At 38.8% G+C, this 288,358-nt stretch overlaps 2 protein-coding genes and 1 pseudogene across 6 annotated transcripts; 2 read left to right on the top strand and 1 right to left on the bottom strand.

Annotated features, from left to right (window-relative positions):
* Positions 1-48,827: 48,827 nt before the first annotated feature.
* LOC117027106 (eukaryotic translation initiation factor 3 subunit E-like) lies at positions 48,828-55,863 on the top strand (annotated as a pseudogene).
* A 14,969-nt stretch (positions 55,864-70,832) lies between these two features.
* On the top strand, positions 70,833-89,675 carry NRSN1 (neurensin 1). Its single transcript, XM_033115918.1, has 4 exons — positions 70,833-70,995; positions 72,783-72,857; positions 78,092-78,289; positions 87,951-89,675. The coding sequence occupies exons 3-4, from the start codon at positions 78,101-78,103 to the stop codon at positions 88,347-88,349; spliced, it is 588 nt and encodes a 195-aa protein (XP_032971809.1). The 5' UTR covers positions 70,833-70,995; positions 72,783-72,857; positions 78,092-78,100; the 3' UTR covers positions 88,350-89,675.
* Positions 89,676-105,408: 15,733 nt separating this feature from the next.
* Positions 105,409-272,072, bottom strand: DCDC2 (doublecortin domain containing 2). 5 transcript variants are annotated; one of them, XM_033115931.1, is made up of 11 exons: positions 271,953-272,072; positions 270,950-271,318; positions 267,173-267,227; positions 220,909-220,985; positions 220,646-220,777; positions 213,971-214,117; positions 212,603-212,657; positions 205,721-205,883; positions 135,326-135,426; positions 113,212-113,514; positions 105,409-110,309 (listed from the first exon to the last, which is right to left on the bottom strand). In XM_033115931.1, exons 2-11 carry the CDS (start codon positions 271,240-271,242, stop codon positions 110,205-110,207), a joined length of 1,431 nt encoding a protein of 476 aa, XP_032971822.1. In that variant the 5' UTR covers positions 271,243-271,318; positions 271,953-272,072; the 3' UTR covers positions 105,409-110,204. The 5 variants fall into 5 exon arrangements, with proteins under 5 accessions (XP_032971822.1, XP_032971824.1, XP_032971827.1 ...); XM_033115933.1 differs by lacking the exon at positions 271,953-272,072 and adding an exon at positions 271,711-271,846; XM_033115936.1 differs by lacking the exon at positions 271,953-272,072 and adding an exon at positions 271,619-271,702.
* Positions 272,073-288,358: the final 16,286 nt, after the last annotated feature.

Below are 288,358 nucleotides of genomic sequence, written 5' to 3'. Positions count from 1 at the left end.
AAAGAGGAAAAATGAGACCAAGGAAGGTAGAATAAATAACACAGCTTCTAGAGATACTATTTTTGTAAATATTGTTATCTCAAATGTTGATAGAGCAATCATCACCCTCCTCTGATCTATCTCTTTTTTATTTGTAAAATCTGAATGCGTTCCTGTGGCCCCTGCCTACCTGTCTGGCCTCACCCTTCCCCCGACTTCTGATGTATTCTACACTCTCTATTTGCAGTTTCCCAATGGGCTGTGTAGTGGAAGTTCCTAGGCTTCTTCACAGGATGCAAGAACAAATAGATGGCATGGGAGAAAAGGATTATGACATCGTTGGCCCAGAGTGTCTTTGTTTCCAGTGTACGCCTATGAACCCATGCTGAATTATAATCTCCTGGGCCTCTCCATGTCACCATTCGCTGGTCTCTCAACTCTTTCAAATGCACTGTTTATACTTCCCTCACTCCTTTGGAATTATGTGTACGTACTTTGTCCAAGCTCAGCTAAGTCAGCTGCGAGACAGAGCTGAGCTGTCAGGTATGGAGCAGCCCATGAGAGCAACAAGCCAGAACTGAAAAAGCCCAGCCTCGAATCACTGACCGTGATGTGACAGGTCAGAGACTAACGCGAAGGAAGTGCCGACCCCTCCCCTTCCACTTCGCCCATGGAAAGGTGCAGAGTTGACGGTCAGGGAAGCAGCTCAGACATGGAGGTCCCCTCATGTTAGAAAACAACGTGATGGATCTGAGGTGGGGTGCAGGTGTGCAAGAAGGGTGGGCTGGGAGTGGACTGCGTCATGACGGGGAAAGTGTCTTTAAGATTTTTCCCGCCTTTTCTGTACGGAGACCACAGAGGCCCCTGGGGAGGGCCTCTGCTGAAGCCTTCAGATAGAGACCCGGAATGAAGGTACTGCAGAGAGGAATGTAAACACGGGAAAGGTCACAACTGAGGAGGGTGTCTGAGTCCTAGATGGAGTCTGCAGTGCCCCCTGGCTGTGCGCCATGTCTGGTGTGAGGAGGACAGCTTTCCCCAAGAAGCCTGTCAAGCAAAGCTATTGTGACTGCCTGGGGTCAAGCCTGAGAAATCACACATAGGATTTTATCCCGGAGCCGGACTCCTCACATATCAATCTGTCTGCCCTACTGTATGCTAAACTTCTTGAAGTCATCAGTTATAACTTACTTGTCTTTGTTTCTCCACACAAAGTGGATTCTCAACCATACCTCAGATCTCGTCGACTGAAGGAATAACTGTTTCACCCAAGCATTTTCACTTGTCTCCAACAGGAAAATGATACAGATGGGATTTTCTCTGCTCCGGTTGTCTTATCTATCAAATCTTTAAAGGCCCCAATTTAATAAATTTTAACAGTATCATATCAAGATCTGCCTGATTTAAATCTGTCCAAAATATCAATTATAGCATCTTTTGACAATTTTAAAAAGAAATTACCTGGTTTAACACATCCAGAAGTAAACACAGAACTGCTGCTTGCATTTATCAAGTTTATGTTGTGCTGATTGATTCATTTATCAAGTTTTGATGCTCAGGACAAAGATTTCAAAATTATATGAATCTGAATCATAGAATGATAAGGTTTACAGTGATTTTTTTTAACTTCCCTTCATTTATTATTAATGCCAGTTGATCTCAGGAATATCTAATTTTGTTCATCCTAGTTGTTTTCAGTTTGATTATCCTTGAAATTGCAGATGCCAAATGATTGGAATTTGAATACTACACCTTCAGGATATTTTCCAAGCAATCTTCCAGGAAAGCCATGTGTTTTAATAGATGTAGAGTAAGAGCTGTGTTTTATACCTCTTGCACCACTAGTATACACTGGAGATCCTGGAATACACTAAGGAATCAATATACATTTGTCAAATTGAATTGACCTCTACTTCATCTTGAATTCTGATATTAAATAATTGTCAGTCTTACTTGGTTTTATTTGAGGGGGTCTTATTTTAGGGAGAGTGATCTCTGGGTTATAACTTCCTGATTTCTCTATATTTATTCACATATTTATTATATATATTTATCATCTAGTGTCATCAGTCTTGCTTTGACAAAGTTAGATATTAACTTTTGATCACATATATTTGCTGAATATTAATCTTCAATAAAGTTGGAGGTACTATTATTAGGTTTTAGTAATCATTTCCAAGCTAATATCACAGGTATCATGAGGAGATTGTTACTATTTCTTCCTTCGCTTATTAACTTTAAATCATAGAGTTTCTTCACTTATATCTCTTCTCTTTTTCATTTGTATATCCTGCCAGGTATTAATTATCTTTGTAAAGATCAGAAAAAAAGAGGGTGTTTTCGTATATAGAACGATGATCCATACTTGAAAAATATGATATATGTACAAACACATGGCACAAGTAATAAAAAATACCGTATGAAAGCCCTCAACCAAACCATAAGCATGGAAAAGCTATGAAAACCAAGTGAACTATGAAAAATAGCCAATGCACAGCTTTTAGAACTTTAATTATTGTCTCTGTCACACAGAAAAAGAAAAACACCTGTTTCCAGCACTTTGTGTACCTGCTAAAGACTCTAAATGAAATCAGATATATGGATATTTCTCTGGTAGTTAAAAGAGGTTAGTACCCAAGTACTGTGTGAAGACATTAATTAAATCCCAATTTCAATCTGTACTAAGACACTGTTCTCTTGAAGTTGTAAATAAATAAGAACTATTCTAAATAGATTAAGGGCACTGCACTCCAAGGAAAAACAGAGGTTTCAGCATGCAGATAAATGTATTGTGAATTTGCTCTTTCAGGGGGGAAAAAAGGAAAAAAATAAAAAAAACACAAGTGAAACATGTTTAAACATCACTGAGATTCACAGACCTCAGTGCTAATGCTGGCAGACCTCTCCTCCATAAATACACACCAAGCCCCTACTATTTATGTAGCATAGAAACATACAGTGCCCAAAAGCCCTCAGAATCCAGTTGATGAGTAAAACACATAAATTCACAAAATGGCATTGTCATATGATTGTCTAAATAGAAAATCAAAAGGGATAAAAGAAAAAAAGCCCTACAATTAATATTTGAGTTTAGCAAGGTCACAGGATACAAGATCAACATACAAAAGTCAATTGCATTTCTACACACTTATAACAACCTTGCAGAAACCAAAATTTAAAAACACGATTATCATTTAAAATCTCTTCAAAGAAGATGAAATGCTTATGCATAAACCTAACAAGACAAGAATAGGATTTATAGGGAGAAAATTACAAAATGTTAGTGAAAGAAATCAAAGAAGGCCTATACTGTTCATGGATTGGTAGACTCAACATAATAATGATGTCAATTTTCCTTACATTGATCTATAGATTTAATGTAATTTCCATCTAAATCTCAGCAAGATGTTTTGTAAACATAGGGGAGCTTATTCTAAAATTTATATGAAAAGACACGAGCCCGAGAATAGCTGAAACAATCTTCAAAAAGAAAATGAGAGTAGGAAGAATCACTTTATCCAATGTAAAGGCTTACTATATAGGTATAGCAATTAAGAGAGTATGGTTTTGGCAAAGGGATGAACACATGGATCAATGGAAGAGAATAGAGAATCTGGAAATAGACCCACAGAATTATGCTCAACTGATTTTGACAAAGGTGTAAAAGCAATTCAATGGAAAAAGGATAACCTTTTCAACAAATGGTGCTGGGAGTAATTGGATATCCATAGGCAAAAAAAAATGAATTTCAACCTAAACGTCAAACCTTATGCAAATATGTTAACTCAAAATCAATCACAGACTTAAATATGAAACAAAAAAACTCTAAAATTTTTAGAAAAAACCATAGGAGAAATTCTTCAGGACCTAGGGTTAAGCAAAGAGTTTTTAAACTTCACACCACCAACAAAATTCTTAAGAGAAAAAAAATGAATTAACTGGACTTCATCGAAATTTTAAAACATTTGTGCTGTGAAATACCCTGTTAAAGGATAAAAAGATAAATCAAAGGAGGAAAAGAGATACCTGACAGAAGACTATATATACTTAGACTATATAAAGAACTCTCAAAACTCAACAATAACAAACAATACTCTCAGAAAAAAAGATAAAAGATAAAAAGGAACACTTCATTGAAGAGAATGTACAAATGACAAATAAGCACATGAAATAACGTTCAACATTGCAAGCCATTAAATAAATGCAAATTAAGACCACCATGGGATACCACTACATACCTGTTAGAACAGCTAAAATTTAAAAAAAAAAAAAAATCACAGTAATACCAAATGCTGGCAAGGATGCAGAGAAAATAATTTTTCATACACTGCTGATAGGAATAAAATTGTAAAGACATTCTGAAATATTAGGTTGGTGCAAAAGTAATTGCAGTTTATAGGGTTAAAAAAATTGCAAAAACCGCAATTACTTTTGCACCAACTTAATACAATTTGGCAATTTCTCATAAAAACTAAACATACAATTACCATATGATCCAGCAACTGCATTCTTGGGCATCTACCACAGAGAAATGAAAACTTATATTTACACAAAAACCTACAGATGAATGTTGATAGCAGCTTACTTTATTATAGTCAAAAATTGGAAACAACCCGAATGTCCTTCAACAGGTGAATGATTAAACAAATTGTGAAAAAAGACAAAAGGTAAATATGTGAGGTGAATACCCGGTTATGCATGAATTAACTCAATTGTGGTAACTTTTACAATGTAAATGTATAGCAAATCATCATGTTGTATACTTTATATATATTAAAATTTTGTCAATTATATCACAATAAAGCTGAACAAAATTGTGATACATCCTTACTGTGGAACACTACTCAGCAATAATTACTGATACTTACAAAATCTTGAATGAATTTCAAGGGAATTATGCTGAGAATGAATTTCAAGGGAATTAAAGCTCATAGGTTTTGTATGCTCATAGGTACAGCTCATAGGTACAGTATGATTCAATGTATACGTTATTGGTTTTTTGTTTGTTTTTATTTTCAATTACAGTTGACATTCAATATTATTTTATATTAGTTTCAGGTGTCCAGCATAGTGGTTAGACAATGTATATGTCAATTTTTTTTGTATAAATCTTACCATCTTAACTATTTTTTAAAATTTTTTATTGGGGAACAGTGCGCTCCCTCAGGGCCCACCTGCTCCAGGTCACCAGCCCCCAATCCAGCCATGAAGGGCACAGCCTCAGCTCTAAGACCAGTCGCCTTTCTCAAGCCTAGTTGCAGGGGGCGCAGCCCACCATCCCATGCGGGAATAGAACAGGCAACCTTGTTGTTAAGAGCTCGCGCTCCAACCAACTGAGCCATCTGGCCACACCCTGTATATGTCATTCTTGATATCACAATATTATAGGGATGGAGAACAGGTTAGTTATTGTCACTGATTAGGGACAGGTATGGGGGGGATAAGCATGGTCATGAGGGCAAGAGGAGAAATTTTTGAAGTGATGGAACAGTTTTGTATCCTGACTATGGTTGTGATCATATGAATGTACAAACATGATAAAATTGAATAGAATTAAATACACACACATGAGAACAGGTACAACTGATGAAATCTGAATAAGATGAACGAGTTGTATCAATAGCAATTTTTTGGTTGTGCTGTTGTACGATAGTCATGCAAGATGTTACCATTGGGAAAAACTAAGTGAAGGTTATAAGGAACCTCTCTGTATTATTTCTTACAACTGAGTATTAATCTGCAATTTTTTTTCAAAATAAAAAGTTTATATGTTTTTAAAAAGGCCTTGTTACTTAATAATCTAGATAATACCTACTGTAGAATTCATAGCAGTAGAGGTAAGTATGGGCTGGAGCTATAAGTCAAAGACAGAACTTCCCTAAGTGAATTCAGGAAGGATGGCAGGAGTTGTTTAGGCATAAAGGAGACAAGTGGCCATTCCATTCCTATAGTAAACATAAGGAAGCAAAACTCCAGTTTCTGCTAGAAAGATGAGAAAAGCCAATTTTCAATAATGTGACAGGCAGGTAATGGAGTGGAGAGCTCTGTCAGCATTTCCAATGACTGCTATGTCAAGTCAGATATCATCCATGCCCTCCAAACAACCCAGCTGCAAAGGATGGAGTTAGAGCTTCCCAGTTCTCCAGAGAGAACAGCGCAGCTTCTTCCAGAGCATCTTGGAGTGGGAAGGAGGGTTAGTCAGGCTATCTTTAACAGTAAAGAATATTAACAACCTTCTGTATTATAGCCAAACTCCTGATTCCTGTTCAATAGGACATGCCATGAAGACATGGGCTATAAAGTGGAGCCCAAAGAGAATCCAGTCTGAGCAAATGCTTAGAAGAGAGACAGCAGGGATGTATTGGTGTAGAAGAACAGCAAGGAAAACAGGGCTAGAAACTCTTTCTGGCTCTGTTTCAGACCAGTTCTCCTCTGAAGGGATACCAAACACTTAGGTGCTTAGAAAACAGTCAACTTTTCTACTACCCCACCAATACCACCCATGTTCTATTAATAATTATGATTGAAAATAAGTTATACCACCTTCAAGCATGAGAACAGTTAAACAATCTTTGAAAAATAAACTACAGTTTTGTTATAGACTCCAAAATAGAAAGTATCTTCCCATTTCTCCTGTGAATTATTCTTCTAAGAATCGATGTGTTCTTATATTTGGGAAACCTCACTTTTTAGAAGTCTTCCTTATGGTTCATTTTAAATGCCCTAGGTTATAACTCCTGTTTCATCATATTCCAACCTGAATAGAAATCAAAGAAAACAGATTTCTCCACTATGATATATTATCACTGCTTTGAAGATTTTGAGCATGATGGGACTTTATCTAGTCCAACTTCCTCTGCCAACAGATAAGGAACTTAAAATGTGATAGGTAAGCAACTTACCTAAGGCTACACAGCTAGACTGAGTTACTGAGAGCACGTCAGATATGACTAACTGGTTGGTAAAATGGAAGTGATTATAACCTCGGGAGAAACACATCATGTGTCACTAGAGTCCTTGATGTCCATAGAAGGGAATTCTGAGCCATGTTAGAGGTGAACTTGAGATTTTAGAAAAGTTGGCAAAAGGTATCAGATAGGCTATCTAAAAGGAAAGCAAGTAAAGACCTCCATTTAGGGGCGACAGGGAGAATGGGAACAGTTACACAGTTCTCTGGAGGAAGAGCTTTCAAAGACCACATGCAACGGATGGAATGAGAAAGATTTCATCAGTGTTAAATGCCAAGCATAAACCTATCATTTGAATAATGTCAAAAGGACTAACCCCCAGAACCAACTATGGCTGCAAAAATAAATAAATAAATTAAAATTAAAATTAAAAAATAAACGATAACAATAATGAAAAATAACTATAAACCACTAGAAAAATAAAAGGGATTTCCAAATTACTCTGAGAAAAAAGAATGATGATTTTACCCATTTCTAAAGGCAAATGATTTTACATTAATTGGACCAGAGGAAGCAAAATCAGCTTGTGTTTCATACCATATTCTCTGTTGAAGAAATGTATCTTTAGTCTTAAAAGGGAAGAACAAGGGATATTACAAGGGAACAGGGACCAATAGTTATTCATTTCTTCTCTCATTCATCCAAAAAAAAAAAATAGGCTCATACAATATGCTAGGTACTTTGCAAGGGACACAAAAGTGACATGAATGGAAGATAAAAATGTGACAAGGATCTAAAGATGAGCAAAACCAGGTGGCGTTTGTTTCCTCAACAAGTTCACTGATTTACTGTGGGAGACACATTAATTCAATTGTCACCCAAACAATTGTAAAATGACATTTCCAAAGTGCTATGAAGAAGCGTATGGTACCATGACAGCATATATTAGGAAGATTTGATTGAGAGACACAAAGGAATGTGTGAGGAAGTGATCAGGAAAGGCCTCCTTGGAGAGGGATGATTGAGCTGAGATCTGGTGATGAGTGGGAGTTAAATTTGGATAAAAGCATGGAAATAAGAGGCTGCCTGGCAGAGGGAACTATGAGTGCAAGAATCTCATGCGAGGGGAGCAAGGTGTGCATGCTCACATACTGAAAGAAGGCCAGGTGGGGAAGGGGGGGTTCTAGAAGAGGGTAAACAGGGCCAAATATATGGTGATGGAAGGAGAACTGACTCTGGGTGGTAAACACACAATGTGAGATATAGATGATGTATTACAGAATTGTACACCTGAAATCTATGTAACTTTACTAACAATTGCCACCCCAATAAATTTTAATTAAAAAAAAAAAAGAAGAAGAGGAAGGCCAGGCATAGAGATGAAGGCAGAGTGAGATGTAGCTGGGAGATGAGCAGGGACAGCCTGGACTGGCGTTTCTAAGTCTTGGTCAAGATTTTAACTTTCATCCCGGGAACAAAGGGAATTCATTGATGGAATGACATAATTAGATTTATATCTTAAGGCCACAATGGCCATCAAGAGTAGACTTGGGGTGTCCAATTAGGAAGCTATTGCATTAGCTGAGGTAAGAAATGATTTACTTGAACTGATGTGAGAGATGTGGAGTTAGCAGGAAGTGGGAAACATGAAAGTATTTTTAGAAGGTATAATCCATTGAATTCTTTGATGGGTTGGATATGGAGTAAGAAGGTGTCCATATGACTGCTTTCTAGTGCCCCAGTTTGCAAAACTGACAAGATGGTGGTGCCTTTCACCAAGCTAAAAACAGTGGAAGAAACCATAGTTGGGGCTGGAAATCATGAGGTCAAGTTAGTTTGAATTATGTTTGAGAAATCCAAATGGAGATGTCACATTGGCAGTTGGATATGTAATTCTGACATCCAGAAACAAGGTTTCAAAAGGAAGCTTTTTGCTGGTTCTAAGATGCTAAAGTATATAATATATAATGTATATAATATATACATAATATATAGTTTCATATATATATATATATATATATATATATATATATATACACACACACACACACAGAGGATGCCAAAAGAATGTATACACATTTTAAGAAAGGAAAACTGTATTAAAATTGTAATACTCAATATATACAGATAACACATGGGATATGAAGTACAGCATAGGGAACACAGTCAATGAAATTGTAACAGCTATATACAATATCAGTAGATTGGGGGAAGGGTTATCACTTTGTGAGGGGTGTAAATGTCTAACTAGTACATTGTTTTGTACACCTGAAACTAATAAAAAAAATCATAAGGATGAGGAAAAATATATATATAACAAAAGATGAATACAAGTCATGTTTGACTTCTGCAATTACGAGAGGTGTTCAAAGTGGTTACCATCAGCACCCAGACACATCTGATTACAGCGAATTTCTGCTTGAGAAACGTTGACCAAAGTATCCTTTTGTATACGTATTTTTGGCACCCCCGGTATATTCAGATTTTAAGAGAAATATTCTCATATCTATAGTTTTGAATCTTTTAGGAACCATGCACTACAGGATTAAATACCCCAAAAAAAATGGAAATGGACAAATATTTTGAAGGGGAAAAGGCTGATTCCACCTTTTCCAACAAACTGGTAAGTTCAAAGTTAAGCACCAAATGACTTGAAAACAGATGAGTAAAAGGATGATTTGTGAGCTCTTCAAAAAGAAAACCATAATTACTAGGTGCCAGAACAGACCAAAGTTTAGTCAAACTTATTCTATCCCGTTGAAGAATTATCATTAAAATGTGACAGACTTCAGATCTGGATTTCAGCAAGGCATTTGACAAACACTCTCCAAATACCTTAATGAACAATGTAAGCTAGGTGATGATACGGGTAGGTGGACTGACAGCTGGCTCCACAAAATAGATTTATGGTCCGTCAGGAAGAAGGTAATGGTGATCTGCAGTGCTTTGATGGTAGCCCTGTCCTTTTTTCTTTAAACATCATTACAACATTTACATTTTAACATTTGGCTACAGAAAATGATTTTCAGTAAAATTAGGTGATGAGGTTAAAACTAAAAAGAATGCCTTGAACCTAAATGTGTCCATGTAGGTCAGCAGTTTCTCACCTGATTAGGATTTTGTGCCCCCACCCGCCTCCCTGCACCCCATCGAAGACATTTGGTAATGTCTGGAGACATTTTTTGTTTGTTTGTTTTCATAACTGCAGGGAGAGTGGAAAGGGGTGAAGTGGTGCTACTGATATCTAGAAGCCTGAGATGCTGCTAAACATCTGAGATTCTGATAAACATCCTACAATGCAGAGGATGGCATCCTTGCTGCCCCCACCAACCATGAAAGAGTTATCCAATCCAAATGTCAACAGTGCCACTTTTGAGGAAAGCGGCTGTAAGTGAACAGATTAGAATAAAGGGTCAAATATAGCAAGATTTAATAAAGATCATTAGAACATCCTACGTTCCTCCAAATATCAACTGCATAAATCATGGGCAAGGAATTAGAGTCATTTCCCTTCACTACAGTAGGGCCTGAAAGGAGCCTTCTTGCTCCAGCTATTCATTCAAAGAATAGGAACCAATTCCCAGAAAGTGACTTACTTTCTCAAGGCTTTTGTTTCTTTCTTTGTAGAAAAAGGAGGTTGAACATGATAGTATTTATTGTAGGTTGAAAAATGCCCCTTCCCCCCAATAGACCCCCACATCCTGACCCCCAGAATTATGTTTGGAAAAAGGGTCTTTGCAGATGTGATTAAGTTAGGAATATCGGTGTGGAGAAGAGCCTGAGATTATCTGGGTGGGTCCTAAGTGCCATCACAAGTGTCCTAATAAGAGAAGCAGAAGGAGATGACACACACAGATGAGAAGGAGGCCCTGTGACCATGGAAGCAGAGATAGGAGTGATGCTGTCACAAGTCAAAGGACGCTAGCCGCCACTAGAAGCTGGAGGAGGTGAGGACTGGGTTCTCGCCTAGAGCCTCTTGAGGCAGCACGGCCATGCCAGTGCCTTGATTGCAATCCAGGGATATTAATTCCAAACTTCTGGATCCAGAGCTGTGAGAAAGTAAACTTCTATTGTTTTAAGCCAACAAATGTATGGTAATTTGTTACCTCGGCCATGGGAAACTACTACAGAAGTTGGTACAAGAAGTACAATGCTGCTAAAACAAATACTTTAAAAATGGTGAAGTGGCTTTGGAATTGGATAATATGTAGAGAGTGGAAGAATTTTAAGGCAAGTGGTAGGCTGAAAAAAGTGGCTCCCCAAAGATACATTCCCTTCCTAATCCCTATAATCTGTGAATATTATCTTATCTGGCAATCCCTGTGATTAAATTAAAGACCTTGAAAGAAGGTGTTATCCTGGATTATGTAATCCTAAATGTAATCATGTGTCCTTATAAGAGAGAGGCAGCGTGTTGTGTGCGTCAATGTGAAGATGGAGAGGAGAGAGATATTGCACAACCAAGTAATGCCCATAGCCACCAGAAGCTAGAAGAAGCAAGCAATAGATTCTCCCCTACAGCCTCTAGAGGGAGGGTGGCCGTGTCTACACCTTGGCTTTTGGACTTCTGGCCTCTAGAACTGTGAGAGAATAAATTACTACTGTATTAAGCCACCAAACATGTAGTAGTATTATTACAGCAACCACAGGACACTAATACAGATTTGATAAGAGTGGAATGCTGCTATAACAAAAACCTGGAACTGTAGAAGTGACTTTGGAACTGGATAATGGGTAGAGACTAGAAAAAATTTGAATCACATACTAGAAAAAGTCTAGATTGCCTTGAACAATTGGTAGAAATGTGGATGTTAAAGATATTCCCGGTGACAGCTCAAAAGGAAATGAGGAACACAGCAGAGAAAGCTCTATCATTTTAGAGAATACGTGTATCATCACGAATAGAATATTTGTAGAAATATGAATGTTAGAGGCAATTCTGATGAGGGTTCAGAAAGAATGAGAAACATGTTATTGGAAACTGGAAGATAGATTGTCCTTGTTAAATACGAGCAGAAACTTGTCTATTATATCCTATAGTTGTATGGAAAGCCGAATTTGTAAGTGATGAACTTAGATATTTTGCAGAGATTTCCAAGCAAAGCATTGATGGTACAGCTTGTTGGTTTGTTGGTTGGTTGGTTGTTTGGTTGGTTGGTTGGTTGGTTGGTTAGTTTTCTTGCTGTTTATAGTAAAATTCAAGAGGAAAGAGATAAATTGAGGAACTGTTTAGCAAAAAGGTACCAGAACTTGATGATTTGGGAAATTCTCAATTTTTCTAGATTGCAAAGGATGCTAACCTTAGCAGATTCACCTAATGGAAAGCATACTCTGGAGGTAAGGCCAAGGGTGTGAATTAACCTCTGGATAATATTAAAGAAATTTGGTACGTGACTCATGGATCTACTAACCCATTGCAGCAAAAGTCAAGAATAAAGACGGGATTATCCAAGAAAGCTGTGGAGGACCTTCTTGTCTAAAGGTGAAGATCCTCATGACAAACAAGGGAAACTAACAAGGTTTTTTAAAATATGATACCAGTAGAAGCATGAACTGAAGAAAACAGATAAGATGAAATGAAAGAAGGTTGTCAGACGCCCAAAGTTCTACCGTCAGGAAACAGGCTGAAAAACTACTCAGCTGCAAGTATGTGCTATCATTGAAAAAAAAAAAAAACAAGAATTGCCCCAAGGGCAGAGCTAGAACTGAGACACAGACACAGAGGCAGAGAGTAGGGTCGTAGTCCCAGAGGGTAGATCCTCAAGTCACAGAGTATTTCTCTCACGCTTTGAAACTTCATGAAATTTGCTTTGCTGGGTTTGGAGTTATCTTGGAATGGATGATCCCTTTAACACTTACATTCGTTTCCCTTTTAGAATGGCAATATTTATAACTGTTATCCTATGCCTGTTCTACCTTTGTTTTTGAAAGCAGGTAACTCATTTTCTGTTTTCACAAGTCCACAGATGGAGAGGAAATTTTTCCAGGATGGATCTTGAAAGGATAAATTTATCTTGGATTATCTAGGTGGTTTCTAAATGTAATCACACTTGTCCTTATGAGAGACTGGCAGAGGGCATTTGGGGTCAGACCCACACAGACAAAGGCAGAGAAGATGAAAATGAAGCAGAGAGAGAAGCAGTCACAGGCCAAGGAATGCCAAGAGCCACCAGAAGCCAGAAGAGGCAAGAAATATGTATGTTTTCCCCTTAAGCCTCTGGAGGAAGTACAGCCCTGAGATTTCTGGCCTCCAGAATGGTGAGAGAATGTATTTCTCTTCTTGTAAGCTGTCAAGTGTGTGTTAATTTATTAGAGCAGCTGTAGGAAACAAACAGTATTCACCAATTCTAAAAATAAAATGGGGAGTTGTGATGTAATGACAGCGTACACTTAACCTGGATCTTCATGTGACTGCACATTTGGAGTTATGTGGCTGTCATATATTCAGGGTCACCTTAGACTTCCTTAACAGAAGATTCCAGGGTCACAAAGCTGATGTTCTGTTTTCCCTACAGTGTTCATTCTGCAGTGTTTTGCTCAGGTCACTGTGCTACAACCTTAACACGACATTGACATGTTGAAATTTGTTTAAAGAAAAAAAGACCGAGAAGAGAGAGAAATAATGCATATGACAATGAGTTGAAGAACCTAAGTAGCAATGTTTAGTGCTTATCTTGAAAAAACCTTGCCAGGCATATGGCAGCTGTCCTCAAACGACACAGAAGTCTATCTTGTGAAGTAAGGGAGAGACAATCTCATTCTCTTCACCTCCAAAGATCGGGACCTGGATTTAAGGACAAGCTACAGAGAGGCAGATTTAGGATCCATAAATTAAAGCCATAACTTGTGATCACACTGCCTGAGTGGTGGCAGATTGTCTGGCACCTGTGACATTCACAGACTGGAATGGTTACCAATTGAGGGTTATTGTCTGGGGCATAAAGTAACAGGGTAGATAAGATGCCCCACTGGTCCATTCAAGTATGATGCTGTAACTCTACTGTGGTTAGGAAGAATGGATTTGTTCTTTGATGGCTTGGCCTCCTCTTTTCCAGACCAAAAAGTTGTGGCTTCTTTTATCCTTACTAGTAATAGTGTCATCATCCAACATGAAAGTACTCTTTACCTTCTCTGAACACTCCAAATTCTTCTTGACTACACTACCCCAGTTGTAGAGTCTAATATAGAAACCAGCCCTGAATCTAGGTGTGACCAACTATAAGCAGAAGTAGGTGATAGCTGTATTCTCTTTTCCTGCTTGCTGAAGGGCCTACCAACACAAAAACTCACATTTGCTTTTCTAAAATGGTAAACTGTTCCACCTTTCTTTCTTCCCTGAGAATCGTTGAACTTCATTTTGTAAAGCTTGCTGATCCTCCTCATATGAATAAAATAAACTTAGCAGGAATTGAACTTAGTTTTGTTTGTTTCTAACCTCTAATTGAATGTTAATCCCATCCTCCAGAAGGCTGCTGTCCTTAGCCAACTTACAGTGTACCTTCTCTTCCCTCTCTCATGTTCTCTAACCAACTAGGTAAACAAGACAGAACCCATGGGAGAACTCTGAACCCTCCTCTTTGGTCGTGCTTGTAAAAGAGAAAAGCAATGTAGAAATCAAAGAACCAGTTATTTGAGAGATATAATATTAAACTACTGTTTTCCTTTTTAGTATTTTAACTGCTTCTGGACAAGCAGAGTAGTTATTATCTCCTTCCCAGCTGAAAGTGCTTCGTTAATTACCATTTTCTGGGCATGACCTATTATGGCCATGGGTCCAGCCTACGATATAATTACCTGGGAGAAATCAAATCTTTATCAGTGGTTTCCAAGTATTCCACAGGAGCCGAGAATTCTAATATGGATTCCCCTTTTGAGAAAGCAATCCTTGAAAGGTATTATTATCATGGCACTGATATTCATTATCAATTACAATATCCCCCCTGTAATATTATGATTTATAAAAATAAATATATAGTCTTTGTCCCCATTCCTGGCACAGAGCTCCTAAAACTCTTGGAATTTTCCAAGTAATGAGAGTAATAAACGTGATTTTTGTTGTGTTACTGATATGACACTTAGAAAACCCCTAGGTAACCTAAGTTTGGGGGCTGGTTGCTGGGGGATCAACCAAGTGATCAGAGGGTTGGAACTTTCAGTCCCACCTACCACTCACCCTAACCTCAGGGGAGCAGAGAGAGGCTGGAAGCTGAATCAATCACCAACAGCCAAGTATTTAATCTATCATACCTACATAAGGCAGCCTCCATTAAAATCCAAAAAACAGGGTTTGGAGAGCTTCCGGATTGGTGAACACATGCAGATTCGGAGGGTGGTGTGCTCAGAGAGGTCATGGAAGTTCTGAGCCCTTTCCCCATACCTTGCCCTATGTGTCTCTTCCATCTGGCTGTTCCTGAGTTATATCCTTTTATTAACCGTAATATTAACCAGTAATATGAAAAGCAAAATGTTTCTCCAAGTTCTGTGAGCTGCTCTAGCAAAATCATCTAACCCAAGGAGGAGGTCATTGAAATAGAGGGAGGTCATTGAAATCTCAGGTCTATAGCCGTTGGGTCAGATCATAGGTGACAACCTGGATTTGCAACTGGTGTCTGAAGTCATGTGTGGAAGAGGCAGTTTGGGACTGCTCTTCACCTGTGGGATCGGAAGCTACCTCCAGGTAGAGAGTGTCAGAATTGAGTTCAACTGTAGGAAACCCAGCTGGGTCAGAGAATTGCTTGGTGTGGGTGCAGGAAATGTACACATTGGAATTGGGTGCAGAATTATATCCATGCAAACATACAACAGTGAGGAGGCAAAAGGCATACTACCAAAAAATTATATCCACAGGTACTTAGACTTCCTTCCATTGAATCTAAAAACCTAGTCTAAGATGTGTGTGTGTGTGTGTGTGTGTATATATATATGTGTATATATATATATATATATGTATGTATATGTATGTATATATATATACACACACACACACATATGTATACATATTGCATATATATAATTGCATATATATATATATATATATATATATGCAATTTTGACTTCAATTGTCCAGGAACAACATTCACAAAAAGTAGTATGACCCCATATGCCAATTTTATTTCTGCAACATGTAAACAAATGAGCAAAGATTTATTTGAATCCATCAGTAATATACAAGTAAATTCTAAAGTCTAAGTTTCCAACTTAAATCTAAGCTTGCTTCTAAAAATTAGAAAGTGGAATGTTACAGCCTACAGTTGTTTCTGTTTGCTTTTATATTGATAGAGCAATTCATGCCTCAACCTACACAAATGCACTGAACTCCCAAAAGGTACATGATCATTGCTAATAAATATGATCGGACGCCTTTTGTTCCTATGAAAATACCATGCAAATACTGAATAATTCTAAGTCATTATTTCAAATCTGATTTGAGAGGCAAAGAATCTATATTTGGCAAGATTTGTTCCTCTGCTTCTAATTAGTTAGCAACCATGAAATTGACTATAAACAATGACTGACACTTTATTTACAGAAGCTTTCATATTTTCAGGCTGTAATATTTTATGCCAGTATTGACAGTTCTTATTGAGTCAACCTCATGGAAGAGTCACCAAAGTTTAGACACGTACAGTGAACAGCAAAAATATTTTCCAGGAAGCAGAAAACCATGTTGGTTCCCGTCAACAAGATAAAGAGCATGCCTTCAAAAGCATGATCAACTTGTATAGTAAAGTGAGTTTACTAAGCCAATTAGGTATAAATGTAAACTATTTTCTAGCACAGAATATATTGAACTCCACTCTCCCTAACAGCTAAATGACTACATCTTACTTCATAAAGCAATCCTATATTTTATCAAGCATTGCAGCAGTTTGCAAACTACTCTTTCAGGCCCAAACACAGGCTGTGACCGTAGGCCTCGGGTTGAGAAAGCTGCTATCCCCACACTAGACTTGGTCCACAGTCAGTGCACGGTGTCCCCGGCAGGGTTTGTCCTCCAGGACTCTGCCCGCCCACCCCTCCACCAGCCATGCTCATACATATATTTGCATTCCCAGCCTACTCACTTCCTTCAGAAGCCTCTTTGTTTCCCTTAGGGAAGGTGGGGGATAGGGGAGGACAGTGCTCTCCATTCCCCTAGGTCCCAGGTCCATACAGTGGCAGAAGCCTTTTATTTGGGGCTCTCTTAGCAGTGAGACCACTGCTTCTCCATCTGAGCTGATCCATCCGACATTTGCCCAATGCCATTCCACAGGGAAAATGGGACATTGCGAGAACTAGGGCTCTCTTTCCGGCCTCTTGCTTTCCCTATCACAGTAAGGGAATAAAGTCTTCATTGTTACTTCTTGTTTGATTTATTATCCTAATTGATCACCAGGACACCCAGCAACTCTCTAACACGTCCAAGAGTTCCATGGAGGGCCACTGAGGATGCCGTGAAGGAGGACAGAGAGGTTATGTAGCAAGAGACCTCCCTTCTCCAAACACACCCACTGGTTTCGTCAGAGTAGCTCTGTGTCTGTTTTATATGTGGAGGTTATGAGCACGATTTCAACTGAGAAAAGAATTGTTCAAGGCTCATCATAGTGCCTGGCACATAGTACAAGATGAATAAATATTAGTTATTATGATTACTGCAAATTTGAAAAACATTATACTAATAGTACTAGTTTCTACATTCTAAATAGTCATGCCATTTTGCAAAAGAAAGAGCCCAGCCTAAGTAGCAAAGTTATCATTCATTATGGACGCCTCACCCTCCGACCAGGGAGGACTGGATCATCACAGTAAAGGGGGATTTTAAGACTATAATGAAATTGTAAAGAACATGGTGGGAGCTAAAGCCTATCCTTACTGGAATCTTTCACTCAGGGAGAGGGAAGAGATAGAAATATGCCTTAATATGGACTCACTGATGAATATAGAGGTAAGAGTTCTCACTATCATCATGGTTGCCATACATATTAAGAGTTACTATTCAGTGAATAGTTACTATTCAGTAAACACACACCAGATGTGGAACTGTCATATACTGGTGAAATTAATCCTTTAACAAAACCCTGAAGTATAATCCCATTTTACAGATTAAGAAACTGAAACTTGAAGGGACTTAGTTAATATTTCCAAGGTCACACAGCAGATGATGAATTCTAACTACATTTAACCAGTTTCATTACAAAGCCCTACTCAATAATGCCCCATCCACTAATGTTCCAACTTACATAGAGTGAAATGATTCTGTTCTATTATTTATCACTTGTATTGATGCCTTAATAACAAAGTCTTCCAAACTATCAACAAAAGAATATTCCCAGATAGTCAAAGCAAACTAACCATGACTTGCTCAGACATGCAGTTAAAGAAAAACAAACAAATAAAAACAGAATCAAAGGGTCTAACAAAATATTCAACCAGCCATTGGCCCGATCCATGCTTGATCTCTTCTTAACCTTTGCACTTTACAGTCATTTATCCTAGTAGGTATGAACAATGAACATAAGTGTTATTAGCAAATTGCAGAGATACCTGATTTGACTTTTTCCCTAACTTCCTGATATTGCCTTCAATTGTTCCACCCATACTCTCTCTCTCACTTGTGTTGTGATCAGAAACTAGGTCTACTGATTGTAAGAATAACATAGAAAGATGTTAAACTGATCTGTGTGGGATTTGAACACTTTATCTTAAGGAATTTTATTTACCTGTGTCTTAATAAATTTGGAGTTACGATTAAGATGCCATAATGTATTACATGATTTCAGCCTTTCTGCTCCCATCTCCAACCCCCACTACTTTCACAACCCTTATTCTTACTCTCAGCCAACTATAAAATATATACTATGTTCAGAAAGAAAATGCAAACTTGAGGCAGCATGACACCTTAAAATTAGCCCACCGCCCAGCTATTTCTCATGTGAGTTAATTTGCATCCATGAACAATTAAGCCAACAAGGTATGTTACTGTGTCTTCATGAATGCCCCTGCTCTCACTACTCAGACTTTATTGTTAACCACTTCCCAGAAAATAAATTTCTCCCACTTCTCTGATTTTCACAGTTAAAAAAATAAAAAAAGAAAAGCCCTAACTAGTTAATAGTTAGTAATCCATTCACCCTCAACTCAATGAATTGTCACTGTCAGTGGCATAAATAGCAAGTTTGCAATCTACCAGGACAGGTGTCATACAGTCTCTACACTCAACCAAAATATAGATGCTCGGTGCCAGTCAGGGCACAGTTGACTCCCTTGGGGAAGGACGGGGATGCCTCACTGTGAAATCCAAAAACACCACCAATACAGATGACTGGGTAGTGATGTTTTTCCAATCTACCAAGTCAGTTATAAAATTGTGAATTTGTATTGCCATTTCCTGTGTCGTTCTTTTTTCTGCTCGAAAACAATAAAAATACCCACGTCACTTCTAGCCAGACTGACCCGTGTCTGTCTTTATGTTACTCCAAGACCATGAAGGGCAATAATTATAAGAAAAGGATGCTGGAACCACTAACACACCTGGAGCATGCTGATACTCTGTGCTTGCCACCGTCACCTGGCTGAAATGTGAGGCTGAAGGAAACAATAACTGTTCCTAAGCTGTGTGTACAAGGACAGGGAATGGCAGAGGTCAGTGAGGCAGGCACAGGAGTCTGGGAACATTAGTATTTTAAAGGGGACTGACTAGGATGACGCTGACTCCAGCTCTCAAAATTTTGGTATCTCTGTAAACTCTTCCACAAAATAATAATAACTATTATTATTTATAGAGCCTTTACTATATGCTAGGCATTATGCTAAGTGTGTTATTCACATTACCACCTTTAATCCTTGCAACTCTATGAAGTAGACAAGAATCACCTTCTATTCTTACCTGTGAAGCAGCAGAGCAAAGTGATAAGGAATCTAAATTGCCAAGGTTCAAATCTGGCTCTGCCACCTCTTAGCTCCTATCACCTTGGACCTACCCCATGCAGTGTTTTTGATGATTCAAGGGGTTGCCTTACCTAGAGCACTCACGCAGTGTGCAGGTTCACAATGAATCTTGCCACAGCATCCATGGTTATCTGGATCCACAGAGTAGGGACAGGGAAATGGGGTGAAATACACTGGCTTCCTAATAGCCAGCTCCAACAGAGCGCTGCGAGTGAGGAGGGCTGCCACGAAGGCACAGGCCTTTCCAGTGATGTTAACATGCATCTTCATCCTTTTATCAGCTGCTTGTTTAGCCAGCTACATGTCAGGAAAAGGCAAAGAGAGGCTATTTCTCTGATATCACTAAAATCAGATCCTTGGTTCTCGGAAGAGAACGTACCCACAGTTGCAGTCTTTAAGTACAAATTCTGACCCAGTGGCAATTGTGTATTCAGGATGAATCTCCCTTGGCATAAAACAGATATGGCCTTTGTCTCACTTGAGGTTCTCTAGAAGCAGAGCCTGAGACAAGGATTTGGCAAACATGATTTATCGATGGGATGCTTCTTATGAAAAACCGGAAAGAGGGAGAGAGAACCAGGGTAGGGAAAGGAAAAGAACTGAGCGAGTATGGGCTTTCAGGTAAGCTGTAGTTTAGCCTGATCCATGGAAGACTCCAGAACATAAATCACACCACAAAGTTGTCCCTACCTTGAGGCAAGGGGTCTGGTCTTCTGTACCCACCTACCAGTGAGTCACTGACCATGAGCTGCCTCCTGGGTGAATGGAAGCCACGGGCAGGACGGGAAGAAGGGTGAGTAGTGAGCCCAGGAGCCAACCCCCACAGCAGCTGGGGCACCTGGACGGATCACCAATAGCACGGGCAGACAGCACCCGACCAGGCAGTAGGACGATAAAAACGAAGGTGCCGCGTTTCCCCCAAAATAAGACCTGGTCTCACATTAATTTTTGCTCCAAAAGACACATGAGGATTTATGTTCAGGGGATGTCCTCCTGAAAAATCATGCTCGGGCTTATTTTCTGGTTAGGGCTTATTTTCGGAGAAACATGGTATCGCCCCTCCTGCCCTTGAAATAAGCGTTTGACTCCATCCAGAGTTTAATCCAAAAATTTAAATGGCCAATTTGTCTTTTGACATTTTATTTATTTAATTAATTAATTAGTTTATTTATTTATTTATTGTGGGCATTCAATATTATAGGAGTTTCAGGTGAACCTTCTTATATTTTAAAACCATCAAAATAAAATCTCTGAATCCTAAAGATCTATCCAAGCCAAGCAGACTCTCCAGAGTTCTTTGTTCTCAGAGGGGACGCAATAGGCTCGGGTTCATCTCAACAAGAAGTCCCCGTTAACAGTCCCCTTGCCCATCCCCTGAATAAACCTGTTCTTCTGACTTAGCTTTGCTGAAATGGACACAGGAAAACAGCAATCATTCCTAACGCTTATTGGCCACTACCATATTTCCTCCCTCCCTGCCCCACAAAAGTCACGATAGGAAGGGTGTTTCTAATCTTGCTTCTCTCAGGAAATTATAGGAGTGAGACAGTGCTGTTACAGGAGTGTAATTAATGTCATTAAATCACTGTTGGGAAATGATTCTGCCTTGAATTTAGAGGTCACTCTCCCTACAGGGATTTGCAAAAGAAAACTCCTCCCGCTTACATTGTCTTACTCATCTTGACAGCACCTCCTGTGAGACAAGCAGACAATCAGCTTTATTCCATGCGGCCTCTCTTGGGCAGGTGCTCATATTTAATTTAGCATCCTCAGATGCTTCCTGTAGAGGACCTGTCTTTCTGCATCCCTTCCTGGGCTGTACGGTCCAGCTTTTCGGACGTGGTACCCACAGAGTTGCACAGGGCACCCTTCTTCCTGTCCTGTGGGCCTTCCCTTAACTTCCATTCACCCTGGAAACAGCTTTGTTTAATGCTCTAATGTCACGCCCTTGGAACTCTTAATAATTTTTGAAGAGGCCATACATTTGCATTTTGCACTGGACCCCACAAATCATGTAGTAGCGAACTGAACTTGGGATGTGAGTGAGGAAGCACTGCAACAAGCCCACTGTCCCCTATAACTGCTACAGGGATGTGATAGTCACTAATAATGTTGACCAAATATTTGGGGTTCTCCTTCCAGACACAAGTAGGACTGAACTGTAACTTGCTGTGGATGGAATGTGAGCAGGAAGTGATGAGGTCACATCTGGGCAAAAAGTTCCCAGGCCAGTGCTTCATGTGCTCCATTCCTTTTCTCCTGCCTTGTAGTTCAGATGGAGCTTCCCTCAGCAAGTCCCTAAGAGAGACAGAGACCCCAGACTATCTGCAATAAACATGGTCTGTGAGCAAGATAAGCTTGGGTGGTTTTAAGCCACTGAGAACGTGCAGTTATTTTTTCCATGACTGACCCTATCCCAACTAATAGAGAGGATCATATACAGATTCTCTAAACATCCTTTGTAATACTTGGAGAGGTAGCTGGGAAAAGCAGCACAGTGCATGGCAACGATGTTTCTGATGTCGACAAAAAAAATACCCACTCTAAGAAAAAAGCTCAGAAGAGTTTATTTGAGCCAAACTGACGACAATTGCCAGGAAGCAAAGTCTCAATGGACTGAGAAAATGCTCTGAAAATGGCGGGTTGGTAACTTACTTCATAATTAGAATCAAAGGAGGAGGGTTATATGAAATCCACTGGTTGTAGATTAAGGGGATGGGAGAAACCAAAGCAGGGAAACCTCTGGGATTGGATAAAGAGCAAAATGGAGAGACACACACTTCTTTTACATTGGTGGGTACAGGACAGTTAATAGCGTTTTATAGAACATAGAGATGGTACTTGGGGAACAAGATAACAATGAGGGATTTTGTAGTTTCCTGCTCTGGTGTGGTAGGTTGTACCCCCTGGAGGGTCTGAAAAGGGATTATTCTGACATTCCAAGGGTATGTTAATCTTAGATGCAGAAAGATGACAGGCTCACTTAAGGTAAAGATTGACCTTTGTCAAGGAGGCCACAGGCCAAGGATGTCACACCTTAGTTAGGAATTTTTATGTTCACGCCATCCTATGTGGTTATTTTCAGTCTCCTGAGCTTGTCAGGTTTAACCTGTGGCCCCTTTTCCACCCACACTGATAATGGGGAAGAAGACTCCCACATAAAAGTGTGAGGGATGAGAGGAAGCCCAGAGCCTATTGTTTAACTTATTTAGTCCAACTATTCATCACTGAACCTCAGAAAATACAGCATTAGCGGGGTTCATTTGTAATGGTCTCAACAGCAAACAAATTTGAATCAGAAAAATTTAAAAATCTGATTAAATTAGCATGTCCTCCCATCCCTGCCAGTTTGTTTCTCGAGTACTCAGCAAGTGCCAATTGCTTCTTTTTTATGGATGAGGAAAAGAGGAAACAACAAAATGACCCTGGAAGACCCCAAAAGTTTCCTGGGGTTGACTAGTCAAGCTCAGCAAATAAACAGTATTTTCCTTAAATGTTTGATGGGCTTGGGAGCTGCAGCATCTTAAAATAAAAAACCGACCTATTAGATATTTGTCTCTCTCGCAAGTCAGACATCAAGGTCAATGTGAATTTACAGTTGCCCCTGGAACAGCTCTATAAAGAAGGATCTTGTTCTGCCTCCAAGTTGGAACAGCTACAGCTTTCTTTTATTTATGACCAAATGTTTCCAGAACGATTAAACTAGCATCGTAAATGTGCAATCTATCTCAGCTGAGTGACAAGGATTAAGTGAGATTCAGATTAAAATGCTAAGTGAGTTTGTACCAAGATCGAGCCAGATACATGGTTAACACTAAGGAAATACAGGCTGAAGAAGAAGTATGGAAACCACCACCAAGAGAAAAGCTCGGAATAACAAATAGTAACAGAGAAAAGTGTCTTGAATGGCAAGTCAGTCAGTAGAGGCGGAAATTACCTTTTGGAAAGCACAACTGCTCAACCATATTTAGAAAAAACATATGTACAGCCAAACAAACAATTTAATCAACACATATATTCACAGTGGATTCAGTTCAAAAAAGAAGGTCCAATAAAAAAATCCATTTTTGTGACACAATAATTGTTAATAAACAAATTTCAGAACAAAATATAAGTTAGAAACCAAAAACTACTGCAAAAAAATAAAAGTATGTCAAGTATAGAGCTTTTCTCCAAAAACAGCCCAAAGATGAAAGCCGCAATGAATGGAAATGTATTATTTACTGAATATTACAGAATAGAATAAAAAATAAAACAGCATTAGAAAAAGTCGGTGACCACTCTCTGAGTAATGTCAAAATTTTGTTACATAATGAATACGGGAATAAAATCACAGCCCTTTGCCAATGACATTGAAAATGACCTGAGACACTGATGAATAAATATTTGAGCTGATACCCTTGAACTTCTCTGTCTATGGCTTTTTAGTCTTCTCTAAATCAGCTCACATTCCATGGACCATAATAACCCCGTTAATCTGCAGGTCTTTGCTACAACCTGCATGTTTGGATTTTTCAAGAGGAACAAAAAGGGCAGCAATAGACTGCCATATTTAGAAGTTCCCAGTAGCAGCCTTTTGCCTGGGAAATTTCCCCAGTTGGCTTCATGGAAACACTTCTCCCCGGAGCCATCAGACATGCTGAGTCTGTGCCCCCTGCCGCCGCGCACATATGTTCCTCACTCCTGAAGCCCTGACAGGGAACAGTGGACTGGTGCTTCCATTTTCATGCTCGGTGCCGTGCCGCGTGGGAGAAAGTGCCCAGGATAAAGGAAGTTAGAAGCCCCAGCACACACAGCAGTTACGTAAGAGCAAGGGTCCATCTGAGTCCATCCAGCCTCAGTGCAAGCGGCCCATCGCTCTGGCTTCCACATCTGTAGTATGGGGATGGTCATAACACATAACACGTCATAAAGCAAACAGTGCTTGTCCAGAATGTATGGGTTTCCACGCACATAGGAAGCTGGCAATACATGGTTGCCATTATGATTATACTGAATTATCTTTCTGGAAAAAATTTTGTAACGCCACAAGGCTCCTGGCTCCTTCCACCTTCTTAGAAGAGTCGCATCAGTAAATGCTGATTTTATCGAGTCGGTGAACAGATGTGGCTGTCCCAAAATTGGACAGAAAGATAAAATATAGACTGTCGAAGAAAAGGTCAGGAAGAGGCAGCTGCACAGGAAGAGTAAGTAGAAAACAACATCCAAGGTCTGACCCCTGATGAGGTGCTAAATGATTGGTAGGAACAATTCCGCTGTAATCCGCTAACATTTAGCACCTAATTATCACTTCTCAATGGAGTCCAGATTAGATACTTGTGAACTGCAACCTCCCAGCTACACAGGAAATGCTTGATGCTCCTGAGCGCCAGAGTCAATCGTTTAACAGGTATTGGTTATGCAAAAGAGAGTAGCTAGAGATGCAGAGTATCGCTCTAGTTAAGTCACCCCTTTCCTGGATCTAGCCTGCAGTCAGTAGATTCTAGCCAAACTAGATATGAATGATACAATCCACATTTTCTTCTATTAGGTTGGTGCGAAAGTAATTGCTGTTTTTGCAATTATTTTTAACCCCTTAAACCACAATTACTTTGGCACCAACCTAATAAATTGCCTTGTATACCAGCAGTCATGGACATGGCAGAAAATATACCCCGAGATTTCAAACCTAGATTTTCCTTCACATAGGGTAGGAAGTACTGCTGGTAATTCACCACCATTATGTTCCCCTGCTCCACCCCCATGGGATGACAAATTTCCTAATCCTTCCAGTCTCTCAAAAAAACAAAAAGTTTTTTCCTCAATATATAAATGGAATAACTGCTAGGAATAGAATGATAACTAAACACAGGTCCTACCCTCTAAGAAGCTCTAACACAGAGGTCTAATATGGAAGACTAAGGGAGAAGGTGAAGATTGTCAATACAACTGTTAAGTGTGTGTTCATATATATATACATGTGTGTAGATATGTGTGTGTGTGTGTGTGTGTATATATATATATATATATGGTGTGGGAACACACAAGGCAGGGCAATTAAATCTGCAACGACATTTATGTTACATCTCAAGAATAAGTAGGAGAAAATAAGAGGCAAGGAACTGTGGGCAGAGACAAGGGCGAGTAGAAAACGGTTTGGCGTGTTTCAACAGAAGTGGGAAATTTGCTGCTTTGTGACAGAGGTGGAGGCATGACGTTAGAGAGACAGGCAGGAAACAGTGAGTAAAACATGGCATGAGGAACATTATAAATATACCCAGGTATTTGAATTTAACCCTGTAGGTAACGGAAACCAATAGTGAATTTGTGTTTGTTTTTCAATTTTGTTTTGTTTTGAAAGTAAGGCAGTGACACAGATTTTAATTTTGAAACATCTTTACAGTAGGTATAAAGAATGTAGTCAGTGTAGAGAACAGAGATGATAAACCAGATAGGCTGTTGTGGCAATGATTCAGGAAGAAAAGTTGGGGTTGTGGATGGTGAAGAAAGAAGACAGGCCAATATTAAGACATTTGTGAGGTACAAACAAAAGAAATTCATGATACATGGATGTCTGGAATGAGGGAGAGAGTGAAATTAAGAAAATATTTGCAATGACTAGTGGGGTGAAAGCCATATTGTGGAAAAGGAAAGATGGAAACAGCAGTTTGGTAGTGAAAGAATGTTCCTTAAGGAGAAGGTACATATCCTCAGGATTCCTACATGGAAATCTAGCCATGGAACAAAATGAAACTAACTGGGTCACTTCAGGGCCACATTCATTATTAGCTTGGCCTCATTTTAACCACCTCAGTCCACCAGCCTCAGACCAAAATTTTTAAATCAAACACATTTACCATGTGCACACTATTGTCAAGCAAAGCCAGAAAGCAATATTCAAATAGCCCTGCATTAGCCTCGGTTCCCCAGAGAGCAGAGGCCGAGACAAAGACATGTGTGTAAGAAATTTATAGAGTGGGATTCCAGGAGCAAGAGAGCCAAGCAGGGTAAAGGGAGAGTCAACACGAAGACGTGTGAGCCACTGCTGCAGGCCGCTGGGTGCGCACTCCTCCAAGCATCCGCCCGAGATACCCAACACGATTAAGGGCTTCCTCAGCCCTCATTCGTCCCCTCACCGTTATTCCTTGTGATATTCAATAATTGAATAATTAAAGGTATGCAGACCAGATTTGTACTGTGCAAAGTACTATAAGACTATCTGTTGTCATGTATACTCAGGTCATCACATGTTACGGCAGCTTCCTCTAAGTTCCATAGAGCTAGTCCAGCTACAGGTGGTTTTCCCTTCCTCCTTAGGCAGCTCTTGTGCCTTTGCACTGTACGGAGTTAGAGTCTCTCCCAAAAATTCATGTCCACCCAGAACAGCAGAATGCAACCTTATTTGGAAATAGGGTCTTTGCAAATATACTGTGATTCCCTGAAAATAAGACCTAGCCAGACCATCAGCTCTAATGCATCTTTTATTAATATTATAACCCGGTTAATATTAAATAATTAATATATTTATTAATATATTTATATATTTATTAATATAAAACCCGGTATTATATCATATTATCATATTATATATTATATATTATATATGACCCAGTCTATTATATTAAAATAATACCAAGTCTTATATTAATTTTTGCTTCAAAAGATGCATTAGAACTGATGGTCCGTCTAGGTCTTATTTTCGGGGAAACACGGTAGTTAGTTGAGGTGAGGTCATACTAGATCAGAATGGACCCTAAATCCAATGCCTGGTGTCTTTATAAGAGAAAGGAGGAGATTCTGGACACATGGGACAGAAGAAGGTGATTTAAAAATGGAGGCAAAGACTTCAGTGACACCTTTAGAAGCTAAGAAACACCAAGGCCTGCAGGCAGCTACCAGAGGCTAGGAGAGAGGTATGGAGTGAATTCCCCTCACAGCTGCCTGAGGAACCCACCCTGCCGATAACTTGACTTCAGACTTCTCATCTCCAGAACGGAGAGAGAATACATTTCTCTTGTTTTAAGCCACCCAGTGTGTGATATTTTGTTATGGTAACCCTAGGAAACTAAGACAGGCATTTTCTCACTGATAATTCTTTGCGAACCTGGATTCTTCTGCTGAACCTGACAAATTAGACCCCAAAGTTCATCTACCCAACCAGCTAGATACCATAGATTTTCCAAAACATTCCACCAGCCTGTGACCAAACATTGCATATGAATCCTCCAAGAAACACATAGATATTTATCCTGTATAACTAAGTTGACTACTGAATCATACTATCCGTCACGATAGTTGAAGGACTCACAGACAACACACACACACACACATTTATTTTACAAGTATGTGTCATGCAGGGTCTCAGCTCCTGCTGCCTGAACAAGAACACAGGATAGGGTGAGGCCAAAAAGGAACAAAAGGAACACCAGTGGAGCCATAGATAGGAGAATCATACCACTATATTCTCGCTGGCGGCTGGTGGAGACACAGGAAGCAGGAGCCACACGATGAGCAATCCGCCATCCGCTTCTCTGCCAACCAACCAACCCCACTTGCTAACTGCAATCTGCGCTTACTAGCTTAGCCACGGCAGTTGTATCAGTGGCTAATTGCCTAACTGGTTACAGCTGATGGCCATCTACTACCCGAGCCAGCACCTTTCCATGTGAGGCCAAGAGCCTGGAAACTGCTCTCTGGGACTCTGTCCCCACAGTATTTTCGAAAAATACCTGACATTCAACTTCAGTGCTTTTCAAATAAGGGCAGGAAGTCCAAGAGAGCAGCCACAAATGAGCAAAATCAAATATACGTGTGTCTAGATAGCAATTACTCCTGAGAGACAACTGAATGCTGAATGAACAGCTTTTGACAACAAACAGGAGAGACTGAACAGAGAAGGCTGTGAAGCCCAGGGAGCCCTTCTGGGAGCTGCAGAGACTCTGCTGGGCTGGAGGAGCTAGAGAGCACCATGTTTCAGTTCCCCTCCACTTTGAGAGGGCAGGCAGGAGCTCTCTATGGGCACTTTGGTCTGCCTGCTGGTCACAGCAGCCGCAGCACCTTCATAACTACATTGCTTGGAGCCTTTTCCCTCTAAACAAAGGGAGCAGGCAGGAGTAACAGGGACTCGCCACACTCACCTGGCCTCCCTGCCGAGAGCTACCCTGGGCCAGCCGTCTAGTGCCCCAGGCCCCTTATGTGCCTGCTCGGGCTCCAAGCAGCTTCCGCAAACTATCCAGCACATAAAGCCTGCACAGAGGTCTCTTTTACACTGGACCACTTTCAGTAAAACAAATAAGAGAGACATTATGTAGAAAAGACTGGAGAGCCACAGGAGCTCTCTGGGGACTATAGGAATTCTCAAGGGTCAGAAGGCCCCCATTGTTTACGTCCCTCTCCACCACCATAGGGTGGGCAGTGGGCTCTATCCAGGTGCTCTGACCTACCTGCAAGATCACTGCAGTACATTGCCGGACACATCTCCCGAGTCTGTTTCAGCCTGAACAAGCAGAGTAAGCAGGATCAACAGGGCATTAGTACATGCACCTGGCCTCCCTACCTGGAGCCACTCAGCTCAGTAGGTCAGTGCCCTGAAAGCCTTAAGCATCTGCCAGGTTCCTATGGGCCCCCAAAACTACCTTGCACACACAATCGACACAGAGCCAACATCTGTATAGGCAACTTCTCCAGAACTTAAAGAAATAGCTGTTTTGTCTAACTCACATAAATAAACTTAGAAAAGACAGAAAAATATCTCTCAAATGAAGGAATAAGAAAAATCCCCAGGGGGGTGAGGTGGGGGGAGAACCCTAAAGAAAAAGAAATAATTTGCCTGACAAAGAATTCAAAGAAATGATCATAAGGATGCTCACCAAACTTGAGAGTGAAATAGAGGAACTTAGGAAGAACTTAAAAAAGTTCTTAGAAAATATGAGAATCAAGCAGACCTGAAGAATACAATAACTGAAATGAAAAACACATTAGAAGGACACAATAGTAGATTAGCTAATAAAAAAGAATGGATCAGCAACCTGGAACACAGACCAGTGGGAATTAACCAACCAGAACAGCAGAAACAAAAAAGAACTAAAAAAATGAGGATGATTTAAGGGATCTCTGGGATCACATCAAACATTTAAGCATTTGCATTATAAAGATCCCCAAAAGAGAAGAAAGAGAAAGGAACAGAAACTTTATTTAAGGAAATAATGGCTGAAAACTTTACTAACCTAGGAAAGGAAACAGACATCCAGGACCAGGAAGCACAGAGAGCTCCAAACAAGATGAACCCAAAGAGACCCACATCAAGACATATTGTAGTTAAACTGGCAAAAGTTAAAGAGACAATCTTGAAGGAAGCAAGAGAAAAACAAATTACATGCAAAGGAAACCCTATAATGCTATCAGCTGATTTCTCATCAGTAATTTTACAGACCAGAAAGGAATGGCAAAACATCTTTAAAGTGCTGAAAGAAAGGAAACTACAAACTAGAATAATTTGCCCAGCAAGGTTATCATTTAGAATGGAAAAAAGAGATAAAGAGTTTCCTGGACAAGCAAACATGTACTAAAGGACTTCATCACCATTAAGCCAGCTTTACGATAAATGTTAAAGGGTCTTCTTTAAGTAGAAAAAGAAAGACCATACCAGAAATAAGAAAATGTGAGAAAAGAAAAACTCTTAGAGGTAAAACCAAATAGTCAATAAATAGAGAAAATCAGACATTTAAAAAGCTACTACAAAGGTTAAAGAAAAAAGTGTCAAGCTCAACTCAAACTACAATAAATATTTAGAAGATATACAACACAAAGAAATCTAAAATATGACATCAATAACACAAAGCATGGAGGGGGGAGTAAAAATGTATCCCTTATAGATATATAAACATAGATATAAACATAAATAGAATATAAATATATTCAAACTTAAATGCCTATCAGCTTAAAATAATCTAAAGAATAGCATACATAAACCTTATGGTAACCACAAACCAAAAATGTACAAAAGATACACATATATTAAAAAAAAAAAAAAAGAAAGAAAGAAAGAAAAGAAAGGAATCCATACAAAACACTAAAGAAAAACAGCAAACCACACGGGAAGAGATCAAAAGAAGAAAGAGGACAATTATAAAAACAACCTAAGAACAATTAACAAAATGATAATAAGTACATACTTATCAATAATTACTTCAAATGCAAATGGATTAAATGCTCCAAATAAAAGACATAGGGTGGCTGAATGGATTAAATAACCTGACCCATCTATATGCTGCTTATGAGACTCACTTCAAATTGAAAGACACATAAAGCTGAAAGTGGAAGGATGGAGAAAGACATTCCATGCAAAAAAAAATGAAAAAAAAGATGAAGTAGCAATACTTGTATCAGACAGACTTTAAAATAAAAAATGTAAAAAAAGACAAAGAAGAACATTACATAATAATGAAAGGGTCAATCCAAGAATTGGCTGTAACAATCATAAATAACTACACACCCTACATAGAAACACATAAATATATAAAGCAATTATTAATGGACATAAAGGGAGAAATCCACAGTAACACAATAATTGCAGGGGATTTTAATACCCCCACTCACATGAATAGATAAATCATCCAGACAAAAAATTAATAAGGAAATAATGGCCTTAAATGTCACATTAGATAAGACTGATTTGATAGACATTTTTAGAACATTTCATCCAAAAACTGAAAAATACAGTTTCTTCAATTGCACAGGGAACATTATCCAGGAAAGATCACATAGTAGGCCACAAAATAAGCCTCAATGAACTCAAAAAGATTGAAATAATATCAAGCATCTTTTTAGCCATAATGGCATGAAAGTAGGAATCAACTACATGAAGACAACTGGAAAAAACCACAAATATTTGGAGACTAAACATCATGCTAGTAAACAACCAATGGATCAAAAAGGAAATCAAACAAGAAATCAAAAACTATCTTGAAACAAATGAAAATGAAAACACAACTTTTCAAAATTTATGGGTGCAGCAAAAGCAGTTCTAACAGGGAAGTTTCATAACTATAGAGGCCTATCTCAAGAGACAAGAAAAATCCCAAATAAATAATCTAACTCTACGCCTAAAAGAACTAGAGAAAGAAGAACAAACAAAGCCCAAAGTAAATAGATGGAAAGAAATAGTTAAGATCAGAGTGGAAATAAACAAAAAAAAGAATTAAAAAAAAAAAAGAAAATATTAATGAAACTAAGAGCTTGTTCTTTGAAAAGATAAATAAAAAGACAAACCTTTACCCAAACCCATCAATAAAAAAAGACCTAGAGCCTCAATAAATAAAAACATAAAATGAAAGAGAAGTTACAACCAACAGCACAGAAATACAAAGAACACTATGAACAACAAATTCAATGATCTAAAGAAAATGGATAAATTTCTCAAGTTTATAATCTTCCAAGACTAAACCAGGAAGAAATACAGACTCACACCAATTACTAGCAATGAAATTGAAGAAGTAATAAAAAAACTCTGAACAAACAAAAGTCCAAGTGTAGATAGCTTAATAGATGAATTCTACCTAACATTCAAAGAAGAATTAATACCTATTCTTCTTGAACTATTTCAAAAAATTGAAGAGGAAGGAATGATTCCAAACTTATTTTATGAAGCCAGCATTACCTTAATACCAAAACCAGATAATGACATTACAGGAAAAAAAAAAATCAGAGGCCAATATACTAAATGAACATACCCTGTTTCCCTGTAAATAAGACCTATCCAGAGCGTCAGCTCTAATGCATCTTTTGGAGCAAAAATTAATATAAGACCCGGACTTATATTATAGACCGGGTCTTATATTAATTTTTGCTCTAAAAGATGCATAAGAGCTGATAGTCCAGCTAGGTCTTATTTTGGGGGAAACATGGTAGATGCAAAAATTTTCAACAAAATATTAGCAAACTGGATTCAACAATACACTAAAAGAATTATACACTATTATCAGTGGGATTTACCCCAGGAATGCAAGGATGGTTCAACATCTGTAAATCAATCAATGCAATACATCACATTCACAAAATAAAGGATAAAAATCACATGATCATCTCAATAGATGCGGAAAAATCATTTAAGAAAATTCACCCTCCTTTTATGATAAAAACTCTCCACAAAATGGGTATAGAAGGTACATATCACAACATAATAAAGGTCATATATGGCAAACCCACAGCTAATATCATACTCAATGGGAAAAAGCTGAAAGCCTTTCCTCTACGATCAAAAACAAGACAAGAATGCCCAGTATTATTATTTCTATTCTACTAGTATTTGGAAGTCCCACCCACAGAAATCAGATAAGACAACAAAGTAGAAGTCATCCAATTGGAAAGGAAGAAGTAAAACTCTTATTGTTTACATGGTACTATATATTGAAATCCTAAAGACTCCACCAAAAAACTATTAGTACTAATAAGTAACTTCAGTAAAGTCACAGGATACAGAATCAACATACAGAAATCTGTTGTGTTTCTATATACCAATAACGAGTGATCAGAAGAAGAAATTAAGAAAACAATCCCATTTACAACTGCATCAAAAAGTATAAATTTAGGAATAAATTTAACCAAAGAGGTGAATACCTGTACTCTGAAAACTATACGACATTGAATAAAGAAATTGAACAAGATACAAATAAATGGAAGAATATATCTTGCCCAGGGATTAGAAAGACTGATATTGTTAAAATGTCCTTACCACTTAAAGCAATATACAGATTCAATGTAATCCCTATTAACATGCCAATAGCATTCTTTTCAGAATTAGATCTAATCTTAAAATTTATATGAAACCAAAAAAGACACCAAATTACCAAAGAAATCTAGAAAAAGAACAAAGTGGGAGCCATGATTCCTGATATCAAACTATACTACCAAGTTACAATAATCAAAACAGTATGACACTGCTATAAAAACATATATATAAATCAATGGAATAAAATAGCCCCAAAATAAATCCTCACCTGTGTGGTCAATTAATATAGAACAAAGGAGGCAAGGATATACAATGGAGTAAATAGTGTTGGGAAAACTAGACAGATACATGCAAAAAAAAAAAAGAAAGAAAAGAAAAAAAAAGAAAAGAAAAGAAAAGAAATTGGGCCACTTTTTTACATCATATACAAAAATAAACTCAAAATAAAGACTTAAATGTTAGACCTGAAATCATGAAACTCCTAGAAGAAAACACAGGCAGTAAACTCTTTGACATTTGTCTTAGTTATATTTTTTTTGGATATGTCTCCTGAGGCAAGGGAAACAAAAGAAAAAATAACTGGAACTACATCAAACTAAAGTGTTTTTGCATAACAAAGGAAACCATTAACAAAATGAAAAGACAACCTACTGAATGGGAGAAGATATTCACAAATAATACATCCAATAAGGGGTTAACATCAAAATACATAAAGAACTAATGCAACTTAACAACGAAAAAACAAAAATTTCAAATAAAAACTGGGCAGAGGACTTGAATAAACATTTCTCCTAATCATCAGGGAAATGCAATTTAAAACCACAATGAGATATCACTTCACACCTGTCAGGATGGCTATCATCAATAAATCAACAAATAACAAGTGCTGATGAGGATGCAGAGAAAAGGGAACCCTCCTACACTGTTGGTGGGATTGCAAATTTGTGCAGTCACTATGGAAAATCTGTTGTGAAAGTTCCTCAAAAAAATTAAAAATGGAGCTGACAAATGATCCAGCGATTCCATTTCAGGGTATCTGAAAAAAAACAAAAAACAAAAACCACTAATTCAAAAAGATATATGGTCCCTGTGTTCACTTCAGCATTAGTAGTAGTAGCCAAGATATGGAAGCAACTGAGGTGTCCATCGATAGATGTGGTATATACGTACAATGGAATGTTACTCAGCCATAAAAAAGAATGAAATCTTGTCATTTTCAACCACATGGATGAACCTAGAGGGTATTTGCTAAGTGAAATAACTTAGACAAAGACAAATGCCATATGATGTCACTTATATGTTGAATCTAAAAAAAAATTAACAAACAAACCAAAACAGAAACAGACTCATACGAGTATATAGAGAGCAAGCTGATGGTTGCCAACGGAAGGGGATGGGGATATAGCAATAAAAAAACTTTTTTAAAATTAAATTAAAATAAAAACTAAAATAAGGGCAAGGAGTTTAACTCTACGTTATAAAAATGTTCAGTTCATATTAGGGTCCCTGAAGAGAAAGGAGAAATTGGGTTAGGTATATGAGAAAATGACAAAAAGGAAGAAAAAGAGCAGAATAAAGAAACAGTTTATTCCATCATTCCTAAGACATACATTCTTTAATAGGCTATTTTCTGAAATTGGGATGTATCATACAATGGATAAGGTTTTATGATCATGAGGTAAATGTTATACACAGTTTTGTGAAAATCTTCCTTTGACAACTTCTGGAAAGATCAAAACAGCAATAGCATCAGAGCACGCTGGAATTGATGAAATAAGAGTAACAAGAAATGAGAGCTACATTTGGGGGCAGTTCCATAGGCTTTAGACAAGCACTTTTGTAGAAGATGAACTGTTCTTCTCACATAGTAGAGTTCCCTGGGGATAGAGGGATGGGAAGCTGTGCCCTGGTCACCTTGCTCAATGTAGAAACTGTCTTTCATATCCTAGAAAAGGCATTCTATTGTCAACCACTGCAATCCATTTTTTGTTTTGTTTTGGATTTTTTAATGAGCACTTTTTTTGGAAATTTTACAGTTTTGCAATGAATGAAGAAATGACTTAGAATATTAAATTTGAAAGACAAAGGGTCTTTAAGTGTTAAATTCTTGATTTTACAGACTTGTAAAACAAAAAATGAGGTGATCTTTGCAAGATTGCATTTAAGGTGTATTGAGAATTCAGTATTTCAGATGGCATGTAGGTTTTTCTATTATGCCATGTTGCCTGTTCCTAGGTTTTAATGAGTCCTTCAGAAAGAGGGATATAAATTTACTACTCATCCAAAAAGCTGTTACATTGTCTTATCATCTTTCAGGGGTTAAAGCTGCTTCATTTGGTAATACTTGAAAGTTGCTGAACCTTTCAAATCAAATACAGACTTCGGATCTAACTGGATCTTAGTTTGTACTATATATGCTGTTTTGTCATTGCAAAAATGTACTGATTATTGGCGCACTCACCTCAGACACAATGCATACTATGCCTGTTCAATACATAATATACTCAAATAAAAATGAAATAGGACTCCTTCAGATATAGCTGTACAAGAAGCAATATTCACAGATCTTCAACTTCTCTTATAAAGCATTAAGTTCTTCTCTAATTACTATGGCCAACAGCAATCCAGTGCTCAGGCGTAGAAATATCACACCATCTTCTTCTTCAAGGTCTCACAGCTGAGATACTCCTCTTTCTTCCATCCTTGTTTCTGGTCTTATATCTTGGGCTTATTTCATTAAGCTTTCAAGAAGAATACCAGTTGAACACATACTTTCCCAATTCCATTCCCACTTTATGCTTTTCAATTCCCTTAACTGTCAGAGGTCCTGAGAATCCCTGGAAAATATTCCCAAATCATTCCTTGTTTTAGACTTAAGCACTGATCCTATACATTAATGCACAGGTAACACGGAAAGGAAAATGTATGCACTGTGCCATTATCAGCTGTTACGTTGGTGGCTTTAATCTGCTTATCAAGTTGAGCCACCAGTCACCTAACAGGGCACCAGGAAAGATAACTTTTGATAATAAAATGTCTACGTCATCATGGATGCTCTCAGAGGAGGCAAGCATGGCTGAACCAACTCAGGGAGCAGTATCAGGAAAACACTAGAGTAACGTTGGTCGAGACCTGACCTCGAAATAATGATTCCTGATCTTAATATCTCTCTCTCTCTCTCTTTCTCTCTCTCTCTCTCTCTCTCTCTCTCTCTCTCTCTCTCTCTCTCTCTCACCATTCCTATAATTTTAGCTCCACATTTAGGAAAGACATAATATTCTACTTCATGACAACCCTTACTGTTATTGCTATGTGGTTAATGGTTTAATATATGCCAAGTACACAGAAGTGTGCCAGACATACGATAAGTACTATGTAAATGTTAGCAATCATTACTACTATGTCCATCCATTTATATTTTTTTCCACAAAAACATACTGAGAATCTCTAAATGCCTAACATTGAAGTAGATACTACAGAAATAAAGACAACCTAAATATGATTACCAATTTTGAAGACTTTGGTACGATGACAATAAACGAAAACAGGAGCGATACTCAAATCCTTTTGTAAACCTGATGAGTTAAGAGTTGTTACTGCCTCTGTACTCATGAAGAATTTGAGATTTAGAGATATGACTTGTGAGTCCACAGCTGATAAATCATGAAGCTGGGATTTGAAACCAGGTCTGTTCAAACCCAAATCAGAGCTAAAACTCAGAGGATGCCTGGTTCATTTAGCTATAGTAGACTTCTGGTTCAATGGTTTTGAAACAAAAAATCAAGACAGAACTAATTCTATCTGGTAGAACCTGTGAAAAGCTTAGAGAAAAGGTGACACTTAAGCAAAGAGGATTTCAAAAAGATAGAGGTTAAGGAGAAAGAAGGCATTTCAGCCTCAGGAGCAATCTGCCATTAGGGTTTGGGCTATGGGGTCAAATGGAGTCTGACAGTGATTTAATTCCAATAGCTCCCGTTTCCTTGTTTGGGACAGTTGATGTGTTCATCCAAGGAGTATTTATTCACCAACTACTCTGGATAAGGCACCATATTGGGCACTGTCAAGGATACAAAGAACATTCCAAAACACTCCCTGCCTCCTGGATCTTCCTTAAATCAGGAGCTGACTAGGTTCTTTACTCCATTAGCGTCTTCTTCAGTTCTTGAGATTATTGTGTAGTTCTCCTCCCACCCTGGAATAGAAAGCAGGCATACAGAAAGCAGGCATACAATGTTTCTCATTAGACATAATTCCTGTTACTTCAAGCAGCGTTATTTGGAATCCTAGGACCCAGGTTACAAAAAATTATTTTATTTCAGAAGAAACAAAATTTTATCAGTGCCCACAATGACAAACCTGAAATATAATTAGGACTCTACTCTTAATCTAGACTATGATTATGAATATAAAATGTGATACAAAAGTTGAGTTGAGAGAGTGTGTGATGTTTCCATGGAGACAGCACTTACAATGAGGAAATTCCAAGCTAGAAATATCAAGAGGTGAGCTCATGACACATGCAGGGGAGCAGTCAGAACTTGAATCCCAGTATAGACCAAATGTTAACAAGCCTTCTCCTCTCAGTGTGGGAAACGTAATGAAAAGCCTCTCTGGTTCTGTGGATGGAAGACAGTGACTGGGAAATCTGAGGTGTTTTTAATGAATTTGAAAAACGACTACATTTTCTATGATTCTATGACACAACATAACTAAACAACCTGCAGCACAATCTACCTGCCCCAGGGAAAGTTCAGCTGTGAACAAGATGTGCTGCTCCCCTGTAGGTTCCATAGTCAAGGTTGATAATAGACAAACATCTAAATACCATGTTTCCCCAAAAATAAGACCTAGCTGGACCATCAGCTCTAATGTGTCTTTCGGAGCAAAAACTAATATAATACGCTGATCTTATATTAATTTTTGCTCCAAAAGACGCAGTAGAGCTGATGGTCCAGCTAGGTCTTATTTTCGGGGAATCACGGTAAGTACTACTGCTACAACTGGTGATAATAGTAGTAGTTAACATGTAAGGACTGCCTTTTATGTGGTCAGTACTTTATCTCCAATCTTTACTCATATTCTGGAGGCAAATATTATTATCCCCATTTTACAGGTAAGTTAAGTAAGACTCAGAAAAGTTTATAAACTTTCCCAAAATGACAGTAGCAGAGCTGGAACTCAAACCCACATTAACTCTAAAGCCCAAAGTATAAGGCCTCAGATTGCTGACAGTAAGAGAAACGGTAGCAGTCTTGGACCTTGCGATTGGTGGTTGGGCAAGATAACAAAGCTAGGGCCCTGAATTCAAATTGCAATTGTGCCACGAGCTAACTCTGGGAGACTTAGCAAGTTAACTAAACACATACAGGGCCCTATGTATAAAATTAAGGTAGCTCTTGAGAGAATTATGTAAAATTACACGCTGTAAGAATGCCAGATCAATACGTAGCACACAACAGATTCTCTTGTAAAGCTAGTTGAACTGAATAACCAAGGAAACCAAGAAAAACATGCCAAAATCAGAATTTACCAAACTTATGCTTCTATTTCCACTTCCAAAGAAAATGATCCCTCTAGAACACAGTTAACAGGAGACTATTCCTCAGGTGTGTGAAATGTAATTTAATTTACAAACACTAACTTTATACAGCTCTCCAGAGACATTTATTTCATTAAATGAGGTGTGCCAAAAGTCTAGCAATTGAGATACCACATTCCCTTTGCATCTCCAGATATTAAAAACTGCTTTCAAAACAAATCATTAAAAACTTCATAAAATTTGATCACTCTATTCTTTACTATTCAAATTGACGATGGCTTACAAATGGGGCAGGAAACTGGAATGTACTAGATGCCTATCAGGTGCTAGGTTCGCGACATAGGTTACACCAGGAACTTTACTGGTAAGGCTCACAAACACTGGGGTCTTGTCAGTTACCCATGTAGAGGAATAGTCAACCTACCTGCAGCGATTCCTCTCATCTGTATTTAGAGTGGCTACATACGTGTTTTCCGAGTTTTCCAGTCAATTTCAAATATTATCTCTTGTCATCAGACCATGTCTCCCAATTTTGAGTTTGGAAAATTTGTTTATGGTATCTTTAATTTAGAGCCGATTTAAAGCATGAATTTCTCTGAAGAAGGGAAGGGGGAGGTTGGGGAGGAGAGAGAGAAAGAGAGAGGAAGGGAGTAAGGGAGGGAGGGAGGGAGGAAAGGGAAAGGAAGGAAGGAAAGAAGGAAGAAAGGAAAACCTTTCCTTTTTGCCCACACATGGAGGAAGGGGGAAACTAGAGCCCTCTGTGAGGCAAAAAATATGAATCCATCAAGCTTAGCAGCAAAGCTTTGTCCATTTGGAGGTCTGTCTGCCCTACCACTAGCCACCCCACCCCTGCTTTTTAAGGTTATTCATGGTCATTTGTAGAATTAATCAACTGCTAGATGAGCTGTGAATTTGGTTTTTTGTTTTGTTTTGTTTGCTTCATTTGGCAAGACTGCTTCTCCTACCCTGACAAATTAATTACCTGTGAATACCTCCCAGCAGCCTCTGACTTTCTTAGATGAAAGAACAGTGGGTACCAGTGCTCACCATTTCAAAATGCGAGCATAATAAATGAAGTGATCAAAACACAACGCTCTGGTCTGACCTGGAGCTGAGGACAGGGCCTGCTGTGGGTTCTTTTTGACATTGTTTTCATCAGCATCAAGCACCACAGAGCACAAGTCTCAAGACTGCCAGCAGAATGGATTTAATATTGCCATGTGGGAGGAGGGAAAAGGCACAGGAGCAAAAGAGCTATTAGAAAGAGAGGCCCCAAGTAAGTGGGAGGCGCAGCCTGGAGAGTTCTCCAGGAGAGGAAGAAAGGGCTTTTAAAAGCAGAGGAGGAAGAGAGAGAGGTGAAGTAGTGGGATCGTGCTGCCACGGAGAAGCTCCCACCTTTCTTGGGGACAGAAGGACAGACAGGCTGCTGCATCTGCACAGGGTGCCAGAGCTGGCTCTGGGGACAGCATCTTCCTGTGTTATACTAGTGCTCATGGCTACAGTTTTCATTATCTTTGCAGGAGCTTTTTCTCAGTTGCCTCGCGATTTCTCCGTAATTGTTCCACCTACTAGGTCTGAGCCTCCAGCTGGTTTTAAATATCTCAGGGGCAGGAACCAAGATGGCTATTTCATTTATAACTTTCTACAGTGCTGAGTGGCAAAATCACATTTGTATAATGCTTTACAGCTTACAGATGTTTCTTGTGAATCAGCCCATTTGTTCTTCACCATATCCCTGAGAGAGGAGAACTATTATTATCCTTATTTTACATGGCCAGAGTGCAGTGTATATATGAATGAGGGTTTATCTGTGGATGATTAGCCCATTTTGTTAAAAGGTGACCATTTTTTAAAAAAATACCCCGGATAACTATAACACATGTATAGGAGACGAAAAGTGAACTATATACAAGATAAAAGCTCGAATTTTGAATATAGGTTTTAGTTTAGAAAATCTCCCAGGAGTATAAAACGATGTGACAAAATGAGATGACATGAGATAGGCTTTGATCTTCAAGTACATGAAGACTGCCCTGGAAGAGGAGTTTCTTATCTGTCAGCACGAGGGGTTCTCTAATCCTTGTAGAACCAAGCACCAGCTATGGCTGAATAAGTAATATATCTTAGACATATATACCCATTTTGTGAATGGTAAATCACATTTAAGAATTACTTCACTCACAGTAGCCTTTTTTCATGATACATATTCTCAAACAACAATTACTAGAAGGATAACTGGCTGTTCCCAAGAGCTAGCATCTTTGAAAGGGGTCCTCATCTGGTAGACGGTCTCCCTGTCCGGGTCCACTGTAAGATCCGGGAATGGCCCCTGGATTCTGAGCCCCAGGCGACCTTCCGGGAACATGTGAACAAGTCAGATGGCTGACTGGCGTACATATCATCGGCAGCACCCTATTCCTGACTGATGTCGGAAGCTCCTTAATCAAAGCTCTCTTCAGATCTCACCTGTGCTATGTTCCAAGGAGACTTCCCTCAGGGAAAAGGGCTCCTCTAAGAAAAGCAGTACATAACAAAGATGGCTCATCAGCAACACCGTCGTCTTCACTCGTCCTACCTGATCCTGTTTGGAACTCCACAAAACATTCTGGCGGAAATCAGAAATCAATCCTGTCACCCGCATCAGCTGCGTCTTTACCATCATCACTTCTCCCAAAATGGATCTATGTATGCAACATAACTTCCATCAAAACCCAGCCAGTTTCTTCCAGTAACATTCACACTGATTCTAGAATTCCTTTGTTGCCTTCTCTTGGAGTGACTTTGAGGGGTGCTTGGGGATGGCACGTCAACTTGCCCACATATGAGTCTTTCTCTAGGACAGATGTCAGGAATTTGAATTTCGAGGTCATAGAGTTTGCACAGATTCAGCTTCAAGGATTCGGTGAAATTGACCCCTCAAGGTTGCTAGCCAGTTTACATTAGACTAATATTTTCAGTTTTCAGAGGAGACTCTGGCGCAGGAACCAACGATGAGTCTCAGCATCCCAGGTCGCAGTCTTACTCACTACACTCCATCCTATTGCAGAACTTCATTCCAGGCCCAGACTGACGTTTCCCAAATGTTGGAGTGAACAGAGCAACGGTTAACCCCCTTCAAGCGAGACTCAAAGGCCAAGCAGCGTGCATAGTCCCTTCAAGGGACCCTGCAGCTACTGGCAGTGGGTTTTAATTGGGTTTTCTATTAAAGCAATTTTCTCCTCAGCGATTTATCATCAAGAAATGAAACAATTAGGTCTCATTTAGAAACACTAATGAATTATTTAGCACGGGCCAAGCAAAAAAGAAAAGATGATCTGCATTAGCTTCATCTGAGGTAGATGAAGAAAATTTTGAAGGAACAGACTAACAAGAGTGTAGGATGCGGGAAAGTGGAGAGTTATGTATTGAAACACGTGGTCTCCCTCATTCTAGTGGACCTCCCATCCCAATCTATTCTGTACCATTTCACAGGTAAATCTTGGTAAAATTCCATTTGCTGAATCTTGTCTCTGTTCTTCACTAACCCAGGAAATAAGGATAAAATCCCTTAGTCTGGCATCTAACTCTCATCCTACTGGTTCTTCCCGTTCTGGTCTTTGACTTTATCCTCCCACAGAAACGGGATGCAGCTCAATGTCTGACCTTCGCAAATGTCTTCCTAAAGAGCCTCTCCCCACTGGTGCTAAGCATCATATTACAGAAGGCGAACTAACTCGGGAAACTAGTCCCGGTTTGTCCGCATTCCCAGGCATGTCTACATCTAAAACCCCTGCATGTTCTCTATAGATGTCAACTAAGCGTGGCAGAAGATTCAACCATAAACATGTTTTACTTCTGCCTGTGTGATGAAGGGAAAAAATGTCACAATTTATAGCAGCCATTTCTGCCTGCAAGGGGAATGAATAAAAAGATGTTTCTCCATAGGTAAGCTTTCCGAAGTGGTGGCCTGCCACTAACATGGCTCACCAAAACAACACGGAAAAAATAACTAATTTGCAGTATTTGCCAATGTCTGTGGTGTAAATACTCCTACTATGGCCAATTTCAAGCTCCCAATAGGCCCCCAATTCCTGAATATTTAACGACCAGCACTTTCTAGCCAGCTCACGCTTACTCTAGGTTACAGAAGACTGATCGGATCCTGTGACTAGGGAAGGTAAGCCCTAAAGACAGAAAAATGTGACTGAATTACCTACCTGTTTACGGAAGCTAGCAGTTGACTCAAGCAACTAAAACAGTAAATTGAGGCCTTGGGAAGGAGAGCAGGTCAAAGAGAAATTCCTGCGACAGTCTCCTCTGAGAACATTAAAAATCAGGCAGGTGAAAGGAACCAAAATTTTGCCACCCTGAAGCTGCCTTTTGGGATTTTGATTTGATGCTGTTTATTAAGAAACAAGACTCAGAAAGAACCTTTGACTCTCCCCCCGTTCCTGCCCAAGAGATACAGATAGAAAAACTTGCTTCAGGAAGAGGATATTAGGATTTTGGTTTTAGCCTAATTTGGATTAAGTACGATGAATAGACCTGTTAGCTAGATACCCTGTGTCCCATTGTTTCTGGGACACGAATTTTCCTGCCATGTATGTTCGGTTCGTCCTTAAGTACCTATAAATCACACATTCTCACTTCTGGAATCTAATACCCCATCCCTCCCCACTTCCTTCTTTGTCCAAAAATGTCATATATACCCAATGTCGTCTCACCGTCTTTGGAATTCTCATGCTTATGTGAATTCTCCATATACATGCATTAAAATTTTGATTTTTTTCCTGTTAATTTGTCTCTGTTAATTTGATTATTGGCCCAGCTAGGAGAACTTAGAAGGTAGGAAGAAACGTTTTAATTTTTTTTAGCCCCCAGACAGGATATGTTCATTTGATTTAAATGATTTGCAATATTATAATATACATTCCTTTACTAACTCTGAAGCTTCAGGTAAAGTCAGGCTCCCTCTCAACCCTGTGGAGATAGTATTCTTGGGAGAAATAGCATACCAGAGGTTTCTAGCATAGAGTAATATAATAAGGAGAAAGAACAGCACGCTCAGGGTGCTGAGGCTGAGACAATCCAACAAATTGGATGAACTCAATAGAAGCAGATAAACAGAGTTAATGACGGGCAAATGCCCATCTCACTGCATTCATCCAAAAGCCCCCTACCCCCATCCACTCCCACCCCCGTAGAGATCGGGAGCATCCTTCTGCCAGAGGAAAAAAGGTTCGAGTGAATTGCATTTGACCTTCAAAAGCCAGGGGACCCCAGTGGACATCTGTATCACGGAGTCAAAGTAAATGGCTTCCTTTCATGTTCTGCCTTTAGGTGTCATGTCTTTGACACAAAAATAAAAAACTGGGGTGGGACAGACTGGAAGAATCAAAGCTCCGTGTCAGCTGACATAAACTTAGCAGAGAGTAAGGTCAGATATGAGCAAAGCATGTGGCCAAGAGGTCAGCAGCCGTAGGTACAACAGATCCGAACCCAAGTCCCGGAGGCAAGCACTGGGGAGAGACGAGGAGGAGAGCAGCGTTTTCCAAATGGGCAACTAAAGTCCTGTGTCCAGAAAGTCAACACAGTGAAGTAGGACAAACATGTAGGGAGCCAAAAATAGATGAGCTGCATTTGTAGGACTAGGGATTCAGCAGAAGCAGGAGGGGGAGGCTGACATCCCAATAAATGGCTCAGGAGTTAAAGGAGCAGCTATCCCCAGGTGGCACTTCAGGACTTTGATTGCTGCTCACCAAGACAGCAGCAGATGCTCTCCTCCCAAGTGCGGGGCGCCCTCCTCCACGTGGGTACAGCAGATGCCTGCCTGTGGCCTCGGCTGCTGGAAGCAGGCAGGGAGCCCCAGCCTGTGGCTCCAGCTGAGTCTCCTCTGGTGATTTTAATAGTCTCTCAGCGCTGTTCTCAGGTTACATGTCAACCCTGGAGGCTACCAACTTCCTTGATTAAACTACGGGTGACCACAAGTCATCATCTTTTGTCAGTTCGTTCCTTTCTGTGGGAAGCCAGTTCTCACGGGGAAGCGCCTGCCAGTTGATCAAACTAGTTCATCCCTGGCTAATGAGCCTGCTGACTTTACCTGGGTGACTCTCTTTCACCTTTGGAAACCATGAAGGTAAACACAATGTAACAGCTTCAGTGACAGGAGAGGAATATTTTAATGGACAACATGACAATCTGCAAAATAAAAACAGCAAGCATTAGCGAACACCAAATACCCAAGGTGCCCAGTAATGGCAGCCCGACTATAGAGCAGTAATGTCACCTTTGATGAGCAGAAGTCCGTTTTGGCCCCTTTGTACACAGAAGAATGAACTATGGGCAATACACCTATGAGAGAACTGATTGTTTTGAAACACTAGTATATTTTTTTCCCATAAGAATAAATTGTTTGGGTCCTTAGCATCATGCAGCTCAGAAAAGAAGGAGCTTGACAATTAGTATGCTGCCTGCCTACTCAGAAAATCTCCGTCAGGTACACTCCGGAATTCATCTTGATGATTTTATTCTCACTGGGCTCTAAATTTGTGATTCAGAGCTCAGAAATGTCAGCGCCGGGGACTGAAAGAGGTCATCTGGATTCCCACCATTTCCATGTCCTTCTCAGTCGTCTGGCCAACACACCATGGCTGAGGAAATTAGGCACAAACCTAAAGGACCAAACCATGTCTCAAAGCCATCACTTCACGTCAGCCCACTGGTGCCCCTAACTCTGACCCTGGTCCACTCCAGAAGGTCTTCCTGCATCCAGACTCACTCCTTTTCTAAGTGCCACATGGCAACCTAGAGTGATCATTCTCAAGAACAAATCTGATTATTTTATTGCTCTGTTTAAAACCATACAAAAGGTTCCTATTGCTCGTAAGGTGCAGGACAAACTCCTTAGCATGACTCAGAAGGCCCAGCATGATTTGGCGTCTCCCCTCATGCTTTGCTTCATCCCTCACCACTGCCCTCACCACAACCATCCCATTGCCATGCTCCAGTGACCCTGAACTTCAGATCCAAGAATAACCTCCACTCTCTCATCTCTGGACCTTCACATCTGCTGTTCCCTTGAGCTGAAACAATGATCTCCTTGCCCCTGTGCCTAATTCAGTCTGATTTACTCATCCAGGTTGGATGCAGTTTACTCTGGGAAGCTTGTCTTGACCCCAAGGCCTGAGTGACGGACTCACAGCTCCGGCCAGCATCGGCCACAATCCTAATCACATGTTCATTTGTCATGCTCTGATTGCTTATCTGTTGGTCCAAGTTCTGCAAAGCCAGGAACAGAGCTTGTCTCGTTCGCATATACATCTCCAGCACCTGGCAGAAGGCCTGCACAGCGCAGGTACATAATCAGTATCTACTGAATATATGGAAGAAAACAAGAAGCACTGGGTAAGTATAGTACATTTCATATGCATTATCCCAAGTATATTTTTAAAAAAATTGTCTAACACTTGCATAAAATCTTAATGGTTTGTTTTTTTTTTTAGTCTCTGATTTTTAAAAATATCTTGCAAATCTCTGAGCCCCTCACCATTGTTAGATTAGGGGTTTCACAGGCAAGTGTTGGTTCACACCTTCAGGAATTTCCATACAAGAGCAAGGAAAGATTGAAGAAAGAGACAGCCCACTCCAGATTCGTAGATGGCAGGTTTAATAAGCAAGGGAACTTATGTATGAAGCTTGTCTTGGAGCACTGCAAGATGAGTAGTTCCCACACCTGCCCACCAAAATCTTAAAAGTTTATATGGAGGCCTTACCTGGGTTCAGTCACATATACCATCCAGTTGATCACACCACCACATTGCTCTCTCAAGGTTGCATCCTTGAAAACAGGTCCCACCATGGGTAGAGTGGGTAGAATGTACATTCCAAGGACTAGGGGAGGAGGAGAGGAGCCTCCAATTGCCTGGATCCAGGTTGCAGGTCAATTGGAGGCCACGTCCTCTAGATGACCTCCTCTAACTGCAAGCCATGAAAGTTGGGAGATTTGTACCTTGTAAGGTCTTGCTGGAGCCTACACTAGGGAGTCCTGCCTGAGATGCCCTCCACTGGCCCAGACCACCCAGAACTTCACATGGGGAAAAAAACAAACTGATTTCTAACACAGAAAAGAGCCCAAGGGATTGTTTTATATAGCATTTGGAGAGCAAAAGAAGTCATCGTGCAATCTATGATTATCTTCAAATAATTTGTAGGTTGTCAATAATTTTGCATTATCTGCAAAGTTTTGGAAGAAACAAACTCACAGTATAGACAATTTCATTTGTCCTTTTATTTTTAAAATGGGAATATATTAAGGTGAGAGGATAAAAATTCTAAAAATTGAAAAAAAATAGTGTCATTTTCATGACACTATTTAGCATTAATCAAAGAAAATACGTAGGGAGGAGGCCAACTGAGGCAGGAAGAGGGAAGCTTACCAATAAGAGCTGAACTTATGTGTTTCTCTGCCCTCCTGAACTTGTTATTGCTGACCAGACCTTGACACACATAAAAAGTGCCACCTACACCCAGCAGCTGCTAAGAAGCCTAACTACTGATCAAACCTAATTACCTAATTATTGGAGAAAGAGAACGAGAGAGAGAGAGAATGAATGAACCAGAGCAAGTCTTTCTTAAAATATTTGAGAACCAACTCAGTTGTAAGGGTTTGAAAAGCATTTGGTGATGACAGCCCCTTTTCATCTGTCCTCCTTCCAAAACAATCTACAAATGTTTCTAAGTAGCAAGAAATCACCCAACGAAAAACTAAGCACCCACTGTGTTCCTGGCCCTGTGTTTGCTGCAGTCCAGGATATAAAGGAGTATATTAGGCAGAGCCTCTGCCGTCACGGAATTCCAAATCCTTTTGGAGAACCAACACACACGGAGAAAAATAAATGTAAGCAGATATTGGCAGAGAGCTCACAGTTGAAAACAAATACATGAAATTCCAACTTGCCAAACCGATGAGTTACCGCTTGACACCAACTAGAAGAGCTAAAATCAAAAAGCTCAAACAGCAACTCTCGTCCATTGCTGGTGGGTTTGTAAAATGGTGCACCCACTTTGGAAACCAGCTTGGCAGTTGCTGATAAAACTAAACATACACTTGACTAACAAGTCCACCCTGGTACCCAAAAGAAAAGAAAATATATGTCCACAAAAAGACTTGCATGAGAATGTTTATAGCATTCTTACTCCCAGTAAGCAAACCTGGAAACAACCCAAAAGTCCATCAACAGGAGAACAGCTAAGTTGTGGTGTGAGAGACATCAGGCGTATGGGGGAACTAGAACTCACAGAATTGCGGTGCCCAGGGGCGCTCCTGCGCTGCACAGTGAGGTCTGTCAGCATTGGTGAGTCTGCACCACAGAGACTCTCAGAACTGAACGGATCCATTGCTTCTGCCCGAGAGTTTGGCTTTCACTACTACAGGAGACGGGGATGAGGCTGCTGCAGGGTTTGGTTTCTATTCTTGAGGTCTTCTGTCTCATACTGATCACCTCCTGCCTGTCTATCTCCTGGCAGTGACAGAGTTGAGTAAAAAGAGGTTCCAGTGGAAAGAGGCAGGGACGTGCCTTCACGTCTCTGCTTTGCTCCTTACCACTTTCATGAACTGAAGCAAATCACGTAACTTCTCTGAGCCTCTGTTTCCTCATCTGCAAAGAAGGGATGCTAATAGTTGCTACCCAGTAGAGACATGAAGGATTAGTGGGATAATGCAAGTCAAGTACAGCATCTGATACATGTTAATAGTTTCTAATTATGACATGTTAGGATAAACATCAAAGGTATGGCCACGGAAAATGTGCAGAGAGTACGTTAAGCAAAGGTATGTGTGTGTGTGCACGCATGTACATTTGTGTGTGTGTGTGTGTGTGTGTGTGTGTGTGTTAAGGAGAGCAGGGAACCTCAGTCCTGAGCAGAGGTGGTTTAGTGTTTTGATAACAGGGTTACATTTCAAAGAAGCTCTCTGAAGAGTGGGGCTCTCAAACTGCGTTACTGCCCTTTTGGAAAGCCATTAAGACAATTCCCAGGCTTCAACCAACGACTGCAGTGACCCCAGGTATCTCTCCCCTGCAGGAGCAGCCTGTCTAATGTACTTTCACACACACGGGTACAATCGGGGATCCTGGAAAGGCATGCATTCTAATTGAAAGCTTGCTGTTTCATCCTTCAGCCCCCCAAGGACTGATGTTTTGCTACCTGATTATTGTAAAGAATGAGATGATGCCACAATTTGCTGTGCTTTTGCGTCCCAATCATATTTATTAATCAAGAGTCTCTATTCCAACCTAATACCAAAGTGTTATTCCTTCAAATTGGAGATGCCTCCTTTAGCAATTTTGCTCAGAGTCTACAAACACTGGGGAAATGAAAAGAAATAGCTTTTCTGTTATCACTCTCATCTCCCACCTGACACTTTTCACATTCCTGCTGTTAATAGAGCAGCACCAATCACAGGAGCTCAGCTATATTTTTCCCACTAGCAGTGTTGCCATGATACTCCAAGCAAGTGACACCAACAGGGCACAGCCTGGGTGGGGCTGGCTTTCTCATTAAAACGACCTAACACAAGATCTTAAAAAATGTCATGGAGTGGCACAGGAAGCAAAGAGGAAGGAAAGATTTTCCAGAACATTCTACACCAGCCCTTTTCCAAACATTGAACATTTCCCCAGCAAAATTGCTTGTGCTTTCTGTTTCTTTCCAGAAGAGAAAGAAGAGTAATGGTATATTCTCCATTAGCCTGCCAGAATTCTGGTAAGCTCACCTGGGCACAGCCTGAACTGACTGGTAGAGGCTGTCTGTGCACCCTTACTAGACATGGCTCAGCTTGAATGTGGGGTCAGATACCCATCAGCCTGTTTAAAGGGAACCAGAGACCTGGAAATCAAAACACACGGCAGGAGCTCAGAAAGCCACAGGGTTGTGGCGGGTGGTGAGGAGCAAGGCAGAGTTGACTCTGAGTGTTGCTAAGGTAAAAGGAAACCTGGGCGGCCAACCTCCTGTGGTCTCTACATGAGCTGTCTGCTAACCAGGAGTCTGCCAGGAATATTCCTGAGAGGCCAGCGCAGAAGTGTGGCTGGTTCCACCAATGTATGCAGATCATTGCCCTAATGCCAAGTACATAAAACAGGAGCACAGCACAGGCCTGGCCCTTGAGGAGCTCACAAGCTAAAGTTGGAAGGTCTGCCTACATACCTCCCGCTGCTCACCTGGTGTAGGCTGGGTTCCCAAGGCCCAGGTGTGTGCAACACCCAGTGTGAAAGTAGTCTCTGGGCACATGGAATGAGTGGGCAGGGAGCACACAGAGGCATTACCAAGGCAGGTAGTACCTACAAGAGGGACCATCTTCTTCCAGCCTAGGTTCTCTGAAGTGCGATGGACAGGGCAACTGAGCTTACCCTGCTTACTGCTTAGATAACATTAACTCTCTTTTCTATCCCAAAGACTACAAAACTCCTGTACAGACGTCAGAGGCTCAAGGCCTGACTGGTGCAAAATGAGCCTTTCCTCACCCCTGCAGAGGGACATCAGCTCCCAGCCCTCTCCAAAAAGCCACATCTCTGATTGGAAGTAGGATTACTCAGCTAAGCAGAATTGTAGCAAGGAATATATATACTCGCAATATAAAAATAAAAATATGTGCAGTTCTCCAAACCTTTACTAAAACTAGTATAATCATTTAATTTTTTCACATTGGTGGAGATTTTAATTATGCTACATCCATAAAATAGAATAGTACATAGCCACATAGTACAAAACAGTGACAAAATATCATGCTCTCTGTTATGGCTTGACTTGTGTTCCCAAAAAGATATTTTAAAATCCTAATCCTTACTACCTGTGACTGTGACCTTATTTGGAAGAAAAGTCATTGTAGGTGTAATTAAGACTAGTTCAGTTAAGGTGGGCCCTAGTCCAACATGATGGTGTCCTTATAACAAGAGGAAAACACCAATGAAGACAGAGAGAAGGCCATGTGATGACAGAGGCAGAGATTGGAGAGATGTAGCTGCAAATCAAAGAATGCCAAGGATTGAAGGCCACCACTAGAAGCTAGAAAGAGGCAAGGGAAAATTCTACCCAGAGTCTCAGAGGGAACATGGCCCACCCAACACCTTGATTTTGGACTTCTGACCCACAGAACTGTAAGAGAATAAATTTCTGTTGTTTTAAGCTGCCCAGTTTGTGGTAGTTTGTTACAACAACCCTAGGAAACTTATACATGCATCATATACTGTTAAAACAAACCAACAAAAAAGAGGACACAAACTCTTATTTGATACCCAGTGAATTAAATATTTTTCTATGTTTATTGGCCTTCTTAGTTTCTTATGGGAGTGATCTGTTCACAGCCTTCCAGGAAAGGTAATTCTTCTTTTTTTTTCAATTAAAATTTATTGGGTTAAGGTTGAGAATTAGTAAGCTCTCCAGCCCAGGGCTCTGGGCACTGCAGGGCTGACCACTCGGCAGGCCCCCTGGGTCTCCTTGGCTCTACACAGAGTAGGAACCCAACACTTTGAGGGTTAACATCTGATCCCCTCCATTCCCTTAGTTCCCTTCCAAGGTTTGGTCTGGCCACTGAGCTAAGCTTCTTCCTTGGCCTGGAACATGTTTAATGCAAAATTAGTTTGCTTCCAATGTTTTGAACACATTTCCTGTTCCAGGACTGTAGAAGTAATGCAAATCCAATAGCTTAGGAACATTAAACATTCCATAAATTGCCTGATTGGCTCTCACTGTTCTCAGGTTCTTGGATGAGCATCCTTGGACTTTAAGATGAGTCAAGCTGGGCAGAATGTATTTTGCTTTCCTATCCGTTTCCTTCCTCACCCAAGCCCTCCACTGGCAAAACCCCGGCGCTTGGAAGTGGGAATTCCTCGGCATGAGAATCTGTAGACTTGGTCCCCTTCTGTCGCCCTCCTCCCCATCTGCAGCAAACCACAGCCTCTTTCCCTCTCCAGAGGAAGGGGCCACAGGGCAAGGCTGGTGATAAGGTGCAGGGCATGGTCATTTTACAGGAGACGCATCATTGCATCAGTTGTTTATTGAGTAGCTTCAAACTATACCCTTCTCATATGTAGGGATTTCTAAATATAATATGCAGTCATTGTAATTTTCCACAATAATCCATTATCTGTTTTAATCTCAAATGAATGACTCAAATTAGGAATACTCAAAGCAGTTGCCAAACATAAATCCTGATTCTATTATAGCCCTTAATCACTCTGTGTTGTTTTACACGTATGGATTTCCACACTAGATTATAAGAACTTAAATTCAGAGTCTTTATTTATTTATTTTTGTATCTTTCCAGCTTGTACCTTACCTGGTACATGCTCAATGTATCGATGTTTGCTTAGAAAAGATTGTTGAGACTTATTTTAGACCTCTTCATCCTTTGAATTGGGCCTTGAAATATTACCATAGTTTCATCAAATGGGAAGGGGAAAGATGGAGGGACCAGCATGAGATGGTATACAAGCAGGTTTTTGGAAAATTGTAATTTGCTTGGTGTGGCTGGAGCATAAGGTAGGGAAGGAACCCAATGGAAACTTGCAAAACATTCCAAAGTATGTTTCTAGACTAACCCTTCATCAATAATGAGCATACTCATTTTACTGAGGTCTGTCCCTTACTTTCAATCCAACCTGTCTTTCTCTCATTCAGCAAACATATTGAGCATCTATAGAATTCGGGGCACTTTGTTAGGATTGAGTATCTATCTGGCTTAGTTCCACTCCTCCACTGGGTTAGCCATTGCTTTAGATAGTTTGCCTTACATAGTTTGCCTTAGCTCTGACCATTATAGGACAAGCTAGAGATTGCATGTTTAATTCCTTAATATCTTTCCACAAAATCTGCCTAAATATTTGATAGACACTGTTGGTTAATAAATGTTTCTGAATGGAGTTACGCTAACCTCAAGTGGAAGCACACCCTGTTTCCCTGAAAATAAGACCTAGCCGGACAATCAGCTCTAATGCGTCTTTTGGAGCCCAAATTAATATAAGACCCAGTATTATATCATATCATATCACATCATATCACATTACATTACATTATATTATATTATACCTGGTCTTATATTATAGTAAAATAAGACCGGGTCTTATATTAATTTTTGCTCCAAAAGACGCATTAGAGCTGATTGTCCAGCTAGGTCTTATTTTTGGGGAAACACAGTAGTAGAAGGAAGATGGCTAATAGGTGGAAAGAAAAAATATTAAAAAAGACCTAGAAAGGGAAATATTAGTGTAAGGAAGGAAATAATTAGAACTTAGAATAAAAGAGAATTACTTAGAGGGCGCTAAAAAGCATAGAATCTTTGGTTTAGAAGGGATAAATCTTAGGTTTAGATGGATTTCTAGAAACCACCACTTAAGGACAGTTAAATTAAGAAAAAGGATGGATAAGACTCTACAATTATCTCTAATGCTAAGGTTCCAGGAAGCATAGAGTAATATTACTTTGACTCAAATTTGACTAAGCAACTGTAGGACTATTTAAATACCCCCCAATTCACGGTCCTGATGCCCATGTTCTGAGCCATCTGGCAAAAGGTAGGATAGTAGGTATAGCAGCTGAACTACGAGATGTGATCAAGAAATATGGTGAATGTTTAAATTAAAAATATACGTATTACAGTAAAAGACACATTGCCATTAATCCCCCTCAAAATATTCCCCCTCGCTTCAAACACACTTATCCCATCATTCTTACCACTTTCTGAAGCAGTTCTGAAAGTCCTCCTTTGTGAGTGTCTTTACTTCATCCTCCATCATGACAACGCTCCGTGTCACACATCGCTTCTGGTGCAGCAATTTCTGTCAAATAAAAGCATTACAGTGTGTCCTCATCCACCTTATTCACCAGATCTGTCACCGTGCAACTTCTGGTTCTTCCCCAAAGTCAAAATGACCATGAAGGAAAACGTTTTGAATCGATTCAAGACATCGAGGCAGCCACAATAGCGCAACTAAAGACACTCACAAAAGAGGACTTCCAGAACTGCTTCAGAAAGTGGCAAGAACAATGGGATAAGTGTGTTGGAAGCGAGGGGGCGTATTTTGAGGGGAATTAATGGCAATTAATTAAATTAATGTTTAATTTAAACATTCACCGTATCTTTTGATCATACCTCATAACTCCTCACTACTGGGTTAACAGAATTTCAAAAGCATGAAAAGAATCACAATATTCTTTCTTCTTTATTTCCAAAATACAGCGTCCAAGTTCTGGGCCTGTGAAACCAGAGGCCCCTGCCTAGATTTCCTACTGTACCCACATTCACTACTTTTGACGGGCCAAGTTAACAGCACTGTTTCTGACTTGTGCAAACCAAACTGCCCCTCTCATTTGCTGCTTCCTGAGAGAAGAAACAGTCCTCCAAAGTTCCATTTCTCCTTCATGGTGTTTGTGATAAAATGGTCATCATAGTAGTGACACGTGACTCTCCTGTAATATTGTTGTTACACCAGGTTTGAGTGGACCTTGGGCAAAAGATGGCTAATGACCCCCCTCCTCCATCAGTGAGGGACGGATGAGTCAGGGACCACAGCAAGAAGTAGTGGAAAATATGAATCAGGCATCTTATTTAAAGTTTTGTCTCTACCTAGTGATAAAATCTTGCAAAAGTCCCTCTAGGCATCATTATTACCTCTTTTTTTAAAATGTGTTCCCATTAAATTTTAAGATCTTGACTCTTGACTATTCTCCCCAAGTCTAATTGAATGGCTATTTATTATGCACTAAATTTTATATTTTCACTGTCTGAATATTATGGAGGACAAAGGACTCTATCCAGGTATTTGGACACCTGCTGAAAAAAAAAAAAAACGCCAAGCTATGCATAAGATTTATCTCTATGGCAGCAATTTAAAACAGCAGAAGCCTTTGGCACTGATTCCTCCAGAAAGTAGAGAAGTTCCTCTCCACATTTTGTTAGATGGACATTTTTAGGGCATGTGCATGCAGCTGGCAGAGCTGAAGCCGAGATAAGCTGAGAAAAAAAGGTATAGCACAGAAAATGGGCCTCAGAAATCTTAATTCCGAATTGGGATGCAGTCATGGAAGACCTTACGTGGTTAAAAGAGACCACGGATGACAACTGTGAGTGTCTTCAGCAGCGAACAAGGCTCATTCACGTCTCTCTGTTTTCTTCCCTAAAGAATGTGATAACATTATTGGTCTCTTCCTTTACCAGCCACAATATCTTAATGCAATTCAGATGGTGTGTCCACATATTCTCCACTCTCTGACAACAGCAGTCATAACAAACTAAGATGTTTGAAAATGCTGGCCGGTGCTAAAAGATCTGTTCAAAGTTATGCAACAGGTGTCTTACACATATAAAGACCCAGTTACAGTTTGTTGAATGCTCATATGTTAACTTTGACTCTGGTGGGGCTCAGAAAAAGCTGAGGGAATGTAAACCTGTGCTTGTGAATGATTTCGTCTAGGAGGCTTGTCTTGAGAATTTCACAGAAAATGCCCATGTCTTCATATTGGAGATTTTTTTGTCACAACTACTGGTGCATCAGCAGTAACATGTTGGCAGATAAATTGAACATGATTCCAGAAGAAGCTGAAAGGTGAATTGTAAATTTGATTAGAAATGCAAGACAGGATGCCAAGATTGACTCTATATCAGGTCACGTGGTTATGGGTAACAATGCAGTCTCACTCTATCAGCAAGTGATTGAAAAGACCAAAAGCCTTTCATTTAGAAACCAGATGTTGGCCATGAATATCGGGAAGAAACTTAATCAGAATAGTATATCAGAGGCAACTAGGCAACTCAAGATTCTGGCTTCTACTGAAGAGCTGTAAAGAAAAGCCAAAAAAAAAAAACAAAAAACAGACAAACAAACAAACAAAAACCCACAAACCTATAAAAGATGAAATAAGAAAGCTATTATACAACTTTAGAAACAATAAACATATTGAGTATAAATTTTGGAGAATTTGAATAAAATTGGCTGTATTTCAAAGAAAAAGAAGCACATACTTAGTCATTTTAAATTATAAAACTATGCTTTTGATTCTCCTCCAAGAATTCAAAGAGTTCATTCATTAGACTATCAGGCTACACAATACAACAGAACTCAGAATGAAGCAAATCCTTAGGTACTTGCTCCCCAAGAGATAGGGACATTTCAAGTGTTTTGAGCTACACCATTAATATTGTAAAGTAGTATAAATATGCCAACAGTGGCACTGATAGCATTTATATTTACCACGAAAAAAAAAGGAAAATTATCCACAACTTAACCCAGAATTTTTTCTTTTGTTCCATTTTTATTGTGATCATTCCCTTTGATGCTCTCAGGCCCTTTATTAATCAATAGATATAAAAAATTACCAACCACTCATGGAAAATTTAACACGGATAAAACTATACACTAGAAGGAGGATACTTTGTAATATTTCAGAAACTAGACAGAAGATGGGGAAGGGCTTTTTTGAGCAATGGGCTTGCTTCCCTGGAACCCTAGAAATCACAGTATTCCTACATATCAGTCGATTTTGTGTCCTGTCACATAGAATTCCTTCACCAGGCATGATTTTATGGATCACCAGCAACTTTTAACATGAACCAATTACCTATAAGTAAGCTCAGGCCCTACCAGCTTTTCTGATAGTTCAAAACTAAGTCTGAAATGATTTTAGAAACTGCCTAAAGCTATAAGAGTAAGCCTGAGAAATACATACCTGGCTCAGGTTACCCTTCATAATAAACCAGAAGGTTGCCTGGTTAGCAAAGGTTTAGAACAAAGGGAATCAACACTTTCCTCCTATCCACCAAGCAATGGTGATTGAATGAGATCATTAGAGCACCTCTGCCAATAGCAGAGCCGGAGATAATCAAATGAATTCTGACTGTTTCATTCTATGCCTACATTTTCCCTACGCACTCCTGATAATGACCTCAGAGCTATGACTTGAGTAATAATGGAGGTGAGTTAGGCCAACACTCAAAGGCTAGTCCAAGTATAAATATGGGCAAAGAATGGCAACTCAGAATCAGGTGAATTGTTGTGTCACTCCATTTAAACACTGAACTGGTAAATGCGCCACACAGCAAATATGTACGTGATTAAAACATTCCTGAAGGTAACGTATATGGTGACTTTTGGGACATACCCCATTCTTCCAGAGGTCTATCCAAAGTTCGGTGGCCTCAGCAGCAGCCAGTGTGAAGTGAGTAATTCACCAAGTCAGAGGAGCTGACACCTGTAGGCATATTGCCATTTATATCACTTAAGCGTAGCAGATGCGGGGAGACCAGGTGTGCACTCTTCCTTATTACTAGAGAAAAATTCTTGCTTCACCACAGTTATACCCTTCAACTTTTTATTTCTTACTATGAATTCAAGGCTTCAATGTGATGGGCCTCACCATGACCTACCCCAGAAGGCAACTGAATGGATTTTAGCTTTTTCAGAAACAACCAAAAACTCTTAACTATATTTGAGAGATATTCTGATCTTACCTCCAAACATCTTGTACATATCCTTAGCCGTAAACTGCCATGCTTAGTAAATATGGACATATTTACTAACTTCTGTCTCAAATAATAACTTTATCTTCTACATTGAAGCTACAGTATAATGACCTCTCTACAGTGACCACAAAACATACCTAAAACTGTGTCCTGTATTTAAAACCCTCAATCCTAGTGTTTAATATGTTTACCACATACACATATAAATCCCAGTTCATTCTCACATGACACCACCTAGTTATAAAAGATTCTCCCTCCGAGACCACTTCAGGGATGCTGTCGATGCTTGATCACTGCACGGTACACCTGAAGCTGAAACTAAGTGATAATGAATGTCAACTGTAATTGTGTGTATATATATATATATTTGTATAATTGTATAATATATATATATATATAATTGTATATATATATATGGTCACAAGAAGTGGAGTATAGCATATGGAATAGACAGTGGAAATGTAATGGCTGTGAGAGATGTCAGATTGGGGGAGGGGGGTTACCACTTTGTGAGGGGTATAAATGATAAATGTCTAACTATTACAGTGGTTTGTACACATGAAACTAAAAAAAGAAAAAGATTCTCCCTCCAAACATTTGCCATGATTTAATCTTGATTAAATCTTGACATGACTAAATCTTGACACATCATACCTTTATTTTCACAAAGAATATAAAACTTCAGAAGGCAGCAATCATCGCAATCACAAAGCATTTATTGAGCATGTGCAAGGAACAAGAATTAGAAGTACTTGAGAAGCTTCCAATCTAATAGGAGGAGGTAGGGCACAAACAAACAAGAGAACCTGGAAGAAAAACCTCACGGATGTCTAGAGTTCTAGGAGTCCCCTATGTTTCACGATCCAGGTCATTGGCCACCCTTTTCTCAAAGCCTTCCCAGAACTATCTCACTCATCTCCAAATTACATGTAATTCCTCAGTTCTTTCAGTTCCCACAGCAGTTTCAGTTCCCACTGCTAGAGTATCTTCTACCTTGTATCATAATTATTTATGTTCATTTCCAAGGACAGATGAAATTAGAAACCGCTGGAGACCAAACCTATGAGTTTTTGAATCTCAACAAAATGTAGAAAGCATTGACCATAACAGGTAATACATATTTGAGGATTCGATCATGTTTTATAACCTGCTCATTTGACAGTTCACGCAACTAAGAGCTAGAGAAACTATTAAGTATCTTGCCCAGGTCATGCCATTGGTCATGTTCTGCTCAGAAGCTCCAATATGACCTTAGGATGTGAGAATATTGAAAGACATCTAGGTCGGTTTGTAAGTAGCTACTGATCCCAAGTGGCCTCCTGATGTCCCAGCTGTGCTGAGCCATCCCTTGGAATCCCCTGGGTCCCTCCCTCATCCAGCAACCACAAAAGTGATAACCAGCGGAGCAGGAGATTTCCAAGATGCTGCATCAATTCTATAGCTGACCGCATTTTGATTGTTCCATGCTCCTGCTAAACCAAAAGCATGGAATGATTAGTATTTTAAGTATCACCCTGGCATATAATAGTTACTTACAGGGCTCTGAACAAATGTCTTACTACTCTTCCCCAAGCATGTGCTAATTTAGCACATGATAAACTAAGTTCTATGGAAAAGAATCCAGAGTAACGAGTTATCAGCAACTGGACTTTTTTAAAGAAGTGGAACCAGACCTCAGCATTGGAGAATAAGGGATAATTGAATAAGCTGAGATAGAGGAGGGCACTCCAAACATGAAAATGAAATCAAACAATGGTTTGAAAGGAGATCTTCCGTTGGTATGTTCACTGTTAGCCACATAATTTGTAGAGCCTGGTAAAAAGAAAAATGCAGAACTTTTTTTCTTGTCCAAAAAGCAAGAAAAAGCATTTTTCTTTGTTTCCCACAGTCTCCCAACCTGTCATGATGGGTTTTTTTATTTGCTATTTAATGATGTCCCCCATTGAACAAAAGATATTTTTCACAGGGGTCTAGGGCCCTGCTCAGCACGCAGGGTGTATGTGCCTCCCCCCCGTCTCCCAGTGACCCCAAAAAGGCCAGGACAGGAGCAGGGGACCAAGTGGCCAGGATTCTATCCAAGGAAGGTAGGCAGGCAGCAGGAAGTGGGACCACATGTAAACCAAGCCCATCCATGCTTCAGGTTATAGGCCGAAAGACCTCGGTCATGGCTGCAGACTCTGAAGTGGCCTGTGAACTGGCTCCAGCCTCCCTTGGCCATGGTCCAGGAGTCCCAAAACAACACTATCTTAGACAATTACTCTCAGACAAAAGGGCTTTTGTGAGAGCCCAGCATATGCTCCATTTTCCCATTAGACTTCACTTACAAATCACAAATTCAAAGATAAAATTATTAAGAATTTCAAGATGGCAACCATGGAGCATTAAACCCCAAGTGTGGGGCTGATTTCGAGCAGAGAGCCCTGTGCACCTGCCCTGGTTGCATGCCCATGAAAGGGGAGCTGGATGTGTCCAGAAGTCAGGGAGCAACAGAGTTAGGCTGGGAGTGTAGGGCTAATGTAGGGGAGGAGTAGAATGGGGCAGCAGAGGATAGATGTAATACGTGGAGACACCCATGACATGCAGAACCCAGGATAATTTCTACGTCCCACAAATCAATTACTTTGGGTATATAAACAAAATTAAGTAATAGATGAAATTTTTGTCTACCCCAGCAGGATCATCGCCTCAACTTAATTGTAAAAAACACTATGGAGGGCGCCCTACCACTGCTGGCACCATCACCACTGCCTGCAGTCCCACTGGCCGCTTTGCTGCTGCTAGAAGGACGTCAGCATCATGGTGGCATAAAACAGCTCTAATTTTTGCCACCCACTCAACAAAAATTTGGCATCTATCCATGCACACAAGTGTCTTCGGGGGTAATACAGGATCCAGCCCATATGCTGAGGGAGGAACTTGTCCAACCACATGTTGGGTAATTGTAGACAGATGTTGGCCACAGAGGTGGATCCTGCAGTGACCCATGAACTGATTCCAGACCCTCTCAGCCCTGGTCCAGGAGCCCCTGGAAAATATTATCTTAGACAATCATCCACATACAAGAGAACCTTCCTGGAAGTCCAGGTTTCCAGAGAAGTTCCAGGTCACCAATAGAGCAAAAAATATGAACTTGAGTTCATTGGAGTGAGCAAGTAGTAAAGACTGGAGAAGTGACTGCTACTTCAAATGTGAAGACAACAATGCAAAATTTCAAGGAACGTAAAAAAATCAAGGTAATAAGGCAACACTGAAGGATCAAAATCATCATCTGGTAACAGAACCCAAAACATGGAGATCTGAGATATACCCAATAAAAATTCAAAATCCCTGTTTTAAGGAAACTCAGTGAGTTACAAGAAAATACATAAAGACAATTCAACAAAATCAGGAAAACAATACAGAAACAAACATGAGAAGTCTAACAAAGAGATAGAAATCATAAAAAAGAACCAAACAGAAATCCTGGAGCTGAAGAATAAAGTAAGTGAAATGAAAAATGTAATAGAGAGCAGATTTGATCAAGAAGAAGAAAGAATCTGTGAACTAAAACACAGGAACTTTGAAATTAGCCAGTCAGGGGAGAATAAAGAAAAAAGAGTGAAAAGTACATGATGTATGGGAACCATCAAAAGAAACAATTTGAATTATCGAAGTTCTAGAAAAAGAAGACAGGGAAAAGGGGTCACAGAGATTATTTAAAGAAATAACAGAACAGTTGAGTACTTTCAAAATCTGGAGAGAGATTGGGATATCCAAGTTCATGAAGTTCATAAGTTGCCAAGCAAAATCAACTTAAAGAGACCCTCTCCAAGACATAAAACTATGGAAAATCAAAAACAAAGAGAGAATCTTAAAAGCAGTAGGAGAAAAAAGCTTGTAACTTACAAGGGAATCCCCATAAAACTATCAGCAAATTTCCCAGTAGAAATATTATAAGGCAAAAGAGAGTGGGATTATATATTCAAAGTTCTGAATGAAAGAAACAGCCAATTTAGCAAAGCTGTCATTCAGAAATAAAGGAGAGATAAAGAGATTCTCAGACAAACAAAAGCTGAGGGACTTCATCCCCCTAGACTTGCCTTACAAGAAATGCTAAAAGGAGTCCTTCAAGCTGAAATAAAAGGACACTATCTGGTAACATAAAAACATGAAAACATATAAAACATTGCTAAAGGGTAAGTACATAGTCAAATTCAGAATACTCTAACAATATAGTATGGTGGAGTATTAATCACTTAACTTTAGTATAAAGGTTAAAGGACAAGAGTATTAAAAATATAGCTATAACTACAATAATTACAACTATAACTATAATAATTTGTTAATGAATACACAATATAGAGCTAAATTGTGATATGAAAAACACAAAAAGGGGGAGGAAAAGGATCATGTCTTTTATGTGACAGAATTTAAGTTATCTGTGTATAATAGATTGTTATATCTGTATGATGTTTTGCAAGCCTTGTGGTAACCACAAAGCAAACAGCAGATTCACAAAAAAAAAAAAATATAAGGGAATCAAATCATATCACTACAGAAAATCATCAATTCAAAAAGGAAGGCAGCACAAGAGAAAGAAAGAAGAGAAATACAAAACAGCCAGAAAACAATTAATAAGATGGCATTAGTAAGTCCTTACCTATCAATAATTACTCTAAACGTAAGCGGATTGAAATGTCCAATCAAACAACATAGAGAGACTAGATGGATTAATAAACAGGACCCAACTATAGGCTGCCTACAAGATACTCACTTCAGTTTTAAGGATACACACAGGCTCAAAGCGAAAGGATGGAAAAAGATATTCCATGCAAGTGGAAACCAAAAGAAAGCAGAATTCACAATACTTATATAAGAATAGATAAGCTTTAAGTCAAAAACTGTAAGAGACAAAGGTCGTTACATAATGACGGGGGATCAATTCATAAAGAGGATAAAACAATCATAAATTATATATATATATTCCACCCAACATCAGTGCATGTAAATAGATTAAGCAAATACTAACAGATCTGAAGGGAGTATAGGCAACAATACAATAATGGTAGAGAACTTCAATACCCCACTTTCAACAAGAAACAGATCATCCAAACAGAAAATCAATAAGGAAACAGCAGATTTGAACTTTATTTTAGATCAAATGAAAATAATAGTCATATACAGAACATTCCATCCAATGGAGCAGACTACGCATTCTTCTCAAGTGCACATAGAACATTCTCCAGGCTAGATCACATCTTAGGCCACATAACAAGTCTTAGAAATTTAAGAGCATTAAAATCAAGTATCTTTTCCAACCACAGTGGTATGAAACTAGAAATCAATAATAGGAGGAAAGATGGAAAATACACAAATATGTGGAAATTAAATAGCACGTTCATGAATCACCAACAGGTCAAAGAAGAAATCAAAGGAAAATAAAAAATCTTGAAACAAATGAAAATGGAAACACAACATACCAAAACCTACGGACGCAGCAAAAGCAGTTATAAGAGGACAGTTTATAGTGATAAACACTTACATGAATAAAAAAGAAAGTTCTGTAATAAACAACCTAACTTTACACCTCAAGGAACCAGAAAAATTAATTAATTAATTAATAATGATATAATTAATTAATAATAATAAGCCCAAAGTTAGAAGAAAGGAAACAGCAAAGATCAGATTAGAAATAAATGGAAGAGAGACCAGAAAAACAGTAAAAAAGATCAATAAAACTGAGCTGGTTTTTGAAAAGATAAGCAAAATTGAAAGATCTTTACCTAGATGAGAACAAAACAAAAAGAGAGAGATAGAGAGAAGACTCAAATAAAATCAGAAATTAAAAAATGAGACATTACAACTAATACGACAGAAACACAAAGAATCTTAAAGGACTATTAGGAACAATTATAAGCCAACATATTGGAAAGACTACAAAAAATTGATAAATTCTTAGAAATATAAAACCAACCAAGATTTAATCATGAAGAAATAGAAAATCTGAACAGACCAATATATGATAATTAAGGAGATTGAATCAGTAATCAAAACCCGCAACAAAGAAAATCCCAGGACTAAATGGTTTCATTGGTGAAGTGTATCAAACACTTAAAGAATTAACACCAATCCTTCTCAAATTATTCCAAAAAATTGAACAGGAGAGAACACTTCCGAACTCATTTTAGGTGTTCAGCACTACTCTGCTACCAAAACAAGATAAGGATAAGCAAGATAAGAAAAAAGTTACAAACCAGTATCTCTGATGAATATAGATGCAAAAATTCTCAACATAATATTACCAAACCAGAATCAACAGTACATTAAGAGGATCATACAAAATGAACAAGTGGATAGTTCAACACACACAAACCAATAAATGTGATATAGCACATTAGTAGAATGAAATATAAAAATCATACAATCATCTCAATAGATGTAGAAAAAGCATCTGACAAAATACAACATTCCGTCATGATAAAAATGCTCAACAAATTAGGTATAGAAGGAATGTACCTCATTATAATGAAGACCATATAAGACAAGCCCACCTATAACATCATACTCATCAGTGAAAGGTTGAAAGATTTTCCTCTAAGATCCAGAATAAGACAAGGGTGCCCACTCACCACTTCTATTTAACATAGTACTAAAAGTTTAGCCAGAGCAATGAGGCAAGAATAAGAAATGCAGAGCATCCAACTTGGAAAGAAAGAAGTAAAACTGTCTTTGTTTGAAGATGATGTAATCTCATATATAGAAAATCCTAAAGACTCCACCAAAAAAAAAAAAATTGTCAGAATAAATGAATTCAGTAAAGTTACAGGATACAAAATCAACATACAAAAATCAGTTGTGTTCTTGTACACTAACAATGAAATATCTAAAAGAGAAAAAAATCCCATTCATAATGGCATCAAAAATAATGAAATATTTAGGAATAAATTTAACCTAAGAGTTAAAAGATCTATACACTGAAAACTATAAGATTTTGATGAAACTGAAAAAGACATAAATAAATGAAAAGATATACCATGTTTATGGCTTGGAAGAAATAATATTGTTACAATGCTAATACTCTCCAAAGTAATCTATAGATTCAATGCAATTCTTATCAAGATTCCAATGGCACTTTTTACAGAAATAGAAGAAGCAATCCTAAAACTCATATGGAACCACAAAAGATCCCAAATAGTCAAAGAGATCCTGAGAAAGAAGAACAAAGCTTGAAGCATCACACTTCCTGATTTCAAAGTATACTACAAAGCTATGGTAATCAAAACAGTATGGCACAGGCATAAAAAGAGACACATAGACCAATAGAACAGAATTAAGAGCCCAGAAACAAAGCTCTGCAAATACAGTCAACTAATATTTTACAAGGGAACCAAGAATACTCAATGGAGAAAAGATAATCTCTTCAATAAATTTTACTGGGAATATTCAAATGTAAAATAATGAAACTGGACCCTTATATTATACCACTTACAAAAATTAATTCGAACTGGATTAAAAATTTAAACTTAAGATCTGAAATCATAAATCTCCTACAAGAAAATACAGGGGGAAAGCTCGTTGACATTGGCCTCAGCAATGATTTTTGTATATCAAAAAAAGCACAAACAACAAAGCAAAAATAAACAAATAGGACTACAACAAACTAAAAAGCTTCTCCACAGCAAAAGAAACAATTAACAAGACAAAAGGAAATGTACAGAAAGGGAGAAAATACTTGCAAATCATATAACTGATAGGGGTTAGTATCCAAAATATATAAAGAACTCTTACAACCAAATAGCAAAACAAATAAATAATTTGATTAAAAAGTGGGCAAAGGACCTGAGTAGACATTTTCCAAACACGTGCAAATGTCTAAGAGGTACATGAAAAGGTGCTTAATATCACTAATCATCAGGGAAACACAAATCAAAACCGCAATGTAATATCACCTCACTCCTGTTAGAATGGCTGTCAGAGAGAGAGAGAGATAACAAGTGTTGGTAGCATGTGGACAAAATGGAACCCTTGTACACTATTGGTAGGAATGTAAATTGGTGCAGCCACTATGGAAAACAGTATGGAGTTTTCTCGGAAAATTAAAAATAGAACTAACATATGATCTAGCAATTCCACTTCTGGAGTATATCTAAAGATAATAAAAACAGGACCTCAAAGAGATATCTGCACCCCCATGTTCACTGCAGTTTTATTCACAATAGCCCAAACTTGGAAACAACCTAAGTGTACATCAATGAACGAATGGATAAAGAAGATATATATATACGTGTGTGTGTCTGTGTGTGTGTGTGTGTGTGTATATATGCATGCATATATATATATATATATATATATATGCCACGAAAAAGAAGGAAATTCTGCCGTTTGTGACAATGTGGATGAACCTTGAGAGCATTATGGTAAGTGAAATAAGTCAGACAGAGAAAGACAAATACTGGGTGATCTCATTTATATGTGGAAACTAAAAAAAATCAAATTCATAGAAAACAGAGTAGATCGCTGGTTGCCAGTGTCTGAGGAGTAGAGGAAATGGGGAGCTATCAGTCAAAAGTTACAAACTTTCAGTGGTAAGAAGAGTAAGTTCTAATTTACAGTATGGTGTTTCTAGTTAATAATAATTATATACTAGAAAGTTACTAAGAGGGCAAATCTTACATGTTCTCACAAGAAAAAGAAACAGTAATTAGATAACATAAGGGAGGTGCTAGCTAATGCTATGGTGGCAATCATTTTGCAATACAAATGTATGAAATCAACACTGTACACGTTAAACTTACACAATATATTTCAATTATAGCTCAATAAAACTGGGGGGAAAACACAGGGGGGAAAATATCTACCACACACATGTACTACTCCCAGATCCTGGGGCAGCTTTTCAGGCTCTGAACATGTATTTCCACTCTAGCCCTAACCTATTCCTTCTCCTTCCCCAAATTATTCTGTTACAAGAAAGGATCTCATTGATTCTTTTATTGATAACTAAAAAGCAAGCAGCTACTGTATTTTCTCTTCCAAAGAGAAACCTGTACAAAGAAATTATTTCAAATCCCACATATTTTCTCGTAGCAATGGAATTATAAGACCAGCCAAGTAGGAGAGAAAGGAACGCAGATGAGCAAATACATGTGGATAGAGTCCATGCCCAGTACTCCCTCCAATCACCTGTTCCACCAGGTGATGCTGAGTGATCCCACCACTCCTAGCCTCTGCACCATTGGTCAATACTCATCTGCAAAGGAAAGAGCCTCTGCAAAGGGAGAGGCGGGGCCTTACAACTGGCCAAACAGAATTTTTCAGCCACAGCGTTTCAGAAAATGTGAAACTGGATCTTGATCATTCGGAACTTGCCATCATCATTAAGCAGAAAAAAGCAGACAGACATCTGTTCTGTCCGGGAACACAGAGAGCACACTAATCACCAGCTACTGCCTGGTGCAGAACACTGTAGCCTCGCTTTGAACAGGCTGATGGCCAGGCGGGCAGAGGCTGACCAGGCTGCAGTCCTCCCAGAAGCAATGGGGCCACCACTGCAATGTCTCGTGGCTCCAGGCTCTGGCTCTCCTCCGTGAGTGAATGAATCGTGCGGACCTTCTTCCCCATCACTGGCCCATCCTCCTCGTGTGGACCCTGAATTCTAGGAACAAATCTCTGAACTGAGCCTGCTAGCTCAATCTTGTGATTTTCATTTTCTGAGCCGATCAGAATACTCTCTTCTCGACTCCTTTCACCCAATCTTATCCACCCGTTGTGAAGGCTCATCTCTAGATCCACATCATCCATTCACCAAAAATGAGCACTTAATTTGTACAAAGTTGGTACTAGTCACTCTGTAGAATACAAAGTGAAATGTGGGTGAATCCTTCCTTCATGATATTTACAAGCCTAACAGGGGGAGAGTAAATAGATACACAAATAATGCCCATCCAAGGCAAATAAAAAAGGGGCAGTACCGTAAGACAGGTCAGACTAGATGCTATAGGAGTTCAAAATAAAGAGCAATGAATCGTATTCAAGCATATCAAAGAAGGCTTTATTGAAAAGGTGGTGGTCATGCTAGGATTCGAAGAATAGGCAGCATTCAGAGACACAAATACGGGGGAAGAAGCACAGAGAACTACTGAAGTAAATAAAGAGAAGAAAGAAAATGCAAGCTGTGTTTGAAGAACACAGAATATGTTCAGTGTGACAAGAAATGAACTTTTAAGGGGAATCATGAAATATAAGATTACAAGGGCAGGCTGAGGCCTAATCACAACATCTCTTCTGAAAAACAACTCAGGAATCTAAAACCTCCGCTGACCCCTCTTCTCTGTGACTTTCCATAATGCTTCTGTTTGTATCTTACCCTTTGTGCCCTAAATGGCAGATATTCAATAAATGTGTGCTGAATAATGAATTAAGACATTCACTGGTAAACGTTTCTGTGACTATATTCAGGGAAATTGTGCAATATGTTCTAAGTAAAAACTCAGTTGTTTCAAATTGCTCATCTTTGTTCCCTAACATTTGCAAAACTAATAAATAAAAGCTACGGCTTGTGAAAGACAAGACAATAGTGATAATTCACATTTTAGAGGCATCTTGGAATGAATAAATCATATCTTATTCTATCTCACTAATTCAAGTTACTTCTGATTGAGAGAGAAGCAAAGGCAGATGTACCAGTGGAATCTGGAAGACCTGTGTTTCCCTCAGATTCCTGGATGGGCATGTCCACCCGGGTGCCACCTCAGCAGGAACTTCCACAGAGAGGCCAGTGATGTCACAGGTTAGACGTAGATCTGGTAAAAGAGGAGATGAGGCAAATGGAGAGTGTCTGGAAGACTTGAGACCCAAGCTGAAAATTTTCATAGGCTCCAAAAACATTTAGCTAAATAATTAATAATAATAGATCACTATAATTTGTTGAGTACTTACTATGTACCAGGCATTGTGATAAATACTTAATAAACACAACTTCATAACAATAAAAACAACTTCAGTAGTTTAACTGTCACAACTACTATATGAAGTAGATATTATTAGAACCATTTTGTAGATGAAGAAAATGGGGAACGGAGTGGTGAAGAAACTTGATCAGGTTAAATAATAGGAGCTGGCAGAGCCAGCATTAAAATCCAGGTCTGTCCGATCCAAGCCTACTAAGACTATCTCTCTGAATTAATGGATGATGGATTCTTCACGCATTGTCAAAAGAGACTAGGACACTGAGCAGAAACTAACAAGGTAGACATCAGGAAATCAGCCCTTCTTGAAGCCCAATCTCTGATTGAAGTGTGCCGATTCTTATGGACTTTCTAGGACGGGAAAATACACCAATCTAAGGATAAACAAATGTTCACCAGATCCATACACTGAACATGAGTAAAGCAAACTAACAAGCAACACGTCAAAACTCCAAAAAAAAAAAAATGCACTTTCATGAATACTGAGAAGGGAGAAAGAAAGAAGTGGCACCTACAGGCTTAAGTCATGTTGAAAAGTACAGTCGTACCTCCACCCCCTATCCACGGTTTTGCATTGCGAGGTTTCAGTTACCTGCAGTCAACCACCGTCCAAAAATATTAAGTGGAAAATTCCAGAAATAAACAATTCCTAAGTTTTAAATTGTGCACTGTTCTGAGTATCATGCTGAAATCTCCCACCACCCCCCTCCTTCTAGAGCAGGACAGGAATCATTCCCTTCGTCCAGCATCTCCACCCTGTAGACACCCCCCCACCCATTAGTCACTGAGTGGCCATCTTGGTGTTCAGGTAACCCTTATTTTACTTAGTAATGGCCTCAAAGTTCAAGAGTAGTGACGCTGGCAATTTGGATATGCCAAAAAAAGCCATGAAGTGCTTCCTTGAAGTGAACGGGTAAATGTTCTTAACAAGGCAAGCAAAAGAATCCTGCTACAAATTGTATCATAGGTGTATGTACGTATAGGGAAAAAAAACAATAGTATATGTCGGGTTCGATATTATCCATGGTATCAGGGTCTTGGAATGTATCCCACGTGGATAAAAAGGGACTGTTGTAGTATTGAAAGTGGGGTAAGGGTTGCAACCCTGTGGAACAAAGATCGCTGTCCTTGGTTCCCTTCAAAACATGTGCTCAACATTTACTTTGGTCACTCCACTGTTTAATAAAAATAGTTGTTCCTTAGTGTGTTTAGGCAAAAATATCACTTACACCCTCACTCTTCTCTAGGAGACACCCCTGTGGATTCCAGTCCACGTTTCCCATTCAGTAGTGTGGCTTGTGACAAGTTAATTGTGAGCCTGTACCATCACGGGTGCAAGTCAATTCTCTCTGCACCTCAGTCTCCTCATCTGTAAAATTGGGATAATAAAGAATACTTACCATAGAAGGCTGACGTGAGGATGTAATGATTTCATACGCATACAATTCATATATGTGTGCGGTACCTCAAACAATCCCTGGCACCTAGGAAGCACTACGTAAATGTCCGGTGTTATTATCATTTCATGTGCAGAATGGCTGTGCAAAGATTAACTACCTTAGGAATCATTTTCATTAAATGCCACTTACCAACGTTCTGCAGCGTCTTACGAAGCAAGGGGTCACTGAGTTTATACACTCTCTTGCTCACACCTACACAGATTTTCTGAGGTATTCACAGGTACTTTTCTGGTGTGTTCTTATCTTCATGCATCTGTGAGTTTTTCTTGAATATTATCATTGATTCCATTTTCTTCATCCTTCTTCCATCTCACCCACTGAGACGTCCTGACTTTGAGGTCAGGGGCGAGATGAGGAACTGAAAGCACCCAATGCTGACGCAGTGAGGTTTGTTTTGTTTTGTTTTTTTCATTTGGGCAGCGCTTTGCCAGTTAGCAAAGGTCCTCACCCTGTGTGTCTCCTCAAGGACAAAAAACAGGGGGCACAGAAGTCTCTACACATCCCCAAAAGGAGTGGTGGTGGAAGAAGCAGACTTCAGGTGTGTCTGCCTTCTCTATTCATTAAAAGACAAATAAGTGTATCGAGCCTGTTGTGGCCAGACATCGTGCTGGGCGGGAGAAGAAAACAGTGGACAAGGCAAAAAGGCAGGCAAGGTTCCCGTCCCGTGGAGCTTCCGCAGGGCACACACAGGGACGAGCCTTGCCCAGAGAAGTACAGGCCCGAGTCGCAAGCCGGAAGGAGGCTCGCGCGCCTGGTCGCTCGGGGCCCCGCCCACTCGCCGCTCGGGCCTCGCCCACTCACCGCCCGCCCGCGCAGCGCCGATCCCGCCCCTGTGGAGGCAGCAGCGGCGACTGCGCGGGCCTCAGATGCGCGGGCACGCGGGGCGCCCAGCTGTCAATCACACGCAGGCTGAGCTTGGTGCGGCGGGAGCCGCGGCGGCGGCGGCGGCTGCGGCGGCGGCGGCGGCGATGGGACCCCAGCGAGAGATCTGCGGCTAGCTGGCTGCACTTGCTCCACGGGTCAGGGGATCGGAGGGGCCAGGTAAAGACATGCAAAGCCCGGGATGCGGTGTTCTATACTAGGTTTGTCTCCAGTTCTCCCTCTCCTCCCTTTTTCTTTCCTCTTTCCTCATGCACAAATATTCGTTCTCTCTCTCTCTCTCTCTCTCTCTCTCTCTCTCTCTCTCTCTCTCTCTCTCTCTCTCTCTCTCTCTCTCTCTCTCTCTCTTATACATACACACACACACACGTATTACCGACTCATGTTTATTATCTCTACAAAAATCATGATATTAAAATCCGTGGACACTTACAAATTAGGAGTAGCCAACACAAATCGCTTTGGCGATTTGTGGTTTGTATTATGTAAGAATTTGGGAGGTATACAGGGACAACTTAAGAGTTTATTTTCTGTGAGTCAAGAAAACTTGTATATTAGTAAGAGTGAAATATATGTACTTGGAGTTTGCAAAGCTGGTTTGATTTGTTTTCTAGGCTGAATTTAACCCCCACGTGCCTTCCCCATTCCTTTGCCAGGTTTAAAAATATTTGAATGCTTTGATATTATCTCAGGACCACTTCTGTGCTTAGAAAGGGGCGTTGGGTGGAGGTAAGACCAAGGCTGATTACCTCAAAGAAAACAGAGCTGGAGTTAAACAGTTGTTTGCTTAATTGGTTCCTGGCTCTGGAGCAGAAATGTTTTCAGCACCTTGGAAAGCTCCAAGGGCTCCAAGCCAGCCTTTGGTGAAGAGCAAGTGTGGAGTCAATTCCTATAAAGAAAATGGGGGAAGGCGACAGATAAAAAGAAGGGAGGTTGAATTGAGAGAGAGAGAGAGAGAGAGAACAGGAAGGGAAGGGAGGGGGAGGGGAGGGGAGGGAAGAGGAGAGGAGAGGAGAGGAAAGGAGAAAGATAACAGTGGCTTGTTTTCTTTTGCTTATCCAGATCCAGGATACCACAAAATAAAATTTCGGTGCAAAGAAAAAAAAACGAATCTTGGAGAAGGTTTAGTTATGGTTCATATAGACAGAACCTGCAAAATACTGAAAACAGTTTGTCAGTTCTCAACTAGGCTTACTCATCTCAAGTCTTTGAGGTTCTCCTGCAAATGGATGGGGAACTGTTCATTATCAGAAAGAATTCTTAAAGACCTCTTGAAAAACATGTCCCCAGTTATTATTTTGTTTCACATGACTAGAATAATGTAGGAAACCAGTAGCTCTAAAGCTGGCAATGACTTTTAAATTAAATCTTGCCTGGGTACCTGGTTTTCTTAGGCAGATGGAAAATAAAATGATCATGATAGGAAGAAAATGGATATAGGAGTGAAAATCAACCAAATGAGTAAATCATCCAAAGAGCCTTACTAAGTCTAAAAGGCATGTAAGTAGATAGATCGGAAAATGCAATGGCTATAAGATTCATTTATTTTATAATATAATGGAACAGGCGCCAAATAGTTCAATTCTGGAGTATCTAGGAAGCAAGTGATCATTTCACTTAGAATTTTTAAAATAAAATGGTATCATTGACTGCATGGGATATAATTATATCAAAATAAGAATAGTGTTTATATAGAATGTTATAGTTTACAGAGTCCTTTTTATTTATGTTGTCTCATTTACTCTATAAACTCTCAAGAGAACCCAGTAGAAAGTTACAAAATGTTATACTTTTGTGTGAAAAAAAAGCTATCTCTACTCTTCAACAAGAAGTCCTTTGTCAATGTTTTCATCAACATTAAAATGATTCTGTGTAACTTACGAGAATGGCTTATGAAATTGAGGTTTTTGTCTGGATAACATTCTGCAGAGATTTTTTTTCTTAAATAGGATTGAAGAATGTGCCGTTAAAAAGAAAGGTCAAAGAGTAAATAAAACAAAAAGAGGAAGAGGAGGACTTCAAAGGTAAGACTCAAACCTTGTCCCAGGTAGATTTATAAACACTTTGTGATGCACGTAGATAAAGAAGAGATTTAAAGAGAATATGGGTTCTTCCTTTTATTTTGGTTTTGGACTTTATTATATACCTTACTTGAAAATACATCTTGAAAAATTAAATTAATAAGATAATTGCACCTCATTACCCCTCTTTTAAAATTTATATGGTGGCTGCACATCCACTGACTTGCAGGGTATAAAAAAAGCACATAATACAGAGCCACAATCTCTACCTCTATTCTAGGAAAATAAAGTATCTCTCAAATGATCCATTGATAGAAACACATTTCCAAGTTTTAAGGTCATGCTCACATAATTTCAGAATGCCTGCTTTAAAAGTGAAAAAGCTGTTAACAGGCTTTCGTGCCTTCCTGCATCCACTGTGCATCTGAATCTTTTAAGTGAATTGGCCTTTTGGTTTGGTGTGAGATAAATGTTCTGAATCATCTATGTGCCTATACCTTGCAGCACTGGCCCTGTGGAAGAGTGGCTCTAATGGGAACTTCACTCTCATTATCTCAGAATGATTTTATGGGCGAGAAAAGCAGCATGAAAATTGAATGATATTTCAAATAGAATAAATAAAACAGGGCCTGTACCGGGCTTCACAACTGACTCACACAGAGCCATGGGAAAACACTCATCTTTTTGTGTCTCAATTTCCTGCCTCTCTTTGCTGAAGGAGCTCATGAAGACAGATACATAAAGTCTCTGGTGTCCTTAGAATTTCATGTGGCATACTTATTTCTGTTTTCATGGCTATGAACATTTTTTCAAGTAAAATAAAAAGTAACTGCACATCTGAGACAAATTTGAATTTCCAACAAATTGATACTTTCATGTATTGGCACACATAGAGATCATAGTAACACATGTATGGTTTTGTTTGCCAAACAGAGGAATTGTTCAAAGGATTCTCAACATCTGTGCTCCCTCCTGCCACAAATACCTCATTTTGGTGCCCATTTTGTTGCATTTATTGCTTCATGAGTGTTTATCCTTCTAATCCAAGAGTCCATTGAGAGCAGACTATGCCCAACTCATCTTTGTAACCATCGCCTCACATAATCTGGCACAGAATTAGTGCTTTAAAAAACATTGAACGAACAGAGGAATGAAAAATGAAGGACCACTCAGCCTATCACCCATTCCAACCCATGTAGAACTCTGTACTAAGAAATTTCAAAGTGCTTGGGATCAACATGGTAAACAGGACAGAAAAAGCCCTGCCTTCATGAAGCTTACAGTCTATCATGTATATGGTCTATCAGACCATAAACAAATAAACCACATAATAGAGTATCAGGTACTAATAAATGCTGTGAAGAGAAACAAATCTGGACAAGGGGATGGAGAGTGATAGAGGGCTAACATTTCATGTACTGATTGCAGAAAGTCTTTTGGAAGAGTTTGGAAGGGGAGTTAAGGTATGATTTTCTCCTATGGGTTTCTGGGATATGATAGTTGTGCCGTGTTGCTGAGAACTCAATGCCCATTTAATGTATAATTGTCCATGCAATTGAGATCAATATCATAGACAGATTATAAAAAAAAAAGAAAACCATGGATGTATCCTCACTTATCATCACCTAGAATATCCTTCAGGGAGAACACAAACAATTGCCTCTTCATAGATGACCAAACAACCAGATATTAATGTTGCTTGTGTTCCATCATGCTGGCCATGCTGGCAGTGAGGACACAACACACCCCACTAGAGTGTTCTATAAAATGAATATTCATAAGACTCATTTAATACAAGGTTGGAAAATATATTCCCTCCCCCAGTCCCCAGCTCATGCACTTCCTAGGATGTTAAGGCTATCTCTAAAAATCGGAGCTCTCTAGGATCTGTCGCATAACAACAATTACAGATTTAACATTACTGTTTTTGCGGCTGTTGCTACTATAGCTATTGAAATACGACTATCAGAATTCTCATGAAACATTGCTCATTAGGCAAGTGCTGAGCCAAGCTAAAAAGCTTTTGACATATCTTCTGTCCCTTTGCAACCCTAGTTTATTGTATAATAATTACCTAGCTTTTACAGTGACTTCATAAGTAGATTCCAAATTACTGTAATATTTTCTATATTGTGACAAAAGGTTACTGGCTTCTCTATGAGGAATGTAGCTCTGTTGAGATTTTGTAGGCATAAAGTCTCACTCTAATATGTTATATTTTAAAATTCATGATCCTGTAAAGTGTTAATTCTTCTCTAGGAGTGAATCCCAACAAGTTACATGTTTGGGAAGATGTATGAATCCCTAAGATCCTCAGGGATTACTGTTTTAGGCAATATTCATGATACTGAACTTAACTTATTAAACAAATAAACAACACATTATCATTCATTCTACTTAATACCAACTAATTAAGCTAGTTAATAGCTTATATGCTCTTTTAAACTGAAGCTTCATACATACAATAAAGCAGAATTTGGGACAATGACAATCAATCAATGAGGGTGTGGGAGGAGGTGGGAAATCATTAAACCTAGTTGTTGATCCAACAAAAATAATTGACTCATTCTGTAGATTCATGGCCAAAGACTCCTGGAAATCTCCATCGGGAAGGAAGTAGAGGCTTTCTGGTCCAACCATCTTAGGTATTTTAAGGGTGATGACACCAGAGCCCAGACAGGTTAGTGAGCTTGCCGGAGCTGCCATGACCAGTAAGTGGCAGATGAAGAACTAGGGTTAGATCCCAGTGTGCTTAGCACAATGCAGGCCACATGCTTTTGCTTAGAGGGGAAAATAAGGCTTATTAGGATTCCTTTTCTGGAATGTATCTGGCATCACTAAAAATCCATTCTGCTTAGAACAGAGCCTCCATCCCTCCGCCTCAACAATTGTCTTTGACACTTTCTCTCTCTCTTATGATGTTACCCATGTTGCATTTAACAAAGTTAGACTACTGAGTCTCGTGCTACAAAGCAGAAACAGTTAATCCGATGTGCCGGAAACAAGCTGTGCAGGGAGTGACTACAGTATGTCACATGGTCCTGCTCTGTATGAAAGTTCAAGCCTGAGAAAGAATGACTTCAGCATCTAAAAAAATAACTCTTACTGTTGCTATGAGGGATTTTTTTTTTATTCCTATCATATATATTTTTGTCCTTTGTTTATGTTAAGTTCTCTGATGCTTTGTAGGAAATCTGAAAAAAATATATTTGGATGAGTCGGTTCTGATTATCCAAGTATATGATTCAGTCCATGTGTTAATTGTCATGTTTCATCTGCTCCCTGACTCATGGTATAACCTTTAGCAGATGATTTTTCTATGCCTCAGTTTCTTCAAGGACAAAGCAGAATTAGTAATAATAATCCTATCTCCCTTTGACTGAAATTTTATTAGAATGTCTTAAAAAGAAAGCACCTTTAAAATTATGCATTACTAGTAATAGGCTCTTATTAATCATCTTCATTGTATAAGCAGTAAATAAAAGGTACTAAATAGGTCATATTAGAATTTAAAATATGAAAACTCGTATGAATACTAGATTAACAAAAGTATTTGATGCATCAGGCTTTGCTCTGCTAATCTGCCAAAGTACATTCTAAACTCTTGATTTTTTTAATGAAATGATATCCTTCCAAAATGTCTATAAGTTAAGAAAACAAAAGCCTCCCCTGCTCTCTCCTCCTGGGTGATATCTTTAGATGGTGGCTATACCTGAAACAGAAAGATGTTTCAGGGAGGTAGGCTAAATGTAATATTACTAAATGTAATATTAATCAATACTTTAAAAGATGAGGTTATTGGTAACCATCTGTAGCACATGATTGCATCATTTGTCTAAGATCAAGGCCATATTTTCCTGAATCTGACAACATTTCCTCGCACAAACCCATTTGTGCCCAAGGGCGCACATTTACAAGATATTCTTATAGGTTTACTTTGTGGCCGTGGGACAGGAAAATGCTAATTCTCCCTGGCTCGAACTTGGGTGGTAGGCCCATGATTCTATCTAACCAAACCAAATGTCCACACAGGGGCACTTGCTAGAAATTTAGATTATCTTTTTTTCTTGTAGATAAACATAACTACTTAGTTTCCTGATGAGTAATTGGAAATATTTAATGTCTTCTGTTAGCCTGGATGATAGCACAAACCCTGAGAAAACCTGATTCAAAGGGAAAATACCCTTCTATGTTCTTCCTTGCTTTGTTATTTTGAGACTATGTTCACACAGGGAAAACCATCTAGAGGATAACTGTAACATCTAAATAAGTATTTAGCACCTCTAGCTACATGCTAATCTGCTTATATGGCAATCAGAAAACAAAGGAGCAGAGAGTAACTGAGAATTCCCTTACTCATCAAAATTGCTGTCTCTTCAGTAAATCCTCTTTTAAACCATGAATTAATAACCAAATGCCTGTCTCTAAGGGTATTGAGTAGGTCAAATCAAGAAAAATGCAGAGTCCCAAACAACTCACCTGGAATATAGTTTCATTTAACCACTCTCCGAGTTCTTATTTATACCAGACACTTCATGGAAAATAATACAAGGCAGGGTCTACTCCCTACATTTTAGCATCCCACATGGACAGATGTATCCACAGAGAATTACTGAAATATCAGGTGTTACAGTTAGTGATGTGTAAATTATTGGCCAAGCCATTAGTGATTAATAAAGCGTGAGCGTAAGTTGCTCAGCTCAGCAGGTTTTTAATAAAGTGTCTGTACAACTTGACAATTAGTTAAAATGTTAGCGCAACATACATGAGATCCAAAAGCAGAATTTCAAACTGCTAAGGGTAACACCATGTCTTTTACACAAGGGAACATGGTTAAGCAGCTGAGAGGACAGTCTAAGACAAATTCCATCTGTATAGAGTGACTGCCTGCCAAACATCTAAGTGTAAATACGACTGGATTCTGAGAGATTGAAGATTTCTTGTCAAGATAATGAAAATCTCGGCTTCTTTATTGCCATTTCTTACGTGCTTCACGGTTAAATTTTTGCATACTGTAAGTGAACTGTGCTGTTATGTCTTATTTCATGTATGAAGAAACAGGTCTAGTCATTGAGTATTCTGTGATGTTTTGTATTAACCTTATAAGAAAGACAGGTCTTAAAAAGTGTCTTATAAGAAAAGAGCAATACTCAGCCTGGTTCTCACCTTTAATGTGCCTTTAATGATCCTGAGGCCAGAGCGCATGAGGGTGATGCACGTGAATGTTCTCATTCCAGCTGGGAAGGATGAGTTCTTGTAGCAACGTCTGTGGGTCCAAGCAGGCACAGGCTGCTGGCGAGGGCGGGTACCAGCGCTATGGAGTCCGGTCCTACCTGCACCAGTTTTATGAGGACTGTGCCACCTCGATCTGGGAGAATGAGGATGATTTCCAGATCCAGAGATCACCTAACAGGTGGAGCTCAGTATTCTGGAAGGTAAGTCAAGAGCATGTTTTTAATTCAGGAAATGGAACAGGTGTTGGATATGCTGAGTACCGTAGCTGTAGAACACTGGAGAGGTTTGGAACTCTGTGTGTGCCTCACTCCCAGTGATGCTAAGTGCAGTTTTCCTCCCTTAGGAAAGGAGACTATAAACCGTGGGCTGAAGAAAGCCTCTAAGCACGGCATCATTGTTGATTTGTAGGTTAAACAGCAATAAGTATAATTGCCATTTTTATTCTTTTTGCTACTGTTAGTCATGTGCCACTAAATTCACCAACTGTGAAGCCATCCATGGACAAAACATTATATGCTGTCAGCCTCCCTCACAGGCTTGCTAAATATTACTTGACAAATTACAACAATGATTAAAAAGAAATAATTAGGGGAGTTAATGCTGAGACGTAATACAGTGGTCAGCAGGTCAGCTCTAGCTCTACCAGCTATGTGATCATGAAGCTGTCTGAACTTCAACTTCCTCAAATGAAGGAGCCTCATTAGACTATGTATTCAGTCAGCCAACACAGTGAGCACCTACTCTGTGCCAAGAAGTTTCAAAGTGCTGGAGATGAGAGTGGTAAACAGGAGAAGAAAAAGTCTTTGCCCTCATGGAATTTATAATCTATCATGGGAAACAGACTATAAACAAATAAAAACACATAATAGAATGTCAGGTAGTGATAAGTGCAATGAAGAGAATAAAACAGGATAAGAGGAGCAGGAGTGATGGGGGACTGGTATTTACACGTGCTGATTATTGAAAGCCTTTCAGAAGAGATGACATTTGAGCACATACCAGGATGAGCTGAGGAAGCAGACCATTACATTGTCTGGCTGAAGGTCATGCTAGGCTGGGAAAGCAGCAAATCTAAAAGCTCTGAAATGGGAACAAGTTCAGTGTGTTTGAAAAAATAACAAGAGATACAGTCTGATTGGAGTGGAATGAGAGGGAGAAAGGACAGGCAATGGATTCAGAAAAATAATGGCACAGATAATTTATGTAGAGCCATGTACATGATAGCGAGGACCTTGGTTCTTACCTTGAGAAACATGAGAACCCACAGGGACATTTTATGCAAAGGAGTGATACGATCTGACTAACATTTTAATGGGATAATTCTGGCTGCTGTACAGAAAATAGGTGATAGAAGGACAAGTGTAGAAGCAGCTAGATTATTCAGGAGGCTGTTAAAGTACCCTGGTAAGAGATGATGGTGTCTTATATCAAGGTGGTGGTAGTGGAGATGGTGAGAAGTAGTCAGATGTAGCATAAAGTTTGAAGACCAAGCGCTCAGCTGATGAATCAGATGTGAGACAAAGAGGAGTCAAGCATGACTCCAAGTCTTGTAGCCCGAGCTATTTAGTGAATGATGTTATCATTTACTGGGATGGAGAATACTAGGAGAGTAGTGGGATGGGTGGGGAACCAAGAGTTTGATTCTGGCCATGTTATCTTGACGATGCCTATTAGACATGCAAGTGGAGAACTCTAGTGGCAATTTAAATGCACTGATCTGCAGTTCATGGATTGGGAGTCGTTAGCATATAGAATGCATATAAGGCACCAGACTAGATGGGATCACCTAGGAAGAGAGTAGGGACATAGAAGAGGGCGTTGAGACATTCTAACATTTAGAAGTCAAGAAAAGGCTGAGGATTCAGGAAGAGATGCTGAGAAAATACAGCCTTGGATGATATCTCAGGTCCCATACTGCTCTAACATTCTGTGCCTCAGGGATTTCCAACCATCCTGACTTTCTCCCAAAAGATCTCAGAATTTTTAACATTGATATTGATATAAACTTGCAATTAATGGCAATACTGTAACAAGAGACAATGTAGCATAATGATTATTAGCATGGACTCTATGTCCTCAGACTGCATGGTTGAAATCTCAGCTCTTCCATTTAATAGCTTTGCAACTTTGGACAAGTAATTGACCTTAATGGGATTCTTACAGTGATACATATAGTACCGATCATATAAAGTTGTGAGAATTAAGTAAAATAATACTTGCAAAGAGCTTAGAACAATGTCTAGTATGCACTCAATAAGCATTCGATGTAGAAGTTACTGTTACCAGATGCCATATGGGACACTGAGTTCTGAAATGAAAATAAAACTGGAAATCTAGTTAATAAATAAAGTATTGGGTAACATAGTTGTTACCATAGATTACCCAAGACCTTTGTTAATTCAAAATCTTAACTAGTGTCACATGCTCTGTTTTAGAATTGATCAAGCCATCATCCTTGCCCTGTAGAAATGTCACCTCTGGTGAATCCTCACTGGCCTGGATCAAAGCAATACATAGCCATGCTTGGCACATCTTGTATTTACCCACATAAGTGGGTGGTTGCTTCAGTGTGTGTCAAAAAGCAAATATTTGCTTGACAGTTCTGTTGTGCCAAGAGCCTAAAATGCCACTGACATACAGAATACTGTCAGCATTCGTGGGTATCCAAAGCAGTGGTGGGTTATGTGATTTGCGATGCTGTCAATCCATCAAACAATATATAGGTATGGATTTAAAATAAAGAACTCACAGTAAATTACCAACCCCAGAATTCAGATTTCAATATTTTCTCCTTTTTATTTTGCACAAACAAGAAAGTATGTGTTCCTGTTGTGTTGGACCTACTTTGGAGAAAGAAAGAAAAAAAAAAACAGACAAAAGTCCATGGCCTCGTAGAGATTATGTCCCAGCAAAATCCAAATCCTAGACTCAAATCCTAACCGCTAAACACTGGCCATTCGGAACCCTATAGTCAACCTGAGTAACCTAAGTATCATTGTTTCGTCACCTCCATCTCCTCAGCAGTGGGCAGCATGGAGGGGCTGAATGAGAATGGAGACTGGTATCAAATGGGCCTGAGTTAGAATATTTGCTCTGTCCCGTGGATCTACAGAGCATCTATCTCACCGTGCTATTCTTACTTTCCACAGACATTTGTATGTCCACTCTGCACAAGGCCATGTGGTAGGCTCTAGGATTCAGTTGTGACTAAGATGCTATTCTTCACCTGGGAATAAGAGATAGCCCGGACTCGGAGGAGTTCACAAGTAGGGAAGGTGGGCGTGTACATAGATGGTCACAACCCAACATGATCAACACTCCCGAGTCATATTATTTACTGGGGGCACAGGGTTCGGGGAGGGGAGGACCTGATGCAGCCTGAGGAGGAAAGAGCTCCACAGAAGAGATCACCTGTGAACAAACAGCAACAGGGCACCCCATAGAAAGAAAGCCCTGCAAAAACTGAGCCGTGAGAGAAGGCAGCATGTTCTGGAGGCTGCAAATAGTTCAGTAGGGCTGGGGTACAAGCTCGGACGTTGAAGGAGAGGGGTCAAGAGATGACTGTTGGAACGCATACAAGAGCTGGATCATGGAAGACTTTTCAACGCCGTGAAACAAATGTCTCTAGAAGCTTCCAGTTTGAGTACAGTGAGGGGGCAAAGTCATAATAACTCTAGGCTTTCTTGGGGAGGTTATGTCATAATCAGGCATGCGCACGTGCACACACACACACACACACAGACAGAATATTGCACACATTCTCTGGGCCTCACATGTTCTGCATTATGGCATGGTTGCCTCAGCCACCACTTTATCCCAGTGCCTGCAACTGTTGCCATATGCAAAACTCTATGTGACATGGTCCCACCTACACGCTGCCACCCATTGCTGCTGCCTAAGGTGGAATGCTTCTTCTTTCTGATCCTTGCACTAGACCTTGACTAAGGCTGTTGCCACCTGATTGTGCAGCAAACAGCCTCAGTCTGGCAGGTGTGAACTAATGGGAGAAGTCTTCTCACTCCCAATCATTCTTTCCTCACCTCAGCGTTATCCTCCTTTTCACCTTGTCCTCAACCACTCAAAGGGTGTCCAACAGCCATGTTCAGGTACAAGGCAAGACCACCTCCTCCATAGCCTTACTCAAGGAGAAAGAGCTTCTTGCCCCTCTCTTTTCTCTCAAGGCCTTCCTCCTCTCCATCCTGATCGCTCCAGCTTCCCCTGAGCTAAGTCAGAATTTAAACTTAGAGCTTAGATTTGTCTTTTAAAGTTTTGCTGGACAGTAAGGAGCTGGTTTTATAGTAAAAATGAGAAGAGCTATGGAAGCCTCTTAAGAGAAACCACGTGGCACTCATTCTGTTTTTAAACGTTTTCTCAGATGGTACTTGAAAGATGGATAATGCAGGATGAGAGTAGCAATGGAGACCATCAGAATGACATTGCGATGATATAAGAGTAGCTGCACCATTAGAGCAGAAGTAGGGATGGAGAGACGAAATTCAAGGGAGCATTACCAGGTAGAATCAATAATATTTAATTATCTACTGACTGTGAATGTGAGGACAGACTCAGTGAATGGGTGGCTAGCAGGAACACAGAAAAATTGGGAAGGAAGGAAGGAGTACCATTTTTTGAATATTTTTGGTTTCCTGAGCCTCGGGGACGTTTTTGTGTAGATCCTCTTATTGGCTCTCAGAAATACGAGGCTAGAACCTAGGAGAATGATGTAGGCTGGAGATGGAGATTTGGAAATCATCGGTCTATGGGTGGGGTCTGAAATTGCAGCCACAGGTTAAACGCTAGAGAGGACATATTGAACAAAAGGTGTGAGTCAAGGGTCGAACCCTGGAGAATACCAGGGTTAACTTAAGAACAGTGTCTGGTAAAGTGGGCTGAGAGTGGGTTATTAAAGAGGTAGATGTGGAAAGCGAAGAGAGTTGTCTCAGTGGTAACAGTAAGTGATGGTTTTCAGAAAGCACGAAGGGCTGCAGAACATTCAAATGAGTGCAAAAGAGAAAAATCCCATTTGATGTGACAATTAGGAGGTCTTTAGTAACTTCAGAGAGAACAATTTCAGTGAAATCATGGAGGACCAAGCTTGGCTATCAAGGTCAAGACTGAGTTCAAGCAGTAGCTGGAGAGGAACACAGGGATCTAGAATACGTTTTGAAGGAGGAAGCAGTTGAATGCTAGAGGGACAGAGCCTCTGTAAGGTAGAAGAGCTAATGTGGGATAAATGGGTATCACTACCCAGGCGAAGGGCAACTGTGAAGACGGTAGGAGGTAAAGCATGTGGAAGGACCTAGATCATAGCCTGGCATAGGCCATGACTTTGTAAAGCTCAGTGTCTTTACAAGTAGGTCAAGCAAGAAGGTCAGGAGAGATGAGCTAGAATCTGTCATCACTGCTGGCAAATGACACCACTCATAGCTCAGACCCTGCTGAGGAGAGGTCAGCAACAGCCCTCAGGGCTAATGAAGAAGAAAAGCCAGGCTTCACTCCTGATGTGCTTCCCCTGAGTTACCTCTAACCCAGATGGCTCCTTACAGAGTTAGCTCCAGCCAGCATTCCCCGCCACACGCTGTTCTTCCCTGCCACACTAGTTCTTGCTTCCAACAGTCATTACTGCCTCCTCTCTGCCAGAACAGCTGCGTTGCTCCTGCTCCCCGGTCTGCTTATTGGAATAAACTGCATTTTCAGAAATCATCAGCTCATGGAGAAACAACGAAAGGGATGTTGGTCAAAATAACAGCCGTCTCTGTCTTGTCGCCCCCAGCAGCAGAATTTCTGGAATTCAAGTTCTCTTTATCCAGCCCTCCTTTCCAGGCGCAGGGACGGGGTTTTCACACATCCTCCCTGCAGTCAAGAGAGTCATGAGAAATCACAGCTCAGAAACTGTCTTTGCTGCTGTCTTTTAGCTTTGTTACTGTCTGGGGAGGTCTCTCTCTCTCTCTCTCTCTCTCTCTCTCTCTCTCTCTCTCTCTCTCTCGTTGTTGATCTAATCACCTGGGGGAGGCCTCTTGCCCAGCAGCATTTCAATTCTTCTGCATGGCCCTGCATGGGGCTGCTTTGGTCTCTTAGACCCTTAAAATACCTCTGTGTTGCACTGCTTTAACTCTATTTAATAGAGAGCCCCCTTTTAGACCTAGGACCACTTCAACTTAGAGCTGTGACCAGAGACAGTTGTTACGATATTGTGTAGCATCACCACCAAAGTTCTTTTATTCTTTCCGGTATTCCAACATGGTACCAGGAGTAAGCTTATGCATCCCAACACGCCTCTTCACCTCCATTATATGCTGAGGAAGTCAAGATGCAGGGAGGTTTTGGTCCTATCATTGCTCCTTCACACCTACCATCCCAAGCTCTCCCTGGCATGTCTTAACAGATTTGGAGTCCCTCTCTGGTCACACCTCTTGGAGATCCTCATTAGCTTTGCTCTGATGGCTCCTTCAGCATCTTTGGAGTTAGCTCTTCATCACCTTGCGCTCCCCTCCATAGATGGCCGGCCTCTCTCTGCTACTCCAATATAACAAGGAAAAGGGAGGAGGCTCAAGGAGGCCAGCCTCTTTCGAGTTCTTAAAGTGAGCAGAAGTTCCGCCATCTGCAAGTCATGGTTTGCCTTTTAGCTTCTGAGTGATATTCCAAGAGTGGATCTTAATCTATAAAGCACTGCTGAGCTGAGGAGCAGACTGTTCTGAGAATCAATCACCTGGCTCCATATGCAGCAGTCTGGTGGTTTAGGTTAGTCAGTCAGGAATATTTATTAAGCACAATAAGAGCTGTGGAGAGACAAGACAGAAATAGAAGATCCGTAACACTGGCCTCAGTTGCTCTTAAGAACCTCATGAACTAAGATGGATACATTTTCGCTGGCCTCCATTTTTGAGAATGAGTGCCAATTCTCGAGGAGGGAGGTGATTTAGTGACATATGCAGCTTGTCACCATGGATATTTAAGTTAATTTTGTTTGTGCATTCAGAATTTTCCAATGTGAGTCACTATTTTAAAGTTATTTTTAAAAGATAGTCTTTGGAGGTGAATTTATTCACCACCATTTTTAGAAAGATGTAGAAAGCCATTCAAACTGTTATATTTTATAACCCAAGTTTTCCTGTATTACTAATATCTTCTGTAGAATAGTTTCTCTTTTTTTCAGAGGACATTATATTGACTTTCTGTTTTTCAGTTTTCTTTTTACAATATTACATAATGGAATCTTGTCCATGTATGGTAACAAAAACTCTTGTTGCAATAAAAAAATAGCAGGTAGTATACGAAATAGTAACTGGTGAAGTAACGTGGGAAAATAAAAGAGGGGCGGCGCTTAGAAGTCTTGCACTGGGTTAGAGCCAGGTCAAGGCACCTGCTACTATGGGACCTGCAACTATGCTTCTTCAACCCTAAAAACTTCAGTTTCCTACAGGTAAAATGGGAATAGAAATACCTACCTCTCATAAGATGCTGGTGAGGATAAAGTGAAAAATACACCTAGCAATATTCTTAGGTCACAATAGATGCTGTCAACAAAAGGTGGCTGTTACCAATCCAATGCCAGCAGGAGTCTCCAATCTGGGGTACAGTAAAAGAAGAAACTTTATTCAAGTAAAACAGTTTGCAAGCCTGGGAAACACAACCTCCAGAAGAAACAGAAAGTGCATTCCACTGAAACAAAGGGGAGGCTGGCTTATATAGAGAAAGCTCCCACCCTGGTTCCTGATGGGTCCATTTTTCTGCAATCCAAATTTGCACAGTTTGATTGGTTCAAATAGCAGGGTCTGATTAGCTGGCACCACTCTGATTGGTCAGTAAAGATGCAAATGAGGATGTAGCTGCACAACTCTGATTGTGCAGCGGTCAGGTCTCAGCCCATTGGTCAAAATACAATTCCAGGAACTTCTTTGTAACGGTCAGCGCACACTGTGCAGAAGCATAGTGTAAGACGCTGACAGCTCAGCCTGCGGCTTTCTCCAGAAACGCAGCGTGCATGAGAGGCCTCACCAATGGCTTAGAGACTTCTGGTTATAAATTTGAGCCCAATTAACCACAAGGAGTCCTTCTTGGCAGCTATATCCCTTTTCAAGGTTCACAATGCCCAATATACTCGTTCCCCTTTCCCCTCTTTGTTAAGGTGATGGATTTGCAATGTTTTCCTTCTGTTATCCAAACCTCTTTATTAGTGTATTACCCTGGAATTTAATAAATAAATAAGTTACACATACTTTAAATGTTCCAGATTACATGGTGTTATGCATTTTGTCATTTTCCCAACCTTGTTCTAACTAACAGTAATTAGAAACAGGAAGAAATGAAAAATGTGTTTAAAAAATAAATAACTATGTTAGCTGTTCTTTATTCCAAGTGCTGAGTGTTATGTTGTAATGCGGATGCCAATGCAGCATAATTTTATGAGAGGTGCATTTCCCAATAATAACAGCTACTTGTTACAATCTATTACTTAGCCAGGCACAGGACTAAGCACTTTCGTGCATGTCTCATTTAGTCCTCAAAACAACAGTATGAGGTACGTACTATTACCATTTATCATTTTAGAGATGGGAAATTAACAAGAGAGTCATTTAAGTGACTTTCTAGTTGGCGATGCTAGACTCCAAGCCTGAGTCTGTTATCTCCACACCTCTGAGCTTAGACCACTAAATGGTATGTTACATTCCATCTTCAGCGTGCTACATTTTATTAGAACTTGAGCTGATGCAATGTAACCTCCATCTGCTATTCCTAACAGGTCTCATCTGCACAAGTAAAACCCAAATAGTTTCATGTTAGAGGAAAAAGCACTAGCCGGGGGTGAGATCTGTGGCTTCTCACCCTCCTCTGCAACTTGCTAGCTGTCCATTCTGGGCCAGTGACCTACGCTCTGTGAGGCTACGTTTCCTCACCTGTAAACTGGCGATTATGATTCCTTCCTCCCTTACTTGAGGAAAGGGTGAGTAGTTATACAGACTGTCAATGTCCACCAGCCAAAATCACCGGTACATACCAATGTATTGAGCGAGTTGGGTTTATTACGCATCGTAGTGAGAGAGATGATCCCATAGGGTATTTCAGTAAGGGAGTATGAGAAGGGACATATTACAGGCTTTGGTTGGGTGGTTTGGGGGAGAGTCTAAGGGAACAGGACATCACTGCTTTGTCAGGGACAATTCTATGATTTGATTTCTTAATGAATCTTATCTATATGGAGAGCAGCCTAGCCAGACTAAAGCAGTAATTGGTAAAGAAACAGCAGTCATTCGTATTAGTGGCGGGGGTGAGTAGGGAGGGGTGAAAGGGGAAGTGTTGGGTATTTTGTGGCTTGCACAATGACCTTGTTTTTGCTGTGCTTAGAGAAAACGATGAAGTAGTTGCACTTCATCACAGGTACAGAATGAGCTTGTCTGATGTTATGTTCTATGAGATTGATTTGTGCCGACAGGAAAACAACATGGCTTCGCTGTGAGCTCCAGGCAGCTTCTAACAACATCTATGCCTAGCGGATAGGGTCAGGCCAGCTCCTGGAAATCAGGGCTGCTTTTCTCTTCCCCAAGACCTAATGAGACAATGTAAGCAAAAGGGGGCTTTGTCAACTGCAAAGCTTTGTACAAACTGCAAGCACAAAGGAAAAAAAAATCATGACAGCACTGCAATTTCTGGCTGGCATTAAAATCAGAAAGGTCTTCTTCTGCCTTCTTTTTAAACCAGAAAATTGTGTAGGCATATAAATTGGGGGTGACTAGGAAAATGCACTTCCCTTCAAAAAAACAAACCAAGAAAAGTCCTGCCCTGGGAAGCTCAGGGATAGCTGAAGCACCGTGCTTATCTGTCTTGTTTCACTGTCTTGTTTCTTGTATCTTGTTTTTCTAGGTCGGACTCATCTCTGGCACAGTCTTTGTGATTCTTGGATTGACGGTTCTGGCAGTGGGCTTTCTTGTGCCCCCCAAAATTGAAGCTTTTGGTGAAGCCGATTTCGTGGTGGTCGACACACATGCTGTCCAGTTTAACGGAGCCCTTGACATGTACAAGTTGGCAGGAGCTGTGCTCTTCTGCATTGGGGGCACGTCCATGGCAGGGTGCCTGCTGATGTCGGTGTTTGCAAAAAGTTACTCCAAAGAAGAAAAATTCCTGCAGCAAAAGTTTAAAGAGCGAATCGCAGACATCAAGGCGCACTCCCAGCCCATTACAAAAGCTCCGGGCCCAGGGGAAACAAAGATACCAGTCACCTTGTCCAGGGTTCAAAATGTGCAGCCTGTCTCGGCAACCTGAACCAGCCCCACACCACGACCAGTCCCCACCTCTCTGATTTACTCACAGGGTTACAACAGAGCAAGCCAGCTTTTGAAGTGACAGAGATTTGGCGTTGATTTGCACAGGACTGTGCGCAACCGTGGGCAGCACAGGCGTGAGCTCACACTCGCTCAGCCCAGTGGCTCTGGTGGATGCCATGTGTCCAGCTGTGCACGGGCTCCCAGCTGCTTAGAGGGTGTTTCTGTGTGCCCGCCAGTGGTCCTGTCACACTCCCCTCCCATAGATTGTGACTTAGTGTCATTTTCCGTGTTATTGGAAAACGCTGAAACAGTTTAGACCAGCCTACCAATCGCTAATGTGGCCCATTTTATTTTCCAATATTGGTTTTTCTCATCTCCCCTGTGTGGTGCTGCCTTCCATTCCTGTCTCACTAAGTATAAGATATTGTCATATGTATTCTTAGAAAAATGAAATTCCCTGACTTTGAACCAAACGCTAGTCCTTTAACTATATCTTAACATGAGGTTCTTGAGATTGGATACAAATTTATCAGAGTTCTCCATACATCATTTTTTTCTTTAGTTTTTTCCTCTTAAAAAGCTAAAATTGCCAACTGTAGAATCTTGGGAAAGAAGTTAATGTTGGGAGCATTTATTTACACAATGTCCAAAACAACTGACTTAGAAGCCAAGAAATTGGAGTTCCTACTATTAACTAGCTATGTGACCTTAGGGAAATCATTTAATCTCCCAAGCCTCAGTTTTCCCATCTGTATAATGGGAGTCCTGGAGTGTGATATCTGAGAATCCTTTTTTATCGTGTGTCACCATGTCTCCCCCCTCCCAAGGATGTTTATGATGTTCTTTGGCCCTCACCACAGTGGGATTCTTTCAGACCTGGACTCTTGGAGAGTCGCCCAGTCAGCAGCCTCTGCCCACCTACCCTTAAATATCCAACCCCAGCAGTTTATATGATGCTGCCATATTTTTATAAAGACTAAAGTAAGCCATTATCAAATAAGAAACCCCTGAGTAGATATTAACCTTAAAAAGGGTTTTCTTTCTCCAAGAAGACCTCTTATTCTCCAGCAAGATGTTTGTCTCATACCTTTGCAATTTTATTTAATCTGTGGATTTCAATGGACTGAGGAAAATGGAGGATGTGACCTTGGTATTCTCTCAGACTTTGTGCACCTTTGTATTCTTTTTTTTTTCCCCTCCCTTCACTAGATAAATAAAATATGTGAACGAGTGGAACCTGAATTGCATTGTCATTCCCTCAGTGTCGCTATTTTATCCCCAACATGTAATTTTCCATTCTGAGGCTGAATGAACTCTGATGTTTCCTTGGCTAAATGGAGGAATAAATGAAGCAATTAGTGCTCTCTGTGCAGACTGTTTATTTTGCCCAGTCCAGCATAAAACACAGGGCAAATCAGCCCCCTCAGCAAGGATCATTGGCCAGATTGGGGAGAAATAGTTCCAGTTTCCTCAGGATCTCTACCTGTTCGTGGAAATACCATTGTAATTCTATTCTTTAAAGCCATCTACAAGCCCCCAAGTATCTGTTCAAGGCAACAGCATTTGAAGCTTCCCATGCTTGCTTCTGTGCTGTGTACCAATGGATCTCTGAGGAGGAGACCTGACTTTTAAAAGCCTCCAAAACAAACACTAATGGCTGTGGGGCATGGGAGCTTTTAGGTACAGGCGTGATAGCAGCCACGAAAAAGCGGCTCTATTCCTCAGACAAAAGCCTAAAACAAGCCAAGATGGATAACGTAGAAGTTGGGTCACAGTGATTCAACCTGCCTTGTGTTTCCTGTCCTGCCCAAGGTTTGTGGAAGTGGGAATTTATGAGGAGCAAGGATTGGGGGATCTTATAAGAAAGCAGAGGAAGAAGTTGAAAGGTATTAGGAAATACACCTTGACTTTTGGAAAGAGCGCAAGCCATGTGTAATCAGAGGGCAAGGAGCAGTAGACTGAAGACTTTTTAAAGCAATTTTCAGGCCCAGTTGGGGAGACATCAATGGTGTGGCAAAGCAGAGGGTGTCAGAGCCTCAGCCTCAGCCTGTTTGCTTACCCTGAGCCAATCCTTCAGTACTGAAATTTCTAAAGCAAAGTGAAACCACATACCTATAGATGGGGAGCGAGGTGGGAGAGGAGGTGCTCAGGCTGCAATGGAGAAACTGAGAAATGAGTTCTGGCCTGGGGACCACATGAGCAGAGGCATGTGGGCCCACCCCAGGCAAAAGACCCCCACACCCCCATGTCACGTCAGCCCTGATCGGCCACCTCCATCTGCTTGGGCACTTCCAGTGGTTGGACCCCTACTGCCTCAGAGGCACACCACATCTTATGTGGCTCTACATGGTTAGAAAGCTTACCATCATGTCTTTCCAAAATCTGCCTAACCCTTCAGCACACTGGACCAAGTACTAGAAGTCAAAGTTACCCACAAGTCTAACGCCTCTTACAAAAGACCACCTAACCCACCCCTGCTATGAAGTTGTTCACTCAATCACTTTAAATCCTGTCATCTCCCTGACTGTCTTCTTCAGGGAAACATTTCCACATATTCTCAAAATTCCGAATTGTCCATGTCACCTATTAAATGAGGTCCGTAGAAGTTTTAAAATGTATTTAGGTTATTAGATTCCCTAACTTCATGAATTGCCTTCCATGTGAAATGCATAGGCACCCAGCACCTCAAGCTAGAACACTGATGATGAGAGATGTGTAAGCAGCCGCTCTGTGCACGTCCCTGGCCTCCTGTGACCTGTGCAGCTCCTTCCCAGCTTTATTCTGGCATGTGTCCTGGAACCTGCATTCTAGCCACACTCAGCCATTCTCCTCTCTAAATGTGCTGCATGTTCCAGCTGCCGTGCCTGCTGCGCTCACAAAGCTTATTTTCCCAGCAATAACCATCTGCCCATTCTCTGGCTAGCAAACGCTTCATTCAAGGCCATATCAAGAAATAACAGCAATAACAATGAGCTAATTTGTATCCAATGTGCTACTGACGCATTTTATGTATAGTAATAAATTTAATCCTCACAAAAACTCGAGGAGGTCGGGGCTATTATATGCCCATTTCACAGGGAAGGAAACAGGCAAAGAGATAACTTGTCCAAGGAGAATCAGTAAGTGACAGAATTGGGATTCAAATCTGAGTAACCTGGCTCCAGAGGCAGCAGCTGCACTTTCATCCAATACACTCTCCTGCCTCTGGAAATGTCACCTTCTTTCTTCTGCAGTTCTCTCCCTCACTCACTCTCTCTCTCTCCATCTCCTGGTTCAGACTTAATGTCTCTTTCTCAAGTGCCACCATTTTGTACAAACACATTCTGTCGCACTTATCTCTCTTTATTATAGTGATTTGTTTATACATCTGTTTCTTCCATTAGAAGCTAGACTATTAGTTGCTTGGGTACAAGGAGTATGACTTAATGAGTGGTGAACCCTCAAAAGCAAATACATAAAAGCTGTTTGCTACTATTATATGGTCATTTAAAACAATTATTGTATTTTTACCTCGAGCCAGGCATTGTGTGTCCACTGCAGGAAACAAAGAGGTACATAATAGGGACACTAAAGTTTCTGCATATCTAACGTATGTGCATGTGCGTGTGGACTAAGAATGAGAGTATGGCTATGGCTGCCCCCGAGCAAAACTCTCCTCAATCTACCATTTGTTTTGTGGGGAGTCCAGCCTAATGGTGATCTTGCCATCAGTCCATGTAAAAACAAAATCCTCCAGCCAACAAACCGAGCCATAGAGCTACCGGTCCTACTTCTCATTCCTGAAGAGACTGATGGAAGATCTAGACCCATCCAGTCAGGAGCAGAGTGAATTGTCTCCAGCAGACCTGAATAAATAAACTGATCCTTCACCCTTAAATAGGAAAGTACAACCAGAATCATCAGATATCTGAGGAAAACCAGCACCTTGAAAGAGGATCTATATTGGGAATAATAGACTCCATGGGAGACATAAGTATTTCAGGTATCACAGGAGAAGGCTTTAAAAAATCTAATTAGTCTTCAAGAAAAACTGCATCAATAAGATAAAAATAGAATACTATGAAAAGGAACATCAAATAGTTTAAAAATAACAATTTCATAAGAGAATAAGTTGAAGGCATTTCCCAAAAAGTAAAATAGCCCCCATAAAAATAACAATATGAGACAAAAAACTCAAAGACAGAGAGTCAAAAAGATAACAGAAAACCAAACAGAAAACATTAGAAATAAAATAATAGAAGAAAATTTCTCAAGGCTATAGAATACAGAAATCTTCATATTGGAAGTGCCTGCTAAATATTCAGCAATGTGAATGGTTAAAAAAAAAAAAATCAGACACATTCTGTGAAATTTTAGAACTGAAAGATAAAAAGGATCCAAGAAGCTTCCAGAAAGAACCACCAACATTTACAAAGCAGTAAAAATCTGAGTGAGAAAAGAGAAAGGCTGTGATTTCATGTAACTAATGATAAGGTAACTTTTAGTCTACAGAAAACACATATGCTTTTATCAAAAAGAAAAAGGAAAGCAATAGAAACCCAGAAAGAAAACTTTAAAATAAACTGCAAAAGGAAATTGTGGTCCAAATATTAAGCACAACTGTGGATTCATGGAGGAGAATAGACTGAGAATAAGAAAAACAGAAGCCATTTGAAATTTCACCTTGCTACTAGGCACATTCTATTCCTAAGAGAACAGGAGCTGGCATGTTGAACCCACAGAGAAAGAACTAAACTCTGCTGCCTCAGTAGCTCTGCAATGACAAACATTTTACAAAGTCAAAGGAAAGTATTTGTTTTTACTTTCAAAATCAAGCTATAGACAAAATAATAGACTAAATTATGATTATGAAACAGACTGCATTTGTGACAAATTTGATGATATTAAAATAAAGGTAGAGCTGGAAAAATTTTGGAAGCAGAAGGGAAAAGCCAAGAGGAGATCATGGTAAGAATACAAATATTGTTGTCTTATTTAGTGAGGAGTCAAGAGTGATGGGGTGGCCAAATGGCTCAGTTGGTTAGAGCGCGAGCTCTTAACAAGGTTGCTGGTTCGATTCCCACATGGGATGGTGGGCTGCGCCCCCTGCAACTAAGATTGAAAACCGGTGACTTGGAGCTGAGCTGCACCCTCCACAACTAGATTGAAGGACAATGACTGATGGGTCCTGGAAAAACACACTGTTCCCCAATATTGCCCAATAAAATTTTTTTAAAAAAAGTAATTGTGTTTTTCTTTTTTTAAAAAAGAGTAACTATCTCATGTTTATGGAAATAAACAATTGCCTAGGTTTATTATTTGCACTTATAAAGATAACCCAACGAAAGAACTCAAAATGAAACATAACAAACGTTGGAAAGAAGAGAGGGACTAAAAAGAGATGTAGAGAAAATAAATTATACCCTATCTTTCATGGTAGGAAACCAGTCATTATTGTCTCAGTTAATAAATCAAGAAATAATAAATAACTATATTATTCAGAGTTATGGGAAAAGCCACTGGAAGAGTTTCAAACAGGAAATATTACAAGAGGTTGACTCTGGGGGGATGGGGAAGGGAAGCGGGGGAAGGCAGGGCTGTTTTCACTCACATAGTGACCACCAGGACAGATACAGTGTCTGACCTGTGGCCTTTATATAGACTTGAAGCAAATCACTGCTGTATTAGATGCTATTAAAAATTTTTTTTTTAAATCTTCAAGGGATTGTTTACACAAAGGGATTTATCCTAGATTAAGGCTCTGGGAAGGCCTCCCTGAGGACATGATATTTAATCTGTGTCTTGAAATTTGAGTAGAAGTTAACCAGGTGACCCTGGCCAGGGGAATTTGTTCCTTTTGCAGGAGGAGGACAGTGGACTATGGGAAGAGAAGAGCTTTCAAGGCAGAGGCAACAGTGCCTACAAATTCCCACAGCACGTTGGAAGAATTGTATTACTAAGTGCCTTGTAGCTGAAGAAGCGGAGCCCTGGGGGAAAGTGAGCATCTGTGGTAACAAGGGCACAAAGCTATATGGCTCCAAGGTGAACAACACCTGCTAGAGTTGTGGAACAGGCCAGACTGGCGCATGAGGCTGCGTCATGGCCGAAGGTGAGGATTCCTACATAAGGCCAAGATCAGGCCCGAGGAGAAAGGGAAGCTTGAGGATAGTAGAAGCAGCTCAGAGCAGCAGGGAGCCGATCAGAAGCGAACACAGAGCTGACAAGGAGAGTGGATGCTCTGTGCCTCGATGCTTAAGGTGGTGTTGCCTTTCACTCAAGGTCCTGGTCTCCAGCACGTCACCAACATCAAACGCTAGTCCAGAGCAATCACTCCCTGGTTACTTCCATTGCCTTCCATAAATGGAAAATGTCAGCAAGAAATTTTGAGCACATTATTCCCATATCTTGCCCTTGGGTTAATTAACTATCAGCCCTGAGGGTGAAAAAGAGGAGAGAATCTACAATCTGTGTTTAGCTAGAGAGTGTCTTCCGGAGTACTTACTGCATGAGGAGATGAACTCAGAAATGGAGCAATGCCAGGGAAATAATCAAAATAGTTTACACCTATTGAGAGCTTTCACTGGGGCATGCAATGTGCTCAACACTGCCATGTATTTTTGCTTTCAATTTATCCTTGAAAGAATTCTAAGGGTGACTACTTTTTTGTCATTTTACAGATAAGGGAGTCTAGGCTCAGAGAGATGAAGTAGTTCGCTCAAGAACATGTAGCCAGAAGTGATCATACCAGCATTTACACCCAGGTGGGATGACTCTAAGATGTCCTTTCCTGTGAATAGATTCCTCTGGAAAGGATGAGAAAGTAGCTGCATCTCATCTCTGTTCAAAACGTCCAAGATCAAACATGCCCGTCATCACAGAGCTCTGCATTTTCATAGAGCATAAAAAAACGGGCAGGAATATACACGTGTGTCCATTATGTGGGAATTCCATCTAACCCAGTGCAACTAATGAAGGCAAAACTCCCTCTGAACTTAAGTGCTGAGTTTACAAAAGATCAGTCCAGACAGCTCTTGTCGTTTTTGCAGAAATTTTATACAAGGCACATCTGCTCACCTGTGAACTCCTTGAAGGGTGATGCCATGTCTTACTCATAGTTCTCCCCAACACCTAACACAGTATCTAGTTCACAGGAGAAGCTCGATAAATGTCTGCTGAATCTAGGTGTTTTAGTTCAAACAACTGCAATGATTTTTCTTACCAGACCATCCTCCTGGTGACCTCCACCACTTTGTATGATATTGATGAGAATCAGGTTTCCCATGCAGCACCAGAGTGCCTTGCATGCTTTGACCCATCCTAAAATGCCTCTGTAGGTGTCATGCAGGGACTCTGGTCCCGCTTGCCACACAAGAACGCAGGATATGGTGAGGCCAAAAAGGACCACCAACGGAGCCATGGATAGGGGGTTCATACCAGTATACTCTCGCTGGCAGCTGGGTTGGAGATACAGGAAGCAGGAGCCACACGATCCGCAATCCGCATTCCACTTCTCAGCCAACCAACCAACCCCCTAGCGTAGCCACGGCAGTTATATCAGTGGCTAATGGCTAACCGGTAACAGCTGATGGCCACCCAGCCACAGCGGATGGCCATCTGATTACAGCTGATGGCCATCTACTACCCGAGCGAGCACCTTTCCACGTGAGGCCGAGGAGCCTGGAAACTGCTCTCTGGGACTCTGTCCCCACAGCAGGAATTCCTGGAAAGTAATAGTGCCTCAAATCCCATGGGTGACTTGTGTATGTTTAACTATGGAGCACAGCCCAATCTGATTCAAGGAAGCAGCAAAGCCTAGCAGTGAAGCATGCAGGCTCCCCAGTCAGACGCCATGCATTCAGATCTCGGCTCTATCACTGTGCAGGCTGCAGCACTTTGACCAAATCATCTCAACCCTCCATGCCTCAGTTTCCTCAGCTATCAAGAATTATAACACCATGTACCTATCAGGGTTGCTGCTGAGAATCAAATGAGTTACAGCATCGAAAGCACTTGGAACAGTGACTTAGACAGACCCTTAATGAATGTCAGTTGTTATTAGCTGGGGCGTGGCTCACTTAAAATACCCCCATTTAAGGTTCCAATGGAAAGCTCCCAATTGCCTGTGTACACATTTTCTGTCACTTCTACAGTCACCCCTACTTTCAGGTCTGAAGTGATTTGGGACCCACCAGATAGGGCACTGACCTTTTCAACATCAAGTTTAATTAAGGCCGGTGAGTAGCTAAAGTGTAATGTTTCATGTCTTTCCATGTAGTTCAGTGAGAAAGATTTATTAACTCGTTAAAATGTCTTGTTAGTTATTTTCAGCTACTCAGAATGACTGCTACTTCCAGCCAGCAACTTGTCCCAGAAAAGACCAAGAATAGAATCTGACTTTATTGATTTCCTAGGCTGGCATTTGTGTCACTAGAGCACGTTGCTCCAACATTAGGATAAAAAGCTTAAACAAGTGGCGGCTGATAAAAATTCACCTGCCTCTAATGACATGAAAAGGCTGTGGACGTGTCATGGTGAGGCCATATCAGGCTGCCGCTATACCCTGCTTCTCCGTGCTCTAGAGTGGAGCTGCCTGAGCCAGCTGAGCAATCGGTTCCAAGGAGCTGGGTCTCTGTGATGTGCTGACCTTGCTCCCTGCAGACCAACTGGTTGAATCCCCAATCTCAAGCTCCTCCACCCCAGTCTCCCTGTGGCCCATCAAACCAGTTGTTTCCTTTTCTAAAACAGAACCTCAGCCACTTCCCTAGCTCCCTCACTCACCCTATCCCTTCAATCAAGTTGCAAATGCATAGTCTCCTCTGGGGAAGCTCACTTTCTGGAAGACAGCAGAAATCCCCGTCAAGACACAATTCCCCTAATTTCCTTCTCACCCCCATCCTGCAAAATGTGCTTAACTTTAGTGTACAATAATGAATCCACATTTATATTTTTGGTCTATATGTGCATACTCTCTATTCTTTCTAGTTTTTTTTTTTCCTGGTTGGATTATAGAAGCAGAACACAGCAGTTAATAATACGGGCTAGGAAGGGGTGAATCCAGACTCTGATTTACTATTAGGTTGGTGCAAAAGTAATTGCAGTTTGTGCAATTATTAACCTTTTAAACTGCAAATTACTTTTGCACCAACCTAATAGTTGTGTGACTTTCAGCCTATCACTGAATTTCATATCTTATGGACCTCATCAATAAAATGAAAGCAATAATATTCCCTTCCTCACATGGCTGTTGTGAGGATTACATTTTTTAAAAATCAACTAAGGTGCTTAGAAGAGTGTCTATCAATAGTTAAATACCAAATTAATACTGTCATTTTTGTTCTTGCAGTTATTGTTACAAGCTGCTAGTGGAAGGGGGTCTGCTCACTTTCTCATAGTGCCAAGCAGAGATCGATATTTAATAAAGTTCTTTTGATAATGGCTATAAAGAGACTAAGAATGAGGGGAGAAAATGCAAAATAAGGTCTAGGATTTTAATAAAGTGGGCAGAAATGATTTCCTGAGCAACCAAATTTCTGAATGTATTTCCACCCTCCTCTCAAGCTTCCTATTTATTATGACAATTTCCTGCTCTCAAATATTGAAAACTAAACAGGAAATTAGTTTGAGGATGATGGTCTCCAGCCAAAGAGAGGAAAGCAATTTCCGTGGCAAGTAACCAGACACTCTTCCTAGGAAATTTTCTTCAGAAAATGAGTAGAATGAACATGGACCTTGAGAAAATCTCCATGGACTTAAAATTTTCATTCCTAGAAATGAAGGGTAAAATTGCACTTCCTCGTCTTCAGAGTCCAAAATCATCATCACGATTTTATTTTCTAACTGAAGATTGCCTTTTGGAAATGCAAAGACGGAGCTGACGCTGCAGGTCGCTCTCTGGTGAATTCCTTGCTGTTTGGGGTCACATCACTTACGTGTACAGGAGCAGAGAGGTGGGGAGGCAGAGCCTGGAGGCACGGTGTGGTACACGCAGGGAACTGAATGAAAATTTCATTAATGATGAAGATAATTTTTAAAACGTGACATTAACGTGATGTCTAAACAGGTCTCTAGTTACCCACTAGTATTTCATAGGCAGCCTTATACTGGCTACTTCACAGATAACCACGTTACATATGTAGAAACTTTCCAGTACAGATCCCCATCATCTGTGGCTACCCCGCTTGGGCTGCATGGGCTGGGATCAACAGTAATTAAGGCTCTAAGGTGAATACGAGGACAAAACCTCTGAATTTGAGATGTAAACAGTTTCTGTGTTCAATGTTGTAAAACTTACCAAAATCCATTGCCAAGATGATAAAACATCGAGCAATGTGGGCTTGATTCATCTCACTCTCACACATACACACACTCTCACTCCATCAATGCCATCGCCCCCTCTTTATACGGCACAATATGAAAATTAATCAGCAGCTTTAGTAAGAGACAAAAGTTGTGAGCCTAGCCGGTCCAAGCTAATATAGATACAGAAAAATGGAACTTTGGGGAGTATTTTTGTCAACAATGAAAAAGCACCAATAAAAAATCAATTCTGCCTTAAAGGTAGATAATAAAGAAGCAGTAAGAAGCCGGGAAAAGTTGGCAGGAGTTTCAAAAGAAGATGCCAAAAACCAAGTCAGAAAGCTAATAACCATAATTTCTAACAGCTGCAGAGTGCTTGCTCTGTGCTGAGTGCTGGACACGCATTCTCTCTATAAATCCGCCAGGCCAACAGAGTAGCTACTACTATTTTCTCCTTTGCAGAGGTTAATTAGCTGGATTGTGGTAATCATTTCACCACATATATATATCAAATTATCACATTGTACACCTTAAATATATCTAATTTTCATTTGCCAATTGTACCTCAATAAAGATGGAAAAAATGATTGGTGTTCATTTCTAGAAGCTCTGCTTGGTTTTTCAAAGTCATTCTTTTGTCTATTCAGAGACCCTGTTCTTGTATTGTTTTCCCTGCATTTTATAATTTTAATAACTTTAAACATACTTAAATTTAAATATTTAATTATAGACCCGTAAGACTTTAAAAGTTATTATTTCTGCTTCCTTGGGTGTCTATTTCACCACTTATTGTGTCTGCTGACTTTACCCCATGAGGGTCCTTTCCTTATATGGGTTATTCATTGTTATTGTGAGCCATCTGTGGATTATTTTGCATGAGACAAGTACATTTGGGGTATGGAAATATCTCTAGAGAGGTTTTACATTTCCTAGAGGTTTCATAGTTTTCCTATGTACATCCTGTGGTTTAGGAGTCCCATACTACTGGGGTAGTATAGAGACCGCACGAACGTTGCAAGAATGGATTTTATTTTGCGTAGATTTTTTTTTTTTCCGCCAAGAAGTAGGGTGGATAGCAAAAGGTCCATGCTATCTCTAGGAGCCTATGAGTATGGTTATCTAAGAATGTAAGAATGGTTTAATATTGGGAAGAAAATTAATACAATTCACTACATTTAAAAAACAAAAGGAGAAAAATAATAAAAACCTTAATGGAAGCAATGCAGTCTTGTAAAATTCATTCATAGTTCATCCTTTCAGAGCTTTCAAATAAAACACCTCTTATAAGAAATTTAACATGATATAAAGTATCTACCAAAAACATAAGCAACCATCACATTTAATCTTGAATACTGGAAGCATCCCCTTAATTCAGGAGAAGACGAAAATATCTGCTATTGCTACTTCCGTTCAACTTGTTCTAGTTAATTCAATAAGAAAAAAAAATGATTTTAAGATTTTAAGAAAAAAAACACAAATGTTATTTTTACAGATAACGTAATAGTCTTAATAAAAATCCTATAGAAACTTATAAACCATTTATAATAATGGGTACAGCGAGGTGAATACAAAATCAATTTATAAAAATCATGGCATCCTGTCATGTGGGGAACCCTGCTCGCTGCACCATGTGTCGTGCGGGGCGGCCTGCGGGGTCTCTGGTCCCGCTCCCCACATAAGAACGCAGGACATGGTGAGGACAAAAAGGAACACCCATGGACCCATAGATAGGGGAGTCATACCACTATATTCTCGCTGGTGGCATCCACCTTTCTGCAATCCGCTCTTGCTAGCTCAGCCAGCATCTTCTTGCTAGCCCCCTTTTCTGCTAGCGTAGCCACAGCAGTTATATTAGTGGCCAGTGGCTCACTGGTTACAGCTGACAGCCAACTAGCCACAGCTGATGGCCATCCAATCACAGTTGATGGCCATTTACTACCTGAGCCAGCACCTTTCCACGTGAGGCCAAGAGCCTGGAAACTGCACTCCTGGTTCTGTCCCCACACATCCCTAGATATCATTAATAATTGGAAAACATAAATAAAAAATTATTCCATTCAAAATAACCACAGAACTAGATGATATCTGGGAGTAAATATATTAAAAGAATTCCAAGTTCTTTACAACAAAAATTATACAAATTTCTGGAAGGACTTTTTAAAGACCTGATTAAATGGATGTTTCAAATTTATGGAGAGGGTATCTCAATATTATGAAGAGCTATGCAGTTCTAATCAAAATCTCAACAGGGTTTTTTCACAGAACTTGACAACTTGATCTTAAATTTTTATGGAACAGTAAAAAGTCACAGTATTTTTGAATTAAGTAGGGTGTTGCACTCAACCAGACACCACTTCTTATTAGAAAGCTACAATCATGTAAACATGAAGTTTTGGCATAGGGAGCCCAATAGAACAAAATGGAAGCAGAACATCACGCCAGAGAATCTATGGACAAACCCTCCTCTATAGGCCATTTCTCATGAACAATGTTTCCTTCATCTAGGACTACAAGGACTTAATACACTATTACAAGAATATCTGGGCCTCCAGGCTTGGGTCACTCCCATCTCAAGAGATTGTATCTAGAAGTTATAAAAAAAGAGAAGGAATAAAACATGGACTGTCACATGCTCTTTTATATTGCACTTTGTCATGGTATTTTTTGAATGCTTTGTTATATTCTTCTTTCTCTCTCTCTCTCTGTCTCTCCCTCCCTCCCTCCCCCCCCCCTTTCTTTCTTAGAGAGGAACGCTGCCTTTCAATACTTTAGATGGAACATGTTTCCCATTCTATTTTACTATTGTCAACCATCTTGGATATAAAAGAATATAACAGTCACCACATAAGTAAAGAAACATTGTCCAGATTATACCTGAGGAGCTGGACCCCAAGCAGCCCTCTTTGGATCCACTTCTCCTCTAATCTAATATCCATCTAATGTTGGGTATTTTCATAAATAAGAATTTTATAACCAATGCATGTTAGCCATCTTACGCTCCTTTGAAGAAATTACTGTCATTGTTATTGTTGATTGTGGGAAGGTTCTAATGTTGATTAGCCACATTGTCGAAAGAGATGTGACCTTGGGACTCTAGATGCCTCCTTTGCTGTGGAGGTTTGCTTTTTCACTTTTATGGAATAACAAAGATATAAGGGTCAACTGCACAGCAGGTGCAGTAGTGTATTCACCTCAGTTAGGGTACCCGAATCACACATATTTTGTTATCACATATCTAGCAGACAAAATGCTTCTGCTTAACTGCTTTTTGTTTCTCAAACATGAAGAAAAATAAAACTACTTTAATTCAATAGAATGAAAGCAGTGAATATCTCACAAACTGAAGTAGAATTTTAGCCAATTTCTTCATAAAATTGTAAATTTATTCCTATAACTATTCTACACAAAATGTATAATGTGTAATTTATTCTTTGCTTTGAAAGATAACTTTATTTATCATAAAATTCCCAGACTTGTGTTATTCTAATACCATTTCATGAAAGACAACAAAATTTAAATACATGAAATTTTTATCAACTGAAATACATGTACATGAAAATATAAAATTTTTTTCTTTACAAAATGAAGTTTAATATTGAAAAATGGAGGAATGCCAGTCAAGATGGCAGAGTAAGTAAACACTGCTCACCTCCTCTCAGTACATCAATTACAACTAAACCACAGAACAGCTATTATTGAGAATCACCTGAAGTCTAGCTGAACCAAAGCCCTACAACTAAGGACATAGAAAAGAAGCCACCTCGAGACTGGTAGAAGGGGCAGAGACACAAAATGGTCTGGTCCCACATCTGCATGTGACCATTAAAAATTGGGAGGGATAGCTCTGCTGTGGAGGTACCGAGTAGCGAGGGGTCCCAGCCAAGGTTTCAGCACTGAGGAGAGAAGTTCCCATATTTCTCATTGTGAAAAGCCAGCAGAGATTGTGGCTGAGTGAGATGAAGGTGGCTGCACTCCCAGGTGCTCCTCTTAAAGGGATCACACACGGACTGACTTAATTGACAGACTCACTTGCTCTGAGCTCCAGTGCTTGAAAGTAACCAGGTATAAATGGGGAGAAAATAAATTGTCTAGCTTCAGAGTGAGGGCCAGAGGGGCAGCTTGCTCCCAGATGGAGGAGCTGGTGGAAGCGATACTTTGTTGAGCCCTCCGCCTCCCTACATGCAGACCACGGGCTCGACATCAAATCTGAGTCTCCATCCAATTGGCTAACACCTTTCATCTGGCCTGCCTTAGTGATTCCCTGAGACCATGCCTCACCAAACTTCCAGACACACAAGCCACTTCCAGTGGCTTTTCCTTATAAACGGTCTGCTTTGGTTCATGCTGCAGACTTTCCTAAAATCTTTCAAAGGTTCACAAAACCCAAACAAGCAGCATCTAGCTTTGGCATGTCCCACAACTCTGGCTGAGCAGCCCTAAGCCAGGCACTAGTCATAGCCAGCCTTGGTTTGTGGCTTGGCCTCGCAAGGCACCTCCAAGCACAGCGTGGGCAGTGGCCATCTGTGGATTACTTTGGGGCTCATGCCAGGTGGTCCCGGGCAGGGCACAAACTGCGGCTGAACTTGGCCTGAAGCTGGTCCTCTCCCAGGAGGCTCTGAGGCTGGCATGCCCAGTGTCCAGCGTCCAACTTGGCTGGAGCATTACCCGGTCACCTCCAAGGACAACACACCCAAAGGGAAGACTAAGCAGGCACCAGAGCCCTACTAAAGTGAACCCTGTTCTGTAGGGTCAGCCTCTGCACCACAACTCCTCCACCGTAGTCATGGCCAGGAATTGAAGGTCAATTCCTCCCACCTACTTGCAAACAGAAACCAAGGCTCAACTACAACAAGAGGATACACACAACACACACAAGGACACACCTGGAGTACCCAGCTCTGGCGACCAGGGAGACTGCACCACTGGGTTCCATAGGATACCTACTATATAAGGCTACGCTACTGAGACTGGGAGGCATAGCCGCCCTACTTAATACACAGGAACAGACACAGAGAGACAGCCAAAATGGGGAGACAAATATGTCCCAAATAATAGACCAGAACAAAGCTCCAGAAAAAGAATGAAACCAAATGGAGACAAGCAATCTACCAGATGCAGAGTTCAAAACATATTATAAGGATGCTCACTGATCTCAGGGAGAATTTCAACAAAGTGACAGGAAACTTAAAACTGGAAACAGAAAACATAAAAAAGAACCAGTCAGAAATAAAGATTTTAATGACTGAAAGAAAGAATACATTAGAGGGAATCAATAGAATAGATGCAGAAAAATAAATCAGCAATTTAGAAGATAAGATTGCAGAAAATACCCAATCAGAACAGCAAAAAGAAAACACAATCCAAAAAAATGAGGAAAGTTTAAGGGGCCTCTGGGACATCAAGCGTACCAACATTTGCATCATAGGGATACCAGAAGAAAAGAGAAAGTAAGGGACTGAGAATCTATTTGAAGAAATAATGACTGAAAACTTCCCTAATTTGGCAATGGAAATAAATATACAAGCCCAGGAAGCACAGAGAGTCCCAAACAAGATGAACCCAAAGAGGCCCACACCAAGACAAATTGTAATTAAAATGCCAAAGGTTAAAGACAAAGACACAATTTTAAATGCAGCAAGAGGAAAGCAATTAGTTACCTACAAGGGAGCTCCCATAAGATTGTCAGCTGATTTCCCAACAGAAACTTTGCAGGCAACAAGGGAGTGGCAGGAAATATTCAAAGTGATGAAAAACAAGGACCTATAACTGAATTACTCCACCCAGCAAAGCTATCATTTAGAATTGAAGGCCAGATAAAGAACTACCCTGACAAGAAAAAGCTAAAGGAGTTCCTCACCACCAAACCAGTATTACAAGGAATGATAGAGGGACTTAAAAATATATATATATATGAATAATAAAATGGCAATAACTACATACCTATCAACAATTGCTTTCAATGTAAGTGGATTTAATGCTCCAATAAAAAACATAGGGTGGCTGAATGGATAAGAAAACAAGACCCTTACATATGCTACCTACAAGAGACTCACTTCAGATCACAAGACACATACAGACTGAAAGTAAAGGGATGGAAAAAAGATATTTCATGAAAATGGGTAAAAAACAAACAAACAAAAACTGTGGTAGCAATACTTTAACCAGACAAAATAGACTTTAAAACAAAACCTATAACAAGTAAGAAAGAAGGACCCAGTAACCCTACTTCTGGGTAATTATCTGAAGAAACCTCAAATACTATTTCGAGGGGATCTGTGTATATCCATGTGTTCATTGTTTACAATGGCCAACATGTGGAGGCAACCTGGGTGTCAAAGATAAATGTATAAAGAGAAGGTGGTATATATATATATGTATGTATGTATGTATATGTGTATATATATATATGTATATATATGTATATATATATACACACAAAGGAATATTGTTCGGCCATGAAAGGGAATGGGTTCTCGCCATCTGAGGCAGCATGGAAGGACCTGAAAGGTATTGTGCTGAGTGAAGTATGTCAGACAGCGAAAGACAGATGCAATGTGGTTTCACTTACATGTGGAATCTAAAGAACAAAATAAACAGAACAGAAACAAACAAAAATGTTTCATATCCATCTCAAATAGAAACAGAAGATTCTTTAATGTACTAAATTTCTATATGGTTTAAATAAAAAAGTTTTTATTGAGTGTGTGAAAAATGTCATGCAAAAAATTAATACATGAACTATTTGCAATACATCATAAACAAGCAATAAATCATCCAGACACATTTGAATTAAAAAACACAGATCTATTTACTGGTAAGATACAGTAAACTTTTATATTTTAGAGTGAACACTAATACAGAAGTAAAAACCTAAATGCTCACAATTTGATCAAACCACAAATAATTTTCTGAACAAAGAGTGGTTCTAAACATAAATCATATAAAAGTGAGGAGCTCAACTTAATCTTTACTTACAATATTGATAATCACGCGTTATCAGTGTAGTACACATTAAAGACTTAAGGCATAAGAAAAACACTGAAGCAAAAAAAACAGAATAGATTTTCTTCAAATTTCTAAAACTTACTACACTCATTCCCTCATCCCACATGCCATGACATTTGTGAGAACAGCTCAAACACTCAATTACACTGTGTGGTTTAAGCTCATGAAACTACAGAATTCATTTGGTCTCATTCATGGATTAAAGCTAAATTGTTGTTGTCTTAAGTCAATGGCGCTCCATTAGTTACCTCCTGATTTTATAAATGCTTTATGGTTATCCAGACATTTTAAAATTCTTTCCTGTTTCCCCATATCCTACAGGATGTTATGCCTCTTCATAAATACAATTTTTCTTCCTTATCTGTACTTGTGGGGACACACTTTCATTCTCCATCTGAGTCACTTAAACTTCATGGTAGGAAATACACAAATTTCACGTGGTAAGAACAAAAATCAGACCCATCTACATACCAAGATTATTTCCTGAAAAGCAAAAATCATATAGTATTTACAAAAATAATTATTTAATAACAAGAACTGTATGTGCTCATCACCTTAGACAGACAGACTAATCTTAAAAAAAAGAAAAAAAGTGGTTCCATTCCAGGATATCACATTCACACAAGAAAGCTAAAAAGCTTCTGCACTGAATTTGAACATTAGATGAACTAGTGGACTAATAAGTCAGTCTTTTATTCTGTTTGTAGTGAACCTCATTGCTTGGTACCAAAAAGAGTCCTCTATTCATTCATGTAAATCATACATTCACAAGCAGTAACAACCTTCTGACAGAGCCTATGTTGGTATGAAATATTCTGCTTAAGATTGATTCTACCTAAGATTGATGACAAAGAACTAAAGAACTATGTGCTGTAATTATTTCAGGAAAACAAGATTATCTATTTACCTACCTACCTACCTACCTGTCTATCTGAAGTCACCCCTCCCTATAATAAATTTTTCATTAAACTGCTGGTAGCCTTCTTATTTTGAGAAGAATTTTAAATCTCTTAAAGTGTTTGGGAACCAAGTCATAAAGCACCATGATGTCTTTTCTTTACATTTCATCTCCATGTGATTTTATGCATTGCTTCTCTAAACAGAATCTTATTCCATTAACAACGCTGTGCCTAAGGAGGCCTTTCAATATTTTAAAGTGTGTGAGTGTGTCTGTGTAAGTATTTTCTGTGTGCATGTGTGTATAGTCTATTTCTGTTCAGGTTGGCAATAATTCAGATGTAATGCTTTCTGTTTAGCAATTAATCTATTCTATTTCTTAAAAGTTTGCATTTGCTCCTTATTGAGCAAAAAAAAAAATAAATAAACAAAAGTACAGAGATAAGTCAGTTAACAAGATAAAGAAGCTTTCCTGTTGTTCTGTGGCCACAATTATAAATACACAAATGCTTCATGTTTGCTAGGTGAATTCACTTTATCCTTTGGGAAGAAGGCAGGTTATTTAGTGAAATTTTTGAGGATGTTGGTTTGTGAGCTATAAGCTGGAAGAGTTAGTATGAATAATTTCATTTAGCATGACTTGATAATCATGAGCCTACAGAGATAGCTGACTGACTCCAAGCTACATATCTGTAGGATAGTTCTGTCTTTATAGATAATAGCAGAACTAACACTCTCAGAATAAAACAGGAGACATGGAGTATCGCACTTGTCCTATGAGTCTGGCATTCTAATATTCCCCCCAAATATAACTAAAAATGCCCTAATAAATAAAAAGTCACCTGTGGCCATTGAAAAAAAAATAGTGAGTAAAAAGTTGTCTTATGGCCATAGTATCGTGTTTTATAACTAGAAATTCATGAATGCTCATTAGCTATTTAACAGAAGCTAAGACAAGTAAAGCATCCTTAGCATGAAAATGCCTTTAGCTAGAATCTTTATTTGCTCTGCAAAACGCCTAATATTCCAATTCAATTAATAAGCCACTTGTTTACAAATTTCATAAACCAAATTAAGTTTAAGAAAAGAGTTCCATAAAATTAAAACTAAGAAATCTATCACAAAGAACTAACATCTTAAAGCATTCTATTTGGTATCATGTAAGAGCTACATGAGTTTTTTTATAGCATCCTCTCTTTATAAAACAATACCTGAAGCCTAACCAAGATCTCTTCCACTCACTCCCATAAATGGTCTCAAACCTGGCAGTGAGTCTCACTTTATTTGTGGAGATACTCTGCCATGGAGGTCACCGTTCCCATGAAGAAAATTTCCACATTTGGGAAGTGAATTAACTTTCATCATTTATGTGAAAGTCAGCTCCAAAATGATGTCCACAATTTTCCTTCTCTGTGAATGATCTATTTTGTAGTTAGACAATATATGAGTATTTCATTCTTTTTTTTAAAAAAAGTGATTAGCTGTTGTTCATCCCCTCAAGTTATATCACAACTGTATCTTGTCAACAGGTGGTAAAATGTACATGCATATACAAGAGAAATATCACACCGCTAGTTTTCGATTTTTTCCTAGTTACTGTGGCCTATCACCATCTTGAAATATACTTAAAATGCCGAACCTTTGTTTTTCATGTAAAATAACATTGTGCTTCATTTAGATGACTCCTAAAATGTTCCTGAAAACCAAAGCTTTCCAGTATGATGAAGAAAGGAACAGGAGAAAAAAGAGAGACAGAATATCTTTATTAAAGAAGGAAAAGAGAGAGAAAAAAACTCCTCATTAGAGAAAGGAGAATCACCTTGATAATTAGTTATAGTTTCTTGTATTTAATCTCTTATTTTTATAAATGATTTAAAATCAATTAATCTCAGGCTCAATAATAATGTGAGAATTTAACATTACAAAACCAGATAGTCTTATTTCCCTAGCAATGCAAGCTTGTTGCGCGTAGTCTATGGTATTTCATATTGTCTCACTTGAAAAATCAGCCTACTAGGAGACAGCATGATCTAGATTTCATACTAGAAATATAGTACTCCATTTATAATTCATCCTCCCAGATTAAAATACCTTTATATCATGAGCTCTTTCTAATACTGTTACATTATAGTCTCTGCTTATACTTCCTATTTGTGGAAAATATTAAAATAGCTGCTAGAAAATATACATCCATTTTATATAGTATTATTAAGTGCTTTATATGAGTACTCTGATTCCAAATGGTTATAAAACCTGGAGAAAAAAAATCTTTTGTACTTATTATTAATAATGAATTCTATGAAAGCACTAGAAGTTTAAATTTCAAATTTATAATTTCTACATAATTAACAAAAATATCCTTTAATATAAGAAAAATATGTTATTCAGATACTTAAGGAAGAACTGCATAATGTCTTGAGAATGCAAAAAAACCAATATAATTATGTTTTTCCCCATATATACCTAACAAGGCAATTTTGAGTTAATCAGTCCACAAAATAGTAATTGGGAACTGGTTTCATTTTGACAATTTTTAAACTTTTTTTCAACAATTTCTATCATGTGACTTCTAATTATATAGAAAGGAATTTGCTTGAGAGTCTAAACATTGAAAACAAATATTTGCTGATATCCTTAGGAACAAAATATGACAAAGGCAGTCCTAATAGAAATAAAGCAAAAAGCAAGTGAAAGTAAGCAGTGTCAAACTCTTCATAAACCTTTTTCCTTTCTATTACGCTGTCGTGATTTTGGGGTGTTTTTTTTGTTGTTGTTGTTTTTGTTTTTTTTGTAAAAAAACTGTTTGGAGAGAATTCAGTTTTTGGAATAGCCAATGTGGTTTCCTAATATAATAACATAAGGGACAAGGGAGGGATATTATAGGTAAAGGCAGACTGGATCAGTGAAAATCCATAGGATACCAGAATTTGAAAACCATCCAGCCAGGCTCAGTAATATAATTGGATATTCCTTTAAAATTCCTTCCTGAGTGTGTGTCATGAAAATCACAAGGATTAAAACCTGAAGCGCTTAAGAGAGGAACATTACAATATTAATCACTAACACACAGAATGAATACTTCCTCCTTCCAAAATGAATACCTTACATTCTTTTTAATTCTTTTAAGGTGGATTTTGGCTAAGGAAGAAGAAAAGAAGGAATGTCAATAAGTCATGGAAACATTTCAATCCATTGCCATCTCCAAATTATCTCTGAAACTAAAGTGCAATTTGTTTAGTCAAGAGTTTATTGCTTTAAAAAATATAGTACATGCTTTCCTATTATCATTTCTTTAATAGTCTATGCCTTTTTAGATAAGCGCTTTAGCATAACCTGCCATCTAATAATCTTGCTTCTAAATTTATAATCAAGTGTACAACAGGAATAATCCTATTCTTTTTCATCCTTTACAAAAACAATTGCTCAGTTGTCTTCCAGTGTAAATTCCCCTCTATCCCTCTTATTTTTCCAAATGACTTTTAAAAACACATCCCATAAAAAGAAGTCACTCTCCTTTAGTAGCTATTCAAAGTTATCTAGTCTTTCCATTAGGCCTCTCGTTTTAAAATTCAGTAGGTAGTATTCAACCATATTGTCACATGTTTAGCAATAACTATACTTATTCAAGTATGACCCTTCATTTTTCGTATAACCAATATACTCTTTTAAAAATCATCTATGCTACGACAGCATAGTCCTTGCTTTGTTGGTTGTCACCGTTTTCTTGCGGACTAGTGATTTTTACTTCTGGCCTTGGTGGTCTTTGAGGGTCTAAGTCAGCCTGGAGGAAAAGAGATCAAAACAAAGATATTTAGCTTTTTAGGTACAAGGGTAATAAAACTCACAAAGAAAAAAAAGTACTTACATATAAATATTCAACTAAGAACAGTTCCTTGGGTTCCTTTGTTCTTCAGTCTGTCATACCCAGTGGACACGCCAGTCTCAGCACTACTGGTGCAGAATCCCTTTCTGGGGCCATAATCCACTATGTGCTTTAAGGGCACAGACTCATTTCTTGTGCTGCAGGCTTTATTTTTTCTCAATGTTTTTCTTTGTTTCTCTTTGAGCTTTTATTTTCAACAGTATATTTATACTTTTCATATTAACATTTTCAGAGAACAGAGAAGAGAAAAATGCAGCAATTCTACCCTCCTGTCACATTAACCCAACCCCACACCAACTGTTCTTCTGTTAGTTTTCTACTAGAGTTCACAAATTCTTTGTGAATATGGTACCAAGAGCATCAAGTATCAAGTAGATAAGAGCAGGACAGGAAATGAAAACACAGAGGCAGCATTTCTACAACAGCAGCCTTTGTCCCTGCCACTTAGACCTCTCATTTGTTATTAATGATACTGTCTCATTTACCATTTGTTTTTCCCCACTAGACTGAAAACTGAGGGAATGAGATTAGAATTAGCTGCTTCTCAAACTCTGCTCCATGGAATCCTAGAGGCTCCACAGCCCCCACCACAGCCACCAGTGTGTGCAGGACAGGACTGACTCCCGGTCTCCCTCCCCTAGAGGCCATGGGTTATGCTCCAAAAAAGAAAATAAGATTACTGGGACTCTCTCTTATTTCACATTGTTATCTTGTGAAGTGTCTCAAATAGCATCTTGAATATAGTATAAGCTCAGTAAATATCAATTGATTGTTGTGTGTTTCTCATGTATATCTTGCTGTTTTCCTACAATCATATCACATTTCATTTACGAACTGTTACATTGAACAAAATGTTACATGGTAAAGTGAATTTTTACTCATTTTATAAGTAAAGAATCCTTTTGAAAAAGTTAATTATTAATGTATAATTTATAATTCAGATAAATCCGGTTTTTCATATAATTGGCATGCGTATATTAATACTTTAGTGAGAATAAAAATAAAATGCATCATCATTATAAGAGAGATAAGTCAAGTAAGATTGAATCTCTTGTGGGTAACTGCTCTGTCTTAGGCATTTGTATTGGCCTTAAAATCCCTAATGAGTCACATACCAGACACTTGTTCATTTGGTTCCCAAGAATTTAGATTTGCCCTCAATACATATTAACACCTATACTTCAAATCACATAACCTTCATCTTTACTAATGTCCAATTCCTATGAAAGGCCTACTTTTAAAAGTTAAATTTGTGGAGTGGAAGGACAAGAACTCTACTTACTTCCGTAAAATCTGTTTAGGTTATAACATTGAATAAAGCTAGACCACTGGAGAAATGCATACTTGGATTTTACTGTCTAGGTCCGACGTAGAATTTACCCTTGATTTTATGCTGTAAACATTCATCAAAGGCCACTATATATAACAAAGAGCTTCATGAAAGCTACCATTGCAGTTGCCATATAAAGAACACCGAGGACACTATACATTATTGTGCTTCCTATGTGAATCCCCAGACAAGAGATTTTGCTTCCCTTGGGAATTTTTTTTTTCCTTTGCTTTCCTTGAGAAATTAGTTTTGTTTCCTTATGGAGGTAAAGGGAATCATGTAATTGACTGAATTATTTTTGTTTATTTTAGCTACAAACAACTTCAGAATATACTTGTATATATTAGCTAAATTTTAATAACCATGTAGAACTACATATGGGAAATTTCTTAGGACTGTGATTACCTCATGCTGAGAAAAGATGAAAGACATGTTGAACATTTCCCTTTAGATGTTAAGATATTGTTGTATAAGCCACACAGTGGATTACAGATAACTTTGTACTGGTTATTGAAACCTGGCCATAAAAACATTTTGCAAAGTTTTACCATTACTAAACTTGGTCTCCCTGAGTAAGATAAAACTGATGAGTCAATAATAAATAATTAAGAAAAACCCATTCATCAGACTGAGTTTCAGGGATGAATGGACCTAGACCCATGTCAGAGGTTCTAGCCTTGAGGAAGGTGGGCCCTGAGAAACAGAAAACAGGAAAGAAGGGCACAAACAGATGGTGACAAAGCTGTGGAGTGCACCTGCTTCTTATATTAGGAGACAACTTGAGCCTGTTCATCAGCATCTAACTTTATCCTATAGAAGTACGTCAGGACTTGAGAATATCCTGCTCCAGGGCCAGTGGTGGAAAAACAGGCTGGGAAGTAGGCTTCAAAACATATTTCTTCACCCGTGATATATAAAAAATAGAACCATATATTATTAAGTGCCTGGTATATTAAGCACTTAATTCAATTAATTCGTTTAAGCTTGATTAAACAAATGAAACTTTAGTATTTCTAGAGAGCAAAGAAGTCACCCACAAGAGATGACATTCTTTATATCATGTCTAGGTCTCACTGGTCTTGTTATTCTTTCCTGGTTTATATATTACCTGGTCTTAATTTATTTGTACTTTATTTGTACATCTCTCTTTTGTTGTATATGCCTTAAGAGCCTCTGTAAATTTTTTGTACAATAAGGTAGAAAATGGATGGATGGACAGATGGATGGATGGATGGATGGATGGATGGATGGATGGATGGATAGAAGAACAGACATATAGATTGTTAGACATGTGGTTGACAGCACTTCTTAACTTATTGAAATAATATAGTCGAGTAAATGATATTGGATCTTTCCTTACTCAACCATAAGTGGTTTCAATTCAAGTCTTAAGTGCTTGAATCATTCCTAAGTGTGTGCGTGCACACACATTCATGCAGGCAAACAAGTGAGCAAAGGCAATAGAAATACCTCCTCTTGTCCACTGCCAGCTCCTGGAGACTTGATTTCCTCATCCACTGCCTCCTGAAGCTCATTATTGACCTGATCCAGTTCCTCGCCATTTTCTTCATCGGTGACTCCATTAACACGAGCAGGACCTGCCTGTTCCTCCCCAGGATCCGGGATCTCCTCGGCTTGCTTGGAGGCAGCCATAGCTTCCCCATCTCCTTCCTCTTCAACATCACCATTCATTCCTATGAGCTCTTCTTTTTTTCCTGCATCCTTGCTTTCTTTCTCTCCACCTTCTTCCTCATCTACTATTTCTGCTGGCCTCTGATGGATCAAAAGGAATAATGAATAACAGCACAGTAGTGTAACAGAGATTTCCCATTGCACATGAGAATAAGGTAATATGATGTTACGATGACGTAAAACTCCCTTACCCTGCATAGTACTTTACGGTATATAATGTGTTTACCTTTACTGAGTGCCTATTGAACATCACTCTTCACAAGTATCTTCGCATTTAATCCTCACAACAATACTGTGAGGTTGGTATTATTCCCACTTCACAGGGGAGAAAACTTAAGGTACACAGAGATCAAATATCTAGCCCAAGATCTCACTGTTTATAAACGAAAGAGCCAGAATTAGAACTCAGCGTGTGACTCCAGAATCAATGTTCTTAATCCCCATGGCAGGGAGGAAACTACACTGCAGGGTCCTTAGCCAATGACTAGTGGAGGGCCTGGCCCAGAGGAGGAGGTGAGAGAAATTCTTGGTGGAGAGAATGTCATCCTCACCCCTAGTGCCTGGTATGTATTTATATCTCAAAATACAAAAAGAGCAATGGTGATGGCCCCCAGATGTGAACCGATCAGGTTTCCTAACATCAGATGTGGACAGCTTTCCACACAATGCCCAAGAGAGTTGACAGTATACCTATAGGTACCAACATTGATTGTCATGCAGATCTGAGACCAAGAAACTAGTAAAACTAGTAGTCTTTTCTATAAAAATAATTAATGCTCAAGTATTTTATAAAGTCTAATTAGGCATTTTTACCGTTATCTGGATACATGTAAGGCTGCTTTAAAAGGAAGCAGGAGGCTAAATTCTAGAGCTAAGTCTTTGGAGAGAGAAAGACTCAGGGTCCAGTACTGGCCAGGCACTTACTGTTACCTAACTTCTGTGAGTTTCAGATTCCCACTTGTAAAATAGGAATACGATAAAACTTCCATGGGGATCAAATGAAGTAAGTTATACACAGTGCCTGGCACATCACAAATCCTATTAAAAAATTAAATTAAATTAAAATCCCTTCTCATTTGTTATGATACGTTCTTTCCTGGAGCTATCATATTTCTTCATTGCCTCCAATAAAATAATAGTTTTTAGACTGTTAGGACCACAGACCTGCCTTTTTCTAGCTGTCTGACATTGGACAGGTCACTTAATCCTCCGGCATCTGTAAAATGAGGGTTTCAGACACACAATTAACCGTGACCTCCCTCCAGCTCTGGAAGTCCATTTTCCTCGCACTGTCCAAATGCTTGTTATGGGACTATTAATGGTCTTAACAGTTAACATAATGCTTTCAGTTTTGGAAGTGAAAAAGGAATGAAATGAAGAGGAATAGACTAAAAGCTCAGGATAAAATTCCACACAACATTATTTTGAAGAGGAAAGAGTTAGAACCAAAAATTTCCATATTCTGTCAAAAATAAAGTCACAAATTTGATCACATTATATCAAAGATGTACTTTTAAAAATGGAGGGAAAAAATTAGTTGTCCTTAAGATATTCCAAAAAACATCATGCAGATTAACTGACAGTACAGTGAGGTTGCATCTTTCAAATTTTTATTCAGGTGCTTAATTTCCAACAATGTAGGCAGGGCCCTAGCCATCCCTAAGCATGCTGCCCAGGGTGAGGCCCTTGAGAAGTCCAAATGCAGGGCAGAAACTAAGGTGGGAAGAGAGTAAACCTCCCAGATGGTGCTACAAGACAAGAGATTCATGAAATATAACCCACAGGGCTTGGTAAGGATTTCTGGTTTTTATGTACAAGACCCAAATGAATTAAGGTGAGAAAAATCTCCAATTTCCAAAAAGAGAAAACAGTATGTTCCCATCTCCACACCCATGGCCCACCCTGTCTCTCTAGAGTACAAACGTGGCAAATCCTGGAGGCAGACACACTTGAAGTGATGAGCAGAGGAGAGTTTAGTGAAGGAAAGGGTGGGCATTGTCTTTATAAAAACAAACCTGAGTATATACCCAGGAGGGGAATTGCTGGGTCATATGGCAATTCTATTCTTAATTTTTTGAGGAACCTCCACACTGCCTTCCATAGCAGCTGCACCAATCTGCATTCCCACCAACAGTGTATGAGGGTTCCTTTTTCTCCACAGCCTCTCCAACACTTGCTATTATTTATCTTGTTGATGATAGCTATTCTAACTGGTGTGAGGTGATATTTCATTGTGGTTTTGATTTCCATTTCTCTGATGATTAGTGATGTTGAGCATCTTTTCATATGTCTGTTGGCCATCTGTATGTCCTCTTTGGAGAACTGTCTATTCAGGTCCTCTGCCCATTTTTTAACTGGATTGTTTGTCTTTTTGTTGTTGAGTTGTATGAGTTCCTTATATATTTTGTATGTTAGCCCCTTATTGGAGGCATTGTTTGCAAAAATCTTCTCCCATTTGGTTAGTTGCTTCTTTATTTTGTTGATGATTTCTTTAGCTGTGCAGAAGCTTTTTAGTTTGATATAGTCCTATTCATGTATTTTAGCTTTTGCTTCCCTTGCCTTTGAGGTCAAATTCATAAAATCCTCTTTGAACCCAAGGTTCATAAGTTTAGTACCTATGTTTTTTTTCTCTGCAGTTTATTGTTTCAGGTCTTATGTTTAGGTCTTTGATCCATTTTGAGTTAATTTTGGTACATGGTGACAGATAGGAGCCCAGTATATACCCCCAAAATCAGAAAACATTTATCTGTAAAGATATATGTGCTCCGATGTTCACTGCAGCTTTATTTACAGTGGCCAAGACATGGAAACAACCAAAGTGTCCTCAGATAGATGACTGCATAAAGAATATGCAGTATATATACACAGTGGAATACTACTCTGCATTAAGAAAAGATGAAATAGTGCCATTTGCAACAACATGGATAGATCTCGAGATTATAATGCTACGTGAAATAAATCAGACAGAAAAAGTCGAGAACCATATGATTTCACTGATATGTGGGATATAAAACTGAAAACAACAAGGCAACAAAACAAACAAAGAAACAAAAACTCATAGACACAGACAATAGTTTAGTGGCTACCAGAGGGTAAAGGGGCCCAGGGGTGGTAGATGAGGGTAAACGGGGTCAAATATATATTGATGGAAAGAGAACTGACTCTGGGTGAGGAACACAAAATGTGATATACAGATGATGTACTACAGAATTGTACACTTGAAATCTATGTAACTTGACTAACCATTGACACCACAATAAATTTTAATTAAAAAAAAAAAAACCTGAAAAAATGTCCTGGGCCAAAGATGATATTATGGGTCACTGAGGAGCAAGGGCTTCTGGGGGGCAGAACCAGGAAGTCAGGTGGCTTCTCAATAAGACACTAAGACAGGGAGGGGACGCCATGGGGGAGAACTGGAATGAGGAGCCAAGTCAGAGAAACATGGGTGGCTTTCCACTAACACGTCAGAGGAGGCCAGGAAAAGGTGCAGACACAGTTGCTTCCCTCTGAGGGATTTAAGGGGATACTCTCCATGGGACCCTACGAGACATTTGTGGGGCTCTCAGTCACCATGCTTGAGCGAATGTGCCTAGAGCACTGGTATGTGGTAAGCAGTACTCCAGACACTGGGCATTGGAAGACAAACACAACAGTCTCTGACAGCAAAGAACTCAGAGCAGTGCAGTAAAAGTCGCGGTATAATAGGGCATAAGAAGAGAAGCAGTAAGTGTACATGTCAGGAAAGGGACACCCAAGGTGGGGTGTGGCAGCCTGCTGCCAGATCTCACATGTCTGTCATTGAGACTTGTATTTGCTGGTGAGGAGAACAGATAAGAAGCTATCCATCACCTGCCTGTGCCAAACGTCATGCTCACGCTGACAGAGTCATCGTTTCATGTAACCTTCACAGTAACCCTATGAAGCACGCTTCTTACGCCCACTTTACGAATCAGGAAAATGGGAAATCATTCAACACTTCCAACATCACACATAGTGAGCAGGTATGGCTAGGATTTGACCCCAAGGCCATCTTGTCCCAAAGTTCTGGCACTCGCCTTTAGACAAGGCACACAAGACGCTGCTGCTTGCATCCATGGGAATGTTGCATCATTCCCATGTACTTCAATAGTCAGCAAACATGACATCTGCAGGAAGCAACATTACTTTTGCTGCTGTAATTACTGACCTGAGAACAAAGCATTGCTGGATTTGAATTAAAGACCTTTGGTGTGATCTATGGAGGGAACATTATAAAGACTGTTAGGCAGAGTACTTGAAGCAGTACTTAAAAAAAAAATCCAGAAATACTACAGTACTAATGGGCAGTAAGAGATTTTTTTTTTTAATTATCTCTGAGAAGTAAATAATTGTATATTACTCTCCTAAAATAGTTACTAATACTTACTCTACCTAAACGTCCCTATGTAGAGCAACTTTTGGTTTGGGTTTTAAAGAGAAGTTATACACCATTTCTTAATAAATATATTTAGTAATAACAGAAAGAAATGTAATTTACTGTAATCATTCAGGAATCTAGATATGTTCCTTGCTTCTCTGGGAACATATTACAAGAGATTGTTAAGGTGACTGCATTCTGTCTAAATGGAAAAACATCTGTTTTTCTTTCTTGACATCTGGATTTATACCTGAAAGTTGTAAAAGGATTGGTTTCAATAGTTTTTCCCGTGTTACCCATTTCTTTACTCACAATTCCCAAACACATATATTTTTGTTTCTCTTTTTAATGCAGAGAGCTGGTAAATACCTTAATCTCTTTCTAAGGGGACGGGGACACCCAGTTCTAAATTTAGGCTCTGTTCTCTTCGCTATTATTACCACCATCACTAACAAGCAGAATTATGCTTTCCTACCATTATTTCTATTAGACTTTCCCAGCACAGCTATTTCAGTAGTCATCAAATGAATCCATATCTGGCTAGCTCAGCTTTAAGAAATGCAAGATTATGGTGCTGAAATACCAATTTGATCAATTTAAATAAGACAGTAACATTAGTTAAAAGGCTTATAACCCTTTAAAATATCCTGAGTGTAGAACAAAATGTATTATTACTATGATACTGTAATTCAGGGCAAAAAAAAAAAAAGGCTGCTATGACAGAGCTGTAATGAATAAATGAAAAGCAATGTGCTTTTTGGTGTAATCTCCTTTGAAGCAGGCATTGAATTATTAAAGATGTTTCCAGTGTATACATCAATCAAATCATCCCCAGAAGGAACACTGGTTTTTACACCCATACACACACATACAGAGATAAAATCTATATCATGGTAAGGGCCTGCAAAAAAGAGAAAGAGCGCTCCCTTCTACAAGAAGGTGGGTGCCCACTGTGGGAGGGAGTTATTCTTTAGGATAAAGAGAAATACAAGAGGCAGAATGAGTGAGTTGCATACTTCTTCTTTCTCTTGCTATAGAAAAACTATCTGTCGAAGAGGAATCTGGTACCCCTAACACAACCCAGAACTGACATCCAGCCCTGGCAGTGAGCCTCTCACGAAGGAGAACTTACCCCCCAGATGAATGGGATTCTTTGGAGGCCAAGGGCAGGACTACGCTTCTGTCATAGCTAGCACAGCTCTACCCGGAGAGTCAGGCCAAGAGCTAAAGAGCTATACGCAAAGCCAAACACAGAAAGTCACATATTGTATGATTTCATTTATAGGAAACATTCAAAATAGGTAAATCTATAAAGACAAAAGGCAGGTTAGTGGTTGTCAGGCTTGAGTAGAGGGGAGAATAAGGAATGACTGCTGAGTAGGTATGAGGCTTCCTTCTGAGTGATGAAAATGTTTTAGAACTACATAGAGGTAAATAGTTGCACAACGTTATGAGCGTACTAAATGTCACAGGATTGTATATTTAAAGATAGTATGGAAGGCAAGTGGACACTCCTCAAAAAATTAAAAATACAATTACCATATGACCCAGCATCTCTTGGATATCTACCCCCAAAATCTGAAAACATTTATCCATAAAGATATATGTGTTCCATTGTTCACTGCAGCTTTATTTACAGTGACCAAGACATGGAAACAACCAAAGTGTCCTCAGACAGATGACTGAATAAAGAATATGCAGTATATATACACAATGGAATACTACTCTGCCATAAGAAAAGATGAAATAGTGCCATTCACGACAACATGGGTGGAACTTGAGATTATAATGCTAAGCAAAATTCGTCAGACAGAAAAAGTCGAGAACCGTATGATCTCACCGATATGTGGTGAATAAATCTGAAAATAACAAAAGAACAGGAAAAACAAATGAAGAAACAAAACTCATAGACACAGACATAGTTTAGTGGTGACCAGAGGGTAAGGGGAGAGGAAGGTGGCAGATGAGGGTAAATGGGATCCAATATATGGTGATGGAAGGAGAACTGATGCGGGTGGTGAACACACAACATGATATATAGATGATGTATTATAGAATTGTACACTTGAAATCTATGTAACTTTAACAACAATTGTCACCTCAATAAACTTTAATTTAAAAAAAAAGATAGTTAATGGTTTATTTTATGTTATGAGACTCATTTTTTTTTAAAGCCATATGCCTGAACTCTTGACCACCACATATAACCACCTGGCCACCTTTTGGTGTCTACTAAGACACCCACAGAATGTGCCACTTAACTGAGGAACCAACCTCAGGTTATTGCCCTGCTTTATTCTGTAATTTATTCCATAATTTGACTGTTGGCAGCCACCTAGCATGTCTCAGATATATAAAGCTTCCCTTCACAAAATATCTGGTGATTCTTGGTAGGAGGTCAGTGGTGGTGTTGAATGAATGAGAAAGCCGAATGAATGAACTAATAAAAAAAATCTGAGAATAGCAGCGTTACTTAGAATTGAAACATAGCAAGTGCTAGAAAAATGCTTATTAGATAGCCACATTATATTTTAATAATGTCTTCCCCACCCCCCTTCATTCAAAAATAACCCAAAACTTTCCAACTATTTAATTTCCTCAAAATCCCCAAGTAGTTCTCAGCCTCTGCCTATTTAACTGATCCTGTCTGACCGCCCAGCGAAGTGGTGACAGTCACAGCTGGCCAGACACCAGAGTTAGCTCATTGAGCAAAGGATGTCATGTGTACAGTGGCCCATATTCCACCTCCACTTCAAAGAATCTTACAAATATTCCGATGATGTCTAACAATTTAGATAAAGAAAAGTAGACACAGCAATCACAAGGGAGAGCTGGGGGATGTGAGGAAAAAGGAGCAGGGGTACCAAAGGAAAAGGTAAAGGAAGAAACTGCAAATTCAGTTTGAGGGAAGGAGGAAGGAGGAAGAGAAACAAGAAGAAAAAAAATCTTTTTCCAGGGTGTCCCTTCTACAGTAAAGCAGAAAAGCAGAGCTTCCACATATGACTGCATCTCTCATCCCTACAGAAGCCCATTCTCCTGTGATCCCAAGAGAGTGTGTTCATCCCCAAGGAAGATCACTGGGAGGTTCCTGGACAAGACTTATGTTTTCTGATGTTTTCTGCAACGGAGATGTCAGCTGGCAATGCAAAATACATGCTGTGCAGGATGAGGCATCTGTGGTCTAGTGGAAAGGCAGTGGCTACGCTACGGCTTCAGGCCAGAGAATTCACCTCACTGGTCTCAAAGTGGGTTCCCTTTGGAATTTGAGGATGATAATAAAGACCGCATAGGATTGCAGTAAGGCCCAAAGGAGACCATACACATAAAAGACCATTACAAGCTATACACACAGAGACCACACACACACACACACACACACACAGAGGGTGCCAAAGAAATGTATAATGTATACACATTTTAAGAAATAATATACCAATAACAAAAGATGAATACAAGTCACGTTTGACTTCTGCAATTACAAGAGGTGCTCAAAGTGGTTACCACCAGCGTCCAGACTCTTCTGATTATAGCGAACCACTGCTTGAACAATGTTGACCAAAGTGTTAACATCTCTTAAAAATGTGTACACATTGTTTTGGCACCCCAGTTTACACATTTTAAGAAAGGAAAAAACTGTATTAAAATTGTAACACTCAATATATACTGATAACAGAAGATGAATAAAAGTCACATGTGACTTCTGCAATTATAAGAGGTGCTCAAAGTGGTTACCATCAGTGTGATTTTAATAGTCTTTTCCTTTCTTAAAATGTGCATACATTTTTTTTTGGCACCGTGTGTGTGTGTGTGTGTGTGTGTGTGTGTGTGTGTATAAAATTGCTGTTACTCCATTTTTCTTGCCATTGAATGAAAGAAGTTGAGAGGTTGTCTGATGAAATATTATAGTACAGTATTTGTACTAATGAAATTGTAACATAGTAGGCTACTTAGAGCAGTATACCGTCTGAATCTCATGAAAACAAACACAAAATAATATCAAGACACTTAGCTATTGTCTTGCTCTTAACAGTTAACACAATTAAAATGCAGATTAATGTTCAACTTTTGGTTCATTAGACGGTTAGGTGTGATTTACATAAACTAACTATCATTGGTCTTAGTTGTGTTTATTCTTGGTTTCCAAGTTCCTGAAAAACAAATTTATTATTCAATACCTTTGTTTGTTTCTGAATTGCTATCCAGTCTCAAAAGTAATACAAATGTGCCAGAAAGAGATACCAAACAAGGATGGCTTCCACAAATTAATATTTGGACTTAGGTAACACACAACTTTGTTTTCAGTGGGAATGACAGGTAGGCAGCCGTCAGCTAGGGGTTTAATAATGACAGGCATTTACGTATCACATTTTGCTTCTGAAAGCACTTTCGTATCTCCTTTCTCACTACATGTTCCCAAGTGGAAGAGCAGGCATCATGATCCCCATCGTACAGAGTGGGAAACAGCCTGAAGAAAAGTCAAGCAACTTGCCAAAGGGCATAGGACCAGTAGGTGACAAGATCTTCCATCTGTGTCATAAAAAATAAAGTCAACAAAGGTTCCAATTAAAAGACAGTGGGTCCTGATTGTTTGCAAACTGTTCACCATGGTAACTAGTCACCTAATAAGTCCACTCCTAATATATGACTACTGGTCTAGTGCGGCAGAAGCACTGGCTGAGCTGAGCTGGACTTCACGTCTCTGCTTGCCCCTTTTCTAATAATTGGTGATCATCTCTCTTTCAGACACAGACTCTAAAAGCTAACTCTGTTCCCTGAATATTATTCTTTGACCTATCAGGCAACATCTAATCAGAGACAAACCCCTTTTTCTCACTGATCGGGACTGAACTGTGTTCTCTCAAAATGTATATGCTGAAGTCCAACTCCCAGTAAGTTCCTCAGAATGTGAATTTAAAGAGATAATTAAGTTACAAATAAGGTCGTTACAGTGGGCCCTAATCTAATATGACTGATGTCCTTGTAAGAAAAAGACACAGGCACGTACAGAGTAAAGACTATGTGAAGACACAGGCAGAAGACACAATCTCTAAGCCAGGGAGAGAGATCTTAGAAGAAACCCACTCTGATGACATCTTGATCTCTAAGTTCTGGCCTCTAAAGCAATAAAAACATTAATTCCTGTTGTTTAAGCCATCCAGTCTGTGACAGTGTGTTATGGCTGCTCTTCAAACACCACACACATTCATATTTATATTCACATTCTTTCCCCTCTCTCTGTCTCCCCTCCCCTCAATTTCCTTAAAAAGCCCTTGGGCACAGACTGGGGAAGTTGGGTTCCTTATAAAGGAAAGAGGGCTGGCTGGAGGTGGCAAAGCAGGAAGGCCAACTCAGCCCTTCCCAGAGGGCAATATTGAGGGAAGAGGCAAAGAGAGGGTGAGTCCTCTGTGGAAGTAGCTGAAAAGAGCCTTGGCTGTTCCCTCGGCACCATACTATGTTATTAACTCTGTTCCTAGACAGAATGTCTTCCTTCCCCTCTGTTAGACCCACCTTACCTTCTCCAGTAAGCCTTCTTGGCTCCTTCAGGCAATTGTGTCTTCCTCACACTTGTCAAACTTCTTTACTACACTCTAACCACAGTGTGCAGTTATTCTCTATTTATGTGTGATATGAAAATAGTGAACAGGAATTGCTATGAAGTAGACACCAAAAACAAGATTAGGAATGATTACGGAATAATGGGGAAATAGAAGTCTTGGCTCTACGGAAGTTTCTAGAGAAAGGGCTCTTACTTGTTCATCTTTGTGTCCATCACCATATTTACCATACTATTGTTAACAGTGTTGTCTTAAATTAAATACAAACCTGCTTCCCACAAATAAAAGCCAGCATAATTATGTGCTCTCGGGAAAGTGGAGATGATGATGATGACAGCCTCGCATTTATTGCACACTGTCCAGGTATCTGGCACTGTGCTCTTTGTACCTCATATGCATAATCATATTTAAACTAACCTCACAACCATTATTTGAAGTAAACACTTAGTATTCAAATTTTCAGATAAACAAAACTGACACATAGAGAGTTAGGTAAACTTGTTCAAAATCCCACAGACATGTCCAAAATTCATAAAGGGATAGGGACTCTTCTTTGACCGCTACATTGTAATAACTATTTCCCCAAGATAATGTACAGAGCAATACCCCAAACTCAATACTATGTTAAGTAGTTCTTTCCAGCCTAGTGTCCTCTAAGCCAGTGCTTCTCCATCATCTGGGGATCCTGTTAAATGCAGATTTTGAGTCAGCAGTTCTGAGCCTCTGCATTTCTAATAGCTCTTGGGTACTGCTAATCCCCAGATAACGCTTTACATGGTAAAGCTCTAAACCCCATATAAAACAAGATGGCCATAAATACGCAATTTCAAAAAAGCATTTTTGGTTAAAATTTCTAATTGTAATAATGCCTCTAAATGAAGATTGTATTTTTATCTTAAAAAAATATATCAATTTTATTGAAAGCTGGGAGAAAACAGGATTGATTGCTGATAGAATGATATTTGGCCATAAAGATAGTAGTACTAGATTTATTCTAATTACATCACCGTGTCACTGTTTAGTAAGTCATCTTATAAAAAAGAAACACATAATTGCAAAGGCAATGACTCAGGAAGGTATTTTTACCTATGCTTAAAACCTTCTGCCCTGACATTTATGTCAAATTTTAGTCAGTCTGTGACTAAAATTTGAACAGAACCAATTTTTAGTCAGAAATTGTTTCTCCAAAGAGTACATCCATCCTGAAATTTTAGGAGTAACTCATGCCTATGAGTAATTGTGTAATACTACAGTTTGTAGAAAGCACAGTTCTTATGTTTCACTGGAGTTAAGAAAGGATATTCATTATACTCTATCCTATATACGCACTAAATTGAAGTGTATAATAATACAACAGTGATTGCAGAAGTCATCTACTTGATTCCGGCCTCACAACCTCTCTGACAGAAGAACATCCAGAGTGCAGCTAGACTAACAGACACATTACACATATATGTACAATTACAGATAATGTGTACCCTTAAACATAGAGGGTTTTTAAATAACTCTATGAGGTCTTTTCCCTTTTTGAGACTTTCACCTTTTAAAAAGCACATTATTTATCCTAAGTGATTGCTGTTGATATTATTTTAAAAGTTACACCAGATTTCCCCCTTAACCTGACACCAGCACTGGCATCTCAGGTGCCTTTGTCTGAGTTTGCCTACATGTGTATTATTTTGTGATGGACAGTCTGAGAAAATGGTTGATTTGTATGGCAAGACAGAAAAGGTCCGGTAGCTCCTGTCACTGGATACATCCTTGTGGGGACAGCTCAGGGGAAACCATAAGTATTCAGGTTTCCTAGAGAATACGCATGCAGTTACTGAGATTAACTCAGGATACCTGAGTGATAAGAGGAAAGAAGATGGAATATGGAAATCACATGGAAATAAGCCACAACATATCAAAAACATCAATTATTTGGAAGGTATTTTCACAGACAGATGGGGATGCTCAAAAGATTTCCACGTTAAACTCACACCTTTGACATTATCAGTGGCCCCAAAAATTAGAAATGGGAAAAGCACAAAAACAGCTAATGTCCCACCCACATTTAAGTAAATTGTTGATTTTTTTTATATTTCCATCAGAATTTCCTGAGGAATATATTTCAGTATTTCAGACCTTTGCTATCTGAGATAATAACACAAGTTAGAACTTTCTAGTCAAGGTATCCTACCTAACCAACCTACACTTCTCCCCATGCCTGCCTATCCGCTCTCTCTCCCTGAAATATACTAGACCTAGAAACTGGAGATCAGAACCAAAAAGAAAAATAAATTAAAAAATGAAAAGACTACCTTAGATGTCCACTTCTCTATGTAACATTTGCTACATTTGAAATTTGGTTAAGAGTTGAGGATTTGTTACAGGCTTTAGGTGGAAAGCGTTTCTGTGGATTTTAAGGCAGAGTTCAGGCATACATGTTCAAAGTACAGAAGTTACTGCACTTGTTTTTATTTCTATTGCCATGGAAACTAAAATCATCTCCTACCCAAGTTGAATGAGGTGTCTTGAAATAATCAGTTTCAATTTTTCATGATAGCAAAGCACTGCTTCCTGTTTTCAGCTTTCAGAGGCTTACTTTCACAGAGAGGGGAGAAAGGTTTAGATACGGTCTGAAGTCTCTCACAGATGTGACCCTGTAAGGACACAAGTAGCGTGAAGCCCTATCAGCTGAAAGCTGGCTCACCAGGCCCATTCAAGTTCCACAAGTTCCTGCAACACCCATATGAAAAGGTATATAATACATTGAAAACTTATATTAGCATGAGAATATTCAGTGATCATTAGAAAAAAATTCCCCATTAAGTTTCCTCACTTTAGAAGTAAATACTAATTTGATTTCACTTACAGCAGAAATCCCTGAGGGCTGCACTTAAATGTTTATCACCATTTCTATCATTTAAACACAAATCTACAAACGTGATGTCACAAAAAGCCTTGTTGACTATGCACACAGAAATTCAGAGCCAGATCATCTTCATCTTCATTCTCCCATCTGTGTGTGAGGCTTATAGCTCCAAACATGAATATCATTCACTAAGACGATATGACTTGAAAATAAAAAATGGTGAAAATACTCTTTGTGCCTAATTCCTTTTATTTCGGGGAAGGCAGTGAAGGTTGAGTGGCCGTCCACACAGATGAAATATATTGCTGTTTGTGGAATAATAAAAAATCCCTAATCTCCCCCACTTGCCTTCATTGAGGTGTTCAGAAAGAGTACCAGACAGGAAGCCAGGAGCCCTGGGCGCCTGTGTGGACTCCCCATCAATAGCTGTGTCTTTGTGGGAAAACAAACGGCATTCCTTGCTATGGGGCTTTGTTTCTTCAATGGCAAAATGAGGAGTTTGCACTAGCTTCCCTTCCGGTTGTAAACATTTTATAATTCTTATTTTAATAAATATGTTTCATTGAAGTAGATTTAGAGGTCTGGTCAGAGGAAGCAGCCTCCTTTATCTATCTGTATAGTATTTTATTACTATGAAAAAGTAATACAAACAAGCTTTCCATTTAGCTTGCTTTTCATAAGAGAAGCTGGGAGGAACTGCTGATTCTCCGTCAGTAGCAAGTAGAGGACGTGATGTGACCAAGTCAGGGAACGGGGAACAAACTATGTCAATGGGCATATTTGGATTTCAAAACTTCTGCTTCCAGTTATAGCCTCTAGGCGGCAGGTTCTTTAAAATGGCATGATGCTCTATATGTGTAGGCCGGTAATCACATACTCAAATGCCACCAGGGGCTGGACAAATAACTACATGTGAATTCAGGACAGGTGTTTGGTAATGGGGAGTCTATGGCCTGTCGTCAACTGAAGAATACAATGCCTACTAAAGAGATTTAGGTATTTAGCCCTGTGCTAGCCAAAGATTGTCTCAGAGGAGATTTAGTCACAGGCTACCAGTTGACCATACCTAGTATAGAGTCTATGAAGACAATTTATTTTCCCTGAGAGGAATTAGTGTGAAAATGATTTATGGTGAAACCCAGCAGATTGAACAAATGTGTGTGTGTTTGCTTTTCCCTTAGCTCCCTTCTGATACTCCTCTAAATTCTCAGTAAAGGCAATTTAAAAAGGGATAAACCTGTAAAGGCACAGAAGCCTGAAAAGGAAATAATAGCCACAAAATTGAAGGAACAGTCAAGCCGATGGATGTACGGTCAACAACAACAGACCATTGTTGCAGGAAGGGGAGGGCAATCCCAAAAGCAAGCCTTGGCATGCTAAAAACCCAATAGAAGGCTTGAGGATTGTCTCTGGAAGACGGGATGTGGTGTGACTAAAAATAGGTGGATTGGCTTAATGTCTTTAAAAGAAGCATATGACTCACAAGGTCCCCTCCCTGCCCTTGACAAATATAGGAGGCTTATTCTCAAAAGAAGGTAAACTACAGAGAAGCTGGACTCCAGCACAAGGCACGATGGTGAGAAAGGGTGCTGTACTGAAACGAAGAGGAGTAATCTATTTAACAGCAAGGTCCCCAAGCCCCCTTCCCATAGTAAGAAGGCTAAAATGCTCACAGCCAGGCTTCTACCACCAAGGCAAGAGGTTGGAAGACTCCAATCAAAGGAAATAGAACAACCCAAAGAACAACACAAATACTGAAATTGGCGGTCTGCCAATGAAATGGCAAAAACCATTCACCCTACAGTGAAACTCCCCCAACTTGAGGAGCCCTGCCTGTGCATACAGAATTTCCCTAACGCTTCACTCTAAAATCTAACCATACATACATCTTAAATTTATAGTGTCATATGTTAAAATATTTCAATGTTTAAAAAAAATTAACAAGACAGCTAAGTTTAAGTTTAAAAGCACAGATTAATCCTTGGAGAGTGAAGGGAAGATATCACATCCATAAAACAGGAATAGGATGCTATAGAAAAGGGGCATTCAGAGAATATGAAAGCTCTTAGAAATTAAAAATACGATAACTAGAATAAAATCAACAGAAGATAAACACTGACACTTTCTGATTAAATATTTTTTGAGAAAATAGAAAAAAAATGCATAGAGATGGATAGCAAAAGCAAATATAGGATGCATGTAAGAGGGCCTATGTCCAAATATTTACTGCTCCAGAAAGAGTAGAGAAATGAAGAGAAGGAAACTATCAAAGAAGTAATTCAGCAATGTTTTTTTCAAGAATTGAAAAACAAATGTTTCCAGAATAAAAAAGCCTACTAAGCGTCCAGTCCATTAAGCAAAAAGACCTCCACCAAGGCACAGAACTAGAAATTTTCAGAACACCCGGAACAAAGAAAAGAGCCTAAAAGCTTCCAGATAGGCGAAAAGGGTTATTAACAAAGACGCAGGAAACAATGTCATCAAAGCTTTCCCACTGCCATTCTAGATGGGAAAGAGAACTGAGCAATGCTTTCAAAATTCTTAGAGAAACTATATCTAACCTAGAATTGTATACCTAGTCATACTTACAGACAAGTTTGAGTAGAGAAAAAAGACATTCTCAGGCATGCAAAGTTAAAAAAAAAAAAAAAAAAAAGCATCTCTCTGAAGCTTTTCTTAGGGGGCTCCTGGAGGTGAGTTCCACAAAAGAAGGTATAACCAAGATAAAGGAAGATGTAGAATCCAAGAAATAGGGGTTCCACCCACTAGAGAAGCAAAGGAAATTTCCAAAATAACGGTGAAGAAAAATGCCAGGATAACCCTGAAAAGCAGATCTAGAGAACAGCTAACCAGCTTGAGGAGCTGGTTAAGATTGAAGAGCTTAAAAGATGTGAAATTTCATTATCACTGTGTATGTTCAATTATACTAAGAGGGTAATAGTTCTAGCAGAGTTTGGAGATGGGTTGGTAATAACTACATCAAAAACTAAGCAAATTTAAAAAAAATAAACAATTACTAAAATAGGGAGGAGGAAAAAAGGGTTACATAAGAATGGAAATGTAACCAGAGTATTCTACATGACTCAACTAATAATAATACTTACATAATAAAAAATAATATATAGATTAAATATTGACTTAGCCAAAAATATTATAAAATTATAATGGAAAAATATACAATGGGGTAAGGACAGTCTACTCAATAAATGGTGTTGGGAAAACTGGACAGATACATGCAAAAAAAATGAAACTAGGCCACCTTCTTACACCTTATCTAAGAATAAACTCAAGATGGATTAAAGACTTAAATGTACGAGTAGAAACAATGCAGCTCCTAGAAGAAAATATAAGCAGTAAACTCTCTGACAATGCTCTTAGCAATATTTTTTCTGATACATCTCCTCAGGCAAGGGAAACAAAAGGGGGGAAAAATGAACAAATGGGATTACATCAAACTAAAATGTTTCTGCACAGGAAAGGGAACCATCAACGAAATGAAAAGACAACTTACTGAATGGGAGAAGATATTTGCCAATGATACATCTGATAAGATATTAATGTCCAAAATTTAGAAAGGACTCATATAGCTTAACACAACACACATACACACACACACACACACACACACACACAAATCCAACTAAATAATGGACAGAGGACCTGAGCAGACAGCAAATTAAAACCACAATGAAATATCACCTCACACCTGTCAGAATGGTTATCATCAGAAAATCAACAAGTGTTGGCAAGGATGCTGAGAAAAGGGAGCCCTCTTGCACTGTTGGTGGGATTGACAATTGGTGCAGCCACTATGAAAAACAGTATGGAGGTTCCTCAAAAATTAAAAACAGAAACTACCTTATGACCTAGAAATTACACTTCTGGATATTTATCTGAACAAATCCAAAACACTAATTTGAAAACATATATGCACTGCTATGTTCACTGTAGCACTAGTTACAATAGCCAAGATATGGAAGCAATCTAAATGCCCATCAATAGAGGTCTGGAAAAGGAGAGGTGGTACCTGTATACAACGGAATACTACTTGGCCATAAAAAGAATGAAATCTTACCATCTGCTACAAAACAGATGGACCTAGAGGTTATTTATGCTAAGTGAAATAAGTCAGACTGGGAAAGACAAGTGCCATATGATCTCACTTACATGTGGAATCTAAGGAACAAAATAAACAAACAAACAAAACCAAAAAAAGCTCATAGATACAAAGAACAAACTGATGGTTACTAGACGGGAGGGAGATGGAAGAGGGTTGGGTGAAAAAGATAAAGGGATTAAGAAATACAAATTGGTAGTTATAAAATAGTCACAGAAATATAAAGTACAGCATGGGGAATATAGTCAATAATATTGTAATAACTATGTATGGTGCCAGGTGGGTACTAGACTTATTGCAGGGATCACTTCGTAAATTGTATAAATGTGTAACCACTATGCTGTACACCTGAAACTAATATAAAATAATACTGAATGTAAACTGTAATTGAAAAATTATAATGGAAAGGAAGAAGGGGAAAGACATGTGTATGTGGTTTTTTGCGCACATGGCCTTATTTGGGCAGGAGGGGCGGAAAGGGGCTGGTAAGAGATCTAAATAATCATCTTCCATAGTCATTAGAGATATGTTAATAAATAATATCTGAATTTGAAAAATACAGTCAGGAAATATATTTTATCAAATTTGAGATGTCACCAATTAAAAGGATCTCCATTATTCTATGTACTTAGAATGAAACAATAAAAAAGCCAATTAAGTCATAACATGCCATCATTTGTAAGACCCAAAGTCTCACAGATATTAAAATGGAGGGGTGGGCAGGATGCATGGTTTAGAAATATAGAAGTGTATTCCATGAGAAATAGCAACCTTCATTCAAATCAGTTACCTCCGTGAAGAAAGAATCCAGGTGGGGAGAGGTAGGGCAGGAGGGCGCCATTTTTGCTATCATCTTTGTTGAACTAGCTGACTTTTAAAAATATTATATGTGTAACTTCGATTAAGAAGTTTTAAATAAATATATCAATACATAAATAAGGAAATAGTATATATCACAACCTCCAATTAAAAGATAAATAAAAGCTTTCACTGTTTCAGTGTTCATGGCACTGGCTTAATTAAATGCTATTCAATGAAACTACTTAGCATAAAAACATTTTGCAATTTTCATTATTTTATTACACAAGATCAACTACAAACTGATGGGGAAAGCTACACAACAAACCAAAACCACTCTAGAGTTACTGTCTCCATCTTCTGCTCTCTTCTGTCTAATGGAACAAATTCTAAAACATCACTGCTTATTTACCTATTTTATAGTTATTTATTTGCCTGTGCTTCTGAGATGGTAGATTCTCCTGCCTGGTGCTCACTTACTAGGGATAGTTTCCTTAATGCACCAGTCATGAGACTTACCTCCTGAGCTTGGAAAAGCGCCATTTTATAAATGAAGCATATTGACACATAGGTAGTGAGTGCCAGGGTGTAGCCATAGGTATTAATCAGGCACTGCTTATGGACAACCTGATTGAATTGGAACGTAAATGCAAAAGAAATTAATTTTTAAAAGAGTACCAAATTCTTACTAGACCTACAGAGTCCCCTAAGAAAAGATATTTACTCTGGTCTTCCTGAATATATAAAATAATGTGACATTATTCAGTTTCCCATGAGTTTGGAAGCAGCTTTAACTTGTCTCTGAAAACTGAAAAGAGTCTGGACCCTGGGACAAAGTTCAAACTCTTTCTTGGCTGGAATTTGTCCACAATGCCCCATTACACACACTTCCACACACAAACACACATGCTAGCTGATGCCAGTAGAGACTACCAAGGACTACAAAAGGTCTGAAATCGTACCCTACCTGCAAGGTAACACATTAGCTGGTTTCGAGGATGCTGGTAGGAGACACAATACTCCAGGGTCAGAGACAGAGGACTTGATCACTCACAACAATGTCAGAAGCTAGAGAATTGCCACCTGTACCCACTCCCCAGGGCAATGTGAAGGAGGCTAAGTGATACACACACTGGCCTGCATTTCAGGAGAAGAACCCCAAGCTTAAAGAACCCAAATCTTTTTCTTTTCCAAATATTTTTATAGTGGTAAAATATACGTAACTTAAAATTTACCATTTCAACTAGTTTTGAGTATACAAGGCAATAGCACCAGATCTCCTACCATGAGTGGTAAACCTGCCTGACTTTTGCACCATATGGAGACAACATCTTTATTATACTGGACAATAAACAAATCTGGCCTTTGCTCTACAGCACAGTTTCTCAGTTTCAGCCCTATTGACATTTTAGACTGGATAATTTTGTGTGTGGGGGGGCTGTCATGTTCATTACAATATATAGAAGGTGCCAAAAAAAAATGTATGCACATTTTAAGAGAGGAAAAAACTGTATTAAAATTGTAATAATATATACCGATAACAAAAGATGAATACAAGTCATGTGTATACATTTTTTGGCACCCCGGTATTTTAGCAGCATTCCTGGCTACTACCCACTAGATGCCCTCAGTTATAACAAGCAAAAATGTCCCCAGAAATTGCCATATAAGTATCCCACTTGGAGACAAAATCGCCTCCAGTTGAGAATGATTGCTCCAGAGAAGTCACTACCCCTGTTTTTCAAGGCTGTTCACTCTCCAAACAACCTGGAAGAGTCCAGAACGAAGACAATCAGTGCTTCTGCTCACGGGACAGGCAGAAACACAAGAGCTCCATGGAGAATTATCTCCCAGCAGAAGCCTCAACATTTACTTCTGAAACCTGATCTGCTTTTCAGGCACAGATAAATTACTTGGCCAATTTGCACATATTTTTACAAACACACAACACACACCCTTCTTCATGGCCCTTTGACTAAAGTTACAACGTGAACCATTTAGGTGATGGGAAACCAGCTCAAAGAAGTTTAAGTAGGAATGGCCTGACAGAGTGTAAGTGTCATTTACAGCTGAGCCAAGTAGTAGAGGATGACTGCATTTCCTTTCTACATGGCATTTCTTTCCTTCCCTGTGTTAATAGTTGGTTGGGTGTTTTGTTTTGGTTTGTTTGGGGTTTTTTGCCTTTAATACTCTTACCTCAGATCACTCCTATGCTTTGAAGTTAGACACACCTGTATTCAAATCTCAACTCCTTTATTTGGTGGCACAATGTTGGGCAAGTAGTTTCACCCACGTGAGCTCACTTTCTTCCTGTCTACAAAGTGGGAATGACAAGACCTATCTCACAGGGTTGTGAGATAAAAGTGCCTAGTACAGTTCCTGGCACTCAGTAGGTACTTAACGGTAGGTATTGTTCAACGAGGATCACCACTAGGGCACATGCTCAGAGTTGTTCTTACTATAATGGAGGTTACTACAATGGAACCTGACAGTCATTTTTCCACACTCTTAGTTGGTTGTGGATGATATTTATAACATAGCTGCTTAGGATGTAGAACGAAAGGTCACCAGAACCAAAGAGAATGACTCTAAGCCCTGAACTAATAAGCAACTCATGCCACCCACACGAGTGAGAGAATCCCAACTTTATTACTAATGGGGTCAAAGAAGAAAATAATTCTCACCTTTTGTTACCTGGTTTCATTTCCTTTAAAAATGACATCAATTTGTTGCTCTTGCCCAGCTTTTACTAATCTATCCAATCAGTCTCTCTTGCATACCTGTATTTTAATAAGCTAGTCCCCTCCAGTCAAATAAGAAGTCAAGTTCTATGGACACTTATCCAAGGCTGCTTGGTATTATCAGTGATCAATGTCCCCTGCCAGCCACCCTTCCTTCTGATCATCAAACTTGTAAGAAATATCTACCACAGATTTCATAACTTGTTAAGTGACTAACAAAAATATTTTTCTTTTGGTAATAATGCTATGATTTTTCTCTTGATATCTGGCATTTTTGTCTTTGGAATATAAGTTAGTCTTAGTTTCGGCAGCTATTAGATTTTGTATATACATGATGGTAACTCTTCTTTGTCTTATAATATTTGATTATAGCTTCAGAGAAGGCTTAAAATTCCATTTTCCCTCTGGAAAAAAATACCTATAACTGGAGTTTATGAAAACTTATTAGTTGTAGTTAATCCTGGATAATAAATTGGATTTTTGAAATCTGTGGGATTTTTAACACATTAGGCTTTTCATCAGGAAAGTGCTGCTTACAGAAAATGCCTGTGGAATAATTAAGCGGCAACTGCACCGCCGAACTGTTAACACAAATGCAACTGAGAAGATCATCTACAGAATTTGCTGGATTGTGGAATTTGCTTTTTGAAAAGGAAATATCACATAATTGTCAGAGGACAAGTGACAATTCCTAGTGACTTTTCATTCCCTTGAGCCTGGTATTAAGATTTCCCCTCGTGACCTAAATTCCCATCCTCCACTTAGAATGAAGAAACCGGGTTGAATTGTATTAAAAAGCTAAACTGACTTCTATTTCTGGCATCATTTAGCCAGAATTAACACTTCTTGGTCCCTTCTATAAGCACATGTGTACACACACACCCGGCACTGTTCCACTGCTAAGCAATAAAATCAATACACACAGCAAACATTTGAGTTGCATTTATATAAGCAATTCCTTTACGGAAAAAACTCCAAACACAATAATTTCAAAGACGCTAAAGGAGAAAATATCAGGGTATTTAAAAAATAAAATAAAACAACAACAAAAACCCTTGCTTTGCTAAATGAAGGCCATTTTTTGTAGATAAAACCCCAAGCCAATACTCTTATTTTGTATCAAGCTTTCTCCCTCTTTATATCTCATACCTAACTCCAATCCACCTTATTCTCCTGTGCTGTTTATTAAAGATATACCATTTTCCATAACAATAAAAAGGACTCTTGTCTAAACGGTTATTCTTTGTAGGAATACTAGGAAGAACTGAAGGAATTTTGTTTTGTTTTTAAGGTCATTCAGCCACATCGCACCTGAGAGGATTTAACTAACATACGCATAGTAACAGCATGGAGCAGGTAACACAAAACTTGAAAGGAAAATAGCACTAATTGGTTTATACATATGTTTAAAGGCATGGAGATTACCTGATCCACTGGAATCTCAACCCGAGTATCTTCATCTTCTTGGACTTCTGCTGCCCCCCGCGTTTCAGATCTCTCTGCTCCAGCTTTAAAAATGCCTTCATCTATATTATTTGAGACAAGTACACAGTGAAAATCAAAATCCAATTGTGACATCGTGTGGTTGAATGTAGAAATTACAATCAAATATCTGATGAAGATTGTTTTTAATAGGTATTTATTTTTGGTTCCCTTTGTATTGATAGGATTTTTGTGGTCCCCTCCCCACAATCTTACATTTTCACTGGGAAAAGGTTTAGTAGCCAAAACAAGGCTGATCCGGCAGAGTAGGGTTTTGTTCCAGCCTCCTCCGCATACTTTGGCTCTGATTTAATAAGACAACCTGTACAGGCATTGAGATGGGAAGAACTTTACATCTAACTCATCTCTGTTCTCCCCACCTATCTATGAAATAGTGATGATGCTTTAGTGCTTTAAAATACTACTTGTAGAAGTTTTTCTTTCCCAAGAGAATGCTATACACTGAATATAATGTATTGTATATTCTATTCAGAGTAATATAAAAAATATTTTTACTGCAACAGAATCATAGCACTGACTGCATCTCACACCAATCAATCTTTTAGTTTGAAGATTTCCACAACCTATGTCTCACAATCCCTAACTATAAACGTAACCTAAATCTCTAAGACTATAAGTTAATCTCCTTTGACTTGTTTTCCAGCAATAATGGCTGTTTTCCATATTCGAAGTAGTTTTAATGTCTTACCCATCAGTCTTCTCTTCTCCAGGCCAAGGTTTCAAGAAATCAAAGAACCATTTGTCATTATGTCCATCTACTTGCCTGAAGACAGGTTTAATGCTTCAGTTACCCTCACAGATGTTTTCTCCGTTCAGTTTTTAAGGATCTCCAGGGATCGGGATATCACCTCCTTCTCTGGTTATCTACTATAGTACATTACCCCTGCAATCTAGAAAATGTGTTCTTTGTCTTTTGTCTTAAAACTCCCTCTGTTTCTCTAATGGAAGCTAATTTCCCACAGTACAATTATTGAACACGTTTCACATAATACTTCATGTGGTTAAAGACTGAAATCATTCTTAACTAAATATAAAATATATTTTCACATTTGTTGAGAACCAGTTCTGTGTAATGTACAACATGACAGCCTAAGATATGAATGGGATGTAGAGTGGTCCCTCAAGGCACCTACAGACCAATGAGAAGACAGAGATATAAACACAGCAAAGTGCTGTAATACCATGTTTCCCCAAAAATAAGACCTAGCTGGACAATCAGCTCTAATGCATCTTCTGGAGCAAAAATTAATATAAGCCCTAGTATATTATATTATATATATTATAGTATATTTTATTATATTAATTATATCATATCGTATCATATCATCTTCTACTCGATCTTATAGTAAAATAAGACCAGGTCTTATATAAATTTTTGCTTCAAAAGACGCATTAGAGCTGATTGTCCGGCGAGGTCTTATTTTCGGGGAAACATGGTAGGTAAGACAGCAGAGCACTATGGAGACTGAGAAGATGCAACCAGGTGAAAAAGAAAGGGAGGGAGGGAGGTAAAACCATACTTAAGTCCTTTGTGTTTCTCCTAAAGAAACCTTTTAATTTTCTTTTGTAATTTGCCTGGATGTTGGCTTCTCTACTTTCCTTTTTGAAACCTACGGACAGCAGAGCTACTCTCAAAGCTGATTAGATTAATTCACACAGATTAATTCAATTTGAGGATTATCTAAAGTAATCATTTAATCCCAGACTGGTTTTTCCTATCGTCCAGCAAAGTATTTTCACATTCTCATTCCTTCCATTAGCTCTTGTATGCGTAAGCAACGCATAATTCTAGTGAATTTTTCATTCAATGATGATTTCAGCATTGGCAGCTATTTTGGATCACCTCCACAGCTAACCTCCGCAAGGATGTGGCCCACACAGCATGCCCCAGGATTGTGTCCTGATTCTGTTGTGTCTTACAACTGAGGACATGGGTCCAAAATGAAACTGCAGCCAAAAGCTCAGCAATATCAGAAGAAAGAATACAGAAAACGAAACAGAGAATGTGATGATGTTATCATCTGTGCAGGCCTGGAGTAAATGCAGAGTTGTGGTCATGCACTCAACAAAACAATCCCTGGGCTAAGAAAAGCTTCAAGGGGTTAGTAAAACAACTTTCAATTACTCTATCCCAAAGAAGGAAAAGTGAAAGGGAATAATCCAAGTCTATAAAATTGGAGCCAAAAGGAGTGGGGTAAGCTGATATACGTGTCTCCAAATTTTGGAACCTGGAACTCAAGGAAATAATGGTAGAAACAATAAAAAACAAATTCTGCTTTATTCACATGTGGAGTTCATAACTCTGAGAATGTGCAGAGGCAGAATAAACCAATTTCAGAAAAGCGGTATACAATTTATTAACTGTTACCTCCAAAATGGTTTAAAAAGGAATATTAGGTATGTTTGACATTCATTTCTACCTTCTGAATTACCTTAGCAGATAACAATCACAGTCATCCACAAAATGTCCCTTGAGTCAACCTTCAGAGACAGAAGTTGGACTCAGAAGACTATAGCTGTAACCTATGTACATAACTTTTTGTGTGACATTTTTGTGGCCAAGTGTTGCACTTACTTTCAAAGAGACTATAAAGAAAAACCTACAGATACGAAAGGATTATGTTCTTAAATACATTCAATAAAATGTTTAACTGTATCCAAGCAGTGCTATGAATGGCTTGCAGATGTGTCTTAGAATAAACATTTCATCAGAAAAGAAGAATATGATCTCGATAATCACAAATAAAATAAAATTGAAAGGGCACTGGAATGAAAAATGGCAACTATAAGGATATAAACAGCAAAGAGTCAAATCAACAAAAGTCAACATTGTATACAGTGACAAAGATAGAGAATTCAAAAATAAAAGTGTTTGGCTGAGGTGTGTGGGAGGGTTTTGTTTATCAGTGAACTGAGATATGTGAACCCTCCCCTTCAGCAGCACAGATCTAGAAATCAGGTCAGAAAGGAATTCATAGGAATAAACAATGACCAAAAAAGGAAGAATGGCTAGAAGTTACTTTGTGATAGGAGAAACCCTATTAGGATTTTAATTCTATAAATGCTATATAAAATTAAAAATGGGGTAATATGAAAATATTTTAAATAGCATTTACTGATGATAAATTGCTTATAAAATACATATGCATGTTAGAACACTTGGGAGATGAAGAAAATAAACATCATTCTAATCTCATGACCGAGAGATAACTACCACTAATATTTTGACCACTGACTCTTCTCTCTCTCTCTCTCTCTCTCTCTCTCTCTCTCTCTCTCTCTCTCTCTCTCTCTCTTTTCTCTCTCTCTCTCTCACACACACACACATTCATAAAACTAAGATTTTATTGTATACATCATTATATCATTTTTGAAAGTTTTTTTACTTTAAAATCATATCATGAACATTGCCCTTGTCAATAAACGTTATGTGAACACATAATAAATTGCTGCCTATGATGGTACTATATTGTAATTAATGGGTAATACTGAATAATGAAAAATAGGGGTTCTTAAATGAATAGGGTAGATTGCATTCATTTAATTGATTGGCAAATACAGTAGGTCTTTGGATAATGTTGTTTCATTCAACGTTGTTTCATTATAACATTGATGAGACAAAAAAAGGCAATTCCTAGCCGGGGCCACTGTCTGTGTGGAGACTGCATGTTCTCCCCACATCTGCGTGGGTTTTCTCTGGGTACTCCAGTTTTCTCCCACAGCCCAAGCATGTGCATAGGGTTTCCAGGCGGGAATTCCCACCCGCTCTCAGGAATTTTTTTCGCTTTCCCGTTTCCAAATCCCAAGAAAGTTAGCCGGGAAATTGGGAAAATCGGCTCCTTGAACCCAATAATACCCACAATGGGAAATAAACGTACTACTCACAATGTATCTCTTAGACATTTTTCCTATTTATCACTAGGATTTCCGGGCGGGAATTCCGATCCGCTTTGGGGATTTTTTTTCGCTTTTCCATTCCTGAATTCCGAGAAAAGTTGGTCAGGAAATGAGGAAAATCAGCTCCTTGAACCCAGATGGTTGGCAGTATCGGCCATCACTTTGTGGAAACGCTTCATCGTGGAGAACAGAAAACAGTTTATATCTCGGGATTCGAGAATGGGAAAGCAAAAAAAATTCCTGAGAATGGGAGGGAATTCCCGCCTGGAAACCCTGGGTGTGCATATTGGCATGTCCAGTGGTCCCAGTCGGAGTGAGCATGGTGTGTGTGATGGGCCCTGCAATGGAACGGTGTCCTGTCTAGGCCAGTCTAGGGTGGGTCCCACCTTGCACCCTGACCTGCTGTGAGAGAGGCTCCAGCCACCCTCTACCCTGAACTGCAATCAGGAGGGTGGAAAATAATGATCTGACTTGTTTTATAGGCATCTTTCTTAAAAGGATGTGGAGCTCACATTTATTTCAATGTCTAATATTAAAGTGTTTTAGGTCTTCATTTAGAAGTTTGGTGATGACTTTGTGACCAGAAATATACCATAGGGACCTAACTCTAGTTTCTATTAATTAGCCTGGAATAAAGGTGGTTTCATTATATGTTGTTTCACTTAAAATTCCAGTTTCCAAGAACTTATCGATGACATTCAATTAGGACTTACTGTATATATCACGATCAACTGTATAAGAGTCACTCTGGGAAACCCGAAAAGGTTGTTCTTTACGGACTCAGAATCTTGTGTGAAGATCACAGATAGATAGCTATTTATCTTTCCATGTACATGCCCTGTGGCCTTATGAGTCCTTTCTTGCCTTATGAGTCCCATTTCCCAAGAGTAAGCCTGGGGCATGGCACACAGTGAGTCCTCAATAAATGTTTATTGAAATGAGAAAAAGCAAGTTCCTAGTTTAATCTCATTCTCACATGCTGATTCCCTTCCAGCTCTACGCCCCCTACAATCCTCCACCTCACACGCTCTGCTACCGTGTTTCCCCGAAAATAAGACCTAGCCGGACAATCAGCTCTAATGCATCTTTTGGGGCAAAAATTAATATAAGACCCGGTCTTATTTTACTATAATGTAAGACCGGGTCCTATATAATGTAATATGATATAATGTAACATAATACAATATAATACAATATAATACAATATAATACAATATAATACAATATAATACAATATAATATAATATAATATAATATAATATAATATAATATAATATAATATAATACCTGGTCTGATATCAATTTTTGCTCCAAAAGATGCATTAGAGCTGATTGTCCGGCTAGGTCCCTATTTTCAGGGAAACACGGTAGTATTTAATTCTCCCATCCAAAACTTTCCCTCAGACATGTTGACAATTAACTCATAAATCCTCAGCCTCTTCACTGAATGCTCCTTCTAGCTGTACTTAAAGGAAACCTCACCAGCCCATGTTCCTTCCCTCTGAGTAATTTCAACGCCCACATGATGAGCCACTGTACTGCACTACAATCCCCTCACCTCCACCTCACCATGTGTCCTTCCCACCACGTGACGTCACAGCCCACACACACTCAGGACCAAAGAACGTGCAGGTCATGGTAGTGCTGTGCTCGTTCCTGTCTCACTCCTCTGCCCCCAAAGTCCTTTCCTGCTTTTATCCTGTCCCTATGGCTGACGCTGGAGTCTTACTCATGGTCCAAATCCTATTCAGCTCTATAACGTCCGTCACCTCAGATCTCATCCTCTAACCCCACAAGCAAACAGAACCATTAGCTTCCCCCATGCACTATTTCTCTATCTCGCATACTTCTTTTATTCGTGAATTACACCTACTTTTGATGATTCCTTGTACCGATTCTGCCCCTCCCTTTACCCACTATACAACAAGCTCCTTCAGGCACAGACCATGACTTTTGTCTGGCAAGTCCTATGCCTAGCATAATGTCAGCCAGAGAAGAGGTTTTGAAAAGATGTTTGTTAAAAATGAACAAATATACAAAACATTATATAAACACCACATTTTAGGCATTCTCTGAAAGTATTATTTGTAATGGAATTTTTATGTATATATACTTCATCCAGGACCAAGAGCCGTGAGCTAAAGTGAATGCTCAAAAGTATGTGAATATTCAATGTGAAAGTTCAAACGCAGACCTTAAAACCAGAAAATTAAAATTATTTAACACCAAAGAATTGCCAACAAAGCCAAACTACGATGGAAAAGAATTTGAACGATACAATAACAGTTTGCTCCCCTTCTGTCAATGTCATAGTAAAAAGCAACTAAAGATGCACTCCAAGAAAAAGGCAAAGATAAAACATTAAAAAATTTAAGACAACTGCTTGCAAGATTCCACAAGAAATTTGCAAGAATATTAAGTTTTTCATCAAGGACAATGTTATTCAAGTACTTCAAAACCTTACCACTTTCCCATTAGCATTACAGCCAATTTAAACTCGCATAGTAAATTGGTGAATTTATATAATAATGGAAACTGTTATGTGCAATGGTTGTATAGTTATTGCTGTAGGTACCTCAGACATCCCAACCATAACTCACTGAGGATACGTGCCATCTAGGGCAGGGGGTAGCCTCCAGTGGGACACAGAATTAGTGCTAGCATCACTGTCTCTGTCCACTCCCCCAATTTCCCCCATACTTTCTAATCCAGCTTCTCCAGCAGCACCCCACAAGGAACGCTCCTGTCAAAATTTTCAATGACCATAATGGCTAGCTTTATGTTCTCATCTTATTTGATCTCTTAGCAGCTTTTAATACAGGTGATCTCTCCCTCTCAATCTCTCTCTCTCTCTCTCTCTCTCTCTCTCTCTCTCTCTTTCTCCCCCCCCCCCTCCATTTTACTCTCCTGGTTTCAGACTGGTTTCTTCTCAGTCTCCTTGGCCAACCTATCCTCTACTGTTCAGCTTCTAAGTGTTGGACCACCCAGAGCTACATCATGGATTTACTTGTCTAATTACACTCTTCTCAGATAATCTCGAGGTCGTGTTTGAATAGCATCAATATGCTGATGATTCTCTGAGTTTTATCAGCCCCTTCATAGATCCCAAAACTATATATCCAATTGTCTCACTTGACATCTTACCTTGGATGTCTAACAGGCATCTCAATATGAACATGGTCAAAACAGAACTTTGGTTTCCCCTCCTAAGCTGCTCATCCTCTATATTCCCTATCCCAGGAAATGGCACCACCACTCAATCACAAAACCTGGAAATTATCCTTATTTTCATCTTGCTCTCACTCCCTATATACATTCCATTGTTGTCTTGCCAAATCAATCTCCTTTTAAATATATCCCAAATCTGTAAATATTATTTCTGTCTCCTCTATCAACTTGGTCTAATCACCATTATCTGTTGGATGGGCTACTGTAACAGCTTACACGTTAGTGTCTCTCTTCTATTCCTGCTGTCCTGTAATTCATCCTCCAAATAATAGCCAAGTGATTTTAATAGATTATAAAATTCCTTAGAAACTCTCTAATGTCTTTCCTCATACACAGAATCCAAGTTCCTTACCATGGCTTACAGAGATGTGATCTGGCATTTAACCCTCTCATGGGCTACATTTCATACCACTATCCTTTTGGCCATTAAACTCTAGCTACATTCTGTTTCTCCAACAGAAAACTCATTCCTATCTAGTGGCTTTGTACTTCTTACACCCTCTGCCTGGAATGTCTTTCCTTCCCCTGCCCCGCCCCCCGATCCCCACAAATGACTGCCTGCTCCTTGTCATTGACTAAATGACAAGGAGCAGGCAATCAGGTCTCAGGAAACCCTCCTGGTTCCAATTCTAGGAACCACTCAGTCATTCCCATTGCTCTGTTTTAATTCTCTGCCTCGTATTTCTTACTAGCTGATATTTTTCTTGTTTATTTAGTGTCTTAGTATTGTCAGTCTCCAACAAAGTGTAAGCTCCAAGAGAGCAGGCAGCATGCCCATACTGTTCACTAATATACCCCCAGCGTGTAACAGGGCTCAGCATAGAGGTGTTCAAAAGATATCTGTTGAAAGCATGAAAGCAAGCTCTCAAAAACATTTGCTTCATTGAGAAGAATGTAAGGAGCAAAGAATTTAGAAGTCACTAGACCAGTCCATTAATTATTTGTGTTGTTATGGGGGTTTTACCCCAATCTGGCCACATTTGGCATTATAGCATTTGGACGAGGAGGAGGGGACAAAGTGGGTTGAAGAGAAAGAAGACTCGGGATCAACAAATCATGCTGCATGTGGTAGGTAAATTAGTCGTCTCCCCAAAGAGATCCACATTCTAATCCTCAGAAACTGTGAATATGTTGCATTGCATGGCAGCGGGTGAATTCAAATTGCAGGTAGGTGGAATTCCGATTTCTAATCCACTGACCTTGAGATGGTGAGATTATCCCTTGATTATCTGTATGGACTCAGTGTTAATCACAAAGGTCCTTATAAGTAAAAGAGAGGCAAGAGAATTAGTGTCAGAGTGAGGCACTATGAGAAAGACTTGACTGGCCATTGCTGGCTTTGAAGATGGGAAGAGGCCATAAACCAGAGAATTGTAGACAATCGCTACAAACTAGAAAAAGGCAAGGATACAAATGTTCCCCTTAGAGGCTCTAGGAGGAACACATCCTGGCCAGCACCTTGATCACAGCTCAGGAGGACCACTGTGGAACTCTGAGCTCCAGAACTGTAAGATAACAAATGTGTGTGTTGTTCTGAGCCACGAAGGTCGTGGTAATGGGTTACAGCAGCAATCAGAAACGAATGCACCATATGTCTAAAACGTATGCTCTAGGAAGAATACTAGGGTCAGTGGCAGCTGCAAATCCTCTCTCTGATTCCTACAGAAAGCTGCTGGGCGAGGGCAGACAGCTTGACACCCTCTGCTCAGTCCTCCTGTGGACTATGCTGCCTTTTGTTCTCCTTTTCTGATATTACTTCTCTTGTTCAAACCCCTACAAGGTGCAAAGACCACCCCCGCCCCCACACATCCAAACATCTGCCAGAAGAAAAGGGACTAGATTTTTTTTAAAAGGCTTCCCCTACCCTAAACCTTTGTAATAAAAGCCATTCATTAACAAACTAAAGAGCAAGGATAAATGTGAAACACAATACTGCTCTCATTCAATTACTACACTAAGGATCAAATTCAATGCTTGGATGCACACTGCACACACATTCAGCTCTAATCTTTTCTCTTTGAATCACAAATAGACATTTTAGTGTATATTACACAGTAAAGCAATAACAAACACTCTAGTAAAACTAAAAATGCTCCTCAATTATTTCTCACTTATCCCTATGAATTTTATTGCCTAAAAATTGAAAGCAGAGCTGCTGAGGTAGGGCAGTCAGATCATTATTGTGAAGTTCCTAGTAAATAGGAATCTGTTTTCCCTACAGAAATGGGAAATAAATGCTTGTGTTTTGTTTTTTTGGGTTTTTGTTTGTTTGTTTTAGCTTTTCTGCCAACCAGAGCTGCTAAAATGAAAGTATTTCCTAGTTGCAACTCATCAGTATTTCACTTTAGTAATATTGCAATACTTAATGTTTTCAAATAAGAAAAGTTTCCAAAGCATAAATGGTATAGAGGTCAGACAATTAAGTTCACAAACTCATCCTAGCTACATACCTCATTGCTGAATATCACTACAGTCACCTTCAAAGACTCCCCTTGGGAAGCTATGCACTGACACCAGCATCTAGTCTAGTCCACCCTTCAAAACAATTTTGCAATTTTTTCTGGAATGGCCATCAAAGCTGACATTGTATTACCCTTGATGTCCTGAATGTCATCAAAATGTCTTCCTTTCAATATTTCCTTTATCTTCAGGGAAAGAAAGTAGTCATTGGGGGTCAGATCAGGTAAGTAGGGAGGGTGTTCCCATACAGTGATTTGTTTCCTGGCTAAAAACTCCCTCACAGACAGTGCAGTGTGAGCTGGTGCATTGTCGTGATGCAAGAGCCATAAATTGTTGGCGAAAAGTTCAGGTCGTTTTCGTCTAACTTTTTCATGCAGCCTTTTCAGCACTTCCAAGTAGCAAACTTGGTTAACTGTTTGTCCAGTTGGTACAAATTCATAATGAATAATCCCTCTGATATCAAAAAAGGTTAGCAACATCATTTTGACTCTTGATTTGGACTGACGGAACTTTTTTGGTTGTGGAGAATTGGCTGACTTTCATTGGTGTACTTTGATACTTTGTGAATTTTTATGAATTTATGAATTTTATTGCCTAAAAATTGAAAGCAGAGCTGCTGAGGTGGGGCAGTTATATCATTATTGTGCAGTTCCTAGTAAATAAGAATCTGTTTTCTCTACATAAATGGGAAATAATTTCTTGTGGTTTTTTTTTTGGGGGGGGGTTTTGTGTCAGGATCATATTGGTACACCCATTGTTTCATCACCAGCGATAACCTGGACCAAAACATCATCTTGTCTCTCCAAAAGGTCTTGGCAAACTTCAACTCTCCTTTGCTTTTGTTCATCCATGAGCTCCTTTGGGACCATTTTTGCACATACCTTTTCTCCTGCCAAGATTTTCAGTTAAGATTTTCCCAACTGTTTCTCTTTTGATGTTTGCTTGGTCTGTTATGCTTCTCACAGTCAGCTGATGATTTTGATGCACAATTCGACAATTTTTGCAATGTTTTCATCAGTTCTGCTCATTACTGGCCTCCCTAACCTCTCTTAATCAGTGACGTGTTCTCTCCCTCAGAAAAATGTTTAATCCATTTGTACACTGCCATATATTTCATGGCATTATTCCCATAAACTTAAACATGTCCCTGATTTCACTTCCACTCTGCCAAGTTTAACAAAAAATTCAACGTTTGTTCGTTACTCTAATTCAAGCTCTGACATTCTCGCACCAGCACATAAAAAACACACAACAATAATGAACACCACTCAGCAAGACACTGCCACATGTTGACACGAACACAGCTGTGCGACACTGATACACCAAGGTTATGAAACCTTACCGAGCTGTTTGTACAGTGCTGCCAATGTAAGCGCACAGTGGCAAGTTCACGAACTTAATTGTCACACCTTGTATTCATTAATTGATGATATCTAGTTATTTAGGCTGAAACAATCTTATTTAAAGAACACCTGCCTTCTTACCAGAATTATTACAAATTATTGAAGTATTATTACACACCATACTTTAATATGTTCAGTGTTTAGTTGGAACTTATAAGAATAAATAAGATGAAAAATAACAAAATAGTGCCCTCGTCTGAATACTTTATGGAAATATTAGATATCTATGAAGTGGAAGCTCTATATATAAACAAGAAAATTCAGTGTGATTATAAACATTTTACTATGGTTTACTACTGAAACTGCCTCACAAAAATGTTAAATTAAAACAAAAGGTTAATATCAAAAAGCAGCTCATTAAGCCCCGATTATTGAGAAAAATGTGAGAATCCAGGAGTTTATGGCTTCAGTATATACGGTAATATTCTAAGAAGAAAATAATATTTACAAGGAAAATCGCGCCTTCTTTATGTGTCACATAAGTTACCAGAGGCAGAATTAAAATTGGTCAGAATGTGACATAAAATGATTTTCATTATCTAATGTTTATGTGAACTATATTCATATGTGAAATACACTGAATTTCTAATATATAACTCTTCATAAATACAGATTGTTGTCATCACAACATCTTATTGAAAGTTAAAGAAAGCACTTCCAGAAAGCTAACCCAATGTGCAGCAGTCTTCATGAAGGTGAGCCCGGGTGAGGGAGAGAGCACGAGCAGACTCACGGGCAGTGACACTGTCTCATGAGACGATGTCGGCCAAGCCTCCTCTCATTCCTTGTTTACAGCTCCTACAATCTCCTCATCACACTGCTCCTCTGAGCTAAAGTATATTATCATGAGGAAAAAACGAAAAACTAATCAAATAACAGCTAATGTTCTGCACGCGTCTAACTTAGTACACCAATAAAACCCAAATGTTTTTTAATCACTAATCTTCTCCATGTTTTACTATGGCCCATAAACGGAAATGGGAACTCTTTACAGAGACAAGAATATCACAAGTGATATTTTTCTGTGGCAGTTTAGACTATTACATGAAAATGACTTTATCCATACACGTATATAGGCTGAATTTTCTTGACTGCAGTTTGAAATATTTGGCTTCTTTCTCTTCCCTGACTCCCATTCCAGGGTATGAAATATCATCTGTTATGTAACTGATATTTAAATTTGACTATTAATTCTTTGCATAGACTTTTTGTTAACCACTGTGGTTATTTTACCTTGACTTTCAGCAGGTGTAACAAAATTTTCTAAGTGTAGACAGAAAGCAAATGCAGGATTATTATCATCGATTTCCCCAAATCACAGGTAATTTACTCTTATCTCTACATTTCTATTTAATCTTTTTAGATACAAATCGCTTAGATTTGCATCAAAATCAGAAATATTCAGTGTACAAAGAGTGAAGCACATATTTATAATACGTAGAATTCATGACTCTTAACTATTCTACAACCTATATAAATTTTGGCATAATTTCCAAAGTTCATACCAGATATGTGGGACTGAGAATAATAAATTACCTCTGAATAGATTTACCTAAACCAGTACGTATATACAGCTTCCCTTGTTCATTTTTCATTTTGTAATCTTATAAGAATTATACTGCAAATTATTTTTAGTTCATCAGAATAATTGAACTGTTCCTCTTTGCACCCCAGTGACATGGCATCACTTAACTAGTGGCCTAAGATTCATGATTCCTGTTCTTAATTCTGGCTGGTCCAGCTACCACCAAATGAACTTGTGTATTCCATTCTAGGGACGAGCTAGCCATACTTCAAATACTTCTCTATTCAAGAAAATTTATCATGGTAACAAACGGAGTACTTGAATAGAATAGAATTACATTGTACTCTTGAATTCCTCAAGTTTTTGTTCATTCATTCATTTATTACACCAAAACTTACTGTGCCTCCTTAGGGTCAGGCATGTGCTGGGTACCAGTCAGAGAAAGATGAACAAGCCACTGGCCTCAAGATGCTTACTGTCTACTGGGGAATATAAATGGAAAAATCAATAGCACAGAATGACAAGCATAACAAGTGCTACGCAGGCTGTGAAGAGTGTACAGAAGTAGAAAACGGTAACGGCAGGCAAGTACCAGTCAAAGGCGGCTCTGAGAGACAGAAGCTGTGAATCGAAAGACAAACAGAATTAGTCACTAGAGAGAAGGGGACAGGAGTTCTAGACAGAAAGCTCAGTGATTGCAAAGACTTTGAGGTACTGGAATGTATGTATGTTCCAGCAACTGCAGGCAGATGAGCATGGCTGCAGTAAGATTGCAGGCTGCAGAGTGGCAGATGAAGAGGGGAATGATTCAGAAAACCTTGTCTGATAGGACCAAGAATTTGAACTTGATCCTTAAGATGATGAAGAGCAAGCGAAGGAGTTTAAGCTGGGAGCAAGGCACACAGGGCTGGGGTGTGTCCTGGAAGTCGGGACGCCTGGGAAGATGGGAATGAGGATTCATAGCAGGGTGTGTAGCGGGGAAACATGGAAGGTATCACTCAAGGCCCTCTAGGAAGATACTGCTGAGGTAGAGATACCAGGTCAGGGTGAGAAGAGTAGCTGAGATTATAAAAAGGAAAGCCCGGAATGTAGGTCAAGCTGAAGTGACAAAAGGCTGGTAGCCTGGACAGTTCAAAGAAATGGAATGGGAAAGAAAGCGTGGAAAGATGAGTCACGAGGTTCTGGAGAGCAGGAATCAGTAGTGGGACAGGCATTGCTCTCTGGGATTTTGGCAGTCTGGTAGACATGGTAAATCCTGCATGAAGGTGGTGGTGGTGGGATGGACAGGAGGGGACACATGAGAGGAGCACATAACTTCCTGGATGTGGGAGGTAAGAGAGATAAGAGTCAAAGGGAAACTCTAGGATATATGGTTTGGGTGTCTAAATGGTTACTAGTGTTATTCACTAAGACAAGGGGAAGAAGAGAATAGGGGTGGTAAGAAGGGAAATGATGAATTCTAATTTTGATATACTGGTTTGAGTCACCTGTTAAGTATCTTGATAGAAATGTCAAGTAAGTGGTTAGAAATATGTCTGTTAAGTAAGATAAAGTTCTAGGATAAGGATATAGATTTGGGAGCCATCAGAATATAGTTGGTGAAGCCATGGGTCTGAATGAGAACAGAAGATGGTTGGGGACAGAATTCTAGGAAACGATATATAAAGGATGGGCAGAAGAGAAACAAAGATTGAAAAGAAATAACAAAAGGTACAAGAAAGAATAAGAGAGTGAGCTGTCGAGGAAAAAGTGAAAGTCTACAATAAAAGAGTAATCAGTTTTAAAAAATGTCCTCCAGCTTTGCCATCCCAATGACCTGGTTAACTAGGTGAGGGTAATTTTAGTAGAGTGCGATTATATGGGGGTGTGGTATAAAAGTGTTGAGGAAGTAAAGAATGCACTACAGACCAATGTTTCAAGATGACTGGCTGTGAAGTGGAGAAGAGAGACCATAGCTCTATAAAACTTAACTCAGAGGCCTGAGGCCATGGACATCATAAGGGACAAGAGGGGGTTAAATCCCATCTCTCTGACTCCTCTCTGCCAATAAACTTGTCACGGGTGTGATGTGAGCACCCTAAAGATGATACTAAACCTATGTCCCTAATGCATCAGCTAGAGACATTACACAATAATGTCTCAGAGTTCTTGCGAAACTCAAACTATTCCCATTCACACATGGTCCAGTTAAACCAAAATGGACTGTCTTCATCTTGATAATATCAATGTAACTAGAACTGTATTTCATAAAATACCAATCATCCTTGCTATACAAACATTTAGTGAAGTTTGAACTTTAGCGGAAATACGTGAATGAATTACAACATGGTAATCTGCCTGCAGGGAGTAAGGGCCTGGGAGGAGGTAGGGCAAGAAAGAGAGAAACCTACGGGGCAGCACCCACCCCAGGAAACAAGGCTCCTTAAACTCACCCCACTGAGTTAAATCATGCTACGTAGTACGGTCGTTAACAATCATTTCAGACAAAGAAATATAAGACTCCTTAGCTTCAGAAGACTACTAAGAATTCATGCAAGGAATCGAGAAAGCCAGAGAGGATAAAGAGAAACTAGAATTGTAAATTTTCAACATCTATCTGCAGTTGATAAACTTAAGATGGAAGACTGAAATAATCCTCTAAATATTTGTTTCCAAATTATACACATAGCATATACTTAAGGGATTAAACAACTAGCTCAGCTCAAATATGAAAATAAAAATGAACTGAAGATGCATTTCTAAAGCTTTGTTGTTAATGCTAATTATTACTAAATTAAAGGTTTGATAATTGAAAGTTCCAACATCAACATTTAACTATTGGCAATAATATGCTGTAAAAGAATAGGCTTAGCAGTGCCAACCTTACTATACGTATAAAGCAAGTATCACCACTTTCAAAGCTGATCTAATCCCGAGACAGGTACTAGTGATTCTGTGAACTGTGGTCCTCACTCAGGGTAAAGTGACATTCAGTGAAAATGTGAAAATCAGTCCCAATCAGTCATCCTCAATGGATTGAATTATTTTCTATCTAATCTCATTGGCACTGGAAATATACCTGAATTGTTCATTAAATCTGAATGAGGGTATTTTCAATTTAACTGTTTCAGCATTTTACAGATGACTATGCTTCTATTTGCTTTAGCAACTCAAAGTGAGATCTCTTGAATACTTAGCATTTCAGGTGTTTATGTAGGCTCCATAGAAATTTTTGGAGAGGCTGATAAATTTTTATCAGAGTTGATGTCTTGCTGAAGACATAACTTAGCTTTATTGGTGGCTAATCTTCCATTTTAACATAAAATGGAAGTTACAATATATACTCAGTTTAGCCTATCATCTTTGACAATGCAAAAAGCCTACAATTCAAGAAACTGCTGTCAATAATGGTAGATTAAAAACAAATAATTTCCTAAGGTATTTTTATCTGTAATATCTACCATGTATCAAATTTTACTTAAAATAATCTGAGATAAATCCATCTAAATAATTCTGTTGAACTCCATTTTAACATTATTATCTAATCACAAATGTCTCCCTATATCAGTAATTGATATTGATATAAAATGACTACATGTCAATTTAGTATCAAATTTGAGAGAAATAAACATAAAACGTCAAACCATCAATGGGAAAAGATCTCAGTATCCTCAATTAATGATGGAAAATATGCAAATTTGCTACAAAAAGTACTATTTATTATAAAACTATCAAGGAAGAAAATTGAAAACAGATAAAACAAATCAGCCAATATTTTGCTCACTTCGATTTAACAACAGGTATTGACTGAGATTCCACCAGATCTGCACTCTTTTCAATTAGTGTTATGACTTAGGAATTGAATCTGTACCTATAACAAAAATGTATGTATACTGTATTTCTGCAAAGACAGAAACATTCTCCTTTAGCATTTTAACCTATAACTGAAGTTTAGTATCTAATAATTTCATTCCAAAAGGAATAATTCTGGCTCCTTAAGCTCAAGAAATGGTATATTTCAGATACCCTTGCTTCTTTCTTATAATTAAGAAATACCAATAACCTACTTGTTTTAATCTGAGGAGTGGGAACAAAAATAAAGTAACCTTCATTGGATTTTTCATTAAACTAAAATTTTATATATTTCCATGACATTAAGTGTGCTATGAACTAACTTTTGTTTGGTTATTATAATAATTCACATACTTCTAGTCAAGGTAAAACAAATATTGGTAAACCTAAGAAAATATCTATTTTAGAATAAGTGGAAATGCTTGCTATTCAGTCAAGAAACATTTTTTCTTCAGCATTTGCCTAGAGCAAGATGTACATTAATAATAATAGTAATAATATTAATATGATGAAGATTAGCTAATACTTATTGGATGGATACTTATATGGCAAACATTGATCTAAGCACATCACATGTATTAACTCATTTAATGCCCATAACAACTTTATGAGGTAATTACTATTATTACCTGCATTTTATATATGAAAAATGGAGGTACTCCAAAGTTCATAGATAGCCAGTGGTGGAAGCAGGGTTCAGATTACAGCAATTTGACATTAAAAACACCAAGTTTTTAATGGCTTTACCACACTTTTAATGGTAGTTTTCCAATCTGCCTGTCATGACCCATTAGTGGATTCTGACATCAATTTAATGGGTTGCAACTAGTGTTTTTTATTTAAGTATAGTTAGTATACAAAATTATATGGGTTTCAAGTGTACAGTATAGTGATTCCAGATTTATATACCTTACTGTGCCATCATCACACTAGGCCTAGTAATCACCTGTCACTGTGCACCATTACTACAATATTATTAACTATATTCCCCTCCACCTTTTCACCATCTCCCAAACCCCCGCCCCTCTGACAACCATCATTTTGATCTCTGTTTCTGAGTCTGTTTTTGTTGTGCTTTATTATTTTGTTTTAATTTTTTCAGATTCACGTATAAGTGAAATCATATATTTATCTTTCTCTGTCTGACTTATTTCACTTGGCATAATACCCTCTAGGGTCCATCCATGTTGTTGCAAATGGCAAGATTTCATTCTTTTTTTGCTGAGTAATACTGTATTGTGTATATATACCACATCTTCTTATTCCATTCCTCTGTCGATGGACACCTAGGTTGCTTCCATATCTTGGCTATTGTAAATAATCCTGTAATGAACACAGCGGTGCATATATCTTTTTTAATTCACATTTTGGATTTCTTTGAATAAATACTCAGAAGTGGAACTGCTGGATCATATGGTAGGTCTATTTTTAGTTTTTTGAGGAATCTCCATACTGTTTTCCATAGTGGCTGCACCAATTTATATTCACCAACAGTGCATGAGGGTACCTTTTCTCCACAACTTAACTTTATTCCTAAAGGAACTAGAAAAAGGAGAACAAACAAAACCGAAAGTAAGTAGAAGGAAGGAAATAATAAAGATCAGAGTGGATAAACAAAACAGAGACTAAAAAACTGTAGAAAAGATCAATGAAACTAAGAGCTGAGTCTTTGAAAGGGTAAACAAAATCGACAAACATTTAGCCAGATTCATAAAGAAAAAGACACCAAATAAATAAAATCAGAAATGAAAAAGAGGTTACAATCAACACCACAGAAATATAAAGGATCATTAAAGAATACTATGAACACTTATATGCCAACAAGTTGAACAACCTAGAAAAAATGATAAATTTCTAGAAACATACAACCTTCCAAGCCTGAACCAGGAAGAAACAGAATCTGAACAGACCTATTACCACCCACAAAATTAAAGCAGTAATCAAAAAACTCCCAAAAAAACAGAAGTCCAGGACCAGATGGCTTTACAGATGAATTCTACCAAACATTTAAAGAAGAATTATCCTATCCTTCTCAAACTATTCCAAAAAGCTGAAGAGGAAGAAATGCTTCCAAACTCATTTTATGAGGACAGCATTATCCTCATACCAAAACCAAACAAACGCACTACAAAAAGAGAAAATTACAGGCCAATATCTCTGATGAACATGCATGCAAAATTCTCAACAAAATACTAGCATACTAAATTCAATAATACATTAAAAAGATTATACACCATGATCAAGTGGGATTTTCCCAGGGATGCAAGGATGGTAATCAGTGCTTTTTAAATAAGATAGAAGAAAATAGATTGTAATGCCAGGGTCAGCTTCCTGGGTTTGCAACCTGGGTAGTTACACTGGGCCACTCTACGAAGGGTCCCCCACCTGACTTAATACTCAGGTGTCACCATCTTGAAATTCTTGATTCAGCCTAGGAAGGCTATGTGTTTCTAAGAACTTGTCCATTTCTTCTAGGTTATTGAATTTGGCGGAAGATAGTCCTTCATAGTATTCTTGGATGATCCTTTGTATTTCTGTGGCATCCGTGGTAACTTCCCCTCTTTTATTTTGATTTTATTTATTTGTGTCTTTCTCTTTTTATCTTAGTGAGTCTAACCAAGGCTTTGTCAATTTTATTAATCTTTTCAAAGAACCAGCTCTTTGTCACATTAATTTTTTCTATTGTCCTTTTGTTCTCTATTTCATTGTTCTGCTCTGATTTTTAACATTTCCTTCCTTCTGCTTACTTTGGGTTTCATTTGTTCTTCTTTTTCTAGCTCTTTAAGGTGTAATGTGAGGCTATTTCTGGGATTTTTCTTGTTTCTTGAGATAGGCTGTAATGATATAAATTTCCCTCTTAAAACTGCTTTCGCTGCATCCCAAAACGTTTTTTAGGATTTATTTTTATTCTCATTTGTTTCTATGTATCTTTTGATCTCTCCTCTTATTTCTTCTCTGACCCGGTCATTCTTTAAAAGTATGTTGTTTAATCTCCACATATTTGTGATTTTTCCTGCTTTCTTTTTGCAGTTGATACCAATTTCAAAGCCTTGTGATCAGAGAATATGCTTGGTATGATTTCAATCTTCTTAAATATGCTGAGGCTAGTTTTATGTCCCAGTATATGGTCTATCCTTGAGAATGTCTCATGTACACTAGAAAAGAATGTGTAGTCTGATGTTTTAGGATGAAGTGCTCTATAATTATGTCCATTTCATCTAATGTGTCGTTTAGGGCTGCTATTTCTATATTTATTTTCTGTTTGGATGATCTATCCATAGCTGTCAATGATGTATTTAGGTCCCCTACTATAATTGTGTTTTGGTCAATTACTCCCTTTAGTTCTGTTAGTAGTTGCTTGGTATATTTTGGTACTCCCTGATTGGGGGCATAAACTAATGACTGTTATGTCTTCTTGTTGTATAGTCCCCTTTATCATCATGAAATGTCCATTTTTGTCTCTTGTTACTTTTTTATATTGAAGACTGTTTCATCTGATATCAATATGAATACAACTGCTTTTCTCTGCATACCATTTGCTTGGAGTGTCAATTTCCTGAGTCTTTCCTTTCACTTTGAGTCTATATTTGTCCTTGTAGCTGAGATGTGTCTCTTGGAGGCAACATATGGTTGGGTTTAGTTTTTTGATCCAACCTGCTACTCTGTGCCTTTTTATTGGTGAGAAATTCTTAATAATTGTATCTTTGAACTTGTGTTTTGTAAGCAAAGTCCATTGAGACAATAGGGAATGTTTGTCAGGAGAGGATATACACAATAAGCGTGGCCATGGTTCCTTGCCCCCATCACATCTACTGTTTGCCATGCGCCATTAGTACAGAATTCAGGTAGACCCTCAATGCACGGGAGTTTGTGGCGACTCAAAATGAGTACAAGATAAGCGTGTTATGTCTGCATCTGAGTAAGTGATAGTGGGTTACTGACCGTCCCTTAGAGGCCACACTTTCTATAAAACTAGAACTTTCTTCCAAGAAGAAAGAGGGCAATGGAATTCTAAGATATAAGAAAGACCCAGGATAATCCTGTCCTACTCTTTCTTACTCATATCATTTCCCTAGTCAATCCTTAAGTCAATGATGACATGGAAGGAAAGGAAAAGATTAGGCAACCCAGTGTTTGGTTTCTTCTCAGTCCTTCCTTACTCATCAGTAGTTAAGGTAGGGAATGTTGGTAGAATGCATGCATCAAGAAGTGAAATAAACAGTAGAGTTACTTTTAGACAGTATTTTTACTCTTCTGATAAAAACAAAATGTCTATGCAGATATGAGCTGGAAATGCAAATTGTATAATTTTGGTAATTCCACATGAGTTAAATGCTCTTATATTATGCTTTTAAAAGTGGCATTGCACAATGTAAAGATAAATGGTAAAATTTAATTTTGTTTACTTAGAATGACAATACTAGCTAATAAAAAATACCATGCCATGTTGAGAAAGACACCATGAAAGAAAGGAAAGAGTATATATTTAAGTACTTTTAATGGTACTTTTTTTTCCTGCTATTTGATCAAAAGGCCCCACGTCTTTAGTTTGTACTGGACCTTGTACTGGATCGTTAGTCAGTCCTGTGCAATACACATAGGAAGGGTGATTACTGTTTCACAAAACTTTATTTCATTAAACAAATAAACATGAGCACATGTGGATGCACTGAATCATGATGTAAATTTTTTCGTACTATGGGTCGCAGAAAGTTTAAAAAATCACATTACTGTACTGGAGAAAATAAAAGGCATAAGAACCCTTTCTCCTCGTCACCCTGAAAGATAATCCACTTATGAGAGCAACAGAGTTACCTGAATTCCTGCTGCCTGTTATGTTCTAAACTCCGGGCTATCCTAATTTGACCTAACTTCGACTTTCCAACAACGTATCCACATCTCTACAACTAGACAGCTCAACCCCAGAGGAACCATGATGGCTGTCACTTCCCTGTCCTCCCCTCTCATCTCCCTTCAAGTGGCCTGAATTCTCCTCAACTCTGTGCCTTTCCTCAAGCAATCTCCTCATAGCCATGTGCCTGTCCATTCTTCCCTTCAAGATGCAACTCAAGGGCCACCTCCCCAGAATTCTTTCACTTCTCTGAAATATTTATACTTATTCTCTAGTAAGTACATTACCTAGCAGTGCCACATTATAGGTAATTTAGATATTCACACGAGAGAGGATATGTAATTACTTCATACTCACTTCTCCCAAAGCCCATGACATTGACATGGTTGGGCGACACAGAGCATTCAGTGCGGGCCACAAGAGGGAGAAGGGACCTAGTTTTTTTGAATGCCTACTATGTGCTGAGCACTGTGCTAAGCTCATTCCTCACAATACCCTGTGAACTAGGTATTTCTATCCTACTTTAGGGATAGAGAACCTGAGGTTTGAATAACTAGCCTAAGGTTACACAGAGCCAGGACCAAGGTCAAAGTTCTCTCCCACTCGGATGCCTTGTAAATGGCCCCCACCTTAGAAGAAACCTGGAGGAAGGATCACCACTATTAAGATAATAACTGTAATTGATGCCAGTTAGACCAAACCTGAACAAATGGTTTTAAGAGTTACAGGGGAGATCTATTTTTACTTTTGAATTTTCAGGCTGCCTTCTAAGTTACAGATGAGAAAAAGGAAATTCAAAAGTTACAAACAGAACAGCAGGCCTGAGTGGGGAGGTGGAGAGGCATGTGGGGAGGGAGGGAGGGTAAATTTTTAAGATCATTTGGGAAAACAAATGAGACAAAGAGAGAAAATACCTGAAAATAAATCAACATTGTAGGACAGTGTAAAAAATTAAACTTCGCAGGAATAATAGAGAACCAAGAGCTTTCAATTAAAATTTTTTGGCAACTCAGGCACAGAACATAAGGTATGAGTTTGAGTCTGGTATATGCGCCTTGGAGGGAGTTGGAGAAAGAAAAAGTGTGTCTGTATTTTTGCTTAATGAACGGAAAGTTGAGAGCTCTATCTGTGAGTTTTTCTTTAAAAATTTTACCCTACTATTGAATCTTCTAACCATCTTTTAGGATAATTATTTTTCCAGATGAAGTAAAAGTATATTTTTTTCCTCACTTAGGTTTAAACTGTGGAATCCTTCCATAAAAGGCATAATTGACAAAATAACCACAGGTTTAATACCTGATTTATATCAGAAATCCCAGCAGAAATAAAAATGTTAATGTGGATATGAGTGTAACACGCACTAATACACAGTTGAGACCATCCATCGCAATTTCATTCTTAGCTCAAAAGTGAAAAGCAAGAGATTTAATTTCAGAGGAAAGAAATTCTGAAAAACCATCTGTTTCCTTAGATGTTTCCTAAAGCTTATGTATGTTCTTTTCATTGAAAGAAGAGTTAAAAATAAGGAAAAATAGTGAATTGCACTACATATATAATAATAATATATCCATAAAGCAGTTAAAATAAACTAGAATACAAAATAAAAACATGAATAACAATTTAAACAGTGAAGGTCACAAGTTCCATCATAATCAAAGCTCTTTTTATCTCCAATCATATTTGCTTATTCGAATATATTCCTTTTTGGGGAGCAAAAGCTGAACTTCTATGAAAAATAGAGACTGACTAAAGTGCATATTTTCATATGAGTACATATGTATAAGAAAATCAATATATTCCTTTTCAAAAAGTCAGTGGCCAAATGAATTTAGCACACATTAATGAATTCCACAGCTGGTTTTAAAGGGATCTGGCAACCTATACCAGAAATGTTCGGGAAAGCTTTTAAGTAAGGAGAGTACTCATAATATCACTGAAATTGTGTCTAAGTGAATTGAGTTCATTATGAATGCTATTCTAAGAATATTCACACAGTCCAATTTAAATGTACTACACGTTCTTAAATACATTTTACGCTGCATGTTTTATAACTAGATGATGAAACCATATGCAATGGTTTTGCATGGTCACAAAAAGAAGCAGAGGAAAGGTTGACACTTCTGCACACATGAGCAGGGTAACATAATACCAACACAAGAGCACTTCAGGGCTCCTGCTTAACTCCGCAACCACAAAACTACCTTTTGTGCATCACACATCCCATCTAAGTTGTCCCAACTTATCTATTTTACAAAATTCATGTGGTGTGCAACAATTTTACCTTAACTTTGAAAGTCTTTGAATCATCAGAGATGGTACACATTGGCAAATTACAACTGAAGAATAAATGCATAAAGACTTTTTTACATTAAATTAACAGTTTTATGCAATACTTTGCACATCTGACATACTTCCTTGAAATTATTAGCTTGCAAACAGAAGCTATAAATTGCATTGCACAAGGATTGGGTTCCTTAGTGAAGAACATTTTATATAACAGATTCCATAATGAAGGTCTATACAAAGGGCTAATGGTACCCTAGAAAAGAGAGATTATCTGTGTCTGAGGGCTCAGTGAGATTTCAAAAAACTGATATCCGAGCAGGCTCTTGCAGGACAGTTCGTAATCCTGTATGAAGACTAGAGCAGGCCTGGTAAGACTTAGAAGCTACGAGAAAGAGACAGGACCTGCTCTGGTGAGTAAGAACCACCCAAGTTTCTAAGACAGAGTCACAATCCTGTTTGTATTTCAGGTGATACTTTGTGACTATCAAGAATAGATTTATGGGGAACAAGACAGGAAGCTGAGAAACCCTGAAAGTAGGATCACTCATGGGCAGAGAGAATATGACCAAGAACAATAGCGGTTGGGTCTAAGGTAGAACGATCCGAGTGATACGTTGGGAACAGACTAAACAGCCTCCTGTGGGATGTAGCAAGGGAGAAGAAAACACAGCTGAAAGATGATTCTGAGGTTCTCACTTAGGCATCTGAGTAAAATATACCAGGAAGACATCATTGGAGAGGATCCACAAAGAATAGAATCTTTTGTTTTAAAATCCTATCGCATCAGATGAGGTGTGCAGATCATTGGGATGCAGGTGTTCCAGGAGAATGGAGGCCAGAGATACAGAAGGAAGCGCCTCTGAGGGACACTACACTTAGCTAAAGAAGGGGTTTCTTCTTCTCAGAAGAAACAGAAGGAACAGAAGAAACTGAGAGGGAACAGAAAAGTAGAGGAGAAAGCAGCAATCCCCTCAAAAAAATCAGTAATATTACAAAAATCTAGGGGACAGCATTTGAGAAGATGACAGGGTAATGACAAAACACCAGCGAGATGTACTGATTTAATTAAAACAATAAGGAGCATGAATACCTTTTTGAAAACAAACCTCTACAAAAGATGCCAGTTTTGTGACTCAGTGAGTAAATGTGAACGGTTAAGATTAAAGAGGGTGAGGATTATAAAGTTTCCCAGGCGTGGCTGTACTTCCTCGGGAATTTGAGTCCATAGACATGGAAAAGCAAAATAGAGGAATGGGACATGCCCGGCAACAATTGAAAATAAGAACAGAGCAATGAAGAATCAGAGATCACCAAGGGACCTAACTAAAGAGACCAGTCTGCTTGGATTCACGTTGAGGGGTCGTGGGAGATGAAGGGGGACCCATTGAAAGGGCTACTGTGGAGAGCCTGGAGAGTCAAGCGAGACACTGGCACACACAGGCCCCATCTGCGAGGAGCTCCCTGCTCTGCACTAATAACTGACCACAACAGCCCACGTTGTTCTGGCAACTCTTTCCATACCAGTGCCTGCCCGATAACTGTCTGGGCAGGAACACAAGATGACAGAGGAATCTGCCTGCTGCATTTGCTGTCTGCACATGCTGCAAATGACCCTGCCTGTCCAGTTTTCAGCTGACCCTGCCCGACCAATGTTCACAGCCGACTGCCCCTGATTATCTGGCAACAGAAGGGGGTTATGTCAGAAACGTCCAGGGGCTTTACCCTTGGAAATTCTCATTCATCTGACTATTAGGGTGGGAAGGAAGAGATAAAAGATCTGGACTTTCCCACTCCTTCAACAATTCCTCCAAGGTGGTGATTCTCGCACCTGCAGATTCCATCTTAAAAGAGCTTGCAAGGCAAGAAAGAACATTGTCCTCTCTTTTTCTCTCTCCTCCTTCCTTCTTTACTATGCTTCGTGCAAAAACACCCTGGTTTTAATTCACAGGTGGAATGTTGGCAAGCTTCAATAATCTTCTTTCACAATTTCTACTAAACACACATAGCAGCAGATTATATGTGAATTAATTATCATGATTTTAAATAACTGAACCCGATGTACAGAAGGGGTTTAGCTCTTAAATAATTAGGTGAAAATCAGTTCTGGCTTCTTTTTGGAATCTGGAAGGCACTCCTACGGTAGACAGGAGCAAAAGGTTACAGTAAATCTGAAGAAACGTCTGTACCCAGCTTGCAGAAATTTACACATTGGCTTTTTAAAATGAAGGCATTTTTTTATAGCATTAATTGGAGATTTTAAGCAGCAGGTGGTGGGATTTCATTTTATTTTGTAAGGAAAGTCTAACAGTTGTCAAATGGCCTGGGTAGAAGTGAATTATTTTGAGTTTTGCTCAAGCTCTCGAAATGAAGCTTTTACTGCCTGCAGTGTAATGGCCTTCTTTTGCCATGTAAATGTGGGATCAATCTAGTTCTAACGGAAAGATTTTTCTACTGCATTTTTGGTATTTTTCACGCTGTGATGGAGCTGATAGGAGTTCTTGTAAAATGTGAATTACAGGAAAATTCATATTTATAAGCTTCTGCGAGTAATTTTAGAGCGCTGACTTTTAAAACATCTGCTAATGAAGAATTCCAAGAGCAGCACTGTGCACTAATTCTTAACATTTCCCACATACGTCTCTTCCCTGACACAAGCCCTGGTGGAAGGCTGGAAGCCTACCCAGAGTCTTACTCTGTCAGCGTCTGGTCACTGTCCTGAAGTGAGGGAGGGCAGGACACTGCAGTGGAGAAGGGATGAGGTCACAGATCCCAATTCCTCAAGGGCAGTCGGCTTCCCTAACAGTTTCACAGTAGCCACTGCCAGGTTTGGCAGGCACAAACTTCTAAAGTGCTTTGTGGTGCTGTTTTTTGGCTTTTAATTTCCCTGGAAGAATACTGGAAATCATAGCATTGCAAAGCGGCCGTGTAGTAAAAACACGTGGACAGGTTTTCCTTTGCTCTTTTTGCATTGATTTTCGATTGCTGCTGTGACATTACCACCAACTTGGAGGCTTAGGACAAACACATGTGTTTTTTTTTATCTTACAGTTCTGAGGTCAGAGTCTGAATGCATGTCACTGGGCTGAAATCAAGGTGCAGGTAGTGCTGTGTTCCTTTCTGCAGGTTCTAGGGGAGAATCCAATATCTTGTCTTTTCCAGCTTCTGGAAGCCATCTGCCTTCTTCAGTTTATGGAGCCCTTCCGTGTCCGAAGCCAGCAACAGCCCGTCATCAAGCCTTCTTACAATGTCATCCCTCCGGTCCTGACTTTTCTGCCTTCCTCTCTCACATATGAAGGACCCTTATGGTCATACTGGACCCATACAGGTAATTCAGGTCCATCTGCTTACTGTCAGGCCAGCTGATTAACAACCATTGTTCCCCCTTGCCTTACAACACATGAGAACATTCACAGATCCTGGATCTTTGGGGGCCATTATTCTACCCACCACATTCCCATGAAATCTTTCAGGGAAAAAACAAAACAAAAACAGTTCAAAAGGTTTTCAAGACATTTTTAAAGTAAATCAGCTAGTCAAATAGCAAACCTGGTTTAGTGTGCAGGAGTACTTCATTCAGAATATTCACATTCTAATATGATTTTTTTTTAAATCCCAGACTCTTATGATCATGTCTTCATACAACCTGTAAATGAAGGTGAATTATAGATGTCTCTCTATTACATTATTTTATACCCATGTCCTTCAGAACCAGACAACCACAGAGATGAGTCCCTATGTCCACACTTACACCTGACCAATCTAGGACTGCAGGAGAAATCAAAGGGTGCTGATCCCAAATCCCACCACTGGCCAGCTCCCAGTCATGCCCATGGTTTGGCTACCGCTCCCCTCTGCCCTGACTCAGCCTGCTGCTTGGACCATACTCCTTCTTCCCTGGACCAGGTTTAGCACTTCTTTCCCAACCCCGAAGTCCCAAAATCAAACAAACAGCCCTGTGAGATTGTTCTAAGGGATTTTACTGTTAGAACACTTGAGAAATACATTCTTTTAAAAACTTTATTAATTCAAAAATATTTATTGAGCACCTACTCTGTGTCAACCTTTGTCCTAAGTACCAGGAATGCAGAAGTGAATATCAGCAGAAATATTTGGCTTCGTGGAGCCTGGGGACAGGAGGGACAAGAGAGAAAGAGAGAAAGAGAGACAAATTAAGAATGTATCATATAAGTGCAATGAAGTGCTAGAAAGAGGGTGAGATTTTAAATAGAGTAGTAAGGGTAGGCCTCATTGAAAAAAATAACATGTAAATAAAGGCTTGAAAAGCATGAGGAATGGATACGTGAAGGGAGAATGTTCCAAGCAGAGGGAATGGCCAATGCAAAGTTCCTGAAGAGTGAGCAAACCACAGAAAAAGCTACTAAGTATTAAGAAGTTATAGAGTATTCACTACAAAAGCTACCCTTAAAATGCATTAGACTGCAAAAAGACTAGATCTCGTCTTTTAAAAAATATTCTTCTCTCCAACCATCTTCATTTTGTATCTTAACAATCTGTCTAGTCTGTTCTTTTAGTCATCAAACATTCTGCACAGGCCATGATCCACTCAGTAACAGTATGGGCCTGAACCAGGCACCTACAAGAAACTAGAAGTCATCACTGAGGGCAAAATTGACACAGAAAAGAGGGATCTATGGAAGATACACTCTGTCTGACCATGACTTGCCCTCCATTCAGGCAGAATTCCAAATGCCGGAACAGGAACAATGAGAAGGTGTGTGCTCAGGTCACAGTTCTCCCTCCCGCCATGTTTCTTTCACAGCTTCACTGCCATCTGACCAGGCCTTACTCTGTACCTGTTCCCTGGTTTGTTGTCTATGGCCTTCATGAGAATATTCCCTCACTAACAGCAGGGATCTTGCCTGACTTGCTCGTATCACCAAGAGGACTCAGGCCCATTCTAGACCTTGGTACCATTTTATGTGGGATTTCTGAGACCAGGCCAGGAGTCCTGGATACAGAAGCAGGCCTGTGAAAGATACCAGGCGAGAAGCTGATTCTTTCTCCCGACAAATACTGTACTTTCTACATGCAAGAAAGTTTACTTTTAAAAGAACACACACCTGTGTCCTGACACATTCCTTTCCAGCTAGCACAGATTGTCTTGTTGGGGCAAAGAAACAACCCTCCTCCTTACCCCCACCACTACTACCAAGTACCTACTTTCTGTCAATATCTGGGGAAACTTTTACCTGAAGGGACTGCTATCTTCTTCATGCAAATGGAAAGCAGTTGAGCGGGGTAGGAAAGTAATGGCAGAAAGCATTAAAAAAAACAGAACTGTAATTATTTATGTGATGAAGGGTTGTTCTCAGGATGCTGTGCAGGGATGCGATGTGATGGAATTATTCCCGTTACATTAATAATAATAATAAAAAGGGCTTTCACCTCCCATGACAAGAAGATGCAAATCTAAATAAGTTTATCTTCTCCTCTGAATATTTCCCAGGATACAACAGTAGCTGTCAGGCAGAGAAAAATTATTCACTGAGAACATTAAAATACTCCCTTTCAAAAATGACTTTGAGATAATATTTGTTATGTGACTTTGGAAAAAAAAATGTATATATATATATATATATATATATATATATGTATTATATGTGTATATACACACACAAACACACACACAGATATATATTCATATATATATACAAACACACATAAATTTACTAAAATATTCAATTCTGTTGATGGAACAATGTAAACTTTATACAGCAATTTTATCTTCTGTAACAGATATAAAATGATATATGTCTACGCCACATCTGAAACAGTCATATCCATGCAGTTAAGCAATGCACTTAAAAATTTATTTATATAAAATGTCATAAAATCAAAGTATCCCATCTCAATTAACTAGACACAGAAATATTCTAACTATTCTCTTAAAGCAGAATAAATATTAATGCATTAAGATGTCAAACACCTAAGCAATGAAACTTTACACCTCTCCTACAAACAGAAGGATGTCTTCTCATTTAAATGAGCACACTGTTGTCACTGTGTTTCAGAACTTTGTCTTCTGTGCAAGTTCACAAAGTCAACTCAATCAGCATGTTCGGGCACTAAACAAACTTACAAATACCAAAGTGTAAGCCAGGCGGCCATCAAAATTAATTAGATCATTATATTTTAGAGCCTCAAAGGACTCTAGAAAGCAAATGGTTCAACCCTTTCATTTTCCAATTGAGAATGGAATTGCTGAATAATTTGCCCAAGGCATGACTAGACCTATATTTCTCACACAGGCAATGCTCTTTAATTTACAGTGGGCTATATCGGGTTGATGGACGAAGTATTATGTGGGGGAGGGGGTTGAACATGGGAAATCAATTCATAATGTTGACTTAGCAACCATGGAACTCTCTATAGCTTAACACAGTGCCTTCCAGAGAGTTGGTGCTTAATAAATAGTTGCTAAATGTGAATGAATGAATGGAGTTCTTGAAAAAAGTACACTTGCTTCAAATTATACTTCCTTCTGGCCAGGAGAAAACCTAGCAAACTTTCCTTTGTGTAGGTGCAACCTGAAAAAGGTTTTCCAATCTGAAGTATATCAGAGCACGCCTATCCCAGGAATCACTTGATGGTTTTCCCTATGTTGAACTCTTCTTTTTTTTTCTTTCTATTTTTAATGTGTTTCCAAGTGGACACAAACTCAGTAGACAAGGTGTCCTGTCTAATTACAGTGCTATCAGACTTCGTGAGAAAGTTCTGATGAAATCATCATCCACCCCATTCCAAAGGTTATGTAATTGTGAAGTTCAGGTGTACTGTTATGTCTATTTCTAGAATAACCCTATCAGCCTCACAATTAGGTCAACATAAAATCAGGAGAGGTTCTGTTTCCTGCATCTTTGCCTGATTCCCTTCATAAATAATTTATACTTTTTATAAATTAAGCCTCTGTCCATTCCTATGTGGTGTGGTTGGTGGTCTGCTTTCTGTTTGTTTAAATAATCACTGTTTCATAAAAATGCCAAACGTTTATCATATGTGCCATTGTTTTTGACACTTGACCACTTGCTGAATTTACTGTTACCTGTTTCATGCATATGTCTCCTTCCCCCAGTGAGATTACTGCTTAGTATGAGAAGACACATCTTACGATATAACAGGGTGTAGTCAATAAATTCAGATTTAATTGTTTGAAGCTATTGGAAAGAAAGAACCATGTAAAAAGTGCTCTCCAGTTAGGCAATTTTAATCAGAAATCCACTCCTTCCAGAATTGTTTGTGTGCATTTAGGAAAGGGTGCAATAACGGAAAGAAGTCCAAAATACGTTCACTTAGCACATCGTTAATGAAAAATTTTCTTTTTTTTTTTAAACAAGGTTGCTAGTTTGATAGATAAAAAAACATCAAACAAAATATTTACATTTCAACATAATAGTTAATGGAGTAACTAGTCCACACATCTTTGTGTAGGTGATGGCAAAATTGGGTTGGGAAATAAGATAATTATGTGCATTTAAGTAGGTTCATTCACCCATTATTTTAGTCACCAAATATTTACTGAGTATCTGCTAAGGACCAGATTAAATGCAAATTATTCCAAAAACGAGGCACCAGGAGGTCTGAGAAGTATCTCAGGGGAGGAGCACACCTAAGCTGAATCTTAAGACAAATACGTTTTAACAAAAAGAACTTTGGGTGGTAGTACAGGGGGAGAATTTCAGACAAAGAAGACTGTGAAAACCACGAGACATTACGGGCCTGGAGTAAATTACAAGCCATTTAATGTTTTGAAACCATCAAGCTCAGTTTAGGGAATGACAGAAGACAATGGTGCGGAGTCAGACCATGAACTTGAATGCCGTGGTGAAGTCTTCAGCTTTGTCCTGTAAGACAAGGAGCCACTGGAGGACTTCAATCGTGTGAATCACACAGAGTCCAATTTTTATTCAGACAAATGACAATGGAAATGAGTACAGAACAGAATTCAAGGGGAAAAGACCAGAAGAAACAATACCCATTATGAGGTTACTGTTGCCTCTTGAGAGCAAAAAAGAACTTCAACAAGGGCTGTGGTAGACAGGTGAAAATCAGGGAACTTTCCGAATATTTAGCAAGTCAAATTAGCAGGTGCTGAACAATTGGGAATATGTGGTAAGGGGAAGAAGTCAAGACGGCCTAGATTTCAAACACAGACAGATAGGAGTAGTGTTAACATTGATGAAAATAGAAAGTTTGGGGGTAGAAGGTAGTTAGGTTAGTTTTAGAAATGTTGCCAATAAGGTCTTTGAACCCCAAAAATGGTCATCAGTGTCTGGGTGTCAATTTGACAAAGAGTCTCTCTCACTGAGCCCTATTTATGTCAATAAACAAAAATAACTAAATACCACATAGATAGCACACCGCCAGATATCTAAATTATGGTAAGATAAAACAGATAACAAATGAGTAACAAAATCAAGACCCAAAATGATCCTGACAGGCTGAAATATAGATCAACAAAATTAAATTTAATAGGCAAACATTAAAAATCTTGTATTAAAGGATGGCAAGATGTGACTTGACAGCTGTTCATGTAAAAATAAATGGAAATTTTAGTAGCACTTAAACTTAATATAACCTCTATTGAGTCTGAAAACTTGGACTTCATTCAAAGAAATATGTAATACATTTTTTTAACAATACATTTTTCAGATCGAGGTGAGCCACAAAACCCTCAGAGTTCCACCAAAATATTTCACTGGCCACAACAGTATTTATGAGGGAAAGCATGGGCAGGTGGGCCTCCCCACCTGTCCAGAAAACTCCCTTCAACCTGAAAAGATCTCCCTTTATTTATTATACAAAGTGGACTTTGTGTTAAAGTTCCTTTAAATAAAGGTTTCTAGAGGCGGCTGGATGGCTCAGTTGGTTAGAGCACAAGCTCTGAACAACAGGGTTGCCGGTTCGATTCCCACATGGTCCAGTGAGCTGTGCCCTCCACAACTAGACTGAAGGACAATGAGTTGGAGCTGATGGGCCCTGGAGAGAAACACACTGTTCCCCAATATTCCCCAATAAAAAATTTTTTAATTAAAATTAATTAATTAATTAATTAATTAATTAATTAATCAATTAAGGTTTCTACCTTCCAAACCACTGATTGTGATCCTAGGATGTAATCACCCACAGTAAACTGCACAAGTCAAACCACATCTTAGATGTTTGTCTCTGGTCCCAGGTATCTCTTATTAAGGTGGCCACTGAAGCACCCAAAAGTTTACAGGAAGAATGTAACCAGGAGGGGAGGATCCAGCAATCCTTCTCCCTGAGGAACTGCTGAAAGAATCAGGGACATGTTCACTAGAGAAGACTCAAATGAACATCAACACATGTCTCCACGTATCTAAAGGGCTATCGAATGGAAGAGTCGTATTCTCCATGCAGTCCTTCTGATGGCTCCACCAGGAGGCAAAGAGTAGACACGATGAGGAAGGAGGTTACAGACTCATGCAGGAAGGCACAGAGCCCGTTCAGAGCAATAGAAATAGGTGCATTACAGGATGTGGGCTCCCTGAAGGTATGCAGGCAATTCCATCTGCTAGAGAAAAGTTCATTAGCTTTAACAGCTTTGTTTTGCATCTCCAGAATAAAAGGCATGCACAACCCACGATATTCTTGTTTGGTGCCTCAACTCTGTGGGAGACTGCTATACTTCCCAAATTCATTTATTCAGCAAGTACCAAGTATTCATGTCTGTACTGACGAGCGGGGAAAAAGGAGGAGTACACGCTAGGGACAGAATTATTGACTTATTTAGCAATATCTAATCAATAGTAGAAGTCAAAGGCAACCAAGGCAATCAAAGAATACAATCACAAGAATATGCAATGACAGTAAATAAAATGCAGTTAAGATTAAACCACACACACCTTAATAACAATGTTATGCCACAGAAGCTCACTGAACTGTGGGAGATAACCCTGGGGAGGTCGGGAACCAGCCAGACCTCACCAGGTCCGCGTCTCCTGATGCTGTAAACTGTAAGCTGCATACAAGTTCCAAAGCATTCTAGAATGATGACAATTCACCAACAAAAGAGCTCTCCCTCAAAGAACTCAGATCTGTCTTATATCTTTTCTCAGACGTGCCTTAGAGTCAAGCTCCTTGTCCCCACGTCTCACTGCGGAAATGGCCAGTTCCAGGAGGGTCCGGCAGTTACTGTGATAAAAATATTGTTTATCCGGCTGAAGTTCATCCAGACAAGTAACATCTAGTGTTCCTGCCTTGGACCATCAGCCCAAGGCCTTCCAAAGCCTGGCAACGTGCCTGTCACATCATCCTGATATAACTCAGCTACTTCTTCACTTCATCTGCTGATGCAGGTGAAACAGACAGAAAGCAACCTCACCTTATATCTCCCCTACTCAGGAGGATGAGACCAAGGGGGGGATTCTCTCAACCCCTGATCACAGAATTCTTTCAAGCCTAAGCTAACCATCACCTCACGTGTGGTAACAGACAAAAGCCTCACAGCACAGACAGAAAAGCAACCTCATCTCATACAGAAAGCAACATCATCTCGTATCTCCCCTGCTCAGGAGAATTAGACCAAAGGGGGAATTTACTCAACCCCTAATCACAGCACAGAATTCTTTCAACTCTAAGCTAACCATCACTTCTCATGCAGGAACAGACAAAAGCTAATAGACAAAAGCTCACATCAACCAATAAAGAAAAAGGCAAATTTTCTTTAACATCTTCCCTACAATGTCACAACATAAACATTTTCAAACTTGAATAAGACACAGTACCAGCCCTCAGGTAGCTCAGAAACCAAAGGAGGAGGCAGATTTGTGAACAAATTCTTAGAGTACATGCTACGATATCAACCTGGGGAAGGAATATTATGAATGGCATCCCTTTCAGGCCAAAAGGAAGGCTCACAGGATACTATCCTCCTGCTAGACCCAAGTCCCTTTCAGAAACACAGGTTTCCCCAGCACCATCATCTTATTTCGAATCCCAAGTGGAATCCTAGTCGGTCGCTAGGTCAAGATCTCTCTCGTTTTACTTTATAAAAGTCTGATTCACTTTAACTGTTGCAGGCACACATTGGCATGACTGCCTGATTGGCAGACAATCCTTTTTTCTTCTTATAACAAGTATTACCTTTCTAAATAGTGAGGTGGTCATGTGACCTAGCTAATCTCCTGGAGAAGGGAACATTTGATGTAACTATATTTCATGTCATCATCCACTAAAACTTGACTATGTCTCAAGATCAGGTCTCATTTATAGGTCACAATAAACAACATAATCACTGGCTTTCTTTGTGATTTTTTTATGGGAAGGTTACAATGAAAAAGTCAAAATTAAAAGATTTGGAGAAAAAAATAAGCAGTGAACCGTACCTGTAGAATACATGTATCTTCTGGAATTTTAAAATAATTTCTAAAATATTCCTTAACTAAAAACCTCTACAGCAAATAAAACCAAAAAACTTTTTCCATATTCATGAAAAGTTCTCTAGGGAGACTATATATCGTTTGGCAGTGTTTTTAAAGACTTAGAAAGCACTCAGAGAGTAATCTCCAAAGAGCTTATTTAAATAAGCCACCCTCCCCCACATTCTTCAAACCCGTGACTGTTTACTTTTGGTCTCTCTCTGTTTTAATGTCTTATTCCTAAAGGATAGTAGGATATATGAGTGTACTTCATATTTTATGGGCTTTACAAATGGAAACTACAATTTTCACACAAAAAGAAATGACCCAAATAGAAAATTAATAGTTTGTTATTATTTAATGGCAACCATATCATCTGCAAAATAATATCTGACTCCTTAGCCAGGTCCCCAGCTCCCTTCGAGTTCCACACATGGCCGCCTTTTCCAGCCTCCCGTCTTCTCACCTCATCCCACACACTTTACTGTCCAACTCCCAGCTCACTGTGCTGTCCCAGGCCTCAGAGCCCGGGCACATGCTGGTGCTCTGCCTAGAACATCTTTCCTGTTTGTCTACCTGGAGAAGGTTTATTGAAACCTCAGCTCCAGAGTTTTCCCCGACCTTTCCCTGTCCTCATCCACCCCCAGGAAGAGTCAAGCCTCTGGTACAGCACTGACCACAGCACAAAAGCACACTTCTAATTCCTCACAGGAGACCTTGTGTTCCCTGAGGACAGACACTGCACTTTGTCCACCCAGCACAGCGCCTGACAAAGGCAGGAAGTCCATAAATGCTGAATGAATGAATGAATGAATGAATGAATTCCACTGAAAAGGCACTGGACACTTCCAATGAAGACAGCCCAGGAGTCTGGACTCTGAAATATCCCCTCTGTCCAAATACATAGTAGTGAGAGAGAAAACAGAAGAGAAAAATTAAAAAGATATAGCTAGACTCAGAAACAAGCCACACCTCTCAGTCATCAAAAACAAAATAGAGAATCAAAGTGGTAAGGCAGAAACCCTGGGCTTGTGAGTTCCTGATCCAGAAAGAGGAAAAAGGGAGCAGTGCAGGAAGCTCCACACCTGCAGGGTAACGGAGTCTCAGCCCACAGGTGATGGGACCAAAGCCAGGCCTAGCATGAGGCTGCACCCTCTAGAGAGTCAGGGAGATGACATTTAATCCATGACATGTGGACTACGGTATTATTGTAATTCCTACGATTTTGAAGTATTATGGTTATCTTTGTTAAGAAAATGACAAAACCCCTCTTGCTGTCAGGGGCTGCAGCTTTTATGGGGCAGAGGGGCTAGTTTGGAAGGAAGGCCCAGGCATGTTCTATGGTCATAAGCTGAACCGAGTTGTCACTGATTCATGACTGATTATACCATGCACTGGAGATTCCATGGGGCAGGAACCCCAGACTTCTGAGGTAAGTCTGGTTCTGGTCTGCAGGATCAGATAAACAGAGGCAACCCCAAAACCACAGGAATGGGAGTGGAGGGTAGACTACACAGTAAAGAGAGGTCAGGAGAGAGACAGAGGAGAGAGACAGACAAACAACAGTCTAGAGATATAACTCAATATGTCCTTACCATTTGCTTCCTAACTGGAGTTAATATCTACTTCCAGTCTCAATGACTGTTTTTCATTTCAGAACTTACACCAATAATGAACATTAATAAGGGTTATTATGGAGTCACCTGCTAGAGAACTTACCTTCTAATCAATATATACAATATCATCCAAAAGATCTCTAAACAGACAACCAAAGTTTATGCTTTAGAAGCAAACAGTTGCCATAAACAGAAAATGTTCAACCCAGAAAGTAAATGCCAGAAAACTTCAAAAAGAATAGATCATGTCGCTGCTAACAATCAAAATCTACTTCTGTTCCTAATATTTCTTAAGAAAAATTCAGAAATGGTGAACTTCGGGGTTTGCTTCTAATAGTCCAGATGAAACTGTAAGCAAGTACAAAATGATTTGGAACCAAGAAGCCTAATCAAAAGGCTTTTCTTAAAACAGAAGTGTCTGAGATTGGTTTAAAAATAAATCAGGGGTGGTGGGAAAAGGACAGAAAACTTACCCACTGTAAAATTACATGTGATGAGTAGAAACTGCCTTGACCTTTCAGCACATGGCTGCCTCTTACACCTGAGACTCTCTTCTTCACTTGATCTGGCCGAGTAAATGTCACCGTGCTCAATGAGAACAAATTCTGTATCTGGAGGGTGAGGGCAGTCACCCTTATGCAGAGTACGGAGCTGGTCTCCCCTGCCTTCCCGTCTGCCTCTTGTGCCCTTCTCCTCCTTTTCTTCTCCATTCCTCAGCCTGCAGACCAACGCTCCTTGTTCTCCTCCCAAGCTCCCATGAATCCTTGCCAGTGCTCCAGGTCCTAAACTCCAACAGAATCCCTCAGTGCAAACTCATGTAGCTGAAACTTAAAGTACATGATGGACTAAGGGACACAGGCCCTCTCCCGCTACAAACACATGAAATTGCACATACAATGTGAATTCAGAAGTTTTATTCATAGCCAAGCTCAAAAGAAAGGGCAGTCTGCAGGTAATATAAATAAAAAAGGGTATCTCAGTGTTTCAAGGAACGATGGACAGAGCCTTAGGCTCTCGGGGCTGGGAGCTAGGATTTTAATGTCAACAAAATGGAGAGCTAGATGGAGGGCTGGAATGGAGACCACAGCATAAAAGTTGCACCATTCCAGGGGTTCTCAAACTGTGAAAAGTGAACTTTAAAACTGAGCTAGATCAGAAAGCAGCAAGAAAGCCTGGCATCTGCCTGAGGTCCTTGAGAAATGAAAACTTCAACCATGTACTATGCACAAGGCTACAATATCTAAATTTATACTACTAAAGTAGTGAAGAAACCTCCAGGCAAGAAATCGACCATAAAACTACTCCCAAACTAGGGCAACTCCCATGGCCTCAGAAGCAAATGCAGACACTGAAGGATGCTTCCTCCATCCTCAGCACACAGGACTGTCTTAGCAAAACAAACAAACCTGTGGAGATTAGCTTACAAACAAAACTTACAAATGAAGTGTAGAAACTAACCACCATGAAGGAGAGTCAGTAGGCATCACAAACAAAGAGAATTAGCACCCCAAGGGCAGGAGATAATAGAACAATTTTAAAAGATATTACTTAAAAGTGCATTCATTTGCATTCCTATCAACAGTGCACAAGGATTCCCTCTTCTTCACATCCTGGCCAACACTTTCTTCTTGTCTCTTTGATGACAGCCATTCTAACAAGTGTATGGTGATATCTCATTGTGATTTTGACTTGCATTTCCTTAATAGTGATGTTGAACATCTTTTCACATGCCTGATCACCATCTGAATGTCTTCTTTGGAAAAACGTTTATTCAACTCGTCTGCCCATTTTTTAAATTGGGTTGTCTGTTCTTTTTGTTGTTGTTATTGAGATGTATGAGATACGGTGATGGATAGAAACTAGACTTCTGGTGGTGAGTACGATGTAGTATATACAGATGTCAAATTATGATGTTGTACAGCTTAAACTTATATAATTTTACAAACCAACATTGCCTCAATAAAAAAATAAATAAAACATAAAGGTACATTAAAATGATTAGAGAAATAAAAGAGGATAGAAACAGTGCTGAAAGAAAACAACAGTATAAACAAAAACTCCATGGACAGATTAAATACCAAATAGATTAAACAGATTATCCCAGCTGAAGAGAGTATTAGTGATCTAGAAAATAGATCTAAAGAAACCAACAGAATGCAACACAGACAAAAAAATCAAGAGAGATTAAATTCCATCTAGCCAAATGCTAAGATAGTAAGCTGAATATTTTTCCATAAGATGACTATAAATCATGAAATGCTATAATGTTTATTCTCTAAGGATTATTTGTATTTCTTTTACAAGTTTATTATTCTGAATGACTAGATTTTTAGAGTTAAAATGTTAAAGAAAATAAATTCCCTAACCTATTTAAATGATATGCCATCTTATAAACATTCACTTAACGAACCTGATTATAAGATCTGTCTTATACAATGATAATATGTCTTAATTTGGCAAGTGGAAGAGAGTCAGTTTTTTGGTTTTGTTTTAAAAATTAACTCTTGTCTTTCCTATATCCATATACATGCTTCCTCTGGCTTTGCTTCATGGAGCATATATAATGAAGTGAAGAGGAACTGCTGTGGAATGACTCCCATTTTCTCACTAATTTTCATTATAAAACGAGAAGTATATACCCATAGAAAAAAGCAACCCCAAAAGAGACTAAAACATCTCATAAAACAGCTTATTGAAGCTCAGGTTGGTCTTAACATATGTAAAAGGAGTCAACTACTGTTATGTTTTGAAGAATCCCAAGAAAACTGCATGAAAAACCTTCCTCAGCTACTGCTTAGTACCTGAAATTCTACTAAATTATCCCAGCAAATGCTCGTAATTCTGGAAAGAGCCAAACAATAAAAAATTATTATTTGTAACTTGGTGCAACTGAGCTTACTGTAGTCTTTTCAACGTGTAATTTTATTGGGGAGGGGAAGAAAAAAAGGTGGTTTAAGGGCCCAGTCACCTAAAGATGGGGTACATTAAAGATAGGTATGACAAAGAAGAGAAACATATTGAAAGAGAAAGAAGAATGCTCTAAACTTTCTAAATAAAACACTCTTCAGTCACTCTGAAATACATGCTGTGCTCTCTTCAATTCAAATAAGGACTGCTTAGGCCTCATTCCTACACACAAAATGAAACTGGTTTCAAGAGGGTCAGTTTGGACCACAGGTACAGTCATGGGCTTTGGAGCCAGAGTGATCTGTGCTGAAACTCAGCTATGTCCCTTCATAGTTGTATAATCTCAATATGTTCTCTCACCTCTCTTCAGCTCAGTTTCTGCATTGGTAGATGGGAAACAAAGCATCTGTAGCTGTCATGGGTATTAAATGAAAATATGTTGTTAAGGGCTTAGTAAAACACCAACACTAAGTAGCTGCTCAAAACATGAAGCCATCCTTGTTACCACCAGATGTGGCACAGTGCAGCTCTGGGGAGAAGGGCTCTGAATGTAAATACGGACCCCTTCACTTACCAGATCTAGAACCTCACACACAAGGTACAAGTCTCAGATTCCTTATCTATAAACTTGAGATAGTCTCTGCCTCATGGCACTGTTATGAAAATTAAATTATACAACGCGCAATAAGTACGGAGTCTAGTGCCTGGTACATAGGAAGCCCTTAATCAATGGAAGGGATTATTATTATTTTTAGGCACAGTTTGCTAAAACCAGTGTAACTGGCAGCAGATGTATGATTAAGCAAAGGTTTCTGTACGACCTTCAGAATAGTAAGACACCAAGAAGCAGATTTTAATTTGTAATTCCCTGAAGGGCTGAAACGTTTGGCTGATGCTCCACATATCGATGACTAATCCATATATAAAAGACACAACAGGTGAAAAATGATTATAAACATTTTCAAAATATGAGGTTCTGCATAAATGTCCAATTAAAATGGGAGCTCAATAGGGAATAACTACTAAGATGTTTGAAAATGTAAGGCATGTCTTCACATTATGCTAATTAACCTAATGCCCTTACTCCTTAAAAACTAACTACCAATTCCCAATGCCCCATCCAGTGAAAAGCTTTAGTTTCTTTTTTGCATTTAATTATTTTAGGCATTTGTGTTTAGAAATGAAATAGAAAGATGTAAAAGGAGGTGACCATAATCTCAAAGGTTCCTTCTACTTTGGTTTCTGTTATTCAATATATTAAAACTCAATCCTACAATAAATCATTCATTCTGAAGTGACTCATTTAAGAATACTTGGTGACTCCCTAAACAAAAGAATTAGCAGAGTGAAAGGAGATGCTTTCTGATTCTATTTAAAAGAAAGTTAACGTGAGTTAATTGCTTTCAATGCCATCATAATTAAAAATATACTACAATCTCAGCTTCCTGGATATGGATTTGAATTGCTGAAACCTACATAGTAGAAATTGCTAAAATTCTACTTAGGAATTTGATGGGTCGAGTTTTGTGTAGAAAACAGTTCTTTATTCACTAAGATACTTTCTTTTTTATTTTTTTCAATTGAGAAATCCAATAGAGATGCACTTCTAAAATTTTCAAATAGTAAAGTCTCAACTTTGCCCACAGCTGTGCTGTTTTGACAAACAGTAATGTAACCTTTCCTGAAGGAATAATTTCAGGATGCAACAGTTGCAAAGTGCCTATATTTTAGGTTTCTATTTCCATTACAGCCCTGTGTGTATTTTATCCAAACCTAAATGAACACAACCAAAAGCATTAAATTAAAAAACAAAATTGTTAAGGGATGGAGAGTGAGAAGAGCCTTCGTTGTAACAACTGCTGATGGTTTTGAGAACCACATTCCTCAGAAATACTGTACCCTTAGCTCAGTGCTTGGAGACAGTAGATATTCCATATAGACGTGTTGAGTGAGTGATTCTGGTCCCTCCCTGACCATATTTCCCTTTACATTAACTACATTTAGGTTTCAATGCTCTTTGAATAGTAAATTTAAGAGTTCAAGGTCTTCTGTTCTGTTTCAGTATGGGATCACCCACTATAGCCTAACAGGATGAAATACCGGGGGTGCCAAAACAATGTATACCCATGACTTGTATTCATCTCTGGTTATTGGCATATATTGAGTATTACAATTTTAATACAGTTGTTTTCCTTTCTTAAAATATATGTGTGTTTTTTTGGCACCCTCTGTATGTTACATAGGGGGCGGGAAATAATTTTTCCTCTACCCTCTAAGGTTTAGTAACTGGGATGTGTGAATTGACAAAAATAAATAAATAACAGGAGAAAAGGTTTATTTCACATGCACGTGGGGGCATCCCAGAAAACAACTGAAAACCCAAAAACGTAGTTAGGGCGGCGGTTGTGGGGCTTATATACCATTTTAACAAAAGGTGATAAATTATAGAGAAGTGACTAGACAAAGGAAAGGAGCTGGGCCTTCTAAGGGAGGTAACTTTGGGGATGGTAAATACACGGGAAAAACTAATAGAAGGCTTATTTCAGTAAGGTTTATTTGTGCAGTCTTAAGTCAGTGCCATCTCTAGTAATAAGAGCCTTTCCCATGATTAAGAGGTGTTCTCCTTCTCCTGGTATGGGAAAGGCAGACAACGTTACAAATGGAAATAAACGTATGCTCTGCTTTTAGGCACAAAGGAAGAGGACAGAGTTCTTCCGATGTCTGTTCCTCAATGACCTTCAACTCAAAATCATTCTTACGCCCAAGTGGCATAGTTTGGGGTGGCATATTCCGATCCCCTTCACTCACTTTAAGAATGTCTGCTGTGTAGCAATGAGTGAAGACAGCAGCTGGCTCCTTCATTATCCATGATGATGGTGGTATGTGCCGTAAGCACAACTATAATTTAAGAGGCTTAATTAGTAGGCGTACGTCCTTTGTGATTTGTTGGTTTTCACCCCAGTTCCTGGTAGCCTCCTCCCCCATCTTCTTGACCTCATCTGATAATCTCTCACCTAAGGGAGTAAAAGTTGTGTGTTGGGGGGAGGAGAGGAGAGGGGGAGGGAATAACTGTGGAAGACACCAACTGGTTAAAAGAACCTCCAGGCAAGTTGGAATCCATTAACCAAAGGTGAGTGCAAGCAGGAATCAAAAGCAGAGAAGCCAAAATCAAATTGTCAAGTCCAGGTCACAGAGACAAAGAGAAGGGAATAGGGCCAACGGTAAGCAGAGGGTGGCCTGAATCAAAGGCCCCGCCTTTTGCCAGTAATTATGGCTGATTAAGGGACAGCACCAGAATGGCCCCACTGTGTTCAAAGGGAAAGGGCCAAAGGGACCCTATAGAGATAATAATTTTGCAAATATTACATATTTCTTCCTTAGGGCAATAAAAAAATATGTCCTGAACATACATACATTTTATGCATTCAGTTTTTTAAAGCATGCCGTGCCTTCTAGGGCTATCAGGCAAAAGCTATTGGTGGTACAACCATAATATGCACAATTTGCATGCACAAATATATACAAAATATGTGAACAGTTCTTTAGGGGGAAAAACGGACTACTTTAGAAGAATGGGTGTAATACAAATTATCCTGCAAAATCTCATTTCCCAACTTACATCCCAATCCTTACACCTATCCTATTAATTCAGTATTAAAAAAAAAAAAAAACATACACACACAGAAAATATAAATCATACCCCTAAAGCAGTCTACACCAGGCACCAAAATTACATAGCATGATGTGGCATAATTATGGCACTTTCAGACAGCATTTGAGAGCATGTCACAAACGATGAAAAATGCAATTTATTTCTACTGACAGATATTAATTGCTCTGTGTTACAAAATTTTTGAACCATTACTGATAAGCAAAAATGGTAACATAAATGCCTCGCAAACAACTGCAAGGAAAGAGGTATAGTTCTAATCATAAAAATTCCCATAGCACAAGGAAAGGCAATTTCTCAAAGAGGACATCTATTATTAAAATTTGTAAATTGTTGCCATGACACAGTAAGAAGAGGCTCAAATGTGAAATCACTTCTAGCAGGTCTAAAGTGTTATTAATCTCTAATAGCACTGGCTAATTGGAGTTTAGAATTTTGCCCTGTTTCCTCAGCAAATTGTCTTTGTTAAGGCAAAACTGGATGGTTGCAGGGGAACCTTCAGAAAAGGAGCATACATGACGAATAGATTATTCCTTTAAAACTGAACCCCAGATGGTCAAATGAATTTTACTTGTGGTTTAGGAGGGCTGTGCTTTTCCCTTATTACTATTAGTGCTAGTATTAATATTCATTGATTTCAGCCTGTTACTTTAGAGATTATGGAATTTGGACACCAATGTTAGGTTACACTGGCTTCCATAGCTGGTGTGGCTAAACGTTAAGTCATCACAAATCTCATGAAACTGCTATCTTCAAGAGAATTCTAGGTGAGCTCCTCACAATCCATCATCCTCACCACCTTTCCAAACCTGTGTCAACACCCATGTTCTTTCCATTTGAGGAGCCGCCTGAGCTAATCCTCACCTGTACAGCCCTGCTTCCAAGTGTCTGGTCTTGGGCACCATTCTGACACATTGTGCCTAAATTCTGCTCCACATCTTTATATCCCTATTCCTGTCAATAGCACCAATGGTCTCTTGAAAACCTAGACGGGATTTCTTAAGTTATCATTGAATCTACATTATCCCTGCCCCGAAGACTACTTATTAATCTATTACCACCTTGCTACGGACATTAGCATCTCAAATCACATAATTTTTCCAGGGTCTTTCTGGACCCCTTCTGACTCCATTCTGTACACCGCCATCAGATCATTCTCCCTAAAACACTGCTTTCACATCAAACCACTATGCATACACTCATAATCTTCAATGCCTTGCCTCTGTAACTGCAGGACAATTTCCAAATGCATTAGCTCAACATTTAAGGCCCTTTATGATCTGACCTCAGCCCACCTCTATGGACCAGGCTACTAATTGGCCCCTCTAGCTGATGTGATCTATGAAATACAAACACAGAGTCGTTAAGCTTTCTTGCCTCTGATTTTTCATTCAGGCAAATTCCCTGGGATTCACATCCTTGTTTTCCCAGTTTTTTATTTCAGATCAAATTTCAGGTTCTCTACAAAACTATTTCAGCCAAAAATAACTGCCTTCCTCTTCCTACTATACTTATACAGTGGGGATTATATACTTCCTTGCAATGTTAAGTATCTGTAGATGCGGGTCCTGATTCCAACCAGATCACAAGCCCTGTAAGGGCGTGGATTATGTCCAAAATTTCTAGAATCCCATAACCTGTGCTCAATGAATGCCTGCTGACAGCCCTGCCTGATCACCTCCTTTAACAAGTGTAGTCTAAAATCAAGGGAGAGTGCCATGCTGGCCTGCTGAGGAAAGCCACAGACCCAAATGGATAAAGGCAATGGCTGAAGCCAGAATTTTAAGCAGAAGATAGGTCAGAGGCAAATGAAACCATGCGAAAATGTATACAAATTCAAATACAGATTAGACCAAAAGAGGAAGCCATGGCAAAAGCAAATAAAAGAGCAAGGGGACTTAATGAGCAAGAAAGTGGTGATCACTTCCCAGGGTATACAAATATTGAGTTGTTACATTTTACACTTGAAACTAATATAAGGTTAAATGTCAATTATACCTCAATTTAAAAAAAAAAAAAAAAAGATCAAGAAAGTAAAAAGCAGATGGTAAGGGGATGATCAGCCTGGGGTCATTCCAAAGCCAAAGTGCAAAATTAAGAAACTTAACCTAACTGGCAAATACAGGACACAGTTCTCAGCAGTGATAGCACACAAACATTTTTCAAGTGCCTCTGGAACTGTTACCTAATTTGGTCCTATGCTGAGCCATAAAGCAAGTTGCAACAATTTAAAGAGATCGATATTACTTAAGTATGTTCTATGACTGTGATAAACAGAAAATCCAAAAAAATTACTGGTTTGAAAATAAGGAATACAATTTTAAATAATGCTGGGTCAAACACAAAATGACAATAGAAACTTCAAAACATTTTACATAAATGATGAAAATAAGAAATAAAATATGTTGGATACAGCTAAAGCTGTGCTTAGAGGAAAATTTATAGGTTTATATGTATAAATTAAAAAAGAGAAAGACTGAAAATTGATGTTCTAAATATCCATCCCAAGAATTTAGAAAAAGAATAACAAGTTAAACTTAAAGAAGTTGAAGAAAGGAAATAATATGAGGGTAGAAATTAAATAAAAAATAAAACAAATATATAGTAGAGAAAATCAGCAAAGTCAAAATTAGTTATTTTAAAAGACTAATAAAATTGGTGGACTGTTGGCTAGACTGAGTATGAAAAAAGAGAGAAAATAAGATTTACCAATATGGGGAAATGAAAAATAGTACATTAGTATAGCTCCTATAGACATATTTTAAAGAAAATATAGGGATAACTTTACACCAATAAATTTTATAATTTAAGTGAAATGAACTTTTAAAACATAACTTAAACCAAAACTAAAACTGGAAGAGATTAAAAACATGAATATCCCTATAGCTATGAAAGAAATTGAACCTGAAACTAAAAACTTCACATAAAGAAAACTCCAGGTCTAAGTGGCTGCAGCACTGAGGTATCAAAAGAATAAAACATCATAGCCAATTTGGATGTATTCCAGAAATACAATGTTAGTTTTAGATCCAAAAATCAATGCAATTTAGCACATTAGGAGAATGAAGAGAAAAAAAAAAATCATTTCAACAGATACAGAATAGGCATGTAATATGATTCAAAACCCACTGCTATTTTAAAAATCTTAGCAAACAAAAAATTTCCTTATTAAGTAGAACCTACTATATCTGACAAAAGGTACAAAAACTTAAAACAAACATCATTCTAAATGGTGAAATACTGAAGGTTTCCCTACTGGGATTAAGAATGAGATAAAGATGTTTGCTACTACCATTTGTATTCAATTTAGGATTGGAAGTACCAAAAATGTAAGGAAAAAGTCTGTAAGAGTAAGAAACAAGTAAAACTGTCATTATTTTCCAGCAAAATGATACTGAGTTTAGAAAATCCAAAAGAAACTATTACAAGTAATAATTTCAGGAATGTTACTGGAAACAATGTCAAATATACATGCCAACTGTATTTCTAATAAACCAGCAAAAAAATAATTAGAAAATTAAAATTTCGAACAATAGTATTTATAATACCACCAAAAAGCATAAAATACCTATGAATAAATCTAAGAGCTATGCAACACAGACTACATGTACTACATAAGTGAGAAAATTAAGACTTAAATAAATAGGGGGACATACTGTGCTTATGTACTATTTGACTCAATATTTTAAAGATTGGTCTATTGATTCCATTCAACCCCAATGAAAATCCCAGTAGGTATTTTTGTGGAAATTGGAAAGTGAATTCTAAAACGGATATGAAAATAAAAAGGACCTGGAATAGACAAGACAATCTTTAAAACGAACGAAGTAAGTTGAAAGATTTATACTAACTGGCATCAAGATTTATGATAAGCTAAAATAATTAAGACAATACGGCATAAACATAGACAATAGACCAATGGACCAGCATAGAGAGGACAAAAACAGATCCACACATAGATAAACATAAGACATAGGAGAGTGATATGGAATTTTGAAGAACTAGTACAGCATCAACAAGTTATTCAAATGTAGAAAAACTAATCCTGATCAACCTCATACCATATCCAGATAGCAGACTGTGGCTTTAACAGTAGAAAGTAAAATAATCAAGCTTCCAGAGAGGTCATCAAAATGGCAGCATGAGGTGAGCCTCTGTAAAGCTCCCCTGGAATTTACAACTAATCGAACAACAATAACTCCACAAAGGACTCCCTGCACAGCAGACAGGCAAGACGAAGAGGCCCACTACTGAATTCACCTAAAGGTGGGCAAATCGTGAGGGGGCGGGGAGGAGGGAAGAGAGAAGTGCGGAGACGGAGATGAGCGGGTGCAGGACGCAGACCTAGCTCAGTGCTCCGAGCTCGCTGCATCCCGGAACTACCGCAGCTGTGGGAGAGGGAAGAACTCGGACTGCTAGGGCTCTGCTTATGGCCCACAGGGCTGAGGAGGCAGCATATAACAACGCTCACCGCAGAGACCTCGGAGAAAAGACTGAGGGAAGAAGGCTGAAAACGGTGGTTTAAGCCCTCACTGTTGAGCAGAGAATGGAAGCCTTAGGCACTGAGACAAGCCGCCCCCTCCCTACCCTCCCAGAGCTCGCCCCGCCCCCACCTGCCCAGTGCTGGAAGCAGAACAGTAGCAGTGTCAGATCAAAAGAACGGAATATTTGCTGTTCTGAGAACTGTGGACCACAGGCACAGATTCGCAGCCCAACTAGTTAAGGCAGAGGGGAGGGAGCTGTGGAAGCAGGACCAGCTGTGGTGATCGCCACCATTGCTCTGGGCTACCTCTCACAACTCACCCGGCCCCTGACCCCACCTATCTGGGAGGATCCCTGCAGGAGTAAACAGAACTGCTGAAACATACGGGCTCTCAATCTGGTGCAGGAAGAGCTTTGGAACTTCAAAAGCTCTCCGCATACCCACATGGACATTGCGCCCAGTGACTCAGGTGAACTATTAACAGAGGAGAAGCCCGTCTCCCAGGGAATCCCCCCATTGTGTGAGAAGCTGGAATAGTGCAGGGAAAACATAGCACTACCGTGTGAGAGAGAAAAAAAAGGCTGCAGTCAGAAAGAAAATAAAACATTCTACCAATAAGTGATGGAAAACAAAAGAAAGACCTCTTCCTATCAACTTGTTGCAGAAGCCACTCTTGTAGATGTCTAGGAAGAAAAATAATAAATCAGTAATTGCCATGAATAACCAAGGCAACAAGACAGCTCAGAAAGAAAGTGAAAAGTCTCCAGAAAAGGAACTTAAAGCTATGGAAATATGTGACTTAAATGACAGAGAATTCAAGATTGCAGTTCTGAAAAAACTCAATGAGATGCAAGAAAACACAGAAAGGCAGTTTAATGAACTCAGAAACACAATCAAAGAACAACATGAGCATGTTACGAAAGAGATTGAAATTTTAAAAAAGAACCAAATAGAATTTCTGGAGATTAAGAACGCAATAGAAGAAATTAAGAATGAGATAACCAGCTTAGGTAGTAGAGTTGACCAGATGGAGTAAAGAATCAGTGACATCGAAGATAGAAACCTGGAAATTACTCAGATGGAAGAAGAAAGAGACTTGAGACTTAAAAGAAATGAAAGAACTCTACAAGAACTTTCTGACTCCATCAGAAAGAGTAATATCAGAATAATGGGCATACCAGAAGGAGAAGAAAGAGAGAAGGGAATAGAGAATATATTCAAAAAAAATTGTTGATGAGAACTTCCCAAACTTGTGGACAGAACTGGATCCTTGAATCCTAGAAGCAAACAGAACACCTAATTACCTCAATCCCAACAGGCCTTCTCCAAGGTACATTGCAATGAAGCTGTCTAAAATCAATGACAAAGAAAGAATCCTCAAGGCAGCCAGGGAAAAGAAGACGGTAACCTACAAAGGAAAGCCCATTAGATTATCATCAGATTTTTCAGCAGAAACTCTACAAGCCAGGAGGAAGTGGAACCAAATATTCAAACTATTGAAAGAGAGAAATTATGAGCCAAGAATAATACATCCAGCAAAGATATCCTTTAGATATGAAGGAGGAATAAAGACCTTTCCAGACATACAGAAGCTGAGGGAATTTTCTAATACACAACCTGCACTACAATAAATACTAAAGGAGGCTATTCGACCACCATCAACAGGGACAGTCAGTGGCAATCAAAACATAAAAAGGGGGAAAGTAAAGGCCTGAACTGGAATATGGGAATGGAGAAGGTAAGCGTGCTAAAGAAAATGGAATACTTTAAATATCAAACTTTCTTTTATATAAATTTAAGGGTAACCACTCAAAAAAAATCCAGAACTGAAATATATACTGTAATAAAAGAAGAAACAGAGGGAAACATCATAGAATACCACCACACAGAAATAATAGACAACAACAAAAAGGCAAAGAAACAATGGAGACCCAGCCTTACCAGAAAACTAAAGATAGAATGACAGGAAATCCTCACATATCAATAATCACCCTAAATGTAAATGGACTGAACTCATCAATAAAAAGACACAGAGTAGCAGATTGGATCAAAAAACTAAACCCAACCATATGCTGCCTCCACGAGACACATCTCAGCTACAAGTACAAGCATAGACTCAAAGTGAAAGGGTGGAAATTGACACTCCAAGCAAATGGTACCCAGAGAAAATCAGGTGTAGCCATGATATCAGATGAAACAGATTTCAGGGTGAAAAAGATAACAAGAGACAAAGATGGACATTTCATAATGGTAAAGGGGACTATACAACAAGAAGACATAACAGTCATCAATGTTTATGCCCCCAATCGGGGAGCACCAAAATATACCAAGCAACTATTAACAGAACTAAAGGGAGAAATTGACCAAAACACAATTATACTAGGGGACTTAAATACGTCAATGACAGCTATAAATAGATCATCAAAACAGAAAATAAATAACAAAATAGCAGCCCTAAATGACACATTAGATGAAATGGACATAATTGACATATATAGACCACTTCATCCTAAAACATCAGACTATACATTCTTTTCTAGTGTACATGGAGCACTCTCAAAGATAGACCATATATTGGGACATAAAATCAGCCTCAGCAAATTTAAGAAGATCGAAATCATACCAAGCATATTCTCTGATCACAAGGCTTTGAAATTGGATATCAACTGCAAAAAGAAAGCAGGAAAAAACACAAATACACGGAGATTAAACAACCTGCTTTTAAAGAACGACTGGGTCAAAGAAGAAATTAGAGGAGAGATCAAAAGATACATAGAAACAAATGACAATGAAAATACATCCTACCAAAATTTTTGGAATGCAGCGAAAACAGTTTTAAGAGGGAAATTTATATCATTACAGGCCTATCTCAAGAAACAAGAAAAATCCCAAATAAATAACCTCATGTTACACCTTACAGAACTAGAAAAAGAAGAACAAGTGAAACCCAAGGTCAGCAGAAGAAAGGAAATGACAAAAATCAGAGAAGAACTAAATGAAATAGAGAACAAAAAGACAATAGAAAAAATTAATGTGACAAAGAACTGGTTCTTTGAAAAGATTAACAAAATTGACAAACCCTTGGCTAGACTCACTAAGATAAAAAGAGAGAAGACACTAACAAAATCAGAAATGAAAAAGGGGAAGTTATTACGGACACCACAGAAATACAAAGGATCATCCAAGAATACTATATGGCACCAAATTCAATAACCTAGAAGAAATGGACAAGTTCTTAGAAATATATAGCCTTCCAAGGCTGAACCATGAAGAACTGGAAAATCTAAACAGACCGATCACCAGTAATGAAATTGAATCAGTCATCCAAAACCTTCCCAAAAGCAAAAGTCCGGGACCAGATGGCTTCACTAGTGAATTTTACCAAACTTTCAAAGAGGATATAATACCAATCCTGCTCAAACTCTTCCAAAAAAATTGAAGAAGAGACAGTACTCCTTAACTCATTTTATGAGGCCAACATTACCCTGATACCAAAACCTGGCAAGGACAACACAAAAAAAGAAAACTACAGACCAATATCTCTGATGAATACAGATGCAAAAAATCCTACACAAAATTCTAGCAAATCGAATACAACATTGCATTAAAAAGATTATTCATCAAGACCAAGTGGGATTCATCCCCCGGGCACAAGGATAGTTCAACATCCACAAATCTATCAATGTGATACATCACATAAACAAAATAAGGAACAAAAATCATATGATTATATCAATTGATGCAGAAAAAGCATTTGACACGATACAACATCCGTTTATGATTAAAACACTTAATAAAATAGGTATAGAAGGAAAATACCTTAACATAATAAAGGCCATATATGACAAGCCCTCAGCTAATCTCATAATTAATGGTGAAAAATTGAAGCTCTTTGCTCTATGTTCAGGAACACAACAGGGCTGTCCCCTATCACCTCTGCTTTTCAACATAGTGTTGGAAGTCCTTGCCAGAGCAATCAGGCAAGAGAAAGAAATAAAAGGCATCCACATTGGGAATGAAGAAGTTAAATTATCACTCTTTGCAGATGACATGATGCTATATATAGAAAACCCTAAAGACTCCACCAGAAAGCTATTAGAAACAATCCACAAATACAGTAAATTTGCTGGCTACAAAATCAACGTACAAAAGTCCGTTGCATTCCTATGTATTAACAATGAAATCTCAGAAAAATAAATACAAAAAACAATTCCTTTTGCAATTGCAGCAAAAAGAATAAAATACCTAGGAATAAACTTAACCAAGGATGTGAAGAACCTATATGCTGAAAACTATAAGACATTTTTGAAAGAAATTGAAGAAGACACAAAGAAATAGAAAGACATTCCGTGCTCATGGATTGGAAGAATCAATATAGTTAAAATGGCTATATTACCTAAAGCAATATACAGATTTAATGCAATCCCCATCAAAATCCTAATGGCATTTTTTAAAGGAATAGAACAAAAAAATCATCAGATTTGTTTGGAACCACGAAAGACCCCAAATAGCCAAAGCACTCTTAAGAAAAAAGAACAATACTGGAGGTATCACACTCCATGACTCTAGCTTGTACTACAGGGCTACAATAATCAAAACAGCATGGTACTGGCAGAAAAACAGACACATAGACCAATAGAATAGAATTGAGAACCCAGAAATAAAACCACATAAATATGGGCAGATAATTTTTGTCAAAGAAGCTAAAAACATACAATGGAGGACAGACAGCCTCTTCAATAAATGGTGCTGGGAGAATTGGATAGCCATGTGCAAAAGAATGAAACTGGACTGCTATCTGTCACCATGTACCAAAATTAATCCAAAATGTATCAAAGACTTAAGCATAAGACCTGACACAATAAACTGCATAGAATAAAACATAGGTATTAAACTTATGGACCTTGGGTTCAAAGAGCATTTTATGAATTTGACTCCAAAGGCAATGGAAGTAAAAGCTAAAATACATGAATTGGACTATATGAAACTTAAAAGCTTCTGCACAGCAAAAGAAACCATCGACAAAGTAAAGAAGCAACCAACTGAGTGGGAGAAGTATTTTGTAAACCGTGCCTCCGATAGGGGCTAATATCCAAAATATACAAGGAACTCATGCAACTTAACAACAAAAAAACAAACAACCCAATTGAAAAATGGGCAGACGACCTGAAGAGACATTTCTCCAAAGAGGACATACAAATGGCAAATACACATATGAAAAAATGCTCAACATCACTAATCATCAGAGAAATGCAAATAAAAACCACAATGAGATATCATCTTACCCCAGTCAGAATGGCTATCATCAACAAGACAAATAGTAACAAGTGTTGGAGAGGCTGTGGAGAAAAAGGAACTCTCATACACTGTTGGTGGGAATGCAGACTGGTGCAGCCGTTATGGAAGGCAGTGTGGAGATTCCTCAAAAAATTACGAATAGAATTACCATATGACCCAGCAATCCCTCTCCTGGGTATCTACCCAAAAAATCTGAAAACATTTATACATAAAGACACGTTGTGCTCCAATGTTCATTGCAGCTTTGTTTACGGTGGCCAAGACATGGAAACAAGCAAAATGTCGTTCGATAGATGAATGGATAAAGAAGTTGTGGTGTATATATACACAATGGAATACTATTTGGCGGTAAGAAAAGATGATATAGGAACATTTGTGACAACATGGATGGATCTTGAGAGTACAATGCTAAGCGAAATAAGTCAGACAGAAAAAGCAAAGAACCATATGATTTCACTGATATGTGGTATATAAACCAAAAAGAACAAAAGAACAAGACAAACAAATGAGAAACAAAAACTCATAGACACAGACAATAGTTTAGTGGTTACCAGAGGGTATGGGGAGTGCGGTGTGGAAGATGAGGGTCAGGGGGATCAAATATATTGTGATGGAAGGAGAACTGACTCTGGGTGGTGAACACACAATGGGATTTATAGATGATGTAATACAGAATTGTACACCTGAAATCTATGTAATTTCTCTAACAATTGTCACCCCAATAAATTAAAAAAAATAATAATAAAAAAATAAAATAAAATAAAAAGAATGACAAAATAAAGTAAAATAAAATAATCAAGCTTCCAAACAAAACAAAAAATCCCATAGGAGTCCTTGAGATGGACAAAAATGATTGTTTTTTTAAACAGGACACAGAAAACATTAATGCTAAAAATAAAATTAATAAATTAGGCTTTGTTAAGATTATGGACATCTGTTCTACAAAACATGTCATTAAGAGAGTGACAAGGCAAGCCACAGAATGGGAGAAGATAATTTTGATAAATATATTCAACTAATGAGTCACTTTATAAAGAACTCTTACAAATAAATACGGGGGAAAAAAGGCAGACAATGTAATAGAAAAATGGACATAAGACTTGAATAAAAACTTTACTAAAAACATGTCAAAATAGCCCAAAGATAGATATGAAAAGTTATTCAACTTTACAGTCATCAGGGAAATGCCAGTTAAAATTGGAATGAAGTACCACCGCTCATCTACTAGAATGGCTAAAATTCTTTACACTGACAATAATGTAGATTGGGGAGGCTGTGTGGCAACTCAAATTTTCATACACCATTGGTAAGAGTGTGCACTGGTACAACCACTTCGGAACATTATTTGGCACTGTCTATTACATTAAAGATAAAATATGTATCTCATGTGACCCAGTAATTCAACTGAAGTACTTACATGTGTTCACCAATAGATATATCAAAGAAGTGTATAGTAGCACTACTCACTAAAGCCCCAAACTGGGAGCAAAACAACATTCCATCAACCGTGGAATACATAAATACGTAGTGCTATAGTAAGCCAATGGAAAACTCTACTGCAATGACAATAACAAACTATTGTTATGTGAAACAAAATGAATGAATCTCACAAACATGAATCTCACAACTTCTTTGAATGAAAGAAGGCAAACATAAAAGTTTATAACACAGTATATGATACTATTTTTAAAGTTCAAAAACAAGAAAAGCCAATCTATGATGACAGAAGTCAGGGTAATGGTTTTCCTCAGGGGGTGATGTCTGGAAGGGTAGATGGGGCGGCGGCTTCCAAGTTGCTCATTGTGATATAATCTGTATTTGGAAATAATATATTTGGTCTTTGTCCGGGTTCCTGACACAGAACTCCTAAAGCCCTTTGAATTTCCTGAGTGACGAGGATAAAGGGAGCTGCTTTTGTTCTAATGAGGTAACTCTTGGCAGGCACCTAGATGGCTTCAGGAAGCAGGCAGGTTGACAGGAAGACTAAGCCTTGATTAAAAATTTGGAAGTTTCAGGGCCACCCCTCAACCTCCAGGGAGGGGAGAGGGCCTGGAGATTGAGTTCATCGTCAGTGGCTGGTGATTTAATCGATCGTACCTGCATAATGAACCTCCATAAAAATCCCTAAATGACCTAAATGACGGGGGTTGGAGAGCTTCTAGAATGAACATATCGAGGTGTTTGGAGGGTAACACATTTGGAGAGGGCCTGGAAGCTCCGGGCCCCTCTTGCCATACCTTGTCCTACAAATCTCTATCATTTGGCTTGTTCCTGAGTTGTACCCTTTATAATAAATCGGTAATCGTTAAGTAAAGCACTTTCTTAAGTTCTTTGTGCTGTTCTAGCGAACTATCAAATGGTGGGTGTGGTGGTGTCAAAACCCCCGACTTTGTAGCCAACTCAGACAGCAGTGTGAGTAACATGGGGAACGGATACTTGCAGCTGGCACCTGAAATGAGGGAAGTCTTGTGGGACTGATCCTTAAAACTGTGGAGTCTGATGCTAACTCTGGGGAGTTAAGAGAATTGAATTGTAGGACTCCTAGTTGGTGTTGGAGAGCTAGAGAAATGGTGTGAAAACACCACCAACCACATATTTGGTGTCGGGGAGGGAAAAAAAAAAACCTCGCACTGGTTGTGTTCTATTTCTTGGTATGGCTGCTGGTTACATAGATCTACTCACTTTGCGAACATTCATCAAGAAGTCCACTCAGGATCTGAGCACATTTCGGTATGTATGTAATATGCCAGTAAGAGGTTTAGTTTTTTTAAATGCGCTCAGTGTTGAGTGTGTATGTGTGTCTGTATAGCCACTCACCCTCTGGCAGATAGTTGGATGCTCAGGGAAAGAGAAGAAGCTTCAAAAATTGGGATATTCCTACTAATTAGCGTCTAAGAGAATAGAAGTCAAGAAAAAAATAAACAGAGAAGCGTGAGTGGCCTGAATCTGTGTGTGAACAGAATAGCAATTCTTCCCAAAATGGAGGCTTTAGAATTGTAAATAATCTTTAGTCCAAAGTGGCTTTTAAATCCCCTAATAATGGAAAATCTGATATCATGTAGACAGCACAAAGAATAATTTCACATTATAAATTGAGGAAAATTTATCAACTCCGTTTGGTTGTAATAGCCTCCAGTTTTTAGTAGTATCTTCTTAAAGCTGTTATCTTGGCAGCACAGTGCACCCATTCAGGGGCCATTCGACCATGACTTTTTATTAAATTACAACAAGATTAATTTTTCAGTTTTCCCACAAAGAGATATATATTGCACCTCAGCTCTAATTCTGATTGCATAAGTCAAGTAAGCAGTCTTTTCTCTCACCTATTACTTCTCCTTGAACTTGACTAAAATGTCTCTGCTTCCAGGGACATATACCTACTTTGTCTCAAGGCTGTGACAGGCAGAGACCTTGTTAATCTCTATGCCACTAGGAGAAGTTTGATTAGCAAATCTGATTTAATCAACCTAAACTTGATGAAGAAATATCATAATAAATATTTGCAATGCCTAAATTCAAATAAAAGCACAGCAGGGAAAAAAAATCATACAATATTCGGAAAAATCTGGTCGTTCTCTCATCAAACTTTAGAGAGTTAACTGCATGTTAGAAACAGGGCCAGATGATGGGCACACACAGATGAATAAGGCAGCAATAATGAGGAATCCTGACTCTCAACCCATTTAGGAACCAGTGGAGAAGAAGGGCATGAGAATAAATGGTTCCCTTATGACATAAGGCACACACCACTGTCATGTAGGGAGCCTCTGTCGAGGCAGAGAGGAAAGGCTGTGCTCTGAGACTGTAGGGACAGTTTACAGAATAGATGATGCCACAGTGAGTCTTAAAGGGAACAAGGTTGATGAGAACTGGGAAGGGATTCTAGGCACATGCAAAGGGGTGTGGAAAAGGCTCCTGCAATCGAGAAACTCTAGAAAGTTCTGCAAGCCCCATATGCATGTAGGAGGCTGGCAGATATGCATGTAGGAGGTGGAAGATGGCGCTGGACAAAGCCCACGAGAGTGAGAACTTCTGAAGGAATTTCACTAACAGTGTTTTGTGTTTTGGGCACCACTCTGGCCGAGCTGTGAAGGACACACTGGCAGGCACTTGGTGGAACATCTAGAAAGCTGCAGGAGCAGGTGTGAAAACTAAGGAGCTTAAATTAGGAAAGGGAGAAGGGCCAGATTCAAGAGATTCTGAGAAGGTAAAATCAATGCAAATTAGCATTGACTGGGTGTGAAAAGTGAGGAACAGGAAACATCTAGGCTGACTCCAAAATTAATAGGATTGAAAGAATGGAAGGGGTGACTTGGAAGGGATTAGAAAGGAATGGGGCTGGGTCCACTCATGTCCTCATGTCCTGAGTTATCATGGCAAACTGACAGAAACTATGCACTCTTCCTCTGACTCCCACCCACCACACAGGTCACTGCTGGGTGTCTGTCTGCTGTTGGTACCCTGAGACAGGGAATATGTGAGGCATGAAGAGGAGAGAATATATATACATATAAGAGGCAGCACAAATAAATAAATAAATAAATAAATAAATAAATAAATATATATATATATATATATATATATATATATATATATATATATATACCATACACATGTAGGGTGCCTGGGAGAAATCAAGGTAGAAATTTCAAGTGGTCAAAAATGGACCTTAAACTAAGAAAAGTGGTTTAGCCTGAAAACAAATTCCAACATCATGTCTATAAAGAGGCTGTTGAGACTGTGTTAAGGGCCTTTTAAGTGAGGGAAGCATAATAATGAAAAATGAAAGCCTATCAGTCACTTGAAGGAAAAGTCACTCTGTTTTGTTGTTTTTGTGGGCAATGGCAGTTAGTGTAAATGGTGACGTCACTGTCACTATGGTTTTTAAGAAGCGTACATGGGAAATTTTGAGCTAATCTTAGAGAGTATAAAAATAACAGTGTAAATTTAAACTATCAATGAAAAGCTTCCCCACCACAGCCAAAAAAAAAAAAAAAAGAAGAAAAAATTACAGTGATTCTCCATTGTCCAATAAACAAATTTGTGAACAATCCGTCCCCTTTCCTGCTCATATTAAATTACTATTCTAATTTGGAGGATTAATTAACATTTAACTACTCTGGGTTTAAAAAGCATTAGCGATTTAACTACTAAGTCTTGGTTTTCCTTTTTTTGTTTTCCCCTTCCATATTCTATGCTGAGAACTTCCTGTCAAATAAACAGCAATTCCCAATCTCCGTCAGATTTAACCTCTCTCCCCTGTCCAAGCCATCACATGTACGTACTCTGTTCTGCTACTCGCCATATTCGTACCTTGACCTAAAGGCACTTCTGAGTCTCCAACTCAATCTTAATCTTCATTTTTACGCCTCTCCTCCAAGGAGAGTACTCACCATGCTGCCAGCAAAATGCGATTCAGCAAGGGGGGGTTGGATTAACCTAGAAGCTATCTACAGTGAAAGAGAATGAACACTTAAGGTTATTTTTAGTTTTTTAAAACTTTATTAGGAGAAATGATTTTGCCTGCCCAGCTCCCCTCTTTCTTCTCTCTCTCTCCTTCTATTCCTTTCTAAACCAAATGACCTTCTTTAACTTCATCATTCTTCAAAGATTTCTTTAGCTTTGGGCTTCAGACTACAGTGGCAACTGTGTCTTGGAAGGGAGAGGGAGGGAAGAATAAGAAGGCAGCTACCGAGGGAACCATGAATAATGGGTACCCTCCCTCCCCGTCTCTAGGCTCCCTAATTGCAAGTACTCAAGTTCCTCATTTCTGGCTTGGAAACCAGTCAAAACTAATCCATATCTCCTTACATAGACACTGCTATTAACCACTTTCTACTTTATAAAAGTGTTTTCTCATTCATTTTCATTAATGTTCCATTATTATAAAAATGCTAAATGACCATAATCGTGCTTCTAAATTATAACCTCAAGGTGAACTTAGAATAAAGTCTAAAGAGAATTTGATTATTCTCCCCAATAATTTCTAAAAATTAAACAGGAAAACTGCCTCATAAATGAAAAAGAGCCTGACATCCATCCATCTACTAAAGAACCTTTTATTTTTCGTTTCCTTCTTTTCTCTGAGACTTGTTCAGATAATAAAAATTCCTAAGGGATGGACTCATCCATCTAAATATTATTGAGTGTTAGACTGATTAAATCTGGAACTGTTTTAGTTAGCAAACCTTACCAAATTGAAAATGTAATAAATCTCAAACCTGCTATCACGGAAGCAATGGAGAAAATAGGGAGTCCATCTGTCCATCACAGTATTCACTGGTTCCTTTTAAGTTTTGTCCCAGGTGGCTACTCACCTTGTCTCCCAAAACAATGATAGCCCACAACACTCATTCCAAAATTAGATAAAATTATTGAGAACTTTGGTACCAATGAGAGGTAAATGATAGTATTCTTTTATTTAATTAAGAAATACAGCCATCATTCCCCTTTGCTCCTAGTATGTTCTTGGGCTAGTCTGACACAGGAACTGTTTATTTTTTCAACTGGACCTTTTTGGTGATTTTAGTTATAAAGGAATAGTTATTCACTCTCAGATTGAAAAATTTCCACCTCATATAAAAACAATTTTAGAATTCTGAACTATCATTTTCTGTGTATCCCTCATTAGGTACAGTTTAAGTCAATTTTCTTGCTATTATTTTTTTGGTGTTGAATGACTCTGTGGAATGACTCTGCCTCTGTCTTTGATCTGAGATGTGATACTTTTTTTGCTTTTACTGGTGCTATGCACACAAGGTTTACAACACTGCCATGGGTACAATGTACAGAACATCACTGCACTGATACGACTTAGGGCTTAGTGCCTTGGATTTGGTCTTAGCTTTACACAAAACATACACAGAATATCTCCAACACATTTAGGCTACAGAATAACTATAAAGTCTGACTAAGGCCACTGTAATCATGAGAAAAACTCTAAACTTGGGGGTACAAAAGGCCTTGGTTCAGGAGCTATGATACCTTGGAAATAAACAGCTGCCACTTATTAAATGTCTTCTGGCTTGCTGCAGGCTGGAAGATACTAAAGCTTTCTGTACTTCAGTCTTCAGATCTGTAAAATGGAAATTAGTACTTCCATTTAAGAATAATATGATTTGCATTTATGAATAATACCTACCCCTCAGTGTTTGTTTGTTTTCATAAAACAAGTGAGGTAATTTGATGTAGAAGTACTATACAAGTGTTTGCATTTCTGTCTTCACATCCTCTTCCTGCACTCGTTCCTGAGCCAGGTTTGCCCCTTCTTTTCGAAGGCTCTGGTCCTCCCAGGGCATTTTCTCCATCACCTGGGCTTCCACTCTCACCTACTGGCCAATGACCCCCCGAGCTACATCTGCAAGGGGAGTCTTTCCATCTCCAGTTGATCCATGTGTACCTCCACAGAAGCCATACAGGTCCCTTTCACTCAACGCGTACAATTTTTCTCTCCTCGTGCACATTCCCTGCAAGTTAATGACACTAATCATCTCCCTTGTGACCCAGGCCAAAATGCTCCGTGTTCCCTTGGATCCCACTTACTCTTTCACACCTTCCCTAGGATCCCAGGTTTTATTCTTTCTGTCTCCTACATATTTCCCCAATCTGTCCTCTCTTCTGTAGCCCACTGTCAAAGACTGCCAAGTCCATCATTGCTCCTCTTCTTGTCTACAGCGGGCCCTCAAGACTTCCATTCTTCCAGGAAACCCTCCTCCAATGCCTGCCCACATCTTTTGAGCCCGACCCAGAGGTCTGTTGCAGCTGCAGTGGACAGTTCCCCTATACGTCTAGGCCTTCCTATTTCAAATTCCTGAGATTCTGTCTGAGGCCTTTCTCTGGCCACAGAAGCATGTTCAGCCTTGGTGTGGGACAGGCCACAGTAAGAGGCATTAAATGTTCCAAGAACAACTCTTAACCAGTGAAGGGCAGGAATTGGCGGACAGAGGTCCCGGTTTCCTCATTGCTGCAAGGGATAATTCTGAGGTGTATTTCCTACACTCAGAGGGTTCCAGCATGATTGAGCCCAGTCGCCCACAGGGGACCCTATTCCACAATGCACCCCTTATTAGCTGTCCTCCCTTCCAGGTCTTACCTGCCCATGTTTTCTGCGATCACCTCAAATGAACTAATTGTACCCAAATCCTTTTCTCAGATCCTCACCTATTAAGCAAAGTTTTGGGGAAATCCAAATTAAGACGAACAGGAATGAGACTGTTATCAGCTTTCTTAACAGCAACAATGAAAGTATAAAGGCAGTTAAGTAATACATTCAAAATTCTGAGCGAAAAGTATTTCTAACCAAGAATTACATGTCTATCCAAACTAAAAATTAAACGTGAGAGTATGATGAAGACATTTTAGACATGCTGAATGTGATATTGTGATATAATAAGAAATATATTTTGGAGTATCCACGGTTCCAGGCACACAGCTCCTAAAATCCTTGTAATTCCCTAAGTGACAAAGAGGAATGAGGGCATCTTTTGTTATAATATTTGCTCTTTTGTCCTCAAGTAATTCAATAACTCAAATAACTCCAGTTCCTGAAATAGCTTCAAAGCTAAGGTGAAAGGAATGTCTTATTATTCATTACAAGCCCTTTCAACCACCTCTGAGTTTATGCTAATGAGGTGACTTTTAGAAATGCTCCTAAGGATTTGGGGCTGGTTGCCAAGGGAACGAACCATGTGATTAGAGGCCTGGAACTTTCAGTCCCACCCCACCCACCGCTACCTCTGGGGAGGAGAGAGGGCTGGATGCTGTGTTCATCACTAATGGCCAATGATTTAATCAATCATGACTATATAACGAAACCTCGATTAAAACATGCCTATGCAAATGAGTTTGGAGCGCTTCCAGGTTGGGGAACACATGGAGTTTGCTGGAAAGACATGGAAACTCCACATCGGCTCCCTCACACCCTGCCCTATACATCTCTTCCACCTGTCTGTTTCTGAGTTACATCCTTTTTATTCTAGTAAGTAAACTGTTTTCCTGAGTTCTATAAGCTACTCTAGCAAACTGTTGAATCCAAGGTAGGGTGGTAGTCATGAGGACCTCCGATTTACAGCTGGTCAGTCAGAAGCACAGGAAACAATCTGGACTTGAGATTGACATCTGACGTGTAGGGTCAGGGGCAGTTTTGTGAGACTGAGCCCTTAACCTCTGGGGATTTTGCTTTCTAGTGTCAGGTATATAGTGTCAGAATTGAATTAAATGGTAGGACACCCAGCTAGTGTCCACAAAAATTAGAGAATTGCTTGGTGTGGGGAATAAAAAAACCCACACGTCTGGTATCAGAAGTGGTGAGTAGACCAGAGAAACAGTGAGAGGTATTCCTTTCACTGAGTCTCAAAACCTAATGACCATCTAACTACCCAACCTCAGGAAACTACTAGAAGATTTCCTCTGCCAAAATTGTAGGCATAAAACCCTGGAACTGAGATCCATACAGAAGAGAAGCACAAGGAATTCCCAGAATGAGGTCAAGGAAACTCTAAGACAACATATGTGCTGCAGGCCTAGAAAACAACCTTTGCAGACTGGAACTACAGCTGTGAGGGCTCCACAAGGGAGTGTTTCAAGAAAAAATAAAGGAAACTGATGAAACACAGTGAGATTTGCTCTATGTACTTTGTAAAGCGGCAACATCAACACTCCACTTTCCAGCCCCTGTACCTCAAGATGGCCTTCAGAAAGAAGATCCATTTTGTTTTTAGAAAGAGCTTGATTTGGTCATTAACTAAGCATGAGAGAACTCCTTGTGAAATCCTGATCTGGACACCCAGAATTTAAAATGTCTGCCAGTGGCTCAGTGGTCTCTATGTATAAACAAAACTTAGAGGAATACAAAGTTTTAAATAAGATGGTGTCAGAGTGGTAGGGGGTTGTGTATATTGTGTGTGTGTGTGTGTGTGTGTGTGTGTGTGTGTGTGTGTGTGATTAAAAAGGGTAGAGGATGCCTACTCAGCAGAAGGGGATACCAGACCTCAGAAAGGGGGTCACAGAGGAAGTTTTCCTCACCTTGATCCTGGATCCACCATCTTACTCAATGAGGACAGCATACCTTCTCTCCCACTACCATGAAATCTCATTCAATGCCTGTATAACCAGGAAGGGAACCAAACCTGGTGAAGCAGACTACGAAATAAACAGTGGCTTTGCCTCTTGCTATGAGTCCTCAATCTGTCCGAACATGACGGCTTTTAAGAGCATGCTGTCCATTTTACTTTTCCCATCACTAATAAACATGACACTAATAGATATGATTAGTGTGCATGTCACAGTGAATTCATATACTGTTTGCTGATCAAGGGGACAGTAGACTATAGCCCTGATGAGCAGGATCCAGTTCCACTGGATTTGGGTTCATATAGGCCCAGGCAGCTACCTATACAGACTGAAGCAGCAGATCTGAGCTTCCACTCTGAGCTGCTTGATGGATCATATGCAAACTTATTAACCCTTCAGTGCTTTAGATCCTTCATCAGTATAACAGGGGCGATGATGATAACTCCTACACCACAGGGCTGATACGAAGATTAATGAGACAGTCTACCTAGAGGACTCAGTCTAGTCCCTGACACATAGAAAACACCCAGAAAAATGTGGGCTGTGTATGTCAGCTATTGATCTGGTCAGAAACACACACAAAAAAGGTGTCTCATTTAATTTTCATCAGAAATTCCCCCATGCCTTACAACCTTCAAGGAAGCTGCAACGTGTGCCAATTTGAGCACGCCAGTACTTCTCAAATTGTGCTCTAGAGAACAATAATCCTGCCACAGGCTCCTCAGTAACAGGGACCCAGTGGAGGAGTTCCATAAGAAAGGCTCTGAGAAATCCTGTAGCAAACAAAATGCCTTAACTTTGGATAATCCAACATTTCCCAAATTTATATTTGAGCCCGGAGCTCTTATTATAAGACACACCTATAAAGAGTCCATAGAACTACCGTTCCATGGAACCCACTGTAGGAAATGACAGTAAGTTCTCTGGGTAAGAGCTTCCACCTTAAGACCATCCACAAGCTCTATGCAACCCTAAGGGCCCGTGGAGTAGTGTAGGCTCTGCCAGCCTAGGCTATAGGAGTTGCCCTCAGGGATTTGGGAGGAGGCTTGTTTCTCAGTATGACACAGCACCCGCCATAAAATGACTCCCCATTTGTGTTGGTACCCTTACCATTAAGCAAAACAAAACCTGGGAGAAAGCCAGCTACAATCAGTTTAAAGGTGATAGACCCCATGCTTTTACCCTGTGCAGTGGTAGAGGGGGCCTGTCAGCTTTGCAGATCTCCCAGTGACAAGTGGTTTTTACTATAGCAGGGAATGAATCCTTGCCCGATTGCACAGAAACAATGTGGTATTATCATCCAATTGCATACAATAAGAATAAATGGATAGCTTTAAATCTGCAAAGCTCAAAGGCACTTTATAGATATTTTCTCTTTATCCCCATTGTGATAGAATACTGCACACTGATTTGCAATGAACGTTTTATCTTATTTCAAAAACAACGAGGGGAACTGAGTAGGATAAAAAATAGAGTTCATATATAAACAGGCCACAGTCTACAAAAGAGACCTACCATGTTACATGTGTGGGGAAATATACCTCCCCTGCGTTTAGTACCAAGTAGTATTTACCAGAAACTATGCTAAACATATTTAAACAGAAATGGCGTTGTTCTGTGGTTCTGTGTTGCCACTTCCTACGTGGACAAAATTGATACAAAGGCCTTACTACCAAGAAGGAAAAACACGTCAATGCTTACAACATAAACACATTCTGACATTTATGAGTTGTGAAAGGAGCCTGGTCATTAAAATGAAGATGGAAATTGCTGCTACTTCATCGAGGAAAATTTATTGATAAAGATATAATTCTGACTACTGGGACTTTTCTATAGCTAAGTATAGATTCTGCTAACTTTGGAGGCAGAATCAAGGAAATTCTGTGAAATTTGTCGGGGTCCTTGATGGGCCAAGAAAGAAAGAGCCCTTGCTTAGAAGTAGCATCTATGAAAAGGGAGGTTGGTAAGCCAAAGCCTGAAGCTAGGGGAAAACACAAAGATGAAACAATCTCAACATTATCCTCTTGCAGAGGATCGACTAAAAAAAGAACCTCAGCCCAGACCTCAGTGTCCCCACCCCTGTAATTCCAGGTCCTCCTCAGTTGGCTCCCTCACCTCATGGCTCAGGTCTACACCAGTAATTTGACACACGGCAGTTCTGCCTCCCTTGGCAGCAGAGAAACGTGAGTTCCTGGCATTCTGAAATGGAACTTCTAGTTCACTTTCCCACTAGCAACCAGTACTGCACACTGCAGGTACTTACATGGCTTCAGGAGTACAGTGTAAGAATTAAGATGTATTATGGCTTATATAGAACTTTATGGGCCACTTGTATGGAAAATGTCAGGTGAGTGCCAAAATACATACTTAAAATAAAGTTTTGGCATAAAATCTTCCAAAGGTTTGGAAATAGCTAATTCAACAGCTCACGAACTTCTCCTTTTCAAAACAAAAAGTCTCTTCGCATCCCAACCCTGGGCTACATAAAAAATAGTCCTCAGAAGAAATTTACTGCAGAGCCTCAACCTATGTCAGAGGTAAAAAATAAAAATACTTTTCTCACAGCACTTCTCCAACCAATGTACAAATTGTATAAGAGGGCAGAAAATGAAAAGAATCTTTTCTATAAAGGGCTAGTACTGTACACCTCTCAGACTGAGATAATCATTTTACCAGCATTCAGCCAACCTCTACTTTTTCAATCTCTCATCACTAAACCGAACAACAAAGTATACATTCCTAAATGAATTTTTATTAATAGACGTAAATGCCACAATAAAATTTCAAGAAATGACTGAAGCCTCTTGCTGTATTAGAATTTTGTTGTACAATATGTGATTCCAACAGGGTCACAAGGCATGGAAAGATGCTTATTTTATAAATTTTTTAACGTTCTGGTCCTAAATTTGACCCATATGCCACAATACCCATTGCCATTGAGATAGGACGTGACAATCAACACAAGAACAGATAACCTGTATTTCTCGGTCCTTGGGTTAGTGTGGTGGCAACAATGAATCACAAATCTTACCTTAGCTTATTAAACAAAACCAGGGCCCTGCTTTGTGAAGTCTCCTTAGTGCCTTCTCGTATACCTTCCTCCAGTAGACGATACCCCCTTAGAGGGTGAGACTTGGGAGAGCACATTTGGAAAATGTGCTTCCTGTTTGATCTTCAGGCTCCCTTGTGACTGGGAACCATGCAAGTGCCTGAGCTGGTTCATCGGTTGAACCAAAGAAGCTCAAGTTTCAATGTCCCTGTGATCTGACTCTGAGGATGGATTGCAGTAATGCTTCATGCTTGGGGCGACACAGCAAGCCATGTGCAGGCTGTAGCTATTAGAAAATTCAAGAGCATGACTGCTCAAGGGCAGTCACCCAGCAAGGTCATACTATTCCGACATCCTTTCCAGGCATTGCACCTGCTCCCGATCATTCATTAGGAATCTAAACAACACGAACTCCTTGGGAACTATCACAGAATGGTGCTGGGAATAAGCCAGAAACTGCAACAAGAAGGGTATTAGTCCGTGTGCGCCCATGCGCACAAGAGCACCCACGTGCAGAAAATCACATCCTTCAAAGGAAACAAGTCTTGGTTTTGCTCACATTTTAACACTCTGCTTTTAAAAAGTATTTAATTATCAATACCACATAAACCATAGCAATACAGACCAGGCTGTTTTCTCTACAGCCTTCCGAATATTTCTAAAGAACTCTAAATTCACTGTCCTTCCTGTGTTCTAAGGGTACTAAAAACACTAATTTTTTTTCACGTAGAAAATATTTAAAATATCAGTGAATATAATCAATCCCAAAATACTATTTCAAAGCAATCATCATTACTGCTTTGCTCATACTGGAAAAGTGTAGCCAGTTAACAGCCTCTAAAACATATCCCAAGGCACCGCAACTCAAGTGGAAAAGTGTAACAAAAACATACGCTGGCCAGTTAAGCTGGTATTTAAATGCAGCACTAAAAATGCATTTCACACCCAACTTCATCAATCACCAACCAATCTTACTTTGCATCTTGGCTACCCAAAGAAAATGGGATTTGTCTCCCTGAAGAAATATGTCACTGCTCTGCTTGAATTATTAAGCTTTAATATTACAGAGAGAAACAGTCAGAGAGAGAGGAAAAAAAAAAAAAGAAAAAGAAAAGGAAATAAAATTAGACCCAGGTTGCCATCTACAGACTGTTATCAGTACTGCTCATTCACACAGCATTAGATATCAGGATATCAGTAAATACCAGCAGTAAAAAAAAACAAAAAAGAGGCAAAATTTATGACTATAATCTTAATTATAAAAAAATTAAGAAAGCCTACAAAGTCTCTTTTTTTTCTAATTAACATGAGACAAGTATAAAAGTAAAGAACACTGGGTCAAAAAAATGTACAATTTAACATATGCTATGAAATAATCATAGATATTCATCCTAACTCTTAAAATTTAACACTATGAAATAAAACTGAATAGGTTTCTTAAATCCAAATTTAAAATATTTTTAAGTAGAGCAAACTATGTTTCATCCCTATAACCAAATTCTTGCGTTTTTCTTTTGTTTGATATCTGTATACAATGTGACGTGATTACCACAGTAAGTCTAGTAAACATCTGTCCCCACATGCAGTTACAAATTTTTTTTCTTGTGATGAGAACTTTAAAGATCTACTCTCTTAACAGCTTTCAAATATGCAATACAGTATTCAGTCCTTGCCTTTTTTTACTCATTATCTTGACTCACCACACACCTTCCCTTTCACTTTGCTTCAATTATCGCTTTTATCTTTATAAAGAATAAGAGCCCTCTTGAGACATGAATATCCAAAAGCACACGCCTGGTTCTAATCACTAAAATAGATGACATTAAAGCAAAAAAGCAACTGCAATAACAAATAAATATAAAGTATAAAGGAGTAAAAAAAATGAGTGAGAGAGGGAGAAAGAGAGAAAGACTTCTGATATTATAACCTAGAAAATTTCTATAGCCAAAGACATCTGGAGGGACATCTGATAAAGAGAAACAGCTCAGTTTTCAAAAGTATAGACTTAAGCTAATATCCTTAAATTCACCAAGTGATGATTTAATCTAGTAAACTACACAAAATACATATTTTTTTCATTTTCCCTGGAAAAACTGTTTTTGGAAGCCAAGATTCATTGTCCAGGTAGTATGTTCTTTTCATCAAGATGAAAAGATACAAAATGCTTCAGCCAAACTCTTACATATGCTTCTGAATCAGTGGTATAAGCCTCTTACTGGGAAAAATATTCAGTCCCCAAAACTTTCATTTGAAAGACACCAGAAGTTGTTCTATGTAACAATGAGATCCAGCAGTTAAAAAGTCATAATGTCTACATTATAATACTACATTGGAAAATACTCACTTAAAATGGGCAATTACATAAAACAACTGCAGGAATCTCTAAAGACAAGGATAGCTGTGAGCTCCTAATCTTTTAAAATCTGACTTGTTTCAGTGTTCAACATTCATCCCCTCAGATACAATTTTTGTTGAAAACTATTTGTGAATTTCCACCAAAGCAAAAATACTGATAATTCAACTTTTTATGATTAAAGGCTTCTTTCCTGTGAAAGAGAGAAATGTGGATAAAGCCTCTTGTGTTCATTCCCAAGTTTCTACAAAAGAAATACCTGACAAGAGGATGGTTTTCCCTTCTTCTGAGGGACAACTACCAAATCTAAAGACTTTAAAAAAATATATCGGAAGTAGGAGTTGAGATTTTCATAAGCTAATAAGAGCCTCACAGAAAATAAGCAAGAAATATTTTGTAAAATATCTTAATCAGAAATAATTCACAAAAAATTTAAAATGAGTCCAGTTTCTTAGTGGGTTTTAAAGTATTAGAGAAACTTATCTCTTCTGTAACTTCCATCATTCATTCCTCAGTATTTATTGTCTCATATCTACCAGACCTGTGCCAGTTTTGGGAAATTTAAAAAAAAAAAAAAAAAAAAAAAAAAAAACTAGTAAGGCATAGCCTATGGCATGAGGGCTTCACAATCTAGTATATATTGATTAGAATAAATATTTGTAATGCTCAAGGTATGGTATGTTCTTCCAGACTAGCTTTTTTCCTTTGGTGTGTGCCATACAATAAGCATCAATAAACATTTGTTGACTGCATTTCTCCTTGGCCTCCATGTTTCATGGTCACTGAATAAGATTGCCCAAACTTAAAAATAAGCAAAACGTTAAAGGTAAATCTTAATATGAACCCACATTTTGCAGGTGGCTAATGGGGCCCCAAAAAATTTAAGTGACTTGCCCAAGGTCAACAGCAGAACTGGGACAAGAATCTAGGACTCTCAACTTCCATCTAATCTCCATCATTTAAATTGTTGAAGATTTACACCCCCTTCCTCTCTTTCTTCTCTATGCAATTAACTCATTCATTAAGACTCTTCTTTCAACTTAGTCTCAACACATGTTTCTTCTGACTCTTTAATCATCTGTGCAGCATCCTCTAAACCCTGACACAAGTTCATGCTGCCTCCTCAATTGTGAAGCCCCCAGGAGCTGTAATTCTACCGTGACCCTTCATATAGACTGAAACGAGCTGGAGCTCCCAGATGGAAGATGGAGCTCTGGTTATGAATCCAAAACATAATCCCATCCATTCTCTTCCTGGGCACTCTAGTATGTCCAGCCAGCCCTCCAGGCTCACAGCATCACCCCACTCTCATGTGCCCCACTGAGAACATGCTTGGAATAAAACCAAAAAAAACCTGTCTTCACAAAAAAAAAAAAAAAAAAAAAACTACTGTGAAAATTCAAAATTATATTGGCATGTGCCCTTAATTCATCACACTTTTATCCTGAAATCTTGCACTAATGCAAATTTTTACAAAATTAGTTTATACCAGCTCTCATCTGGTAATGCAAGATATATCATTAATTTTGGTACATACTGTTTACTGGTAAAGTTTTGTGGGTTTTTAGTATTCTCGTGGATATCAGCAAAATTAGGTAAAACATCTTTTTGGGAAAAGTGATCCGTAACTAAAGGTAATTCATAATGCATGTTGACACTGTTTGTAGACACACAAATAAGAGAGATCAGTGTCAGCAGTAGTTGATAAAAATGTTAATCAAGCACTTTCAGTAGGAGCATGGGATGGTAGAATTGACCTTGTTTTATAAGACCACTACTAGAAATATTTTATCTCAAAACATGTGTCCTTGTAGCACAGCCTCTAATTACAAACAGAAATTAAGCATCTCTCACACAAACAAAGTCTTCTGTGAAAACTCTCATATACAAAGAAAAGGGGCCAGGGAAACAAATGGATCTATTTAGGAGTTAAAATTGTACCGGAGCCTTAAGATCATAATAATATAATAACAATAACAAACTTACCACTGTTGGGAATTGTTTGTGGTGAATTCTTTAATTTAATATTTTGTTTCCCTTTTGTGGGTCTTTCCAAATTCACATCCTCTTTTTTCCCTTTCCTCTTTGGGGGTTGAGGAGATGAGTTGTCACTGGATCCGACGGTTGACTTAGATTGGCGATCATTTCCCTAAATGGCAAAAGATTAGACCCTTACTACCGGCTAATGAACTTCCAAAGTGATTCCTAGTCAAATACAAGTCATTAACTAGTAGTAAATAGTGCACGGGCAGAAAATGGATGTACTGTATAGTGCTGATTCTGCTACTGTCCATTTTACATGTACGATTAATTCTTCCTAGCAGCGGAGGAAGGGTCTCTAAAAGAGGAAGGAGAATAAAAATAATGACAATTGTTGAGCACTAACGATTGTTGAGTATTTAATAGGCACCAGGTATCCTATAAAATTATTTCACTCAATCATCATACCCCTGTGAGACAGGTACTGTTACCGCCCCATTGTACAGAGGAGGAAAAGAGGCTTGGTGGTTGAGCCTTGCCCAAGGTCACATAGCCAGCAAGGAGCAGACCAGGTCCTCTGCTTCAAGCATCCCTTCCTCCCTCCTGCGCCTGTCTGATGAACCACCAGGTATCTATTGGATGAGGAATAGGGATAGCCCTCCGTTTGATAAGTTAATGTAGAAACACTTTCTTCACTAGTTGTCACTGTGACTGTATAGGTGTCGTCACTTGAGCAGACATACACTGTGCTTGTAGAAATCTTCCAATATTTACCCATATGTTGGTGAATGCCATGGTCTCCATGAATCACAAATCCAGAGCAACAAGACCCCAGCAGTTCAAGACCACATGCCCCCATTCCTGCAAGGCAGCCACTGATGGTCACACCTTCGGTGGTTGCCTCTGGTCCCCACGTGCCTCTCAAAATGAAGACTTTGCATCTGCAAAGAGGGCCCCTCAGCATAAAGGTGAGGCTAAGTGTCAGTGGCTCCAGTCACTAGCCCAAGCACAGTTCCTGGGGAGCCACAAAGTAGTCACAACAATGGGGGCAACTGTAAGTGCCCAAGGGACAGCTGTGCTGATACTCAGCCACTGCTTAACCATGCTACAGAAAGTAACTCCCTCCCGGCTCTCAGATGCTCAGGTGCTAAACGTATCTGAGTGTGTAAGGTGTCAGAATGTAGGTAATGGAAAAAATGCAAGTTTTAGAGATCCAAATTACCTGGCTCAGAGTCACTTCTCTGCCACTCACCACCTATGGGACCTTGGGCTAATTCATACCTTCTTTGAGCCAGTTTCCTCATCTGTTGAATGGAGTTAATGTACCTGCCTTTAGGTCTGGCATAAAGCTGAAACGGTAACATTTATAAAGTAACTAGTCCAGTGCCTGGCATGTAGTGTTCGTTCAATGAATATCAGAGTGCTTTCTCTAAGAGCAAAGAAATAATATCTTTTTCTTAAAAATCATATCAAACACACACCATATTGGGCACAACCTTTATGCAACATCTGTACTATGCTAGTATCTGAAAATGTAGTAATATTAAATAAACAAATCTGCTTAAGAAACTACAACTGCTCATTTTAAACATTTATATATTCAGTCATCCAGAAGCATTTAAATAGTTTTAGCCATCACCCAATTAAGAATAGAAAAATTCACAGGCTTACAAATGAAGCTATTTATGTTATTTTGTCATAGCCTACAAGAAAATGAATTATGCATAGATTTATTAACAGTATGAAAACTTGTCCAAATCTGTAACACTTTTTTGCATAATTTAATTTTTTATTCCAACTGCAATTTAAACATACAAGCTTCCATTTAATTATTGCATTAACTGCTACCAGAGTTTTGTTTTTTTTTTCTTTTCTTTCCTTTTCTTCAATGGTTATTTCTCACAAGGCCATAAAACAGCCTGGCAGAAGAAATAGATAATACAAATTCCAAAACCATCATCCAGGGCTCATATTCCAGTCTATTTTCAACCAAGTCTGTCCATCCCAAGATTTTAAAACTTTAAAAGCCTTGAATGAGGGGAGTAACCCTTCTAGCAAGCCTACTGCAATGTTCAGAGATGCTGTTGAAGTTTCAAGGACTAAAGTGAACCTTCATGAATGACAAACTCTGGATCTTGGCACAATAGTTTTTACAACTCTCTGGGAAAAGTCTTATTCACAAAAGAGGAATAACAAGGGAGAAGCAGAAGTCCCATCCTGGAATGCCTGGAGATTCATATAATTTTATAAACTCTCTTATTGAATATTCAGGAAGTTCCTATTTACTGCATGTCTGATAGGGACACTCAAAAGGGTGACTGTAGAGCATCAAAAGTGACTAGTCGATTCCAATAACTACATATGGTAATTGACGCTCATGCATTCAATTATCTGTTAATGACTAATCACCTGGCATTTTGTAAGAACTAAATTAAACTGAGAGCAAGGGAAGAATTGTTTTGTAATTAGAAAACTAGAAATAATGTAAATGCGTGTCTTTAAAAAAAAACAAAAATGTTGATTCATCTAAAGTGTTAATATAAAACAAATACACACTAAACTATATAAAAATATATAAATTATACTCATACTTATTTATATCGTTCGTTATATAAATTATAGGTAATATATATATAAATTATATATATACCCACACAGAGGGTGCCAAAAAAACGTGTACACATTTTAAGAGAGCAAAAAACTATTAAAACTGTAATACAGTGAATGACGCTAGCATTCATTTGATTAATGCCATCTTTTGAGTGATCATCATACTATACACATTGCTACTGTAACTCAATTCAACTTCAAAAAGTATACATAGCTAACATCTCTTAAAATGTGTACATTTTTTGGCACTCCCAGTGTATATGTGTATGTACGTGTGTGTATGTATGTGTGTATATATACATATATACACACATACATACACACACGTACATACACACACACATATACACACACATATACATGTATACATGTATAAGAGAGAGAGGATAAAGAAATGGAGAGGGTGATTTTCCTTTCCTTTTTGGGATTCCCACTTGTGACTCACACCTTGGACACACAGATTGTCATTGGTATTTGAGAAGAATAGGTAATAAGGAAGTTTTGCCATCTCATACAGCTATCCCCTTTGATAAAATAATGTTACTATCTCCTATGTGCTAACTACCCACTAACACAAATATTTACCAAATTTACAGATACAGGAATTCACTTTCTCAAGGTCACCCCAGTCTGATTTGTCTGCTACACTGAAACTTCCTGATGCCAAGGCATTAGAAACACCTATTCCATAGTATGGGTCCCTAAAAAAGCCATCCAGAGATGACGAAGTGTGGCTTTATCCCCAAGTGGAAGGAATCCAGAAGCAGTTGAATTTTACAGCATGTCCTATACAGAAGCTAGATCCCAGCGATACATACAACTATTGTCCTGCCTTTTGCCTCGCACACATCTCAGCATACCTGATAGGAACAGCAAATCTCTGGCTCAAACAAACAACTGAAAAGAGCCCTTTAATCATCCCCTCACGCCACTGAAATGGGGATTTTTAAATAGTTCCCTAGGCAACTTTCAACAAGATCCAATCAACTCAGGTTTCTTTCATTACCACACAAAGCCATTTCCAGCTCCCATGAAAATGTGTCAAAGACACATTGGTCATAAGACATCAACTTTAAAATAATTCTGTGAGGGCTTTGCCTCACGGGGCAGCCTTCACCACGTGTGTGTCTCGGTGATGCCCAGGGAGGGAGACCCGAAGAGCAGGGACTAGACTGGCTCAGGCTGGCGCTCTCACTTGTGTGTCTGGTGAGGGCAAGCGTGAGAAGCCCTTTCATCCACACTGGACTCAGTTTCCCCACAAGGCAAATGGAGTTTAGGGAGCAGTCAGAATTTATCTTGCTTCATAGTCTTTCTGTGACATGTGGATAATCATGTTGCTTATTTTTTTAATCAAAAACTTAGTAACTATAATATTTGAATCAGTAAGTTGCTGATCACAAGATACATTAGCCACATGGTAGTAAGAACAACAAAAGACAATTTATTCATTGACTTGAACTTTCAAACACATCTCTGATTTTGCACCTTTCCCACTAGAGGGTGCTTTGATTCTACATGGAGTGACCTCGCAGCTAAAGAACAGCCTCCCGCTGATGGGTTTATTTTTCAAACTTAATAAAACTTAAGAGGACTCATTTATATTTTTGTTTTGTTTTAAAGTTAGAATCGCAACTTAAAGTTATTCACAATTTGCTCATTTGTGTGACTCTCCCAGCACTTGGAGTCTGTATCAGGGGTGGCTCTGGTCTTGTCCTGCTCCCCACAAGGCACACCCTGGCTGCTCTGAAAGGCTCTTCTTGACTCCCAGAATCCCCTGCATTCCCCACACTTCCTACCGTACGGATGGGACCCAGATGACCAGTCGCTGAGGGACCAGCAGACTCTGCAGACTATGGCAGCTTTCTGGATTTTGTTTGAAGTTCTTTCAGGCCCTCAGCTACACTCAACCTTCGTGATACAATACAGCAAGTCTTCCTAGGAAAGCTGTGTGGAAAAATGAATTCCTAAAGATCCAGTTCTGTGCCCCCTTTGCCTTGCATCTGTAGTTCAGGGATGTTTTCACCGCTGATTTGGCAGTGGTTCCTCAAATTTTAAGCTACCTCTCCCCAAGTTCCATTCACTCCCCGCCCCCAGCCTCACTCAGTGCCAAGCAGTTAATGATCTTAAAAACATGTACATTCTCCAGGGAACCAATTAATTAAAGGAAAGGAGTGAATTAATCCTTCTCTTAAAAACCGAGTTTGTGACTTTGGAATTACCACATAAGAGGTTCTCTCTGTGCAGCTCGTTGGCAGCCACGCACACGCCCACTAAACAGGTTGTGAGAACCTCCCATGTGCCAGGCAGGTTATTCCCCTCAGCTGGGATGAGACCTTCTAAAGGAGCCTTTCCCTGACCACTCAGGTGACACAGCACCCTCTCTCACTTTGTCTTCCCATTTCTTGATGTATTTTTTTCCAAGCTTCTCCCTGACTGGTATCAAATGTATTGTGTATTTGTTTGTCTTTCTCCTCCTCTACAATGTAAGCTCCATACATTTAGTATTTTTCTCTGGAATCTCTACCTCCCCTCCCCAGTGAGCATTAAAACAGTGCCTAGGACATAACATACCCTCAATAACTGGTTGTTGGATGAATGCATTAATCAATGACAACAGTTATACTAGAAGAAGAATGATCATAGACGACCAACTCCCCTGTGGCCACTGGTCCAAGTCACTGGCATCACATGCCGAGGCTCCAGACGTTCCACAGATTCCTGCTTCCATTCTTGCCCCATTCTTGCCGCAACCCACTTTTCAACCCGCCACAGCCACAATGATCTTTTAAAAACGTAAATCAGATGATACCGCTCTCTTCTTCTAATCCTCAAATGGTGTCCCATCAAGGAAAATGCAAACTCGTTACGTGGCCTCAGGATCAAACCCCCCCACCCCCACCACCCAATTCCATCTCAGACCACGCTGGCCTTCTTTCTGCCCTCCTCACGTGCCAAACTCTTTACCAAGGCCTTCGGGACTGTTTCCTCTGCCGTGGAGACTCTTTTCTCCCCTGCCCCAACCTTGCATGACTGGCTCCATTATTAAGTTCTCAGACTCAGAGAATTTTATATGAATTGGTGTCCTGCCACATTTTATTTTCCTCCTAGCACTTATCACCATCTGAAATCATTTATATATTTGTTTACAGGTTGATTGTCTATCCCCATTGTTCCACCCTCCCCACCACACAGGCGCTAGAATCAAAGTTCCATCAGATCTGAAACCTGGTCTGTCTGTTCACCTCTATATGCCAGCTGCTTAGAGTAGTTCCTGGTACTTAGTGAGTGCTCAGTTAATACATGCTGAATGGATGACTGAATGAGCAGATAAATAGATGGATGAATATATAGAATGCTTTGGGAGCACTGTGGAAAAAGGGAGAAACTCTGCTATCATTTTATTGTTCTAAGTCACAGCATAGAAATGTAATTCTGAGTCTTTGCTTTCTAAAACATGGAAACAGTCTTTTTGAAAGGTCACTTTCTCAAAGAGGCCTTTCCTGACACACCTATCTAAGTTAGTTCTCCTTTGTCTCCCATATTGCTCTGTACTTTTCTTACATTTTCATATCAAGGTTACTGCTTGCAATTGCCACACAGTTGATCACTACTGGTCTGGCAATTCAAAAGGTGTCTGGAAAGAGACACCTCAGGCAGAAAAAAACTGTCAAAGCACTACTCCAGCATGACATAAAACTCATCTCCATGAGGGGGTACAGACAAAAAATACAAAGAAGAAATTACCTACTAAGTGCTTGTCACAGTTCCCACCTAATAGGTATTTAATAGATATTTGCTGGATTAAATAAATGAATGAATGATGGACGGATGGAAAAGATTCTGATAGGGAACTAAATATTTGGAATGATTCTCAATCTTTTAAAGGACTATACCTCAGGATTAACCTGTTCTTACAAAAACTTCCTTTTTAGTCTTTGTCAGACATAGAAAACCGGACTGGGTAGACACTGATGTCACCGACCACAGCATTTCTTCTAGTTTTATGTGTTATTACATAACTTTCAACTGTGATATAAATTATACCAGGTCTATACACAAAGAAAAAGATACCTATTTTGAAATCTATATTTTAAAACGTTACCTCTCTTTTAAGACCTTAATTGTAACATTAATGTTCCAGTCTTGTTTCACATAATTGCTTATATACCACAAGGTGGCTAAGTTTTATTTCTTCAAATTTAATTAAAACCCAAAGGACAGTCTCTCTGTATCATATAGAAATATAGAACATTAATGAGTAAACCATCTGATACTTACACTCCCTTTAGACTTTTTGGATCCGACAATAGGAGGCAGTGAAGAAGCTTTCTGACTGCAGAAACAAATTGCAATTAGAAATATGAGTGTTATTTACAAATAATATATAATGCAAAATAATTGTCACCCTAACTTGTCATCCCAACCTGGAAGTCGACTGTACCATATACTTTCCCAATTTCACAAAAACCACATAAAATATCCAAATTCCATTCCAAAAAAACATTTCATGTTTTCCTGTATACTATTTTAATTGATGGTTACAATAAACTTTTAGTACCACCTTAAATTTTTTCATGGCATTTTTATTCAGTTTTCAAAATTTTACACATGAATTTCAAACAGTAATTTCCCAAGCTGAGTAATGGTTTTGCCAGATTGAGTTTAAAATAATAAATTCATATATACTTTTTAATGTCTACAGTTTCTACCTCTGATAGAAGCACAGAATGGTAACATAACTGGGATTTATATTCAGGGAGTTTCTAAACCAGTCATTCACACCAAAGAATGAAAAATTCTCTCCAGCTATGAGAATGTTGTTTCACAGATGTCTGTATCATAGCGAAAAGACCTATCCTGGAACTCAACTGAACCTCTGAAAATAAAAGGACATACAGATGAAGGAAAATCTTACTAATTTGTCTGAGAAACGCCACCATGAGTTATAGTTTTCTCACTGCTATCAAGTACACACCGAAGCTCACAGCAGACGAATTTAGTGTTGCTTAGCAGAGATTGTAAAGGATTTGGTTTCATGGATGGGTACGGATGCTTAGCAATAAGTCTGCTGGTGAACAATTATAATAAATTACTGGAAAACCACGTGCTCTTGCATACTTCAAAGGGCACCCCTGAATTTTCATTTCATCTAATACTTATCTAGAAACTCTTGGCTAGCCTCTCCATTAGGCTTCACAAATTGCGAATTAACGATAAACCAAATTGGTGACATTCTGCTTTACCTCTGCATGCATCAACCACTTTAGCAGTGAACGACCACAAAAAGTCAGTTCCCAATAGCAAAGTGGCCATGGAATCTCTGGGAAATGCAGCAGAGGTGGCTGATGGGGCATCATGAACAAGCTGAGGCCAAAGTCCCTACATGTGCCAGGGGCCAGTGCTCTTCACGAATGCCTCGCTGCAGTCCATCTACATGGCTAAAATAAGGCGTTTTCCCCACATATATGACGTTGCATAGAGAAAAAAGGTTCATAATGCATTATGGGTAATTAAAATTGTAATCTTTAAAATCGTGCATATATGAACCATAAACCCAGTCACTCTACTTATTGTGCACAAGTGAAATTATATATATTTCCAGAGATAACTAAAATATGAGAGGTGAATGAAGATTAAAAAACTTACCCATAAGACCTTCTCATTGTTGACTTGTCAAAAAGTAATTCACTGTAAGGCAGTTTCTTAAACTTATCTCTGCCGACAGCCACATAAAACTGCCCATTCTCCAACTTGGCCCCATTCTCAACCAGCTTTCCTTCTAAAGTATAAAGTCTGCCAAAATAGGAACGTCAACAATTAAAATTTTAATCAGCATTGAAATAACTGATTAAAATTACAAAGTAAATAAACACATTCTGTTCCTAATTTGGCTCATCATCTGTTATTATCCTCATTATTGAATTACAAATGCCTCAAAGTCATTAGATTCAACTAAATGCCAATGTTATCATGCAGGCACAGTTGTTATCTGGCTGTACAGTGTTTCATCCCAATGAACCTGACAATCGAACATAAGTATCCCCTGTGGCTGCCATATTAAGATTTTAGAGGGAAACATTTAACTTGTACAGAATATGGTGCTTTAAATAAAGCTCAGCTTCTACTGATGTTGGATTGTTCTGTTTCTATTTAGTGAGCACTTTAAAAATTTATTTTCTTAATTTATCTGTCAAATTGATAAGACTCTTACAGTATTCTGTATAAGAGCAGCCGAAATATTATAACCAAACACATCAAACTGGGTCAGAAAACATGAGGTGAGAGGGCAGGAGGTGAAGGAACCCATCGCCAGTATTAATGATGCAGAACTGCATTTGTGTTTCTTTCTTTTTTTTTTTTTTTTGGCCTTCCCTCATCTTCCCAGTATGAAGGGATTTCACAAGAACCTCCCTTTACTGTAAAACTACTGCTGCAAGCTACAGTTACTATGTGACTTATTAAAAGAACAGTGATAATTGTCTGGACAATTTAAAGTGTGCACAGAACTTTTTTAAAGAAGGGGAAAAAATACAGACTATTAGAAAACTACACCAGAATGACAATGAATATTTTTGAAGGTTAGAAACAAGAAATAGTAACTGGAAGGATTTCAAGATACTCATTTAAAAAATTCTCAGACTTCATAGATTACATAATAAAGCTTATTGACCTTTGCAAAGGAAAAAAAAACACATCCATTTACCTGTCTGCTTGTTTACTGATTATATAAGTGGCCATATTATATGGAGCCATGAAGCACAAAAAAACAGCCACCCAAATCCCTGGAATGTGTTTGTGTTGACTGAGTATAAAGATGGTAAAATCTTTTCCTTTATAACACTGTACTCCTACCCCTACGAGTCTAAATATCAATGCTTCACCCAGAGTTCTGGTTTTCTTGCCTTGACTTGGACCAGGATTTCTGACAGTGGCACTGTTGACATTTTGGACATGACTATTCTTTGTTAGAGGGGTGGGGAGGCTGTCCTGTGGATCGTAGAATCACAGCACCCTTAGCCTCTCCCCACTACATGGTAGTAATAGCTGCCGCATCTCCAGATGTGACTACCAGACATGACAGAAGACATTGCCAAATGTCCCCAGAGACATGACTGTAGACATTGCCAAATGTCCCCTGGTTGAGAAGCACTGGCCTAGACCCAGACATGCTTCTTCTTTCATTTTCTTTTAAAATAGGAAGGTCTGAACCTGCAGTTAACTTTTATAGCTGGAAATTAACAGGCAGCATAGCTGTGGATCTGGAAACAGCCAAGATTTTACTGGTTTCCTCTGCAGGTAAGTAAAAGGGTACTGAATAAATTGCAGCCCAAGATGGTCACCTTTCTTTATATGAGTCTTGTTGACCTGCTTTCTTCCTTTGCTACAAAACATAAAACATAAAAAGGGAGTCAAACCAATTTTTATGGGACGCTTTTGATATAGAAATATACTGATGTGTGGGGACGATCCAACCATGAGACTTTTTAATGTTTTATTAAAGGAAAACAAGCATCTCCTAAGTGAACAGCAACCTACTCTCACTCTGGAATTACATTAAGAATTAAGTTTCTCCAGTGATTCCAGTGTTCAGGGGAGAAATAACTGTATGTCCTTGTCCTGTTCCTGATTTTAAAAGAAAAGCTTTCAGTTTTCCACCATTAAGTATGATGTTAGCTGAGGATTTCTCATATGTGGCTTTCATTATGTTGAGGTACTTTCCTTCTATACCTATTTTATTAACTGCTTTAATCATAAATGGATGGTGTATCTTGTCAAATGCTTTTTCTGCATCTACTGATATGATCATATGATTTTCATCCTTCATTTTGTTTATGTGGTGTATCATATTGATCAATATTGAACCATTCTTGTGCCCCTGGGACGCATAACCTTTAATGTATCATTGTATTCGATTTGCTAGTATTTTGTTTAGGATTTTCGCATCTGTATTTATCAGAGATATTGGTCTGCAGTTTTCTCTTTTTGTGTTGTCCTTACCAGGTTTTGGTATCAGGGTAATGTTGGCCTCGTAAAATGAGTTAGGGAGTATTGCCTCATCTTCAATTTTTTGGAAGTTTGAAAAGGGCAGGTATTAAATTATCTTTGAATGTTTGATAGAATGCACTAGTGAAGCCATCTGGTCCTGGACTTTTGGGGAGGTATTTGTGATTGTTTCAATTTCCTTACTGTTGATCTGTTGAAGGGTCTATTTACATTTTCCAGTTCTTTGTGATTCAGTCTAGGAATGTTATATATTTCTAAGAACTTGTCCATTTCTTCTAGGTTGTTGAATTTGGTGGCAAATAGTTTTTTATAGTATTCTTGTATGATCCTTTGTATTTCTGTGGTGTCTGTCATAACTTCACTTTCATTTCTGATTTTGTTCATTTGTGTCTTTTCTCTTTTTCCTTTAGTGAATCTAGCCAGGGGTTTGTCAATTTTACTAATCTTAAAAGAACCAGCTCTTTTTTGCATTAATTCTTTCTATTGTCTTTTTCTTCTATATTTCATTTAATTCTGCCCTAATATTCTATTATTTCCTTGCCTGTAATAACATAAAACCCCCTGTTATTACTTTTGCTGCATCCCAAAAGTTCTGATATGCTGCATTTTCATTCTCATTTGTTTCTATATAGCTCTGATCTCTGCTTTTATTTCTTCTTTGACCCAGCCATTCTTTAGTAGCATGTTGTTCAATCTCCACAGACTTATGTTTTTTCCCACTTTTTTGTGCAGTTGATCTCCAATTTCAGAGCATTTGTGCTTGTAGAATATACTTCTACATTTGTATGATTTTAATCTTCTTAAACTTGTTGAGGCTAGTTTTGTGTCCCACCATTATGGTCTATCTTGAGAATGTTCCGTGTTCACTAAGGAATGTATAATCTGGTGCTCTAGGATGAAAAGCTCTGTAAATGTCGATTATGTCCATTTGGTCAAATGTATCATTTAAGGCTAATATTTCCTTATTGATTTTCTTTTTAGATGATCTATCCATAGCTGTCAGTCTGGTCCCATATTATAACTGTTTTTGTCAGTTTCTCCCTTTAGTTCTGTTAGTAGTTGCTGTATATATTTTGCTGCTCCCTGACTGGGAGCATATGAGGCGTGATCAACAATATGGGGAATGTTTAAATGAAAAAAATGACTACAGTAAAAGACACATTGCCATTAATCCCCCTCAAAATACTCCTTCTTGCTTCGAACGCACTTATCCCATCGATCTTGCCACTTTCTGAAGCAGTTCTGGAAGTCCTCTTTCGTGAGTATCTTTAGTTGTGCTGTCATGGCTGCCTCGATGTCCTGAATCATTTTGACTTTGGGGAAGAGCCAGAAGTCACACGGTGCCAGATCCTGTGAATAAGGTGGATGGGGACACACTGTAATGTTTTTATTTGACAGAAATTGCCATACACCAGAAGCGATGTGTGACACAGAGTGTTGTCATGATGGAGGATGATTTATGGCACACTTTAAAACACATCTTCTCTCAACTGTAGCTCACACCCAACTGACAGCACTGAACAAGTTGAACCTTGTCACACACTATTACTAAGGTTCCACACGGTACTTCCCGTAGTGAAGATCCCTGCCTTTCCATTGGATGGCACTCAGCAGCAGCATTCACTGTATTTTACGATCACAAAGGCTCTGTGTCACACATCACTTCTCGTATAGCAATTTCTGTCAAATAAAAACATTACAGTGTGTCCCCATCCACCTTATTCACAGGATCTGGCACCGTGTGACTTCTGGCTCTTCCCCAAAGTCAAAATGATTCCGTATATCGAGGCAGCCGTGACAGAGCAACTAAAGACACTCATGAAAGAGGACTTCCAGAACTGCTTCAGAAAGTGGAAAGAATGATGGGATAAGTGTATTCAAAGCAAAGGGGAATATTTTGAGGGGAATTAATGGCAATGTGTCTTTTACTGTAATAAAATTTTTTTATTTAAACATTCACTGTAGTTTTTGATCACACCTCATATATATTGATAAGTGTTGTGTCTTCCTGTTGTATTGTTCCCTTGATCATCATGAAATGTCCATCTTTGTCTCTTGTTACCTTTTTTATCCTGAAGTCTGTTTTGTTAGATATAAGTGTGGCTATGCCCATTTTTCTCTGGATGCCTTTTGCTTGGAGTATTGTTTTCTACCCTTTCACTTTGAGTTTATATTTTTCCTTGCAGCTGAGATGTGTCTCTTGAGGGCAGCATATGATTTGTTTGTGTGTTTTTGTTTTTTTTTCCAATCTGCTACTCTGTGCCTTTATTGGTGAGTTCAGTCCATTTACATTTAGGGCGATTATTGATACCTGAGGATTTCCTATAGCCATTTTATCTTTTGTTTTCTGGTAGTTTGGTGTCTCCATTGTTTCTATGCCCTTGTGTTTTTGTCTGTTATTTTAGTTTGGTGGTATTCTATGATTTTTTTGCTCTGTTTCCTCTTTTTTTTAATTTTATATGTCTCAGTTCTGGATTTTTTTGTGTGGTTACCATCAAGTTTATGCAAAACAAAGTTTCATATATACAGTATTTCTCTTCCTTCTGCATGCATCTTATATCCATTCCCCTTTGCAAATTCAGACCTTTACCCTCTCCTCTTTTGTTTTTGTTGTCACAAATTACCCTTATTTATGCTGTGAGTTCATTTCCGAGTTGCAGTAGCTATTGTCTTCTTCTCTTTTTCTTTTTTATATTTTTACCTCCTTTAACCCTTATGTTATATTTAAGGATATAGTGCCCTATTCTGAAAAAGGCTTGCAATTTCCTGCTTCTGTCTGTCCTTTAGTCATCTTACTGATAGTTTTGTATCCTTTTGTCTTTTTGTTTCAGGTAGAATAACCCCCTTCAGTATTCCCTGTAATGTAGACCTTGTGGTTTGACACACTTTTGGTAAGAGTACAACTTAGCACAAACTCTTCAGAAGACAGTCGGCAGTATTTATGAAAACTTAAACTGCATTTAACACTAGACACAACAATTCCACTCTTGTAGACCTGAGTCTCCTGATAAACTCTACTTATATGCAAAGACATATACACATAATAGCAAAAAATTGGAAATGACCTAAATTTCCACCAAGAAAAGACTGTTAAATTAGGCACCCCTATATAATGGAATATCCTGAAGTCATTACAAATAATTAAATAGAGCTATTTGTGCTAATAAGAAAAATCTCCAAGATTTGTTGTTACAGGAAAAAAGTAAGGCATATTTATACATTTATTTGTGTGCATATGTGTGTTCCCATTTATGTTTTTAAGACATAAAAGATGCATGTGCTTCCGTATGCAGAGACTATTTCTGGAATAATGTAGAGGAATACTGGAGAGAGGCACTAGGGAGTCTGAAGTGAGAGAATAGTTTTTATTTATATATTTTATCCTGTTTGAAATACTTTTTACCACATGTAAAGAATTGCTTTCCATTATATTTATATATTTATACAGTAAAAATATATATTTATATATACCTAATCATATTTAAAATTCAAATGGCAGTGAAACTATATATACCAATGTATATGAATATACATACATTAATCTGTATACACATTTAACTGAAAGAAATAATGTTCAATCATTTGAGAACTTATTTAATCATATGTGTGTGTATATATACACATATATATGTGTGTATATATATATATATATATATATATATATATATATATATATATGTTATTTGTAACCCTCCCACCTATAAGAAAATAAATAAGACAGCTTCCATCAAGGGGTAATTTCATAGGCTTCACAATTTAAAAGCCACGATTTTAATCTTCACTTAAATTTCTGAACTTGACAAAAACGCTTTTGATTTCTCAAATTTAGTCAACCTCACCTAATTATTCTCTCTAACCTGCCTCTTCTTAAACCCATAACAGTTCCAGATGTCTAGGCAAACAGTTTGGACCATCTAGGCAAACAGTTTGGACCATCAAAGAATCATAAATGTCTCCTGGACAAAAGCACATTTAATTAAGAGCCAAGAAGCTAGCTCACTCAAAAAAAGGGCATTCTCAACTAAAAGAATGTTGCCCATTTGCTCTAAAGCAAAAGAATAAAAATAGTTAAAATTTGTTGATGTGCTACTATGTGCCAACACTGTTTTAAACTCTTTATGTGGATTATCTTTATTCCTTAAAATAATCCCAGAAGGTAAGTGTTATTATGTACCCATTTTATAGATAAAGAAACTGAGGCATATAGGGCCTAATTGATCAGCTGAAATTCAAATCTAGGGACCAGTGACTTCAGAGACTCTTGGGAATATCTTTGCAACTCTGAAACCCATCCACTTACAAGATTATTTGACATACCTGTGGACAGCCCCACTCCTCAGGGTTATTTTTTCTGTGACCATTTGTAGCACATGATCCCACTGATTCAAGGCTTTTCTGGGGATGAGGAGGCGAGCAGCGGGGCTTATGAGGTCTCCATTTGCAATCAAGCTGGACAAAAAGCAAAGCCAGTGAGCCACACGATTTGAAATAGCAATGCCTTTAAAACTACAAAGCAAACCCCAAACCAAAAGGAAACCACCAGCCAATTTCAACTTGAACTGTAAAGGACTCCAACTTACAAGATAGTGCAGGGTTCCTGAAGCGGTTTTCTAAATCGAGCTGATACATTGATCTTGCTGTGAATTACTGGTTTTACCTTTAAAAGCAAAGAAATACAAATCACTGAGCTTACGTTATTTTTTTTTCTATTGTGGAAAAACTACAAGTTTCTAGGGAACTGGCTGAGACCTGTTGTGCCTGTGTTAAAATCTTGTTCTTTTCCCACTTATATAAACACTATGGGCTCACACTCTGTCAGTATTATGTAGCCTTAGCAAAATTCTCAAGAAAAATTTCCTTTAAGCCCTGTGAATACTGCTCATGATCTGTGCCAACACAGAAATTGTTGGGCTATTATGAGAATTTCAACGCAACTTTTTAAAATAATGCTTTCAGTAAAATAAAAGTAATTCTATAAAATCTTCAATTCTGAAGTTCCACCTCCAGCCACACATCCTATCTCCTGTCATCTGTCTTCGCCCACCTTCATTTCACCTACTCCCTCATATAGGCCCCTACTGGGTGCTTGAACCCATCCTAGTATCTTAAGACTGACTCCGTCACTTTTTCTCAACTTCACTTCTTCCGCCAGCCATCAGCCACCCTCCCACCAGCGCCCTCAATTCCCATCTGGATGGGTCTGGTCATCTTTCTCTCTTCTTTGCTTCCAGGGTCCTGGCTGCTGTTAGCAAAAACACATGGCTCCACCGTACCCTCGCCTGTGACAGAGATTTGGCATTGGCCAGACCTCTCCCCTTCCCAAGTCAATAATTTCTTGTATTTCCTACAGTGGATAGTCCACATCCCTACTTCTCATCTCAAACCCTAAAATCCCACTCCAGGGAAACACTCACTCAGCAGATCCCTTCCCTCCAAACTTCAAGAACTAGAGGCCAACAAGCATGAAGTCTTTCAGCCTCCTTCTCCTCCACAGTCCACCTCATCTACATCTTCACCACATTTCACCTTTCCTGTCTGTCTTAGAAGAAGGATCTTTACCCCTTTTCAAAGCTAACCCCCATCTGGATGTTGTCCCCTGTGGCCTCCACCTGCTCCATTAATTACTGAGGACCCTCCACCCCACTCTGGTGTCTTCAATTTCTCCCTTGACCCTTTGGCCCTCTCAAGCACTATCCTGGCCCTTTCTCTCCTCCTCGTCCTCCATATTCCTCCTTTCTTCTGCCCCACCTTCTCTTCCGTCTTCTGCTGATTTCCACCTCTACCACTGAAAGATAACACCCCCCTCTACAGCGTGGCCTGCAAGAATCCCCGTGACCAGTCACTGCTTACTCAGTTCCCTCGCCTCCCACCCACACTCCTTCCATGCAGACCCCTAGTCGTGCACCTTAGTCTACCTGGCCTACTCCCCTCCACTCCCAAAATACAGCCTGCCTCTGTCATCTCACCCCTCTGCATTCCCTTTTCTCCACCTGCTGAAATTCCATTTGCTAGACCCAGCTCAGTTATCACCAGTCTTCCCCTATTCATCCTTCCTCAGCTTTTCGTCTCAAACTGCTACTACTACTATAGCATTGATGACAGCACTTTTGTTTTCAGGGATTTTTTTTTTCCTGATTTGAAAATAAAACTTATAAGCAAAGGAAACTGATTAATAAAAATAGCTAACATTTATAGCACTATATGTAATGGAAAGCACTATACTAAGTAATTTACATGCATTATACATCATTTAATCATTAAAGGATGCCCTGAAGAAAGTATTATTACTACAACCCCATTTTACAAATGAAGAAATTAGAGCTTAATTAATTAATTTGCCTAAAATCACACATAATAAGGGGCAGAGTTGTTAGTGAACCCAAATCTATGAACCTCTAACAATCTGTTATGCATTTTACTAGTTATGTTAGAGATTGAATATTAACACTAAATAATTTATGGGCTCCCTCTCCTCTGTCAAATTATGCCATCTTTGAGAGGAACAAAGAGCATGAATTTTTCTTTGACTCTCCAGTGACTAAAATAAATCCTTGCAATGCCTGCCAGTTGCACAATAAATGTTTGATAAAATTTAATTTAAAGTATTCTAATTTAAAACACATGGATCAAAAGAACAAAATAGAGAGCCTAGAAATAAACCCACACATGGATGGTCAATTAATTTATGACAAAGAAGCCAAGAATATACAATGGAGAAAAGACAGTCTTTTCAATAAATTGTATTGGGAAAACTGAATAGCCACATGCAAAAGAATGAAACTGGACGACTACCTTACATCATACACAAAAACAACTCAAAACAGATTAAAGACTTGAATATAAGATCCAAAACCATAAAAATCCTAGAAAAAACCATCGGGGGTAAGCTCCTTGACCAGAGATAACAAGTGGTGGCGAGAATGTGGAGAAAAGTGAGCTGTGTGCACTGTTGGTGGGAATGCAAATTGGTTCAGCCACTACGGAAAACAGTAAGGAGAGTCCTCAAAAAATTACAAATAGATCTACCTATGACCTGGCAATCCCACTTCTGGGTATTTATCTAAAGGAAATGAAAACAGGATCTCAAAGAGACATTTGTACTCCCATGTTCATTGGAGCATTATTCACAATAACCAAGATATAGAAACTACCTAAGTGTCCAGTGAGGAATAAATGGATAAAGAAATGTGGTATGTACACACACACACACACACACACAGTGGACTATTATTCAGCCATGAGAAAAAAGGAAATCCTGCCATTTGTAACAACATGGATGGACCTTGAGGGTATTATGCTAAGTGAAATAAGCCAGACCAAAAAAAAAAAAAAAAGAAAGAAAGAAGGAAAGAAATATACTGCATGCTATCACTTATAAGTAGAATCTTAAAAAAAAAAAAAAGTCAAACTCATAGACACGGAGTAAAAAACTGGTTGCCAGGGGCTGGGGTGGAGAAAATGGGGAAAGGTTGGTAAAGGGTATAGACATTCAGCTGTAAGATGAATGCTGTCTGAGGATCTAATGTACAACATGGAGGAACAAAAGACACTCTAATTTCAAGCAAAACATTTTTAATTGAATGATAGTTTTACATTTTAAACGCAGAAATTCTTGACCCTAAACTAACATTTACAGTGATACTGACTTTCTTTTAAAATGTTTAACAGGTAATGCATGCAACTAAATAAAATTTAAGTGGTAAAGTGGGGCCTACTGTGAAAAAGAAGTATCCTTCCTCTTCCTGTTCCCCAAACAAAAAGTTGTGACCAGAGTTAGCAATAGTCCTTCAAAGATAGACTATACATACAAATGCGTGTTATCTGATGTCCTTCTACTTTGTAAACACAAGTGATAACCTGCTGTACCCCTTCTCCCGTACCTTGCTTTCTCCATTTAACAATTTATCATGGAGACTATTCCACATTGGTACTTAAAGTAAGGATTGCTTCATTCTTTATCATAGCTGTGTATATTCCACTCTAAGAACATGCCATAGTTTATTTAACCTGAATGATGGTTTCCAAACTTTGATTATCAGTTTCCAAACTTTTGCTATTGCAAATAATGCCATGATGGGTTTCCTTATAAATACTTATTTGTGTAAATATGTAAGAGTATCTGTAGAATAAATTACTAAAACTAAAAATTTGCTGATATAAAGGATAGCCAACTTTTTTTAAAAAAAAAAAAAAAGATTTTATTGGGGAAGGGAAACAGGACTTTATTGAGGAACAATGTGTACTTTCAGGACTCTTTTTTTTTTCCCAAGTGAAGTTGTCCTTTCAATCTTCGTTGTGGAGGGTGCCGTTCAGCTTCAAGTTGCTGTCCTTTCAGTCTTAGTTGTGGAGGGCGCAGCTCAGCTCCAGGTCCAGTTGCCGTTGCTAGTTGCAGGGGCACAGCCCACCATCACTTGCAGGAGTCGAACTGGCAACCATGTGGTTGAGAGGACGCACTCCAACCAACTGAGCCATCCGGGATGCAGCTCAGCTCAAGGTGCCGTGTTCAATCTTAGCTGCAGGGGGCAGAGCCCACCATCCCTTGTGGGACTCAATGAATTGAACCGGCAACCTTGTGGCTGAGAGCCCACTGGCCCATGTGGGAATGAACCGGCAGCCTTCGGAGTTAGGAGCACGGAGCTCTAACCGCCTGAGCCACCAGGCTGGCCCCCCCAACTTTTTTTAATTTTATGAACTTCATTGCAAGCTTACTCCTGATGGATCTCCAGTCCCTTGATTTATTTAGTTTATACTATAGCACAAGAAAACAGATGGATCTACAAGGAGTGTGGCTTACAATGCCTTTAAATGACTACGAATCCCTCTCCCCTCAGACTGCTTACTCATAGGGCTCAGCATGTTTGACTGCAGATGAATCTTTACCTGTGTGAGGAACAGGCCTTTCTGACTCTGTGCCTGTGCTAACAGTGGCTTCCTCTTGAAACTCTCCCCACCTTTTCCATAGGACTATACTGCCTCCCTGACCACTCAACTTAAAGCTACTGCCATGTCCCTGGTTCTCTGCCACCCAGCCCTGCCTTATTATTTTTCCATAACATTTAACTATCATCTGACATATTGTATATGTTATTAATTTGATTTTTATTTTCTTGTCCCTAGTGTTACTTTTTAGTTATTCTCAATATTAACTAGTAATGTACTGAGCACATACGTCATACTCAGTTGCTATTTTTTCAAATGTTTTGCCTACCAACCTTGACTGTTTAATACCTTGCAGGACACTGTTGAATTACAAATGAAGATGAATAAGCTATACAAACAAATAACTTTAAAACTCTTTTTGAGTTGGTCAAATTATGCTACTTTTTTTGAGAGAATACACATTTATAATATACAAAAATTCATAAGTACACGATTTTAAAAATAATGAAAATTTTATTCTGCGTCTATAAATCAAACCACCTATCTTGAATAGTTGTTTTCCTCATTCAGCATAACAAAAATGTTTCCCAAATGTTCATGATTAACTAATTGAAGATTAATCTTAAATATGTATTTGGAACTTTTTGGGGAAAAAAATATCATTTTCCCTTTAAAACACAGTTTTCTATTTGGCATTTTAAATAACTTAAGTCACAACAAAATTTTAAGTGAAATCAACTGCATATAAGAGGAGTTTTTCCCAAGTCCTTGTCAGGGATGAAGTATCGGTCACTTAGTGTTAATCTGGAGACACGATGGCTTTAGATAATGAGAAATATAATAATAAACTAAAATATGTTTTTACATTTACAAATTTCCTAAGTAGCTATGCACTTTCCCTTGCCATTTAAAAATAAATCATATTTGAAATATGAGAATAATGTCAAGTGTCAACACACCTAGTTAGGGAGGGATAGAGACAGAGAACTGGACTATGAAGAACTCCCACTCAGACCCCTTGCACCAGAAATGTCTCTCGGTGAGCAGGCAGACCAGCGTTAGTTGAGTAATCTGTGGCGACTATGGATCCAAATCAAGTGAAAATAAATCAATGCAAAACTAAAGCTTTGGACCCAGCAGAGCTAATATATTCCTGTTTGGCTTTGTCAGTTGGTGAAGGAACAAAGACGAAGCAAAAGCAGGACATGCTTACAGCTTACGTATGCCTTGATACTCTGTACTGGGCCAATACTGTCTTAGAAATCCCCATTTATATGGATATTCAGAGTTAGGTCAACCGGTGAATCAGAGAGACGAGTCATTTCATTCTCTGAGTAGAAATAGATGGATGGATGGATGGATGCATGAACTAAATATTTAGCTAACATTTTTCTTGGAAATATTTCCAAAGTCAAAGGTGGCAAAAGTGACTTAATCATGCTCACTCTGCTAGAAAGGGGTAAGGCAGCGTGCTAGTGCTGGTTTTCGGTAACAAATCACATACACTTTCAAATATATTACTGTCTCTGTCTCTGGTATCTTATTTAGACTGTGTTTATATCATGAATTACATCACAAAATTAAAAATGAATAAAAATAAATAAAAACAATGCTTCATGTGAACCCGATAAATCTAAATAATTTAACTCAAGTTCACAAATTCCACATGACACATTGTAGGACAATATCACAGCAGCTGGGTCAAAGTGAACTTAAAACCTGTGATTCAAAAATATGAATCTATTTGTTATAAAAAAATAAACTCAATGAAACTAAAATTGTTGCTTTGAAAATATATATTTGGAAAAATAAGATCAAGGTCTATGATCTGAGTAACTGACGAAAAGTCTGAAATTCTAAATTCCAGGACTAAGTGCCAATTCAATGCCTTATTTTCTTGATCTGTAAAAATAGGGATAATCCTGCTAAACTAGCCCAAAGGGATGTTCCATGTACTAATTAATGAAGTGAAAATACCACCCCCTGGGGCTGTTAGGCTGCATGGGTTGGAGAATCCACCTGCCTCAAATCTCTGCACTCTCTACCTCTTGAAATCCCAGGCCAAGGAAGCCAAACTCAATCTACTGACAGCATCTAAAGAAATGATGCTGCTAAACGTTTACCATCTCAAAGTCTAATGACCACTGACCTCTCATTACACAACTTAAATATTCAATTTTAAATCATACATTAAAAACTTTAAAAAATGTGTCAGATTTTTGTGACTGTCCGTAAGATAGACTTAATCATTAAGGGGGAAAAAATGTACCAGAGTTATTTATTTGGAAAATATATAAGCCAACCTGCACAGAGAGGCTTCAATTCTACCTTTCTTGTTGCATGGATTTCAGAAGAAGTGACTTCTCAAAATGATAATCTTTGAGGAAACTTTGAAAAGACAGCACACAGCATCAAAAAGGACAACAAAGTACTCTACAAGCTATTCAATCAATTTTCATCACTTTTTGATAAATGAGAAGAAAAGGGATAAAAATTTTCAAAAATACCAGAGTAGAAAATAACTTACCCTGGAGTCAACACAACAGATGCATCCAAACTATAGGTTATTCTGAAGAGCTTTTAAAAATAATCACCTTTTTTCCCCCAATAATTCTATTTTTTAAGTGGGAGAAAGATCAGCTAAGATGCCTGAAGCATGGAAATGGTACAGTCCAGCAGGCTGAGCATGCCCTGGGTTGATGGTATGTATGTATCACCACTAACCATTAGAAAGTGCCTCTATCAGAGAACATTTCATGCTAAGAATAACTTGTTTCCCTGAAAATAAGACCTGCCTGGCTGGTCCATCAGCTCTAATGCGCCTTTTGGAGCAAAAATTAATATAAGACTCGGTCTTATTTTACTATAAGACCAGGAATATAATATAATATAATATAATATAATATAATATAATATAATATAATATAATATGATATGATATAATATAATATGATATAATATAATATCAGGGTCTTATATTAATTTTTGCTCCAAAAGCCATATTAGAGCTGATTGTCCAGGTAGGTCTTATTTTGGGGGAAATAGGGTATCTCCTAACCTTCGTGGAATGCAACCATTTATCAAGGAGATGACTCCAGATATATGGACTGAAAGAGAAATTTGAAAAGGAAAGGCTACGTAACAAGAGGTGAGGACAATGGCCAAAACTTTGCAAAAGAACAGTTGACTCACCGTCTCCTTGGATTTCTACTGACGGTGTAACATCAAATGTTAATTTGCCAATACCCTAATCTGCAGATTAAGAGATCTTCTGAGACACGAAAATTGCATAGTATCACCATCATCTGCCACTTTTTCATACCTAAGGAAATAAGTGTTCCTAATTGGTACAAAATTTGAGAAACAAAGTGCACCTGCTGTGTTTGTGTCATTAAGACTCTGTTTCCATCACTGACTAGGTCGGTGTTTTGGGTTTTTTTTCCATTTTCAAGCAAACTAAGAGACAGTCCCACTTCTAGGAGGCAGAAGGTTGTAGGAGACTACTGTTCCAATTATGACAACAAAAACTGAGAGATAAGATAAAAATCATAATTTGTAAAAATGCATCGAAGTTCTTAGGATGCAAAGAAGTCTAAATAAACTAAATGAGCCCTTTCTAAGTGAGAAAAAAACCTACGGCTGCTTTCACCTTGAAGGGCACAGCAGGCAGGGAAACAAACCTTGTATAGATGACCAGCCAGGGTGTGGGCTGGCATGACAGAGAAGACACAAGAACAAGTCTACATCGCCCACCAATTCTTCCCTGTGGGATCTTCTTTACAGGCACAGAAGTGTAACAGAGATAAGTTAAAGACACGTATTATAAGCTGAAGAGGAATCAATAAAAAAATCACAAAGCAGCACAGCTAAAAAGCCAATAGGGAGATAAAATGGAATAACTTTAAAAACATTTTATGAATCTAAAGAAGGTGGGGGAAGTTATAAAAAAAAAAAAACAGTCAAAGGGATGCAGAGTACAACATAGAGAATATAGTCAATAATATTGTAATAACAATATGTGGTGCCAGGGTCACCTTATATAGACTTATCAAGGTCATCACTTCGTAAATTATATAACTTACGTTATATAATATAATATTATATAACGTAAGTTATATAATTGTTTAATCACTATGTTTACACCAGAAAGTAATATAATATTGTATGTCAACTGTAATTGAAAAATAAAAATAAAACATTTAAAAATAGTTTCTCTCCCCTTGGCTACTACCTGTCAAATAATTTTTATTTGATTATATCAGCATAATTTATGAAACCCCAATGGAATGAAAATTGAAATCCTTTAACGCCCCAAAACTTCTAGAAATTCTAGAAAGGCATGGTGGCAAAATCAGCCCAGCCACTGATATATTTTAGAGAGAACATTTTCATCAGCATTGATATATAATAATACACTTTCCAACCACTCCAACCTCAGTGAGAACCTAGTTATAGAAGACGTCTCTAATTATAATGAACAAGCTGTTTGGAACACTCCCAGAAGGGTCCAATTAGTTTCCCTGAGCTGATGAAACCACTCATTGTACTTGGGTCCTCTACCCGTTTCCATGTTGCTGTAGCCAGTCCAGGGGCTGACTCCCTGAGGAAGGGTTAGGATTCATCTGCCAGGTGTGGATTAGCATCTCTTATTCAGAGGGTTATTTTTCTGCCAATAATGGATACCTTGGGATCAGTTTGCAGATTTGTCTTTTGAACTATTCTCTAAGTGAATGCCTTCCTTGACTGAAGCAGGAAAATAACTCAACACAAATTTTGAATGTCGGTTCATCGATTGTAACAAATATGCCACTCTAGTGGGGGGCAATGATAATGGGGCGGGGGCTGTGTAGGTAGGGGGTTTATGGGAAATCTCTACCTTCCTCTCAATTTTGCTGTGAACCTAAAACCACTCTAAAAAATAATGTGTACTAAAAAATAAGTGATCCAAAAGATAAGATACCAGTCATAAGTAATACCTTCCTTGGAAAACTCTTAACTGCAAGCATATATTTTTAAAAAGTGTCCACATTGCTAATCTTCTCGTCTTAAAACAAAATGCCCATCGATTTTCATCAATTGTGAACCATCAAATTAATTTCCCAGCATATCACATATTCTTAAACTATTGGCACTCTGGTTTAATTTTCTCTTTATTGCACTTTGTGGGCTATCTTTAAAAGAAAATCAGATAATCCTAAGCATTCTGAATATGTAACGTTAAACCTCACATTAATTAACTTTATTCTAAAATAATTATTTGCATTGGCCACTTCATCTTATAGGAACACTGAACAGGACTTGAATCATTTTTAAGGCATTCATAAGTAAGTCTACATGGGTTTCCCTAATGTTATGTGCTAAAGAGGATAATATAACCCCCATCAAGTTAAAAAATAACCAATTAACCCAAGAGAACTCTTAGGAGAAATTATGGGAACTACCAATCACCAAGCATTGAAAAAACTGTTTTTTCATTATCCCTTTTCTTTTTGTATTCCTTCTTAACTCACTATACCATGCTTACTTTTCCCCATTGTCATTTTTGTTTGCTTTCCCAAACAGGATTTTGGTTACCAAGCCAATCTAGGCAGTGGAATGTAAAATTTCCACTAAAAATGCAGGGCAGCTGAGTGTGTACGTAACAATGCAACATGAGAGTCAGCAATGTTGAGTATGCAGGGGCAGGCCATGTGGGTGGAATGCAGCTTCCCCCTGCATTTCAATAAGTCATTTAGTCCCCAGGACTCCCACTGAAGAATGTGCCAACTGTATATGATCTACACTCAGTATTTCATAAATACTAAGAACACTAAGAACGGGCCATCAGATAGCAAAGGAAGTGCCGCTGACATTTTTAGCAACTGTTAGTTTTTCACCCACATTGCACGGCTCTGTGCCCCATACTAAGGACTCTGTACTAAAGAGGGAAGATGGGGGCCCCCACTCTCACTGAGCTGACCTGTGGGATGGAATGTTGGAGTGAGAGGCAATAAAGCAGTAAAGGAATGAATAACTAGCACAGCATTATTCAGGAGCACTGGACTGGGAGTCACCTCCAAGCCCTAGAGGCTCAGCCCCTCACTGAGTTAGCTAAGGCAAGTCAGTTCACCAACCTGTGTACACTTGTCTAATCAGCTGTGGCATGAGGGGACTACATTTTGATTATTTCTAGATTCCCTTCAAGTTTTTATATTCTCCAAAAATAGTGGTATTAAAATGCAAGTTATCTTGAAAAAATAAAAGTTTTTAAAATTAAACTATGAAAAATACGACCTTGCTAACCCTAAGTGTCAAAGAATTGCCAAAGCAATCGGGATTTGAGATCTTCATGATTTGCAACGAAACATCATTATGTACACCAAATGGGTACCCGCTCATAACTGTTAGAAAAACATATAAAATTGTCTAGGTTAACCAGAGTTTTTATAAAGTCAGCTATAAACTTCAGTTCCAACTGCTGAGTAACATACCACATCTGCAACCATACACTGCCCAAGGAAATAGGATAGCAATTAAATTTGAGTTAACAAGCGTCAATGTTTCAAGAAAGTCCTGAAGGCCACAGAGGTTCCCTACCGTGGCTGTAACGCTTTGCACTGTTCACAGGTAGACGGATGACACTACTGACTCACATCGTTCTAGATGGTTCAGTTTTCATATGTCACAACCTTGACCGAAACTATTTGACGTGCTAGTGCTATGTGCTTGAGACCTTTCAAAAGAAACATATTTTTCTTGGGCTAGGACTACAACCTAAATTTTAAAATTTAGAGGCATGTTTACCTCTCAAATTAATCCCGCCCCAAAAGTCCATGTCCTCTTTTCCCATTTTTGTAATAACTATATTTCTCTCATAGGAATACAGTGACATATATACTTTGATTTCCAGAAATATACTTTAAGGTCAGGGTTTCAGGATATAAAGTAAATACATATATCTACCCATGTTGTTTTGTTTCGTTTTTTCAAATACCCAGCCCCATAACTTGTCCCAGATAATGCACGTTTCTGTAGCTCCTTAGTAAAGCACTTTTGAATGAAGGAACCTTCCAGGAATCAAGTCACCCACACCAACCACCAGCCATCACTGCAGCAGTTGGGGACACATGAAGGAAAAAGAAAGTCATCCAGGGATGGTACTCTTCTTCCAAAGAGGCACGTCCAAAGAGACATCCCACATTCTGAAATCTAAAGCTGTCTGCAGTAAAATTATGTGAACATCTCACCATTTATTCACTGTCATTCAATGACATCTATCAGGCGTCACCGTTATCTACTATGTGCCAGGCACTGGGGTAAGTGTTGAGTATTCATTGATAAATAAGTCAAGAGCCCTGCCTTCATGAAGTCCACAGAAGAATAGAGGGGGTCAGTAACAAATAAAAAAAGAAGAAATCAAACTAAAAGTATATGTAATCACAAATTATAAAACGTGCTCTGAAGAAAATGACAGTCATAAAATATGATATATGTGCGAAATCTATGAAGAAAGAAAGAGCTGAGCATGCTTAGAAATGGAAAGGATGCTGGAGCAGCTGGAATGTAGTAGGTAAGAGGAGAAAAGGTCACGCTGGAAGGCACAATGCAGGGCCTCTTAAGCCAAGGGAAGAAGGTTGGATTTTAGCCTAAGTGCAATTAGACTCCAGGGCAGATTTTTACAAATATCATTCTTGTTGCTACATGGAGAACAGATTGGAGAAAGCAAGACTGGAGGCAAGAACATCAAAAAGGAGACTGTTTGAGTTACACAAGTGAGAGATGGTGGTGGCTTTTCCTAGGGAACAACGAGGAAAAGAACAAAGGAGGTATATCTGAAATAAACATTAGAAGGAAAAATTAGAACTTGCTGGAAGAGCTTGAGCAACTGGGTGCTTGAGCACAGTGGTTGCTACTTATGAGACAGAAGAAAAATGTGCACTGGATGTAGACTCAAGAGTCTAGTTTTGGACATTACATCTGAGATGCTTATGAGACCTATAAATAGAGGTGTCATCCATGTAGGCAGCCTGAAGCTCAGGGAAGAAGTCAGGGCTGGAGATACAAATTTCGAGGGTAATCAGCAGATAGATGGTATATAAAGCCACAAGACTGAACTCACGATGAAAGAGAGTCAACAGCAAAGAAAGGGGTTCAGGATGAAGCCTTGGAATTGGAGAAAAGGAACGGGGAAAAATTTCCAGAGGAGATGGAAGAAAAGTAGACAGAGAAATAAGAGGTAAATTCAAAGAGTGCAATGTCCCAGAAACTGAGAGAGAAGGACCAGCTGCTAGGAGACCGACAAGATGGAGACAGGAAAATGCCCACTTACGAGGTCAACACAGCCACCCCTGGAAAGCTGGACAAGAGTATTATGAGAGGAATGCGGAAGACAGGACCCTACTGAAGTGAGCTGAGGACCTGAAATGGAGATAAAGAAGTGGAGAAGACTCTTTCTGCTTAGCATTATTAATCTCTGTAGGAAACACAGAATCAGTTTAGGACAAGCTGCTTACCATATGTATATATACGTATGCTAAAGCCAGGACACATAGGAGGTATTTAGGACAGGGAGAAAAAGGATTTTCAGCCTCCCTTGAAGTGGAGAAGCAGCTAAACTCAAGAAGCTAAGCAATGGCTGAACTTTGAGGTTTTACAGTTACCTGTGTCACATGCATGGGGTCATAAATGAGGAGGATGTGGGACCCAATCAGGAGAGGACTCAACATGGGTCTTTGTTGACCAGGAGAGCCGGTTGGCTGGGCAGAGAAGGAAAGATGACCCCAAGGAAAGCAAAGCACCACAGCTGCACCAGCACATAGGCTGGAAATCTAACAGGTACCCTGGAAAGTTCATTACTTGATTTTCAACAAACAGATAAGAGAAACACATGCCAAAATACTGCCAAAAGTCAGAATGCTCTAAGAAAATCTAAATTCCATATTCTTGAGAATAATCAAACACCGTTCTTCCAATACTAGAAAATGTGGGGCAAAACTATATTACTGATAACATTTTAAATTAACATAATAGTTTTTCAAAACTCTGTGGAATTATATACCCAGAGGCATAAAAGGTGCTATCTATGTCCTTTGGCACTGAACTTGTCACTGATTTATGTAATACCTAAAGATATTGACTAGAATATTACATAGCAAAAACAATGGAAAGTTTCTAAGTATAATTGCCTAAATATACATGTGTATCTGCATATACATATATACACATAAATTTGACTAAATAAAAATAAAAATTTCTTTTTCCATGGCAAAGAACATCATATATATACACATAGACAGACAGACAGACCTATATATATATGGAGAAAAACTAGAAAAGAATTTACAAAAATGAAATCCAATTCTTTGAAAAATGGACTGAGGAACAATGTAGCTTTCACTCTAAAAATTGTTTATTTATTCAAACTACTAATTAATTTTTAAACTAAAATTTTAAAAATTAATTTTAGCAGGCAGGATGATACTTGTGCATCAGTAGACAAACAGACCAGTGGAACAGACTAGAAAGCCAGAAACAGACCAAAGTAAGTACACTGGTAATTTAGTATATGATAAATTTGGCATCTCAACTCACTGGGGCAAAGATGGATTTTTAATAAATGATGCTGAGACTGGGTAGCCTAGGTTATCTTTGGAAAAAAGATAAAATTAGATCTATATCTCACACCATAGACAGGAGTCAATTCCAAATGAAATAGTGATATAAAAATGAAAAATAAAACCATACAAGTACCAAAAGAAAACATGGGTGAATTCCTCTTTAATCTTGGTGTAGAAAAAGGCTTCTAATTATGACTCCAATAAAGACACAAATTTGACCACATAAAAATAAAAAACATCATTTTCCATGACCAAAAAACACCGTAAACAAAGTCAAAACACAAGAAACTTGGAGAAAATGTTTGCAACATATACCACAAAGAACTAATGTCTTTAATACTATATAAAGAACTTTTCAAAATTGAGTGACAACGGACCAAATACCTGAAGAAAGATGGAGAAAAGACATAAACAGGGAATTCACTAAAAAAAAGAAAAATGTAAAACTATTTCCCCTAAACATATGAAAGAAAAGAAAAATGTAAAACTATTTCCCCTAAACATATGAAAATGTTCAAACTTGTAATCAGAGAAATGCAAATTAAAACAATACCAACATCCCATTTATCACCTAAAAGATCATTAAAAATTTAAAAACATAACACATTTTGTTTCCAAAGCTGTGGAGATAGGTAAATTAACAATGGGAATGCAAACGGATGCAAGGCTTCCAGAGTACAATTTGCCAATGTCTAACAAAACTACATATTCCCTTATTTTTTGCCCTAGTAATTCTACTTCTAAGAATCTACTCTGAATATACACCTCCAACGATACAAAAATACTTATGTACAAGGTTACTCATTGCAGTATTGTCTGTGATTGAAAAATATTAGAAATAACATAATTGCCCACACATAGGAGAATGGTTGAGAAAAGTGTGGTACAGCCTTATGAAGTTGCAATAACGAATGAGAAAGATCTTTACATATCAATATGGAGAGATTTCCAGAACATATTGTTAAGTGGAAGATAACAAAGTGACAAAGACTATCCTGTGGACCTTCATGTAGGAAAGAAAGGAATAAAAAATATACGTGTGAGTGTGTGTATCTACTCACCTGTGGAAAACAACAGGATAAGCACAGGAAGGATAAACCAGAACTAAGGAGAACAGTTTCTTCTGAGGAATAAACAGGAACCAGTTGTAAAGAAACGTGGAACTAGGAACTAAATAGTAGGGATGGAGGGAGAGAAGGACCCTTCTCTCAGTATACCTTTCTGTACAGCTATTGACTTTTAGGACCATGGCAAATAATTAAGATCAACTATGATGTGTGGGGAGGACCCAAAACCGAATATAAACAGTAACAAACCTAGCAACCACACTGAAAGGGATGAGGAAGGAAACTCCTAACCTAAGTAACTGGGGGAAATAGTATTCTTACTGTATGCTGGAAAGATAAAGACAAAAAGAACTACACAAATGGTTACGTTACTTAAATGTTTCTCATAGGACTATGGGTTAGCAATTCTAAAACTATTTTGTGTGTACACTAAAATGAACAAATACATAGATATATTGTGGATGACAGTGGGGCTTCCCACTGTTAGAAAAAGTTACAAAGAAGGAAGGGGGAAGCCTAGAATGAACCCTGTGGTGCTAGTGTGGAATTGGAGGTATCATCATGAACCCATTTTTTAAATATATATTTGCATATATACACAGATGGATGCAGAAATAAACATAGATATGTATTTGCATATATGCATATATTTTCTAGCTCTGTCTACTAAGAGGGCCTAAAAACAATGACTTTTCAGTAGCAAGGAGCCTAATGCTCAAATGTTGGTTTCCAAATACCATTCTCCAATAAAAGGAGGTAGGGTTCTTTGGAGAAACAATGCATACTAGAGCTGCAGAAGGAAAAACAGAAAATGAGCCTGGAACATCTTGTGGTGCTAGAAAGTAATGAAGTGCTCAAACAATGGCAGGGCCCTGTCAAAAGGACACAAAGGCCATCTTGAAAGAGTTCCCAGTGGCCAAAACAGGGATAATTTAAGTAATAAAATCAACAACAACGGTACTGGATTTTTAACCCAGAGAACAAAATAAATATCCATGAGTTCCAACTAATAAATGTAGAAGGAACAAGGGAAACAGAAAAATCATTATTAGATAAACACCACAGTAGTAATATTTACAGGTAAGAACCATCTATTGACGATAAAATTTGTGGGTGAAACTCTGGATGATGAGAAACAGTGTATTTGAGTAGTCTCAAATTATCTCCCCACAAGATACTAGTTAAAAAGAAAAAAACAGTAACTGTGCAATGAAGAAACCTGGCAGATACCACCTTAACCAAGTGGTCAAAGCTAGTATCACCCATACTCATAAGAAGACATATCAGCATCATGTACTCAAAGGACAAATAAAGAGGATTAATTCTCCCTGAGGAAAAGAAGAGATTTCCCCCTCCCTTTTCTCAGAGCATTTACTTTAGAAAACTTGCGATTATAAGTACTTTCTCCTCTCTTTGAAATGTATATAAAATCTTTTTGAAGATTAGATATCCTTTTGTCACCTTTATGACCCAGAACCTAGGATGTAAATGTCAAGGGAGATGTGTGCACCCCTACCTATTTCCCAGTTTCTGCGGGAAGACAGGAGCCTAACTTTGGTGGGCACCTTGCTCCAGGTTTCAAAACTACTTCCTGTCATAAAGCTATGAGTAGTTTATCTTCTGCATAAAGCTGATTGGCTAACACAGATGGTCAGTCCAACTACCAGGTGAATGTAGATCGATCTATGACAAATGGTGCTGTCAAGCCCTCTACTTGAGGACTAGTTATTGTTTATCTTGAAAACATGTATGTAGTGGGTTGCATTGCATCTGCTGGGCTATACAAAAGAGTAAGACTTGTCTGTCTTTGCAATCTCTTAGTGGATTGCCAAAGATGAACATCATATTCTGGTTTAATGCTTATTCAATAATAAAAGTGCTTTCTTTCTCTACTTACCTTCGTGGAGAGGATTTCTGGATTGAGAGAAGATTTCACGATTAATTACAGTATGTCCCCACAGTCCCCTCTGATATGATGTACTGAGCAGGGCACAACATCATTTCCCGGCATTCTGGCCAAAAAATTAACAACTTCAACCCCATCACAAGAAAACATCGGGCAACCCCATATGAAGGACATTCTACAAAGTAACCGACCTCCAAAGTTCTCAAGGTCATAACAAACTGGGGAACAGTAACAGTAAATAAAAACTAAGGTATGATTAACTCAATGCAGTGTGAGATCCTGGATTGGATCCTAGATCAGAAAAAAAGACACTAGAGGGGAAACTGGCAAAATTTGTTCTGCAAATTAGATGATTGTATCAATTTTAATTTCTTGCTTTCAATAATTATACTGTGATTACATAGGATGTTAACAGACGAATCTGAGTGAAAAAGGTATATACGGAATTCTCTGTATAATTTGGCAACTTTTGTCTAAAATTATTTCAAAATAAAAAGTTAAACAAATGTAAATGTTTAATACCCCTTGAGATCCGATATATGAGAGGCTGTCCATACCTGTCTTCGCCTCCCTCACCCTGTTTTCTCCCCATAATCTGCCACAACCGACTCTGCACTTAAAATGTAATTTAAAATATACCTCCTGAGACAGCCAACTATAGTTTTCATTTGTAACTAGAATAAATTTAAAAACTTCTGTTGTGTAATTACATTTGGTTTGGGGTTAGTTTCAAAGAAACTTGACCCTCTATTGGTTTGTGAAGCTAAGAGACAAGTTGAAAAGAAAGACCAAAAAAAAAAAAGTCAAGCTAAATTTGACACTAAACTATTTCTTGCAAGACTAAGACAGAGAAGAAAGCAGTTATCTCCTAAAGATCAGTCATGGGTTTTTGTCACTAATATGCACAAGGAAGGGAGGGGGGTCTTTTCTCACATACCAAGCTTACTAGCTCAGAACAATAAGAAACAATGGTTTGTTGTTAACCAGTGAACCCTAGCTTAATTGGGAAAATATTTGCATTCCCTTAGGGTAGAACTAGGTCAAAAGCACCTCACCTCCACATCAAAATTGCTCCATCCAGGAGGTCAAAGCACATGATGTAGATAAAGAAGAATGTTCAAGGTTCAGTGAAGTTTTTTCCTTAATTAAAAGCATAAGAAAACCTCCGAAAGTAATAGTCCAAGACTATCAATGTCACAGTGACCCTCCTTATGTGATTGGCCCAATGTGACTTGTCGTCAGCCTACCCCCAATGGAATACATTCATCTAATAGAAAACGAAGGAGAGTGAATCTCAAAGAAAAACGCATGAAGAAATAAAATCTGTATATTTGGCCTAAGACCTGCAAAAAAACAAGTTTATGATACTTTGTCTCACTTGTAAATAATTCTTAGCAAAAACATCAAAGCTGTTTCCTGTTTTTGTCTCATCTTTTTCATGTTTCGCTTCCTTCTCTGTCTGGATTGCTCCAGTGAGTGTAGTTCATTAAAGAGCCTTGGCACTGTAGTATCTGAAATATTTCGACTAAATCAAAGACAATACAAGAGAGAGAAAAAATGGTCTCACATCAGATACAATTAAATAAGGCCAAATTCATTTTACTCCCAATCAGCCTGTCGCAGATAAAGCCCTGGAATCAGGAGGCCCCTGAAGTGAAACTTGCCTCTTGGAATAATTCGAAACCAGAATCTCCAGAGCTGCCCGCCAAATTCAAGCACTCCCGCTAAGAGTGAGGGAGCAAGACATCCACTTTCTCACATGCTGCCCCTTTTCTTCTCAGATTTTCAGGCCACCATCTTTAATTACTGCATTACAGCAAATAATAAATCACAAACTCCTGGTGGTAGGAAAAGCAGCATGGAAGGTAGGTTATGAGCCCCATGGAGGAACTCTGAAAGTCCTGAAGCCTCAATCAACTCTCCACCTTAGAAGGATAACTTGGCTCCCACCTACAAAGACAGTGGGGGTTCTGCCCTCTACTCTGAGAGACTAGATGTCCCTCATATCCTGAAGACATCTCCAGGGAGTCCTGGTGTCCTCATCTCTATAAGGTTGTTGCACAAAGAATGAATCAAAATTTCAGTCACATTAGCACCATGCTCTAGTCCGGAAGTTTTCAGCAAATGTGTTCCACAAAATTTTCTGTAATTTCAAGGTATACTAGCAGATGGAGTGGACTTTTATTACTTTTAAAAATAAATTACTAGAGAAAATCCAGAACATTTTTCTTATTGCAGCTCCCTCCTCTTTGTCATTTCATTCACATCGCAGCCTACAGTAGGGTTTATTACTTAGCATGATAGCAAGGCCCATTTACAAAAAAACAAGTACATACCTCTAAGTGTGAGATGAATTATTTATTTTATCACGTCTCTGATTTTTAATAAAATGAAAAAGACTGAAAAGTGTTTTTCAGTCTCACAACCTCCCTATTCTTACTACCATAATATTTACTTGCCATTTTTTCAGGCTTCCCTTCCCCACTCCCATGTTGAACCTCAAACCACGAACTAGTATAATTTTTCATTATTACCATCACATGTGGGAATACAGAACTTAAATTGTTGATCAAGTTTCACACATAGTTCCAAAAAGAAAGAAAGGGAGGTAGAGGAGGAGGGAAGGGGGAAGGGAAAGGGACACGGAGGGAGAGAGAAGAAGGATGGATGGATGGATGGAAGGAAGCAAGGAAGGATGGAAGGATGGAAGGAAGGAAGGAAGGAAGGAAGGAAGGAAGGAAGGAAGGAAGGAAGGAAGGAAGGAAAGAGGGAAGGAAGGATGGATGGAAAGAAGGAAGGAAAGAAGGAGGGAAGGAAGAAGGAAGGAAGGAAAGAAGGAAGGGAATGTGGGAAGGAGGGAATTTCTACTCTAGTCAACTGAGGTAATTGAAGAAGCATACTGTGTTTCCCCGAAAATAAGATTGGGTCTTATATTTATTTTACAGTTAGGTCTTATTTTCAGGGAAACACGGTATGTACCTATGCATAATTTCCAATTTTGTTAGCAAGCACATCTACATAAAACTTCCAAGTCTCCCTGTTGATAAAGAGAACCGATATGGGTAATCAAAGTGTTGGCTAATCCAAAAGTCATTTAGAATTAAAATTCATTCAATTGGCCCTTTTCGTTTTGCCAATTTATTTACTATTTCTCTTAGATTCAAGCTAATGTTAAATTAAGTCATTTTTAGAACAAATCAACCAACAAAAGGACATCCTCTCTTACTCCTAGTAAAAAAAAAAAAATCCAAATTTTAAAGTTTATTATAAATGAGCCTTAAAATTGAAAATCACACAGATTATTAAGAGCTGGCTCACATATATATTACCTATAAAGAGAACAGATACAGAAAAGAAGCCAAAGTTTACCTAACAGAAGAACAAAAACCCACCATCATTCATATCAATAGAAACCAAGAATGAAAAAAAAAAAACCCACAAGAATGTATAAAGAACTTTCACTTACATCCTCATTTCACCCATACCATACTGTATTCTGGTTATAGTATTAAATAAAAACCAATAAATACCAAGAATGAAAAAAAAACCCACACGAATGTATAAAGAACTTTCACTTACATCCTCATTTCACCCATACCATACTGTATTCTGGTTATAGTATTTGTTGATCGCTGATCAGATAGATGTCCCAGCAAGACAGTTCACTCAGTAAGCCCAGGGACTGTGCTTCATCACATCCTCATCTTCCAGTGCAGCCCATGTCAGGCGCCTGCCACACTGCAGGCAGCCACAGCAAGCATCTATGGAGTCCTGCAGACGGCTGTGAACAAGTCAGTCAGGGCTCCTGGACTATCAGAGCTTACAATTACCTGGACAGTATGGGTTGGATGAATTCAGTTGAACTGAATTATAGGGAAACCTAGGTTAGGACAGGTATTGTCATAACCAATTCACAGCGGAGGAAACTGAGTCCATAAAGCAACGTAGCCCAGGATTTTTGACTATATGTCCTGAGCTCTTTCTACTTTACACAAGCATTTTGTCATACATAATTTCTATTGACATTTTCTTTGTTCATCTACTTACTTGAAACTAATCTCTTCTAATATCTTTGGGGTCTTTAGCAATTGGCAGCATACGATATGTCATATGTAGTTAGCTTTCACTGAGGTAATCCACTTTTAATCAATCTAATAACACTAGTATAAACTTATAATGAAGATACAAGATGTAACTATTGAACAAAATGAATATTCTTTAAATAATTTTTAAAGCCTAGCTATTATGCTAATTTGTCTTTCTCCTTGCATTTATTATTTTCTGCTCAACGTATATTTAGCTTGATTCATACTTTAATGCCCAACATTTGTTAATCCCCAACAGATGGCTAAAAATGGCTAGCACAAGGAAATGCGATCGAGATTAATGTTCTTCCATTTCCAAGGAAGAAAATATACACTATTTTCTAAGTGAAGTACACATTCCCTGACAATGAACGAGAAGAATTTGTTTGTCAAAGATGTCTAACCAATGTCATTTGTTCAAGAACTGAAGCAGAATACTTTCTCTAAGAGCATACATCTCCTCCCAATATACAGAAATCTGACCAGCTTTCCTGCTCAGGTCACAGAAATTCTAAACCCTCAGCCACTGGCATGGAGTCGTTGACAACTGAGGATTTTAAAGTGTGCACATTTACCTTTACGGGTTATTAGATCTCCAGATAACACACAGTTTGGATCCCTGCAAAGCACGCTACAAGGGTACATTGAACGGGCTGTTCTTTGGACATCTGACTGTGCAATGCCTATGGATTCCACTAATTGGGGCCACGACTTGTATGTGAGTGTCTCCGGGCAGAGGGGAAATAGTTGAGAATCAACTGCTTTGGGGACTTGTAAAAGCCAAAGTGCATTTCTGGCAGGTTTGCAGCCCACGGCCCATCCTATCCCAGAAGTCTGTTGCCCCAACTAGTGGCCAACACGGCTACGAAATAGGATGCTGCTATGTCCTTGCCCGTGACCTTTTCACCTCCTCCTCAGCAAGTCTACCGAACGACTGATTTTCCGAGACCCATCTACACTTTGAGGTGGCCTTTCTCTGATCCCCTTGCCATGTAATAGTAAATGCCTCTTCCTTGGTACGTTGGCCGTAAACACTGTGGTGCATGTGCATGTTGTCCTACTGTTATTTGTGTGCACACTTATCATTCTGGCTAAACAACAAGCTAATCCCTGGAAAGTAGGAGCCACGTGTTTCTCATTTTTCATCCCCGTCATGCAGTGCAGCATCTGACACATGGCAGATATTCACTTAGTATTTCTTGACAACTACAGCACCAAAAGAGGTATGGCTTTTTTTTCCAGTTTCCAATGAGGAAACTGTACTTTGGGTTCCAGAATCGGGATTAAAATTCAGACCTGGTTGGTTCCAAAATCCATGTTCTTTCTACTATGCCATGCCATTTCTCAATGAAACGATGCTAAACTAAAGCATTCATATAAAAAGAGATGGACATTCCCTGCAGATAAAAACATGTAAGTTAAGGTTTGGAGAGATCATTCAGGCTAACAAGCTTAGTTACCTAGAATGTATACAGATGCATAGAAAGCAGGGAGAGACATATAAAATAATAAATGACACAATAAAAGAACAAAGGTTACCCTCATTCCCTTTGCATGTAATATAGCCTTTTGGAAAGCCTTTATCAAGTTTGTCTGTCTGTCTGTCTGTCTGTCTATCTGTTTGTTTTCCTGAGCGTACAGTATCATATTAAGGAGAAACACAAGTTTAATTAAATCTTTTATCAACGTAGGTTTGTTGAAAGATTCATTGGAAAAAAACACTGCATGTCTGCTTCATTTCAACTCCTCATTTTCACCCTGCAATCCCAAAATTATAAAGGTAGGGGTAAGGAAGAACGGTGATAATTTGGATCTAAGGATACAGTGGAGGAAGTCAACTGAGGTAATACTTAACATTAATTGCCTAATGTTCCAAACAGAGAGAGAAATTGGAGAGGGATTCCTTCTATCACCCCCAAATTGGAATCTACCTATTTCCATGATTCATATAGGTTTCTCAACAAGAGGCCTAGCTTACTTTGTGCCTTAATTTCATTCAATACAAATAATTCAGGGAACCCATGAAATGACACAAAATCAGTCCCACGTGACACACTGAGTCTTCCCTGCACAGTCTTCTATTCCACCAGCATTTTATTAATAATAAAGAAACAAATGAATAAAGTGGGGGAAGGGGTCTTGTGTTCAAATGTCCATGCTCTGTTCCTTTATATTTAATTGTAGTGCTTACATGACATGAAACACTGAAGAAAAAAAAAAGCACATTTGTTTAAGAAAACAAGTCTCTTACACTTTCGTAGATATGAGGGGAAAAAAAACACAGCTACTTAAACCTTCAAATGAAAAATAATAATAATTCATCCAGTGTCAGTCTCAACAAACATCTTCAGTGACACATTATCAAGAACTATGGAATTATTGTTTTTTAAAGTTTCACTAAACATGCTTCAGAATTACTGTACCCCAATTAGCACTAACCATAAACTAGAAGCCAATTTTGTTTGCAAGGGCTGTCTAGTCAATTCCTGGCTGATCCCTCCCGGTATTACTTTCATTACGAGCACTCAGAAGAATAACTGTGTTTGGATTGCTTGTTGTTGCAATTAGGTTTCCAGGTTACCAACTACCAAACAACCCTTGGCTGAAAGTAACTTCCAGACAAACTGTTCCAAAGACTCTAAAACCTGCCATAGGCATCAAAAGATGAACTGCAGTCTCCACACCCATGGGGAGTAGAATAATAAAATCGAAGGAACAGGTCACCCTGCATAAACAGTATTGGTTGGGCAATCTTGTCCTAAAAAGTCATTCTGTCTAGCTTCAAAAGAGGAGGAATTTGGCCTCCTAAACTAATGAAAACTTGGCCTTTTAAAATGGACCACCACGAAGAACACTTAAGAATTTTTGCCTTGTAAATTTGCTTTGCTAATGTGGAAGGCAGGCTATCTTCTTGATTCAACTCTAGTTCATCTCTTTCTAGATTACTGTGGGCAGATGGGATCCCACAGCTCAAGAGGGACAGAGAAGATTTAGAAGGAAAGGGTAGAAAGCATACAGCTACTGAGGGGCAGTCTGAATAAGAGAAGGCTAGGCTGTGGCTTAATATATATATATACGTATATATATGTGTATATATATATATATATGCTTAATATATATATATATATATACACACCCATATATAAACACACATACACAATGTTAATAAATCAATCAAGTCTTAGTTTAGTGTTTTTTAACTTGTCTTATACCTTTATCAGTACTTCCTACCTGTCTTACATTTCAAGCTGCTAAATGACTGCTACTCTCTCGATAAGCAACCTAGTACAGTGGCATGATGACTTTAAAACATCAAAAGAAAGAAGCAGAGACTTGCCTTCATGCAGTGAAAATGTTTGGATATAAACATCAAATATATATATATATACGTATATATATATATATACACACACACATATACGTATATATATATACGTATATATGTGTATAAATATATACGTATATATATACACATATATATATATATATGATGACTTTAAAATACATATTATATATACCCTGTTTCCCCGAAAATAAAACCTAGGTCTGGCTAGGTCTTATTTTCAGGGAAACACGGTATATATGATCCTGTGTTGAACACTTTCCTAGCACAGAGGTGCCCAGTTGTGTTCTCAAAAGGTTTAAATTGCAGTGTTAGAAACTAGGTATTGTCACCATTAAAGTGAATTACAGTGAAAAGCACCAGGACCATTTTCCCTACTCTACAAATCCAGTATTTGGGGATAAAAGGAATATTAAAATAAAAGGCAAAAATTGGATGCCCTTTCCTCGTCTTTCCAGTATGATAAAGACATATACTGGCATACATCAGCTTGCCTTCTTGAGCTCCCAGCACCTCCAGATGTCTCCCTTCTTTTTCTCCAACAGCTACTGTATCTCACTCATTCTATAAAATCTTTCCTATCTAACTGAAGACAGGAAGAGAATGCTCTGTGGAGACATGTAATTCTCACAGCTCTCCCTTAACTCACAGCCTTACAATATACATCAAGCCACTGCTCATACACAATGTTAATAAATCAATCAAGTCTTAGTTTAGTGGTTTTTAACTTGTCTTATACCTTTATCAGTACTTCCGACCTGTCTTACATTTCAAGCTGCTAAATGACTGCTACTCTCTCGATAAGCAACCTAGTACAGTGGCATGATGACTTTAAAACATCAAAAGAAAGAAGCAGAGACTTGCCTTCATGCAGTGAAAATGTTTTGATATAAACAGTTTTATTTTATAATTCCATGTAAAGTCTTTATTAATTTCTTTAAGTAATAATTGACAGGTATCTGCTTCTGAAAAAGAAAATGTACCTCAGATCAATTAGGAAAAAAATCCTTATGTGATTTTAAATAGCAAATGAAACTGAAACATTATTGTTTGCAGTTGCATTTCTAATAAATATATGAAAATCTTTCATTTTTATTAAATTCTAAATAATATACATCTACCCTATTTGAAGGAAACAGGAATACTTTTGCCAAATTACTAGCGAATTCTCTCTCTACATATCTTCCAATTAGATAGGAAAATTTTATATTATATTCTTCTCCATGATCTCAAAAAATTTTAACAAATCAGTCTTCAAACACTGGAAATAGGCAATTCTATTTCCTTTCATTAGAATGCATGATATATATAAAATGGTAGTATTCTATATCCAATCCTTTATTAGACAACAATCACTAAACATGGTGCAGAGTCGCTGACATTCAGGTGACATTTAGATCACCATGGTATTGTAAGGAGTTACCTAGCCACTTATTCACTCATTGCATTCATTTATTAAGCAACCCTTTCATTTATTAAATTTTGCTAATCATAGTTTGTTTGATCTTACTTATAACTTTTGACTCCCTGATATTTCATTCCTTTTTCTGTTCAAATCATTAATTCACATCAACTTCAAAAACCACGTACCGAAATGATCTGGAGTAATTTTTGCCAAAATTAACATGTTAATAAAAATGTTATCAAGAAATAAAAATCCATTAGGCTGTTGTAGGTGGGGTCAACAGTCCATAAACCTGACCAAAAAAAATCTGCATTTAATCAAGACATCACAGCACATATATTTGTTTAACTTTGAAAATAAGATGTTCAACACACTGGAAAGAGATGAAGTGACAAGCTGGCTGCTGAAAAAAAAAATTTTTTTAAGAGTGCTTAATAAGCACAGTAAAGGCTAGAAGGGGGAGTGCAAAGAGGTCAAAGATTAGTGAATAAAGTAAGAGATAAAGAAATGAAGTCAGGATGGGAGAAATTAAGAAGGGTGGAATGGAAATTTCCAAATTGCTCACATAAGACATGAAGAAAGAAGAGAAAAATGTTTGCAAAAAATGTAAATGTGATCTAATATAAAACAATTAAGCAAAAAAATATTAATTATATTTAGAATTAACCTCTATTTCTTGTATCAAAATACAAATATTTGTATGTAATAAAAATATTTAGATATATTTAGAAATATCTAAATGTGTTTACATATTTTGTAATAATTATATGAAGTCATATTTTTAGATTATCTGCATGTGAATTTTCAAATTTATCAGAATAAATTCTACATGTTAATATATTTCCACTCAGTTCTAGTGATAAATCACACTTCTGAAGATCAAATTAAATAGCTCTTTCATGTTCTTTGTCCTGTACTAGCAACAGTGTTCAGGAAAAATACCCCAGAACATAGTGGTGCTTCCTCACCAATCAGAAAACCAAGAATGAGAATTTGTTTATAGATTGCAATAAACCACATATAGCGTGTAGTTAATTCTGGAAGCAATTAAGTGAAAAACCAGTTCTTCACTTCAGGATGCAAACAAATAAAAGACATGGAAAGGAGGAGAGCCTGTGTGCTAATTTACAAAATAATCATCAAACCTATTGACACCTGAAGGTTTGCAATATCTGTACTTAAAAGCCATAAGCGAAAGAAATTCCCAATATTGCAGACTATGTTTTCCAAACTGACCACAGCAATATTTCGGGCCCATTTCCTTTTCTAGAATCTTGACACTCCCCCTCAAGAAGTAAAGTCTATTTCCCCTGTCTGAAAACTTGTACAGGACTTTGGACTGCCAGGAAGAATAGAGTGCAACCAAAATGACACTACATGACTTCTAAGTGCTGTGATCGTTGTGTGTGGGGCGGGGGGGAGTTTCTCTCTCCCTATCCCTATCTCTATCTCTATCTCTATCTCTATCTCTCTCAGCACTAGCCCTTGGAACCCCACCACAATTCTATGAAGAAATCCAATCTAGCCCACAAGGAGAGAGCACATGGAAATGAGCAGGTGTAGAGGAACTAAGGCCCAGGTGACAGCCAACATTAGCCACCACTCACGTGAACGAACAAGCCTTCAAATGAATCCAGCATTCAGCCTTCAAGTCTTCAGCTAGGGCTCCAGACATCATGAGGCAGAGAGAAACCATCTCTGCTGTGACCTCCCTGAGCTCCTGACACACAGGATCCATGAGCAAAATAAATTGTTTTATGCTACTAAGTTTTCAGGTAATTTATTACATAGCCTTAATAATTGGAAAACCTTGTTTTCAAATCAAAATCTAAATTTTTTACACATAAAGGAAAAGGTAGTTTTTAAAGCAAAAATTGACTACAGCCATTTTCATACACCAGGAAAGCAGCGTGATTACTACTCATTAAAAAAAAGATTTTGTGTGCCAGACATTGTGTTTGACGCTGGGATGGTGGGGTGGTACAAAAATGACTATAAAAATGAGCATAAAGAGACCATGGAGTTTACAATCCAGGAAGAAAGATAGACTTCAATCAACTATTCAACCCCAGAAATGTATATTAGGCTGTAACAAGTGCTACGAAGCAGCAAGATCCAATGAGTACCAATAGTGGGGGAGTTTGATCTCGTTAGAAAGGTCAGAGAGGGCTTCCCTGAGGAAATGACACTTGAGCGAGGGTAAGTATGAGCTAAAGAGGTGAAGGGAGAAATGGGGGAGAAGGTTCCAATCTCAGAGAACAGGGATGCACAGAGGCCCTGAGATAAGAGATAGTCTAGGATACACATGGACCGAAGCAAGGCTGGTATTCTTCCACATCTATCCTTTGTATGCTAGTCTTCCAGGCCGTCCAAAGTCCCATCCAGGTTCACCAGGAGGAAAAACAGACTCTACCACGGGCTGGGGAGTGGCATGGTCAGAGAAAATGGAACAAAGGGAAGCATTAGAAGGCTAGACCTGGAAGAATAAGAAGGCACAGGAACACACAGGACAGTATCTTTCAGACTTTAAGGGACCACTCAGAGTAAGAAATATATCTTACACTGAAATCTAATTCATACACATACACTAAATCAAAATCACAGTTTCACAAAACAGTACTTACCCTCACTATCTATAGTGCAATCTGATATCGTCTATTTTATTTTTATATGTAGTAATCACAACTAAATTGATTTTCAATATACTAAAGGGCCATGGCCTGAAGTTTGAAAAACACTGATGTAAGGCTTTGTAAGCTAAGTTAAGGTATTACATTTATCTCTGTGCTAAGAGTAATGGGAAGTCACTGAAGAGTTTTACACTCAATGGTAACAGGATCAGATTTGTGTTTACACAAATACGAAACAGAGTGCAGAAGCAGAATGGGTACAAGGAAAGCCGGTGGGAGGCTATTGAGATAAATCAGTAGTAGCTTGAATTATGATGGTAGTGGTGGTAGTGTGGAAAGAAATGGATGAATTTCAGATACTTAGCAGTTACTACTGATGGGAGTGCTTAATTCAACACTAAGGTTGAGGGAGGTTCATGATTCTCAAAACTGGATGGTCAGTGGTACCATTCTCTGGAACGATCACAGGACAGAAACCAAGTATAGAGCACAGAAGACAGCTCTTGCAAACAAAACTGGCTTCTAGTTTAGTAACCACTGCTAATTAGGATACAGTAATTCCAAAGCATGTTTAATGGAATTTAAAAATAATAATAATTCCACAGTCCCTGGTAATGTGTTCACTGAAGACTTCACTTGAGACTAACACTGGATTAGGTATCATTCTTTTATCACCATGGGTGTATTTACTAGAGATTCTGGACAAAATAATCTATCCTGAGCAGCTAAGAATAGCCCTAAATCTTTGCATAGCTAGTTGATTAAAATTGGGACTTAGTTCGTGACCCTCATTAAATGAAGCTAAATACCAAGTTCAGAGCAGTTTGACAACCGATAGCCCATGGGCCAAATTCTACTTGTCTTCTGTTTTCCAATAAGGTTTTATCGGAACACAGTCACATCCGTTCACTCACAAATTGTCAACATCTGTTTTCATTCTATAACAGCAGACTTGGGTAGTTACAACAGTCACCATATGGCCTGTAAAGCCTAAGATATTTACTGTCTCTTCCTTTACAGAAGTTAGTAGACAACTGATTCAGAGGAAGGGATCCAAAGACAAGGAGACAGAAATTAGAGCAGATTTCTCATGAGCACTCCACCCACTAATCTCCTCTCTTTGGGACTCAAGTGAGGATCCCAAATACACTCCTTTCAGCTAGGCCTTGAGAAACACACTGGGAAGAAATGTTGCTCTGATAACACTAAAAGTGCTCTAGCTGCTGTTCTCTCCAGACCAGGCATGCTGATGGAAGATGTCGCATTTGAAATGCGCTTTCTGGTTTCAATGCAGTACCAGGATTCTGGGTGGCAGAAGAAAAAGCAGCATTCTCCAGAGACAAAGCAGGCACAGCAACCATAAGAAGCAGCCAAGTCAATGTGGTAACTACAATGAACTCATCTGTGAGGACCTGATGCCAACTAAATGATCGTGGTATTTCTACGATTAAAAGAGTTATACAACACACTACATGATTTCTGTAACAATAATCTCCAGGTCTTATAAATAGAGGCCTGGCTTAAATGACCAGTTGTCAACCACCCCCCCGCCCCGCCCACGCCAGTCCATTACCAGTACTAACAGCCCCTGGAGGTACCCTTGTACCAGGAGGCCTAGTACTCTTGCCGAAGGATCCTACAATATCACACATAAATACTTTTGAGCTTTCCTCAAAGTAGTTTCAGTAGACCTGCAACCATTCACCAGAGAAATGTGCCCTTGGGGGAATGAAATACTCAGCCCATTGAGGAATAAACACAAATTTTCACCTAGAAGGTCGCTTCCATCCACAGCTTTATATTTCTTAGGGAGAACCACTAGCACCTGTGAACTGATATATATATACACACACACACACACACACACACACACACACATATATATACACACATATATATATAATTTTATATATAAAATATATAAAATTATATATATAATTATATATGTAAAATATATATATATATAATTTTCAAATAGTAATACAAAAATAAATAGGCAGGGAGGGATGATTAGAAATAATCCAAATGTCATCAACTGGAAGACAAATAAATAGTGTTATATACATATAACAGAATACAGTGCTGCAAGGAGAATGAAAGAACAGCTCCTCACAACATAAATGAATACTATAAAACAATGTTGAGCAAAAAAGCAAGTTGTAATACAGTGTGATTCCATTTACATGAAGTTACAAACTTAACTATACATTGTTTAGGATTACATATATATGGAGCAAAACTACAAAGAAATGCAAAGGGATGACAAATCTAAAATGCCAGATTGTGTTACATACCGGGGAAAACCAGGAAGTGAGACTGAGGAGAGACACGAGAAGCTCTAACTAGAGCTGTTCTGTTCTGTTTCTGAAGCTGGATGTATATACATATGTCGATTTTATTTGTCTACAAACTGTAGATATAGTTGCTCTTTTGCATGTAGGATGTAATCATAGTTTTTTAAAAATAGTCAAGTTAATGGACATCAGCAATCCTATATAGAGACAACTACCAAGAGCTCCGATACCTCCAAAACAAAAATGTGAGCCACCCCACCAGCTGAGAATCCTAAGCAAATGAAGTACTAATTAAAGGTAAGAAAGGAAGATGAATGGATAGCAGTAAAGAAAGTCATAACTACTATCTCCAGTCTCATGATTCCTATTTCCTTTCCTGTGGTGTCACGTAAATATTGGATATTGTGTCTATAACTAACATCCGTTTTTCCCCTAACCCTTTACCCCATTGACCTAAGTGATGTAACAATAGTGATATTTACAACTCAGTATACAGGTTGCAAAATACTGATATGGGACGACAGCAGAACTAGAAAAAGAACAGACATCACTTAGAGATCCTAAGTGGAACAGGATGCAGTAACTAAGGAGAATGTGAGTGACTTCCTTTTGAAGAAGAGCACAGGTATGTTTTCAGGGGTACGAGACACATCAGCATTGATTTTGGCAGAAACAAAATATATGCTAATGTTGGACCATCAAAGGATGTGTAAATATTTGTCATATTTTGGCTTTCCATATCTGAACAAATTTTTTTTTTGGATAGAGGTCCCACCACATGAAGCTTGGAGGGAAGCAGATCCCACCACACCCACAGAAGGTAAAAATGCCAGTGCTCACTTCATCAGCCATTTCGCAGTTAAGGTATCAGAACATGACCTTTGCTTGGCCCAACAGTCCCACCAGGGCTTTTACACCACTACTAGTGATACAACAAAGCAGAGAAGGTAAAAGTGATGCCATCAATAGCAACCAAGTCCAATTTCTAGGGGTAGTGTTTGCAACATCCACTATGAAAAGTTTGGGGCAGTGGTCTGAGAAGCTGAATGTCTCCGTTTTTCAATGGTGGCGGTAGAACTGTCCTTAACGGCATACTGAGGCCTGGGTTCTGCCTCCTGAAACTCCTTGTAACTGCTCATTTTCTGAGCTTTCTCCAGCTCTACCACAGGTTTTAAAGGATATCTAACATATTTTCAAAAATTCCTTTTCTGCTAAAATAAGACATAGACATTTTCTTTGGCTCACTGAAAATATCCTGGCAAAATCACATCTGTATTTTTCACTCTCTCTATAGCTCAGTCTTTGTGAAATTATGTAAACCCACAATATTTGAAGAACTCCAAGATTCAGTCACATACAGAAGTTTATTACATGCTATTTTATTTACTAATATATTTCCTCCTTTGTGTATGTATATATAATAATCTCATCCATTTATCAAATGGTCACTTCAGTCAGAAGGCGTGATAAGTATCACCTAGAACCTGCACAGGATTTTGTAGTTAAGCATGCACTTATACGCACATTTTCTCCTTTTGACCAGAGACTGTAAAAGCATCCAATGTGATGTCTTATTCCACTTACCAGCTACTCGAGTCACATGGCTCTTATTAACTTCAGCAGCTACGCCGCATAATTTCTATTTACTGAATTTTAACTCTATGTCAGGCAAAATGCTAGGGGCTTAGTATATGTCTCTGTATTTCTAATCTTCACAACAATCCTTTAAAGAAGGTATTATTATTTCCATACTTCATGTGAAGAAAGTGGGGCCCACAGAGATCAAGTGACTTACACCTCAAGATCTTGGGGAAAAATAGTCTCCAACATATGACGCCTTCCTTATTCTCTTCCTCCAATCCTGCAAGTTACTTTGTTTGCCTGGTAACTTGGTATATGTCACTCAAAACATCTGGTCAGAATAACTAAAGAATCCAAATGGCCCTTTGACAGTAAACATGATAAAATTTTAAAACAATCATTCATGTCTCTTGGCTCAGTATCTCCTTCTCTAATCTCTTCACACTCTATAGTAAATTTCCATGTAAAAATATTCTTGGTCTCCTGTGGGAGCCCTTTTCTAAGTAGACATGCCAAACCCATTTCAAGTACTGTGTTGGAAATTTTCAGCATAAATATCCTGTCCTATAGGGAATAGTAGCAAAAGAAGAAAAAAAAAGTCAATTGAGAATAATACAACTAAAATAACTCCAGGCAAGATTTTGTGATTAATGATGACTTGGTAAAGGAGGACATTAAGGAAATGAAAAGAAAATTGTGCCCCTTTTCTGGGTGGTTCACTTTCTAATTTTCAGTCTTCCTTATAGTTGTTCTCTTTATTATCATCATTAAATCAAAGTGTAACAAATAAATCCATATAATAAATAAATCCGTTTCACCCTCCAAATGCCCTTTCAAGAACAAGAAGACACTGAATGATCAATTTTATTTCATTCTGTGAACTTGGCAGGAACTGCTTCCCTCTGCACTCACACACATGCGTTAACACACAGTCCTTCCTGACTGAGCTCTGCAGGTCACCAACTTCCTCCTCCATAAAATGGGCATAACCCTACCTCCTTCATAAGGTTGCTGTGAAGATTAAATTAGACAATCTATGTAAAATGTCTAGAACACTACCATGCACACAGTAAAGAAACACACACTCTCACACACAATGAGTTCTGGTTTTTGTTAGGTCTCTGAATGTTAGAGACCTTGACTTAATGTTAGGTCTCAGAGACCTTGACTTACAGAGCCATGTCTGCAAGAAAACAAAATGTCTGTTGGCCTGTACCTGCTGACAGAGCCAAACCTGCGATAAAAGAAAACGCCACAAAACAGCTACTGGCTTGAATATTTTCTGTTCAAACAATACTACCCTGTCAACACTGCCCCTATAAAACCCTCCTTCTGGGCTGCAAGTCTCCTTTAGGTGTACAGCCTGGACTGTAGCGGTCCTTGCTCAGTCCGATATACTTTTCTCTCTTACAATAAAAGCTTTCTTAACTTGCCAGACCATGCGTGTTCCTTTACCAGCCAACCTATCAGTTTTGCACATCTTCCAACATTTGGGTTGGCTGGATGCTCAAACAGTTAACACTTCAAATATTTCTGACTGCCATTATTATCAAAAAACAAACAACTTATCCCCCTGTCTCAATGAAGGACAATACCATCTGTCTAGTTGCCCAGGCCAGAAATCCAAGAATCACCCAATTACTCACTCTTTATTACTCCCACATCCAGCTAAGCACTAAGTCCTGTCTCTCAAATCTGATCCTTCTACCATCTCCACAGCCTCTCCCATCACGAGTACCGTATTCATCTTCATTATGTGGTTTCCTGGCCTCCAACTTTGCTGTGGCAGCAAGAGTAATCATGTCAATTCATTGCTTAAACCCCTCAATAACTTCCAATTGGTTTTAAGAGAAAGTCGAAACTCCTTTTCAAAACCCTTTATGGCTTGGTCCTTTCCTGTGTCCCAAGTCTCATCTCTCACATATCTCCAAACCACCCTTCCATCCAAGACTTTCCCATGCTTCAGCCAAACAGAACGTGTGCACATTTTTCGAATGTGCTATACACTCACTCATTTGCATGCTGTTCCCTTTGCCTAGCACAGTCCTCCTGTCCGTTGGCCTGGCTGACATCTACTCATCCCCTCTAAGTCTCAACTTAAATGTCACGTGTTCAGGACGTTTGTGAGGATTCCCCTGGTCTGTGGCAGTGTCCCCCTCTCCCCACCCAACACCTGTGCCTCTGTATTCTCCCATGCAGCGTGCTTCATGATGATGGTTTGTTTGCTGATGTCTTCTCCACTAGACAAGCTTCATGAAGGCTGTGACTTTATGTGGTTTCCTTGCCATTTAAAGTCCAATTAGCACGATGCCTGGCACATAAGTAGGCACTCAAAAAAATTTTAATGAAAGAATTTGTGGTATTATTTTTTTACTAACAAAAAGTAAGAGCCATAAATTCGCGATTAATGTCATTCCGCTGAGCTCCAAACCCTCCCATGGGCAAGGAGGCATAAAATAATAGCAGAGGCACAGAGTAATTCATCTCCAGACTCTCCTTCCCCCGACACTGCAAAATCATCGTCCACAATCCGTTAGGATCACTGGAAGGCTGCCATTATGATTTTGTAATTCAGAGTCATCACGTGGTGTCTGGGACACATAAGCTAAACCAATATTGCTGCAGATTAAAATGCAGATGTCTAACCAAGATAACCTTTCTATGAATGAATACATTTATAATAAGCACTGGATAAGTCCTCCTGATGCCAAATTTGATGCACAGGACCCCACTAACTTGATACCATAAGATAGAACAAAGGGAATTCCTACACAGATGGAGAATTACAATTTGAATGTGGATAAATATAAGCAAGTGAACTAGGGAAATAGGAGGGAATCGTTTAGAAATAAGTAAGAGTCAGTAAGTAAAAATGCTAAAAATTCCTAGCAACAAATGCCTATACTTCATCAGATACTGGAACAGACCCATGTATGTGTTTAAATCAACTAATAGGCAAGAAGAGCCAAAGTTAATCAATATTATTGATAAAATAATAGAAACAGGAATAACACAAGGGAATAGCAATCTGATTAGGGGAAGTGCCAGCTAGAAGAAAGGTAATTTAATCTAATTTCCACATACCACTTGACTTAATTAAATATCAACCAATTGAGTATCCATGAGAAACAAACTACATATTTGCAAAAGCCATACTAAAATAATCTTTGTTATTGTAAAATATATATATAATTTAAAAATTGATATTTCAGATCATTTTTTTAAATCCAGCTTTTGAAAACCAGCTGTGGAAAATCCCATACTAGCTAATACAAAACTTGTAGTACTGGAAATTGAGTTATTTGTTCACTTCTAGGAAAACAGGCTGTGAATATGGAGTTTTATCAGTTAGCATATAATTTACAAAATGTAACGGGTAATTTAGATGACCTGTTGTATTGCAATTTCTGAAAGTTGGCAGCCCAGTTACATTAAGTTGTGTAACTGAAATAGCGAAGATGGCCATGGAAGTCCATAAATCTTTGAAACTCAAAAATATTTACTGCCAGAAGGTGAGGGAAAAAAACAAAAACCACAAAGCAGCACAGACTGCCTTTAGAAATTTCCTAGAGAGAAATATTCCAAGTTAAACATTCAACATTGCAAATATACCAAATCAATTTAGTTTTCTCTTTCCCACAATCCCTCACCACTTACAGTTTTGCCCCCAGATAACAGGTGGGCTGAAATCAACCTTAGTTCAACAAACCAAACATCTAAAGTATGTAATCATGGATGACATCTGAGCTTGATCTGGCTGGCTGCTTAAAAAAGAGTCTTTCACAAGGACAAATGGGAATTTTCATTGTTGACCAAGCCAAGCTAAACACTAAGGCACACCACCTTCATACTTCATGCTAAAATCAACCAAATGCAAATAAACAGCCCTGCCTTTCAAAAAATGCGTCCATCCATTTGAAGCACACTGAAATATGTTTTATTTTGTACATAAAGATAAGACTATCCAGTATGTTTTTCCAATATGGGGATAGATGTAAGTTGAATTACACATACACGTTTGCCCATGCCTTTAGTAGCAGCACCACACTTGAAAGGACAGCTGGATGTTTGGGGGCCAGTCTGGGGCCAGGGACCTAGCAGAAGAGTCCCATGGTCTCCCCGCCCTTGGTTTCATTAGCACGGTGTTCCCACCATGCTACTCCACTAGAAAAATCCCAAAGACTTACCACTGCTCAGTGCTACTCTGGATTTTTAAAACAAAGTTACGCATCTAAGAGTAAATACGCACACACACGTGCACACACCCACACACACACACAAAATTTGTTCTAAATCAGAGACAAATAAAATTTAAACTACCTAAACTGACAAGTTTCTATATCCTAATCAAAAATCAATGTGTTGCCACAGATAACTTCTTAAGCTTGTTTCTTATTACTGATTCCTCTGAGTTTCACTTCTCTTATTCCTTTAACACATCACTCTCTTGGGTTTCCTTTCTGGATGTACAATGTGTGGAAAAAAAAACTGAAACATCTCTTTAGATGGTTGCTGTATCTATCAAGAAGGCTGCAATACCTTCAGTTCTACACACAAAAACCACACTCCAGAACAGGAATATTCGCCAAATCCTTTACTTTCATGGTGTTGCTTCAAATTTTCTTATTTGTTATTTTAATATTCTGATTAAAAGGGCCAGCAAATCACAGTACCACATCATTACTTACATTGAAGAACTCTATGACACTTGAGAAATCACGATGGAAGGAACCAACATGGATTGCTTCCAGTCACTCCCACAGGTCCTCACACTTCCTCCTCCATGGAAGAGGGTAACAACCTGGGCAGTGATTCTTCTAAGCTTCCCAGAAAAGTTCTGACATCAATCTAACCCATAAAACCTTAAATTAGAGGGCATTCTGAAAGGTAAGCGAATCTCAATTCATCTCCACCATCTTGGTTTACAGCTGAATTACGCAAGTCAGAAAAATGTATTTGTATTTTAGAATAGATAGAAAGGAGATATGACACTTTCTTTCAGTTAAGTGTTTAGTAGTCTTCACCAGATTTTTTTTTTTTAAGTTTTCTTTCAATTTGATCTAAATTCTTCAACCTTCATATCACAGCTTAATTTTGTTTCCCCCTTTTTGGTACCCAGCTGTCATGGAGAAGAGCTACTCACCATATTCTTTATAAGCACTGAAGCCAATTATTAATTAAGTCTAAATAAATCATTCTCTTCCATTGGATTAGCAATCTCTTATATTATTTTTCAATCTTTTGATTCTTTTTCATGTACCTTTTCTTTTAAAACTTTTTTTCAGAGTCCTCCTATGACAATTACCTTATTTAATGTCTGATTGGCATTTGGTCAGTGGTTTTGTCTATATGGCTAGAACCTAGCCCACTGCCTGGCAGTCAGTAGGCTTTTAATAAGTATTCTTGATCAAATGTGAAATTATACATGAGCAGTGCTCAATAAATGGTTGATCATAATATTTGTCTTCCTTGGCTATATTTTGCTATTAATTTAGTCACATTTTCCTTTCGTTCCTACTATTTGGAAATAATCATACATCCATGATGAAGAGTTGCTTTGACTTCACCAGAAAAATCAATAAGCTCCTTCTAGCAATTATCCTAAAATACAAAATGAAGTAGAAATTTTCTAGGAAATACACAAGTATCCAGCAACCAAAAGCTTGGTGAACCTTGGCAGAACTTCAAATAATAGTGCATATTCCTAAAATTTCATCTTCTAGATTTCTGAATCCCATGAACTATAGGAACAAGAAGTTCTTCTCAGTTCAGGAGGTGTTACTGCTGGAGTTGCCAAAAAGACCTTATTTTAGTAGGGACTGTATGAAATATCTTATTGAGCATAGCTTGATACTTCAATTAAGAAGCATTTTTAAACATACATATTTAGCTAGCAATTTAACTATTTTATTAGATACTTTTTCTATTTTTTTCTTAAATGGTTGGTAATTGTTTTCTAAATGTTTATTAAATTTATGTCTTTCTTTAGAACAGCTTATTACTATAAATAAAAAATTATACATGCTCCAATTTGCATGTTTTCCAATTTCACAGACATTCAATTTCCTAAAAGCATGTCTAAATGCCAAATAGAGAGAATGTAAGATATTTGGAACAATTGCCATGATACATGTCAATGGACAAACTAAAATCACCAACATTTTACTTTTTGATCAGAGTTCATTAGGGTTATTAATGTATATTTTACACTAGACCAATATTTTCCAGGTTGACAATAAACCCTTCTCTCTTTCTTACTCTTGTACACACACACACACACACAAACACACACACACACAGCTCAATACAGACAAAAGTAAAACAAGAAAGTGTGAAATAAAATAGAAATTTAGCCAGTTGTCTTTAAAAGAAAATTCTTGTCTTCATGGAGCCTTGGAAAGGTCATACTCACCTTGGAATCACCATGACCACTGATATGAACTGGCTGTCCTTAAAAGAATGCTTCTTACTTAGCAGTTACATTAAAGGGGTAGAGGAAAAGCGTAAAATAAAAGATTGGGGCGGGGCTTCAATTACTGTTGGAAGAACTAACAAAAGTGGGTTTTATTCTCTTTGATTCTTCGAAACATTCGCAAACCTGACTAACATAATCTGGAAATCTTTCCCCAAGTTAAAGAAAGAAATATTTAGGGGTTTAACTATTTAGCAGTTCCCCCTTTGAACCCAGAATTCCCAGGCTAAAGATTAGTGAGTTAAACCACACAGCCGTATACCTTTCTGCAGGAAGGTTAATAATTACACCCAATTTAATGTCTTGAATCTCATTCCCAACCAAAAGCCTTTAAGTAGCAAATCTCATAGTATGTTTCCTCAGAGATTATTCCTAATGATTAAACTGAAATGTGAAGTTTTAATAATGATATTCAAAAACCTTAAAGACAGTCACAGGAGTAACCAACGGGAAGTACAACCCACGTTCCCACAAACATCTAAGAAACTCAGAAGTTTCAAAACCTCTCTTCCTTTCTCTCCTCCTCTCCAAGGGACTCCTGCAGTATTCCACCCCATTAAGAACAAACATTTATGCAATTTCTCCATAAATGAACATCTAAAATGAGGGAGTATTCAAGAGGATGCAGTATGACGACTTATCCGACAAGGAGGCTTCCACTCCTCAGGAAGGCATTTATTGGGGTCTTCAGATTTTGTTCTATATTAGAAATATTCTATATTGTTCTATATTAGAAATATTGCAGATTTCTTTTTAAGGCAGCACTTCTCAAAATTATAAATAGCACACTTATCCATGGATGGATTACTGAGAATAAGGTGAGCATGACCACCTTCTGTTTTCCCTTGTTGATCATGGCATTTTTGATTGGTACCTACACTAACAGATGAGAAAGAGTAGACAGAAGAAGGGGAAACCCAAACAGACCCTTGATGTTTTAAAAAATATAAATGCGTAGAAGGAGGTAAAAATTATCCTTTTTTACTGACCCTGAGAATACAGATTAGCATGATTTCAAGTTAACAAAATAAAGCTCTAAATTGTTCTATATTAGAAATCAATAGGAACTTTGGGTGGGGGTATAGTAGAGAAGAGCCAGACAGAGAGAGAAAGAGAGAGAGGAGACCAAGAAGAAAGGACCAAGACTAGAGCCTGAATTGACATATAAGACCAAGGTATTTTTGAGAAAGTCTGATATTAAGTTTTGAGTTGTTGATATTTCTATACAACCTATAAAACCTACTTCACTTTGACAAACCACTGGTAAATTTCACCACACACAAACTTGTGTGAATAGGGTATTTGTGTAGACATCAATGGAAAGATTTCACCTCTAAGTTGGTGTGGTCTTAAACCGACACAACCTGCAGGGGAACAAGACAGTACATAAATTCAACTGGAACCAGAAACTCAAAAGAAGAGGTGAGCATGATATAATAATCCCTGCAGGAATCCACAGAAATCTTGGCAAGAATGGTGGACATTCCAAAGGCAAAGTAATGGAGGTTCAAGCCAATTTCATCATCATCATAAGGAGATGGACAAACCCCAGCTGTTATTTAGGTTACAATTACAGTTAGCAGTTTAAGTATTTATAACTCCAGAAAAATAGGACTAATTTTCCAGAAATTAGGTGTTTATTACTCCTCAAAATTTAGTCCCATTATTCCCTGACCCATTATTAACAATGAAGTTCAAAAACTATTTAGCCCTCAAAATATAGCTCTTGAATCAAAGAAGTCTATTTTCCACCAAGTTTTACAACAAAGGTCAATGTTGTTAGAGTTAAAATTGAGGCACAGCAGGCAAGGAAGGCTGAAAATCTGTAAGTTCCATGAGGTAAGGGCCATGTTTTTTGGTTCCCAAAGGACAAGCATAACGCCTAGCACATACCAGGCACACAATAAATCCTTGTGAAGTGAACACATTCATTTACTATAGCTCCAAATTACACTAAAGAGACAATAAATATATCACACAAAGGCTTAATTACAACTAATTTTATCCCTGAAACAAAATCTAAATAGGGAGTCGCCATAACGACTTTTAAGTGGAGCCATTCCACCCATGTGTGAAATGCAGAATAAGCAGGTATGCATGAGGCTAAAAGACATCTCCCTCAACTGCGTGACAGGAACATTCAAAACGACAGAGACTTAAAATGATGAGCAGCCCATTAATCCGAGGTACTATACAGAACTCGCAGACCTCCTAGACACTTACAGCCTAATAGACAGTTCTGCCGCATATGTTAATGTCTGTTCTTCTGAGACTACCAAGAACAGGAGCAAACCTGCCATGTGACAAAGTCAGATTTACTGAGTTGGTGCAGCAAGAGATGGCATTGGGAGAAAGTACAGAATGATGCTTTGAAAGAGAAAGGGGGATCACCTTCTGAAAGATTTGGGTTCTCAATGAAGGATTCTGAGAAGGGTCTAAGGCAGGGGTGTCCAAACTTTTTTCAACGTGTTTCACCAAGGGCCATATGCGGTAAAATACACAAACAGCTGGGCCACTCACTCGAGGTGAAGTACGTGTTGCCTCACCTGGTTTATTTAAGTAAACTAAATATAATTTTGGAATTTGCTGCGGGCCAATAAAAAATGGATCGCGGGCCGCAGTTTGGACACCCCTGGTCTAAGGGAAGCAGGGATCAGTTCTGGACGAATTCCAGTTTTTGAGTGACAGTAGGAGAAGTAGGGATTGACTAAGGGTCATTACAAGGTGAGGGTGGTTTAGCAATTAAAAACCCCCAGTAAAATATGGGAACAGCAAAGCAGGTCTGGGAGTGTCAGCAGTAAGAAGGCACTAATCACTTTACTAGGTAGCTCTCCTGGCCTTTTACAGCTGCTACATGCCGGTAGGAGAAGCACTTTCTCTGCCAACTTTGCAGCTGGCTGCTCTGTGTCTATTGTCCAAGGCTGAAGAATGACAAGGCTGCCTTTGTCTGTTTTCCATTCAAGTCAGTTTTCAAAAACTCTTCCTATCAGAGACAGGCTTTGCCTCTTTCATACATGTAAGTATTAAATAATTTCTCCTAATCAAGTTGTAGAAAGGAACATTCTCAAAATTTTACCCGAAAAGAAACAGGCCAAAAATAAAAGATTCTATTATATTGAAAACAATTTCAAACTGGCTGACCCATAACCCTAATCCCACCTGTACTTCCTCAGTCCTCTGAGAATACCTCTAGCCCAGCACACATGCCCTGTAATAGTTGTAATTGATAACAACAGTTGGTTTGCTTCCCTGTCACCCCCTAGACTCTAAAAGAGCAAGAAGAGAGAAGGATTCACTTTCTGCCCAGTGCCTAGCAGTTCCCAGCATATCATAAGGGCTCTATCAAGCAGCGTCCCCTGTATATAATGTGTACCAAGGCTTCGTACACAGCAAACCAGATTTTGTTCTCTAAATAACTATTTAAGAATATCATAACCTGAAGGATTCACTACACAAAGGAGACACGGGGCGGGGGCTGATCGGCGGGGTCCACAACTCTAGGTCAAAGGAAGCTTCCATTTTAAGAGTTCCCAAATGGCTTTGTTGCAACATGACAGTCAAAAGCACGTGAAACAAACAGCTCAGCACAAACTAAATTGAATCCCCATCCAATTGAATCACTCATTATGTGGTATTAGAGATGGTCATACGTCTGTCTTCTCATCAACACTATCCATTCCTGGAGGAGAGATGTTCTGCGTGTATTGTTCATTTTTACTCCCCGCACTCCACCCACCATGCTGGATAATACAGGCATCAAGCACATGGAAGCAAAGCAGACGAAAGTACAAAAACAAGAAAGAAGGCAAAAATCACAATCAAAGCAAAAAGGTAAGAGCTCAGGCAGGGCTGGTAAGGAAGAGGAGGGTGCCCCACATGCGTCATCAGAGGCTTTCCATGAGGAGGACAGAGGCTGCCCACAGACTGCTTCCATAAAAGAGGAAAAAGAGGCTGGTGAATGGACTTGGAACGTGGAAGCAGAGACTCAGATCTGAAACTGACAGGGCTGAGAGGAGTGGGAGAAGCAGGCAAAGACAGGACTGGGAAGACTTACAGAAGGGGACGAGCTACCAAGATCAGAAGATGAGAAAAACGTCTCTAGTGAAACTACCAGTGATGCAGGGAAAGCAGGAAGATGAATATATAGCAATACACAGTGCCTGAGGAGTAGAGTCAAGAACGCAGGGGCATCGGGAAGATCTCTTTATTTGGAGATTAGTAGAAGCAATCCCTGTGTGGAGAGAGGCAAGGGAAGTCTGCTCTGAGCCCACAACGCTGCCTGACTCTGCAGCCAGTCCCATTTCGTTTTTTTTATTCCTGTCTCCTTTTTCTTCTCCCTCTTTTTATCCCCACCCGCCCTTTCCTCCTGCTGCCAGGAATATTGGCCCAATATGACCATGTGCTTCTTCTGGGTTAGAGGAAGAGGCCCATTAGAGTTCTGCCTTTCTCTGTCCCATGATCCTGCCAGAGAGGGAGAGGAACAAGACTGGCGGTCTTTTCGGTGTCTCTTCAAAGATGAGCTTCATGGAACAGAAAAGCAATGGCAGGAACCACAAAAGAACTTCGCAGGTCAAGGTGACATGCACATTCTAGTTACTGTGACCTGCAGTCACCACATGGGTAGCATCGTGTCTAAATTATTACCGTAACCAAATCACAGTATGGACTTGGGTGAGGGTGCCCTGGAGGGAGGAAGGAACGCTGGGAGGAAAGAACGCTGGCTGGGACCTAATGCCACACGTTCCACACAACCCCGAACAACTGGAAAGGTCTTTCTACAGTAATATGTTGTGGAGACGATTAACACGTTGTAAGCAGTTAGGATAACTGAATCGTGTATACTACTGTGGTGGCTTTTATTATGCGGCCCCAGCACTGGACACTGAAATGGCATTAAATTACCTCAGATTTGAAGGAGATGCTCCCAATCTTGATAAGGAAGTGATTTTACTCACCCTTTATACTGAAACTTATTTGAATAAACACTGTTTGTGCTATTACTATATTAAACAACTCTAATTCTATGACTCATGTTCTAGACCCACTTCGAAAGTAATTCTGTGAATCCTTGACTATGATTCAGAGTAAGATATATTATCTTACTCCAAAGAATATCGATCATCAGTAGTATTTAGCAAGCTGTGTAATCTTTTCTCACTAGACACAGATGTTGAAAGGAAATCACCATCTTACATTAAAAAAATAGAATCTATAATTGTTGTGAAAGTCCAATGTCTACCAAGTCTGTTCTCAAAATCTGAACACAGATATTCCTCTAACTTAAAAATGTTCTGAATTCTACAAGTTGGATTCTAAATCAGTTGCGAGGGAAAAAAAGAGGTGTTTCTCCACAGTAAGAATTACATACACAACAGTTAGGTTCTCAGGGCAGCCCACAAAAGCTTTTTAAACTTGTGCTCTACCTAAAACAGCAGTAAGAATACTGGAGAACCACCAGTTAAAGTGATGTCTCTCTGAGGAAATGCATTTAGAGTTCCCTTTTGGGATGCCAGGAACCAAAAACTCTCCCTTTCCGGCAATGAAAGTAGGGCATCCCCTCGCTCAACGCAGGCTTCGAGTGTGTCCATGGTGTGGACTTTGGAGAGGAGAACCTCTGTGTTGATCATCAAGACTGGGAATGCAAAGTAAGGGAAGTGAACACACTGCTTGTCTCAACTGGGCAGAAAGGCTGGGCAGACAATAGCGGGAGAGAGGGCTCGGGGAGCAAGAGGGAGTGTGGGCTTGGGTAGGTGAGGGAAGGTGCTGAAGAGCATGGGCAAGAGGGCTTTTTCACCACCTCTTCCCATCCATTTCCTTGGCGCCCCTAAGTTTCTTCTGCTTCTTTCTTTCTATCCCCTTAGAAGGCTTTGTGCAGAAAGACTAAGAAACGAAAAGGCTACAGCAGTGTGTGTGCAGTAAGAGGAAAGGAGAAGGGGAGGGAATTACCAGAAAGAAATAAAGTGGAAGAGATACAGTCTTCTAGTTGGAGGTAAGGGGTGGGTTGTTCACATATAAGATGTACATTCATAAATCAGAAGTTTGGCCACGTGGCTCATGCATAGCCCCAAAGTAAAGAGAAAACAACAGCCCCAAAGTAAAAGAACAATTAGCAAATTAAATAAACTTGAGTCCTTGTGAATGCTGCCATTGTTAACGATAATCTTTAAAAAACAAAAAGTATATTCGAAAAATTTATTACACATCTGTTTGCACTTTATCAGGTACAATCTCTTACTGGAATCCAGAGTAAAAATATGCTCACATTTTTAGGAAAGTCACACATCTCAAATTCTACTGCAGAAATTCAAATAGCCACCAATTTCATACAAGGTAGCCTATTTCAAACAAAGTTATATCCAGAACTAACTCACTAATCTCCTTTCTTTTTACTACTTGCTACAGATATTAATTAGTGCTCATTCTTTAGCTCTAACATAAGCACAACCTAAAAAAAAAATATACCTTTGTCTACCTTAAGCTCAAAAGCTTATACTTTCACTAATAATTTGACAAACACTGAAAACTAAACTTACAAACAAGAACATTAATTATTTTAAGTAATGTCTGGGATTAGCACATCTTTCCACAAATCATTTGAATAATAAAATTAACCTCACGATCTTCAAATATTGCACAATTAGAATTTTTCTTATGTTTTTCATTTTTTTCTAGAGACACCTATTTGGTCCTGTTGGCTATAAACACAATATGAGAGGAAATGGTGAGAGTTGAGTCTCTCTGGGACTCTGCCACTATAAATTAGAAAAAATTCCTTTTTGTGTCAGCCATTTCTTCCCTGGCAGAACACAGCCTTAGAAGCATTTGTTTACATGGGGTCAAAAGGGGGAGAGGGGAAGTCGGAGTTGGTAAACAGAGTCCCAGTCTGGGTTTAACAATAATTTTCCCTGTCCCACTGGGACATTTAAAGCTATTGCCTTACCTTTGTTTTAATCTATTTTTTCATCCCCAAACTAAGAAATATGTCCTATATTTTCAAAATATCTGAAAATGCCACTAGGGATTCAGAAGCTACGTAGTATGTAGAGTTCTGAATATCTATTTCACAAGACTCATTTCCAATCTTCATGCAAGCTTTCGAGGACTACACTCACGGGGACTTTAACGCAAGTTATAATGGAGGTGTTTTCCTGACGTCATGGAAAGTCCTACAGGTCCAGTGAAAACCTCAGGGGCTGTCAGGGTGATCCTGGCTCTTTCAGACACAGGGCTGTCAGAAGCAAGTTAGGACAGGGGATGCAGTTTTGGGAAAGATTGGTATAACAATGCTCAGAATCTCTTCTCATTTGACAGAAAATTCCTACGGATTTCAACCAGAGAACACGTAGCTAGAGAATGGGAAACAGGAACATGTGTCTAAACCTACATATTTAGGACACCTACTCAGTCTCTTCATTTCTGATGATCCAAAGAAAGAGTTATCTTTGCTGTAAAACATGTCCCATTTTTATACATTAGACAACTCATCCGTTATGATTAGAATTCCATCTAAATCTATAAACACGGTGTAAGAAACACAAAAATGCCACTTTATTTATTTGAACCTTCAAAATATTATTTGCTTTACCTCTGTGTTAGCAACTTCCATTGGTCTTTTCTTGATTTCTCCTATGTCCAAGTAACTGGGGGGAAAAAATAATAATGATTTCTTTTATTGCATTTGAGTTAGTTATGTAAATTTCTTTTTAAAAATTATTAAAAAGTAAAACAAGCCATAGGAAATACTTAAGCCTAAAGCAAAACTCAATAGCTACTAATTAAAAGCAATTATAGTAGTGGAAACTGCTTTCAACATCACCAACCGGAGCTGACACATGTCTACCCTAAACTTCAGTGAAATTGAAGTCTTAGAAACACACACTTCTATTGGAAAACTTTTTCCCCACCATGTTTGGCTACTTACTATATATATGGTATTTCTAATTCTTATATCAATTTTGATATAAAGAGTGTTTTGTGTGTAAAGGGCTTAACAGTTCCATTAATGACAGACTTTAGGTCAAAAAAAGTACCAACAGCATGCATTAGAGTATCAATGGGGAAAGGCTGGGAAATCTTTTTCCCAATGAGAGCCCTTTAGTGATACAGACATGCTCAGCCATGTGGGGTGGTTTAGGCATTGGTTCAACTAAGGGACAGATGGGTGGATTAGTTAACCTTTGGAGACCCCTATTACTCCATTACTATTTGCTACAGATATTAACTAATGATCATTCTTTAGCTATAGCATAAGCACCACCTGAAAATGTTATACCTTTGTCAACTTTATGCTATAAATCCATCACTGTGATCTGGTTCCACTGTACTTCATACATAGACAGTGCTAAATAAATGTTTTAATATAAAAATAAATACAAATCTAGCATTTAATTTATAAGCTTAAAAAGACAGTTTCTCTATCTCAGCTACCATAATTGCTGAGTTGCCAAAGTTTATATTGAATTCCTTTTGGCTATGTTTCATTACTGTTGTTTGCTTTTTGGATAGAATGCTTTAGTTAATCCATACTTCTGGAAATTATCATATATTTCCCTTACATAAACAGTATTTACATAAGACAGTGCAAATACTCCCTCTGTTTAGCAATGAATGGCTCTTTTTCAAATCTGCAAGGACTGATTTCTGACATAAAAAAAGTTCTGTCATGTGCAAGAAAGCAATCTCAGATCCACAAGATTAATGTAGAGTCAACTTCCAAAACTTCACAGGGACAATAACAATCTCTAGAATTCTGTGCTATAAAATAAAGGTTTAATAGCAACCTGAAGTTTAATTATGGCTCCAAAAATATTAGAAACACATCTGTAAAAGAAATTCAAGAAGTTGATCATTTTCATTTGAAAACTATTTTTCCACCATTGCTCTTCCCCAACATCGTTTAGGCTCTAAGTGATGGGAATTACCCTTGATATCTTTGGGGCTTCTTTTGTGCTGCCAGTTGCTTCATTTGTTAACATAAACTTACAACTGCTAAGCTTCAAATACGTGCAGCATTTAAATCTTCTTGGCTTCTATTATTATAACCATAGATACTACTATTTTAACACAAATACACTGTTCATCTGTCAGCATGGAAAACTAACCATGGACACTGTTATAACAAACTCAGTGTGTGTGTGTGTGTGTGTGTGTGTGTGTGTGTGTACTAAATGCAAAAACAATCATGCAAATCTCTTACATATAAAGAGTAATTTTGAAGTACACTTTCTATTTGGTTTGGAACTGTATCTGTCTTTATCTTCTGAGTTGGTAGTGTCAAATAAACAAAAGAGAAAATGAATTACTAAAGTGAGTCTACAATTTTGAGCCGTTAATAGATTCTGAGGCAGATTTCCAATCCCATGAAATTGCTTTATATAAAAATTATTTAATAAAAATAAAGTATATGATAAAAGGAACTGGATATAGAGATGCTTTACATGTATGCAACATTTTGATGTTTACAAAACAATGTTCACATCCACAGCATTTACTTTTTACCACAACAACCCTATGAGGTAGGAATAATTCTGTTCCTTTTCTGTATTAGGAAACTGAGCAGCTAAGTCAAGTGGCTTGCCCAAGAAGCTCAGTTCTAAATTTCTCTGGAGCACACAGTTTCATTTAGTTCTTTTCTACCTAGTTGGACAAAATATACTAAAAGAGGTTTCAGGAAGGGAAAACTAAGTCCAAATATATCCTTCACTTCCCATAAAAAGAATGTTTGGCAATAACAAAAGCAAAGCACCTAGAACTAATTTAAACAAACTTAGGAAAGGAAAGGTGATATTAGAAAACTTCAGTGATATTCAGAAAATATTTCTATACAGTTAAAATGAGAATTTGCAAGCATGGATTTTATGGTAATTTTTTTTCTTTTTTTATTATCTTGAATGCCAAGCTGAATTTTAATTAAAATATTCTATTAAAAACCATGGAATATAGAGTTCCCATATGATCCAGCCATTCTACTCCTAGGTATATAACTAAGAAAAATGAAAACTTGTATATGATTGTTAACTTTATTCACAATAGCCAACAATGAAACAACCCAAATATTCATCAATTGATTAATGGATAAACAAAACTATACCATGGAATATTATTCAACCATTAAAAAAATGAAGTACTGATACATACTACAACATAGATGAGCCTTGAAAACATTATGCTACGTGAAAGAAGCCAGAAACACAAAACGCCATGTAGTAATATGATTCCATTTATATGAAACGTCCAGAATAGACAAATCCATGTTACCAGAGGATGGGAAGAAGGGAAAATTAGGAGGTATAGGGTTTCTTTTTGGAGTGATGGAAATGTTCTAACATTAGTTTGTGGTGATGGTTGCACAACTCCGTGAATATACTAAAACCCAGTGAAATGGGTGAAGTTTGTGTTATGTGAACTATATCTCCATAAAGCTGTAAAAAAAAACAAAAACAAAACCAACCTATCAAATACTAAATTCTACCTGTGCTACGATACCCACCCCCACCACACACAATCTCTCTCAACTCTGAACTCCCACATAATTTTAATTGCTTTTCTAATTTGTACTCTACATGAAAATGATTGGTTGCATGTAGTTTTTCGCCTGTTCGACTGTAAACTCCTAAAGGAAAACAAGGGGTCATGTCTTGTGAATCTTTGCTCCCTTCCCAAACCTAAACGCAGTTTGCTAATTCACTGAAAACCGACTCTGAGTGACCTCCCTGCCAGGATCTGGAGATGAGGACCAATAATGAGCCGTCTTCTTGACGGTCTAGCCGTCAGGTACCTCGAGACAAACATGTAGACAAATACTCATATAATAAGCCAATAAAGTTTTCCAAGCATTATGCCAATAGCATAAACATGCAGGAGGTGGAAGGAGAGTCACACTGGGGGTGGTCAGTTCTATTTGGAATGAAAGGTTGCAAGAATTTTAACAGTATGGGGTGGGGGGGTGCAGAGAGCTGTTTTGTCCTCTAGTGATGATATTGTAGCCAATATCTCAAACTGATTTGAAAACTAAAAAGGCCGGTTCCAAGAAAAAGGGAGGAAGAAAAGAAAAAAAGGGGGAAAGTGAAAAAAACAACAGAAAATGCTCCATTATTAGTTTGGTCACTTTTTTAAAGATTCCTGTTTCTTGTACACAAGTTTTAAGTCTGTTCTTATTGCTACCCAAGGGAAATTCCTCCGCCAGTCAGGCTTTCAACCTCTAACCCCAACTGCAGCGGGAGCTTTCAGAGGAATCAACCCGCGCAGTCATAGCTCCCCGACCCACTGAGGTTTGGGTGTAGCGGGGGTCGTTCCTCTCCTGGTGCCAATTGCACACCTTCATGCACCCTGAAATGGTGGACGGTAGGACAGACCCACTCACTTGAGTTTTTTGAAGGCTTCTTGGCCCCCAGCCACGTAGTTGCCTCCGCTCTGGATCTGGTCTAGTTTTCGGATGCGGTGCCCGGCCCGCGGGGTGTAGAGGTTCCTGACGGCCCCAAAGGGTGCCTGGACGCCACCCGTGACCTCCTTCAGGAAGACGTCGAAGGTGGACATCTTCTTCTCGTGGATGACGACGCGGCGCCCTGCGAAGAAGGGGTCCCCGTTGCGATACACCAGCACGCTCTTGACCACCGGCTGAGCACGGTGGCCCGCCCGGGCGCTGGTGCCGCTCATCCTCCCGCCGACTCTGCGGGCTCGCGCTCAGGGGACCCGCTGCCCCGCGGCGTCACCGCACACGGTGAGTCACCGGCTGAAAGAACGGGAAACAGACAAACCACTGATCAGAGCGAGCAACCGCCGAGCGCCCGGCGTGCGCCCCGCGGAGACCCCACCGGCGGCGGGGCTCACGGAGCACCGTCAGGCACTTCACCGCGGTCCGCGCCGCCCATCAGCGCCCGCCCGCCGTGCGCACCGCACCTGTTCTCTCCGCCCGGCAGAGTCCAGGTGGTCACACCTGGGACAGCAGCCGCGCTGGGCGCTATACCCGCAGGCCGCGTGGGCGCGGGAGCGAGAGATGGGGACCCACGCGCGCACACATACGCACACATACGTTATAAAGATGATGAAACTCAATTTCTCACGTCATGTTTGTGTTACTCTTTGCAAAAGGCTTAATTTTCTCTTTTCTCCGTGCTCCCTCACCTCTCAATCTCCTGCTTGCTCCCAAATTAAAGCAATTAAGATTCTGGCTGGAATTGCCCAGATTTTTCTTTGCCAACAAATGAACGCCTAAGGTGCACTGAGAGACAGAGGAGACTGGAGCGTCTGTGACCCCCGCCCCAGCCCTTGGCTGGCGCTGGGAGGCCAAGCTCCCAGCGGCACCGTCTGAGCACCGTGGGCGGCGCGTGTCGGGGAGCTCGGGCGGGGTCGTGAGGGGTCCCTACCGACGCTCCGGGCCCGTGGGGGAGGTGCGCCGTGCTGGGCGGAGGCTCCGCTATCTGGGCGGTGACTTAGGCGGCGCGGCGCGTCCCACCCGCTGCTCCTGCTGCTGCCGTTGCCTCCGAGGGCTCCAATCACCCAGCTGGGAAGCGAGTTGTTAGTTCCTCCGTTTCCATGGCAACTGCAGCCGCACAGGGATCAGGGTTCGTGAATGCCAGGCCCCTGGGCTTTGCTGCCGCCTGGGGTAGAGTCCCTAAAGAAGTAGAGAGATTTAGGGACCAAAGGGAAGCGTGGTGGCATTATAATGCGGTCATCCTATAAACGGACACCTAGTGTGTGCCAGGCACAGTGCTAGGTAGGAGTCAGGGATACAGCAGTGAAGACAGTAACCTGCAGTATTTTGCGTGCCTACCATGGGCTGTCTGAGCCCAAGAGCCCACACCCATACTGTTTGTATGGATTAGATGAGTGTGTGGGTAACACAGGAGAGAGGAGGTTTTGAGAATATGAAGAACTGCTTTGTCCAGTTTCACTCTGGGACATACATATTATGAGACCAGGAAAATTGTCTTGAAAGTTGGAATCTTCCAGATCATCTCGGCCCGTGTTCTATTTATGCCTCCTAAGACCTTGCTACATGTGTCATGTGCAAATTTGATTACTGGGTGTTCCTAATTCATCACATATGAATAAAATAATCATTGTAATAATTACCATTAATTGATCACTAACCATGTGCCAGGCATTATGTTAGGCACTTTACATAGATTATCTAATTTAATGTTCACGAAAACTTTCAGAGGTAGATGTTATTCTTTTCTCAGATGAGGAAACTGAGATACAGAGAAACCAAAAAAACCCACCTCAGATCACAGCAAAAATTCAAACAGAAAAAGTCCTCTGTGATTCCAGAATCACCTTAACCACCATGTAATACCAACTGAAAGACACTGTGTGGGACATTGCAGTCTGGGCAAAGACATTTTTATTAAAGTATTTAACATATCAATACCTTCATTCAATCACCAAATTCTATTCATTCTACCTCTCAAATATCTCTTGAATCTATTTGTTTATCTCCAACTCTATTTCGACTTTCTGAATTCAGGGCCACCATCATCTACTAAAAGGTCACCCTGTCTCCAATTTTGTTTCCCCACTAACTAATTAATTCTCCACAGAACAACCAGCCTGAAGACTGGTGAAAAACACAAATCTATTTGTGTCACTCTCCAGCTTAAAATTCTTCAAATGCTTCCCATTTTTTCCTAAAATGAAATCCAACATCATCAATACTGATTACAAAACTCTTACTGCTTTAATTCCCGTCTCCCTCGTGTGACTCTCCCTATGGCTTTTCTTTTTCAAGATTTTTTATCCTATCACTTACTAGAATATTCCTTTGGACATATTTTATGGCCCCTTCTCCCCCTTTGCCATTTATTTGACTTCTGCCAACTAATACTTAAAGCCCCAACTTAAATGTCATTTCCCCAGGAAAGCTTTCTTACCCACCCTCCCCACACAGAAGAGCCCTACACCTACTAAGTTGGTGCAAAAGTAATTGCAGTTTAAAAGGATGAAAATAAGTGCAAAAACCGTAATTACTTTTGCACCAACCTAATATATTTCTTTCTCCATAGTTCTTATTAATTATAATTATACATCGTTGTATAATTATATGTTTAATTATGTTTTTATATACTTGCATGTTTAATCTTTGTAGAATTATATATTTATATGTATAAACTCCCTGAGAGAAAGGACTGTGTCCATTTTATTCATCAGTATATCCCTGGTAAAGAGGCTGACATGTAAATATTGAATAATTTTTAATGAGTGAATGCAAAATACGTTAAGTTAAAAAATTAAGAAAAAACTTCCAAAAAATTGGAAACCACTCCTCGAGAATAAAGCATGTTTTCAGATTAGCAAATAAAATACTTGACCACTACAGAGATTCTGAAACTGATTGCTTAGCTTTAGACAGAAAATGTACAGCTGGATGCAGAGAACACCTACACAGGAAACCAGGCTTTCTTACCCAGCATTGAGTTTCCATAATCTTTCAAGGCAATTGAGATATTCAAGAAATCTGGGACATATTCTGCTAATTTTCCCTTAAAGGGTGTTATCACCTTTACAATCGATGTTCCTATCTCAACTCAGAAAGAGTGAGAACTTCTGTTTCTTGTGACTCTGTTTCCTGGAGACACACTTAGATAATGATGACAGCTTCTGATACGCCCTCTATGCCTCTTGTCAGGTTAACACAATTGTTTCTGGTAATGGCTAGACTTCTTCATATCCATGAACTGGGCTGCCTACCCCGGTTGGCTATATCTAAAGTACTTAAAGGTGGCTGTAAGAGGGAATATCCTCACCTCCTATACACAACTAAATGATATAGATGCTACCTACTTAATATGTCTTAAGCCTTCCTCTTCTCATTATCCCCTCTGTCCCTACCTTGGTTTAGAGCTTAGTAAAATGCTGTTTCATAAATTGCTACATGACTAAGGAGTTAAGAATAATATAAAGTAAGTTTCCTACTTTAGTTGATTTTTTGCCTTTTAGAGTGTGAGATGAGTAGTCAGTCTCCTGAAACAATAAACACTGAACCTTCTTTTATTTTTTATATTGCTCTCTGTCGTAAAGCAAACCCCCAAAGAAACCTATATCTATTTATCTTTAAATTCTACATGAAACAATTATCACATTTCTCTAAGTTGCTATTTTCTTCCTTTGAAAAATATATACCGCTTTATGTTAAGAGATTTGACATCAGTGAAAAAATTGGCACTTCACTAGGGCATGATCTGTAAGTCCAACATTAAAATGACAAGGTTAGAGGCAGAGAGAAGGAAAGTTGAGAGAATTCAAACAGAGAACTTCTATTTTCTCTGCATTGCAGAAGGAAATATTATCTTGCCTGGATCTTCCAGCACTTAGTATCATGGTAAAAGTAGGTGTTTAATAAATATTTGTTAAATGAATGGGTCTCAGAGTGAAGGGTGGTGCAGACATGATTCTGGGTTGAAAATGCTCTCACATGTCTGAGAGTCAGTACAAATCCTATCTGAAGGAACACGACTTGTACTCAATCTAAAAATAATTCCCACAGATAATGTTCCAAGGAACATGAACTCACAGAGCCTGAGGAAACAAGAGGCAAAAAAAAACAAACAAAAAAAAAAAACCAGACCTGCAAAGATTTAAGATACTGAAATTTATCCAGTAAGAGGTTAATATACTAGAATATCCATATCCATTCCTAAAAGCCAGGAAAAGTCAGTGAGGCTGCCTGAGAGGAGCCCCACCCTGTGGTGACCAGGTCTCTTCTGAGGAGTTAAAAGTGAGACCCCAATCCTCGTGGGGGTGCATGGCCATCTTGGGGAATCCAGGACTCATGCTCCTGCTCTATCAGAAATGCCCCACAGTGTTGGAGAAATCCCTACTCTTCATCTGCTAGAGCTTAATTATGTGGAATCTGGAATGCCCTGAGAATAATGGGAATGTGGGTTTTCCACTGCCTTTTCCTCACTCATTCTACACCTGGCCTGGGGTTTCCCTGAAGTGCCCCTCCCTGTGGAGTGAGGTTAGAAACCCTGAAAATCATATGCCCAGAGGCCCCCTTAGAGTGTGCATAGATTGGGGAGCGTGGTTGCGCCCAAGAGGGATCTGCAGAGGATCCCTACAGCCGAGGGCCCTGTGAGATGGGTGGTTCCTACAGGGTCTCACTCCGGACAGGCTCCGACGTCATCCCTGGGTGAGTGGAATGAGCCAGCCAGGGGTGAGTTCAGTGTAAAATCCCATTTCTTACATCTTTGGGGGGTTAGGGAAGCTCTAGGGGCAGATTAAACATACAAGGTAAATAAAGACAGAAATACTGTTATTCTCTCTGCACGGAATGCTTAGATGCCAGGTTTTCACATAGTTGGGTCTTTCTTGTCACTCAGATCTAAGCCAAATGTTTACCTCATCAGAAGGCATTCTAATACCCCCTGTGATATGCCCCTGGTTACTATCTGTCCACATGTAAAGTGTCCCCTAGTCACTCTCTCTTAACACCCCAATTCTATTCCCTGTTCACAGGAGAGTGGGACCTTGTGTATTTTGTCACTGCTCTTTCTGAAGTGCTTAGAGCAGTGCCTGGCACGCAGTTTGTGGTCAGTGAGTGAATAATTACTATGTATGTATGTGTATAAAGAAGAGAGAAAAAAGGGGGGGGTAGAAGGAAGGGAGGGAGGACGGGAGGGAAGGATGTGCTAACCTGAGTCTCACGTCTATGTCCACTACAGGGATTCACCTATATCTGAGCATGTCTGCCAGACAGTTAGGTGGACCCACCAGGAATATGTTTTTGTGAGAAATTAAAGCACCTCCTGGTGGGGAGGGGGGAATCATCCTGAAATACTAGGTTGGTGCAAAAGCAATTGCAATTTAAAAGGTTAAAAACAATTGCAAAAACTGCAATTACTTTTGCACCAACCTAATAAAAGGCAGTAAGAGAAGTAAACTTGGTCCCAGTAAGAAAGCCTAGATGATGGGAGAAGGGCAAACTTGATTAGCTCTCATTTGTCAGCTCCCAATCCCCTTGCACTCATTAGGGGGAACTGGACACGCCTATAAGGAAAGCGTGACAAAAATGTCTCCCTGTAAGTAAGTTCTCTAAAGCATTGAGCACACATAGCTCTTCTTTTATACCGTGTGTAAAATACATAGTGGGGGAGAGTGGCATTCTGGGGCAGGGAGCAGAGCTGTCTTGGCAGTGGCTCCCTAGACCCTGAGGACCCTAACATGGCATCCATGGCAGTGGTGTCTGGCCAGACAGTGAGTCACCTCACAGAGATAAAGGTGCACAGGTACCAGCACCTGGCTTCACAGCGGTGGAGGCCTCAGTGGGAAATAGCACTGAAAGGAGCTAGAGCAGGAGTGAGGGGCATGCAGTAGCTGTGCAGACTTAAGGGTTCACTCCTAGAAATAACTCTGGGGGTGGGGAGGAAACTTCAGGTGTACTTCTCATAGGAAGCAAGAGTTTGCCAAGCTGTGCCTTATCCATTCTGACCAATTTCCCCCCGATCCCAGCCTGACACGGTCTGGGAAAATATAGGGCTTTAAGCCCTGAGAGCAAGGAAGAAAGGTATATGCAAAAACATTAATAGAACCTAGTAAGGGTGAAAAAGACAAGTTAGTAACTATTTTCAATATCAGTGTGGGTTTTTTAAGATGAGAAACATCTCTGCATTGGAGTTTCATATAGCGAGGGTAAGATACAGAATCACATCTAACTGGAGGATTGCTTCACCAGCACACCAGTTCTAAAGATGCCATTCTAAGGGCTGTGATTAATGAGATTCTTTGACCAAGAAGGCCACTTGTAAACTACAGAAACCCTCAGAGGGACTCATCAATGTCCCACGCCTTCTGGAGGCATTTAACTAGCCACCTGGGGGATTCCCTGTCTCTAGACAATTATTTCACAGCAAGGAAGAAAAAAATTGCCTGAGGTTTTCAGCTAGTCAAATTCATTGGAGTCCATGAACATGTCAGATGGTCTGTGGAGCTGCCACAGGTCAGGTAGGGACAAAACTTTACTCTTAAAGGACTGCCCTTTCCTACAGTAGATAGCATATAGACGTGACCAAAATTCCTATATTCTAGATGACGAAGAACCTGACCTCTGAAACTGAGTCACTCAATATTTTATCATTTTCAATGCATACACATTGCAAAGCATTCATTAAATTATTTAACTGTCTTAACTTAGTAAAGATTTGCATCTATTTCACGGAGATAGTACCAAAACTGATTTAATTCACTTCACTAAAAATGTCACTATACTTCAAAAATAGATTGGTTGTGTTGTTTTATTTATACATGATACGTGTAACCTGGTTTTGAATCTTAACTCTATCACCTAATAGCTGTGCTACCATGGGTGTGGTACTTACCTTTTTTAAGCCCGAGTTCCATCATTTATAAAATGAACAACAAACCCTATTTCTATAGGTTTAAAAGACATAATGAATGTATAGTGCTTTGAGAAGTGCCTGGCACAGTATGCACCAAATAAATATTATCTCTTATTTTTTAAAGATAAATCTTTCTTCTTCGCTTGTGCAGGTGAGCGTGGTCAATTACTGACCACACATACACAGCAAATGTCCAGACTCACAGACTACAACAGAGCACAGAGAAAACAACCCTGCCTTGGTTTAGCCTTGAAGCCAGTTGTCTCACTACCCGAGACAGCAGTTGTCAGTGTTCAGCCCAGATCCTCTCATCCACGGGACCCTGTGTGTGTCCCACCCCTGGCTTACAGGTGCCATATGTGTGACTCTTCTTCGTAGGCAACCTTCAGTACAAGAATGGCGTTATCTGAACTGGCAGAGAGCAAAGAGTGCCTGAGAATTTATTTCCCTCCCACCACCTCCACCTACCACCACCCTACAACTACCTACTGCCCTTTACCCTATGACTGACCTTGCAAGGGTGTGAAAGCCCAGCTCCCTTGCTTTAGGTTGGGCTAATTCTGAGGTATAGAGTATACTTCAGAGCTCCGCCGTGGAATCAAGGTGAAGTTGTCTCGGTGGGATGTTTGAAATCACATCCTTACCTGGCTTCTTGTCAATTACCCTGAAAGCACTTCTGTAATATGTCCGTGTATCCTAACCTATGACCCTACCTATTCTCCCATTCTGACTCTCTAACCTCCAGTCCTGGACCTTCGCTGCCTAACTCATTCATTCATTCACTCATTCATTCATTCATTCATATCGAATATTAACTCAGCACCCACTCTGGGCAAAGCAGTATCTCTCATTGATACAGTAAAGGTAATATTCGGCCCTTTGTCCACTCATCTCCACCTTCTGTTTCCCTCTCCTGTAGTTCCCAACACTCAGCTGTATACTGTAGAATGAAGGGAGAAAGGGAAAGGGGAAGAAGGTAAGAAAAGGAAGGGAGGAAAGGTTTGTTGTCAACTGAGTTCAAGCAATAGATCTTGGGAACGCGCGCGCGCGCGCGCGCACACACACACACACACACACACACACACACACACACAAACACATCATCAGCATCTCCTCATCCTCTCACCTGGGGTGAAACTGCAAGTTAGGACCAGGAAGTCGTCAATTTTTCTTCCATTTGCTAGACATTTCTAATCCAACAATTCAACAAATATGGGGGCTCAAAGTTTACCTTTGGTGCCTGCCCTTCTCTCAATTTTCTGCCCCACTTTCACTTAATGGCGCGGTCTCTTCACTGTCTTCTAACCACCACCGGGAAGATGTTTTCTTAAAGGGAGGAGACAGATGGTCCTGCAGAGATATGACAAGGTTTCTGGGTCCCCCAAAATTCTTATATATAAATTCTAAAGTATTTTAAAAGGATTGCCTTGAATTATGCTAAGTGAAATAAGTCAAAGACAAATCCATATAATCTCACTTACGTATGGAATCTAAAAACAGAACAAGTTTATAGATACAGAGTATGTGCCAAGTATGTCTTGGAAAGGGGAGGGAGGCAACTAGCAGATGGGTGATTGCCAGAGTTGGGGTGGGGGGTGAAATGGGTGAAAGTAGACAAAAGGTACAAACTTCCAGTTGTAAAATAAGTAACTCCTGGAGATGTTACGTGCGGCATGGTGACTATAGTTAATTATAATATATTGTATATTTGAAGCTTACTAAGAAAATAGATCTCAAAAGTTCTCATCACAAGGAAATAATTTTTGGGATAATTACATACGGTGATGGATGTTAACTGGACTTATTGTGGTGAACATTTCACAATGTATACAAATATCAAATCATTACGTTGCATACTTGAAACTTATATAATGTTATATGTCAAATATAGGTATATGCATATATTATATATAATCTCCTCAATAAAAAAAAAGATTGCCCTGACCTACTCATTATGTTTCTCAATAGGAAAAACCAGATTTAAAAAAAAAAAATATATATATATATATATATATATATATATATATATATATGTATATATATACACACACATACATACATATTATTGGTGGTTTCAAATGAACACAATCCTCTAAATAAATTCTCATTTGTCAACATAAAAACTATTACTTCGTAGTTCCATTATATTGCCTTTTTTGAGTAGGGTATCCACTGTAGTTGGGTTTAGAATTTCCAAATAAACACATTTCCAGGTTCTGATATATGATTCATAGTAACAGCATGTTATTCGCCTGGTTATGAATTTTCCCATTGTGCCAAGTATATCTTGGAAAGTGGAGGGAGACAACCAGCATTTAATAACTACTATGTGCCCAGCAAGGACGATGCCAGACACTTGACACATGTTTCGAATCAAGGAATGCAGCGCTTAGAGGAGCAGCCTCTGAAGCCAGACTGCCCGCCTTTGAATTCTGGTTCTGCATATTGGGCATGTCACTCACCCTCCCTATGCCCACAGTCTCCTCATCACTACGATGGTAGAGGGATAATATTACCTGTTTCATAGGTTGTGGTGACAAGTAAATGAGATAATACACATAGAGCATTTAGTACAGCTAATTATACATTCTAGTGCTTGTTCTGTTTTGAAAAATTATCTATTATGATTATCAGGAAAAAAGTGTAATATGTACATGACGGTAATGTTCTGAGGTTAATGTATTTCGCCTATAATATAGATAAAATACGATATCTTTCCATCTTAAAAGAACAGCATTAACTTTAGTGTCTAAAGTGAAAAGCTGCTGTGGAGAGATGTTTCCTATTTGCAGAACATTTGTATGTCATTTGCAGTCGTTTGCTGGGACTGCCATAACAAAGCACCACAGACTGGGGACGTAAACGACAGAAATGAGTTGTCTCACAGTTCTGGAGCCGGCAAGTCCTAGATCAGGCTGTTGGTGGGATTTGTTTCTTCTGAGGCCTCTCTCGTGGCTTGTAGATGGCTGTCTTCTCTCCGTGTCTCCACACGGTCTTCCCTCTGTTTGTGTCTGTGTCCTCATTTCCTCTTTTCATAAGTCATATTGGGTTAGAGCCCACCCTAACGACCTCATTTTGACTTAATTACCTCTTTGGAGAGCTGTCTCCAAATACAGTCACTTTCTAAATTAAAAGGGCTTCGCACATCAACATAGGAATTTTGAGGGGTACATAGTTCAGCTCATAGTATCCATTATTTCTGATTCTAGTAGTGCCAATTCTAGCCAGTTACCACCCCCTTTATTTTACAAATCTGTTAGTCATCCCCATTTACTTCCTTTCTGGGAAAGCCGATAGGCCTACAGGTGTTAGAGTGACTAGAAGCGGAGTTGAAAGCTGGAGGTGAATGAAAACACATTAACCATCAAATGTCTTGAAGACCCTTTAAATGATGGTCCAGATGCAGGAGACACCAGAAAATGACATGGCAGGAGTTGGGACTATAGTGATTATGAATTCATTACTAAAGTAATTATCAATTTATTTTTTGACTTGTTTCAGCAGATTTGTGATTTGTATCATCGATTGTTAGTTCTGGAAACTGAAGAACAAAGTACTATACTATCTTACAGAAAACCAGAACCTCCTGTGAGACTTTATCCCTCATGACAAGTGAGGACCAGAGCAAAGAGCTTGGTTTTTTAAATGATTTTTGTCTCAGTGGAAAGTGTAAGAAGCTGCTAGACTGACTTTAGTTGCCTGCAGGACGGCTGGAATTAGATGTAATGTTGCAACTTTTCATTGCATGAAGCTCCACTTATGGCACAATTTATCTCTCTCACTAGGAGTTTATTGTGATATTTTGATTCTATGAACAGAAACACTATTTAAACAAAGCAATTTCTCCTCCACAATGAGTTAACAGTCCAGCTATGGGAAGAAAAAAATTTTCATGGAACTAGGCAACCTAAATTCAAAATGCTTTCAATACTTCAGGCAGTCTCCATTCCCGTCACTTACAGTTATTTTTGTCAGTCTAAACAGGAGCAAGATTCTCTAAGATTCTGAGTTAAAATTGTTACTAATTTTTTTTGGCTTGACTCTACAGATTGGCAAATACTTTAGGAAGGGTTTCACTATGCCAAAGGAAGTTTTGTTTTTCTAATCTCTCAGCTCTCAATTATTTATTTGCATAATCACCAAGTAAGTATAAATATCTTATTTACATAAGTCAGAAACAGTATTTATGAAAACAAATCTAGCCAAAGCTTAGTAAGCAGTTAATGCCTTCCCCCCAAAGAATTCCAGGTCAATGATTTGACTTGCTACTTATACTTAAAATTATCAAATTTCATTAAAGTGATAGAGTAATACATATCTGAGGTTGCTGATTTTTCTGTTGGTAAACTGCTAATCCTTTTGTAAGTCAGATTTGGAGCAATACAGCAATGCAATGAAACTGGATTAGGCCTGTCTCCAATATTCCAGAGGCTTCTTTCATATTTTCATACTACTGACAAGCTAAATTTCTCCACTGACCTTAATTCTACACAACCTCAAAACAAATTTTCTTTTCTTTCTTTTTTTTTTTTTAATTCCAAAATTAAAGTTACTATCCTTTAACACCAACAAATGTGCTTGGATGGTTGTCTCTGGTTCCACCATCATTAAAAGGCTACTACTGCTAAGAAAATCTTAGATGCCCAGTTTGGACCCTTAGTGTTTTAGTCAGTGCTTTGAAAGATTTTCCTTAGTTCACTAACAATTATGGAAGTAAAACAGTACTATTTCTTAGTACCTGAGAGGGCTTTGTTTTGTCTGTTTTGTTTTAGGGCAAAATGTCAAAGGCACTGTGAATAATAATAAATAGAATACTTTGATGAAAGAAAACTACCCCCTGCAGTGAACAGCTAAGACAGAAGTTAACCATTACAAAATAACAGTTTTGCAGGAAATTATGTCACTGATACAGAAGTTATTGGTTAACTGCAGTCCAGTTTCTGGATTAATGGAAAGAGCTGCTTTAGTGAATTATGATGTTCTGATGTCACTCAAAGTTTGGAAATTCTAATTTAAAAAATATTTATCAGGTTTATAAGACCATGACTAGCATAGGAGGTAGACACCTTAATTAAGGCTAGACACCCTAATATTTTCTATTCACATATATTGATTTCTAACTTAATTATAAACTAACTGCAGAAGTTTCACTGATTGCACAACATAACATTTTTCAACCTCTCAGTTTTATGACCCATTTGATCATTTCCCAATGACATTTTCAGATAGTGCAGTAAAACCGTACTGGGGGTAGATTTGAAAAGTTCTTTTAAAAAAAATCCATGTAAACAAATGAAAAGGCTTTAAGAACATCTAAGTTAAAATGCAGTAAAACCATACCTAATAAGAACCCAGTACATCCCAAACTCTGACTACTGGTTTTTCCCATGATTAGTTTTAATCTGGAAAAGACAAATGACAAAACAAGTTAATATCAGGAATTCGCTCAAGCCTGAAGGAGCACAGGAAGGAAGAAACAAATCACCACATTATATTTTTTCCATGTCTTTAAATCTCTGAAATCAGGATGTGCCTTACAGTCAAAGAAGTCTTACACTTGTCCTTTATCCGGTGATATATTTCATGAGCAAGTAAGAAGTGCCACCTGGTCATATTTCTCACATTGCCACACTTGAGCCAAGATATGTGCATGGTTAATACTTCATATGCTAAGTTTAACTGACTTTTAAAATGAATTTTTTTCAAGATTACACCATGGCTTAGCATTGAAACAAAGATAACTTTTAGGAATACCTTAACCAATATTTGCCTACATTTTCCCATTTATGTATAAGAATGTGATATGATAAAAATCTCTGTCTAAATAAGTCTAAAAAAAGCAGTATCAATAAGTATAAAATTTGTGTCAGGAGAAAGCATTGTGTTATTATTTATTGAATTTTTTTTCTTTGTTAGGAATACATAAAATAATGGTGCATTTTGTAACCAGATGTATCTTCGATTCGAGGTAGTGTCAGTCCATTCTGTGGGTCAGTACCCATATAAAATCTGTCGTACAACTTTACTTCTACAGCTGGAACCCTCCACTTAACCTGCCCTGACAAGTCTATGCCTGTCATGCGGGGACTCAGCTCCCACTCCCGGCACCAGAACACAGGATATGGTGAAGCCAAAAAGGAACACCCACGGAGCCATGGATAGGGGATTCCTACCACAATACTCTCTCTGGCGCCTGGGTTGGAGACACAGGAAGCAGAAGCCGCCTGACCCGCAATCGGCTGTCCGCTTCTCAGCCAACCGTACTTGATAGCAGCAATTCATGCTTCTTTTCCAACCAACCAACCAACCCAGTCATGGCAGTTTTATCAGTGGCTACTGGCTAACTGGTAACAACTGACGGTCACCCAGCCACAGCAGATGGCCATCTACTACCCGAGCCAGCACCTTTCCACATGAGGCCACGAGCCTGGAAACTGCTCTTTGGGACTCTGTCCCCACAATGCCCAAGCTGCCACCATCATTTCTCCACCCGCAAAACCAGAGAGTTTCCCAGTCAAGGAGGAGGCAAAGCCAGAGGCTGCTTTCTCAGGATCAGCCACTATCTTTCACTCTCATCAGCCAACTTTGATTATGAGATAGTATGGAAATCAAAAGTTAAATGCACCTGGTGCGAAACCTAATGCTAGGGTATTAATCGCTAAGAAGTTACATTTTGAATCATGACTCCGATTACCAAAGATTCATTTACTGTTGCAAAAAAGAAAAATATAATTTAGAAACATTTGCAGAAGGGTTGAAACAAAAATGGGGTGTAGCTAACCCATCAGCTAAATCTGGAAACCATTCCCTGCACTTTCTGGTAAACTTAAATTATGCCATCCTGTGTTGTAATTGGGATCCTATGAGACCTCTTTGTTAGGCTTTAGGGTTGTATTAAAAATGTATGGACGCATCTCTGTCAGTTTCAAAGCTTAACTTCAATGTCTGGTAAACTGAGGAAGGTCTAGAACATCTCCAACATTCCTGGAAAAGTGAAATTAAATTCTTCTCACGTCATTCTAGATAATTCATTTCTGAACATGGCTTCCCATTGTGTTGGCTAAGGGAGCAGAAAATACAGTGGCATATCCTAGGACAAGCCAGGTTTTCTAAAGAGTCAAATGGTAAAATTTAATAAATAGCACACCATGTCATACAAGGTTTTACTCCATTTATTAATAACTTTTATCTCCCCCAATCTAAATTTTCTAAATTACTTAAATTTTCATCAAATTTGCTGTATCATTCTTGGCTATCGTCTACAACCCATTAAAGCATATTACAGAAAGGAGGGCAGGTACATTTATTTTTTAAAGCCTACAGAAGTACATTTATTAAGGCCTTCTATCTTCACAAGCCAAAATCATAAACATTTTGACAGACACTGAATCTATATAAAAAGAAAAAAATGGTGCTTTATACTTAATGCCTTCTCAATACACCTGTAGATAGCTTATAAAAGCAGGATTGTACCATTGTCAGATGCCTCCATATACCATGTGTTTTCTTCCAAGGAGAGCATGTTAGTTTTAACAGCTTTATTCTGAGTTCTTTAAAACAACTGGGTGGTGCAGCAATCTTTCATCTGCAGGTGCTACCTTATACTACTGATTTCAAAAATTATAATTTAAAAAAATAAATGCAGTGGCAGGTGGGCATGAGCTTAGATCATAAGAATGGAGATGTGGTTACATTTCTGATATAAAATCTAATTATGATTATGTGTCTACTTGACTGGGTCACAGAGTACCCAGATTATATATGATTTCTGGGTGTCTGTGAGGGTGTCTCCTGATGAAATTTGCATTTGAATCAAAGACTCAGTCAATTGTTGTCCCCAATGTGGGTCAACATCATTTAATCCTTTCAGGTCCTGATTATAGTTTTTAAAATGCAGAAAAGTAACAAATGACTACTAGAACAAATAAAAACAAATTCATACCTATAACAGAACGGTAGGAAGGGGTAGAGGTTGGGGGAGGGCAAATTGGGTAGAGAGAGTCAAATATATGGTAATGGAAGGAAACTAGACTTTGGAGAGTGTGCATGCAATAGAGTATATACATATGGAATTATAATGTTGTACAGTTGAATTTTTTTATAATGTTATTAACCAACGTTACCTCAATACATTTAATTTTAAAAATAGGCAGAGGAATTCATCACTTTTTTTTTCTGCCTCACATCTTATCTCATCTTATCTCCTCTTCTGCCCTCAGTCTGGCATTTACACCGTCGGCTGTCCTGGTTCTCAGGCCTTCAACTCAGACTGACTGGTACCACCAGCTTTCCTGAGTCTCCAGCTTGCAGATGGCCGATCGTGGGACTTCATAATCATATGGGCCAATTCCTTATAATCTCATTTTATCCTATTGGTTCTGTTTTTCTAGAAAATCCTAATGCACTACCTGTTTTTCTGATTTCTAGATTAGGCATTCCCTGTGTCATTTAACTCTCTCTGACAAGAAAGTACTAAAACACTTAAATAAATAAACAAGCATAGGGAAAGTGCGCCCTCCTGTGGCCAAATCCCGTAAAAAATTTTCACATATGGGAAAGATTTTCTTGCAACCCAAAGTAGATGACGGACCCAGACCCCACAAAAGCCCACTGACTGGGGTCTGTGTGTCAACAGGAACACAATTTTAAAAGCTGGGCTTTGGGTTTGGGATAATGAACACAAGTCAGGACGCATGTTTAAGTCATAAAAACAAAGAAAAATAAAATGTAATTCAGTGCTGGAGTCTGTTAATATTAGATTTGTACTTTTTAAGGTCTACCATGTGTGGAGAAAATGTCTATCAACATTTAAAAGGATATATCTTCAAAAGGGAAAAAGTGGTTTTGGGGTTTGTGGAGTCTTCTCTTTATTGTAAAATACAGTGGTTCTCAATCAGGAGTGATTTTTGCTCCCCAGAAGACAGTGGCCATGTATGGAGACATTTCTGGTTGTCGCAAATTAGAGACGGGGTGCCACTGGAACCTAACGGGTAGAGGTCAGGGATGCTGCTAAACATCCTACTATGCTCAGGACTGCGCTCACCCCCAACAACTAATTACCTGGTCCAAAATGTCAATAGGGCTGAGGTTAAAAGCCTGATATAAGTATAGTCTATCGTCCTTTTCATTCATATACAATATGTAAGCCTCCAACTTGTAAATCATACTTACTCAATGCAAAACTAAATGCATTTTGAAAAAATTCCAGGAATAAAATCAGAAATTCATGAAGGATGAATCTTATCTCAGTCTCCTGTCTGACTACATTATTTTGGATTATATGTTTTGTCTTATCATGTGATATATTTACAATGTTTAGCCATTATTTTCAAAATAGAAAACACATTGGGGTGGTTTAGTTGATAGCCACCATGAGATATAACTTCAGGTATTCTTGTCCCTTGGAGAAATACGAAGACCGTGAAGTTGTTTAAATTAACTCCAAGTGGTTCTGAAATGTTTTCATTAGAAAAGCATGCCTGCTGGCGACAGGTGCATTGAGAGCAGGAGAAAAGAGAGAGAACAGAGTGACTGTGACATGTCATCCCTCTGGCAACCAAAGAATAGCAGTTCTTTTAGGACCAGATCCCCAGCCTGGGAATCCCTGAATCCTTAGGCTCTATGAAAATAAGAGTTTGAAAGCTCTTTTCAACATTTTAGAAATGATCTAATAAAAATTGAACATTTATCTACAAGAAAACTTATCAGACTCACTAAAATGAAAAACTCAGTGTGTAGACAGTTATTACATACAAGTTCATTTCATCTGATGTAATATTGTAGGAATTTCTAGATCCTTTGGGGAAAAAAAATAATATGAGTCGTCCTTTGTGGCTAAACAAAAAGTTGGAAACGACTGCCTTGAGGAAGCCGAGCAGTTTGAGATGAATAAGTATGGAAAAGTAAAAACCAAAATGCAATATCGTACCGACTTTTTTCCTCCAGTGTACTACTTCTAGTGCTTAGTATGGTGCTTCGTATATAATGATGAACTCAATAAACATTCTGGCTGAAGTCAGAACTTTAAAAAGAAGTAGGACTTCCTCAACTTCAGAATGGTGGCGACTGCAGTAAGGAAGCCCCAGGGGAAACCATAGAACGAAGATGGGCCAGACTTCTAAACCCACCTCAGAGAACCCTCCTCCTACATCAGCCCTGAGGACCTGCATTTTATTAAGGAGACCTATGGGTTGTTTCCTAATGGAGCTTAATGAAAATCAGAGCTATAGTAACTTCCAGTCTTTTCACCATCACTACTCCACCACCATAATCAAAAGCAGTGTCCTTTCAGGGTAAGTCCACTGTTTTATTTGGGGTTACTACTGTTTAGGCCAGCAGGACCTAGGAAGAAAGGACCCACCCCCTCAATCTTCTTTGCTGGCCCTTCCTCAACCTTCTGGTGTTGGCTGGTTGCCTTAGGACTGTGTTCTGGACCC

The sequence above is a fragment of the Rhinolophus ferrumequinum genome, chromosome 9 (assembly GCF_004115265.2).
Source record: "Rhinolophus ferrumequinum isolate MPI-CBG mRhiFer1 chromosome 9, mRhiFer1_v1.p, whole genome shotgun sequence".
NCBI lineage: Eukaryota > Metazoa > Chordata > Mammalia > Chiroptera > Rhinolophidae > Rhinolophus > Rhinolophus ferrumequinum.
Note: the sequence above shows the minus strand (reverse complement) of the source record. Positions and strands in the feature narration are given on the sequence as shown.

Coding starts and splice junctions, on each gene's coding strand:
- NRSN1 (XM_033115918.1), top strand. CDS start 78,101: ATGAGTTCTTGTAGCAACGTCTGTGGGTCCAAGCAGGCACAGGCTGCT. Junction 78,290..87,950: donor GGAGCTCAGTATTCTGGAAG/GTAAGTCAAGAG, acceptor TTGTTTTTCTAG/GTCGGACTCATCTCTGGCAC.
- DCDC2 (XM_033115931.1), bottom strand. CDS start 271,242: ATGAGCGGCACCAGCGCCCGGGCGGGCCACCGTGCTCAGCCGGTGGTC. Junction 220,986..267,172: donor TGGAAGTTGCTAACACAGAG/GTAAAGCAAATA, acceptor TTGCTTTTAAAG/GTAAAACCAGTAATTCACAG. Junction 205,884..212,602: donor CCAAAAAGTCTAAAGGGAGT/GTAAGTATCAGA, acceptor TTTGCCATTTAG/GGAAATGATCGCCAATCTAA.